Below are 243,793 nucleotides of genomic sequence, written 5' to 3' on the forward strand. Positions count from 1 at the left end.
GAACTGGCGTCCAGATTCAGCCGCTGCTGAAACTGACCAGCGGATGACTACAGGAAGCCCGAGGCAGCGCTGGTCAGTTTCAGCAGCGGCTGACTTGGGGACGCCTGTGGCAGAGCAGCTGTGGTGCTGCTTTGCTCCAGTAGCGCCACTCCTCGGCGCTACTGGACCAACCCAGCAGCACCCCAGCTGCTCTGCCCCAGGCGTCCTGATTCAGCCGATGCTGAAACTGACCAGCAGCGGCTGAATCAGGACGCCTGGGGCAGAGCAGCTGGGGTGCTGCCGGGTTGGTCCAGTAGCGCCCAGAGCAGCGCTGCGGGACCAACCGGCAGTGCCTCAGCTACTCTACCACAGGCGTCCGGAGAAAAGCCTGGTCTGGGGGGGGGGGGAGAGTGCACTAGCTGCGCCCCTCCCCCCCAGCAAACCAGGGAGACACAGGCGGCGGGACCGAGACGCGCCACGGTCCCGCCGCCTGGGTCCTCCGCGGCTTTGCCCCCCGTCTCCCTGGTATGCTGGGGGGAGCCCCCCCCAGCAGACCAGAGAGACGCAGAGCAAAGCCGCGGAGCACGGGGGCAGCGGGACAGCCCAGACGCGCCGTGGCTGTCCCGCTGCCAGCATACCCCCTAGGCTTTGCTCCCCGTCTCCCTGGTCTGCTGGGGGGTCTACCACCCCAGCAGACCAGGGAGACGCGGAGCAGCTTTTCTCACCCCGGAGGACGTGGGCGGCGGGACCGCGGCGCATCTGGGCGTCTCGCCGCTCCCGTCCTCCGGGGTGAGAAAAGCCCCGTTCGTAACTGCGGATCCGACATAAGTCGGATCCGCGTAACTCGGGGACTGCCTGTACTTATGCCAGGGACAAAAAACAGGACTATGTAGCACTTTAAAGACTAACAAGATGGTTTATTAGGTGATGAGCTTTCGTGGGCCAGACCCACTTCCTCAGATCAAATAGTGGAAGAAAATGGTCACATATATACCAAAGGATACAATTAAAAAAATGAACACATATGAAAAGGACAAATCAAATTTCAGAACAGAAGGGTGATGGGGGGGAGGTAAATGTCTGTGAGCTATGCAGGTGAGTAGCACTATGGACTTTAGTAAGTCTGTTCATAAAGTAACCTGTAGTTTTGCACGGTTGGAACCTTAGTAAGTCAGTTTGCCTTTTGGTGTGTGTTTGTGTGTGTAGGTCTTTCACTTGGTAACAACTCAAGGGAAATTAAAAATTGTCTGGAAATCCACAAAAATTGGCCAGGGTGAAATCAGGGCAGTCTTAAGTACCAGGAAACTACTTTTAAACATTTTGTTTATAAAGGACTACATTTCAAGTGGACAGTGCTTTACATGGTGTCATGAGTCATGAGTTTGTGAAAGCAACCCTAAAAAGTGCCCCTGTGCGAAAGAACAGCTTGATAGTTTGCCTTATGTGTTTGGCCTCTGGACCCACAGGTTTAGTTATTTTTTGAGGAAAAAAATATTTTTACTACATCAGTCAACTGTAGCATAAGAAAACAAAGGGATGTCTCAGAAGCTGGTCCTGAGAATAGAGAGGCTTACATCATATAACAGCCAGTGTCTGTTAATACTCACTCATTAGATCTGTCCCAGCACCATGAATCTGGGAGGAGGTTTCTGTTTACAGCAGATCAAAGCCAAAATAAGCACCTCCCAGTGTCCTTTACCCCCAGTTCAGAATGGGGTTTTCTTCACCTGCAGAAGACAAAAGGTCAGTGCATCTTCCAAGCAAAAATTCATGTGTAACTTTGGAAAGAATCAAATACTGAGACAGACTCCCCTGTTACACAACTAACTTAGGCTACTTCTTCACTGTGAGTTCTTCCAGCAGAAAATATGCTAATGAGGGATTCATTAGCATAAGTTGCAGTCTCATTAGCATATTTTCTGCCATTTCTTTTTGTGCAAAAAGAAGCAGTGTGGATGGGGGGGGTTGCCCAAATCCCCCATTTTGCGCAAAAAAACCCAGTCCACACTGCTTCTTTTTGCGCAAAAAAACCCTACCTCAACAGGAAACAGCAGAAAATATGCTAATGAGATTGCAACTTAGGTTAATGAGTCCCTCATTAGCATATTTTCTGCTGCCAAAACTGACAGTGAAGACAAAGCCTTAGGGTGTGTCTACACAGCAGGGCTTAACTCGAAATAAGCTACACAAATTGAGCTGTCAATTGTGTAGCTTATTTCAAAATTGGGAGCGCCTACACACTTATTTTGACATAGAGCAGTCTTTCTCTGACTTCCCTTACTCCTCATACAATGCGCAAAAAGTCCTGCAACTTGACAGTATTTTGACATTATTTCGAAATAACAGCCTGCTGTGCACACGGACTAAGTTATTTCAAAATAATGCTAGTTATTTTGAAATAATGTTGCACTGTAGACGTACCCTTAGGGTGCATCTACACTGCACCCTAAACTCAAAATAAGATACGCAATTTGTGCTGCACAAATTGCGTATCTTAATTTGAATCTATTTCAAAATAGCTTATTTTGAAATTTGGCATGTCTACACAGAATCAAATTTCAAAATAATGTACTATTTTGAGCCATCCCTTAAACCTTGTGCAACGAGGTTTATCAGGATGGTGAAATAGTGCACCCATTATTTCAAAAAATAATTCAAAATAACAGGCAGCTTGTGTACATGTGGGGTAGCTATTTTGGGATACGGCCGGCGGTATTCCGAAATAGCCGTGCAGTGTAGATGTACCTTTAGTCATCACACCTTGAACCTACCTCACGGGATTCGACCAGTGAAACAAAGGGAGCCCTGTTAACTGGTATCAGGGATGAATTTGACCCCAGGTAACAAAATTTCCCCACAATGTCCTTTAGCGTGTCTCAAAGGGGTGTGGCTCCCCTCAGCCTTAGGAACTGTTTTGGGGGAAGGAGAATCTCCTTTATTTCCCAGTCACCATTCCCTTGCGCCCTTCACCCGTTGGTTTGACCACTGATCAAAGCTCTCAGTGCTTTGACCGAGAACAGCTGAAGTGGTGAACTATTGAGAAGCAAACCTACCGGAAAATTCTTATCTCGGTGATGGGTGACACCAGGAGACTCATCCTCCATTGGGTCTGGAAGCAAAACTCAGCACCAGGGCTTGAGAACTTCTGGCAATTTGAGTCAAGAATATTCAGCCCGTCTGAACTTCTCTGTGGAGGCCACTTTAACTCTTCAATTCAGTGCCTGAGATATTATAATTAACGATTCCCCTCTGGAAACTCTTTTCTCTCCCATTTCCGTGCAGACTTTAAAACATCGAGTAGCACCTGAGAGAGGGAGAGAGATTCTTACGAGCGTTCGTGGGCAAAACCCACTTTGGTGCCACAGGACTACTTGTTGTTTCTAAAGTTACAAACTAACGCGGCTACCCCTCTGAGACTTTTATCCAGATTTGGTTTTATTTTCGATGGGATACCCATTTGGGGTTTTTACAGAAATATTTTTCTTTAGCTGAAGCATGTTGAACAATTGCTTAAATATCAGTGTGTGTTTGATTATATACTTTAGGTGGACTCTGAAGTCAGAGGCATCAGGTTTAGTGTGTAACATTCTCCGGAATCCCACGGGAACTTCTTCTGATAGATGTCCCTGGGAAATGTAACATTAAAAGTACATTCGTCGTAGCCTTGTGGAATCTGTGTCGCCGCTAATCTGGTTATTATCCACCTGATGCAATCTTTAAAGTGAGTGACCACAGTGAGATTTGCAAATCCACTTTTAAATCTCTGCTTGAAGGACTGTAGCGGGGTGATAAAGGTTTCTAGGACAGAGGTCCGATCCTGCATTTCCCAACTGTTTAATCGATGGGCAAAGAGAAGTTTTCAAACTTAGTGCCAGTGGGGCAAGAGAGAGACTCGGGTAACTATTAGCTTTATCCCGCACACCTGGGATCTGCGCGGAACCATGCCAGGATCCCAGCACAGAAACGGTGGCAGCGATGTTATTGCAATTGAGAAGCAGGGCTGAGTGATGCTCGGAGAACATTGAGCGTTACGGGGAGGGGGGATGTTTTTCCATTCACTTCCAAACTCTCCCAGGAATAGCTCTTCACCTCTTTCACAGGGCGATTGGAGCGGAGCCCCGGTGTATCCCTCCTGGGAGGGGGAGGTTTATCGGATTCCAATCGGAGTCGAACTCGGAGTTCACTACAAGTGAATTTAGCCTAAACAATGAATCAATCTAAATTTAACCGGAGGAATGGAATCGCTCTAAAAATAAATTAGCAGCTGCTTTCTCCGCATCCTCCTTCTCTGGTGAAGAAAAAGCAGAGGGAGGGTGTGTGAAAGTATCTTCCCACAAGTTTAACGAATAAGCGGCCCCTGCTGACCCGGCCAAGAACAGACACACACACGCTCCAGGCAGGACAGGGGACTCGACGGTGTGTCCACACAAAGCTGATCTGACAGAGGGTAGATCAGGAGGGGATCTTGTGCCACCGGGCCAGCTTGGACTCCGCTGACAAACTGAGCTTTACTGGGGCTGGAAAACCCGGAGCCCTGCGCGGGGGCTTTGTTTTCTCTGGCAATGCCGGTTCAGGGCGAGCACTGATTGACTGTTGAGTCCAGGACTGTCCAGGGTTTCCCTGCTCATCCCGCCCCATCCTCCTTAGAAAAAGCAACTGGTCGCCAGATTGGTCTATAACGTGCCCGGCCGGCTGGGTGATTGTCTTCGCTGGTTTTCAGTTTTTTTCCCTGACAGGAGGGAAGCGCATTTGTTGCGTATTTGGGGAGGGGATCAACCTCTCCCCCCCCCACTGCAACCTGCTCGAACTTCCCTCCACCCACCCCCACCATCCCTCACGGCGAGGGCAGTTTGCTGAGGCCAGGCCGGGCTGTCCCTTTGAACCGAGGCGCCCCACACAAAGCGACTGGACAGCGCGCAGCTCCAAACATGCCCTTTCAGTGAAAGTGGGGCCCACCCTAAGTCACTGGCTGGTTTCAAAGGCTGCCGAGCCGACGGGTACCTAGACTGCTGGCGCTGAGGAAGCCCAGGCAATCTCGGGAGGGGAGGGGGCTGCGCGCCCCTTTGCGCTACAGCTGTGCAAGGACTAGAGCAGAAGGGGTGGGGAGGGACAGCGGGCACAGCCCAGTGCAGCTTCAGGGGGAGAGGGTGGGGAGGGGGCATTAAAGCGGCGTCTGAGAGGCAGCTAGCAAGGTGCTGCGTTCGCAGAGCGGGTGCTGAGCGCTACTGAACCAAACAGCAACTCCCAGCTGGGACAGAGAGCGCTCCTAGCACCCCTGGTTCTAGCCCCGCTCGGGGCAGGGAGAGACTTCGGATCTCGGCCGCTTTCTGTATTCCCGGCTTGTCTCTTTGATTCTTTTGTGCTCGGGCGTGTTGTCCTGGCCAGCGGTGTGAATGGGGGTTTTGTAAACCGGGACAGATAAAAACGAGCAGCATCATATTGTTTGACAGAGTGATCCAAGATGATGAAGTGCCTTCTCCGAAGGGGGTGAAAATGGTTGAATTCCTAAAAAACAGACCGCAGCTCGCGCGCTCTGCCGGCAGTAGCCTAGAGGGATCCGCCGCCTGCAGCTCCCAGGCTCACGTCCAACCGGCTCCCGCTCCGTGCAAAGTCTTTTTATTTATTTTTTTCCTAAAGGCAGTTCCGGCTCGGGACCTCCTTCCCCCCCTTCCTCGTGGCAGATGAAAAGCCCAATTTTCGAGAGAAAGGCTCGTTTTGATTAAACCTGACATGCTGCTGATAACTCCATGCTAATGTGAAATAATTAACATAATAGCCATAATTAAAAGCACGCTAACAATGCCATAAATTTATCACACAATTTTACTAGCTTGCTGCCCCTAACTGCTCTCTCATCGTTAATTAAACGTGTTGCCTTTTACAGAATGGATGTTTATACATTTCCAATACAAATAAATCCGCAGCGGCGCTGGAAACATGACCAATTTGGTTCTACACGGTGGTCTCCTGGTTTTATGGGCGATTTGTGGCGATTGGAACATCCCGTGCAAATAGTGTTTTCTTTTAAAAGGGGGCAGACCCGTGCAAATGGTTTCGAAATCAACATCTTTCTAAAAGCTGGGGGTGGGAGGAGCAGGCAGGGGCCACCAGTCATCCGCGGGCCGGGCCATGAGAATGAAATTGGACATGGGCTCTTTTCCCCCTGCTTTAGGGTGGGGATCCGATCCCACCCCTGCTTTAAGCACGGGGCATCTTGAACTACCTCTCTCTCCCCCCTTACTTTCAGTAACCCTGGAGAAATGTTATTTACAAATACTTGCAAGGAAGACAATAGAGGCAAACGTGATAATACCGGCCCCAGTGCAAGGGGCATGGACATCTCACCCAGGGTCAGTTTCATTTCAGTAACAAGATTGTCACCGAGAGAGAAACAACTAACCTTACCCCCATTTTGGCCACAGGATTTTTTTTAAAACTCGGTTTGACATTAGGACAAGCCTCCCCCCTTCCCACCTATAACAAACCACAATGCCGGTGTAATCCAGGTCAGGTCAACGATTTATATAACTCATTAGTGAAAGTAATAGGCTTAAGGAGATGAAAGAGGACACCTTTGATTCCCCTTTCCGTTAAAACGATTACAGAAGGAGGATCTGCCCCAGCATTGCCATTTCTCTCCAGCCTATCCCCAAAAAATCAGCCTCCGGATTTTATTTTTAACTCGCTTCCCAACCAGGAACTTGGTTTGCCTTATTAGAACCAAACTGAGTTGTAATTAATTTCTCCCTCTCTATCATAAATTGTTCAATCTTCTCTTTCCTGGATGCTGGATGTGTCTCTATTTGACTCCATATCGATCTGGACTATGCAGTTTTCTTTTCTCCTGTTGCTAAACCTCTTTGTATATCCCCCCCCCCACACACACACACACACCTCCCCGGTGTTTTTTTCAATCCCTCGCGCACGTTCCCCTAATCATTTTAGTGCTTTGCTGTGTACATCCTCTGATTTTAGTCCATGTTAATCCTTTAAATTTGAGTAGATTGGGTGGCTGCGTGCCATCCCTCACTACCAGATTCATTTTGGGAAAGTTTGCTTATTATTATAAAAGGTTTCTTCCTCCCTCTACCCCCAATCCTGGCTAAACTCCGGCCAAATGATGGAAGACTTATGGGTTTAATAACACACTGCAATTAGTCTTAAAACAGGATTTACTTAACGCCCAAATACTGTCAGATGGACAGGAGCACAGGTTCCTAAACACTTTCTTATGGTTCTGCCGTTTCTGCTTATTCAGCACTTCTTAATTGTTCAATCCTGCAGGGAATTCTTGCTACACAAATTTTACCGTACCACCCCCCATATAACAATGTATTCCAGAATGCCGGACTAAGATAGAGAGACACTCATAAACACAACCGTCCGTGGCAGAATTAAGAGCTGGACTTGCCATGGTCCGGCGTGGACCCTAAGCCTGTCAGAATTGCAAATCACTTGCTTCCTCCCCAGATCTAAATCGGTTTTAAAAAGAGGAGTGCACGGGTACGAAAGCTCGAGGGAGAAAACTGAAGCATCGGGTCTAAAAATCTCCAATACGAAGCGAAAAGTTTCTGTGAACGAGATGGGGCCCCCTCTCAGATGGTAACACTGATTGAACAAGAGATTAGCACAATAGATCTCTAATCGAGGGGAGACGTTTCTTTTCACGCTAAGCACCGTAATTAATGGTATGAATCAATTAATTTGACTTTTATTGTGTCGAAGAAAAGCTCAACAAATGAAACGGTGGGTTTTCAGAGTGGATCCCCCCCCCCCCTCCTATCCCCAGGAGATTTCAGAGTGAGATACTCTCTAATATACATACACACTCACAGAGAATCCTGTGTCTGTGAGTGTTAATGGTAGGACAAATTCAGCTCCCTGCGAGAAGGCTCGGCCACAGCTCCAGCAGGTTTTTAAAGCACCAGAAGAAGAGCTTTGTTGTCCAGATGGCAAAATATAAATTAGGATCATTTGGAGAAAGCGCAAAGAAGACACAAGACGGCAATCAATAAAGCACAGATACACACACATAAAAATCATCGAGAAAAACAGTGGCTTTCAAAGCACAAAGCGAGGCTTCTGGGCAGAAGAGAAACAGGGATAGTTAAATGTTGGGGGCTTTCTTTCTTGTCTAAAATCTTCCTTGGGTGCGTGTGGGGGGCAAGGGGGTTGGTTTGCTTGTTTGTTAAATACTGCACAATCATTCTAAAATCCAAAACAATCAGAAAGTTATTTCAGGACAGTAAAGGAAATATATTTTGTCTCTCAAAACTGAAATGTATTTTGACTTTTTGGTTTAACACATTTACAATGGTAACTTTAGAAAAGGGTTTTTTTTTCCTTTTGCATTTTAAGTGTTGTAACTTTTTTATTTAAAAATACCCATTCATTAAACTTTGGGTAGGTCAGACCTACACGTGAGATTTATTTGTATGAAGATCTATCCTGAAAATTAATGCTCACGTTATCTCGAATTACTTTTCTTTCCTCCCAGTATAAAAACAACAGATTTAGCACAAGTGCTAGCGGCTAATGGTGATCTTTTAAATAGCAATACTGCCTTGTATGCCCAACATCTTTTGTAAAGTATGTCACCAAATCTTTACTGATCATTATTTTTATCTCTTTCAGGCAAGCGCTACTCTATAGTTGCTCACCTGCCCTTAGCAGTATAAAATGGACCTCAGATTTTTGCTTAAACCGAATAAACCTTTCAGACATCGGAAAGCAATTGACATGGTTTTTCCCCCCATAATTGTTCATAGAAAGGTGGGAAGGATTATTGATTTCTCTTTGCGGACGGTTATATGTTCTTTTTAGGCAGGGAGGGATCTTAATGGAAGACCAATATGTTAATACAGACATTACCGATCCCTCTGATTTATTTTAACGGGGGAAGGGGCGGAGGGAACAGTTTATGTGCCCTTTACAACAACAATTGCTCATCGGAAATGGTTTTATTCTTTTGCAGTTTTTCTTAAATATATATATATATTAAAACACAAAACATGTGCGATTGTTCAAACAATACATAGAGATTTTTTTAAAAGCAGAACACGTAAAGAAAAGAAAACCACTGAGCAAACCGTTTCCGTCCTACCCAGGTGTTATTGTTCTCTGTTTAAACAGATCCCGTTGGCACAAAAGGAATAGAATTTGTAACCCTTCCTCCCCCTCTTTGGAGCACCCTCTCCTTGGGACAAAGCTTACCTTGCACTCTGGTGAATAGAGTCTTCACACACTCCCTCATTTCCTACTTTTTCATATGCTAACGCTGGCAATGATTATGTCGTTAACACCTCTGCCCCCAAAAAAGGCAGCTAAAGGCTTCTTTATTTATAGTTTCCCTTTGTTATTTTACGTCTTTTTATTTCTCTCTGCAACTAATCTAATAGATTAATCAATAGCCATTTTCTGATCTTCGGTTTCCAGCTGATGCTGCTGTTGGAAAAAAAACCCACCGGAAGGTGATTTCAGAGCCAAAAGTTGTTGTTGTTGTTGTTGTTAAGTATTAATATGATGCTGCTGCCGTTTAGTGTATATTTGGTCAGAGGCGACGGTGCTAATATAACATGTTGGCAATGCCTACACAGTTCAGGTTCTGCTCCTGACCTTTGGCATTTCACAGGGTGTTTGCATTTCAGTAAAAAACAACAGCACTAACTTTTTTAATGCTGAAATCGGAATGATTGTTTCTCTTTTGCCTATTCATAGAATTGCAGCATTACTATTGTTGTGGGGGAAAAAAAGCTCCAGTCAGAATGTAATAAAAATGAAAAGCTTCCAACCTGTAGTCTTAAAGGCAGACTAATGGTTTCACACTGATATAGTCCTATTTTGGAGTCCCTAGCTAACGTGAAGGGAGGATGTGGGCTGAAATGATGCTTGTATATGATCATGATAAGTAGAGCCACTGTTGTCTCTTTGTTGACAATTCCATGAAACAACTTGAGTTTTGCATGGCTTAACAGTGGGGAGCCTGACGTCAGGCGGTCACGTGGCCACGCCTCCTAGTATATCTTTAACTGGAAAGTAATCTATCAGCCAGTCTTTAAAAAAGGACTTTCAAAGTGGCAAGTGAGTTCTTATAACACCCTGATTTCTCCCCCTCCCTCTCTCTCCGCGTCTAGAAATACCTTTCCCCCTCCCTCCAAAAAGGGGAAAGAGAAACAAGAGAGACGAAGTGTGTGTGTGTGGTGGGGGGAAGCTACTGAGAGGACTGAAGCAATACACCCTTTAAGAGAAGCGGTGGAAAGGCTGAGTTTAAAGAGATCTAACCTGCAGCAGCAGCTCAGATGAGCAGTAGAGGAGTTTTGATCGGATCCCAGTTGCTGGCTGGAGGAAGCTACCAGCCCCGCTGCTAGATCTGATCCCCGTGTCTGCTGGGGGGGAGCAGGATCCAGCAGCGCCGTTTGATCTCACCTACCTGCTCATAGGAACCGGCCAAGGAGTTGGACCGGTTGGGGAAACCCCCACGTTCAGCAGCAAGGAACCGGCGGAGGAGTCTGACCCGATGCCGGGTACCCTGCCCCCAAGAAGCCCAGCAGCTCCAAGAGGAGTTTGACCGGATCCGAGGTGCCTTTCTGAGGAAGCCCCCAAGAAGGCCAGCAGAGCGGAGAGGAATTTGAACGGATCCCAGATGCCTGGAGGAGAAGGCACCGCGCCCCGCAGAGAGGGGACTTTGGTGTGATCCCAGGTACCTGTTGGGGGAAGCCAGCCAGCAGCCCAGCAGCTGGGGACGGGGGGGGGCTGAGCCCAGGTGCCAGCTGGGGAAGCCACCAAGCCCAGCTCACCTCTTTCCCCTCCCCTGACTTTTTCTCCCCCCTCCCCTACCCCCACCCTCTCCCTTTTCCCTGGGCCCCCCCTTCCCCTGAGCGGGGATGACCCTGTCAGGCAGCAGCAGCACCAGCGACATGTCCGGCCAGACCGTGCTGACGGCCGAAGATGTGGATATCGACGTGGTGGGGGAAGGGGACGAGGGGCTGGAGAAGGACAGCGACGGCGAGGCCGGCAGCCCGGCCGGGCTGCCCCTGGAGGAGGCGGAGGAGCTGCTGCTCCCCAAGGAGGCGGGGGCAGGCGGGGAGCGCAGCGGCAGCGGCAGCCCGGCGGAGGCCACCCCTAGCGGGGCGGCGGACGGGGCCAAAGGAGCCGGCAGCGGCGGCGGCGGCGGCGGGGGGGAGGAAGGCGGCGGCGGCGGCGCGGGCCTGGCGGGGCAGAGCAAGCCGAAGAACAGCCTGGTGAAGCCGCCCTACTCCTACATCGCGCTCATCACCATGGCCATCCTGCAGAGCCCGCAGAAGAAGCTGACGCTGAGCGGCATCTGCGAGTTCATCAGCAACCGCTTCCCCTACTACCGGGAGAAGTTCCCCGCCTGGCAGAACAGCATCCGCCACAACCTGTCGCTCAACGACTGCTTCGTCAAGATCCCCCGCGAGCCCGGCAACCCGGGCAAGGGCAACTACTGGACGCTGGACCCCCAGTCCGAGGACATGTTCGACAACGGCAGCTTCCTGCGCCGCAGGAAGCGCTTCAAGCGCCACCAGCAGGAGCACCTGCGCGAGCAGACGGCGCTCATGATGCAGAGCTTCGGCGCCTACAGCCTGGCCAGCCCCTACGGCCGGCCCTACGGGCTGCCCCCCGGCGCCTACCCGCACCCGGCCGCCGCCGCCCTGCAGTACCCCTACATCCCGCCCGTGGGGCCCATGCTGCCGCCCGCCGTGCCCCTGCTGCCTTCCAGCGAGCTGAGCCGCAAAGCCTTCAACTCCCAGCTCAGCCCCAGCCTCCAGCTGCAGCTCAACAGCCTGAGCGCCGCCGGCTCGCTCATCAAGTCGGAGCCCAGCAGCCGGCCCTCGTTCAGCATCGAGAACATCATCGGGGTGGCGGCCACCAGCTCAGGGAGCAGCGCACAGACTTTCCTCCGGCCGCCGGTCACCGTCCAGTCCGCCCTCATGGCCCACCAGCCGCTGTCCCTCACCCGGACCACAGCAGCCATCGCCCCCATCCTGAGCGTGCCTACAAACATTCTCTCGGGACAGTTCCTGCAGCCCGCGGCATCGGCGGCAGCCGTGCAGGCCAAATGGCCAGCCCAGTAACTCAGAGCTACCCCGGTCTCTTTGCTTCTTCTTCTTCTTTTTTTTTTTTTCAATTTTATATCCATCACTAAATAAGAGACTTGAGGGGGGAAAGCATTCAACTCGCTTCCTGTCATCCAGACACAACCCCCCAGGACTCCAACAAAAACAAACTAAAAACTTGCACAAAAATGGTAGGATTCAAACTATACTCGCAAAGAAACATCCCCCACTCCTGTATTTAAAAAAAAAAAAGCCAAACACACAATCACACCAGGAATGCTTTCTGTACAGGTAAAAAAAAGGAGAGAGAAATCCAACCAACATTTGTACATATTTGTATTAAAAATTATTGACTTTACTTTTGGGGTTTTTATTTTTTTAAAAGGGCAAATAACCGTAGGGTATAGGAGCTTTGAACTTTCACTTTTTTTGAAGGTTCTTACTCTCCAGGCAAGTTTTATCTGAAAGAACAAAAAAAGTATTAAAGCGGGGAAAATTTTAAATATTAAACAAACAAAAAATTTGGGGGAAAAAAGAGACAAACCAGTCGTTCTATTATAGAAGTCTGTTTATATATGAATGAATATATGTATTCTAAATGTTATTCCTTGGTGTTGTACACAACTTTGTAAATAAATTTTTAAAATGCTGTTCCTTGTGTTATTTGATAATTATAATTTTATATATCAAGAAAGAGTTTCATCGGGTGATAATTAAGGTGTAGATTGTACAGGTGAGACGAGTTTTTAAAAAATGATTGAAACTAACCTATTTCTGTAAATACCCAACTTTCACTTTAATTAAAAAACCTTTCTAGGGGTTATTAAATAACATGGTAGTTACGTTATTGTTTTCTAGATCTTCACTAATTTTAAGATCTCAAATTTGTTTAGTGCCTGCTATAATAAAACGGACGATCAGTGCAGATAACTTCAGTTTATTCAATCTAAATGGTCAGCGCAATTGCGCAGTGAGCGGGCAAGCAATCCAGTTATAATTCAGGAAGCTTTGCCATGGCAAAATCTAATTTAAATCAACGGTATAAAAATAAAGCATTCTGGCAATCAGATTATTTCTGAAACCCATTAACGCTTTAGAACATGAGATATTTTCCCAAAGCATTATTTTTACTATGACAAAGTATTTATACACTCAATTAACAAAGCACAAAATTCATAATACCTATAATTATTCTGAATATACTTTGTAGGTGTATTTCTTTGCCATTTTTTAAATAAAGTTTTAAATTAAACCTTATGGCAATCACAAGATTGTTACTAATTTATTTTGCGATAGAATTAAAATGTGTGCCCAATCTAATTATATGAATTTTCATTATTTATAGAGGCAAATACTAGAAAATTAAACAATTGAACCCGTATTTTAGCAAAAATACTATTTTTCATATGAGAATTTTAATATATTTACGGTCATTTTATGTTGTAGAGTCCTAATAATTAAGTTTGGAGAACAGTTGCTATATATATTTGAGCCAAATTAAATTGACTACCAACTATGCAGAAATTAATTCGCTATAAAGTGTGATAGAATTAAAACGTGCTTGTTTTCAGTCTGAAAAATATAGAAGCATGACATTAACGAAAGTATTCATTCATATGCAATGAAAATATTCTATTACTGTATTCTGTCCCTCGTCTAAAAAAAAGTGTCAGTTTCACCTCAGGTATTGGAATTAAAATGTCAGTGTTGATATTCAACATAGACAAGAATCTCTTCTTGTAAAGTAAAATGTAGTGCATAAAATGCATGTACAATCAATCAGTTCTATTAAGGCGTTAACGAGTTCTTTCTACAGCGCTGATTTTGTTGCTTATTTCAAGTACGGGCTCTGATAGGATCTGCTGTAAAAAATGTGTTCTTGCCTTATATACATTTGGTTTTCTTGGTAAACAGTAAATATTATTGTATCCTAAGTAAACATTTATACCTCGGGATACATGTACTAAAATAAAACAAGCTGCCTGGTGACTGGATAGTTTTAAACTTTATAAATAAGGACCTGATAATCATCTGACACGGAAAGGAAAAACAGTCACCTTAACCAAGAAGAGATTATATATCAGAGGCTCTTCATGCAGGTCCCTACATGGACACTCCTCTAATCTCTTTTTACAAGGAAAACCAAACAGATCTAAATTTGTTTGTGTGCTGCGGCTATAAAAGTAACAAGTTGTTTCACAGTTGTGTCTAGCTAATCGGTTTTACACAAACAGCAAATGGTGCATGATTTGTGCAACACACGCAGAGGTTATTTCTATATTTAGCTGATACCCCTGGGAAAAGAGAAAGGAGGCTCTTCTTGAATTCACTTTTAGGCTCAAGAAGCTGCTGATCCAGTGCTTCTCACTGACATTGGATAACAGGGGGCTCATTCCATTCCTGATCCTTTGTTACTTATAAAATTACTCCCTCATATTTCCGTGCATAGCACTAATACCTCCCGGCCCTGCATGTGTGTTCAGAACAAGCAGCAGCCTTGAAACTGGAAGGCCTTTTCGTACTATTTATTAGGCAGCCCTGGGTGGGAACAAGGCAAAATAGCCGGCAACTTTCTTCCCAGCTAGTTTTCTTTGACACGGAGATCGGAGACTTTTCTTTTTCTTTTCTTTCCCCGAGGATCTGCAACCCAAACCAACAGTGAGGGGGCCTCCATAGAACCGCCGTTTCTATAACGCTGATCAATAGTTCTCTTTAGATTCCACAGACCAGCGACTTATTTGAGAGAAACGAAAATGTCGTTACAGTGCAAACGTTTTAGGGAGCAGGAAAATGTGCAAATCGAATTAGACCAAACAAACCTGGGGAACGGAAGCGCTAGTATATTCTCCACTACTTGGAACATTACAATAATTGAAATTAAGAGGTTATAAAAGAATACGGAGTTGCTCATTTGTTAGCCTCGGTTCTTTAGTCAATTAAGAGTGGATTCAATTGAATCGCCTTTGGTGTGCTTGTAACGAGGGGATATTTAACTGCTAGGTGCATTTATTTTTCGGAAGGTCTAGTATAGCATCTTTCTGTCTCTCGGCCCCGATGACCCGCTCCACACACCGCTGACTCAAGACCTAGGATTTGCCATTCTTGCTTCTGCTACCGCCGCCTCTGCAAAGCAAACGCCAAACGATCAGTTGTCCTGTATGACAGGCAAAAGGCACCAGGATATTGCTGGGCAAAGAAGCCGTCACTTAAAAGAAGGGAAGGGAAGGTTTGAAAGGGTCATTAATTGAAAGAGAGAGAAAGGATTTGGGGAGCAAATTAAACCCAGAGGCCGCAGGTGGTGTCTGACTTGGGGGCTTCCAGAGGGCCACAGAATTGTAATAGCGGAGTGGGACCTGTAGGGGGCGTGAGGTCTATATAATGAATTTCCCAGACGTCTGGAGCAGCTTCTGACAGTCTATATAGCTGCTTCTCCAGGCTTCCTTCCCTCTCTCTGCCTACCCCCTCCTCAGTGAAATACGGTGCTGTGATTTGCAATGGGAAACTTTCTGCGGAGTTCTGGAGGGAATCATTGGGTTAAGGCTGATGGCGAGAAACCAAGGACTTTGAAGTGAGTTTTGGAGAACAGTAGATCCTTTATTTTCATAGTGCCGTGAAGCACTATCGTACTTTGGGAAGATCTACAAATAGCACAAAGACAGCGCCACACACTCCTGAATCCAGCAGTTACACTGTTTCATGCCTTCCAAAAATCACTTTCTGAGTCTGCTTCTACTCAGGTCAATGGGAAGCTTGCCAGAAGGCGGGATCGAGCCCTTCCTTTGCAGATTTGTCTTTTCGTGTGGAAAGAAAATGTCTGGGAACAGATGCAGTGGCGTTCAAAAAATTACACTGCAATAATTTAAATTAATAGGTTCGAGTTTAAAGGAATCCCAGGTAGAACAGACTTGTAGGAAGAGAGAAGAAACATTCCTAACCCATTGCCATAGATTTTATGGAAGAGATTCAGCAAAAACAAAATATTCGATTGCTGACGGGGAAAAGCAATTCGAAGTGTAGTGGCTCTCCTAGGACTTCTCGCACGCCTTTAACTGCGCCGTTTTACATTGGTGGAAGTCCTGGGACAGCGACGCGCCCCGTCTCCCTGACCTCTGCACATAACTATCCCAGCAGAGTAGGATATTTTCCACAACGGACGGCAAACCCGCTCGACTCAACCAATCAACGAAAGTCGCATTTGCTAGGGGGTTTCCACAAACCGTCCGACACATATGGCAAAACCTGACACGGTTGGTGACAGATGCCTGTTAGTGTAAGACATGTCATGCTGGCCTCGGGGGTGTATTAAAAGTAACCAGATCCTAAACACTGGGAAAATGACCATGGTCTGCAGTTGGTGTGGTTTATCCAGAGCCAATTTTTTTCCTCGCTCTGGTTAAATGCAATAACATTCTTCATTCACCACAGAGGTGTAGTAGAATAATACAAAACGCAAGCCATGAGACCATACTTGGAATCGTTTACATTGCCTGAAATGGGGATTACACCGTCTAATTTAAGGGGCCTGTAGATCGGTGTAACTCCAGCGAACTTCTGCTACTGACGCCTCCTGAGGTTCTGGCCCTTACTCTAAGAGCAGGTTTTATTTGGAAAGACAAACAATCCGACACGCCTTTGAAATCCTGTAGTAAAGCGGAAACGCTCGCTCCGGACCCAAAGCCACCGCTGGTGTGTTCCGCTTCCGAAGCGCTCTGCACGCCTCGGAGTTACAGGGTAATTGGTCTGTCACCGGGCATAAAGGCAGAGGCGAGGATGCCAGCGTGAGGGGCATTAAAAGAAGATGCGGAGGTGTCTGAGGATTCACGAAAAGAGGTCTCTGAGGTTTTTTTAAACGTCCTATGTTAAATGAACACTGATTCCCCAGCACCACTTGTTGGCAATACCGCAACCAGAGGATCAAGGCGACTGAACTAGCTGTTGCTTTGGCACGGGTATGTCTACACAGCAGAATAATTGATACTACACAGCAAGCCACTGTTTCCAAATAATGTCAAGCTGGAGGACTTCTTACTCCAACTCCTGTAACCCTCATTTCAGGAGGAGTAAGGGAAGCTGAAGGAAGACTGTTCTTCCTTTGACTTCCTGCTGTGTAGACAGTACCCAAAGCCTAATTAGGCTATTTTGACTTCAGCTATGCAATTGATGCAGCTGAAGTTAGGGATCTCAATTTGACTTTTGCCTGCAGTGTAAACATGCCCTGGGTATACCCTTTGGGTATGTCTACCATGCAGGGCTATTTTGGGATATCAGAGGTATCCCAAAATATCAACCCGGTGTCTTTTGAATGCGTCCGCTATTTTGAAATATAGCGGATGTGCTATTTCACCATCCCTGTAAATCTCATTCTAAGAGGAGTAAGGGGCGGCTCAAAATAGTGCTTTATTTTGACATAGATTCAAAATAAGCTGCACAACTTGCATAGTGCAAATTGCATATCTAATTTCGAGTTTCAGGTGCTGTGTAGATGCACCCAGGGTAGGGCTAAAGTCGGAATACGCTATGCAACTTGAGCCATGTCAATTGCATAGCTTAAGTCAAAACAGCTTATTTTGGCTTTTGACACTGTCTACACAGCAGGAAGTTGAAGGAAGAACACTCTTTCTTCAGCTTTCCTTACTCCTCATGAAATGAGAGTTATAGGAGTCAGAGTAAGAAGTCCTCCAGTTGGACATTAATTTTAAATAAAGGCTGGCAGTGTAACATCAGTTATTCCAAAATAACAATCCTGTGTAGACATAGCCTTAGGGTATGTCTACACTATGGCTACATCTACATTAAAGGCTTCTTGCTCAAGAAGCCTTTTGCCCTAGAGTTCTTGTGCAAAAACATTTTGCCCAAGAGCATGTCCACACCTCAAATCACATTGCAAAAGCGTTGTGTTTTTGTGCAAGAGAGCGTCCACACTGCTCTTGTGCAAGAAAGCTCTGACCGCCATGGCCATCAGATCACCTTTGCTTTTTTCCATAGGGGTTTCTTGTGCAAGGGTTTCCCACAGGGGTTTCCATAGGGGTTTCTCTGGAGCGTCCACATGGGACTTTTTGTGCAATAGTTGGAGTGCTAAAAGCAGTTATGCCTCAGAAAAGGAGGTTAGCTATGGTGGAAAAAGCCCTCTGTTCTGCCATTTTAACTGCCCATTTAATTGCACAAGAGCTCATTTGAGGAGTGGACGCTCCCCAGAGGTACACTGCACCCCAAACTAGAATAAGATACACAATTTGCACTATACAAATTGTGTATCTTATTTTGAATCTATTTCAAAATAGCTTCTTTTGAAATTTGGAGCATCTAAACAATGCCAGATTTCAAAATAACACACTATTTCAAGCCATCCCTTATCCCTGCAGCAATGAGGTGTATTGGAATGGTAAAATAGCACACCCATTATTTTGAAAATATTTCAAAATAATAGGTGGCTTGTGTAGATGCCGGGTAACTATTTTGGGATACCTCTGCAGTGTAGATATACCGGTAGGGACAGGGTTGAATGAAGATATGCAACTTCAGCTATGGTAATTGTGTAGCTCAAGTCAAAGTAGCTTAATTGGACTTTTGTCACATGGGACTTTTGTCACTGTCCACACTGCAGGAAGTGGAAAGGAGAACACTCTGGTTATGTCCACACTACTAGTTTTCTCTGCAAAAAAAATGCTAATGAGGGACTCATTTGCATGAGTCACAAGCTCATTTGCATATTTTCTGCCATTCTGTTTTTTCGCTAGTGTTTTTGTGCCAAAAAAAAAGCAGTGTGAATGTGTTCTTGTTGCGCAAAACCCCCTTTTCCCACAAGATTGGTAAACCTCCTTTTTTGAGGCATAAGAATCTTGCAGGAAAAGGGGTTTTTGTGCAAAAAGAAAATGTTCACACTGCTTGTTTTTGCACAAAAACTCTAGTGAAAAAACGAGCCCCTCATTAGCACAATGAGCTCCTCATTAGCATATTTTTGCTGAGAAAGCTCAAAGTGTAGACATAGCCTCTCTTTTCAACTTCTCTTACTCCTCATGGAAGCAAGACTACCAGCATGGACCAGAGTGCCCCTCAGTTCTAATTAGCTGTCTTAACTAGACCTGCTAATTCCAACCCTGGAAGATAGACAACATAGCTTCCATCATTCTCTGTAGATGTAGTACCCTAAGGTGCCACAGGACATGACTACTCTTTTTGAAAAGTTACAGCCTAACACCGCTCGGAGCCCCCTTTGATGGTGTATCCCTGACACCAGAAGCGCAACACTCGTCCGTGCTCGAGAAGCCATCCCCAGTGCTGGCTGTGGCTAATTCAGGGACACCTGCCTGGCTATTCCTTGCCGCTTAGAACCCAGACAAGGTCTAGGCAGTGCCCGGAGGGACTCCCCTCTCGTGTTGTGACTCCATCCCCACCGGGAGCCGGAGGGAAGCGCTCTCCTACGGTGCGTACATTAACCGGCCTTTGCACTGTCCCACTGTGGAGCCAGGACCCTCGAGTTTCCTCGAGGTCTGGCTGCTCTGCAGACGCAACAAAAATATCAACCCCGCTACTGCTGCAAGGAGGGGAGGGGAAGCAGCCAGCTTCAAAGCCTCGCAATGCAAACTAGCCTGCCTGTCTCTAGGGCAGCAGGATCGGTCCCGTGGGGGGGAGTACTCAGAAGGCCTAGCTCCACCAGTTACAATTGTTCCCGATCTGTCTTCTCTTCCCTGTATATGGAAGGAGACCTTCCCCCACCTTGAACTTTGCTCATGAAATAGAGGCTGCTGGTACACTTGGCCGGTCCAATGAAGGAAGCCAATTAATACATTTATGTTACTCATCGGAGTCAGGCAACTAAAGGGTTAAAATGAATAACTCCTCCCGCAAATCCCAAGGGATTTAGCCCCCCCCCCCCCCTGGCAGGATGGTGGAGTTTGCCCGGCACCTGTGAGATTTTATATATATATATATATGGAGTCCTTTCCTTCGTCCTCCCCAGGCAGTTTCTAAGGCCGTGCTTTTTAAACCAGCTTTCCCTCCATGTGAGCAACGCCGTCTCGCCACTTGAAAGAGTTTTGTGAGTGGAAACAAAGTGACAGTTTCGCCCATACGAACACGTGGCGATTTCACGGAGCGCCCCCCGCTCAGCCCAAGTGCTCTGCCAAACGACGCTGGTGAGCTCTGCAGCCCTCCCCAGGTACCCAGAGCTAACGCCTGGGTCTCCTCTCCTACTCCCTATTGCCACCGGTTAGATCGCAGCAGAGGCAGCGCCCTCCGGTCTCGGGGTAGCCCCTTAGCTCTCCCCACCCTACACATGCTCACCGCGGGACACACCAGGGGCTTTGGACTTTCTTTGGCTGCATCCACTGGCGGACGGCGCAGGAGGAGGCTGCCTGGCCAGGAACCAGCCGCGTAGGAGCTAAGATCACCCAAGGCGAAAGCTGCTTTCATCCGTTTGCGTTGGTCAGAACCGGGGGCCCTCCTGTGTGAAATGAGGGCTCCAAAGGGCCCGAAGCCAGGACGTTGAAAAGGGGCCTCCCCTGTCCTCAGCTCACCCATCAGAGGGGGCTGGTGAAAGGCCCAGGGCCTATGAAGAGGTGGGGAGAAGTTCGGAGCTATGAGCCCCTGACCATGAATTTTAGGGCATGGAGGTGGACTATGTAGCTTATCCATCGTGTCTGTTATGTATACTCTAGTATAGCGTTCGTGGCAGGCTTTGCCTTTCCCAAGCTACAAGAACACAAGACTCGTTTCTGGGATGATGAAAACGGAGACTATACTTTGCTACAGAGACCCGGTCTCTGGGAAATATCCACTAAGGGCAGGGGGCGTAATGGATAGTTTTTACGCAGCGCTGCAGTTGTACAGATGTTTAACAAGCTGCCTTACTACACAATTAAGTACATGCTTTGGGGGTGTGCAGACTGTGTTGTGCGTCTGATCTGCCAGACAACGAAGTCCACGGCCAGCAAATGTTTGCTGGAGTGGTTTATGAAAAGGCCAATTGGTGGCGATAGACCGGGGCTCCTGTGAGTTTTGCTTAAGGAAGGCCCGTAGGTCTGGCTCCTGTATTGACGCCGCTGCATGGTCTTCTTTACAGACGTTGATGCGCTCTCTTGTTAAGTCATATCCACTAAATTAAAGCGCTAAAAGCCTTTATTGTAGATGAATATCATTCTCCCTCCTCATCATATTTCTTAATATAATCCATAGGCCACTCTTTATTTTTCTTCCATGATCTGCTTTTAGAGCTCTCAAAAGTAATATCAAACCTTCACCTTCTCTTTGCTTAAAGCAGAATTCTTTGTAGCAATCCTGCAACCGAAAAAAAATATTGTGAACTACTACTCTAGTCTGATACCTTTTTAAAAATAGCAACACAGGACATTTTTTGGAGGAGATCCTGAACTCCCTTGCATTTCCAAAACTCCCATTGGTCCAGGATGAGGATGGAGCCCATAATTGCAAAATAGCCGATTGCACTTGCTGCAAATACAGGGCATCGGCCCCTGGGTAATTCCTTAATCTAGTATTTTCCAATTACTGTGTAATTAAATTATGCCTACCTAATTTCCTCTGTTTTAATTCACCTCTTAAAATGAGCTGTTTGCCGTTACTGTGCTCTGTTACCCTCAGAGATCTGGCCCAGAGAGAGCTGGATTTATGCGGGTGAAGCGATTTCCATCTACTTACAAGGCCACATCCAACTGGCTTTACTAACTTCTGTTCCTTTCATTGACTTTTCATTTGGACCGCTGGCAGGAATTAGAAACCCAAGATTTGACCAATAGACCTTAAAATAACGTACACACTTCCAGACAAAAGGTGATTGAGTATATAGGTGGGATGCTTTATGCCTATATTTATCCATGGCCACGTTCTAAATCTTAAAAACGATATTGTATGATGAGAAGTTAGCACTAAGTTTCCCACCAGCATCACTCTCATTTAAGGAGGATTGTGCGACTCTTTAGAGTGCAACAATTTGTCAGTGTCCCCAAAATATTTCCTATTTTCAGAATTGCTCCAGGGGCAGAGTAGAAAAATGCCCTTTGTCCTGAATCAAATCTCAGGCTGACCCGGGATTTTAAAAAGTATTTAGAGTGATTCAGTCTGCATGCACATTCCATTAACACCAACCAAAACGTCCATAGCAGATGCCCTGGGTTTATGTCATCTGGGTCATTTTTAGGTTACTTTGATGCAAAGGAGAAGGAGTAAAAGAAATCGGGTGCTTTGTTTGTGTTTTATTATTCAAAACGATCTAGAATAAATTTAAAATGAATTTAAAATACATATGAATGAATTTAAAAAGCACACGGTACGTGTTGTTGCTGGCAGGTTCCTTAAGAGGGCTCAGTCGGAAGAAGCAGCTATAGAGCAGGAGCTAAACCACCATCCATCTAAGTACCGATACAGTTTCTGATTTCTGGTCCCTACCGATCATCATTGTGAAGAAGGTTGGGGGACTGCTGGTCATCCCCTAGTGTTCTGTGAATCAACGACGTTGGGCTTAAGAATTAATCACGGGGGGGGGGGGAGTTCATTCTGCAGCCTAGCATGAGCCTGGAGGATGGAGTTATAAGGAGGGATTTTCAAAGCTGCTCGAAGGAATATGAAACCCTATTCCCATCGAAAATCTCATCCCATAAGCAAAGACGTTCTCTTGTTTATTTGTAAAACATAGAGGATCTACTCCTTCTCTTTTACAGTGAAGTCAAGGGGAAGCCACTGGCTCCAATAGGTGCAGGAGCGAGCATTATGTTTTAGGCTATATTTTTAAATACGTTAGACAGCGCAATCTGAAAATGACGCGCTGCGATTACTTCACCAAACAGGCGTTGAGTGCACAGGTTACAGAGATGCAGTTTATTCACTAATTATAGCAATGTTTGCATACACCCTCTTTAGGTGTACTCCAGTATTAAAGTGCATGGAAATACAACATATCTCAGTTACTTGAACCAGTGACTAGTCTGCCAGAGATTCACAAGCTACGCGTTATGTTTAGCACACTCCGACCTAATTTCCCCCCTCTAGTTGTAAAGCTACTATTGAAAACAGACCCTGCAGTGACAAACTCACAGACTCGAGGAGATTCCTAGGTCAATTCTCTGCTCGCCTTTAACCTAGCGTTCTCGGAGCCATGCAAGGAGAGTTCAGCTGGGAATGGGACTTACCTCTCGCCCATTTGCTGTCTTAGTTTGATACACACTTTACCATAGTTTGTATTTTGATTTTCAAAATCTGATCACCTTTAGATGCCAACTCGTGTTAATGGAGCAAGGAAACCATATAATTGGTCAAATATGAACCACATATTTTTCTTGAGGGACCACACTTACGTTCTAGGGACTTTTATTGAGTTACGTTTTACTAGTCCTAAAACATTTAGCGTTATGCACTTAAAAGATACAGATCATAGGTATTACAGCCACCGAAAATATTTTAGTCAGTGAATGTTCAATGTAGCAGGTAGAGATGAACTTAGCACGTCTTTGAGACTGAGCTGGGAACAGACTCTTCAGCCATAAAATGCACTTAACAGTCTATTTAATAGTGGCGAGGTCCTTGAAAATGCAATATCCATGCTAATCTTGCCTTTTTCTAAATCAGAAATGAAAAATAGGTCAGTAAGGTAGAGCCTTCTCCGTTCATTTAAAATGTGACATTTAGTCTATTTAAATAACTAAGTAAACTTTATTAATTCAAGATTTGGTAAGCAAGCTGAGGAAGGAGGCACTCCGCAACTTTATTAAGATCACAGAATGTCCTTGAACTCAAGGTTTAATAACATCCCTCCTTACTTCAGATGGGAAAAGCCAATTCACCCTCTCCTATCAATTAAGCAATGAAATGGCTGCCCCCACACACGCACTTTCTGTTACAGAGGTAACAAGATACCCATACCCAGGATGTAACAACGTATGGAAGAAGACATATACTTGCAGTTCAGGAAGCCCTCCCCAAAAAAAGTTCAAGTTCTAGAAGCACATGGAGTGGTGCTGAAGTCAAAGATAGCAACTGCAGAACAGTTTCACTAATGCCCCTCACTCACACCTAAGTGTTAAGACATGGGCACTGGCTTTTTTGTGGAGTCTGAGAATAATTTTTTTAATTAAAAATAGCAGTCGTAAGTCTTTAACTCAACCATGCCCTTTTAACCAATTTATTAATTATTATTTTTGTTATTGTTGTGATTCGTATTACAATGGTTGTTATTATAGCACGATGCCTATCATGATACAGATTTAAAAAGAGAAATAAGAGAAATAATAAAAGTCAAGATGCAAAATAACTGACTGAACCGCTCTATTTAAAAGGAAACAATCAGAGTGACGGGTTTCAACGTTCCAGCTTTTTGACTGAACTTGCACTTACTTCTTCTGCAAATTTACCAAACACGTGAGCCATAAAGACAGGTACATACAGTTTTGAGAGTATTGAGGTTCCAGTAAAAAAGTCCAACTGAAAAAAAGTCTCTAAAGTGTGTTTTCCCACTGCCTCCTGCATCCCAGCTCAGTTCAGGAACTAAATCCTTACATGATCTGAAAAAGGCAACTTTCTAGAGCTGCAACTTCTTCCAAGCCTCTTTCTTTCCTATCTGTTCCCGGAAGGAGTTTCCCCCCGTTCTAATTACATGCCATTCTAGAGTTAGGGAACACAGTAACGATATTCGTGTTTCGATTATGCAGCAAGTTTACTTCAGTCGTAACTGCTGTAATTAAAACGGCCAGCAAACTCATTCAAACGTCACGAGGATGTGAAAAGGGTTAATAGAAACCCATCTTCCTGATCGTTATTCGTTTCTCTCTCCTAGAAAGGACCAAACTCCGCTTGTCTACTGCTCCATTGTTACACCGTGTCCTTAATGCCTTTCCCAGTCATTGATCTGGTCAAAGTCACTGCAGAAATACTAGTGACAGGGACTCGATTTCAGGCAACGTGGCCAATATAAGTATTTAGAAAGCATTCAATAAAAACCTTTCCCGGGGAAGTGAATGATTTAACCTCGCCACAAAGGCAGCTAAGCTAATTGAACCAATGCACTCGAACTTACACAATATAGTCTAACAGGGCCCTAAGAATTCTCTGCCAAATGTACATTTGAAAATAGAATGCCTCCAAATGATGAGAAGTTAGGGAATAATATTAATAGTCTAAAGGACATAGATGTATTGCTTTTGCTGTTGAATTAAGAAGTTAGTAACTCAGGTACTATGAAGAAAGCATATGATTGGTGGGTTTGCTTAACATTGTCCTGCTTGTCATTTTACATAAGGAATAACAATCAGTTACTTAATTGTGGGTAGGTCTACACTGCATGGCTATTTTGGGATACTGGAGGTATCCCTAGATAGCTACCCCGCATCTATACAAACTGCCCATTATTTTGAATTTTTTTTTAATAACAGGTGTGCTATTTCGCCATCCTGGTAAGCCTCGTTGCATCTGTGGAGATGCACCAAATTTCAAAATAAGCGATTTCAAAATAGATTTGAGATAAGACACACCATTTGCGTGGTGCAAATTGTGTATCTTATTTCAAGTTTAGGGTGCTGTATAGATGCACCCAGTGACATAACCATGAAGAAAACAGAAGAAAAAAAACACAGTAAAGGAGCCACAGCTGGCTAGCTGGCTAGCTAGATTAAAATAGTGCTCTGGCCTAACTACAGTGTGGACGCTCTCATGCGCTTTGAGGTGTGGATGTGCTTTTGCGTAAGAAGTTTATGCGCAATAATTCTTCTGCAAAAACCCTGCAGTGTAAACATAGCCATAGAGAGCATCCACACTGCCAAAGCACATAGAAAAAGCTATCTGCTTTTTCGAAAGATAGCTTCCACACTGAATGGACGCTATCTCACATTTTAACTGTGATTACTATGGACGGAGTCACCACCAGGATACCAGTGCTTTTTCCTCTTTCCTTTTCTTTCAGAAGAACTCCCTCTTCCCTGTCTTCCCCATCTACACACACCTTTTTCTGAAACAGCTCTTTTGGGAAAAAGCTTCTTCCCTGTAGAAAGAGATTTGCCAATGTTGGAAAAACCTCTCTCTTCTTTTGATTTTTTTCTTGAAAGAACACAATTACAATGTGGACGTAAGTGAAGTTTTTTCAGAAAAATGGCCGTTTTTCCGAAAAAACTCTATAATGTAGACATAGCCTAACTCTTCACATCAACTCACAATAATTTTTAAAAGGGGACTACAAGTTAAATAGCAATTGTTGTTAGTGTTCTTTATACATCCACATCTCATACTATTCTAATTCTAATTTATTTGAACTTGTAACCAATACATTTTTGAGTTTGAATTTGTTATAGATACATTTGTTTAGAACCCCATAAGACATTCTCTTGGTTCATCTCTTGCACAACTGATTATTGAATTAAGTAACCATTATGAATCCATAAAGTTAGCTGGTTTCTTAGTGCTCATTGTAAAAATCTGATGCTCTGATAATGTCATGATGTCCTTGTTCTACTATCTTCAACTAGATATAGGGATCCAAAGCTGCTCATTGATCTCAAGGGTTAGAAACCCATAAGTGTTTGATATTATCATGTGTACAAGATCTTATATTTTTAGTCTTCTGAAACTTTAAGAATACACTGAGTGGGATGATAAGCAAAGAGCAGAAATGGCTTCAAATGGTTAAACAACTACCATGTGGTGATATGTTTGTTGCCGAATTGGTTTATACTCAGAAGATGCAGGATACTGGCACTTGTATCCTATCCTATATATTAATTAGAAAATACTTTTGAGAAGTAGCCAAAAGACATTTCTGCTGACATACAAGAATAGACTAGACAAAATACTATTGTCAGATCTTTAAAATTTTCCAACTTTTGCTTTTTTAACCAATCCTCTCTAATTTTTTGTGCAGGTTTCCCACCAGTTCTATTGATTTTTAGTAAGAATAATAACAACGTCTATGATAGTCAATGTTCCCTCTAATTTTTTTCAATGCACGTGCAAAATAAATATTTTATATGCACTGAGGCATGTGTGGATGTGTACCACTAGTAGGAACACATGTTGCTGGTTGTGGGAACTCTGTTAATCAGCTGGATGGCTACCCAAATGCTCAATTTACAGGGAACACTGATTATAGTGCCATTCAAAGGCCTTATTTCGGTGTGGGGTTTCATTGACTTGGGCACAGTACAAAGCGTACAAATCCTGCTCCAGAGGGATTACCTTCCAAAAGACATAATATAGCTACAGGGTACAGGTTGGGGAAGCAAAGTATAACCAAATGAATATGGTGAAGAATTAGCATAGCTTGTTAATGACATGATTTTTTTTTATCTGAATGTTGTTTTTTTAATTGGCAGTAGAGGTAGGTGAGGAATGGCAGGAATGAAGAGATTAGTGAGAATAGGGAAATGTCCTACATCAGTGGTCTCCAGCCTTTTTATGCACAAGATCACTTTTTCAATTTAAGTGCAATCCAGGATATACCTCAAACCCAAACACTCTTGCCCTACCCCTTCTCTGAAACCCTTCCCGTGCCTCACCCCTTCTCCAAGACATCACCTTTTTCACTTCCTTCCCCTCCTTTCTCCACTGTTAGGGTATGTCTACACTACCACCCTAGTTCGAACTAGGGTGGTAATGTAGTCAACCGGAGTTGCAAATGAAGCCCGGGATTTGAATTTCCCAGGCTTCATTTGTATGTTGCCGGGTGCCGCCATTTCTAAATGTCCGCTAGTTCGGACTCCATGCCCGCGGCTATACTTTGGTCTCCCCCCCTTTTCTTTTTCTCAACAGAACTTTTTGCCAGTGGTTTTTTTTTTTGGTCGGGGGGGATGGTGTTCGGTATTTTTTGTTAAACTATCTGGCAACCCTAGTCCCTTCCCCTCCTCTGGTGGTGGACTCGGGTTTGGAAACACCTGTTGTCATCCACCCTGGAGTTCCAGCCCATGAAGAGGAGGATGCAGCCAGCATGGTGACCACCATCACCCTGGAGCCAGTACCCCATGGTCTGGATGTAACCCAGGCATCCTCTGATGCTGGGAAGGGATCATCAGGTGAGTGATCTTAGTTTTCTCATACACACAGGGTGGGGGTGGCGGGCTCTGAGGGGCTGTCGTGCAGTCGTTGCTTGGCCTTCTTGGCCTGGCCGTTGCACTGCAGTCCATTCACATGGATGCATGTACGGAGCCAATCTGTGCCACACAGCCCCAGGACGCAGCACCGGAGCACCCCTGGACTCCTGCTCATAGGCTCTGGGGAGGCCGTCCACACTTCTGACCCCCCAGGGTGAGGGGATGCCCTCCTACCACAAGCCACTGCAGGAAGGAGGATGGGGACAAGGACACACACACACACACACATACACTCTGAAGTGCTGCACATAGCACACGGGCATGCCTGCAAGCTCAGGCAGCACCCGCTCCCAGGGAAAGTGCTGCCAGGTGCAGGTGTGTGTGTGGCACTGATGGAGGCAGCTCGAGGCCCCTCTCCCACGCATTGGATCCCAGTGTGGCTGGCCATTTCCCTTGTCTGCTTCTCTGTGGGACATAGGGTGGGAAGCATGGTCCCCTGGGGATGTCAGGGCCCCTGTATGACAGGGCCTACTGTACAGACCACACATGGCCTTTCTCCCAGGACATCACCTTCCTCAGACCCAGGAAACGTTGCTCTCAGCTCATGGATGAGGACTAGGCTTCATGGACAGTGTCTCTAGGGACGCGGCACGGGGTTCGAACGAGCGGGGATTTAAAAATGGCGGCGCCCCGCTTATGCAAATGAAGCCCAGGAAATTCAAATCCCGGGCTTCATTTGCAATTGCGGTATGCCTACATTACCCCGCTAGTTTGGACTAGCGGGGTAGTGTAGACATACCCTCGGTCAGATGACCGTGCACAGCAGGATGGTGTTGATGGCCATCACCACCTGCAGAAGGAGACAAACAAAGAAACAAAACAGAGAATCAAAAGGGGGGCCTTGAGCCCTCCCTTCCCCCCATAAACACCCCAGGAGCCACCCCCCTATGAAGCCTGTCCCCTGCTCAGGGCTGTTTGAGTGCAGGACTGTAGAACCCCCCCGGGGATGGTGTTCTCCCCGCCACCTCCACCCCACCCCCTGCAACACCTTCTTTCCCGTGGGTCTCCTTTCCAGTATTCCGCCCCTTCCAGGGACTTCAGCCTGAGAGCACCATACGTGCATGACAAGAGCCCTGACGGTTGACTTCCCCATGCTGAATTGATTGCCCACAGACCGGTAACTGTCTGGTGTGGAGAGCTTCCAGATGGCGATGGCGACCCACTTCTCCAAAGGGATGGCAGGTCACAGCTGCGTCTCCTGTCTCCTGAGGGCAGGGGCGAGCCAGGCACACAGCTCCAGGAATGTCTCCTTCCTCATGCAGAAGTTTTGGAGCCACCACAGGTCGTCCCACTTCTCCATCACTAGCTGGTCCCACCAGTCGGAACTGGTGTCCAGCCGCCAGAAGCATCACTTCACAGTAGGGTGCAGTTGCAAGTGCAGTGCTTCTGCACACATGCAGAGGTTCTCCACAGTCAGCTCAGGGTTGAGTTCATGCAGGGCCATGAGGGCAGCCTGCAGAAATTGCTGCCGAAACTGCAGCATGGCAGTGTGAGGCTGTCACATGCTCAGAGGCAGCCACGGCTCCATAGCAGGGAGTGCTGTGGTGTCCTGAAGCAGGGCAACAAAAGCACACCATGAAAATGCTTTGCTGTCCTTCAGAGAGGTAAGCAAGTAAGCAGAAGAACTTGAGAAACCACTTTCTGGGGGGGGCCCTTTAAGCACCTGTATCAGATAGCCTCAGGTAGCAGCTCCAGGAAGCAACTACTGACCTGACACCCTACCTGAACTGGTTCCAGGTGGCCTTAAATGCGAGATAGCATCCAATTAGTGTGGACGATATCTTCCAGAAAAGCTTATTCCAAAAGACACTTGCAGTGTAGACATACCCTTATAAATGTTCTTGAAAAAAGGCTGAACAGGAACTAATCCAAAACTGACTTAAAGAATTACAATGGGATTTCACAAAACTGGGTGATTGGGCAACAGAAGGGCAGATGGAATTCAGTGTGGGTAAGTACAAAGTAATGCACATGGAAACATATAGTCCTAACAATAGATACGAAATAGTTGTACCACTCGAGACAGAGATATTGGAATCATTGTGAACAGTTTCCTGAAAACATCTGCTCAATGTGCAGTGGCAGTCTAAAAACTAAAAAAGCTAAGAAAACACTGGGAATCATTAGGAAATGAATAGATAATAAGACAAAATACCATATTGCCTCTATAGGAAGTCATGGTATGTCCACATCTTGAATACAATATGCAGATCTGATCATCCCATCTACAAAAATATATTGGATTTGGAAAAGGTACAGAAAGGGCCACATAAATGATTATGGGTAAGGAACAGCTTCCATATGAGGAAAGATTAACAAGACTGGGACTTTTCAGCTTGGAAAAGAAATGACTAAAGGGTGGGGGGATATATTAGAGGTCTAGAAATCATGAATGGTATGGAAAAATAGAATAAGGAAATGTTATTAATTCCTTTATTAACATAACACAAGAAGCTGACCCAATTCAATGTATAGGCAGCAGATTTAAAAGAAACCAACACATTATTTCTTCACAGTCAACTTGTGGAACTCTTTGCCAGGGATGGTGGAAAGGCCCAGACTATAACAGAGTTCCAACAAGAATCAAATAAGTTCAAGGAGGATAGGTCCATCAATGGCTACTAGCCAGAATATGCAAGGATGGTGTCTCTAGCTTCTGTCTCCCAGAAGCTGGGAATGGGCAATAGAGGATGGATTATGATGACTGCCTCCTTTGTTTATTCCTTCTGAAGCACCTGGCATTGGCCACTCTTGGAAGACAGGATACAAGGCGAGAAGGTCCTTTGGTTTGACCCCACATGGCCATTCTGATGTTCTTTGATAGGGCTGAAATGTATCTGTTCCCTTGCCGTAACCCACTCACCTTCCAGTGCTAAAATAGAGCCCAGGAGCCCTGATGGGGTCTGCCTCTCTCCACAGAGGTAGTAACAAAGTAAGAATATACATTAACATTTTAAGGCTAATCATTGTCCCTTAAGTGATTTGCCACAAGATGTCAGAATATGTTAGTGTTAGAGCTGACTGGGTCTACTTTTTATTTATTTTCTTTATTTTCTATAGGAATTAGATACAGTGCTCCCATCAGCTAACTGCTAAGTTGTCTGCCAAAAAAAGTAGAGTTTTCCAGTGCCTTAGTACCCTTTGATAAAGATGATGGGTGTGTGTGTACGGGAGAGTGAATGGGTTGGTTCCCTGCCCCCATTTGTGCTTGGCTTGTACTGAGCATGCTTAGTAACACAGCTGAAGCCTCTGTCCTCAGTCCACCCAGCCATGCTGTCACTCTTCCCACATCATGACATGCACAAGTTCCTTTCCCCCCTCCCCCCATCTGAAATGGCATCCCTGATTGGCCCTGGTTCTCTATTCCAAGCCAATGAGAGCTGCAAGAGTGGAGCTTGCAGGCAAAGGCAGCATTTGTAGGCTCCCTGCCCTGCCTTCCCCAGGGCTGCAAGGATGTGCCAGTTGTTTCCAGGAGCAGCACAGGGAGTCTGCCTTAACTGTTCTCTGCTGCTGCTGGACTGTTAGCAGCTGATCTGCCAATTTTAAGCCCAAATCTAGGAAGCTTCCATCCAGTGTTCTGCATATGTCTGGAAAAGATTAGAGAGAATGAATTTTGTTATGTGCACCAATACTGGGGTAATGTACAGATGTGCACCACCAGTAGAAACGAAAACCCTAGATATAATATATATATTTTTAAATTACCATAGGGATAATTACTCAAGTCACAAGTTAGGCATTTGATAATTCACTACTCAAAAAATGAAACTTAAGCATGAGAGAAATAAAAATTACAAAATGCACAACTAAAAAAACCTAAAATAACACACTTTGAAAGAAATAAAAGAAGCAACAACAACAGCAACACAAGCAAGTGATAGAGTTCTTGCGCAAAAAGTTCTTGCACAAGAGCACATCCACACTGCCATGCGCTTTTGCGCAAGAGATGTGCTTTTGCGCAAGAGCGTCCATGGCAGTGTGGACGCTCTCTTGCGCAAGAAAGCTCTGATGGCCATTTTATCCAGAGGGGTTTCTTGCGTAAGAAACCCCTATTCCCGTCCACACTAGCCTTTTTGCGCAAGAGCTCTTGAGCAAAAAGGCTTATTCCTTGTGTGGAGAGGAATAACTCTTGCACAAAAAGCCCTATGTTCTTACACTTTACTGCAGTTTTTCTTGTGCAAGAACAGGCTTGTAGTGTGGACACTCTGCAAGTTTTTGCACAAAAACTCAGCAGTGTAGACATAGCCACAGTGTGTGAGAGTGATAGAGATTTGCATTGTCCTTTAAATATGCTGACCACAATCAGACATGGGAGACAGGAAACTCCCTCTGTCCCAAGCACTGTTGTGTCCTCCTCCGCCCCCCCTTTTTCTGCCCCCTCCCAGATTAAAAATGGAGTGGATGGGGGGGGAAACTCTCTGGCAAAAGGTCCCCCCTTTATATACTTCCCCCACCCTGCACAGCAAGCAGGAGGCTCGGGGGGTGGCGGCTCTAAGTCAGAGGGCAAGAGAAGCATGATAATGGTGAGAGGGACAGCTGAAGTATGGGCACTTGATAGCCTCATGGTCAAACCAGTTAGGATCATCCATCAGAAGCTCCAATATCTAGCAGTCAATCGCAATCGAGTGGCTGGTGACCTGTTCTACAGGTTGCATGATTATCCTTGAAAGATTTTTTCCTCTTCTCCCTCACGACTATCTAGGGGCCTGATACCGCAAAGACTTAAGCAGCTGCTTAATTTTACTACCATTACTTCCAATGATTCTTCATTACAACAACAGTTTTAACTATGTGCATAAGTCTTTGCAGGATTGAGGTTTAAAACTTTAATATTAATATTTGTAAATTAAATGCATGAGTTCCAAGTAATATTTTCCTGAAAAAGTGATTAAAGAAATGTCACATTAACAGTTTTACTTGTGTATCAGAAAAAATGAAGTATACCTTTCTTTACACGTATATGCTGTCTATGAAACAGTAATTGACAATATAAATATCTACCTTTTCTAGCATTCATGCTAAAATCCTATAAAACTCCCCTACTTGGAACTCCATTTGAATGACAGTTCTGTTCCTTACTATTTGTGCTTTGTATTATCAGAAGAAATAACCTATATTCTGCTAAAACCACTGTCCGAGGAACAAACAGATACACATACACACAAAAGACACAAAAGCATTAATCAAGGGAGAAACTTGGAAAATGGATCAATTCATATTGCACTGTTGGCAATAGGTAATGGTCATGTGAATCTTGTCTAGGACTATCCACTGAGTAATGTTCTTTAGGTTAAGTTGTCAGGGTCCTTGACAGTATTACTGAAAGTAAAGAAATAACTGGAGTATGAAAAATTTGAAAGAGATGATCGATGTAGATCTCTCCTTTGCTCCCAAACTGCTCCCTAGATCTTTTCCCCCTGATGCACAGCCGGATTCCAAGCTGGCAAAGAACAGGACTTCAGACTGCTCCCAGTAAGGTCAGATCTTTGGGAGTTAGGTGCATAAATAGCTGTCAGCTGCCTGAAGCCCTATCTGCCCAAGTGCTGCCACTAGAAGAGCTGAACATTTGGTGAATTACAGGTCCTGTATTTTGGCAGCAGACCAGGCCTGTGTGGTGACTGAGTCAACAGTTATTCTAAGTGTGAATTTGGCACCTTCTGACATTTAAAACCTATGCATGTTCAGGCCAGGATGCTATGGGTCAGTGTAGGTGTTTTGCCTTGAGACATCAGGGGTAACAAGCCAGGTCTAAAACAGGGCAAGAGGTGCCTTGTTAGCACCCATTAGCTAACACCCTGCAAGCCTCTAACGCTGGAGAGGAGCCCACGGTAAACTGGTGACCTTAAAGCCCTGGTGGAGGCCCCTCGCTTGGCTAAAGGGAGGCCACAGGAGAGCCCGATGCAGCGCCTCAGGCAGCGGGCACGCTCCAAACGGGTAGCGCTTAGGGCTGTGGGGGCTCGGCCTGGCAGGCCACGTGCGGTCCTTCCACTCCCCATTCCCCTGGATGCTCCCGGCTCCCCTTCTCTCTGTGCCTGCCCCATCCCCTCTTCGCGCCCAACGTCCTCGCGCCCGCGTGACGCTGCCGGGCGCGTGCACGCCAACCGCACCCGGAAGCAGCTCGACTCGGGCGCGGAATCGCTGGCGGGGGCGCGTGAGGCGCGCGTCACGGTGAGTCCCTGTGTCCAGTGGGATGCGGGGAGCTCGCGCAGGAGGGAAGGGGGCGGGCGGCCCGGAGCGCGCTCCCGTGCTGAGGGAGCCAGAGGCAGCGGTGCGTGTGAGGCGGGCCACGCTCCACAGGTGTCACCCCGGGGCGGGGCCTCTGGAGTCGCGGCGGGAAGTTCACGCGGGGATTTGGCGCGGGCCCGAGCTGCCTACGTGAAGCGGGCCCGGGTGGGGCCTTCTGCGGTGTGACGGGGGGAGTCCGCCCCCATCGTGTGGGAGAACCAAAGGCTGGCGGGAAGCGTCTGGTCCTGTCAGATGGGGGCAGGTCCGCAGCCCCCTGACGGGGAGCATGTGGCCTCCCCCTGCCACTGATCTCGTGGGGAGGGCGGATGGCCGTTGAGCTCCGAGGAAACCCGCATGGTGCGAGACGGGGAAGTGGATCTCTCCTGGGGTCCCTGGTGGGGTCATCTGCCCACCGAGCAGACCCCCCCTCGTCGGAGAAATCAAGAGCTTGAAAAATTCACCCCCGTGACCTTTTCCTCTTTGCCTTGTTGAGCTGCACTTGGGTCCCATCACAGTGCTCCTAAGAGCCTGATAACATCACACACAGGCATGTGGCGCGCACACTAGGGTTATCATGTCTGAGCGTTTGAAAAAGAGGACACACCGGAGAGGGAGTGTATCTGTATCAGTGTCTACCTACTCACGTATTCATGTGTGATATTAATTAATCTACAACGTGAGTTGGTAGATACTGATAGAGATACACTCCCTCTCAGGTGTGTCCTCTTTTTATTTAAAAAAAGAAACTGCCATCTTTGTTCAAACAGATCAGCTACTGTGTGGGTTCCCAAAGGGGGGGCACATGAAGCGACCCAGGCCTCCCCCCTGGTCAGTCCCCCTTCCCCCCAGGTTTTGCTCCTATTTTTGTTTTTTGGCCCTGGTCAGTTTCTTTTCTTTTCTTTTCTTTTCTTTTCTTTTCTTTTCTTTTCTTTTCTTTTCTCAACAAGTTTTGCAGCTGTTTTTTTGGGGGGGAAGAGGGACATGAGGGTTTCTGAAAAATCAAAAAGGGGGTGTGATGCTGAAAAGTTTGGGAACCACTGAGCTACTGCTTCTTCCCCTCCTTTCACATTGCCCCTTTATTTATGTTGTCACTGGGATGTAATAGTGCACATGTCAATTGAGCCTGGGCTCGTTGGTTAACCTTTACGGTTACAAGTAAGGCCCCCACCCTCCTGTGCTGCTGCCTCTGTGTCAGAGGCAGCACATTGGGGGAGGGGAGAGAGGTGGGAGCTTTGCCTCTAATCCAGAGGCAGCAGCACAGGGAGCAGCTGAAAGCCCTTCTGGCTACCCATGCTCTCACTCTCCACACACCAGCTCCTGGGGAAACACCCCTGCATGTAAACGTGTAACTGTTGAATTTTTTCAGTGCTTACACGTTTACATAAATATGTACATTTTAACATCCCCAGTTGACACAATTGGAAAAGACTGGAAATGCCTCATACATTATTATACCTCGAGTTGAACAAACATTCATTTTTGTATACAAGGGTCCAAGCCAATAAGTTTTTTTGGGATAGATCCCAGAGGTTTTCTGTGTTTTTCCTGGTCCACTTATACGTGAGTAGTAAGTAGTTCATTAGATAGCACAGAAAGAAATTAATAATGAATCACTGACAAAATACAAAATATCAATAACTGAGATCTAGAACTAACTTACTATCCCACAAGATCTTATAATTGTAGCTTGACCATAGACAGTATAAAACATGGATCTATGAAATCATGCTGGTATTGAAATGAGTATTAGGATAAGCAATATGATAGTCAGAATGACTAGATTTGATTACTTGGGTGTCACCTATTTTATAATTATGTTCAGTTCTTTTTGGTGGTGTTGCATGTGATTGGTTTCAGAAAATGTTGAAAAATGCTAATTATTGCACCTCAGTTGCAATTTCCTCTCTGGTCAAATGTTTAGAGACTGGTTCAGGGCTGCTGCTGACATTTTAAGTGTTTCCTTTTCTGCATCTGACAGGAGCTTCAACAGTTTAATAAAGTTAAAGTTTTACTTAACATTCAGTAGCAACAAAAATAGTGAAAACATTACATTAATGACACTAACAAGTAGAAGTCTAATGTTTCCTGGCTTGACAAAACAGAAACACTGTGGTGGAACAGCATGAGTGTTTTTAAGATTAGTACCTATTCTTAAGCACTCATCCTGAACAAGTAATCAGAAAGGAATTGATTTTTTTTTCTGAGTCACAACAGCATTATGCACCTACATCCTGTGAGGTGGTAGATTTCCTGTTCAAATTTTGTCTCCTCATCAGTCACAGTGGGGACTTAAACCAAGAGACCCACATCCCATGTAAGAATCTTTAACCCAATAGAGTAATAAGTAAGGTCCTCCTTTCTCTCCTCCCTCTAGTCATGTTGTGAAGTTAGGCAGCTTCTGAGCACACCTATTGAATTGGGTTCGGCACAATTTAAGCAGAGGAACACTTCTCTTTCCCCTGACTTGTGGATCCCTTAGTTGGGAGATAAGCTTCTAGGCACCTGGAGTGTGGCATTGGTGCACATTTTCAAAATAAGGAATGTAGGTGCCTAGAGAACTTTTAGTGCCAAAACTTAGGTGCTGGGTGAGTTTAGGTACCAACAGGGTTAGGCAGAAGCTAAGCAGAAGTTTTGTGGATTGCAGTGTTCCTAAAAATAGGCATCATTTAGGTGCTTAAGTATCTTTGTGTTCTCTGTCCATAGGTGTTCTTTATTGTTACTACTATTTGTTTTGCATTATACATCTATGCATCACTTTCCTTATCAGAGTATGAAGTTGTCTGTTCTCCAAGGAGCATAGAATATCACACAGACAAAACACAGGGCAACCATTGGTCAAGGAAGAGTATGGAGCAGTTATTAATGAGGAGGACAAAGTAATATGGAATTCTTTAAGAACTGGGTTTTTAAGAAGGAGAAAGAGGGAATTTGATAGACAAGAAAAGAGAGCTTGTTCTAATAATAAGGAACTGTGCGATGGAATGTGAAAGCAAGAATGGCAGCAGAAGATGAAAAGAGTAGAAGAGAAGGAGAGTCTAGGTATTGGGGAGGATGGGATTATTTAGGACTTGACAGGTATCTTAAATTTAATCTTGAAAAGAGAGGAAGCCAGAAAAGGGATTCAGGATGAGCGCACCTATAGGTTGGAGGGAAAGATTACTTTAGCAGTAGTATTTTGAATAGACTGGAGTGAGGGCACATTATGGAGGAAAAGGTCACCGTTTACATTTCTATCTTGACACTGATAAGAGATGGGTTTTAGCTGGGATATAGAGATTTTGGTATGTTACAAGAAGAAACAACAAGACATATGCAGCACTTGTCTGTGGTGTCGGGGTTAAAGACTGATGTTACAAGCCAAGGGGAAGGGAGAACTCATTTAGAATGACATTACTGATCATTTTGTCAATCTTAGTTTAATATTTTATTTAGACATGTAACATATGCATAAGCTATATAAAAATCACACAGATATCAGAGTTAATATCCATTTATGCAACTCGAGGACTGCTGGAGAGAGCAATTCTGGGTGGCACAAGATTCAGTCATTGGTACATAAAGTGTGGGTAGGTACATAACCTAAAAATATCTGGTGATGTTGTTGCTCTGTCACAGACACAGCTGGTGTGAATGCTCATGCTGCTGTTTCTTGGCAGTAGCACAAATGTTAAAATTTACTGACTCTCAGTGCTGTCTCTTCTTCTCAGAGGACAGAGACTTTGGCTCTCAAATCCAGAGTTAGACTCCTCCACTGCATGGAATCTTCTGTGGAGGAGATGCTACTGCTGTTTTGTCTCTGGCTGGGCTGCCTGTTTTAAATTTATGTTCTGATTAACATGGCTAATGCAGTTTCTTCCTCAAACTTCTTACACGGTTGAGTGAGAAGAAAACATTTGGGGCCATAGAGGTTTGTGAGTTGTACAAGATTGCTGCATCAAACCCTACAGTGGATGTAATATATTTGATGTGAATGTTCCCCTGTGTTTTGGACACAATTATATCAGACCCGGATTCGGTGTTGCCACTAGGTTCTTAGGATGGACAACCAAGCTCTATAGCAGGCAAGCTGAGGGCAGGCCAGCCCTTCTGTGTCCTTGGTTTCACCCCTCATATATGCTTAGAAAATTTCACCCTGAATATCTTCTGTGGAAGGCATCTGTGATCAGTAGAGTCCCGTAAGTGGAGGTGGGGTCCCTGATTCCTTTTTTCATTTAAAACCAGCATAAAAGAAAAAGTAAAACTCACCTGCTGTGACTCTATTATCATTTTTAGCTTCTCATTTCACTCTATGTGTGGCCCAGCAAAACTATGTTACACTTCCACCCTCTACAGGTAACATTTGTAATCCCTGTTTATAGAAATGGACTTAATATTTTAATGAAACGTTAAGGACTAAGGGCCTAGTTCAGCTCTGGTTAGTATCAGACTCCTGGAACCAAAAGTAAGTTGGCTTCAGAGGAGCAGTACCCATATATGCCATTACCGAATTTAACCCTATGTTTCCAGGTTATTAAAATGTGTTTGTTTTGTTTGCTATAAAAAAAGGTGAGGAATCATAGACTGAAATTAAAGGCATGGAAAATAAGGAATGATTTCTCTTAGTCGGGGGAGTGCTTTTGACACTGCAGCCTGGTGGTATAGCTGTGGCATGTATATAAGAATCCAAACTAAAGCTATAGCTTTCTTGTGCTTTGTGGAGCTTAACTCTCAGGAGACTGCAAAAAGACATGAGTTCTTGTCCTCATAAATGGTTATAAGAAAAAGCATATAATATTTATTCAAAAGAACATGAAAGAAATAGCACGGGGGGCAGGAGGGAATCACCCTCTTCTCTCCCTGCATTTTCAGCAGTTACACATTTATTTGAATAAATGTATTAGTAGTCCCATTGGTGTAAACAGGACTACTCATTTCAGTAATCTCTACTTCTGGGCATTTTTTTTTCTTCAGAATCAGGTCTGTATTTAGAATGAGCACAGTGACACCAATCAAACATCCATTCTTAGCCTAAGTCATCATGTAAGCATACGATAATGCAGTAGAAAAAGTGGTTAAATGTCACTATCAATTCTGTATTTGCTATTGTTAGTTGATTAATAGTTGAGGAATTTTCAGAATTGTACAGAAATCCTTGAAAATTTTGCAGGTTTTCAGTAGTAAGTAAACTAATGAGCTGCTTATGGTTATGGATATGGAGCAGCCTAAGTATTTTCTTTCCTCCAATTTAAACATTGTAACAGGAAGTTTTTTCAAATTATATTGTCCATAAAGAAACCACATTCCACCTAGCTGTATTACATGTATAGTCCCCAACATACTAAGGAATTGGAGTCTAATAAAGTACACATGTGTGCAACATAACATTGGTTTGAGACTTGGGTTCCTTTCAGTAGTTCAAAGTCTTTCACTCTTTCTTTTGTCAGAAGCCTTGTCAGCTTGTGGCTCAGAAATGGGAGACAATATTTCTGTTTGGTTTTATGTTGAGAAACTTTTCAGTGCTTGGAACAAACTCTCTCATTCAGGACTAAAATTGCAGCATGGAGAAAGAAGCAATATTGCTACACCATATGTATACAGTAGTGTGGGGCAGAGTGAGACTACCATCAGTGTCTCTAAATCAGTGGTCTCCAACCTTTTAGGGCTGTCGGGCGCCCGGGGGTGGGGCCACTCACACGCCGGGCACCCAGTGGCGGGGCTACCCATATGCTGCGTGCCCAGGCTGGCGCCACCCATGCACCGCACTCCTGGGGCTGGCGCCGCTCCTGTGCTGCACGCCCAGGGGTGGGGCTGCCCATACACCACATGCCCTGGGCTGGCTCTGCTCCTGTGCCACGTGTCCGGGGCAGGGATGCCCATACGCCGCGCGCCCAGGGCTGTAACAGCCCATGCACTGCATGCCCGGGGCCGGCACCACTCCTGTGCCGCGCGCCCAAGGGCATGGACACCCGTACGCCGCACGTCCAGGAGCCGGCAGCGCCCGTGCACCTCAGGCTGGCGCCGCTCCTGTGCCGCATGACCAGGGGCCGGCGCTGCCCCCGTGCCATGCACCCGGAGCTGACACAGCCCTTGCGCCATGCACCCAGGGGTGGGGCCGCCCATTGACTGCGCACCATGGGGCCGGCACCACCCACACGCCCAGGAGTGGGGCCGGCCCCGATCACCCAGCGGGCGCCATGTTGGGGACCACTGCTCTAAATTATCATGGGATTCCAAGTGCATAAAGGAACAGTAACATAAGCCGAATGATAGAGTTTGTTTTCTTGTTTTCAGGTACCTTCTGGATTGATTTGAACAGCAGCTATGGAAAAATGGAGCTTAATTACAATTACTATCCTACTAGGACTTATTGTACGCTGGGCAGTATCGTTTGGGTCTTATTCAGGTAATGTATAGTTACAGTCTGCAAAACAGATATATAAAAGTGAATTGCAAAGCTTTTGTTAAGAATTAAAAATTTGTTTGCAAGGTGTTATAAACAGGAAGCAGTACATAGCCATATTATAATAGTCACTGTGCCTCTCTAAGGTTCTGAGAATTTGAGTTGCCATTTCTCTGGAGTTAGTAGTGAGCCATATCACAGCCACTGCAATCCAAATGTTGAAAAAAGCTATTTCATTCTAATCCCCCTATTTCTGTTTAATCCTGTTTTACAAAGTCCACCACTAAAATGTGCTAGAAGGAATAAAAGAGCAGCCAGCTTTCTTTCCTGCACCTTAAATAGTGGAGTAGTTGCAGATTAGAACTATAGTATGGATAGTTAGTCTTGCCCTTCAAAATTGCTCATTTACTTAAAGCTGTACTGGTAGTAGTGAAAGAAGGGTGATACCGGTGGTTTGGAATGAAGGGTTAGATTTTTACAATCATCATCCACATTTGCCTGAATTTGTTGTGAGTTAAACCACAGTTGTAACATTTACTGGATCCATTTCTTCTCCATTCTCCTACTTTGTGTTTCTTGTAAAAGAATAACATAAATGTTTTCAAGACTCCTTGATGGCTCTTCTACATTGGCTGTTGGACGCCTTAGTCAATTTTTACAAAGCTTCCTTTGGTTAAATGCTTAAACACTTCCAATCTCTGCCAGGTAGGAGAACCACAAAGTGAGCTTAGGACTAACCCCTAATTTCTCATAAAATAGCTCAAAGCCTTGACCTAAAACCACAAGAATTGTCCAGGTTTTTTTCCCGTCTAAATTGATGCATGACACTTTGGTTTCATTTACTTGGAGTGGTCGTTTGCTGTTAAACTGAAAAAATTAAGCATGATTGTTTGCTTTCATAATTGTTAGTAAAGAAGCAGGAAGCCACTAAACAACCAGTGGTGTCCTTGGACAATCAAGATGTTAAAGGAGCACTCAAAGATGATAAAGTCATTGTGGAGAACCTAAATTAATTCTTTGCTTCAATCTTCAAGGCTGAGGATATTGGGGAGATTCCCAAACATGAGACATTCTTTTTAGGTGACAGATCTGTGGAATTGTCCCAGATTGAGGTGTCATTAGAGGAGGTTTTGGAACAAATTGATAAATTTAACAGCAACAAGTCATCGGGACCAGATGGCATTCACCGAAGAGTTCTGAAATAACTCAAATGTGAAATTGCAGGACTATTAACTGTGGTTTGTAACCTATCCTTTAAATCAGCTTCCGTACCTAATGACTGGAAGATAGCTAACATGATGCTATATAAAACCATGTTATGCCCACATCTTGCATACTGTGTACAGATGTGGTTGCCTCATCTCAAAAAAGATATATTGGCATTGGAAAAGGTTCAGAAAAGGGCAACAAAAATGATTAGGGGTTTTGAATGGATCCCATATGAAGAGAGATTAAAAAGACTTGGATTTTTCAGTTTAGAAAAGAGGAAATATGATAGAGGCTTATAAAATTATGACTCTGATTGGGGTGAAAAAAGTTAATAAGGAAAAGTTATTTGTTTATTCCCACAATATAAGAACTAGAGGTCACCAAATGAAATTAATAGGCAGCCGGTTTAAAACAAACAAAAGGAAATTTTTCTTCACTCAGCACACAGTCAACCTCTGGAACTCTATGCCAGAGGATGTGGTGAAGGCTAGGACATTAACAGGGTTCAAAAAAGAGCTAGATAGATTCATGGAGGTTAGGTCCATCAATGGCTATTAGCCAGGATGGGTAGGAATGGTGTCCCTAGCCTCTGTTTGTCTGGAAATGGGTGACAGGGGAGGGATCACATGATCCCTCTGTTTGTCTGGAAATGGGTGACAGAGGAGGGAACCTGTTGTGTTTCGTCCATCCGTCTGGGGCATCTTGTATTGGCCACTGTCGGCAGACAGGATATTGGGCTAGATGGATCGTTGGTCTGATCCAGTATGGCTGTTCTTATGTAACTTGCATGCATTCTAAAGATATAAATTTGAGACCTCTCTGGTAGATAGCTTAGGTCTTGGAGAATTCATCTATGTAAACTTACACACAAAATTCAATAACTTTTCTATTAATATCACTGTATTACTGTGTTATGTTGCTGTGCTGCATGCACTCACCATGTTAAAGGGACAGTATTAATTAGATTATTTTTAATGAATTAATTCCAGAATTATCCAGCTTCTGAGACAGTACCCTTTAAATAATGTTTTGAGTTTTAAAAAATTTCCTTAAGTTTTTTTCATAAGGAATTTGTTGTTCTATAATTTGTCCTTACAAAAGAATTTTCAGCAAGGAAGGAATTGAGTAAGTCATGTGCTTTTACTGAATTATGTGAGTAGTATCATTGATTTTACTGGGACTTTTTGTGTACTTTGTTGGCTCATGGCCTAATTGACTATATAGGGGAAATAGTAGACCTGATTATAAACCAGGACTGTCAAATGCATAAAGTACATTGGAAAAGATAAATGTTTTTACACATGGGTGATTGGTGATGTAGGCAAAGGACGTCTCAGCCTTCCCAAAACTGCCTACTTGCCCAACCACCTAAGGCTGGGGCTGCTGCTGGAGGAGGCTGGTACCATGGCGCAGCAACCCAGATCTGCCCGGCCCTGGAAGACTGGAACTGCGGCACGGCAGCCTGGCCCCCGGGGAAGGCTGGAATCGCGGCGCCGAAGCCCGGCTTCTCTGAGCCACCAGGGAAGGCTGGAACCATGGCACAGCAGCCCGGCTTCCCCCAGCTTCCAGGGAAAACTGGAACCGTGGTGTGGCAGCCAGGTTTCATCTGGTCTCTGGGGAACGCTTGGACCGTGGCATGGCAGTCTCCAGTCTCTGGAGAGGATGGGGCCAAAGCGCGGCAGCCTGGCTTTCCCCGGCCACTGGGGAGAGCTAGGCCAGGGCTGCATCACATAGCTGTGGCTCTCCACGTGGCCAAGCGGGATAGGGCTGGGAGTTGTCTCCAGGGAAGGGGCCTTGGGTGGAAGAGGCAGGGCTGGGCCTTGCCTTCCCCAGCTGGGCCTTCACCCGACACCCATGTCTTTACAGAATGTAATTTTTAGGAAGATGTAATCCCTTTATTTTGCTTTGCCACTATTGCTCAGTGACGTTACACATTTGATCAAAAGATTAGAAGTAGTTGTTTGCTGTTTTCTGAAGCAGACTCTGCTGGCAATGCTGATTCAGCATTGTTCAGAATAGTGTGGCATGAATGACCAGACTCCAGGAGGTTATTTCCACTCCTATTAACTATACTAGTCTTCTCTATATTATGTATCTTGTTTGTCCTGTGATGCCTTTTTGAGGCATTACTAGTCTTGTTGAATTAGAGTTATGTTCGGGAGAGGACAGATGCATGGCAGTGAAGGTCACTATCCAAGGCAGCATGGTTAAGGCTACTGGTTTTAGACAGTTATTCAGGAATAGTAGTTTATAGTACATTCAGGTCTGGTCTATGCTATACCGCTGCTGTCGATCTAATCTCAGCTATGTAAATAGCGTAGCTGTTACAGATGTGCTTACCACACAGTCTTCCACGTGGTAAGGTCGTTGGCAGGTGCTCTCTTGTCAACTTCACCTACACTTCTTGTCCTGGAGAGTTGGGAGAGCTCTTGGAGGCCAATTTATTGTGTCTGAGTAGATGTGCTAAATTAGCCACCGGTAGGTTGATCACTGTAGCATTGATCCACTGTGTAGTGAAGACAAGCTCTTAGAGCTGTGGTGTAGGGATGTAAGCGACTAGTTGACTATCCAATAAGTAAAAGCTTATCGGATAGTTGACTAGTCCCTCGATTAGTCACTTCCCCTCCTCCCCCCCATGCTGTTTCTATTAGAAGCAGCAAGATGGGGAGCAGGAGCCGGTGCTGGGGAGAGCTGGCTTAAATGCCGGTTTCCCCCAGCACCATCTCCATGGGGGACAGGGAGGCAGCGGGTAGCAGGGACTGGGTGTGAGCTGGGAATCAGCAGACTCTGTGCCTCTGCTTTTTAAATGGCCAGCTGATTCTCAGCTTGTGCCAGGTCCCCGCACTGAGCACTAGCCTGTTTCATTTAAGGCTGGTGTGCAAGGGGACGGGATGGTGCGAACTTGCACCAGGTCACCCATACTATGCTTCAGCCTTTTAAATGTACTAAGAGCCTGGCAGCTCTTAATACATTTAAAAGGCAGAGCCATAGTGGAGTTAGCTCCCAGGCTACTACATAGCCAGGGTGGGAGCTAACCCTGCTGCGGGTCCCTGGCTTATCACCTAATTGACTTGTCAGGGGAAAATCCATCAACTAGTTGATTTAAACTAAATTTAACATCCCTACCGTGGTGTCCAACCAGTTCTGAAGCATTATAAGGGCTACTGCTATAGCGAACTAGCCACACTCAACTGGCCAAATAGCCACATGTTCTTAGTGGCTAGCCTGTTGGACACCATGGCCTTAGGGCAGTGGTTCCCAAACTTTTTGGCATCATGCCCCCTTTTTGATTTTTGAGAAACCCTCACGCCCCCCTCTCCCAAAAAAATAGCAGCAAAACTTGGGGTGGGATTGATGGGGGTGTGTGTGACTGGGTTGCTTTGCACCCCCCCTGTAATTTCTTCCCGCCCTCCCCCCCCGGGGGGTACGTCCCCCAGTTTGGGAACCCATGCCTTAAGGTTTTAAGGGCCAGATTTTGTCTTCTAATAAGTTTTCAACGCCTCCTTTAAATGAGTAGAAACCAACTGCCATGTACCTGAAGGCAGAATTAGGCTCTTGAAATCTCCAGTTTCCAGACAGCAATAAAACGGAACAAAGCAAGGGTTGATTTAAAGAGCCTGTGTGCAGTATCTGGGGCTTTTCTTGTAAGAATGGAAAATTGGAATGCATGTGAACAACAATATATTTTTCTTAGATTCTGAATCCTAGTTGGCTATATATCTGCTGCTAGCTTCAGAAAGGTGTATTAATTAATGTGGTAGGATTCCTTTTGCCTTTCTTGAGTAAAGATTCCTTAGGCATGGTTGACATGTTCTTCTGGTCTGGTTTAGAGCATGCTAATATTTAAAAAAATGTAAGTACCTATTCTGGAGCTAGCAAATTACTTAGTTCACCAGCTAGCTGAATATAGAAAGTAGGACTTGTCTTAATCCACTGTCTGACCTAATTTGCTAATTCTAAAATGATCTGATTTCCATTCCTTATCTCTTTTGGACGGAAACAGTGATACAATTCCTGTATATCCACAAAAATTTTGAGATGGTGAGAAAAATGTGGTTAATATCATTCCTTATATTTAGTAAATTCTGTGACATATTCTGTCTGTTCTGTGGATTTATCATTGCAGGGTGGGCATTGATGAGACTTTTACTCTCAGATGACCTCACCTATTTGGGAATCTTTCATCTAAATGTTTCTTATTATAAAAATAATGCACAGTCATTGTGTGACCACAAAGAAATCACATATATTTGTGCTTGTGTGAATCCCACAAACATAGATCATGTGAAAGAATTATAGATGGATTTCCTACATCTAAAAGAAACTCTTCAATCTCCATGAGATTGGAGTCAATATCTCAGTGGAAGAAACTGTTAGCCATGTTTTTGTTCTTAATAAGTAAGCATAAGATAAAGGCAGTGAATATTCTGTATACCATGCCTGTATAATGTGTGGCTACCCATCACACCATTTCAAGGAACTTGTTTGTGAGGAAACCTATGAAGACTTTGCATTGATAAAGATTTTTTTCATGGCATACTGAACTAACCTCCCAAGAGTCTTGTAAATGGTGTGCATGTGTGTGAGAAGCTTCCTTTGACATTGGTCATCACTCAGAATTGCTACATAACAATCACTCAGGGTATGTCTACACTACCCTCCTAGTTCGAACTAGGAGGGTAATGTAGGCATACCGCACTTGCAAATGAAGCCCGGGATTTGAATTTCCCGGGCTTCATTTGCATAAGCGGGGCGCCGCCATTTTTAAAACCCCGCTGGTTCGAACCCCGTGCAGCGCGGCTACACGGGGCACGAACTGGGTAGTTCAAACTAGGCTTCCTAGTTCGAACTACCGTTACTCCTCATTTCACGAGGAAATTCAAATCCCGGGCTTCATTTGCAAGTGTGGTATGCCTACATTACCCCGCTAGTTCGAACTAGGAGGGTAGTGTAGACATACCCTGAGTGATTGTTATGTAGCAATTCTGAGTGATGACCAATGTCAAAGGCAGCTTCTCACACACATGCACACCATTTACAAGACTCTTGGGAGGTTAGTTCAGTATGCCATGAAAAAAATCTTTATCAATGCAAAGTGTAGACATACCCTCAGTTGAAAGATGTGGGAAAAAAGATTCTGGTAAACAAAAATGGAGAATAGACAGTCTGGTAACTCAGAAACATTTGTGAAAATTAGTTCTTCCTACTCGCTATATGGGGCCATTTTAATAGAATAATATTACATCACACATTAGAAATAAGTAAACTGCTTACAGTGTTAACACTGTTAAGAACTGTGGAAGAAGGGCAATTCATTTACTGTTTGATTTCAGAAAGTGTAGTAGTGCATTTTTGCAAACAACAAATGTATAGAAATGCAGTAATTTTACATGGTCTTATTTCTGAGAAAATGCAACAGTTTTCATGCTATATTTGATAACATTACCAATGACTTTTTAAAATGATCAGACTTCTGCATCTGTTTCTTAAAAATTGTACTAGTTGATAACTGCACATCTGAGAAATATTCAGATCAGAAGTATGCTTGTATTGTATTACATATGTATGTTTTTATAGGAAACATCCATTATTCATTCTGTATCAGTTTTATATAGTAGTAATAGTGATGTACCCAGAACAAGTATGATATTAATTTTCAGATGCATTCTTGGAGGAAAAGCAGTGTCAGACACAAAAAATAAATACTTAAGCATTCTTTGCCATCTCTTGCTTTTTTAGGTGCAGGAAAACCTCCTATGTATGGAGACTATGAAGCTCAGAGACATTGGCAAGAAGTTACTTATAATCTACCTATCAAGCATTGGTATGTATCACTTTTAAATTTCAGGTTACAATGTGTAATGAGAAAATTCAACTTAGAGGTGCATAAAAATAAGATTTGAGACTTTTAAATCTATTCAAAAGATTCTCTGAATTACTCTAAACACACAACCTCTTCCTGTTCTCAGACTGAGGTTCTGCTGTTTTCACTTAATAAATGTGCAAGTGTTCAGAACTTAATTTTGATTTGTTAGGCCTTTGTATTCAAACATAAAAGTATGACAAGCAATAGTCTGAGAATGCAGTAAAGATACAAAGAATGTGCCATGTTTTAGCTCATCCTGTGTAAAAGTAGTAAGATGAGCTACTGCTATTAGATGAGTAGGAATTGTGTCCCTAGACTCTGTTTGTCAGAAGCTGGGAATGGGCGACAGGGTTGGGATCACTTAATGATTACCTATTCTGTTCATTCCCTCTGGGGGCACCTAGCATTGGCCAGTGTCAGAAGAAAAGGATACTGGGCTAGATGGATCTTTGGTCTGACCCAGTATGGCCGTTCTTATGTTCTTATGCCATTGGAACTACAGGAGACCATAGTATTCAAGTGTAAAATGTACAGTCTTCTGTATCTGTTCAATGAGGCTCTTCTGTTAAATAAAACAAGCCCTTGTGTACGGATAATACTTCAAGTAGTGTTGTTATGTTTGCTCACTGCATTATGACAGTGTCTGTTGTTCCTAAGTCCTTAACAATTGTTAGAATTATGAAGAACAACATAACTCTGGAATCTGCACCATTTGAAAGACATCTCACTTGTATTCAATTTTGGGATACTTGTAGACTAGTATCTCAACTCTTATATTCAGTATCTGAAACTTAGAAGATGAAGCTTGTTTTGGATAGGATGGAAATATCCAGTATGAGAGCTTGCTACACTCTAACATGTAAAAGCACTGTTAATCTATAAAGGTTAAGAATCTGAGTAATTTTGGTTGCACTCATTTAAGTTTGCTATCTAATAGAACTGTTATGCAGCAGCAAATGAGCTGCAATATACATTTGTTTTGCTTAGGTACAGGGCGATGTCCTCTGAAGTTGGCATGCTTCTAAAATACATCTTGATATTTTCATAGACTTGAATCCTAATTTAATATTAGAAATGTTAAAAATTGCTTTAGTAAACTATGATATGATTTGTATATAGTTTCCTTGTATGAGATTTCTCTGAGCCAGAGGCTGGAATTTAAATATTTGTCTTTTTTCCTGTCTTTCTCTAGAACCCATACATACAGTAATTGCTCATTTAACACTATAGACATGTTTCAGAAAATGATTGTGTTAAGTGAAAACGTGATATGCGGGGTCAATTTTCCCATTGAAAATAATGGAAAAGGTGGGGTTGCATTTCAAGCGGTGGTGTCTGTTGGGACCGGGACATAAGGTTGGGGGAGAAAGGGGACTGGGTTACAGCAGGGAGGGGAGGTGTTTGGCTCTGGGGAAGGAAAGGGAAGGACAAGGCAGGGGGCTTGCAGCTGGCGGCTGCGTTTCCCCAGCTGACCGGTCGCCAGCAGCTGCACGGGGCTTCCCTTGCCTCCTTGCAAAGCAGCGGAGGTTCGCAGCTGGCCACACTGTTCCCCAGCGACCCTCTCTGGCCAGATGCCTCACTCCCTCTCCTCTGCCCCCTGCTTGCAGCCCGTGGCTGGGTTTCCCCAGCTTGCAGGTCGCCGGCAGCTGCACGGGCTTCCCCTGCCTCCTGGCAAAGTGGCGGTGGTTCGCAGCTGGCCGCGCTGTTCCCCGGCGACCCCCTCTGGCTGGACAGAAGGAGGCAGGGGAAGCCCCGCGCAGCTACCAGCGACCGGCCAACTGGGGAAACCCAGCTGCGGGCTGCAAGCGGGGGGGGGGAGGGGGGAAGGAGAGAGAGCGAGGCATCTGGCCAGAGGGGGTCGCCAGGGAACAGCGCGTCCAGCTGTGAATCGCTGCCACTTTGCCAGGAGGCGGGGAAGTCCGTGCAGCTGCCGGCGACCTGCCAGCTGGGGAAACCCAGCCACGGGCTGCAAGCAGGGGGCAGAGGAGAGGGAGTGAGGCATCTGGCCAGAGAGGGTCGCTGGGGAACAGTGTGGCCAGCTGCGAACCTCCGCTGCTTTGCAAGGAGGCAAGGGAAGCCCCGTGCAGCTGCTGGCGACCGGCCGGCTGGTCAGGGAAATCGTGTTATTGCGGGGACGGTCGTGTTGTTCGAAAAATGTTCCCTAAAAAAAAATCGTGTTATCGCGAAAACATGTTAAGCAGGCACATGTTAAGCAAGGAATTACTGTATTTATCAAAGGCTATGTTCATGGCATCCGGTTTTCATGTATTTCTAATTTAAAATGAGGGAATTGTAATGTGCCATTTTCCCATTGAAACTACAAATTTAGAGAAGGATAAGAATTAAAATACATTAAGTACCTGGGAAACTTGCTCGTAAATTGCAGAATATTAAAATCCATGGAAAGAGCTGAACTACCACGGCATGAGAAATCTTGAGTGTTAGAAGAACAAGTGGAGATGCAGCTTAAAGAAATACGATTTATCATCAATTGTTCATAAGGTACTTCAGGCAGCTCATACGGAATTGAAGAAATATAATTTACTGTAATAAATGTCAAATATTGGCTGCATTTGAGTGGATAGACTGGAAAAGCCAAGAACTTGCCGCATGGCAATTATAAAAGACTAGACAGTCTGTTTCATTCTGAGATTTAAAGAGTCTGATGTCTTATTTTTGTAACTTTTATTTTCCTTGAATAAAACCTTCCTCCTTTCATCTGGAAGATGTAGCTAAATTCTAACAGCTGCCAGCCTTCCACCGAAACATCGACAAAGCAGAATTCTAGGCAGGAAAACCCTTCCCTTGTATACCCTCACATATTGTCCTCCAGAGTTTTCTTTCTAAGTTAGAACTAGGTAAAGTGGCTATTGCTGACACCTCTGATCCAGGTTCATGGCCTTGTGTCAGCTATTTAGAAGGTATTACTTTGACAGCTCAGTTAAATCTGCTGTTAAATTTCCTTTAGGCTTTTGTTTCTTCTACATACTGATAGAATTACCCAAAAGTAAGTGTAATATCCATCTATATTAAACTCCACTTTGTCTACATATGTATTCTTGTATGTCTGCCCCTAATTGATTATGGTATACTTTATAATCTAAAAGTAGGGGGAACTAGGTTCAGAATTTTCCAACAGGTACTGTTGTGCTTCACAAAATGTATGTTATCAAATCCAACTTTGTTTGTTATTTATTCATTCCTGTCATGATTGTGAAGGGCAAGAGCCTGCCCTCAGACTTTAACAGCAGCTCATTACTCAGATAATATTTTCTGCCTCTATGTGAGGAACATCTATTGATGTTCGTAAGAGTTCTTTGTATAAAGAAAAGCAAAATTGGATCCAAGGTCTACAACGTGGATCAGAGAAGGTGAATTCTTCCTTACAGTAGTTCTGTGTAAGCTCTCTACCTCCTTGTTTCACTCAGTGATGACACAGTTTAGTATCAGAAATACAATGTTTTCTTTCAAAGTAATCAATTGTGATATTACAAAAGTGAACATTGCAAAATGAATTGCCAGGAGAAGCAGTTCTGATTTCAAAAAGATTTCTTCATACCTTTGTCATTCCGGGGTTCATCAGTGAAAGGAGTGAAATAGAGTGCTGCTGCACCTGACTGTTTAATGAGATTTAGGTACTGTATTTTAACAAATGAGTGCATATGTATGCATGTGAAACATGGGGTACTGTAGTGAAGAAAACATACATTTCTTGGTTCTGTTTCAGTAATGATTTGGCTCTGTGGCTATTTGTCAGCAGATGTTTTTCTGGCTTTAGCTTTGCAAGTTATTGGGCCTTCCACTGATCTGTGGCTTTGTCCATCATGGATCTAAATATGACAGTTGTGCAAAGCATGTGAAAGGTGCTTTATGAAGTAAGAGAATTCTCCTGTATCCAGTCAGAAACAAATCTGGTGAGCTGATGTGCCCTCTGAAGGTAAAAATGGACTGCCTAAATCCAAAGAACAGAAATTGAGAACCTTAATGTAAGGGAAACCACCCTACAGATGAGATCAAATCAATATTCTTTAAAAGTTACCCTTTTTTGAGCTCTGCTAAATCTGTGTTCCTTTTTTGAAGAATTTGCATTTGACTTAAAATTGGTGAGGATTTCTGTCGTAACAGGTTCTGGATTTGTTTTTCCAACCCCGTACTGTTTTGCATTTTGATGGCAACTGGTCACTAGCTGTGGTATTGCTTTAGCACAGTGCTGTATTGTAAGAAACATTTTGGATTTGCATTTTTCATTTTGTCTCTCATGTTGACTTATTTTAGTTTTGAACTGTAACTTACAATAGTGTACATCTTTCATTTCAAAACATGTTCACATTCAAGTTCAACTTCTGGTTCATGCACAAACTGGTGAGTAGGGCTATACCACATGGCTGTGGATTGAGTTGGGGATGATCTTATCAAATCAGGAATTGTGGACTTTGGCGGATGTAGGAAGCTCATTTTGTTCAAGCATTCTATGTCTCATTAGGCGCTGGATCCCAACAAACTGGCTCCATGTAAAGCCGGAGCACCAGCATAATGTGCTCTGTATAACAAGTAAAACAAAAGGAAAAAATATGCAGCACTTTAAAGACTAACAAGATAGTTTATTAAGTGATGAGCTTTCGTGGGCCAGACCCACTTCTTTAGATCAGGCGAACATGGCTACCTCTCTATTACTGTGTAACAAGTGTTAGTTATAACTATTAGTTTCAAACTAGAGTAAATAATAAAATTGTCAAACACATAGATGAACATAATTTGTTAGGGAAAAATCAGCATGGTTGGTGTAAAGGGAAATAATGCATTACTAGTTTCCTAGAGTTCTTTGAGGGGATCAACAAACGTGGTCAAGGGGGATCCAGTGGATATAGTGTACTTAGATTTCCAGAAAGCCTTTGACAAGGTCCCTCACCAAAAGCTTTTAAGTAAAGTTATTTGTCATGGGATCAGAACGAAGGTCCTCTCATGGATTGATAACTGTTTAAATGACAGGAAAAAAGGATAGGAATAAATAGTAAGTTTTCAAAATAGAGAGAGGTAAGTAGTGGTGTCCCCCAAGAGTCTGTACTGGGACCAATCCTATTCAATCTTTTTATAAATGATCTGGAAAAAGGGATGAACAGTGAGTTGGCAAAATTTGCAGATGATAGTAAACTGCTCAAGATATTTAAGACCAAAGCAGACTGTGAAGAGCTTCAAAAAGATCTCACAAAACTCAACAAAATCGCAAATGAATTTTAATGTTGATAAGTGCAAAGTAATGCACATTGGAAAAAATAATCTCAACTATACATACAATATGATGGGGACTAATTTAGCTATAACTACTCGAGAGAGATCTTGGAGTCATTGTGGATAGTTCTCTGAAAATATTCACTCAATGTATAGCGGCAGTCAAAAAGGCAAACAGAATGTTAGAAATAATTTAAAAAGGGATAGAGAATAAGATAGAGAATATCTTACTGCATGTATAAAAATCCATGGTACGTCCACATCTGGAATACTGCATGCAGATGTGGTCACCTCATCTCAAAAAAGATATATTGGCATTGGAAAAGGTTCAGAAAAGGGGAACAAAAATGATTAGGAATTTGGAATGAGTTCCATATGAAGAGAGATTAAAAAGACTGGGACTTTTCAGCTTAGAAAAGAGGACACTAAGGGGGGATATGATAGAGGTCTATAAAATCATGACTGGTGTGGAAAAAAGTGAATAAGGAAAATGTATTTACTTTTTTCCATAACATAAGAACTAGGGGTCACCAAATTTAAATTAATAAAATTTAAAACAAAAGGAAGTTTTTCTTCATGCAGTGCACAGTCAACCTGTGGAGCTCCTTGCCAAAGAATGTTGTGAAGAACAGGACTTTAACAGGCTTCAAAAAAGAACTAGATACATTCATGGAGGTTTAGGTCCATCCATGGCTATTAGCCAGGATGGGTAGTAATGGTGTCCCTAGCCTCTGTTTGTCTGGAAATGGATGACAGGACAGGGTCACTTGATGATTTACCTATTCTGTTCATTCCCTCTTGGGCATCTGGCATTGGCCACTGTTGGAAGACAGGATACTAGGCTAGATGGACCTTTGGTCTGACCCAGTATGGCCATTCTGATGTACTTATGAATGTGCATAACTAGGTTTAGGGCCAGTTTTCACATCTCTATCAGCTTCTTACAGTCTTACACACCACAGTCGTCAGTAAGTGTATACTGAATTGTTTGCTAATTTTGTTTTACTGTTTAAAGTTGTTTCTAGTAAAGCAAAACAAAAAAATCCCAGTTTGCCTTAAAGTGCATATTCTTTAGGCTGAATGAAATTAGAATGATGGAATCCTAGATACATTTTTAAGTGTCCTTTTGTTTTTCAGGTACTTCAATACCAGTGACAATAATCTGCAATACTGGGGCCTTGATTATCCACCTCTTACTGCTTATCACAGTCTTGTATGTGCTTATGTGTAAGTTAACCATTTAAGGATTATCTTAAATGTTCTCTGTTGGTGGAGAATGAAAAAATGAATGCATTATCCCTTTCCTTCCAGAGGAGAGAAACAAAGCAAATCACAGAGATTTACGTCTTTGGCATAGTTTACTTATTTAAAAGCATTATATAAAAGGTGTTGTAGAAACACTAGACTAGATAGAGAATTACGACTTTAGCCCTCTTGTTTCAAACCTGATCCTGCATTTGTTCCACATTGAAATCAATTGGGGGGAGCTTTTCCTGCAAAAGGACTGCAGGATCAATTCCTTAGGTATTCCAGTGCCTCCAGTGGGTGCAAATTACATTTTAGCCTAAGCTATGGGTCATAGTCATAGCTTTCTGAGTAAGTCATTTAGGGTCAGTGATGCACATAGTAAGGCATGTCAGAAATTGTTTACAGCAAATTGAAAATTAATCTTGTATTGAGAGCCCAAGTGGCATTTGATGAGTGGGATGCTCTTTCCATATGGCAGAGGTGGGGAGCCTCCAGCATGCTGGCCATGCATGGTTTGTCAGGGTTAGCCACTGGCCGGCTTTGTTTACTTGAGCTCCACAGCTCCCAGTGGCTAACATTTGCCATTTCTGGCCAATGGGAGGTGCAGGGCTCTTTGCCTTTGAATGCTCAGGTAAACAAACCATCCAGTGGCCTACCAGCAGCTAACCCTGATGAACCCTGTGTTCCCCACCCATGCTATCTGGTCTTTGACCAGTATTGGAACAGCTTTTAGAATGGAGTGTTATGTTCAGGGGGAGACAGAAAAAGGGTGCTGCAGGTCAAGTTAAGATGTACTGGCAGAGATATGTGGGGGAAGTTTGCTTCACCTCTGTCTGCATTATGCCTACTTTCTGCTTAATGCTTTTTTTTAAAAAAAATCACAAGTTAGCTTTCAGTTTGAGAAATGACAAACTAGTAGATGCAAAATAGTAATAGAATTAAATTTTTATCTGCACAAGGTAATTATTTTAAATTTTGGTATTGCTGATTAGCGGCTAAAGATGATAAAATAAACTGTTCTAGTGACGAGAAAACCCCTTTCCTGGTCACTATTGCTTTTTGATAAAGTTGCCTCATTCATCTTAACCTTCTGTATGTGCCCTGTGCATATCATCTTTATTGCTGAAAAGGATGTAAAGAGAAATGAGAACTGTCCACATTTTGATGTGTCTATACTTTGTTTTACAGTGCAAAGTTAATAAATCCCGATTGGATTGCTCTCCACACATCCCATGGGTATGAGAGTCAGCCACACAAGTTATTCATGCGCGCAACAGGTAGGAAAAATTGCGTTTCTGTTACTTGATCTTAGTTTTTCTGCTCACTAATTTAGCACATTTAATTTGGCATCACTTTTTTCTTATTCAATTTCTGCTGCAAAATTGATGGACTTTGAGGGTCCTGCAGGTCTGACATTGTTAACTGAGCCTCAAAGTGTATGTCTACACAGCAGCGTTATTTCAGAATAACTGATGTTATTCCAAAATAATAAAGAGTGCATCTACACAGCAAGCAATTATTTTGAAATAATGGCGAGCTGGAGGACTTGTTACTTCAACTCCTTGTAACCCTCATTTCACAAGGAGTAAGGGAAGTCGAAGGAAGAGTGTTCTTCCTTCAATTTCCTGCTGTGTAGACCGGGCCAAAAGCCAAATTAAGCTATTTCAACTTCAGCTACACAATTGACGTAGCTGTAGTTGCGTTGCTTAATTCGAATTTTGCCCTGTTGTATAGACATGTCCTAAGTGTCTCCAACTCTGATCTCATTGTGAAAGTGGCAGATATTGTTAAATTGAATCTTTAAGCAGAATCTTTAAATTGAACTGGTCTTAGTAACAACTTTAAAAGCTTTTTTTTCAGTAGTTTGGATCTCAAATTTAGATTTTAAAGGTGAACTGCAAAGGATTTTTTAAAGTGGATTTGCAACTTTATAATGCCTGAAGGTTTTATTTTATTTTTAATTCTGCTTGCTTTTTATCTTCTCCGTATCAAGAGTATTAAGACTGGCCTATATTGCATTTGGAGAAAAAAACTCTTAGGGGTTTCAGGGATATATATTGTGAGTTTTCATATCTTAATTGGAAGGGAGAGTATTTAATCTTTATAACAAAGACAACCTTTCTCCAAAATGTTCACCAGCCACTAGCATTAAATAGGTGTTAACAAAAACATGGAAAATCAAAGTGTTTTGAACAGTGTGATTAAAAATCTCAAAATCACTTTCTGATCATATTAGCACTTTGAACAGCATCTATAATGAAAATGTAATGTAATATATTTGGACTCCATTAAGATAGAAAATAATTTCATTTCTTCTCATGAGCATGATAGTGGAACAGCTGCTGATATGTCCAGTGGCTTGTAGCTAGTGAAGAATAGTGGGAGCAGTGATGTGACAGTAGCTGTAAAGGCAGCCAAATCACCCCATTATTTTTTAAAGTTTAGTCATATGTTTTGGTTCAGATGGCAGTGCAATCCCATAAAATGCCTGTGTTGGGCAAGCATCCTTATTTTGCTGATTATATTGAGCAGAATCTGATGCTCATCAATAGTACTTCCTTTTGTTGCCCACAAACCTTTCAGTGTGGTTTCTAGTAATTGATTATATTTAGAAAAAAATCACTAGGATGAAATTACCCTTGAAATGGTCTGTATTAATGTTCAAATCAGCACGCTTGACAAAACATTGATGTACAGACTAAGAAAATTGAAGTACGTCCTTTTAACAATAGCCATTAAACTAGTGCATCAGGATTACAAACTCAGTACAGTTCAATGTTGACCATTGATGTTATAGTCTCGTTTTGAATTTTAAACATGTACATTTGAAAACATTTTCTCCAACAAGTGACAAGTTGATAATGTTTCACAGGCTGTGTTAGTCTTGTGGTCTTGCTCATTTGGAGTTTGCTTCTTCAGGTTGCTGAACACTAGACTTCAGTTCTAGCAAAGCACTTAGAACAGTGGACTCCAACTTTTTAACCACAAGATCACTTTTTCAATATAAAAGTAAGATCTACCTAAAACTCAAATACCCTTCCTTCCCGCCCCTTCTCTGAGGTCTCAACCTGCTCATTCCATCCTTCTTCCTCCCCCATCCTCACTCGCTTGCACCAGGCTGGGGTAGGAGGTTGGGGTACATGCTCTGGTCTTTGGCCAAAGGGTTTGGAGTGTGGGAGGGGCTCCGGGCTTAGCCAGGGTGGGGGATTGAAATCTAGGAGGGGGTTTGGGTGCAAGCTCTGGGAAGGAGTTTGGGTGCAGGGAGACTTACATCTGGGGCAGAAGGTTGGGTGCAGGAGGATGTTCAGAGCTGGGACAGGGGTTTAGAAGGCAGGCTTTGGCTGGACACTGTTTAACTGAGATGGCTTCCAGGTGGTGGAGCAGTGGGGTTAAAGCAGGCTTACTCCTGCCCTGGCCTTGCACCACTCCTGAAAGCAACTGGCATGTATATTAGTGGTTCCATGTGCTGCCCTTCATTTATGGGCATTGAGCCCACAGCTTCTACTGGCCACGGTTCCCTGTTGTTGCACAATGGGAGCTGCAGGAGTGGTGTTTGCAGGCAAGGACAGCATGTAGAGAACCTCTGCTCTGGCTTTCTCAGGGGCTACAGGGACATGCAAGCCACAACCAGGAGCAACCACAGGGATAATTACTCCATCCATGACAGATTAGGCATGTTAGAGCTCACTACTCAAAGAATTAAATTTAAGTGTAAGAGAGAAATGAAAATTATGAAATGCACTGGCCTGTCAAAAACCAAAACCAACAGACTCTGCAAGCAGTAACAGAAGTAACAATAAACCCCCACGTGTGTGTTGGATTGGGAGATAAGAGTGAAGGACAGTGTGTGTTTGTGAGAACGACAGACACACACAGTGTGTGGACGTGACAGATTTGCATTGCCAAGCTCCGTCCATCCCCTTCTCTCTGTGTGGAGATGGGGTACAGGAATGGAGGGAAGAGGGACACCCTGACATCAGCACCTCCACTTCTCCCTCCCACGGCCTGCACAGCAAGCAGGAGGCTCCCAGGGGGACAGCTCCAAGGCAGAGGACAGGAGCAGCATGACAGTGGGTAGAGGGGCAACTGAAGTACCAGCACTTGAAAGCTTCCCGGCCAAACCAGTCAGGATCACCTGCCTGCAGTTCCAAGATCTACCGGTAGATCCTGATCTACTGGTTGGTGACCTCTGACTTAGAACAATGGTTCTGAAAGTGTGGTCCCTCTAGTGGTCTGTGACTGTCTTGTAGGTGGGCAGCAGGCTCGGGGCTTGGTCTGCCATCTTGCTGTTCCAGCCCTGTGCCCCTCTCTGCATGGTTGAAGCGTCAGCGCCAGTTTCCTCACTGTGTAGGGGGAGCCCTGAGCCACGCAGATTGGATCTGGCTAGTGAGGGTGGGAAGCAGCTTCACACACTGCCGCTCCCCTCCCCCTGAGCTAGGGGAATGGCAGCAAAGGAAACTGCTCACGGTGAGGCTTTTCCTGCTGCTCCCATTGGCCAGAGTCATGGTGCCTTGGAGTGCGCAGAGCCAGATAAGCATCTCCTAGCTCCCTCATGCCCAGAGCGTACATCCCATTGCCCACTAAGACCCCACTTCCCCACCCTGCTCCTGCACCCTCCCTCCTGCCCAGATCTTGCACACCCACCTGCACCTCACCTTCTGCCCAGACACCCTACCCTCAGCCCTTTCCTGCACCCTACCACCCCCTGAAACTCCCACCCGGTTCTTGCACCCTACCTCGCACCCTCACCTCCTCCTGAACCCCACCTCCCGCCCGTACCCTGCTCCCCCATCCCTATCCTGCTCCCTGGTAGCTCCCTCTTGCACACTGAACCTCTCATTTTTGGTCCCACCTCAGGGAGCCCAAAACATCTACTGGCCCAGGAACCCCTGAAGAATTAATCTGGCCTGTGGGAAGCCCTGAACTTCTGTCCTCCCTTCCTTCCTCACATCCCCCATGGGGTTGTAGTGTGAGGGGAGCGAGGTATGTCAGCCAGGAGCCACATTATAAGGGTTCGGGGCTTTTGTTGGTTTTTTTAGTTGGTATGTTTTTTTTCTTCTAACTTTTGTGTGGCCCCGGATTGATTTTTCTGTGGGTCAGTGGCCCCGATCCAAAAAGTTTCCCCACCCCTGCCATAAAGACAATGTTGAAACCTTTGGTTTTGGACATAAATTAATATTTTACTTTATTTAAAACAAAGTTTGATAAAAATGATAAAGTTAAATCTGTTTAATAGTTTTGATGAATAATGTTTCCTTTCCTAATGATTGTATATGCCCCTTTATGTTATATCTGAGTATTTGTTTTTATGCTCCTATAGCCTAATACGAATAATTTAGTATTTAAGGTTTTATAGAGTTAAGCAAAGGTATTTTGTCATCATGGGTGGTTGGCTGGTGGTCCGCGGAAATGTTTGCATTGAGCAGGGTGTACTGGGGGCCAAAATGTTTGAGAACCACTGACTTAGAAGATTCTTAACGCTAAGGGCATGTCTTCACTTTCGGAAGAGCGACCTCATGTTGATCTTCTGTCATTCAATTTAGTGTGGGTCTGGTAAGGAACTGTCAAATTAAATGCTGAGGGTGCCCCCATCAACCCCAGAACTCCTCTCCCTTGATGGGAGAATTTCTCCTGTCAACCTCCTGCTGTGGGCCACCCAAGAAAATCAGTGCAAGGTACGTTGACTCCAGCTTTGTAATTCATGTAGCTGGAGTTGTGAATCTTGCATCAATTATTTTTTCCGCCAATGCAGACCTGACTTAAGCACGAGAAGTCCCATTGAATTTAAGCACTTTGCTGGATCATTCTGTTGTTCATTCTAGACTGAAAATAATGCAGCAACATAATTACGTTTTCAGAGAGAAACAGGCCAAGGTTTTCGGAAGTCAGTAGTGATTTTGGGTACCTCAGTTTCTTGGTGCCAGATTTGAGACACTTGAAAGGGACATGATTGTCTGAAAGTGCTGAGACATACACTTCAGGCCCTTCAAGTTCTGAAAATTAGGCTGTTCAAGTTCTCTCTCGTTCCCCACCCCATATCACTAATGAATTTTTAAAATTTAGATCCCATTATTTGAAATGTCAAGTCCCAACAGTTTCATAACAGAATTACTACAAGGGACCTTGGAAGCCATCAAATCCAGCCCACTGCACTGAGGCAGGACCAAGCAAACCAGTACCGTCTCTAACAGGTTTGTCCAACCTGTTCTTAAAATATTCAGTGATGGGTTTGCACAGCCTCCGTTGGAAGCCTGTTACATAACTTAAACTACATTTCAGTTAGAAAGTTTTCTCTATCATCTAACCTAGCTGTCCCTTGCTGCAGATTATAAGCCCTTTACTACTTCTCCTAATTTCAGTGGACATAGACAACAATTGATCTCCATCCTTTTTATAATAGCACTTACTATGTTATAGAGAAACAAGTCACAAAATTGGGATCTTTATTTTGCTGGTCTCACACCTTCCTTTCCTTAGAATAATGAAATCTGTCTTTCAAAGTCAGGATTTTTTCTTAAAACTTTATTTTCTTTGTCTACATTGTTTTGTAATATTGTTTCCTCTGATCAGAGGGGTGAATGCTCACACAAGATATTACTAGAGTATTTGTAAATTTCCTTTTATATGAAAGGAAATTTTGAGATATGAAAGTTTTGAAAAATGAGCCAATTATAGAAACATATCCAACTGTATATTAGGGATATAATAGAATAGCAGTTTACACAGTTAACTGATAAGCCAACGTTTATTGGTTACGCACAGGCTCCCATCTTGCTGCCATGGAGCTGGCTGCTGCCCCACACTGCTGCTTCTGTATTAAAGGCAGCAGGGTGGGGTAGCAGCCAGCTTCTCGGAAGCATGGTGGCAGGCCCACGCTGCAGGTGCATGTAACTGCTGAAATTTTTCCCACAGGAGTTTAACTGATAACAGAACTGATAATCTGATGTTTATCGGTTAACTGGTTAAACTCTTACACTCCTACTGTAAATAGTAGGTAATTAGAACAAAGTGAAGTATGTTTTATTTTGGAAGAGAGACAGTAAAACCTGCCAAGAGCAATCACTCTTTAGCAAAAGTGGTTGCTTGTAAGCAGTGATCTCTTTTCAAAGGTTTGGTGTAAAATAGTCATTTTTACGATGCACAGAAAGGCTATAATTGTTACCAGTGTTTTCTGTTTAATTTTAATTGATTTTTAAAAGACATTACATACGATATGCTGTATTGTAGTTAACATCTCATGGTGGCTTTATTAATACGGTATTGCAGTAGAGGTTGAAACTCTCATAACCAGGATTCTCTGGTCCGGCAATATCCATGGTCCGGCACAGATGTTGCAAGACTAAAGAATCCCAGTGGACGGCCAGTGGTAAGGATCCCTGCGGGGCCAGCAGGGCAGTGGGATGCCTGCAGCGAACCCACCATCAGAACATGGCAGCAGGTCTGCCCGTCGGGTTTGGGAGACACACACGTAGCTGCCCAGCAGGGCTGGGAGCTGCAGTAGTTCGGAGGGGCAGGGATCCACAGCTCGCAGCTGCCCAGTAGGTCTTGGAGTCCCAGTGCAGTGTGCATGGCTGCCCTGTGGGACCCAGAACCAGGGCAGCGATGGCTGCCCAGCGGAGTCGGCAGGGCAGTGGGGCCAGCAGGAGGTGAGGAGCTGGCCAGAGGGGCCAGTAATTACCTCCCTCATCTGGGACTGGTCAGGTCCCGAGGGTGCCAGACCAGGGAGGACCAACCTGTATTTGTGTTACTCAAAAGAGGAAATTCAGTGCACTAATACTTATCTTCTAGACTTAAGCCAAAAAAAAATTAATGGTGCATGTGTTATTAAAAAAAAAAGTCCTAGTTTCAATCTAAAGTAGTCTGTATTTATTTGAAAAAGTTACTTTTTCTTGTCTGCCTCTGTGATGATAGGAGCATGTTTATGACTACTTCTGCATCATTGAACAGCTCTGTAAGTCGGTTGTTGCCCTTTAGATTGGCAAATGCGTTCATGTCTTTAATCATATTCTTGGCTGCAGGCACAGAAATGATATTCCTGGGAGTTGAGAGGAACCATTGCTATCCTTTTCATCATCATCATTATCATTCGTTTCTAGGAGTTTTGTAGCAGGCCATGACCAGTCTGTGACCTCTTCAGTTTCTGAAAGGTTCTCATCAGTCTGGTACGTCGTTTTAGTCAGTACACCAAAAAAACTGCGACATATTAACTACTGCAGGTGGAAGCTCATGTTCATCTTTTGGATGAACATCTTCATTTGGTGAATCTGCAGTTGACTTGGAAAGGGTGAATGACATTGAACAAAACATTTTTTTGACGTGCTTTGCTCAATCTCACTTCATACTTAATGAACCCCATGTATGGCATTCAAGAGTGAAATCTTTTTCAAAAGCTTTAGGCCCAATGAAGTTATATCAGATGCAATTTGATGAAGAATAAATTAAATTTGCCTTTTGTGAAATTTCAGTTTCAGGGTCTGAATAACCCCGGCATCCATAGGTTACAACACAGAGGTGCTGTTTGGAGGGAAGAAGCAGAGTTTAATGTTTGTGCATTTAACAGGGCAGTGGCATGACATTATTCACAAACAATAGAATTTTTTGTCCATTTACTAGCAATTTGTGATTAAATCTTTGTAATTATTTTTCAAAAAGCTCTGAGCTGATCTGTGCTTTTTTTGCTGAATTCATATTCCATGGACAGCTCCTTGATACTCAGCTTGATAAAGCATCCTGTATGTTGAGATTTACGGACCAGTATAGGCTTTTCTTTATCTCTATTCATGTTGGTGTATAAAGCAAGTGCCATTCTGTTCTTTGAATATTTCCTATTTGAATATTGCTTGCCTTTGACAAGGAGAGTTTTGTTGATGCCACTGCCTTTAAAAAAACAATCCATTGTCATTCATGTTGTAGATTTCAGATGGTTGATAATACTGGATGTGTTCAGATAACTTTTGCTTCTGGTCTGAAACCACATCTTGCTTAACGTTTCTAGTCTTACCACATGCTGCCCCATCAGCTCCACTTACGTGATGCAGTTCTGCAGTGATCTGGAAACCTATTTTCAGCATCTCCAACTGAAGGAATATTTCCAACACACCAATGAATATTGCACTGACCCACAGGATCCCTCCTACTAACACTATAAAGAGAAGAATTATATATGTGGACTCCTCCTAATGGTCGAAATGACAGTCTGGACTTCTACACTGATTGCTTCTGTGAACGTGCACAGGCTGACATTGTGAACAAACAACATCATGTGGCACATACATGCAGGAGGCTGCCAGGCCACATTCTACAGGCCTTTTTTCTCTGATCCCGCTGAGGAATATCAAAAGAAACTACAGTATCTGCTCAGGAAATTCCCTGCTATCACATGGAACCAAATTTACAGATACACTCCCAGATCCCCGACCAGGAGCATTTTATCTGCTACTCAAGATCCATAAACCTGGGAATCCCAGACATCCCATCATCTCAGGCACTGGCATCCTTACAGAAGAATTATCCGGCTGTGTTGACTCTCTCCTCAGATCCTATACTACCAGCACTCCTATCTATCTTTGAGACACCACCGACTTCCTAAGGAAACTACAGAGCATCAGTAATCTTCCTGAATACCATGGAGCATCAGTTATCTTCCTGGCTACCATGTCTGTAAAAGCTCTTTACATCAATATTCCACACAAGGATGCACTACAAGCTGTCAGTAATACCATCTTTGATGATGCCACAGCACACCTGGAGGGTGAGCTATGTGATTTTTGTCTTCACCCACAATTATTTCCAATTTGGGGACAATTTATATCTTCAAGTCAGTGGCACTGCTATGGGTACCCTCATGGCTCCACAATATGCTAGTGTTTTTATGACTGACCTAGAACAACATATTCTCAGCTCCTGTCCCCTAGTACTCCTCCTCTATTCACGTTACATTGATGACATCTTCATCATATGGACCCATGGGAAGGAGACCCTTGAAAAATTCCACAGGGATTTCAACAATTTCCACCCCACCATCAATGTCAGCTTGGATCAGTCCACTCAAGAGATCCACTTCCTGGACACTACAGTACAAATAAATGATGGCCACATAAACACTATCCTATACTGGAAAAGTATTGACTGCTGTTCTTACTTAGGTGCCTCTAGCTTCCAACTAGAACACATCACATGATCCATTGTCTACAGCAGGCATGTCCAAAGTCCGGCCCGCGGGCCAATTGCGGCCCGTGTTCCGATTTAATACGGCCCCCGCTTTCTCCCCCTCTCCTGGCTCCCCGGCGCAATTTTGAACTGGCGCGCCCAGCGCGCCGCTTCCAGCCACGCCGCCACCCATGGCCTCCGCGGTCCTAGAGCCTGCCCTGTAGGGCACGTCCGCAGCCCCGCTCCCCCGCTCGGCTGCGGGTTCGCCCTGTGCCCGGGCCGCCGTGAGGCCGGCGTGCCCTGCGCTCTCCGCCCACCTCCGGCCCTGCGGGCCCTCCGCCTTAGGGCTGAGAGTGCGGGGACAGCCCTCACACATGTTCACTTCTTCAGATCTGGCCCTCTTTGAAAAAAGTTTGGACACCCCTGGTCTACAGCCAAGGTACAACTGGATGTGCTTCAGTCCCACAGACGGAGACACCTACAAGATCTTTATCAAGAATTCTTAAAACTTAAATACCCACTAGGGAAGAGAGGTAACAGATTGACAGAGTCAGACAAATACCTAGAAGTCACCTACTTCAAGACAGGGCCAACAAGGAAAATAACAGAACAACTCTGGCCATCACCTACAACCCCCAGCTTAAAAGCTTCCAGCACATCATTGACAATCTACAACCTATCCTGGAAAATGATCCCTCGCTCTCACAGACCTTGGGAGACAGGCCAGTCCTCGCCTACAGACAGTCTCCCAAGTTGAAGCAAATACTTAACTAGCAGCAGTGTTATTACAGTATCACTGTATAATACAGATACGCTTACCCAGGAACCTATCCCTGCAACAAACCTGTTACCAACTTTGTCCACATATCTATGCAAGCGACACCATCACAGGACCTAACCACATAAGCCACAATATCATGGGCTCATACATCTGCACACCCCTAATGTGATACATGTTATCAAGTGCCAGCAATGCCTCTTTGCCATGTATATTGGTCAAATTGGACAGTCTCTGCACCAAAGGATAAATGGAGACACAAAGCAGACATGAGAATGGTAACATACGTAAACCTGTATTCCCAATCTGTGGTCAGTGGACCTCTGGGGGTCTGTGAGGGTACTGCAAGGATCCGCAGAAAGTTTTTAAAAGTAAGGATCGGGATCCTTACATTTCTTTTCCTTTTCTTCTCTTCCCCCCCCCCCACCCGAAGCACAAGGGGGAGGGGGAAGCAGCTGCATGCGCCTGGACATGGCTTGATTTTGATCCCTTTTTTCCGGAAGCTAAGGGAGCATGGAAAAAGTGCTTGCGTGCCATGCATGCCTCTCACACCAGAGCTCCCTTTGGCCATGAGAGCCCCCACGCTCCGTGGATGGGCTGGGGATGGAGGGGACAGGAGCCGAGGAAGCAGCACGGGTGAACAGCAGCCAGTGGGACCCGAGAAGCTCCATGCCCTGCAGTCTGCACGTTCCTCACACTGAAGTTGACAAGCTGCGACTGTCCTCTGGAGTCAGCTTATAAACGGGTCTGCCACTTTTTACCATTCCCCCGCCCCCTCCTTTTTGAATACGTCACCCTGCTCTAACCATTCAAAAGCTATTAGAGTGGCAGGAAGGGTTTAGTTGGGCTAGCAAAAATGGATTGCTTGGGGAGAGGGTGTTTGTGAAATTTTAATAGATTGAAAAGGGGTCCATATCCTTGAAAAGGTTGGGAACCACTGCTGTAGGGGAACATTTGAATCCCCTTGGACATTCAATAATGGATTTAAAAGTAGGCCAAAGGAATTTTATCACCCAATTACAGAGGGAGACATGAACTGGAATTCAAGATCAACACTGTTAACTTAGGCTTGAATAAAGATCTTAACTGGTTAACACACTACAAAGGCAACTTCCTTGTCATTGATATTCACATTTCCACATCACAGGTTATGAATGAGACACATTCTCAGGGCAGCCAGCTCCATGTGGGCTGGGACAGCTCTGTACTGGGATTAGCGGGGAAGCTGCCAGTGAAGCAAGTCTGGCTTCTGCTCAGATCTGTGGCTGTTTCTGGGGTGAAGTGTGATACTCAAAGATAGGCAGGCACCAGGCAGCCTGCCATAGCACCATTGACCAGGAGCCACACAGGTAAGCCTGAGCCCCAACCCTCCATTCTGAGCCCCTGCAACTGAGAGCCACCTCCTGCACCCTAAATCCATCATCTCCAGCCCCACCCCAAGTCCCACACCTGCAGCCCAGAGCCAGTACCTCAGCCCCCAGCCCTGAGCCCCTCTCCAAACCTGGAGCTCCCTCTTGCATCCGAAACCCCTCATCTCTGAGTCCCTCCCTAGAATCTGTGCCCCCTGCCTCAGCCCAGAGGCCCCTTCTGTATTAAAAATCCTTTGGCCCCTCATTCTCCAGAGGGCTTATACCCCAACAGGGGCGCCATTTCAGATTTTGGAGGGGGAAGACAATGTGTGCATGCCATGATGGGGGTGGGGGAAAGAGGGTGAGAGCATGGGGATGGCAGACAGAGGAGAGAGGCTTCAGCAGTGTTATTGATCATGCTTTGTACAAGCAAAGTATCAAATGTGTGGGGGGTAGTCCACCTCCCCCCCCCATATCTCTCTATCCAGGGGCTACTAAGGCACTGGAAAACTCTACTTTTTTGGCAGATAATTCAACAGTTAGCTTACGGGAGCACTGTATCTAATTACTATATAAAAGAAAGAAAATTAAATAAATATTAAATCCATTCAGCTCTAACACTAACATATTCTGATATCTTGTGGCAAGTCACTTAAGGGATCTGAAAAGGTAACACACAGAAACCTGTTGGGGAACATTTTAACTTTCCTGGGCACTCATTAATGGATCTCAAAGTCACTGTACTGTTTCAGGCCAATTCCACAAGCCAAATACACAGGGAAGCCTTGGAACTTAATTTCATTTGCAGGTTTGATTCCTATCACAAAGTATGAATAAAGACGTTGGCTGGATGACCCGCTACATTCTATATCCTAATGACATAAAAAACCAAACAAGGGGTACTGAAGAACAATTTGCAACTTCGTTATCAGCTTCAAGTAGCATGGAGACTCTAACTGGCTCTTTTTTTCTCTTGTTTTTCCCTTCTCTCTCTCCCATCCCTTATTCAAAACTGGACCTTTAATAACACCTTTCATCTGAAGAAGTGCCCGCGAAAGCTCATGAAACCATTTATATGTTTTTGTTAGTCTTTTAAGGTGCTGCAAGACTATTTGTTATTTTTTAAATTTTGTTAAGGGACACTGGTTAGCCTTCAAATTTTAATGTAATTCTTACTTTGTTACTAACTCTATGGAAAGAGACAGACCCTGTCAGGACTCCTGGTCTCTATCTCAGCTCTGGATATGTGGCTACATCGCTTGAGGGTTTTATATAGGCTAAACAATACGCAGTTATTGCTCCCATCTTGCAGGTGTATGTAAGTTTTAATCTTTCCTTTTTCTTAAATGGTTTCACAAAACATCAGATGAAAGCCATATAAGTTGGAAGGGAAAAATGGAGAATAAAGCCACCTACTGACAATCCAGAGACAAATTATAAATTGTTATAGACAATTTCAGTGAATTGTGATGAGCTATATTTAAAGTTTGAGGAGATTCTTATGCATAGTTCATCTGTTTGTTTTTCAGTTCTTATTGCTGATTTGCTGGTTTACATACCTGCAGTTGTCTTGTATTGCTGTTGTTTAAAAGAAACATCAACTAAAAAAAAGGCAAGTATAAGTCTATGGGGGGGAAGGGGTGGTGTGTGTGTGTGTGTGTGTGTGTGTGTGTGTGTGTGTGTGTGTGTGAAAAAAAGTATAAAAATATAGTGAACTGGAATATAAATTTAAAAAGCTGAAAAAAGGTTAATGTTACAAAACCACGCAATGCTTTCTGTTTACATTATCTGAATGACAATCAGTATATGTTGCATTAAAGACTTTTCAGTAAGAAAACATGAGGTTATTTTACAGTAATTATTTTATGTCTTTCAGTAACAAGTTGCACTGTTTTTAGTAACCATGAACTGCTGCATTACACTTGTCAAATTTATTGCTTGGGTAGTGTAAACAAGATTTGTGCTGTGACAAGGGTGAATCTATGGACAGCCTTGGGTCTTTACACTTTAGATAGCAGAACTGAAATGCATTGGGAAAGTGACATTATGCACAGGGTTTCTGGTACTCATTCTTCTCAGGCATCTGTGGTCTGTCAAGTCATGGAGCAGTTCCCAGGATTAAATTGAGCACAGTCATGTTTGTGATTTGGCTGGCAGAAGACACTGATGTTACTTGTAATGCCCTTTCCCACTGGGGCTCTCTTCCTCCACTTGCACCCTTGAAGCTATCAGTGGGGGACGCATAACTGGAGGAAAAGAATGTTCTGCAGATATATGAGTAAAAGATCCATAGGAACTTGACTGGGCGAGGCTTGTTAAAGGAGAACCAATCATGTTCTGGTTCCAGGGTGAAATGAACTGTTATGAAATAAAATGCCTTGTTTTTGTGTGTTTAAAATTTTTCTTTTTTTCTTTTCTCCCAGATTGCCACTGCTCTCTGTATATTGCTTTATCCTGGCCTCATTCTCATTGACTATGGACACTTTCAGTATCCTTGCATTTGCTCTAAAATGAAAGAATTGCAGTCCCTTCTATAACATAAAACATCACTTTTAGTGGGGGGAAGGGGAAGGGAGGAGGGAAGTTGGATTTGTTAGCTGACAGTTGAGGGCCTCCCTCCCCCTGCAAAAGTTTTGAAAGGAAAACAGTAACCCTTAAATGGATTGGAGCAGAAGATAAATTGTGGGGGCAAATCCGTTTAACATGGATGGATGGATTTCTTTGCATCTCAAGTCCTACTTTGTTTGAGTAAATGTTGTTGACAGTCTGGTTTTGAAAAGAATGGATACTCCTTGCTTGTATATCATATTACCCGTATAAGTTTCAGAAGTCTTAAAGCCTCCATGCCAATGTTTATATACCCAAAATATAGGCTGAGATTTTCAAAGCCACCAAGGGAAATTGGAAGCACAATTCCCATTAATTGTAATGAGAATGGGGCATGTCACATTTGTATGGGAAGTTTGAAAATTCAACCCTAATGGTATTCATGCAAGTGTGTCCATTGTTCTAGCATTAGTTTTAAAAATAAGTACATCTACACATTTAGCTTGTATTGGAAAATTAGCCGTTGTGACTAGCCATAAGTAAATGCAACAGCTGTAGCAGTGTGTCCCAGGTAACAGAGATAGGAGTAAGTCCTGTGGCTGTGATAAAAGCTCCTGGGCCTTGGCTCTGCTCCTAGCTGCAGTACAAGGCTTACTTCTGACCCTGGCCTCAGCCTCCAGGCTCCTGACATCAGCCTGGTCTCCTGACCATTACTCCTGGGGGAGGGACATGGTCAGATTACATTATAGGTAAACATGGGCACAACCTAAAAAGTTTGGGGTCAACTGCTGTAGAAAATTCAGATGTCCAGAGAGAAACAGTAGTAGAAACCAAATGTTTAAGAAACAGACTTTACTTTCATAAAATATATTAGCTATACAGGCAGTCCCCGACTTACGCGGATCCGACTTATGTCGGATCCGCAGCTACGAACACGGACTGCGGGACCGCGCGGTCCCGCCGCCCGTGTACTCCCGGGCAAGAAAAGCTGCTCGGCATCTCCCTGGTCGGCAGACCAGGAAGACGCGGAGCAAAGCCGCGGAGGGGCTCTGGCAGCGGAGCAGCCCAGGCGCGCCTGGGCTGCTCCGCTGCGTGAGCCCCTCCGCACCCTTGCAAAGCTGTGGGGGAAGCCGGCAGGGGGGCAGCCCAGGGGCACCTCGGCTGATCCGCTGCACGAGCCCCTCCGCGGCTTTGCAAAGCCGCGGGGGAAGCCGGCAGGGGGGCAGCCCAGGCGCGCCTGGGCTGCTCCGCTGCCGGCATCCTCAGAGGCTTTGCTCCCCGTCTCCCTGGACTGCTGGTCTCCAGCAGACTAGGGAAACTGGGAGCAAAGCCATGGAGGACCCGGGCGGCGTGACCGCGGTGCGTCTCGGTCCGCCGCCCACGTCTTCCTGGTCTGCTGGGGGGGTGGGGCGCAGCTAGTACGCCTCCCCCCCCCCCAGCAGACTAGGCTTTTCTCCGTCGCCTGTGGCAGAGCAGCTGGGGCGCTGCCGGTTGGTCCCGCAGCGCCGCTCTGGGCGCTACTGGACCAACCCGGCAGCATCCCAGCTGCTCTGCCCCAGGCATCCTGATTCAGCCCCTGCTGGTCAGTTTCAGCAGCGGCTGAATCAGGACACCTGGGGCAGAGCAGCTGGGGTGCTGCTGGGTTGGTCCAGTAGCGCCGGATCGGTGCTACTGGAGCAACCCAGCAGAACCCCAGCTGCTCTGCCCCAGGCGTCCCCAAGTCAGCTGCTGCTGAAAATGACCAGTGCTGACTACAGGAAGCCCGAGGCAGAGTTGCTCTGCCCCGGGCTTCCTGGAATCAGCCGCTGATCAGTTTCAGCAGCAGCTGACTTGGGGACGCTTGGGGTTCTTAAGTTGATTCTGTATGTAAGTCGGAACTGGTGGTCAGTTTCAGCAGCGGCTGAATCTGGACGCCAGTTCCGACTTACATACAGATTCAACTTAAGAACAAACCTACAGTCCCTATCTTGTACGTAACCCGGGGACTGCCTGTATTTACTGCTTCAATTTATCCTGAAGTCCTAATTTTGACACGAATTATACAAAGACTTAGGCATGTGCATAATTTATAAATTGTGACTAGTTCAGCTGAAGCCATTGGAGCTACTTAGAATGCACAAGTCTTTGTAGGACCATGGCCTTTTGGCATCATAGTTAGTTGCTGTGGAAGTGACAGTATGACAGATAGGATTATGAGTTTTGATAAGGGAGTAAATAGATTGAGAAATGATTTATAAAACCCAAATATATTGTCTTGTAGCTATCTGTGCTGGCAAAGAGGAAGTAGAGAGAGAAACATATATTGTTTCAGTATTTCTTAGGATATCAGTGGCATCTCTCTCATTCAGTTTCTTTCATTATACTTTAATTGCTGTATTTGATGCATATAGGGCCTTAGCTGTAGCTCAACAAGAGTCTCTTCATTGACTTCACTGGGTTTTTGATCAGGCCTCAAGTGTCAAAAGTAGATAACAGATTTGTTTTGTTGTAACTATTATTATTTATTATTATTATTATTGTTGTTGTTGTTATGAATTATTATTATTTATTTGTTTGGTTTCCAATAGTGTTTATGGGCCCTAATCATGGATTGAGGCCTCTCTGTTTCTAGCATTGTACAGACACATAACAAGACAGTCCCTGCCCTGAAGAGAGTGCAGTTTAAGTATGTTTAAATATTCCACACAAAGCTGTACTGCAAAAAAGTTTTAGGACTTTTGACAATTGTATCCATTACCCTAGACTAACCACAAGAAAATGTGGAATTGCTCTTGATTGTATCCTGCTGAGTACTGTCAGTGTAATGTTTTTATTAACCCTAGCTAATTGAATGTATTATACTAGTGTAGTAAAAGTCTGTACAACCATAAAACTCTCTTTCCTTTTTACTTTCTGGATGTTTGATTTGGTTCCCAAACACAGAGTTACAGTTGGCTAATCTGTTTAAATAGAATTTAAAGTATTTCTGTGCATGAACAAAATGGTTGCATATTTGGCACTACATTTTTAAAAATGAAGACTAATTTATAAAACTTTTGTTGTAAAATATTTTACATCTGTCATCTGTGGGATTAGTTCACTTTTAACTTGTCACAATACTCAGCATGTTCCCTGTCTTGCACATTATGTCCTTAACGTAAAACAGATATAACTCTGTGAGCCTAGGCTTTGCTTTGTGGGGTGTACTTTGTCTCTCTCATGATTGGGACCTGTTAGGATCACTGGCATTTTGCTTGGCTATAAATTATAAACAAATGGAACTCTACCATTCACTGCCATTCTTTTGCTACCTTCTTGGAAAATGCTTCCAAAAAGGCCTTACAGGAAAGGGGTGAGTATCTTTAAAACTCAGTAGCCAAACACTAGCTCAAGAGTGCACTTTGACAACCTAGCCTTGGGAATTTGATTAATCCTATTTGCATTTCCATTTTTTCTCTATTATGCTCCAAGGGAAGTTACTCGTGTCATAATTTCCTCTGTTCTTTTAGAACAAGTCTCTTTCTAGCCATTAAATAGCTAACTAGCTCTCTGAGGATGCAGAAAATATAGCAAAATATATTAAATGTAGAGCTGGGTAGAATTTTTAGGCTGACTCTGTTTTCAGCAAAAAAGCAGACATGGTGTCACTGAAATGTTTAATCAGTTTGTCTGTTTCCCCAAATTGTTCAGTGGGGTGGAGCACCCCGAAACATTAAAAAAAGACTGAAAGACAAATATTTTGTTTTGACATTTTCAAAATGTAACATTTAGTTATTTAATTCAATCCAACTGTCTCTTAGAAATTTCCTTTTATTTTTTAAAAAAATTAAAAAATGATAAATGCTCAAAATAGAGTTTCATTTTGGGATGAAGGACTATTTTGTTCAACCCCAAATTAATAAGACTTAAGTTGCCACAAATTTTGGAATATTTCATTTTTGATTTGACCTGAAAATGTGTGTGTTTCAGTTTTTTTGGAATTTGAAGTGAACCGAAAAAGCTGTTATTCACATGTTGTCATTAACCATCCTTTTTCTGAACACCTTCATCATGCTGGAATCAAAGTTAAATATGAATCAAAAGTAGATAACCAGATTAGCGAGACAAATGCTAGTAGATTTGACACAGTCGTAGTGGATATTCTGTGGATATTCTGTTGAGGGGATGACATACCTTTCCTCTTGGCAGCTCTCTGCTCAGATTTGTCACATTTTATGATCTTACGCACATTCAGTTATATACTGTAAATAGACTTTATGTTAGAAGCCCCAACAGTCTGATTTATATAAACAGCGTTTTTGCATCTTAATATCTTGACTTAAACTCTTCTATTACAGGTTAGTGTTGTTAGTTAAAATAGCATTTACAGTAGTTGCTTCTTTTGTGATTTGCTGGCTCCCGTTCTGCACAGAAGTGGAACAAATCCTGCAAGTACTCAGAAGACTTTTTCCCATTGATCGAGGCTTGTTTGAGGTATGTGGGTTGTTTTGTTTGTGTAAATGTTCTGTATTCTTAGATCCCTAGAGAAACCTTCACTGTGACCTTTAGGGATTTCATTTGGAAGACACACCACAGAACGAGTAATCTGAACTGCCTTCTTCAGCAGTCATTTCTTGCCAGTCATTTAATCCAGTATTTAACCCCTAGCTCAGCTGGCATCTTCTAGGATATTATATGAGTAGACAACACTTATCCTATCATCAAATCCATACTTCAGTCACACATTTTTCCATTGACATGGATTCCATAGTAATTGACAGTGTCAGAAGATGTAACTATATGGTTAACAGCTTCAGAGTCTGCCTTTTGTTAGCATAATACTCAGCTTTATTGAAAGGAATTATTTCTACAGCTAATAATGGCTGTAATGTTTCAGGTGTAAATTGAGGCCTGCTTTGTATCCTAGCTGTTATTCTCAGTCTCAACTTTCTTCAAGAGTTTATTTAGACCATTTGTTTTTTTACTATTCCTAAGCAGTAGTTTGATTGAACACAGTGGGCTTGATTTTGCAAAATGCTGAGCACTGTCATCCAGTTCAGCAGAGCTGTCAAGCATGTACTAACTCTGAGCACACAAGTAGTCTCATTGATACCAGTGGGTCTGCTACATACATGCTTAAAAAGGCACTTCAGTAGATTGGGGTCAGCGTGCTTAACTCCTGGCAAGATCAAACCTCTATTGTACAAATTTAAAAGCAAATTTTGAAACCTTAACCTTCCCCAAAGTACAAACGAAGGCAGGGGTGGGCAATAATTTTTTAAGTGGCCCCAGGCCATCCCGGAAGGGGCGGGGCCTAAACTCAAAGGGACAGAGCAGTGATGCTTCTGGGCTTCCCCATCCTCAGACCATGATTGATCTGGAGATGGGGGAGCCCCTTTGCCCCCCCATTCCCAGTAGGTACCCATGCCCCTTGCTGGGCGGGAAGAGGCTTTGCATGCTCCCCCATCCTCAGCCCAATCAGGGTCTGGGGCAGTGGGTCTGTGTGAAGCATCCTTCGCCCTGCCCCCGCCCTGCGTGATCATACAGCACTTTGAAGTGCCGCACGCGTCTCACAGGAAGTTTCCCGTAGCTCCCCCTCCCCCAGGCCAATCAGGGCAGGAGGAAGCTTCACATGCTCCTCTGCCCCCAGGTCCTAATTGGCCTGGGGGCGGGGAGCTGCAGGGCTGCCGCGGGCCAGATCACTACCCGCTTGGCAGGCCAGATCTGGCCCGCTGAGGCCCTTTTGCCCACCCCTGAACTAAGGGCTTGAGTCAGTAATGCTTCAGTGGGACGTTAGCTCATGCTTAAGTGTTTTGCTGAATCTGGCCCTGAGTGACTTGTTACTAAATGGTTTGCCTTATATATGTGGCTTCTGTTAGTAATTCTCCACTAGCTACTAGTGATATTAAAAATAGTTTAATAGGGTATCAGTATACCTGCTGAAAATCTTAGTGGTTACATGGTTACACGTGCTGCAGGCTCTGCAGTATAAAGCTAAGAGCCTGTAGTGAAGCCTCCTTTGGAGCCGGACCACCAGCCCCTGCCGGCCTGGGTCCCGGGGAGGAGGCTGAGTGTAACTGACACCACTAATCTTATCGGCTAAACGGTTAGTCATTTAACATCCCTATTAGCTACAAATGATACCACAACCTACAATATATTTGCCCTGAAAACATAACATTCTGGACACACTGAGGGCGGCATTTAATTTATATGCAGCCATAGGAGTATTTTCGGAACGTTCTCCAGCAGCTTGTTAAAAAATAATTGCAGCTTAAGAGATAAAGAAATTTACAAACCAAAATACCTTTTGTCACTTTGCATTTTTTATGCATTGCTAAGTTTAAAAATAAAAGCTGTAAATGTCAACAAACAATGCATCCAAAAGAGCCCAAGGATTTTAGTCTAATATTAGACCAAATATTTTCAGACTGAATAGGGCAATGACTTACTTGGATACTAATCTGGATAAACTGAGAAATTGTCTACGTAAGCAATGCACAGTAAGTTTATACTCTGTTGCCTGTAACAGGTTCTTTGAATTGATTCCCATTTACAGAAACAGCAACAAATGCTGAGGGTTGTAAAATCTTACTGGCTATGAAGTCGGCATCTTATGTGTTTGCTGGTGCTGCCAAACCCTCTGTTCACTTGTAGTTCTCAGCAGATTTGAAGAGCATATTCTGTATTGCTAGTAAACATACAAGGAAGCTGGGCTGGTGCTAGTAGCTTCCTTGATGTTATGTCTACACAGCTGTGATTCTAGCAGCTGTTTAGGGATGAGTTTCATGACCATGATAGCTGTGGTTAGAATGTAATTTTGAAAGTGATCCTAGCACAACTGCTAATGTCTTTAGACTTCTTGATTTATTATGGTTAACTCTGTCATTGCTAGTAAGCAGATTTAAGTACATTCTACTATGTAATAAAATGTGACAATATTTAGTATGTGTTCACATTTGAAAATAGTCATAGCTGCTATCATTTTGATGTAAATTTTCCTAGAGATGAATGGTTTCAGAGCTTTATTTTCAGTGTGTGGTCTTGACTTCAGACTGATGGCCTCTTGTGTTCGAGAAAGTATTTCTCAGTTATTTTAATACATGTTTTAATTCAGTTTCTTTTAGATTTTAATATTTTATGTTAGAGCCAAAGTCATACTGACTCAATACTGTCTTTCATTATAGCATGTGGCACTGGGTATTGAAATGTGGTCTTTGGTGAAATATTAAATAATCCTCTTATTATTTGAACAGCAAACTAACATGGATACAACTCACTAAATATATTTTCAGGATAAAGTAGCCAATATTTGGTGCAGTATGAGTGTCCTTGTAAAGATAAAGAATGTGCTGTCACATCAAACCCAACTTAAACTCAGGTAAGGGAACTGAAGGCTTTTTAGGTAACTTTCACTTTTATTCATATTGTGGGGGATTTTCAAAAAGCATTTACATATTTTAGGAGCACAAATCCTATTGAAAGCCAAGAGAACTTGTGCTCCTACATCACAGAGACACTTATTCATTTTTGGCAAGAACTGAGAGATGCAATTTTCAGAGTTCTTAAAGAGACTTTTTTATTTATGGTGTATTTTTTAGTTCCAAGTAATACAAAGAAAATTAAAATTTTCCCCAGGATTGTGTGTTTAGAATTTTATGAAACTTTTTTCTATGTGTGTTGAATGATGATTTGAGCCTAATAATTAGTTAAAATTAGAAAGTAGCAAACACATGCATTAACTTTTTCCATTATTTTTTCTAAATGGCTAAAGTTTGTATAATCCAAAATATTTCAAATAAGCAAATAATCCAGGATGAGGGTTCATTCAGTATGGAAGATGGATTAAAAATTATTAAAGAGTAAAATTTTCAAAAGCACCTAAATCAGTTAGGAGCACACACCAAATTGACTTACCTTGCTATGTGATTTGTGTTTTTAAAAACGAAACATGGGTTCCTAAGTCACCTAGTTTCTTTTGAAAATATTTGAAAACATCAAAGTAGTTATTTACCTATGAAAGGTTAACTTATATCTTTTTTAAAATAATCTTTTAGCTTTGCTTTTACATTTCTGAGCCTACTTCCGGCTTGTATAAAACTAACCCTCCAGCCCACTCTCCGAGGATTTAAATTTGCTCTGGTAAGTGTATTTTTTAATTGTTTCTTATTTTAAATCTATCAGTGAGCTTTGAAGCATAGCTAACAGTTCTCCTTAAAATTGTCCCACTGAGCAGAGTTATGTATATTGTTAAATGTCATTTGGTATCTGCTGAAGAGACTGTTTAAAAAGCATATTACCAATAGAACTGAATATCAAAATTGTATCGGAGGACCTATCTAGTGTCTTTTAAATCTCAGGCTTTCCTCTTGTGTATACTTCTTTGTTTCTCTTATTCTCAATTTTCTTTAATTCTGTATTTTTATTATTTTCCTCTGAAAATACATTGGAAGATTCTCCACACAATAAAGCTTTGTATGGGTTTGAGATTTCCTTTCTCTTTAATTTTGTTTCCAAAGTGATAGTTTTTTTTTAATGCACTGGCTGCCAAATTCAATAAAAATTCCCACAATAGTCATTGCAGGCTCATTAGTAGTTTGAGAAGGGAATGATACCATTTTTTGGTTTTGTTTTTTCAAATGTTTGCTTTTCTCTCTCTGTAGCTTAACATCATTGAACATAAATTTAGGCATATCAACACATGAATGTAAAATGCTCCTTTTAAACTATAAAAGCAATTTTATACCAAGACGAATATCACTTTAAACATTAGTGGATTTATATGTTTAAAATAAAAATTGTGTGCTATTTCAATTTATAATAGTGAGGCATCTACATCTTTTCTGAGAATTGACTTGTAGGTTGATTCCTGCTCAATATATTTTTAGTTCTATAAAAAGAATAGACCTTTTGCTGTTACTTCTGAGGTGCTGGTTGTTCATGAGTCCATTTGACCCAGCATAATACAGCCTACTTCAGGTATGGTAGTTCTGACTTGATATAGTAGGGCCCCAATCCTGCAATCATTCATATCTGTGAGTAATTTAGTTTACTTTGATGGGAATGCTACTGTGGGTATAGTTATGCACTAATGTTTGCAAAATAGGGGCTTTATTACATGACGCATGTTCTAAATAGTCTGAATCAAACTTGGAAAAGGCTCCTATTTGCAGCCACAATCTGTTATAGGTGCAGATCTGTGTACTTGTCTCTAATTTTATTGAAATATGTAAATTGTTCTGGAGTTGTATATATTTAATACAGATTAGATACTTACTTATATTGGGCACTTCATGCTGATGTCACAAATTTAGCCCAATTTAAAAACCGAAACCTACTCTTTCCACAGGGGAGATATAGACTAACCTGTTCTACTTGACTCTTTTAGGCTAGTTGTGCATTGTCATTCTTCCTGTTCTCCTTCCAAGTACATGAAAAATCCATTCTTCTAGTATCTATGTAAGTCATTTATTTTTTATATAGAAACTATTTTGATACCCTTTCCCCCAATTTGCATGATGATACAGGCTTCTCTCTCACATAGAAAGAATGTATCCATTAAAACAGATACTTTTTTTTTAATTGTGCATATAGTTTTCATTCTTTAAGAGCATCTGAATGATAAGTAATGAAAGTAGTTCATTTCACAGGGGCTATGAAAGTAGACATTTCCTTTTTGATCATTTCCATTATCTAAACAGGATGTACTAATGGGCGTTGTATTAGGGTCTGATCCAGCATACAATATGGGTGACTGTCCAGGTGATAGGGTGATTTTGGGATGCGAAGGGTGACAGTGGAAATCAAAGAAGCCCCAGATATGTAGTTGCCCAGCAAGGGGAGAGCATATGTAAGGTCAGTTATAATGATGAGTGAAATAAGGTGAACACTCCCTCATTTCCCAATAATTAGATGGCAAAGGGACTCCAGTCTTGGTCATTCATGTATATAATCTCCCAGCAAAGGAAAGAGATGGAGAAAAGTCCTAAGGCAGTGGGTCATCTTCACCTGGAGGGAAGTATAGCCATCATGTTTGAAGAATTTGAACACTGGAGCAGCAGTACCTTTAATATTCCTTTCCTAGGTTTACATTAGAAAGATCACATATAGGCCTACAAGAGGCAATATTATCTAGTCTGGCCCCATAACCATTGTTTCTAGCTTTCTGGCAGAACACACTTTACCATTCTTACTAAAGTGACTAGGCACGGATGCTCATAAACTGCAACTGTTGTTGCATATTGTGCTGCAAATCAAAACACAGCGTAGAATATCTCTTGCACTAGACCTCTGTTTGGTGTGATCACAGCTTCTTTGGTTTTTAGGATCAGCCCATCACTGCCTTAGGGTATTCTATCTACATAAACACTTAATGCATGGCAGCTGTGTAAAAATTTACAGTACTCCAATCTGTAGTATGTTCCCTTGTGTACATAGTTCGTGCATGGCAGATGAGGTACTGTAGATTTACACCTCAGCTTGTTGTGCACTAACTGTTGATATAGAAATGCCCTAAGGCAGTTAGAGGCTGACTTCAAGAATCAAAGAAGCTATAACCAAGTGTTACATCAAGTATAGATCTCATGCAGGAGATATTTTACCTTGGTATATGCCAGTGGAAGATAAGCAGAGTGGAGTTCTGCTATGCCTCCTATCCTGAGTGAGAGGGTGGGAGGAAGGCAGGATAAGGGACACTCTGTACCTGAAGGTAGGGCACTCTGTACCGGCACTCTGGCCCTGGGAGAGAGTTCTCCAAATAGCTGCAGTTAGTGTCTGACTCCAGATGGCAAAAAAGGGGCCAGATCACAATAGAGTCTCCCACCCAGAATAAATAAAACTTGTGTACAATAAAATGTTTTATACCTTTTTTCTTTCTTTTTTTTTTACCATAGACCAGTCTGTTTAATTATACATGAAATTCCTTTTATGTCTACGTGGTTTTTACTTGTCTCAACCTTCAGGTGAGTCAGACCCTATTAACTCAATACAGTATTCTTGTGACCTTGATTCTAAGTACACGCTGAACCTCTCTTAACCGGGACACTCTGGTCCAGCAACATCCCTGGTCCGGTAGGACCACAGATGTCCCAGGACCAGAGTGTTCCTGTGGAGGGCTGGTGGCTGGAAGCCCTACACTGGGGCTAGAGCCCAGTAGTGGGGCAGCCCTGTGGCAGTGAAACTGGGAGCCTAGCAATAGGGCTGCTGTCCGGTGCCAACACTGCAGAGGATTGGGGGGGGGGGGGCAGCAGCCCAGCAGTGAAACTGCCTGGTGAGACGGTGAGGAAGCGCGGCCACCTGGCAGCCCCACTACTGCCGAGTGGCTCAGTTGCCCAGCAGGACTGGGCGGCAGCATGGCTGCCCCACGGGGCCACCTGGTGGCAGGGCCAGAAACCTGGGAGTGGAGCTGCTCAACTATGCAGCAAAAAGCCCAGCAGTCCCAGTGCTACCCAGTGGAACTGCTTGGTGAGGCCAGGAGGCAGCGGGGCTGCCCAGTCAGGTTGAAGCCCAGGTGGGGCTTATTGCCTAATGGCGTACCTGTACCTCTTTCTAAGCATATTCTTTTTCCCTCACCTTTTAATGTGTTACTTAGAATGTAAATTTATTGGAATGCACTTCTGTTTTAACAGCTTGCTGCCCCTTCTATTGAAGGATGGCTTGCTTCTAGCCTATGTAGTGACAACACTGGCATTCCTTACAGTGTGTGTGGCTTCTTTTTCAATATTTGAAAAGATGTCAGAAGAAGACCTACAGCTGAAATCACTTTCCCTTTCTATTAGAGGATACATTCCTTCATTTAAGGCATTCCCAAAGATTATTAAGAGTCTGGTAAGAAACTTTCAACTGTTCATACTATGTTGTTAAAATCACAATAAACAAGCTTTATACCCATAGTTATGCACATTTGTTTGGCCAGTGGATTTACATACTCTTTATGGAATATACCCGATTGCACATTTGTTCTTAATAGAAGTTTCATGTGAACAACTTCATGTTGAAAACCACACAAGAGACCCATGTGTCTTTTTCGGAACAGCATCTGTATATGTAATGCTTTTCCAATTCCATCTCCCCCTTCAAGTTCCTCCTATAAGCCCAGAATAAGTAAGGCTTTGTCTACACTACCAAATTTTGTCGATTAAACTTATATCAGTACCCAAATATTAGCTCAATAAAAACTGGAAATGCTTGTTAACACTCAACGGACGACAGATCACATCCATGTTGGGGACACCACTATGGGCGGTAGAAAAAAAATGTATGTCTAAAAACTGTAGGTACTGGAAGTACTTAAATTTTTTTTTTTTAAAAGGGGCTACTTACAATTTTTTAAGGGGTACTTTATAAAAAAAGCTTGAGAAACTTTGTCCTAGAAGACACCTCGCTGCTGAGGTTAAGCAGGGAAAATAGGGTATACCTACTGTATATTTGCAGTTTCTATCATGCTCTATATGCAGCTCACCAATGTGCCACTTTAGTCCTTGCACAAGTGATTGCAGAATGGCACAGAATAGAGTCCTACAAGGGGGAAAGGAACAAACCTGCACCACCATGCAACCTGCAGCAGAGGTTTGGAGGATTCCCGTGAGATCCCAGCTTTGCATCATCACCCTATTCTACTCTACTCTACTAATTAGCTACAGAGAGAAATGTCCAGCTCAGAGAACATAGCCAGCCTCCCACTTTTCTATACTATAGTCTTCCTCTGCAATACACGAGCCACAAACACATACCCTGCATCTCATCTCCTGCTTCCTTTTCCCTGAAGAACAACTGCTGAGACTAGCTAGGTACCTCAAGAGTGGAGAAGTGTTCTTGGTTGCCTGTGTCACTGGCAATTCCACCATGAACGCCACACCCTCATCTAGCTCCACCTCTTAATCAGTAATGTCATCCTCCAGGTTAGGTCCTCTTTCCACCACTTCCATGCCCTCTGCAGGATCCACAGGACTCTTGGCGGTAGAAGCAGGGTCATCAGTGAGGGTAGCTACTTATCAAAATGGCAGGTCTTAGATGCAGCAATAGAGCAACGGGTTTCCTCTCTCACCTTATGATATGCCTGCCTCAGCTCCTTTATCTTCAGTCTGCACACAAGCCTTGAGGAAATGTGCCCACAGAGATCCCAATTTCTCAAGTGCAGCTGGGATTGTGGACTCTTCTCCATATACTGATAAGCTCCAACATTCCCTGGTGGTCCAAATGGGAGAGTGTTTGGTACAAGAGTCAGCCACGGTCATCTGGGAAGACATGATGAGATCTCACCGGGCCATACCAGCAAGCAGGAAATGAAATTTAAAATTCCTGGGGCTTGCATAGGGGAGGGGCAGAGTGGATGATAGTAGAGTATGTACAAATGCATTGTTTTGTTGCCAAAGGCAGTTTTTGGTGACAAACTCTGGTCGTGTAGACAAAGCTAAGTTAGGAATAAAGGCGAGAGTGAGGAATCCCATCTCCTCTTTTAATGAGAGCATTGTTGGACCTTTAATTTCAAGCCTTGTGAGCTGGGACTGTCTTCACACTTCCTTTATACAGCTTTTCTTTTATTAAATACTATCAGGCTGTGTCTACACTGGCCTCCCTTTTGGAAAAGGGATGCTAATGTAGCACTTTGGAATAGGCAAATCCGCGGGGGATTTAAATATCCCCCGCAGCATTTGCATTAACATGGCTGCCGCTTTTTTCCGGCTTGGAGATAAGGAATAAGAGATCCTCCGAAAAAGGCTTTATTTTCCAGAGAATCACATCTAGACTGGTGCTTTTCTCCGGCTTATCTCCAAGCCGGAAAAAAGCGGCAGCCATGTTAATGCAAATGCCGCGGGGGATATTTAAATCCCCCGGGGATTTGCCTATTCCAAAGTGCTACATTAGCATCCCTTTTCCAAAAGGGAGGCCAGTGTAGACACAGCCCATGTGTTTAATAGTAATGAGATCACTCTAATTTGGCAGCAAAATGTCAAAAGACCGAATTCCAAAATACTCTGTAGCGTACTGAATATATAATACAAAACTAATATCTGGGGGATTTTTAGGTCATCAGCTTGACTGTATTTATATCAGCTCAGAACTTGGCACACAATGTTAGTGAAAATATACAATATATTTTCTAAATGGTCATCCATGTAGAGGATGAAGGAGGAAGTACCTAATGAAAGTAACAACTTATTCATTTGACTCTATAAATCAATGTTAAGTAATTTATCATTCTTTATCTTACAGTTTATCCTCTCAATAACTCTTATGGGCTTCCTCACTTTAATGAGTGCAACACTGACTCCTCCACAGAAGCTACCAGATTTATTTCCTGTATCTGTGTCTGTTGTTTCCTGCTTACATTTCTTATTCTTCTTGATGTATTTTAATGCTGTTGTACTGTGGGACTCAAGAAATGGTAGAAATCAGAAGAAAATCAGTTAACTTTTAACCTGTGAAGACTCAAGACTAAACTGTAAAGAGACATTTTCAGTGAAAATATCAATTACAACAGCATCTCTAAATCACTGATTTCCTACATTTAAACACAAAGGATAAATTAAGGACTCTTACTTTGATGAAGAGTATTTGACATTTAACTCGACTTTTACAATGTTTAACAATGGAAGCTAATTTTGAGATTATTCTATTAAGTTTCAGATTTAACATCTCACTGAGATAAATTGAGCCAGTTTATACTTCTCAGTTATTACAGACAGTCAGCAGATGCAGGAAGACAAAACTGCCTAAGTTTACAATGTTCACCTTTGCTAAGTTCCTGTTCATGTGATTAATGCTTCTAGGATTTTAAACGTTGTATGTAAGCAAAATGTTTACTAGAAATGGAAGCTGACATACTATAGCACACTTCGGGAGCAAGGAGTGAGTGGATTCTGCAGCAAGAACTATTGATGTGGAATAACTTCCAGCCTGAGCTACTTGCTTAACTTTTTTTTCTGAATGGCATGCTGCATAGTACAGAAGCAGCTCGGAGTATGCAAACTAATTAATTAGTACAAAAGCAGAGAACCAAAATAGGAGGGCTGAATGGGGAAAAGGAGCGCTGGAGCTGGTATCAGAGATCGATACAGCCTAAAAGCTGAAATTGGATTGGACATATTTGAAAGAATAAGCCCTCTGAGCAAAATATACCATCTGCCATTGATATTAAAATATTCTAGAGCCGTCTCTGGTGTGTAGCATAAGGCATGAATTTAAGTATGTTGTTCTATGAACTTACTTCCACATGTATGAATTAAAAGCATCTACCCAATGAGTTTACATGTCAATTAAAAAAAGAACATTTACTTGTGGGTGAAACAATGTCTTAATCTTTTTAACAATTACCAAGACTTCTAGAAGGCAGTTTTATATTGTACAAAGTAAAAAATTCCATTGAACAAATAAGGCATTACTGACCTTCAATTATGTATGTAAACAGACTGAGTGTATGACAGTTGATTCCTAGCTGGGTAACTGTAATCTTTCCATAAGCATTTAACATTCTTCTGAGAGGGTGTTACCATGATAATTATCCATGTGCAAAGTATGCAAAATTTCCATACACAAAGTCTTTTCTTTCTTTTAAAAAGGAGTGGGTAGTTGTGTCAAACCACAAAAAGAGGAATCATTGTCCACAGTGAGTTGGTCAAATAACACCTACAGAATTCTGCACAAATAAACTTAGCACTGCCAGAAGTTAAAACAGTGTGGAGAACCTCTATTTTCAATTTAAAAAAAAATGTGTAAAACAGCCACCTAAGATGGAAGAAAGTAGAATGGTTTCACATTTCAGTCAGTCTCTTGTGTCATATTCATCACAAGATTAGGGCCAAGTGTTTCCCACCATATGAAAACATTAGTTTTGTATGTATCTCTTTTCTTTGTCCTTCAGATGGCCTCCAAGGGTGATAAAGCGAGAGTCATCTGATCTACCTTGTGTAGAATTGGGAAATGGCTCTTAGCAGACCCAGCTGTTTCTGAAAGGCAAAAGCTTATTATAACAAGGGGTCAAAGCAACAGTAATTGCTTTAACAGCATTAAGGTATACACAGTTAAGAGTAATACCTGGAGCAGGTGTAGGCAATAAAAAAAAAAAAGCAACCCACAAGGTTAGTCCCTGGCAGCAGTGGCCTGCCATGTTTACCTGCTCCTCCACAGCTATCGGAAGATCACAGCTCTGGTTGGATGTGAATGACTGTTTGTGGCCAATGCGAGTGACAGGAAGTATCAGAGTGGGACACCCCTTCCTGTTGCTCGCATTGGTCACAAACAGTGATTCACTGCCAACCAGAGGTGCAGGTAAACATGGAAGTGGGAGCCTGCCAGGATCTAACACTGCTGACTGGATCTGGCCTGTGGGCTGGAATTTGCCCACCCCGATCTAGAGCAAAACCTTAAAATATATTACCTTGCATTTTCTGTTTTTAATTAAATGTTCTAATCTTGATTATTCTGACATTATAGGGTCCAAGTAAAGATCATTCACTAACTTAACATTAGCAGTCAACTTGTCCCTTATCTAACTTTAGAAGTGTTCTTGTGCACATACAAGAGAGGTCATAGCTGACTTTACAAATTTGGCAACTCTACCCTGAAAACTCTCCACCTTTAGGCAATCAGAAATATTCAAAGTGTCACAGAAACAGATCCATTTTTACACCAACTGATCCCTTATATTACTAAGTATCTACATTATACTAAAGTAAACAATCATTCTTTAAGCTTTAGAGAGGTAGCCGAAATAGTCTGTAACAGGAAAAACTTAAACAAATAGTCTAGTAGCACCTTAAAGACTAATAAAACATATAGATGGTGGTATGAGTTTTCATGGGCACAACCAACTTCTTTAGATGAGTACACGCATGAAAACAGTAAGGCCTGCCTCGGATACCTTTACAAAAGTTCAGTAATGCCTTACTCTACAAACATTCTCATTGAAGTCAATAGGATCCACTTGTGCAGTATAAATCTGGACCTGGGTTAGGGAGCACTGCTACCTATTGGAAAACAAATTGGACTTGTAGAGAATTCAGAATTAACTTCTTCAACACAATTTCCCAGGTTATTTGATCGCAATCAACCAACAAACTTTGGAGTATGTGAGCATTTGCTGAAAATATCATGGAACTGCTACAATTTGTTTTGACTAGCATCTCACTAACTTTTGGGTGGGCTGATGAATTGCATCAGCATAGCCCTACCAACTGGTACTGATGCTCTTGGTGAAACTGGCACCCAGTCCTAAAGCTGGAGCAGATCATTAATGCAAAATTTCAGTTTCTCTGAAGGCCTAGGAATGAATATTCATGCCTCAACATACAGATTCTTCCTGCTCAATGTTTTTATAGCAAGACAGCACGATTACTGTTTGTAGTAATGGCACATAGCAAAAAGAGTTTATATTCTATACAACAGTAAATCTTGATCAGCTTGTAGACATAAACATGCATAAAAGAGCCATGAATAAATGAATTATTTACATGGAGATTATCTGGTTGGGCACATTGTAAAGTTTAAATTAGATACCAGAAATTTTATCTTTATGTGCACCTGCCTAGTGCAATGAGCAGTCCTTAATTGGTATTTGCTGGGGAGATAGATTTACAGGCATTTCTTCTCTCCTTTTAAGTACAATAAAGCAGATGTAGAACTTTGTGTTGATATGGAATGCATTTTTCACACAATGCCTGTGGGTTAAAAAGAATGACTGAAATAAGACATAATTAGACAACATTATTATATGCATACTCTGTTCACAATAACATATCTTTCTAACCCTAACTTCACTATGGAAAACCACATGGCCATACAACTGAAAATGAATAATTCTGTGTTTCTCTTACATTAAGGTAAACTGTTTTTGATGTTAGAAGGATAAAGGGTGTTTTAAATTCATAATTAATTCTTTTCTGGTTCTGTTGAAAACTGAAGTGGACAACTTAATACTGCCAACTGCAGAAAGCTTCTCCCATCATCATTAGATTTTCTATTTGCTTTTTTATAGTAAGAAAATGGACTGTCACTTTACATACAAATATATATAAAAAAAGCAGGAAACAGTAGATACGCCTTTAGTAGGACATAACTGACACAGGTTGATATCACTGACTACCTATCAGAAAGCTTCCACAGTGTCCTGTCTTGAAGACAAAATTAAAAGTTAGCACTTTTGTGGCATTTTAAAAAATATATTCTATGAATATCTGTGAGCAAATCTCTTCTTCATACTATATTATGAATATTCAGAATAACATGACTTTTTAAAGAAGGGTGTATACTCATACCGTCTATCAGTCCCCATTAGTCTGCAGATAAGTCTGTACGCCTAATGATGAAAATATGTCTGACAAGAATTTGTGAAACATGACACCCTGAGCAGACAATTTTCTTATGCATAAGTGGTGTTATGCTGATTGACAGGGTCAGTCTCTAGTTCGGCTTTTGCTGGAATAGCAAGAACCAGCCACTGGAAAAAGAGAAATTGAAAACCCACAAAGTTTGCCTTATGGCTGCTTGTTAGCTTCCCAGTGTGAATGGCACAAAACAGAGTATAAAACAATAAGTGAGAAGCTACGAGACCATGACATATCTGGCTTAAATGAAATTAGAGAAAGAAAGGAACTTTATTAAAAGGAAATTTTATCCAGCAAGTGTATATAGTTAACACTCTGTCTATGAACAATTCAAAAATAGGATAGCAGCAAGCACAAGACATTGCTAATACAAGTGAAGGTGGAGCATGGGGAAGTGGCCATGTCAAGTGGAAAAGGTTCCAGACACAATTCCTCCTTTGAGCCAAGGAGATATTACTGCTCAAATAATGGACAACAATGTCTCCCAAGCAGCACAGGTCTCAGGAATAGAAGAGAATAGAAAATGTATGTGTTCATGATAAGGGGTGGGCAGTCCTCTTTGAAACAGCCCATTACGAAAGTCACCCATAATATCGAAGAATGTGTAACCTGTTCTGCCACTCATATTATCTTACTCCTTAGATCACACATGCTCATTTGAGTGTGAAATATTTGAAAAACCTAGTTATCACCTGACCATGGCAACTTGGAGAATCCTTCTGTAATAGTCTCCAGGATGCTAGATTTCTGTAGATTCAACAGGCATCAATTTGTACAACAAATCAGCAGAATTTTTAAATAGATTTGTTTATTATTATTAAGGTATTACATTCATGGACAACAACTGTCTTCAGATCAAAATACGACAATTTGATCATGCACATTTGTACCTACTATGATTGTTCTGCAAATGTATAAGAAATTTCAGTCCTTGTAATTACTGCTAGTTGTAAACATTAGTTTGTGTAGTCAACCCCTAAAGTAGGAAAGCTCGCTTACCTTTGTTAATGAGGGATTTAAGGAATTCATAGCTGTTACCAGATTGTACACATTCTGTGGATGAAACAAAACCAAATTTTCACAAACCAGAATGTTTTATTTGTAATAAAAATAAAAATCTCAAAATTAACATGCTGTTAAAGTAAAATATTCCAGGTCATACTTTGCAATATTGTAAACTGCAGCTTCTACAATGTATGTTTTGCTGTTTACATTTTCATTATTCTTTTACTTAACTCAGACCACTTAAATACAATAAGTTTATATATATATACACACACACACACACACACATACACACAGAGTACACACACACAAAAATAAAGATTTGGATAAACACCAGGAAATGTCAAATTAAGAGCTACAATAATTTAATGTGTATACTATCAGGGCTTGAGTGGAAATATTGACAGATAAAGAGAGACTAGAATTGTTCATTTGTTTACATACTTCTGCAATCTAGGCTTAATTTTTTTAGGGGGAATCTTAAATTATACTCAGATGCACTGACAATATTAAACATTTTATAGCCTATAGATATTATACATAAGGGGCACTGTGGGCCAGATTTCCTATTCCCATCCTCTTGGAAGGGTGAAATTATCAATTCTCCATTTAAAGGAATCCCACAATAGCGTGGAACTAGCACAGATGGCCTTATGTTAAAGGTGTGTCTGCAACAAGACTGGGGGCTACTGATGGTCTGAAATGTTGCTGTATCCTTGCAATGTGAAATGGCCACTTAGGGGTCTATGGGTATGTCTACAATTTGCTGCCAGCTCCAGCAGACATTCCAGCTCTCACTCAGATTGTGACTGCATGCTAACAGTAGAAGTATAGCTCAAGCAGTGTGAGTCTCCAGCTGGGCTAGCAGTGTGTGTATTGCATCCCTGGCAGTTTGCATGACACATGGCTTGTGTTGCCACTGCTTCTCTCTTCTCTTTTTAGAATGCTAGCAGAGTCAGAACTAGCAAGAGTATGTCTACCTGAGCTTATGTCTCCAGTGCTAGTGTAGACACACCTGGAGACGGAATATACAATCTCTGCTTTATTCATGAGCAGCTACGGGCTCAGGCGGGCCCATCATCACACCTGTGAAGCACACCGCAAAGGGAGTAAACCCGCTCAGAAATTCCTAGCCCCAGGAGGGGACAGATCTCCCATTCTCAGCTCTCCCAGAGGAGCAAGCTGCCTTTGGTAGCCCGTGAACATGGAGCAGTAGCAGAGGCGGATATAGGGCATGGCGAACGGGGCGGCCGCCCCGGGCCCCGCGCTTAAAAAAGCCCCGCACATGCGCCGTGGCACCACCGCACATGTGCATGGCGTCACGGCGCATGTGCCGTGGCAAATGGGGGGCCCCGCAAAACTGTCATCTGCCCCTGAGCAGTAGTACAAATGGCTGAAGAACCTTGCAGGACGGGATGTAGGGTTGCCAGGTGTCCGGTATTCACCCGGACAGTCCGGTATTTTTGGCTCCTGTACAGTAAAAAAATTCAGAGAATACTGGACACCTAAAATGTCTGGTATTTTCTGAATTTTTCCCCAGCCAGGAGGCGAAAATGCCAGGCACCTGGCAACCCTACAAACACTCAGCGCCCGGTCTCCCAGCCTCTCTCTAGCCCCCAACACCTCCAGCCCCCATGCTTACCAGGTTTGCAAGGCTGCCGGCACAAAATGACTGCCGGCCAAAATACCTAGGGGAAGCAATGCTTTCCCTGGGTCTGAGTGCTCAACCACTCCCCTGTTCCTAGCCCTGCACTTAAAGGGGACATGCTATTTTAATGCTGTTTTATTTTTTTAAATTTTTTTTTTGGCTTAATAAGGTTTCTGTTTACATCCAGTTGGATAGACTTGGGTGATGCATGATCTAGGAAAGCAGGGATGGAAAAGAAAAAGGGATAGAAAATAAGATGAATATCTTATTACTGTTATATAATCCATGGTATGCCCACATCTGGAATACTGTGTACAGAAGTGGTCTCCTCATCTCAAAAAAGATATATTGGCATTGGAAAAGGTTCAGAGAAGGGCAACTAAAATGATTAGGGGTTTGGAATGGGTCCTATATGAGGATAGATTAGAGACTGGGACTTTTCAGCTTGGAAAAGAGGAGACTAAGGGGGGATATCATAGAGGTCTATAAAATCATGAGTGGTGTGGAGAAAGTGAATAAGGAAAAGTTATTTACTTGTTCCCATAATATAAGAACTAGGGGCCACCAAATGAAATTAATGGGCAGCAGGTTTAAAACAAATAAAAGGAAGTTCTTCTTCATATAGTGCATAGTCAATCTGTAGAACTCCTTGCCTGAGGAGGCTGAGAAGGCTAGGACTATAACAGAGTTTAAAAGAGAACTAGATACATTCATGGAGGTTAAGTCCATAAATGGCTATTATCCAGTATGGGTAAGGAATGGTGTCCCCAGCCTCTGTTTGTCAGAGGGTGGAGATGGATGGCAGAGAGAGATCGCTTGATCAGTACCTGTTTGATTCACTCCCTCTGGGGCACCTGGCATTGGCCACAGTCGGCAGACAGGGTACTGGGCTGGATGGACCTTTGGTCTGACCCAGTATGGCCGTTCTTATGAGATAATGGTGTCACTTGACTGAGTTTCTTCTTAGTGTGCACATGCTTAAACATGCCACCTGTCACAGACTAAACTTCACCTTTACAAAGGGTGCAGGGGGACAGCACACATATATGAAAGTCCAACGTTCCCCGTTTGGTTGTCGCCAGCCTCAGGCTGCCTGTCCCAGCCCATCAAAGAGTATAAGCAGCAGACTCAGAAATTCCAAAACAGTGCCTGGGTCTGGGCCAAATTTGACAAGGAATTCTGGCCCCACCTAGGTTTGATAAAGTCATTTCACAAATACTGCATCCAGTGGGACTTTACTCCATGTGTACTTGTATCTAGAGCCTTCTACCCACTAAGTAATTTTACTGTTTGCACAAGTAGCCATTAAAAAGCAATTATACTGACAGTTACTTGTATTTAGACTAGGAAAACAACTGAAATCACAGATTGTGTCATCTGTAACGGATAGTAACAGACTGAGATTTAATAGTGAACACTGGATTTCCAAACTGCTGGGGTTTTTGTACTAATTGTAATTTCTGAATTAAAAAAAATCCTCTCTTGTAAGAGCTCTTATTTGCAAGTAATTGCTTAAGAAATCAACTAGTGAAAAGACATGCAAATCACACAGTCTGTAAAAGTATATATACAAAATGTCTCACACACCCTGTGTTAGACTCCACTACATTCATTGAGGTTTGGCCAAGAAACCTCACATGACTTACTATACCTGTCCTAAGTTTGGTTAAGCACTTTTCTTCATGAAGCTAACAAGGAGATGATCAAGTCCCTCCTACTCTCGGCCCGTGGAATATAACAGTCTAGTCTCCTGTCTAGTCTCATTTCTGTTGTTGGGTTTTATATAGTTGGGGGCTTGTGATACACAAGAGGTCAGGGTAGATGACCTCTGGCCTTAAACATTATGGGTATGTCTATACAGCGGGGTTATTCTGAAATAAAGAGCGCGTCCACACTACAAGCATTTTGAAATAATGTCGAGCTGGAGGACTTCTTACTCTGAGTCATGGTAACCCTCATTTTATGAGGAGTAAGGGAAATCAAAGGAAGAGTGCTCTTCCTTCAACTTCCTGCTGTGTAGACCAAAAGCCAAAATAAGCTTTTTTTACTTAAGCTACACAATTGATATACGCTAAAGTTGTGTAGCTTATTCCAACTTTAGCCCTTCTGTGTAGATGTACCCTATGACTCAAACAATAATAATACACATTTTCATAATGTTCAACACCTTTATACGCATAAGTCTTAATTAATACCCCCCCCCAATCTTTTAATAAATACAAACCTAACAAAATTTACCCAACCTTCATCACTGTCAAATCCTGTCTTGGCCACTGCAACTAGAAAAAATGCTACCCAGTGCATACCCTGCTGTGGAAACCCAGTAGGCCAGAGCAGAATTCTAGGAAGTTCACCAGAAAAGCAGAGGTGGAAGGATTGTTGCAGTCTTTGCTCTAATAAAAGCTCCCAGCTAGCAGAGACTGCTTTCTCCAACACGTTCCCCAACTGGATAAGGGAGCTAGACAAGAAACCCAAACTAAAGTCCTTGGGGTATCAGCGCATAGGCGTGCATGACAGTTGCTTGAATACTGGGTACAAATCCTGCCCTGCAGCTTCTATGGGATGGCAGAAGTTCCCAACTACAGAAAAAAGGACAGGATCTTTCCAAGGCCTGTCTCCTGTCCCCTCCCACTCCTCAATTGGACTGCTCTGAAACATTTACACATCTAAAAAGAAGAGAGAAAAAATGTTCACCTGTCAGGTGCTATAAAACCAATCTTCTACTAAATGTGCCAGAATAATTTTTCTTCACCTCAACCACAGTTAAAACCTTCAGTCTATTCATTACTGTCTTTTTATAGTATTTTTATTTAATAAAACCTATTAAGACTACCATACAAATCTCTTTACTTATGCTTTTATCTTTTAACTGATCAATTTTTATATTGCTGACATCCCTTCTTCACCACTTGCTCATTTAAAAATTCATAGTATATGAGCTATGTCTCTGGAGAAAATGTCTATAAAATTTGTTACAGCTGGCAAATGTGTATGAGTCAGTGATAGCACATGACTAAATGCTTCACAGAAAATAAAATTTGTTTCTGTAGTAAGCAGAACTGTTTAAATGTTATTTATTTTTATGTTTCAAAGAAAATATATTGTGAAGTGCTGCATTGATTTAATACACAACAATGTCTGTGTACACGCTGTACAGGGAAAATTTATGAAACCTTTGCACAACTCCTTTAATTGAATTTTCCAAATCTCTCACCACACACAAATAATCAATATCTTCTGCAGAGAAAACCAGTCAGAATTATTACAGTCTTTCTTTTCAATTTTGTTGTCATCAGCACATACAGAGCACCTGGATATTTGTAATGTCTGGATAGAAAGTTATTTACACCTCTTAAACGTAAGATTGCTATTAAGTGAGTTCAAACTGTTTCTTTATTTAAAATAATTATATTCCTAGGAGATTACAGACAGAGTATTTATAGCCATGTGGAAGTTGTTATACATATTCATATTGTAATGAATCAGTAGTTCTTTTTAATTTTTCATTAGGCTTCGTATTCTAAAGTCTCAATTGGCCAGATTATTTTAAAAATTGATTCTGAAAAAAGTAGATAGGAAAATAGGGAATAAACAAAGGTGTGAAAGTTCTTGAATCCATATGGTTGATACCCACATAGAGAAGGTAAGTTGACAGTCTAGTATATACATATGTCTGAAGTCTAATAGCTGTGTGTCTCGTGCATTTCTGTCAGCCAACAGTTAATAGCTTAATATTTCATCTGCATAGCACAGGATGTTAAATCATCGGAGAAGTTTATGACTTACTCCCCAAAAAGTTCATGTCTCTGACCTCAGACTTTCATACCTTCCAAATTTCAAAATGTATTTTATATTTTCACTCTAAGGTACACATGCAACACAGTAAAACCAGAGCCTGTTGGGAAATTTTTTTAAACAATGAAGAAAGAAAATATAATACACCATGAGTCAAAAAAAACTGTCTACAATCTTACACATCAATGGTATTTCTCTCATGGACAAAGTTAGTTTCTCACTTCAACCAAGACAGACACTTGAACCTACAACAATTCAATGGCACTATAGAATTTGGACACTGGTCTAGACACTTATTGCCTTCTTCAGCCTGTAAGGCCATCAAATTTTCCATAAGTATAATTCCAAGCTAGGAGGACAATGACACTTGGATGGATCACAAAAAGATGTATTCAAGCTTCGGCAAAGAAACCACTTTTATCCACAAAATGCAAGTTACAATGAAACAAAAATCTTTGTTGTGCATGAAATAGAACAGCATTAAAGACTTAAGTATGAAAACAAATAGAATGAAGGGAAACTGATCTTGTTACTAAAGAAATCCCTTTACAGATGGTTTGCTCTTTATAGTCTATTGTGTAAGTGCAGAATAATGTCCAGATAGTTTAGACCAGGGGTGTCCAAACTTTTTTCAAAGAGGGCCAGATTTGAAGAAGTGAACATGCGTGAGGGCCGTCCCCGCACTCTCAGCCCCAAGGCGGAGGGCCCGCAGGGTCGGAGGTGGGCGGAGAGCGCAGGGCACGCCGGCCTCACGGTGGCCCGGGGGCAGGGCGAACCCACAGCCGAGCGGGGGAGCGGGGCTGCGGACGTGCCCTAGAGGGCAGGCTCTAGGACCGCGGAGGCCATGGGCAGCGGCGGCACGGCCGGAAGCAGCGCGCTGGACGCGCCAGTTCAAAAGAGCGCCGGGGAGCCAGGAGAGGGGGAGGAAGCGGGGGCCGTATTAAATCGGAACACGGGCCGCAATTGGCCCGCGGGCCGGACTTTGGACATGCCTGGTTTAGACTGAGCAGTGAGTTTGAGCAACTGTAGTCTGGTATCAACTGATGGTTGAGAACATGATGTTTAAGAATTTACGTACAAGTGACAGAAAAACCCAGTTGGAGCAGTTTGCACTGCTTGCATGCAGGAGCAGTTATTTGTTTTCTTGTCAGCCTCCTCTGGTATATAAGGTATAACTAACCAGAGACAAGAAAACTACCATCCACCTTGTGAGGTACAGCAAGACTGGAGGCTAACAGGAACTTGAAATCATCTAGACTGATATCTCATACAGTTTTAACTTCCTTAGTTGCACATACCTGTTCCCATGTGGTTAAGTTAAAGAGTGACTTGTTCACCTGAAAACCAATATTGTTAGTGTTTTTGTAGGGAGAGGGGAAAATTGGTTCCATTGCCCTGAACAAAAATAGGGAGGAGTTAAAACTTCCTTATTGGTGTCAGGGAAGAGTAATACCAAATTTACCTAACTTCTTGCAAGCATGAGTACCTGGAAAATGGGCTCATTTCCCTATTTGAATGTAGCCTATGAATTAAAGTTCTGAATATAGTTTTCTTAACACTGTAAATATATGATCATCTGAGAATATTTAGCCAGAAGACTCTCTACTGAGCCTTGCAGAACACAACAGACTCATTCATGGGCATGGTTTGTGCTCATTTTAGTGCTACAATGTTTTTCTTCTCAGGAAATGTAGAGAAACTATTAATATTTTGTAACTGCCAGCTAAAGTTGCTTCACTGTTTTGAATTTTATCATCAGTCCTCTAAATGCTGAAACTGTTAAGCATTCTTTAAAATATGCACAAAGCAACCTATATATTTATTCTCACCATACACAAAGCATGTTTTGGACTGCAGCAAGCTGATGAGATTTCATCTCTTGGCAGCTGCTCTAGAGTTTGCTTACATTTTATTCAAAAACATTTTGTTTACTGTAAATGCTAGTCATGGACCAACAATGATGCCATTTTTTATGCTGATCACACAAAATGATATACTGAGTCCTACATAATGCTGCTCATTGACTAAGGAATTTTCTGTATTAAGTTGTTTTAAGCAGAGGTTGTTTATGTAAAGTAAATAAATTTCATGCCTCACCATGTGATGATAATGTGACATTCCAGCTGTATCAAGCCACAGAATAGTCATAGGTTTCAAGTTTTGAGCATAACTAATTAAAAATAATTATGAAAAAACCACATCCAAAACTAAAAGGGCAAAATAAAATAAAAAAATCTCCAAATACTTTCTTTTATCACACATTTTCTTTGCTCCTCTTTTTCCCATATTTTTAAAGACAGCACAATGAAGCTTACTTAGTCCTTGTTGAAGTGGAATTAAAGTGATTAAAGTTGTAACTACATTAAAGTTGTTTAACTTAAAGTGGTAGCTATGCTTCTGTCCTACTTTCAGACAACGAATTCAGATTCAGGGTGAAAAAAATGTTGTCTAATGAGCATGATAAGTTGGCATGGACTATCTTCTGTAGCACAAATGGGCCCATACATTGGTTTCACTGTGGCAGCTAAAAAGCATTTCACAAGAGAGACACCAACTGCCTGTCAGCAATGGCCCAAGATGCTCTCTATTGGTTTTCACTTTGCACAAATGGTTTAATTCCTCCCCCCTCCCCACACACACACACAAAAGGGAGTTGCAGCTAGTTCCTTTTCTCTCTTAGTCTCTTCCGAGTGAGCAAGAGTGTCTTGAATTAAGATTTTTTTTCCACTGTAGGAGGAGAATTTGCTATAGCAGAAAGCATAGGGACCTGCAGCTAAGAAGCAATCCATGCTGATTTGATGGGTTGGTATCTAGAACAGTTTCTGTGGGTTAGGAACTTAAAATAGACAAAAAGTTTAGTTTCTTTTGCAATCACAACACAGGATAGTAGAAATTCCCTCATTTTATTTTTTTCAATTATACTTGTCTAAATTTAAATTAATTGAAACATGTCTTTCGTGTCTTACACTTTATCAGTCATCAGAAAATAATGGATACTTGATTCGGAGGTGGAATAGGAAGAACACATGTAGGGCACAGGCAGTAAATTACTAATGGCTACAGTGTTTCATCAGATTATTTATCTACCAGGGAATTTCAGAAGTCCATGAAACTCAAAGAACCTAGGTTCATATCTGGCTTTACCCTTCATGTTATTAGAAACTACTACTCCCCTAGTGAGACTCCAATCATACCTGTCTGTAAGATGCTTAAACAGGAGGGCAGTAGGATTATCTCCATTTTACAGATATGAAAACAAGGCACAGAGAGGGGCAGTTACTTGCCTAAGGGCACTAATCCAACCAGTGGCAGTGCCCTGGAAGACAGAACCTAGATCTCTGAGTCATAATCCAGTGTTCTATTCCTTTCATCACTTGACTCGGTCACGTCTTTCAGGATCGGCATAAAGGCCCAGTGATGAGATGGTAAATCACTGGTTTGCAGAGTGCAGTTGTTGTTACTTTGATGGCGCCACTGCTGCTCCAAAGATTCCTGCTACATCAAGTGCCAAGCGCTTTCCAGAAAAGAAAATCCTTTAATTGGTCGTCATTTCATCTCCTCAAAGTTATGACAAGTTTGCAATAGTCCTATAGTGACACTTTTTCTCATCTTAAAGATGACATTGGTCTATTGCTATAACAGCCCATAGTCAGTGGTACATTAATACATACTCACTCAGTTCACACCATTTCTTTGCTTTGAACTCACCATTTATTGCAGTTAAAGTTCTTAACACTTTTCTTTCTCTACCCTACAGAAGTATTGATTCTCGTGAACTAGGACACAATCTCATTCTTTTTCTGCTGTAGTTTCAATTGTATTTTTAATCAGCTTAGTCAGAATTTTTATCTGCCAGAATAAGAGTTATGAAATGATGTAATGTTTAGTATTTCAGTGTCCTCAAGAGTGTACTAGTAACCTCATAACAGAGATAAAGCAATATGGTCTCTGAAGCAAAAAGATGCAAAGAAAGTTGCGTGTGATGGAAGACGAGGATGAATAATGGCAACTGGTAGATAGTATGTTTATAAATAAAAAGGCTAAAGGGCATGACTAACTTCAATGGCCTTTAGATAAGGCCCCAATGCATTAATACTTAACTGCCCTCCTTATGCATTGTTTCTTCAATAAGAACTTCTGCGTACAACAAAACAGCTAAAAAGAAACAAAGTTTCAAAGAACATAAAAGAAAGATTAGTTTAGCCTATATATAGGAAGGAAACACAAATCTGATATGGTTCTTTGCTAAAGGTTATTTGAAGACTTTCAAAAGGAAGTCAGTGAAAGGAGCCCAATGATGGCTATTAACCATCAAAGCAGATGCTACATAACAAATTTAAAAATAAATATTACCTCGGGCAGGATGGTTTGCATTACTCCTTTTCAGCAGCTTCAGTTTTTCTGCTTCAGTCACTAATGAATAAAACACATTTAAAGGTCAAGAACACTTTACACTAAAGATTTTAATGAAAGCAGCTAAAGACAAGATACCTTTTCTTTATCCCCTCACGCAGATGGACTTTTTAAAAGATATTAAAACCAGCACACATTGTTGGCTAAAACTCATAATAAAAAATAATCTGAAAAATCCAAGCTCAGTGTCTCAAATTAGTGCTTCTGTTCCACCCATTATTTTTCTTACGCTCTCACTTGATGCTAACATAACATTTTGTCTCAAGATCAGAGAAATAGTTCTTTCCTTTTACTGTTAGCAGAAATGCTTGCATGCCACAAAGATCTGACATCTTGTTTGCTAAGTCCAGGAGGCTGATGTAATGCCCTATCTCAGTGGGTTTCAAACTGTGGGACTAGATCCCAAAGTGGGTCATGACCCCATTTTAATGGAGTTACCAGGGCTGGCTGGCTGAGGCATGCTGGGATCCAGAGTTGAAGTCGAAGCCCAAAACCCACTACTCAGGGCTGAAGCTAAAGCCCCAAGGGCTTCAGTCCTGGACAGTGGGCTGAGGATGAAGTCCTTTGGGTTTGGCCCCCTGGCTGGGGCAGTGGGACTCATTCAGCTTCAGGCTTTGGCTTCAGGCTCCTGTCCTGGGAGTTAGGTAGTAATTTTTATTGTCAGAAGGGGGTAATGGTGCAGTGAAGTTTGAAAGTTTGGGCCTATCCTGAACGTACTTGCTTTGGTTAGTAAAGTAAGCATAAAGACACTTAAACACTAGCATCCTGTTTACAAAAATGCTATTTGTATTGCTGCACCTAATATTAGTGACTGTAGTATTGTAAAATTCAAAATTAGCATATTTATTATGAAATCTGATCCATGTTATTTGTTAAATAATAGTAAAGGGGTTAAAACTGTTAAAGCTTACCTAGCGCTTTGGTCTTTTGCACTTCAGCCTTCAAGTTACAGGCAGAGTCTGAGACACCAAAAATATTTTCAAGCTCTCCACTGCCCTCTAGAGCCTGAAAGTAGAATTAAAAACAATATTACTGTAATTCTATTCCTAAACCCAGGCAACATACAGAGTGAGAAAAGGTAGGTGAAATAATATTTTCTATTGGACCAACTTCTGTGAGAGAGACAAGCTTTCAAGCTTACACAGAGTTCTTCTTCAGCTATTATCTCACCTACTTTGTCTCTCTAATGTCCTGTCACCAACACAGCTACTGCCCTGCATAATCAGTCTAACAAACATTTTCAATTCAACTTATAATTAACCTACCCCAGCAAAGGGTGAAATTTTCATAAGCACCTAAGTGAATTAAGTGAGTGAAAGGCACTGGGACTTAAGCTCCTAAATAAATAGTTCCATTTTCAAAAATGACCTTGTGTACTTTTAAATGCGTCTGTTATTTTTGCTTCATTTATATATTTTCAGCTTTTTCAATAGAGAGAGTCACATCTGATTCCCAGAAGAGCAATTCTGGTATGTGTATGAATGTGCCTTAATGTGTTAATAAAGAAAGAATTTCTATCAAGCTTTTAAGATTCTCTTCTACATGGTCTTCAGCTTTAATAAAAAAACCTAAAAATCCCCACTGTATCTATTAAACATTCACATTCCTGTTGCTAATGTAACTGGTTAACCAGGAAGGCTGTCTGTGATGGGCCTGAGTGCCTCGCAGGCAGGGGCTGCTCCAACCAGGACACAGCAGCAGCCTCTGCCTGTGGGGTTCCCTGGCTGCTCCAGGCAGGGGCTGCTCTGGCCGAGATGCTGGAGTAGCCCCTGCCTTTGGACGGAGGGAAGATAGGGGGTTGCTCCAGCCCAACAGTGTGACCACCGCAGCCAGTCTACAGTGACATCCCCCCATCTATCCTCCCCTTAAATTGGTTAACCAGTTAAATGATACGTTTAACAGGGTAACCAATAAAACAGGGCTTTACGTCCCTAATTTGCAAGACCAAGATTTTATTTTTAAAGGCATCTGAAAAAGCCAAATTGAAATACTCTTTAACTAAAAAGATTTCAAAAACAGTGCAAGGGTGGCAATCTAAATACATCTTTTTGAAACAATAGTGGCAGCCTGCATATTTTAAGTAAAATAAATCAAAACAATAATTTGAACAGGCAGAATTATTTCTGAGTATATTGACGTATGTGAGAGCTCTTTCATGAATTGATTCAGTGTGCACAACATTTTACAGACTGTATCAAAAGCTGACATATTAACAATTAATTGAATTGTATGATCACTTCAACCTAAACAGGTGTTTAATTTTTAATTCCTTACAGGAGTAGGACTGACAGAAATTAGGATTAGATGACAAGGACTGGATCACCTGGTAATTGCCCAGGTCTGTTCATTCCCACTAAACTAGTAGCCACTGTCAGAAGACAAGCTAGTTGGACCATTCTTATGGTCCAGATAGCAAATTTACCTATGTTGCTTGGATCTGTAATTCAGCAATTCTATCAAGTGTATTTTGTTTCTTCATCACTATAAACTCCTATCATTCAATATGTTTTAATAAAAAAAGGGCTAGAGTCAATTTGGTTTCCAATAACATTTTCTTCTAATTTTTAAACCTTAAGCATTGATTTAGCTGTTCCAAAACAGCCCATTACTCCAAATTAATCAGTTTTATCTCTTTTCTGTAAAGTTTATTAAGATGCAATCCTATTCCAGGTTCATCCTATTTTTCTTCCTCATCTTGGTTCAGTCTCTTATCATTTCCTCAGTTATGTCAATTTTGAGGACTGTGTTTCTGTCTCATTTCTGTTTGGCTGGATAAGAAGCAATTCCATTTCAGGCAGATCTAAACCATTATGTTACTTTAAGTTATGATAAGAGGAAGCTGCACACTGAATTTGGCAATCCTAGCTCTTACCGTTCAGTAGGGATGTTAGATATCGTATAATTAGCAGTTACACGACTATCCAATAGTCCCCAGAGCAGGGTCGGCAGCCAATGTGTTCCCGGCCCCACTCCTGGGGAGAACCCCTGCTACGTTGCGCTGCTGCCTCTGTACCAGCTGCCTGCTGCGTGGGGTGGCAGAAGCCCCTGTCCATAGGGGATCTATACTCCCTGTGGACAGAGGCCCACCACTGACAGAGGCTGCTTTGTGGCAGCCTTCCCTAACCCCCCGATAGAAGAAGCAGTGCGGAGTTGGGGAGGCAGGTGGCAGCAAGGGAGGGGGCGAAGGTGTGTAGTCAATAAGATTAACCGATGATTTTAGGCTTATCGGTTAATTGTGTAATTGTCTACATGATGACATCCCTACCATTTAAGAGTTCTTGATTACCAGACAGACATACTCTCTAAAATATACAGTACATTCATTCTACAAAGCAATAATTTACAAGATTAACTGTCAATGCAAGTTAGTAATGACCTTATGCTGTGCAATTTGCATACAACCTAGACACCAGGATACAAGTTAAGAACAGTCGATTTGGCTCACTGGTTTAGAGGTATGAATTTTTCTCTTGCTGTGGGATTTGTTTCTGCTTCAAATTGTGGACAAGCAAAGATATTACCGTGTTATGCAGGAGGTCATACTTAGTCGGTGCAAGTGTACTCTGAAAAGTGACTTGGTGAAAAAAAAGTGACTTGGTGCCATGAGCTTCTCTATTTGTGTCTCAATGATTTTCAGTCAAATCTGTTCAATTTATATGTAGCTTTCTTTTCTTGCCTTTAAGTCTCAAAGACTACTTTATACAGCATTTCATTTTCTTCAAGTTTCTTTTTAAAATACATCAAGAAAATTAAAGCCAGTGGAAAACAGACCTGTAAACTTGTTAAGCTTTGTCTCATTTTCAGAAATCTCAACAATGATTTTTCAACTTCAGATTGCAACATCATAAACCTACAAAAAAGAAATAAAAGTGAAATGATTTAAATCAATGATATTGACGACATCCACTGGGAATAATCATTTAAAATGTCTTTTTAGGCCCCCTTCCCCCTCCCCAGACAACCGTAATACCACTATCTAAACAATAGTTTTTCCAGATAACTAGTTCTCTACCAAATTCACAGTACATTTTGGTCAATTTCATGGTCATAGAATTTTAATAAATGTCATGCCATTAATAAATGGGACACACCCAGCTGCAGTAATTGCAGGCTCTCTGACCAGCCACTGCGTGAACCAACAATAGAGAAGCTATAGCCAAGACAACCCCCAGCTCTGCAGACATGCAGTTCCTCCTCTCTCGCATTAGTGAATAAACCAAAAATTATACTACCTTGCACTGCACAGGGAACTGTATAGCATACATTCATAGAGTTCACACACACACCTCCAATATGGAGAGGACATGCAATAGTCCCTGCCCCTTGAATTAAGATTCCCAAGCATTTCATTTCAAACGTAATGGTTTAGATTAAAACATAAAATAAGTTTATTAATCAGAAAAAGATAGATTTTAAGTGATAACCAACAGATTTAAGCACAATACCTAATAAATGAACAAAAATGCAAACTAAGCTTACCATACTAGAAGGATAGGACTTGAATTGACAATCTCTCACTGTGACTGATGACACAACCAGACTTGCAGATTCTTAAGGCACAAGATGCACTTGCTTTGCATCTTGGGATCTCTATCCCTGTTCCAAGTCCTTTTCTATCTGAAGTAGTAGCCATTATAGTGACTACTGCTATAGTGAACTAGCCACTCAACTGGCCAAACAGCCACATGTGGCTAGTGTGTTGAACATCATGGTCTTAGCTGTTCTGTTATGGGGGAGTGAAGAACAACTGATGATGTCACGCTTTGCCTTAGATAACTGTAGCCTATTTCCCTTTCCCACAAACCCTTTCCCACAAACTGAGCTTGGAATAAAACACCCAAGATGAAGTTCCATGTCATATGGCCTAGTCACATGCCCTTGCATGCCTTGCTGAGTCACAGCAGCCATTACTTAACAGGCTGTCTGGAGCATTCTTATGAATGTTCACCCAGTAGGGGATATGCTTTTCCTAAGGTCTATTGTTCTTTCTAATGGCCCTTTACATTGAATAAGCCCTTCACAACCACCTATCTAGACTGGAAGCAATGATTACATGTGAAATACACAGTCATATTCATAACTTCAGATAAAAAATGATACATCATACAAATAGGATAATCATAACTTTTCCATGACACCTTACATAACTTATCTTGTACAAAATGGGTCATAATCAGGGCTCGACAAATTATACAATCTACTCGCCCATGGCGAGTAGATTGTAACCCAGAAGAGCCAGGTTCGGGCGATCTGCGCATGCAATAATTAGATCAGAACAAAATTACTAGGATGAACATGGGGTGTAATGTTACAGAACTAGCCATCAAATGTATGCAAATTGCAATTTTTAAAAAGGTTTATAACATGGCCAAATCTGGATATATTTTTACAGAGGCAGCAAAATTCACATCGCTGACATAAAAGCCATTCCCTGCCAAATTGGAAGGCCTTGCTCCAAAGCAAGGAGGCAACAGAAATTTTCAAAGAAAAGTTCTCCTAGCATTTATCATAGGCACAACATGTTCCTTCTCCAACTTCATTTTTGAAAACAGATGAACCATTTTGGATGAAATTTCCCCCCAATTGATATCTCCGACAGATATCTGGTATGGAAAATTTCAACCAAATTTTTAAAGTTTGGTAAAATTATAAGCAACAGAAAATAGTTTATAATAGGCAATGCCAGGCAATTTTAATATGTATTACACTACCAGCTCGCGCTCTCTCTCTCTCTCTCTCTCTCTCTCTCTCTCTCTCTCTCTCTCTCTCTCTCTCTCTCTCTCTCTCTATATATATATATATATATAAAATCAACTCTGACTTCAATTCAGCAAAACACTTAAGCATTCCTTCCTTATAAAATCATAGAAGATTTGGGTTGGACGTGACCTCAGGAGGTCATCTAGTCCATCTCCCTGCTCAAAGCAGGATCAAGCCTAATTAAATGGTTCCAGCTAGGGCTCTGTCAAACCAAATCTGGAAGGATAGAGATTCTACCACTTCTGTAGGTAACCATTCTAGTGCTTTACCACTCTGCTAGTGAAATAGTTTTCCCTAATATCCAATAATAATAATCTTCCCCATCACAACATGAGACCATTGCTTCTTGTTCTGTCATCTGTCACCACTGATAATAGCTTAGCTCCATCCATTTTGGAACCCACTTCAGGAAGTTGAAGGCTGCTATCAAATCCCACCATAATCTTCTCTTCTGCAGACTAAATAAGACCAGTTTCCTCAGCCTATCCTCATAAGTTATGTGTCCTAGCCATCCTAATGATTTTTGGTGCCCTCTGTTGGGCTCTTCCATTTTTTCACATCCTTTCAGTAGTGGGGGACCCCCAGAATTGAACACAAAACTCCAGATGCAGCCTCAACAATGCTGAACAGAGGGGAATGATTACTTCCCTCGATTTGCTGGCAATACTCCTCCTAATGCAGCCCAATATTTCATTAGTCTTCTTTGAAACAAGGGCACACTGTTGACTCTCATCCAACTTCTCTTCTACTATAGTCCCCAGGTCCTTTTCTACAGAACTGCCGCTTAGCCAGTTGGACTTCGGTCTATGATAGTACTTGGAATTCTTCCTTCCTAAATGCAGGATTCCACACTTGTCCTTGTTGAATCGCAGCAGATTTCTTTGGGTCCAATACTCCAATTTGTCTAGGTCACTCTGGACCCTATACCTATCCAACAACATATCTAATAGTGTCATCCATGAACTTGCTGAGGGTGCAATCCATCCCATCATCCAGATCATTAATGAAGATATTGAACAAAACTATCCCAGGACCGACCCCTGGGGCACTGTGCTTGATACTGTCAACTAGACATCGAACCATTGATCACTACCCCTTGAGCCTAATGATCTAACCAATTTTTTATGCACTTATAGTCCATTCATCCAAGCTATACTTCTTTAAGTTGCTAGCAAGAATACTGTGGGAGACAATATCAAAAGCTTTGCTAAAATCAAAGTATATCATGCCCACCGCTTTCTCCACATCTACAGAGCCAGTTATTTTATCACAGCAGGCAATGCTGAGTATTCCTGATCACCTTCCTTTCCTCCAAGTGTTTCAAAATTGATTTCTTGAGGCTGACCAGTCTAATACCCTGGATTCTCCCATTACCCCCTTTTAAAGGACGTGCACTAGATTTGCCTTTCTCCAATTGTTCGGGAGCTCCCCAGAATGCTATGAATTTGTAAAGATGAACAACAACTTTGCAATCACAGCTCTCTCAGCACTCTCAGATGCATTAGATCCGGCCCCACAGACTTGTGCATGTCCAGCTTTTTAAATAATCGTTAGCCTGTTCTTTCACCACTGAGGGCTGCCCTCCTCCTCCCGCTACTGTGCTGTCCAGTGCACCAGTCTGAGATCTGACCTTGTCTGTGAAGACTGAAGCAAAAAAAAACATTGAGTACTTCAGCTTTTTCCACATCATTTTATTACAGTAATGGCCTTATGCACTTCTTATGTGCCATCCTATTTAGCAAAGCACCTGAACAGCCACCTAACTTGACATATCCGCTTAAGTGCTTTGCTGAATTGAGGCATATAAACATCCATTACTGTCAGAAGACACATGTATTAAAGTGAATTTGTAGCAAGACAAACAAGATTGTTATGGGAAAGCTTTAGCAAAACAAATATATATTTGAAGTTAGAGCCATGTCCCATTGTGCTGAAAGCTATCAAACACTAAAATCTGGTAATGCGTCTTTGCCACAAGCAATGCTTCCAGAAAAATCTAAAAAGCTTGCACAAATGAAACAGTTTGGAAAATATCAAAACGCAATCCTTTGTGTACCTTAATTATAGTATTGCCATTATGGGTGGGATTTCTAATAATGGTACAGGACTTAGCTTATCAAATCCCATTGAAAAGTCAATGTCCAACTCCCTTAGCTACTTATGAAAATCCTACCTTGTACAATCTCAAGTATAAAGGAACAATCATTCTAAGTTTTTTCTCTCTAAGGAAATAGTCACTTGTCTCATAACTGAAAATGATGCTATTTTATCGCCACATACTATTATACTTACTTATCATCCTTTTCTGTTAGAGGCTGCCCTCTTCCGGATAAACTGATTTCTGAGTCAGTCAGCTCAACACTGTCTCCTAAGGTAAATATTAAAGAAATAAACAACAATACAGATAAAAATGAAACAGATGTACAGTATAGACACTGTTTGAAGCTGTAGGAAGAAGAGGTGTTAGCATACATCCTGACTACTGAGAAATCTCTTGAAAATAGTTCGCTCATGAAACAAGAGTGACTGTTCCATGAACCAACACACAACATATTTTTATTTGCCACCTCAGTGGCTTCTGTAACTTTTAGAAATAGGCAGCTTGGAACTTCAATATCAGTGACTGGAATCTGGTAGGGTTCTATCAGAAATTAGAAGAGCAAAAACTGTCGAACGTCTCTCTATATAAAAAAAGTTTTTCCTGCTGAGCGACAGAATGATGTCATCAGACTCTCTGGCTGCGAAAGCGGCCAGAGGGGGAGTTGGCAAGGTAGCAAGCAGTGGGCATAGCCCCCTAGTCTTGTTTAAGAATAGTTTTCAAAATACAGCATGTTGAAGAACAATCTTTGACTATAAAGCATTGCTGTGACCGAGAAGTAAAACCTTCACTTTCTTTAACAAGAAAGCATGTGCCTGTACCCTAATCCCTGTCTTGTAACTATAAGGCGACGATGAAACTTCTTTCCAAATGCTCTGACACAGTACATTGATATTATAGTATTCTAGCTGAGTGCCTGTCATACGATAGGGCATGATCAATAAATCATATGCTAGTTGACAATACTGCATGCAAAGTCATATTTCTGTATTTCAATATATAGATTCTTAGAATGTTATATAAATTGTTAGAGTGTTTGCATGTTTCTGTCAGGAAATAGGAGAGAAGGGGAAGAGAGGGGGAAAATCACCAGAAAACTCTACTTCTATGGCTTTGCTAATTAAACTTGAGAGCTCAGATGTGGTGCAAAGAAAACAAACTGCCTTTTCGGTGAGAAATCTGTATGGCTTACAGAGATGCCAGCTGAGCAATTATATAGATCACGAGCTTTAGACTGTTGTACTGTACATTCAGATCAATTTAACTGGGAAAAAGTTTTTCAATTGAACAATCAAATAGACAAATTTAGAAAACTACTGTAGTACTTACTAATCAAGGAGGAGCAGATGTAGTTATATGCTGGAGCTATTTGGATAGCCATATACAAATGCCAAGAAACATACAGTATACTTATACTGAGTGACAAATCCCCCCCCACCTTAATCAAATACTCTATGTAAATTTCCTTTTGGTATATTTTCACAATATTTCTGCCAATACCACTTTATGAAAAAGTTATACCTGAGCAATATTAGAAAAACATTTTGTACTATAAATCAATTTCTGCACTGGCTTTCTAAGAAGTATTACATTAGTCTGAGCACCAGGAATCACTGAATAAAGATATGCCCTGTGAGATTTCATTACATTGATGGCAAAATATACAATACATCTTTAATGTGTTTAATTTCACTTCCATGCACTTCAGGTGGAGAGCAAGTAAGGAGCTGTATGATTATTCTCTCGCTCTCACCAATTATTTATTCTGAAGGTTTTATAGAAACCCACCATGATGCTTTCATAACAAAGAAATAATTGCATGAGGATCAAAAGTTCTCAAAGGCAGAAAGCTCTCAAACAACCAGACCCAATATAGTGTTATCTGGAGTCACAGTCTCTTCAAAAATGAAATTCTGTCCAGATAAAATAGTGTCTTCACTTCTGATTGTCCTTGGACCAGTGATGAGGGCAAGGGGATGGTGCTCCAATAGAAAAATTGTGCTAAATGGCAACAGAGATCTCTCTTCCCCCATCATTCTTGTTCTTATGTCAGCTGACCTGACTGCTCAGACAGTGAATACATTTTATATAAATATGACTTAAAGCTCATTGACAAAAGGATAAAAAGAGAGCCCTTTTTATCATATCTTCAACCATATTAAAGACTATCATCACTATAAACCTCAATTAACTTGTAGTTCAGAGATTTCATTTTGTTATTTACATACGGCCTTAGAAATACATAGCATTTTATGTATGTGCAGGAAAAAAGTCCCTGCTCAAAGGATCTTATTGGGTAAAACAGATTGATAAAACACAGATTATAAAAGGATTAGTGTAAGAGTGGCAGGAGACTGCCCTGGAAAGGATACTAGTGATAGAAGAATAAGTGGAAGGATTAAGTTTTAAGGAAGGACTTCATAGAGGAGGAGAAGACAAAGTCATAAAAATAAGAATATTTAAGCTAAATTTAAGTTCAGGAAAAATAAGTTTGAATCCATATGACTTCAATAGGTTTTGATTCATGTACAAACTCAGATCTTCTATTTAAAGGTTCACATCCTCTTTTTTCCTATTTGCCTAGAGAGAAGGGGAATAATAGGTTTATGGTGACTTGGGGCCCAAAAGCAAAGAGACTTTTGTCTTGTTGAATATAACCAGTTTCCATAGTAGAAGACAATTCCTTCTCTTTACTGTAGTTTTCAAGGAAATAATTACTAAAAAAATCCTCCCCTTGGGGTTCGTGTTATTAGGACTATGCCTCAAAAAAGTGCAATATTGCATCTCATATAAATCCATAAAGTGTATATGCAGTTTCCATGTACTAAAGTCAGATTCCTGGAAAGAAACCTGAAGATATTTAGGATACAGATCTCCAACAATGTAATTAATAAAGCCAGGATCCTAATATTTGTGTCTCTCTCTCTCTCCATTTATAAACCCCTTACAGAACAGATGCCTTCTGGCAGGAACTAAAAGTGGTAATTCATGACAGCGGTGCTCTGACTAATTCAGCCTACATAAGCAGCAACAAGTTAAACACTGCAATGGCCTAGATTCCAGCAACAATCACAGACTATCTCTTCCTCTATGTCCCTTTGGGTACGTCTAGACTACAGGCTTCTGTCGACAGAAGTTTTGTCAACAGATACTGTCAACAAAACTTCTGACGACAAAGAGCGTCTAGACTACATTGAGTTCTGTCAACAAAGCAAGCTGCTTTGTCGACATGGTAGTGTGGACGCAAAGGACAGTTTACATGCAATAACACCTTCTGTCGACAGAAACTCTGTCGACAGAAGGCGTTATGCCTTGAAAAATGAGGTTTACCAGCGTCGACAAAACTGCAGCGTTCTGTCGACATTATGTCGACAGAACTCATTGGTAGTGTGGACGCAGGTATAGTTTTGTCGACAAAAGTCCACTTTTGTCGACAAAACCCTGTAGTCTAGACACACCCTTTAGTCGCAGACTAGCAGAATACTTCAGCTGTCTGTCCCAAAGGCTGAACTTGAAAGCACTGTATACAGAGCAGTGTCTCCTCAACTGTGAGCCCTCAGCTCTGGAATTTGCTCCCAACAAATATCCATCAAAGCCAATCCTTGTCACTTTTGGGTGCAATGTAAGATTTCTCCTTGTTTAGGCTCTCTCCTAATCACTGGACTTTGTCTTCCAAATCAACTGGTCCCCTGATTAAATTGTCACTTGGATCTGCCATTCATTAAGAAGTGATGATGCAAGGTATTTTTTTTTTTTTTTTTTTTCCAGGATAGCACTTAAAAAAAACCTAGTTATGTTATTGGTGCCTAGACAGTAATGGATGCCTTAGAAGCACCTGTTATGCAAGACGGCTACGTCTACACTGGCCCCATAAAACGGAATAGTCATGCAAAGCAGGTAAGTCAGAATAGGGAAATCCGCAGGGGATTTAAATATCCCCCGCAGATTTAAATAAACATGTCCGCCGCTTTTTTTCCGGCTTGGGGAAAAGCCGGAAAAAAGCGTCTAGACTGGCACGATCCTCCGGAATAAAGCCCTTTTCCGGAGGATCTCTTATTCCTACTTTCAAAAGGGCTTTATTCCGGAGGATCGTGCCAGTCTAGACGCTTTTTTCCGGCTTTTCCCCAAGCCAGAAAAAAAGCGGCGGACATGTTTATTTAAATCCGCGGGGGATATTTAAATCCCCCGCGGATTTCCCTATTCTGACTTACCTGCTTTGCATGACTATTCCGTTTTATGGGGCCAGTGTAGACGTAGCCAACAAGTTTAATGTCCACAGCACTTACAGCTCAGCAGACATGATCTAATAGAATCATAGAATACTAGGACTGGAAGGGACCTCGAGAGGACATCGAGTCCAGTCCCCTGCCCTCATGGCAGGACCAAATACTGTCTAGACCATACCGGATAGACATTTATCTGACCTACCCTTAAATATCTCCAGAGATGGAGATTCCACAACCTCTCTGGGCAACTTATACCTAAACCTCCCTTGCTGCAGTTTAAGCCCATTGCTTCTTGTTCTATCCTCGGAGGCCAAGATGAACAAGTTTTCTCCCTCCTCCTTATGACACCCTTTTAGATACCTGAAAACTGCTATCATGTCCCCCCTCAATCTTCTCTTTTCTAAACTAAACAAACCCAATTCTTTCAGTCTTCCCTCATAGGTCATGTTCTCTAGACTTTTAATCATTCTCATTGCTCTTCTCTGGACCCTCTCCAATTTCTCCACATCTTTCTTGAAATGCGGTGCCCAGAACTCGACACAATACTCAAATTGAGGCCTAATCAGCGCAGAGTAGAGCGGAAGAATGACTTCTTTGTCTTGCTCACAACACACCTGTTAATGCATCCCAGAATCATGTTTGCTTTCTTTGCAACAGCATCACACTGCTGACTCATATTCAGCTTGTGGTCCACTATAACCCCTAGATCCCTTTCTGCCATACTCCTTCCCAGACAGTCGCTTCCCATTCTGTAGGTATGAAACTGATTGTTCCTTCCTAAGTGGAGCACTTTGCATTTGTCCTTATTAAACTTCATCCTATTCACCTCAGACCATTTCTCCAATTTGTCCAGGTCATTTTGAATTATGACCCTATCCTCCAGATTAGTCGCAACCCCTCCCATCTTGGTATCATCTGCAAACTTAATAAGCGTACTTTCTATACCAATATCTAAATCGTTGATGAAGATATTGAACAGAGCCAGTCCCAAAACAGACCCCTGCTGAACTAATACAACGCTTAGTTCTTCTATTTCAAAAAATAATAAAGATCAGCATTGTTTAACCTAAACAATTTCATAAACATTTTCACTTAATTCTTAAAATACCTACTCCCTCCTCAATACACACAGCTTAATTCCCAAACAGTATGCAGTGTCTCATTGCCTCTGTGAGGTGGAATTCATCCTAGGGCAGAGGCTTGCCGCAAGGCCCTTAATGTAGGGTTTTAACAAGAGGTACATAGGCACCAGGGCAGGCCTTCTGCACTGGGGTAGATTTCATCCTTAGCTATTATATACCACCTTTTTGATATTAGAAATGGCCCCACCTTTCTCTTGATTCAGTCTAAATGTTAAGTACTTTCATTTCTTTTCACTGGCTTTTAAATGATTGCATGTAAGTATTAACTCTGTAGGATGGATTAAGTTTTAATTTTAATGTTTTGTAAAGCGTTTTGAGATTCCTCAGCGTGACAAAGTGCTATAAAAGTTTAAGTTGTTCCACTACAATAGCTGAGAGCCCTAGCCCCAAGTTATTTAAAATTTAACTTTAAGTACTTGTAGCAAATTGGCCATCAGTTATAAGACTGAAATTACCACTGGTCCAGTGACGTAGAAGGGCTGAACCCTAAGTGCATTTGAAAATTAGTGAATTAATTTAAAAATCAATCTTAAAAATATACTAGCTATTAAGGAAGAGAAACTGAAGAAGAGATAATATCATTTATTTAGAATGTAATAAATGGGCAATGTACTTCAAGGTAGTCTGCCAATGCACACAGAAGTTATCAGGCAGCCCAACAGAGCATTGCAGCAATTAATTCTTGACATCATAAATGTGTACTTACATCAGGGCAGTTAGATTCTGAAAAATACAGTATATTTTTAATCATCTCTATCCTGGGCTAGGCATTTAGACTTCTTGAAGGCTATAGTCACTCTAATTCAAAGAAAAAAACATATTTACCGTGTTCGCAAATACATAGCTTTTATATATTGAACTTCTTGTACTTTGTACAATGTAAATAGGAAAGTCTTTAAAGCTAAAATTCATTTTCTAATAACATTCTCTATTGTTGTATTCCTCATTACTTAGTAAAATCCTAAAATATTTAAAATAAAATTTAAAATGTCTTTGAGAGAGAGAGAAGCAGTCTGTTGAAAGGATGTAATACAGCAGTCTTTGCCACCATTTTGTAGCAATATGAATGTAGAAAAAAGGTAGTTACTTCTCCATTACTGAATAATTATCCATCGAAATGTCAGCTGTGAACATGTGATCAGTCTTTTTATGAGCAAAAAGAATGTTCCCTTATGTCCATATTTAATTTCAGTATGGAAATACAGTTCATGCTCACCTTTCCCATTGACATCTCAATACACAAGAATTCTAGTCCTTAAGGCATTTTTTTTCTTTTTATAAAAAAGAAGGCATGCAACACAAGTCTAGAGTTTGTAGCTCTGCAGAAAACTGTTTAACACCAATAGTATATACAGACACTTTTAGGTATGAATTGAGGAAGGTACTGCCCACATCCAAATGAAAGAGCTTGCCTATACAATGGGTTAGTCAATAATACTTCATGTTTTATAAGTCCCAGCTGGTTAATTTTTGGAAGAGATCAAAGCTGCATATAATGCTAAAATCAGACATAAAATGAATGTATGAATCTTCTGGGGTATATATCCAACTAGGCTTAGGCACAGCATTATCTGCAGGCACCCATAAATCCGCATCTTGTCGCTCACAAGAACACATTCCTTTTTGTTATCTGTCTTCTAAGATGTGGGAACACTGGTAGATAAATGGATGAGTCTTCCTCATCAATCAGTCTGCCAAGATGTAGCCAAGTGGGGACACAGGATTTCCCGCCCATTTCCCTTTCCTCCCAGAATGCAGGCAAGTTTCCCATGTTGAGAACATCAAAGCTGGAGCATAATTATGGTTAATAGGGGGCCCCATACTCAGCAACTCCTACACCACCGTTACAGAGCTTCTGGAGTGCCACAAATAGCTGATTTGCAGTGTTCAAGCTCAGAGAGAGAAGAGAAGGAGCAGTGGTAGAGGCACTTTGAGTATGAGGCCAGGGACCCTTGGCTGGGAGTACAGGTTTATGGCCAATGGTGGGGGCCAGAAGCTCAGCCCAGCAGTCATGGGGCTCTACCATCAGCCACCGGGCTCCACCACCAGCCACAGGGCTTTTGTTCCTGACCCTGGTTGGGGGCTTTGCAGCTGTCCCACCTCTTCTCCCAAGCACCTTCCATCCCCACTCCATCAATGCTGGTCCCTCTGCAGCTGCCAGAGTGGAGTCCCACAGTGGTCAGCAGCAGAGGAGCTAACATTGACCTCCCTTTGTCCAGTAAATTCCCTGGTTTGGGACTCATCAGGTCCCAAGGATGCTGGATCAGAGAGCTTCACTCTGTTGTCACTTTGCCCAAAGCTGATTGCCTATTGGGTCATTCAGGGTTGGTGTACATGCTAGTGCCATTACATCACGGAAAACAATTACCAAGGCATGAGATACCTGCTTTTCCATTAAATGACTACTGCTATTATGGACAAAGATCTAATTCAATGACCACACTAAGTGACAGAAGGAGTAACTAGCCAGCCCATTTTTCCTTCTCCATAAAGTGTCAAGAAGAAAGAAACTGGCAGAAGGAAGTGGGTAAATAACACTAGATAGAGCCTGTTGGGATGCGAAGACCTCCCAAAGGCTTTTGTAGAATGACCTATCTGAAAACTTGCCAATGGCCTAGTTAAATCCTAAAACATTTGAAATAAATATGAAATACCTTTAGAGAATGAAAGAGAAACGATCAGTTGAAAGGTTGGGATGCAGCATCAGTATTAGCCACCATTTTGTAGCTATATGAATGTAGAAAAAAGTAGTTGCTGCTCTGTTGTGTACATCAGTACAAAACTTTTCACATAACCATGTTAATATGAGAGAAACTTACTCAGGAATGTTTCTCAAGTCTTGGATGGGATTAACTGACCAAAACCAGAAAGAGACCTACATAACACTTTCCAAACAGCTTAGTGGTCAGGGTACTCTGGGGTGTGGAATACCTTTTACTTGATTCGAAGCATGAACTTGAATCTGGGTCCTATTGAACCTGGGCTGTTGGTGATTCCAGGAGGTTTCCATATCTCATGTTTTTGTAACATTTCATGAGGGTCTTGGTTTCATCCCAATGAATGGGAATTAGAAACATTTCTGAAATTTCAAAAACTTTCATGGATAGGAAAAGATTTCCACTTAGCTCGAACACAGAAATTACAAACCAGGCTGAGTTCCCCAACTCTCTAAGCCAAGTACTAACCGCTAGAAAGGCTACCTTCCACAATATAGAAGAGATAGATAAGAATAGTGAGTGTGGATTCAAAAGGGTCCAAGCAAAGAGCATTTAGCTTTAGGCTTCAAGAAAAATCAAGTAGTTAACAAAGGGAAAAAGTAATTGCTTTGAAGAACTAACTGGGTTACAATGGAGTAGAACTCCACAGAGAAATCTCCTATAGACACCCCCCCCCCCCCCCGCCCACGAGTGACCTGGATCTTACAGGGCTGAAGACAATCATTTTTCAAAGGAATTCTGGAAGAACTCTAGAATGAAGGTGTTGTACCAAATAAAAGCAAGCAGGATCTTATGAGGGGGATAAGGCAAAAAGCCACATTTATTGTAAAGATAATAATAAAAAATAAAGAAAAGATAGAAGCAAACAACGTTGTTTAACTACTTAACCCTTATACATATAAACATTCATTCATCCATTCATTCAGGTTCTGTGTATTGTTATAGTTACCAGCCTGGAAGTTGCTTGTGACAGAATACTGGCCAGGTATTCTGTACACAAGTGATGGTAGTGGGGAGCGAAGTCCTGATCAGATGCGCATCTGAAGCTCCTGGTAGGCTGGCAGCAGAACCTTGGACTCTGATTCCATAGTTTTTTAGTCCAGTTCTTATAGGAATTTTTTCCTATGCCAGTCTATGGAAATTGCTGTATCATGCTGATGTCTCCAGGGTGGCTGCCAGGTGCTCATCAGTGATCTCATCGGGTGGACCTCCAGTTTCTCCACTTGACACCTTTTGGTTGCACTGGCACCTGACGCCTTCTTCAGCCCTTTGTTGCTGTATTCTCAGGCTGGCACCTCTCAGAGCCATTCATTCATCATCCAAGCACTCTCTCATACATTCATACAGTATTTTGTATAATAATAAAAGTTGTAGTTACAGAAAGTTTCTGGGTGGTATTGCTTAAAACATTCTCTGACTGCTAAGTAAAGTTAACAATGCCCTTAGACAATTACAGGGCTTGGCTCCCATAGCAGCACAAGCTTGAGCATGCCCTGGAGCACAGAGGGGGGGGCTGTTTCTGGTTACATAGGATTATATTTTTAACAGTTCTAAGTTACATTACCTAATACATTATATTCTAAAGGGGGCAATAATAATAATAAATCTAAACATTTAACAATCTTAACAAATAATAATAATAATAAGAATTAATAATAAATCTAAATACTTTAAGTTGTGGGGAGCAAATTATGGGGAGTTACTTCCATTTGGAGGAATCATTTTCAATACATTAATATGTTATCCCTACAAAGGGACAGTGGAGATTCTATGGAATCTATACCAAGAAAACAGGCCACACCCCATAGAAAGCAGAGAAGCATTTTTTCATGAATTGAGATGAGGAGGTCCCTAGAATCTTAGTTTTAATAGAAAATAATGTTCATTAAGTTATGGAGCATAAAGGTCATGAAGGCCTTGGCTTTTGGGGGCATAGACCTCAGGAGAGCTAGAGATCAGTGAAATCGGTCTACTTTGGCCACTCAAGCTATGAGAACCAGAAGGTACTGATGCCCTTCTGTTTTCTTCAAAACCTATCAGTCAGGGGAAGGGAAAGAAGGCAAATGCTACATTTCTTTCTTAGGACATGGAGAAGTTATCCTGTGGCTTTGGGATCTAGGTATTGGCTCTTTGGATTTGGAGATTAGGGAGCTGCATATCAACATGAAGTAGTCAACTGAAGGACATCAATTGCTTTGTTAAAGACTTCCTGGTCTTCCTAGAATGGGGACCATTCTCCCACAGAGAGGGCTCTGGCATAGACACTTGGCTTCAAGTGTGACAACTCAGTACAAATGGATGTGGAGCTTTTATTCTCACGGGGATAGTGTTCCTTGTAAAGACTGATGAATTCCGGGCTCCGCATCCCCAATCTATTCATGGCATTTGTAGCTTTGTTGAGGTAATGGTCCCAAAGTAGACACTCATAGTGTGAGACCTGCACAGCCAATTGAGAGGTGAAGTTACTCATTGAAGGGAAGGAACTGAGCTCTCCAGCTGCTCCTCTGTTGAGTACAGGGAGGGTAATAGAACTTTCTGCCTGATGCAGCTCATAGTCATTTGCTTGGGACAGGAAGCCTGTACTTGATACATCTTTGGGGACAATGGCAGACTGACAGGTAGAATGTGGAGAACCTGTGGGTATGAAAATAAGGATAGGAGGAGGGTTATCACCCTTCCAGATCTCAAATCACTACCATGAAGTAGAGAATACCAGAACACAATCACTCACTTGGGAGCTGCTTCTGCTATTGCTTTCACCTTAATTCAGCACAAGCCTGTGAGGAATGGGAGAGCTAAATATGTATGAGAGATTCAGCTGATAAAGGCTGCAAAAAGAAGAATTTTTTGCCTTTCCCTGGCTGTTTTTTGGGGGGGGGGGATGTTTCCTTTAATTTCCTAGTCCATGTTGTTCTGGAGGTCCACTGAGGCTTAAAAGGAATATGGTACTTCATCACAAAGACACCAACTTTAGCTGCTTCCATTAAAGCAGGAGGACAATTGGGGAAGCGCAGCAGCAAGCTGAGAGGAAGATCTGCACACAAAAATCAAGCAACTGGACTGCCTGCCTGATAGTTAGGTGAGGTGGACTCTAACACTTGTCCATGCTAATGGCAGCACAGAAAGGAAAATAAACTCAGTCCAAATAGAGTAATTGTGCTTCTGTCTAACTGGATATAAAAAAAAAAAGTTTAGAATAAGCAGATTTATAAGCACAAAAAGAAGGCTAGCTTTAGAGTACAGGCAGTCCCCGGGTTACGTACAAGATAGGGACTGTAGGTTTGTTCTTAAGTTGAATCTGTATGTAAGTCGGAACTGGCGTCCAGATTCAGCCGCTGCCTCGCTGCCCGAGCCCCCCCGCGGCTTTGCTCCGCGTCTTCCTGGTCTGCAGACCAGGGAGACGCGGAGAAAGCCCCGGAGTACACGGGCGGCAGGACCGCGAGGTCCCGCAGTCCATGTCCTCCTGGGGAGCCTCGTTCGTAACTGCGGATCCGACATAAGTCGGATCCGCATAAGTCGGGGACTGCCTGTATTTAACCCTACAATGATCTTGGAAGTGGATGGCTATATTATGTAGAGCTAATATTTATATACTCAAAATATAAATTAAGGACAACTGCTCTGATATGCTAATACAGTATCCAAAGATCATTAGCTAATTAAAACACAGTAAGTTGATATGCCTATGGAAACAATGACAAGCAGCAATAGATTCACAGCTTCCAAGATGAGAAGGGACCACTGTAATCATCTAGTTTGACTTTGCATATAACAAAGGCCACAGAATTTCATCAAAGTAATTCCTAGAGCAGATCTTTAAGAAAAAAATCCAATCTTGATTTAACAACTGTCAACGAAGGAAAATCTGAGGGGAGGAGGGAACAGACTAGATCAGAGTTTCTCAACCTTTTTTTTTTTAAATAAAGTACCCCTTTAAAAAAAATTGAAAGTACCTCCTTTAAAAAAAATTGTAAGCACCCCCAGTATCTAGTTTTCAGACACACAATTTTTTTTTCTACCATTGTAACACATTTGTTTAAACAACTTAATCATAGCCGGATGTAATTTGTACAAAATTTGGATGTAAAATGTACAAAAATAATAAAAAGCGTAAAACTTAAAACAAAAATTCAGTTTTCTCCAAATTTCAGTTGTGTTGACATACCCACCAGACATCTCTCGAGTACCCCTAAAGGTACCACTGGTTGAGAAACACTGGATTAGATGATCCTTACAGTCCCTTCTAACCCTATAACTCTATGAATCTATCAAAATCCTTGTAATGGCTAATGACCCAGATAATGCCTAGTTATCTGCACTGAAAAAACAAAAAGGAGTTCTTCACAAGTCAGATAAAAAAGAAAAGATCAAGGATGGTAAGGGTCTGCTGCTCTATAGAAAAGGTGAGCTGGTAACAGAAAATGATAGGAAGGCAGGCATTGAGCAGCTCTACTTTGCTTCTGAAAAAAAACCCTCAACATGTGACCATACAGCTAGGGAAATTACCATAGATAATAGAAGGGAAGGGATGAGGATCAGAAAAAGTAAAGAATATGTCCGATCTTCTGCGGGACCAGATGCTGTTCACCTACGTGTACTGGAAGGATTAGTTGAAGAAATTTCTGAGCACCACTGGCAAGACTATTTGCAAACTCATGAGTAAGAGAAGTCCCAGAAGGCTGGAAAAAGGCTAACATTGTGCCCATCTTTAAAAAGGGGGGTAGGGAAGAGTTGGAGAACTACAGAGCAGTTAACCTGACTTTAATAGCTGGCGAGCTACCAGAGCAGTGTATAAAACATTCAATTTGAGAATACCTGGAGGATGAAGGTGTAATCACTAGCAACCAGCATGGATATACCAAGAACAAACTATGCTTAGTTTAGAACAAATTATGTTTAGTTTAAAAAAGAAGACTGAAGGGAACACAATAGCAGTTTTCAAGTATCTAAAAAGGTGTTATAAGGAGGAGGGAGAAAAATTATTCTCCTTGGCCTCTGATAATAGGACAAGAAGTAATAGGCTTAAATTGCAGAAAGGGAAGTTTAGGTTGGACATTAGGAAAAACTTCCTAACTGCCGGGGTGGTTAAACACTGGAATAAATTGACTATGGAGGTTGTGGAATTTCCATCACTAGAAATATTTAAGAGCAGGTTGGATAGACATCTATCAGGGATGATCTAGATAGTGCTTGGTCCTGCCGTGAAGGTAGGGGACTGGACTCGATGACCTCTTGAGGTCCCTTCCAGTTCTAGAATTCTATGCCAAACCAGTGTCAGATATAGAGATTAAAAAACCCTCTCTTCTCCTCCTTGAAATTCCCATTTATGCAACCCAGGATCACATTAGCTCTTTTTGGCCACAATTTCACATTGGGAACTCACGTTCAGCTATTATCCATCATAACGTACCAATCTTTTTCAAGTCACTGCTTCCTAGAATAGCATCTCCCATATTGTCTGCATTCTTTGTTTCTAGATGTATACATTTACTTTTAACAGTTATGTAGTTTACTTTTGTTATGTTTACCAAGTTATACAGATAGTTCTAAACCAGTGACCTGTGCTCTTCATTATCTATCTCTCCCCCAATTTTGTGTCAACTGCAGTGATGATTTTCTTTTAGGTAATTGATGATGATGTGGAAATATCATAAGGATGAGAATTAATCCCTGCAGGACCCTACTAGAAAAACATCCACTTGATGATGACTCCCCATTCACAATTACATTGAGACTTGTCAGTTTGCCAATTTTTAATTCATTTAGTGTATGCCATATTAATGTTATATCATTATAGTATTTTAATCAAAATATCATGTGGTACCAAGTCAAATGCCTTACAGAGATCTAAGTAAGTTACATCAACACTATAACCTTTATTGACGAAACCTGCAAATCTCATTAAAAAAAGATATTAAGTTAGTTTGACAGGATCTCTTTTCCATAAACTCATATTGATACGCATAAATTGCATTACCCTCCTTTAATTCTTTCTTAATCAAGTCCTGCATCAGCTGCTCCATTACCTTGCTCAGATCAATGTCAGGCTAGCAAGCCTACAATTATGCGGACTATTATGTTTATGCCTTTTAAAAACTGGCATAACATTAGCTTTCTTCCAATCTTCTGGAACTTCCTCAGAGATGCAGACTTATTGAAAATCAACATTAATAGTCTACTGAGATCATCAGCCAGCTCTTTTAAAACTCCTGAATGCACATTACTGGGACCTGTTGATTTTACAATATCTAACGTTAGGAGCTTTTGTTTAATATCCTGCAGAGATACTAATGGATTCCCAAGTATAATAAATATTTTTACTGATTAAATCCTCTCTCCTAGCTCACTGGACTCATAACTATTTTCAGGTTTGTGAAACTGGTCCTATTAAAGCATCAAGTATAGCTATTACCAGTCTGGATTTTATTCTGCATGTACATTATGAATGTTATGGAGTCATGATCACTTGTACCTAAGCTAAGAGTAATTCTTATTTCTATGATCAGTTCCTTTTTATCTGTAGGAACAAGGACTAATAAAGAATTACCTCCATGCTGGTTGCAACAGTTTTAGAGTTAAGAAACATCTATGAAGTTTGGAAATTCCAAATATGTTTTAATAATTTCAGAATGAAACCCACGAACTATGTCTTTCAAATTCAAGTGCCTTATGATCACGCAGTTTTATCCCCTATGCAAAAGGAGGCGGTCATTCAATATTCTAGTATGATCCGATGGTTGCTAGGACACACCAATTAATACCCCATCTTGTACTAAAGTATCAATGGTTAGTCTAGGGATATTAAATATTGGTTAATTGAATAGTCGAGTAACCTCATGAAAGTTTATTGGTTAGTTGACTAGTCTATAGTCCCCAGGGGCAGGGCCAACAGCCACTGTGTTAGAGGCAGCAACGCGGGATGCCAGGTGGGAGCTGGTCCATGAGGGGAGCCAGTTTAAAAACCAGCTCCCCTAGTGGACCAGCTGCCTATCACCCTGTGCTGCTTCTTCTGAGAAAGAGGCAGTAGCGTGGGGTGGCAACAGTCCCTATCTAGGAGGGGTCTGAGCTCCCAGACCCAGCATGAACCAGAACTGAGCTGAGCTGCCTGCCCACCTAGCTGGCTCTTAACACACTTGAAGTGCAGAGCTGAAACAAGGATAAGTCCCAGACCCAGCGTGAGCCAGGACTGAGCCAGGCTGCCTGCCCGCCCAGCTCCTAATACACTTTAAATGCAGAGCCACAGCAGGGGCAGGTCTCAGACCTGTCGCAAGCCAGGACTGATCCAGGCTGCTGGCCAGCCTGCTAAAAAATTTACTGACAGGGAGAGGGGAAAGAGGGAAATGTGTGTAGTCTGTAGCATTAACCTATAACCTTTTATTTACTGGTTAATCGACTATAGCAGCGCAGGATGGCTGGGGGCTCTCCGGGAGTGGGGCCAGGAATGCAATGGCTTCTGGCCCCACCTCCAAGGACTACTGAATAATTGTGTAACTGCTAAGTTTTGATGTGGTTACCCAGTTATTCAGTTAATTGGTATCTAACTTCCCTATCTTGTACATGACCTGTTAGGAAATTGGTCCATTACCAGTGACTCAGAAACAGCTATAGGTTGAACTTCTCTAAACTGGGACACTCTGGTTCAGCAATATCCGTAATTCAGCAGGACCATGGGTGTTCCAGAACAAGAGAGCCCTGGTGGCCAAGAGTCTGGCAGCAGAAGGGCCAGTGACTGGGAGTCCTGCTAGAGCTGGTGGCAGTGGGGCCAGCAGCCCTCCCCAGTTCCAGATCGCAGCATTGGGGGTAGGGGGGAGAAGAGCGAGGGGGGGGGGGGGGGGGGAGAAGGGGTCTGGCGTTGACTTTCTCTGGTCCGGCAAAATCCCTTGTTCAGGACTGGTCAGGTCCTGAGAGTGCTGGACCAGGTAGGTCCAAATTGTAATGCTATTTTTGACATATAGTGCCAATCCGTCCCCCTTTTTGCCTATTCAATCCTTTCTAAGTGGGTGATAACCATTGATTTTAACTTTCCATTCGTGCAAATAATCCCATCAGGCTTCAGTAATACATTTTAAAATCAAATTTATGCCAGTAAATGAGGAATTCCAGTTCCTGTTGTTATCTAGGCTCCTAGCATTGCCCTTAGCACAGGCAATTGAGGAATTTCTTCTCTTCACATCCTAAGGCTCCTTAATTTTGTTCCAAGCATTTCAATTTTCTGCTGAGTGCTCTCATCTTCCCTCTTTTTATCCTCCCCAACTAATATTAGTTTAACACTCCCCTGAATGTTATAATCTGTCTGTCCCCAAGAATATTGGTCTCCCATCTACTGAAGTGGACATCAAACTATACTGACTCCACTTCCCACAGAAGGTGGCCCAACATTCCACAAATCAAAAACCTATACCACTTTTTCCAGTCCCACAGAACTGGAAATACAGCCCAGGAGCCCTATCTCCTAATCCTCTATTCTAACCACTAGATTATATTGCCTTCAAAATGATTAAAACTTGATTTCTTTTAACATTCTCAGGTAATAAGAATGCTGCGAGATGGAGAGAGAATGGGCAAAAGTTCATTGTGGGCAAAAGTTGGTCTAATTCCAGGAAGAATGGAGTCACCCGCACACATGCTAGTGGTGAATTTGGTCTGGAGCAAAATAACCCTTAAACTAAAGGAAGAAAAATAAAGCCTGTTACAGGATGGTCATCACAATGACCTCAAAAACTTACATTTATGCGATAAGAGCCCTACAAAGAGTTGGATTTTACCAGAAAGATCAAAACTCCTTACGAGAAAAAAGAAACCAGACATACCAGATGAGACATAAATTACTAAATCAAGACCCTGATTTAACCAATAACAAGAATTTTTTTTGCAATAAGTAAAACAGAATGTTCAACTAACCATTTGATAGACCATTTCCAAGCTTCTGTACATTATGACTCGTGGGAGATGAAAATAGACTGATCTGGCAAGTTCCTGTTATCGGTGAATATAAGCTGACATTTTTCTTTCTGGTCTTCAAAGGTGTTACTTGATGTGGCTAAACAAAATTTAAAAAAAGAATAAATGTGTGTGTATTCATAGGGAGAACCTTCCATATTCTTTACATGACTGTGACAATTCCAATTCCTCCCTCCAACTTCAATTCTCAATTCTTCACAATCGCAGCCTCCACATTTCCTGTTAAGGTGACCTACACATGCTCCCAGAGCCAATCAGCATACAGTGTCTAAATATAAGTAAATTAGGCCATTTTAAATAAAGCAGTATAGGCCAGTGGTAACAGTATTTTCAAAGACATTCCCAATTTTGAGTATCTCCATTTATGAACATCTCCAAATTGCACATAAACAGCACTGAAAAATGCAAATTAAGCTCTTAGATGTCAACCTCTCAGCTTTCATACACAAATCCATACAGGCTACCTAAAGCTATAGATATCTAAACTCTTTTTAGCAGTTCATCTGAGGGTTAATTCTATTTTTCACCAATATGGAAAAATAAGTTAATTTGATGTTACTATTGCATGCACTTTCCATTCTAACAATGATTAAAAATCATGGTCAGAATTTTTACTCTTCTAAAGCTTCTGCTGATTATCAAGTGTGTTTTGTCCTAAAAACAAAAGAAAAATTAGTGTTAAGAGTGCAGAGGTCCATTTAAATCAAAATTAAGTCTCTAGTTTAAAGTTATGTGATTACTGACCTAAAGGAAGTTGTGTACTAAACTATTAGTGAATATTTTTGCATATTTCATAAGAAAACACACTGACTGGAATTCTGTGGTACAGCAGAAGCTCAGAGTTACAAACAACCTGCATTCCCAAGCTGTTTTTAACTCTGATCAAAACATTATCGTTGTTCTTTCAAAAGTTGTAAACATTTTGAAAGAACAGTTATGAAGATTGATTTAATACAGCTTTAAAACTTTATTACTATGAAGAAGAAAAAAATGCTTTTAACTAGGGATGTAAAATTCCATTTCATTATCTGGTTCACCGATTAAAGGGAGGGGAGCATGGAGCGGCCCCTGCCCATCTCTGGTTTGGAACCCCTCCGTCCGCCCAGGCTGCTCCAGGCCAGGTAAGCAGCCCCTATATAACTCTAGCCCCACTGGTTAACCTTAACCAGCTTACCAATTAAACATTCACATCCCTACTTTTAGCCATCTTAATATAAATTAAACAAGCACAAAACAGTTTCCTTACCATATCAATTTCCCCCTTTTTTCAGTAGTTTAAATTTAACACAGTACTTTTGCATGCATGCACATGTGCATGTATGTCTCTGCTGCTGCTGCCTGACTGCATAATTCCTTTTCTAAGTGAGATGTGTGGTTGATCAGTGAGTATATAACTCTGGTGTTCGTAACACTGAATTCTACTGTATACATTTTGCTTGTTGGAGCAAATGTTACAATGCAACCCTGAAAAAAATTAAGCTTCACTGCATTAGCACTACACAAGAAATAAGGAACCCGCCTTTACATCAAACACCTAAGTTCCGATGACAATTTGCATCTTACTAAGGAAAAAATAGCAGCTTAAGTAACACCAGTGATGACTAGGTCAAAAAGGAAACATACCATCAAAGTCAAATAAACACTAAAAAAAGAAAGCCTCCCATTTCACTGAAGCCAAGATTTTACCATACATTCTTTAGGGATGATCTAACCCAGGCACTTTCAAATGGTATAGCTACCATCAATTTTTACCTCTGACTAAATTGTAAATATTAAGCAACTGTATAATAGTCAATACACAATAGTATACTGACAATTTCAAAGTAAAATAAGCAACCAACTGACCAACTAGTTGAACAAGGCCCCCCAAGAATGAAACATGGGCACAAGTGGAAGGCCTACCTTCAGTATTTGCATAATAAGGTCTGCCTTACATCTAGCAGCTTTCATACCAAAGGACCTCAAGCTACCATGCAAGATCTCTCTATTGTACACACAGTTGGCACTGAAGCTAGTAATGGACTGGTGCACAAGAGGTACTGGCACAATAAAGAGAAAAGGACATTTTGGATATGGACATTTTTAAGGTAAATTACTAATCCATTAAAAATACTACACCTAGTGATTTTACAGTTTTTTCCTCTCCTGAATAACAAGAGCTTTCAGAAAAACATCCGCACAGAAAGACAGAATAAAAATCAAAAGTGCTCTTCGCCATTTTAATTGTTGAATTTAGTTTAGCATGTTATGCAGCAACTTTATAACTCCACACTTTCTCAAATACAGTAAAACTCCATTAGTCCGGCATCCAATGCTCTGGGACTCCTGATGGTCCGGCACCATCAGGAACCCGGAAGTGCTGGGGCAGCCGGACAGGCTTCCCCCATTCAGCTGCTGCTGAAACTGACCAGCAGCTGAATCGGGGAATCCGGGAGCAGAGCAGCTGGGGTGCTGCCAGATTGGTCTCGTAGCGCTGCCCCTCAGGGCTGCAGGACCAACCCGGCAGCACCCCAGCTGCTCTTGGGGACGCCTGGGGCAGACCAGCTGGAGTGCTTCCGGGCTGGTCCCGCAGCACCAAATGACGGCGCTGCGGACCCAACCCCGGAGCACCCCAGCTGCTCTGCCCCAGGCGTCCAGATTCAGCCTGCTGCTGAAACTGACCAGCAGCATCAGTTTCAGCAGCGGCTGAATCTGGACGCCTGGGGCAAAGCAGCTGGGGTGCTGCCGGGTTGGTCCCGAAGCGCCGCCCCTTGGCGCTGCGGGAGCAACCCGGCAGGACTCCAGCTGCTCTGACCCAGGGGTCCCCAAGTCAGCCACTGCTGAAACAGATCAGCGGCTGATTCCAGGAAGCCTGGGGCAGAGCAGCTCTGCCCAGGGCTTCCTGGAATCAGCCGCTGATCTGTTTCAGCAGCGGCTGAATCGGGGACCCCTGGGGCAGAGCAGCTGGGGTCCTGCTGGGTGGGTCCCGCAGCGCCAAAGGATGGCGCTGCGGGACCCACCCGGCAGGACCCCAGCTGCTCTGCCTCAGGCATCCCCAAGAGCAGCTGGGGTGCTGCCAGGTTGGTCCCACAGCCCCGAGGGGCAGCGCTATGAGACCAACCCCGCAGCATCCCAGCTGCTCTGCTCCCGGCTTTCACGATTCAGCTGCTGGTCAGTTTCAGCAGCAGCTGAATGGGGGAAGCCTGTCTGGCTGCGCCAGCACTTCCGGGTTCCTGATGGTGCCGGACCATCAGGAGTCCCGGAGCATTGGATGCCGGACTAATGGAGTTTTACTGTATTTATTTACATTATTCTAAATGTTTTTCAGAAATGGATTAGTTCTAGGGAAGAATACTCTTGTCATAAGTCTACAGAGACAAACATGAAAAAGGAAGGATGGATGTGTACCATAATGTCTAATGGTCAAGTATGTAGCAACCTGCACAAAGGAGAAGTTTCTTCCTAACTTCAGGCAACCCCATTTTTTTACTCTGTGCAGCTTTTTATGAATAGTCTCATTATGCATATAAATGCCCATTTATAAGTTTTCTGCCCGTAGCTATTGGTGACACTACGAGTTCCACAGGTTAATTATTTGTGGGGTAAGAAAAAACATCCTTTTCAGTTTTAAATATGCTGCCTTTCAATTTCATTGACTGTCCTCATATTCTTGTATTAAAGGAATGCTTGTATTAAATAGGAATGCTCAAATTACCTTCCCAATAACAATATTGTTAAGACCTCTATTTCTTTCCCCCTTCATCATCTTCTTTAAAAACCCCAATCTTTTAATCTAACTTTATATTAAAACCTTTCTATGCCTCTCCTCATTTTCACTGGACCCCTTCTATTCCTTCAATTCCTTTTGTAACGGGGTGTCTGAAAATTGACAATTTCAGATGACAGAGCACTGTTTCACAGAATAGTCTCATATTTTAAGCAGCGCTTTCTAGGTCTGTCTTTATGCTTTCTAACATTTGTTTGCTTTGTTGTCTTTTGACCACCTTTGCAGACTAAGGGTACATCTACACTGCAAGCTTATTTTGGAAAAAGCTATTCCGGAAGATATCTTCCAGAATAGCTTATTTTGAAATAGAGCGTCCACACTACAGGAAAGCCTCAAAATTAGTCCAAGGGGAGCTCCCCTAATGTGGACACACTCTCTTGATTTAGAGCCCCAGGAGACACTGGGGAGGAATAACTTAGAATGGCCCCGGTGAGGAGCTATTTCAACATAGTGGCAGTGGAGCATCCACACACACCCTTTTCCAAAAGAGCTTTTTTAGAAGAGGTGTTACTCCTCGTGGAATGAGGTTCACCAATGTCGGAAAAAACCCTCCATTATTTTGATTTTCTTTCAAATTAATTGCTGTGTAGACACTAGTATTGTTTTTCTGGAATAATGGCCATTATTCTGGAATAATGGTGCAGTGTAGACACACCCCAAGTTGAAGTTTTCACTCAATTACCAACAGCGCTACACAGTTTTTTACTGAGCAGTTACTGTTATAGCAATGCTTATGAGTTGATCTAATTCAGTTTTACAATGTGCATTATCCTGTATTTATTAATACTGAATTTTGATTTGGTGCCCATTCATCTAGCTTTTCTATATCCCTTTGTAGTTACTCAATCTTCTCCATAGTTCTGAGTAGCTTAAATAATGTTGTGCCATCTGCAGATTTAATAATATAATATTATTATCATTGCATCCCTTTTCCCAGTTAATATTTTAAATAGCTTCTATATTAGTAGGAAACCGTGGGCTCCCCACTGTTAACCTTTTACCACATTAAGATGAACTGAGCTCATTACAATGGGTAAACAGTTATTCAAGAAATATTATTTACACTAATCAAGGGTACATTAGGCATTAAACCTACACCCACTCTGTTTTGCAATATGGGAGATCATCTGTGTCCCTGCTGCAACCTCAAAGAGCCCTCTCTGTTTAACCTTGAATGCCTGCATAACATTGCAGCCACTATATTTCTGGATATGAAGGAAGCCTCCTTTGAGCATCTACCAGGGAACAGAGTTACTGCAGCACATAACCAAAGCTTTATACCTCTGTGGCAATCAGAGTTTTTCCTTAGGGAAGCAGCCAGGCAAATCCTTACAATGTCATACCAATATTACACAGTTTTAATGACTCATTCCTGACTTTTTAAATACAGAAACAGAAGTCACATCATGTGACACGATTGTGGCAGAACCTACACATGTTGTGGGCTAGGGAGATGGTCCTAGGACGCAAAGGAGAAGCAGTAGTTTTGGATAGAGATGCAATCTGAGGTGACATATACATTACAACTTTATTGTATAGTCATGTTACCATCGATATTCTCCCAGTATAGAAAACACTTCAAATGAACATTTTAACCCATCATATTCTGAGAAGCTGTTGTAAACAAGGGCTTTTATTTCAATCATTTTGGTGCATAAGGAGAGTCTGGTCTGAAATGCAATTCTTCTCTGTTAAAATACCTTTGTTCCCATCTCAGAAAAATAACAGCTTTAGAGTAGGAAAAAAACCTGTGTTTAATTTCAAGCTGGACCACTCATCCACAAAAATGCTACTCCGACCAGAGAAACAGATGCAAAATTACAGTCACAGCTGCATTCTGTGCAGAACAAGTTGGGTAATGGTATACTAAACAGCTAATTAAATTGCTAATGATTTTTTTTTAGTGCCACTGCGGTATTTTGCTATCTTTATTTAAATAAAAAAGTATCCAACATATTTTTAAAATTGCAAGTTTCTATTTTACTAAACACCAATGAGACTTCTAAATATGTATCACATATAAACCAATCTCTCTCTAAAATGACATAGCCAAGTGGAGATTTACCGGAGGCTCATTTACTGATAAGCTAGTCTTTCTAATATATCTTTCCAATAATTTCCCTTCCTTTTAAGGCTACCATCCTCATGAACTCCTCCATGTTAGTGTTTGTAGCAACACCCACTGTTGATACAGATAGATAGTAAACTGACATATGTCATGACATGCTGGCAAAGGGAATATACAACGGCTGCATTTACAAAAATAATAGCAACAGTACAATTTTATTTTTATTGTGATAACTGCGGTGAAATTTATTGCAGTGTTAGTATTTTATTGTTTCATTATGCCAGATTAGCTAAGGGATGTAATTATATCCTTGACATAAAAATGCCTTTAATGTTTTCATTTCAATTTTGCAGCTTATAATATGAAGATTATAGCATTATCATAATTCCATATTGTTACATGTGCAATTAGATAGCAGAACATTTGCTTCCACAATTATGGAGCAAATTTTTAATAAATGCTTTCAACAAGGTTCCTAACTTATTCGGCTCTTGGACTAGTAGTGAAGGTAACAAAAAAATATGTCTATTTCTCCAGTTATAGTCAATTTCTTCATGCAGAAAAACACATAACTTATTGACAGGTAATGTATATAAAACACAATAATTTCATGCCAAAGACTTTTAGCAATCACTTCTCCTTAGTGAGACTTTTGTATATTGTCAGTCAATCTGCTACAACATAACCCTAATGAAATGCTATGTATTTATGTAAATTCCATATAATTTCAATCACAAAACTGAATACTTACATTTTGTTTTGGAAAGGTCTCCAAATTCAGTGCTCTCTTAGCTCTGTAAGCAAAAGAGAGAAGAGTTTTACACATCTTCAAACACAAAATATTTAGCAATAAGATATATTATCTGTGGTTTTAAAAGAATTATTTTTTCCTAGTTATGAATGCATGAATTAAATCGTCTATGCTACTTCAGGGAAACTGATCTCAGATACAGCAAATTGATTACTGATTCAAAGAACATGTGACAAAAGGGTTGCTTTTTGGCAGCTGGAACACAAGTACTTCTACTAAAAAAAAAATCCACCTCTCCACTTTATATATAGCAGCTTGAACCAAGATAACAGAATATATATTAAAAAATGGGTATTTGACGCTTTCATAAAAAATACCAATAATTAAAATAATTGTACACAAGTGCACTCCAATTTACATGTCTTCTGGGTAGGCATTATTTTGACATTAGTAAAAATAATGTATTAAGTGCTTAAACCTGGGTTCAGCAAGGTGAAAAAAATAGTTCCCTCCCATCATTTTAGCTCTTAACATGATTGAATGCTACCAGACTATGACTTAACTGGGGAACAGATGCTCTATGTCTTTACAAGTCCCCAAACCATAAGAAACTATTTTTTAGTCTTCTTCACCATACTGATTCAGGAACATGCCAAACTCTCTCTGCAAAATTTGCTCTGCTGAACTGGATGCCCAGCTGTTAATGGCAACACTAGGAAAGGAAAGCTGAATATTTATAATACTTTATATCGTACAGCTGTCTTCTAAAGAGCAGTCATCAAAATTTTATTGAATGCAGGCTAAATACTCAAAGGAAAGAAAGGTCAACATAAATTAAGACTATTTTACACAGAGGCAACTGCAACTTAAGTACTTTCTTAAATCTTAAATAATAACTTAAAGTAACTAAAAAAATCAGGAACATTTTTATATAGTCACTCTATAAGTACTTTACAAATTCATTTCAGATTAAACAAACTTTAGAAAATGCACTTATTTCAAACTGTAACTGCACACATTTCATCTTAAAAAAGATTGTTTTGATTCATTAGTAAGTGAGATGACCTCATTTAAGCTATCCTGTTGTATGGACTGTACTGTACCACTGTTTCTGAGATTCAAATGTGAAGGCATCCCAAACTAAATTAAAATGCATCTTTGAAATATTATTCATGTTATACAAGATAAGACTTGCTTAAAATTATCTGTATTTTTTCCAAAATGTTATAAAAGCCAAACATGTAAGATTTACATTTGCCATATAAAAAAAAAAATTCTTGCCAAGAGATGTCTACACTCCAATAGAATCTTTACTGTGTGTGTGGGGGGGGAGGAGGGGGAAGAGAGGGAGTTGTTTTAATATAGTGGTCCATGTTGCTTAAAGAATGCAGATTCCATTATATCTCCCACCCCAGTGGCAGAGAAAAACATTATAATGCATTAATACATTTCCTCTGTTAAGGGGCTCTAGGGGCCAATGTATTTGCATGTTATACTAAGGCATCCCTTCCAGCCCTACATTTCTGATGGAAGTTTTTTATGATGGACTTCAAAGGGCGCTGGAAGACAAAGTACAGCAGAATCTGGATTCGAGGTAACTTTATGATGAGGATAAATGAAAAACTGCATGAAAATACTAAATTAAAGGGATTTGGGAAATTTCTCAGAGAAAAAGCTATGGTGTGGTCCGTCCCATGTTTTTTAAAATATGTCAGATATTGTATAGAAAGAGTTCCAGTCGACCCAAATTTGCCTCTGTTGGTCTGTAAGCCCCTTAAGCTATACAGCTGCAGAGGAAGAGTCTCACATAAGTACTTCTATATCACAAATGGCTGAATAATGATCATTTTGGCTTTCTGTGATCATTTAAGTCTTGCTTTTTCTAGTAAAAACATTAGATTTTATCCCATCTGGCAGGCAAATCACTAGTCAACTATCATTCAATCAGGATCATATGGGGGGGTGGTCTTAAAGTACAAACTAGGGATGTAAAAGTGTAGTTGATTAACCAATAAGCAAAAGCTTATAGGTTAATGTCATAGACCAGACTACTCAACTTTTGAAGCCCCGGGAGCCACAAAGATACTCACAGCACACGCCAAGGGCTGCAACTTAAGTATGGTTGAATATACATGCAAATATATATGCAAATATATACAAATAGCTTCTTTCACGGTGACAGGCATGAATACAAAGATTAAGGCAAAACTACACAACATGCAGGCCCCATTTAAACCAGTTCTGCTGATATTAATTAAATGCAATATTTACCCAATTTCCACCCATATGACAGCACTTTTAATGAGCAATGCCAGTCCAGGAATTTAACTACTCAAAAACATATCAACAGAAGACCATTATATTGACTACTTTTTTGTTTTGTCTCCCACCCGTAGGCCACGTGTTTAGCACCATGTGTTGAGCCCCACGTAAACCTAAACCGCACCGTGGGCCGCAAACAAACGGGCCACGTGTTGAGTTGCCCTGCTATAGACTACATGCATTCCCCCCCTTCCCAGTAAATCTTTTAGCAGGCTAGCCAGCAGCCTGGCTCAGTCCTGGGTGCAACAGGTCTGGGACCTACCCCCACTGCAGTTCCGCATTTAAAGTGTATTAGAAGCCAGGTGGGCAGGCAGCCCAACTCAGTTCTGGCTCTCGCTGGGTCTGGAAACTCAAATCACCCCTTAGACAAGGGCTGGTAACACCCACACCGCTGCCTCTTTATCAGAGGCAGCAGCAGAAGGCAACAGGCAGCTGCTCCAAAAGGGGAGATGTTTTTTAAACTAGCTCCCCTCATAAACCAGCTCCCACCTGACACCCCACACTGGTGTTTCTGATACAGAGGCAGCAGCGTGGAGTGGCAGGGGTTTTCTCAGGAATGAAGCTTGAGCACACTGGCTGCCGGCCCCAGTGACAATAGAATAGTCGACTAACTGATAAGAATTCATGAGGTTACTGGACTACTCCATTAACTGATATTTAACATCCCTAGTACAAACTACTGTCCATGGCTAAAAGTTCTGAAACAAAGTTCATTTGAGAAATTAAAAAGGAGCCGCACTGGGCCACAGGAATTTTATTCCATCACTCACTCCCACATGCATTCAAAAAGATGCATGCGGGGAGAAGAGAAAAACCTCAAAACAATCTAAAGTGTGGAAATCAGAACCTCACATTAAGGGTACGTCTAAACTGCAGGCTTCCGTCAACAGAGAGAGTCCAGACTACATCGCTTTGTCGACAAAGAGCGTCCAGACTGCGCTCTTTGTGTGTTAATTTGGCTTTTTTAGCCATGGAGCCTGAGCTGCCCCTGGGCAGGCAATGGCCCCACCGTGCTGCTGGAAGCTCTGTAACATGCTCAGGAGAGCATGATGACCTTGGTGGCAGAGCTGGATTCTGAGCCCAGCTTTGAGCCCCTCGCTCAGGCTGCAGCTCTGCTGCCCTTGCCCCGCAACTTATTCCTGGAGAGGCAAGTTTGGAGGCTGGACACTAGTTTGGACTGGTGGGACCAGCTAGTGCTGCAGCAGTGGGACTATGACCAGTGTCTCTGAAACTTCCACATGCGGAAGGCCACCTTCCAGGAGCTCTGTGTATGGCTCACTCTTGCCCTGCAACGCCAGGACACCCACTTGCGGCCTGCCATCCCCCTGGAGAAACACGTCACCACTGCGGTGTGGAAGCTGGCCACCCCCGATAGGGCTCGCTTCCAGGTGGAGTGCGCCTTTGGCCGTCTGAAGGGCAGGTTTCAGTGCCTGCTCACGCGGCTAGACATGGGGGGAACACAACATCCCCGATGTGGTTGCAGCATGCTGTGGGCTGCACAACCTGGTGGAGAGGAATGAGGAGGCTTTCCTCCCTGCATGGGGGACATGGGCTGATGTGGAGGGGAGGCACTTTGAGCAGCCCCGGACAGCTGCCATCCCGTAAGCCCACCAGCTGGGCTTGCAAATCTGAGAAGCCCTGGGGGAGCAATTCTCCCATGGAGGCCAATGAGTTTCCCCAGGGCCTTCCAAATGTGGGATTGCCCCATGCCCCCGGTGCCTTCCTCCCAAAACCCCTCCTGACCCCACAGTCACTCCTTCCTCACACACTGAGAACAGAGACAAATGTGGGTGAAAACATTTCAACTGTTTATTGCACGGTTGATTTTTTGACAAAATAAAATAAACTCTTTTGTTCAGAGAAATAAATAACTCTTTTTTTCAGAGAAAATACAAAACTCTTTTGTGCAGAAAAAATAAACTGTAAACAAAGGAAGTGCTTCCCTCAGTTACTGTCACTGGTGGGAAGGGGGAATGTCAACCAGACAGGGGGGAGGTAAACTCAGGGCTGAGGGGGCTGCCTGGAGGAAGAGCCCCTGGCAGATTGGCTCCGGAGACCTTCTTGCCTCCGGCTGCACGTGCGGGCTGCCACAGCAGAGGGCTGGGCAGGAGGTGGGGCTGGACCTGAGTCTAGGATGGCAGGGGCTGAGGAGAAGGGGCAGGACCAGGCACAGGACTGGGGAAGACCATGGCCTCCTGGATTGCTGCGCAGATGTCCCTGTGCTGCTAGGCAAATTCAGCCAGCAACTGCTGGCACCACTCGGCCTCTGCCTCCAACCTCCTCTCCATTGAGTCCTGCATCCTTTTCAGGACTCCAACATGCTTGCACACGAGGTCTAAGTGGGTGCGCCAGTGCCGCCAGGTTCCCTGCAGCCATCTGGGTGGTGGGGCAGGTAGGGCACCCCCCCTCCCGATCAACTGCTCCGGCTGTGGAGGACAAGAGGGAAAAGTCATCAGTCATGCATACTCACCCTTTCCCTGAGGGCATGCCCTCCTTCTTGTCAGCAGGCAGTGCCTGTCCTAGGGTCAGAGGCTGCTCATGTGCGTCTCAGTAAGGCATGGTGTGGCCTGGCCCACAGCCACAGTCTTCCTGGAGCCCAGAAAGTGTGCAGGACACCATCCTGCCCCCCCCCCCCCCCCGCACACATCCCATGGCCCAGCAGCACAAACAAGTGTCAGGCCACGGTTGGGGTTCCTGCAGAGTACTGAGAGGCCTGCAGCTGTGAGGCAATCCCGGCGTCCCAGACCCATGCCTGCCCCTGGAATCACTTCCTGCAGGAGCAGGTGGTAACTAGCAGCCGTGAGGATGCAGGGGTATGATGGCTGTCCCTGAGGGCAGCCGTGGGTGTTCTCCCCTTCCTCCCAGGCTGTGATCAGCATGACATGTCACAGTACTGCACCGTGCACTTTGCTCCCGCCTGCCCTGCCCTGTGTGTGTTGGACCTTCACCTGATGTTCTCTCCCCGGTGTCCGAAGTTGCCCGGGAGGCCTCCTGTGCCTGGGCATCTGGCTCCTGGGTGCTCCGGGTGCTGTTCTCCTCCTCCTCCTCCTCTAGGAGCTCCAGGTTCTCAAGCTGCTGTTGCAACTGCTGCTGAGCAAGGGTCTCTAACCCAGACTCCACCAGCCGCTCAGGAGACAAGGGTTCCCCTAGCCCCAGGATCCTGTCCAGCTCCTCGAAATATGCACAGGTGTGTGCCATTTCCCCGGAGTGGGAGCTGTGTTGATGTACCCCTGCCCGACCTCCTTGACTTTGGCCCTGACCTGTGGTGCCGTTCGGGGATGGTGGCCTTTCCTAGCCAGGCTGTCAGCCATTTGGCCATAGATGTCAGCATTCCTGTACCTGCTCTGAGGGAGCTGAAGAGCCTCCCCCTTGGCCCACAGCTCCAGGAGGGCTTTCATTTCTGGCCCTGACCAGAAGAGTGCCCGCCATTTGGTGCCCCTTGCTTCCCAGGGGGATGAGTCCCTGGAAGAGTCAGGGAGGGTCTTGGGCGGCTTGTCCCTGGGACATGGCTCACCACACAACAGAGCTGCTCAGTCAGGGTCCTCTCTGGAGGTGGCTTGTTGCCAGATTGCAGATTCTGGGTGCCTGTGCCTTTTAAAGATGGCTGCAGGCAGGAACAATAGAGTTGAAAGCTGTGGCAGGAGTGTCTACCAGGGGTTCTTCCTGGAGGCCTTTTCTGTCAACATAACTTCTCCCCTTCGTCCACACCTGCCTTTTGTTGACATAACTATGTTGACAAAGGAGTTATTCTTCATGGAATGAAGTTTACAGCCATCGACAAAACTGCTGAATTACGTCGACATTATGTCGACATAACTCGACAGCAGTGTGGACGCAGGTATAGTTTTGTCTACAAAAGTGGACTTTTGTTGACAAAACCCTGTAGTCTAGACACATCTTAAGATATAAAGGGCAGCAGCATTACTTCCGTTAGTTCCAACTCTCTTCTTCCCATGGCTGCACAAAGTTACTACAGCACCAGGACAGTAAGGGCACGTCTAGTCTTGCTTTCACTTTTCAAAGAAGATATGCAAATTTGATGCAAATTTGCATATCTTCTTCCGATCGCTTTTTTGAAAGAGGTTCTTTCGAAAAAAAAAAGTCTAGACGTGGTTCTTTCGAGAAAAAAAACCCTTTTTCGAAATAACCGTTCTTCCTTAAAAAATACAAAAGGGTTTTTTTTCCTCGAAAGAACCATGTCTAGACTTTCTTTTTCGAAAGAACCTCTTTCAAAAAAGCAATCAGAAGAAGATATGCAAATTTGCACCAAATTTGCTTATCTTCTTTCGAAAGTGAAAGCAAGTCTAGATGTGCCCTAAAAGTCACAGTCTGCACAAATAAGGAAGAGGAAGGAAAAAGCTAGCATATGAAACTAGTGTCCAAGAGGGCTCATTTACCTGAGTCCCCTAGCCTCAAGTTGACCTCAAATCTCCAGGGACACTTCTCATTCTGTTTTCTTAACTGTGCACAGTAAATGGTGGTGGTATGCATTTATGCAAGTACAGGCATACTAGCAACTTATACTTTACACATAATATTTACCAATCTAAAAAAACGTTATAGCTATAGCTTGTTATAACATATTGAAAAATTCTTATAGGCCAGATTGAAAGTCTCTTGCTAACACTGGTGAGCATTTACTTACAAAAGTACTCCTATTTATTTTGTGTGAGTAACTGCTCTGAGTATGGGTTTCACCATCTAGCCCTTTATAAGGAAGTGATATTTTCCAGTCTCCTGGTACAAAAAGATGTACCTTTAAACTTTGCATGTATTTAAGCAAATTATATTAAAAAACGAGTGAAGAAAGGTATTTACGTGAGGTGGTAGTAAGTAAAGAAGGAGTACGTGGCTTGATGAAATGGCTGTGTCCCTTAATGGAGAATTTATTTTGAGATCACAATGCATTTATAGACACCACTGACTCACAGTTTCAACCTTACTATTTTTTAACTCACTTTGTAGACATTAAGTTTTACAAAAACATGGTGATGAGTATTGTAAGAAACTAAATATAGAAAGGGTGTGCAGCAGATCAGAGGCGGATTCATAAGCCAAAAGTGTCCTATACCATATCCTATTATAAGAAATGACAGCATGAAGACTGTAATAAGGAAGGTACATTTAATTAGAATACATTTCTCTCATTGTTAGTAGAAATACAAAAATGTGCCCCAAAAAGAATCTTTAGTTTCCACCCCACAGCAGTGTGAAAACAGCATTTAAATTGAGAAAATGTGTGTGTAATCTTTTTGTATAAATATGGGTTATGTATTTTCAGCTTAATACAATCCGATTTCACAGTTAAGACAACATAACAAGACTTCACAAAGTTTTTAGTTGCAATTGACTTTTCAATAGGCTACATTACTAAAAATCTCTATTTGGCTCTCATTAAATGAATAATCAGCAGGTATTTACATGTTAGAAAAACAGGAAGGAAAAATGGCATATCAGCAGGGAAAATTTGAAGAAAAAACATTACTATTTTCCAGCTTTGAACTGAAATATAACACATATACTCAAGTAAAATGAGGAATGTGCTCATGTACTGCAATCAAGTAAGGGGCTTGCTCTGGCATTCTGAATCAAAATCTCCTCTTCCAACCCTGCTACTGTGCAGTGTGATGAGAGCTGTCTAGAAAATTACTAGCTGAATTTTGGTGGCCCTCTAAGTAGAAATGCTTAACATTTTCAAATTGGGGTAACTTCACAATAAGCCAGTGGTGGGCAATCTGCAACTCACCAGGGCTCTATATGAGGCCCACAATGATATTTTGCTTATCATTGCCCATGTGCAAGGTTGCTAAATTATATTGGTTTCTGTCTGTTAAGGTTTTTTTACCAATATTGCTAAAGTGACACATATAAAACAAGGGCACATAAAGTGAGATGCATGCTAATTCCACACAACACTGTGAGAGCTATGCAGGCCCACTGAATCCAGTCAAAGATATGTCAGGATTCAATTGCCATGCCCCAAATTCTAGGTGCAGAAGTGCAGTTAGCAAAATTACCCTATCCCGGGACACGGTCTTGGTTACAACAATCTTGCAGACCACTGAGATGAAGGAGGGCCACTCATGAGACTCACTAATGTAGGTTGCATATCACTGTTTTCAGCACTGAAATAGGTGGAGGTGCTAGAGGAAATAGTCAATTATTTAGCTGCCAAACTTTAAAGCAAATTTGAAAGTCTTGCCATTACACACGCTGGCATCTGTAATGACTCAGAGACTCTAGGACTGCTGGCAAGATACAGCCTCTGGGCTGGCTCTGACTGGCCAGGCCTTTGGATCTCCCTGTCTGAAGGTCCTGCTGGGCTATTGGCTGGGAGCCACCTTAGTAAGCACCTCTAAGCCAGAGACAATTTGTGGCACCCCAGTCTCTCCCTCCCCTAACTCCCTGCTCCAGTTTCATCCCTCCCAGAGCTTGCCCGCCCTCCTACACTTCTCCCCAAGCCGAAATCCTCTCCTGCACCCACACCCACCCCCCTGGATCCTGCCCCAGGTCACAACCCCCTCCTTCACCCGAACCCCCTCTCAGACCCTACGCCCTCTCCTGCACCCCCGCAGAGCTCCCTTCTGCACCCAGCCTCTGTCGCACGACCTCCTGGAGCCACCCACCCCTCGGAAATCATTGCCCGCCCCTGCCCTGGGAGAACTTGCCCTTATTCAGCGGGAAAACTTAAAAAAAAGCAACCAACCGCCTAGCAGCGCCGTGAAGACCCACGGCCCGTGAGGCAGCCCCGAGTCTGAGCGTGCGGCCAGAGCCCGCCCCGCCCTTTCCGAGCCGGCTCGGGTTCAAGTCAGTGATCGCGCCTCCGCTCGCCCAGCGCCAACCCCCCAGCTCCCCCGCATGCCCCCTGGCCCGCTACCTACGGCATGACGGCAGCGCTCCCGCCGCTCCGGGACTTCCCGCCCGGCGTGTCCCACCCAAACCCCGCCGGCTGGAAACGCCGCCCAGGGGAAGCGGCCGGCTCCTGGTAGGCCGGGGGCGGCGCGGGGCAGGGTGCGCAGCGGCAGCAGGCCCGGGCCGGGGAAAGGTACGAACCAAGGAGCCGCCCAGGTTAGCCCGGGGAGGGGGGAACCCCGCCCCCCCCCACACTCTCTCGTGCTGCCCCGTCCCGTGCGCGGGGGGAGCCGCCTGCCCTGCTCGCTACTGGGGGGGGGGGGGGTGGAAATGTACCTTGGGTGGGAGAAGGGGGCAAAGTCCCCTCAGCTGGCAGGAGCAGGCGGCCCCCGCCCTCCTTGGCGGCAGCCTCCCTGCGCCGAGCTCTGCCCAGCCCGGGGCGCGCTGCTGCGGCGCCTTCCACCCGCGAGGGGCGCGGGAGGTGGGATGCGCTGGGGGGGGTTGATCGCCTGAGGGGGGGGATTTTGTTAATTGCCTTCAACTGAGGTTGAAATCGCCCAGAAACAGGCGTCTGCGCTCAGCAGCGGGGGCTGTTGAGGAAGAGGCTTAATAACGAGAGAGCTTCTTGCTCCCAAAGGGGTGGGACCTGCGAGGTTTGCCTTTCCTATGGGGGTGAGGTAAGAAACTAGACCAGTGGTCTCCAACCTTCTTACACCCAAGATCACTTTTTAAATGACAGACCAAGCCAAGATCTACCGCCCCGCCCCTTCCTTGAAGCCCCACCCTCTCTATTCTCCTCCTCTCCATCACTTGCTATCCCCAATCCTTATACTGCTGCTTTTTTAAAAGGTTTTTCCACATTTGGAAGTGGTGCTCAGCTAGGGTGCACCACGCTCCAGTGGGCTGGTGCAGTGAAGAAGCTGCCTGGACTGCTGGCTGTGGCCTTCAGCCCGGAGGAGGCTGAACTGCGCTCCAGCTGATCGGGCGGCTTCCCCTCTGCGCCTGCCCACGTGGAGCTTGGTGCACCCTGGCTGAGCACCATGGCCAGCTGGCCGGGAAGCAGCTTCTCTTCGCTTCTGCCCGGCTACCCTGCGCTCAGCCCGGGAAGCTTGCTCCAGCACAGCTGGAGCTAGACGCATCCTCCCTGGGCTGAGTGCAGGGCAGCCGGGCTAGCCGGGCTGGAGGGAAGAGAAGTGGCTGCCCGGCCAGCTGGCCATGGCGCTCAGCCAGGGTGCACCAAGCTCCACATGGGCAGGCGCAGAGGGGAAACAGCCCGATCAGCTAGAGCACAGGGCAGCCTCTTTCAGCTGAAAGCCACAGTCAGCTGGCTGGGGTGTTTCAGCCCTCCCGACCTCCCAGCTCCCACCATTCCTCGCAGCTACTCACCTGTGTTGTTGCTTGGTGAGTAGCTACTCCTCAAATGAGGAAATCTAATGTAAATGCACTGCGCAGGTGTGCAGTTCAGAGAGGGCTCAAGAGCTACTCTTAGAGCCCCTGAGATCTACCAGTAGATCGCGATCTACTGGTTGGTGACCACGGAACTAGACTATAGACACCATAGATGTGATCAGATCAGAAGGGAAAGGGTGCGCGCTCTTCGGCTACATCTAGACTGGCATGATTTTCCGCAAATGCTTTTAACGGAAAACTTTTCTGTTAAAAGCATTTGCGGAAAAGAACATCTAGATTAAAAAAAGCACTTTTTGCAGAAAAGCGTCCGTGCCAATCTAGACAAGGTTTTGCGCAAGAAAGCCCTGATCGCCATTTTCGCCATCGGGCTTTTTTGCGCAAAACAGTACCGCATTGTCTACACTGATCCTCTTGCGCAAATGCTTTTGTGCAAGAGGGCTTTTGCCCGAACGGGAGCAGCATAGTATTTCCGCAAGAACACTGACAATCTTACATGAGAGAAAAACTTGCCAGTCTAGACGCAGCCATCTAGTCCAGCCCTCTGCAGCCAGGCAGGGAAAAAGTAAAACTAGATCAGGGGTCAGCAACCTTTTGAAACCAAAGAGCCAACCTACTCAAGATTCAGAACAAGTGGCCTACAAAGAGCCATTTAAAAATGCCCATTTGAATGACTGAAAATATACAACTTAATATGATTGATAATTGACATAATGATTAATAATAGCATAAATGAAACATTGTACTCAAGGACTTTATTTAATGGGACTTCCACTGCTGCCTCTTTTCATACATAACTTTGAAGTTTACATCATAACTGGTCAAATCCAGCTTCATGCAGGCTTTCAGGATATCTTCTGTCAATCTTATGGTGGAGGCTGGGGATGTGGGGGTGCAAGAGTTTGGGTTGGGGTGCAGGAGGGGCTGAGGGCAGGGGGGATGGGTGTATGATGGGCTCAGGGCACAGGTTTGGGGTGTGTGGGTGGCGCAGGAGTGTTATGGCAGGGGGCTGTGGAATTGGGATGATGGATTTTGGGAATATGGGGGTATGAGGGACTATGGGCAGGGGGGTTGGGTATATGATGGGCTCAGGGTTGGGGTGTATGGACGGGTGCAGGAATGTTATGATGCTTTGGCCAGATGGGGTCTGGGCCTCAATTGTGGGCTTGTTGACCCGGCTTCATTTTTAAATAAAGTAAAATATTATGTCCAACACAAAAGGTTTCAACATTGTCTTTATTTATGGGGTGGGATGGAAACCTTTTTTGGGTCAGGGGCCAATGTCCCACAGGAAAATCAGTCGGCGACTACACAAGTGAGAAGCAAAAAAACAATACCTCCAAAGCCATCCAACCCTCACTAATGTGGCCCCCAACTGAGACACCTCACACCCCTGGTGCTCCAGCCCCATGGGTGGGGGGGAGGAGGTCAGGGAGGACTGAGATTCAAGGCCCCTTCTGAGTTTCCAGGGTTGGTGGATTTTGTGCCCCCCCACCCCCCCAGCCTCTGGGGTGGGGCCAAAAATGAGGGGTTCAGTGTGCAGGGCAGAGCTGCCAGTAAGTGGGATAGGGATGGGGGTGCAGAATCTGGGTGGGAGGTAGGGTGCAGGAGCAAGCTGGGGGTAGATGTCTGGCCAGGGGGTAGGGGGCAGGAGCAGGGTGCAGGTGGGTGTCTGGCCAGCGGAAAGAGGACAGGAGCAGGGTGCTTGCTGGTGGGTGTCTGGTCGGGAGCAGGAACAGGGTACGGGTGGGTGTCTGGCGAGGGCAGAGGGAGCAGGGACAGGGTACTGGTGGGTGTTGGAGGAGGGAGTAGGAGAGCTCCACCGGTATCTGCTGGTCTTCAGAGACGAGTGGCTTTCTGGCAGGATCTGCAGGCAGTGCTGGCACATTCTGCTCCTTTAGGAAATCCATCTACTCCTCATTCCCAAAGTCTGGATCCTCCGCCGCCATCTTAGCTCCAGCTCCCTCTCCCCACAATGCCTACATGCTCTATGTGCAGCACCACCATATCCGGCTCTCTCTGGTGATCACCAGGCAGAGAGGGCTGCACAGCTCCTGTGTTCTGCCTCCCCGGAGTACAGGGGAAGGTAGGATGGATAAGGAAGCATGTGTGTTGCTGTGGGGAGCGGAGAAGCAGCACATATGCTTCCCTGCAAGCTGGATCCTCAGGGCTTCCCCTTCTCCCCCCATCCAGGAAGCTCTGGATCCAATCTTGCAGGGCGCGCAATGCTGGATCGCCAGCACAGGCTCCTCATTACGGGTTGGGGGGAAGTGAGGAGAGGGGAACAGAGCTCAAGCCACGAGCCTTATTTGGCTCCTAAGTGAGCCATAGGTTGCTGACCCCTGAACTAGGCCATGCCTGACATGTGTGTGTCTACCCCATTCTTAAAAACTTCCAAGGATGGGGAGGCCACAACCTCCTTTGGAAGACTAGTCTAGTGCTTAGTTACCCTGGTACTTAGGAAGTTTCTTCTGTCATCCAATTTAAAGCACCCTGGCTGCAGATTAAACTGATTACTTCTTGTGCAACCTTGGTCGGCCCAGAGGAAAACTGATCACCATCTTCTTTGTAACAGTCTTTAACATATTTGAAGACTGTTATCAGATCCCATCTCAGTCTTCTTTTCTCAGGAATCTTGGCGAGAACTGTAATATCATCTGGTCCCTCCCATGTCCTCTGAAACACAATGGTTCTTTACTGTATATATATATTAGTGCTGCATCATATGTCCAGTTGAGATTTTAATGACCCAAGCCGTGGAGCTTCCCCCAGTTCAGTGGGAAACTATTGCACACTAGACTTCAAAGAACATTGGCAGCACCTTTGTGCGTAGCTGCTGTGCCAATAATAAATTGGTTGGTAATGAGTGGGCTGAGGGGCATAAACAACAGTTCATATTTTATAAAGCTAGTTACAGGAAAATTAACATTTATTCTCCTTTTCCTCCTTGACTTTAACCCACTTCCATTTTGTGAATGTAACACTGGTGCTTAATTATAGTGACATCCGTTTGCAGTAACCAGACTGCATCACTGTGTCCCTATGGGGTCCTTCTAATGCCAGTGTAATATGAAAGTGTCAGGCAGGCGGTCTGTGTATTACAAATAGGGTACTTCATCCATGATAAGCGATTATTATCTTTCTTTCCCAAGTGGAAAAGACCTATATAACTCAAGAAAGTGCGAGTGATTTAGCCCTCCTGAGTAAGAATCCAATGAGTCCTGAAGGGGACCCTAGCTAGGCCGTTATCTTGTTGTTGAACTTGAGGTATTCAATTTATTATACAAGAATATATTTTCAGAAGTCAACACTGGGTAAAATAATGTTAGAGGCTGTTAGACCAACAGTACAGCACAATTTAGTGTCCCTCCGTGATGGCCTTCTAAAAACCTTAATCACCTTTGGTAAAGACGAAAACAACTGTTGAAGTTCACTGGCTGTTTATGAGCAAAAGGTGTTATTGCCTTGAATTATTTCAATTATTTAAAAAAAACTTGGACTTTTCCCCATTCTGTTTTGTGCATTTTTGTGGGGATACTGTTGTAGTTTTAAGGTCTTAAATGCTGCAAATGCTTAAGACGTAGTTAATTTTCAGTATCCAAATAGTTCCATTGATTTGAATGGATATACTTAATTTTATGTGTTTGAAGGATGGGTGTGTACAATTTTAATAGTTTCCACTGATGGACATGCTTTTTAAGAAATTATACCTAGGGAAAAATTCTCCCAAATATGGGCTTTAAGCCTGACAAATAACTTTATTAACTTACATTTTTTTAATCTTGAATGCAAAATATATTTTTTCTAGCAGATTTTCTCTGCTGAAATAGTGTGGAACTGATCGGTCTAATGGTTTCTAATCTGCTGGGTTTCAGATTTGTGAGGATGAATAAAACACAGTAACATAAGCAACACAGAGGCATCGAACCATAATCCTTTAGTGCACCGTTACTCTTACAAATATGTCTCCAAATTACCCAGTTAATTGGAGCACAGTGGGCATGGCCTGGCCAGAGCAGCCCCCCGCCCATGCAGTGGAGAGGTGAGCTTGGCTTGGCCTGAGCAGCCCAATGTGCCACCAGTGGGGTGCGTTCCCGGCTGGCGAGGCCTGCCACGCCGCAGCAGGAGGCCCACTCCAGCCCAACCACGCCCACCAGGTTGGAACAGTCCTCCGTCCACTCCTGTTTAAGCAGTTAATCAGTTCCACTTAACCGTTAACCAATTAACTGATTAAACAAGATTTTACATCGCTATTCCAGATACAGCTAGTCTGTGGTAATAAGAAGCTTGCAAAGAAGCCAATCTATATGCCATACAATATGAGGACTTTTAACATGTACATTTATTACAGTGCTTGTCTTATAATTATTTCCTACCTCCCTGATAAGGCTATTAGGAGACGGGTAATTGGGTAATCATGCAATCAATACAATTTGTATTGACTACACGATTAGTCAATAAGGGAAAGTGCTAAGGAGCTATCCCTGCTGCAGATCTGCAGTTTAAATGTAGTAAGAGCTGGGTGCACAGGCAGTCCATCTCCTACTACATTTAAACCGCAGAGCCGCAGCAAGGGTAGCTCCTAGACCCAGCACAAGCCAGGACTGAACTGGGCTTGCTCCATCCTGGCCCATGCCGGGTCCAGCAGCCCCTCTGTTCGTGGCAGCCGGGGCTGGCCGTGGACAGGAGCTGCTGCTGGAGTAGCCTCTCCTGGCCCCACCTACGCTGTTGCCTCTGACATAGAGGCAGCAAGTGGGGAGGGAAATTCAAGTAGTCAACTCAACTATCTGATAAGCCTAAGCGTATTGGGTAGTCAACTAATCAACTATTCTTTTACATCCCTACTCCCCGGCTTTTTCAAATGTGTTTTACATCTCCATATAGCATTTTGAGTTAAATCTGTTAGCTTTTTGAGTCTGAGATTGTGTCTTACTCTGTATAGTGCCTAATATAATTGTGGGGGTTCATCACTGGTTGGGGCCTCTCCAGGTTACCGTTATACCTGTGCATTGTCACCAAGGTCTGTCAAACTCACCTGACATCACCTCATATGGTATCTGAAAATTTGCTGCTGTGTTTGCATTCAGTATAGATAAATAATGAATAATAGTACCTACATGGTTTAAATGCATGGATCTCAACACACTTTACAAAGGAAGTTCAGCAGCAATACCCCCATTTTACAGCCAGGGAAACAGCTTCACAGATAGTTTAACTGAATCTGTGTGTGAGGGGAGAAAGCAAAAGTGACAAACTTTAAATATGTTTGTATTATTCACAGAATGGCCAGCAGTCCTGGAAGTAATGCATCCCTCTCCAGTCAGAAAATCGTACTCTCCGAAAGTTCTCAAGCAAAGAAATCGCAGTATTCTGAAGAGGAGACCTTTTATATGAACTGCAGAGCAGCCTACCTAGCTGTTTTTAAAAGCAGCTTAGAAAACATTAAATCAAAAGAACAACTGTGTTTAGGTAATAAGTAGGAGATAATTTTCTTTACTTGAATTTTGAGTGCAAAGATTACAGTGGTAGATGTTCAAACCAACAGCCAGCATTTCATTTGTTGGACATACCTGGCAGTTGGAGCTCAGTCACAATAGTTTCTTTTAATGATTCAGGCTGTTCTTGGTGAGGTTTGTTTTTTCAAGCATCAGTGGCTATATCTATAAAGACACTTACAAGGTTTATACCTATTATAAAATGTATAATAGTTTTCCACATAGTTTGTAAAAATATTTTTTCTCAGTATTTTTCATTTTCTTCAAATTCTTAATGTATATTACTAGATATTGGATGATTCATGGAAGTGGGAACAAGATATAGAGCCTTTCACTTCTAAGGCCAAGTCTACACTCCGCCCCTCCATCATTCTAAGATACGTAACTTCAGCTACGCAAATAGTGTAGCTGAAGTCAATATACTTCTCGTAGTGTCTTTCATGCGGTAACGTTGGTGACTGATGCTCTCTTGTTGAGTCCAGGGCTGGCCCAAGCCATTTTGGCGCCCCGGGCCCGAGCGTGCGGTGCCGCCCCCAGGGCGCACGGCTCATGTGCGGGCCTGCCCCCGGGGCGCACGGCGCATGCGCTGCCCAGCCACCGCTGCTGGCGTGCAGCCCAGGGCGGGCTGTGCCTGGCTGTGCAGGGCCCCGCGGCCGTGGGGAGAAAGGCGCTGCTGGCCGGTGCCATGGGAATGGGGGGGCTGGGCGCGTGGCGCCTGATGGCAGCTATAAGGGACGCTGCACTCCTCTTACAGCTGCCATCAGGTGCCCCCCATAGGTTGGTGCCCTGAGCAGCTGCCCGGCTCGCCCACCCCTTAGTCCGGCCTCTTCTCATCTTGGGGAGTACTGGAGTCAACAAGAGAGTGCTCCAAGGTCGATCTATGTGTAGCGAAGACAAGCCCCTAAATTGCCACTCTGAATGAACAAAAATCAGTACTACCTGACAGCTATTGGGAGACTAAGTGAGTTATTTAAGAGCACCACATTTGATGGCTGAATATGTTTTGTGCATAAATTAATAGCTTCACTGTTTTATAAGAATTACATTAATTTTTCACAATGCAAATGTACCTTAAGTACTTTTCAGTTTCCTGAATTTCAAGGCAGATGTTCTATTCTTTTATCAGTATTATTTAACTTTGATGTGTGATTAGGTGTCTTCCTCCTCATTCCAGCAGCGTATCTTTTTGGTTTGGTAAAAGTAGTCCGTAATAGTAATATGAATATTTGATTGAAAATTATGAAACTTAGAGTCTACAGAAATAACTGGAAGATCCACAGCTAACTAGGTGGAACTATGAAAATGACAATTTACACAGTAAGTTGAGGGGTGGGAAATGATTTCTAAGTTGGGCCAGGGACTGGGAATTAGTTTACTTAAAATGTTTTCATTAGTTATTATGTTAAATGGATATTTCGAATAAGTTTCACAGTTCCATCTAGAAATCTGTTAAGCTAATGTGGTGGTGGTGGTGGTGTTGCCAGCTCTTGCAAGTTTACTCTCGCATGTAGTATTTGGTGTTTTTCTTAAAGCCCCAGTACAGTATGTGGACTCCTATGATTAAGAAAAAAAATGTAACTTATTTTTTTTAAATAAAAGTTTCATGGTTGTAGAGAGAAGCTTGAAAACATGTATCCTAGAAAAGCCTAAAAACCAGGAGGCAAATAAAAAGAATCCAAATCTATTATTTTAAAAAAACAAACAAACCCTCTCATGGTGTTACAGCTAACACGATTTTTGAACCTTTCAAATTGGAATTGGCAATACTGTGGTGTTGCTTGCTATGGGTTTATCAATAGTAGATTATGACATCAGGGAATGGCATCTTTGTATAAGATTGCAGAGGTCATGAAAGCACAGAACAAACAAAAATTAAAATGAAGCAGCGTTCTGCCACACTATGGTCAGGCATAATATTTAGGGGCACTGTGCTCCTCTTTTCCTCAGCACAAAACTCATTATCTCCAGCTATTCCCTAGGGATGTAAGAGGTTAACCGATTAACTGGTAAGCAGGTGATTTTTCGGCCTGTTTACAAGGTAACTGGTTAACTGGCCTGGCCTGCTGGCCATGGCAGGCTTAGTAGGAGTAATACTCCCCTTTCTCTTGCCTGCAGGCCAGAGTAGCACCCGCTTGCCCACGGCTGGGGCACGGCAGGCTGGGGCCGGAGTAGCCCTCTTCCCAATTAACTGGTTAAACAAATAGTTTAACCAGTTGACTATTTTAGGCAGTTTTTAATATCTCTAATTTTCACTCTCTTTCATCTTAGTACAGTCCAGATCTACAACAGCTGAGTTTTCTGCCAGGAAAGCCAGTTAGCATGTAAACTGATGTGTGCTTGCTGAGGTACTCTGATGGTTTCAGGTTGACAGCTTCTGTCCAAATACAAATGTCAGTACTTGAAATACCATTCTCTAACACGCATACTCTTTCTGCATGTGACTCAGTCTTATGCAGACTGTCAGGGTTAAGATAGGAGCCCCTGTATAACATCCTAATGATGGTTTTAAAGTAAGAGTGGTGTGAACAAATGTCATCCCTTTTATATACGCTGTGCCTTTCATCTCTATCCATGTGCCACTTGGGCACATAGCAAGTGTTTTGGCATTTTGGTTTCAAGGTCAGCTAAGAAAGGGCAATTACTAGTTCAGGCTCCCAGTCTTCTCAGAGCTGTGTGTGAACTTTTTTTCTTTTAAACTTGTAAGTGTTAAGAGTTATTATAGGCTTATGTAAAAGCTTAGCGTAAATCCTGGCAAAGAATCCAGTCAGAGGTGTGAATATTGAAGCATCTGTGGTTATATGATGTTTGGTTAATAACATAAACTGTGCTAGTCATTTAGAGCCTGTTCTGGCAAAACCTTAGAGGAGCTGTAGTTGCTCACTGAATGCACTGTAATGTCCTATCTTGTTACTCAGGCATTTAACAGAAAGCAGTTACTAAAGAAACATCAATAAAAGATGCAGTCTAAACAGGCTTTCAAAAATATGTCTTGGGAGATATGTTTGCAGCAAGCACTGATCTCCCCGGAATTATAAGCAATATAGGTAGCAGCATCTTTCAGTATATCAAAAAACATATACAGTCATGTGAATAATCAGCTCCTGAATGGTGCTAGATTGACAGCTCAGGATACTGAGCTATCTGCATAACAACACACATTGAGAATAGTTGCCCTTTCTTAGCTGGCCTTGAAACAGAAATGCTAAAACAGTTGCTATGTGCCCCAGAGACCCATGAATAAAGACAAAAGCTACCCCGTATTTACCAGCCTCCATGGTTGTCTAAAGGAACCACCTGCAGAGGAGCATGGTCACACTTTAGATTAGCAACGAAGGTGCCATTTATGAAAAGGGTTTTGGGGGGGATTTTTTCTTTATATGGCCCATATACTAAGTATTGTGATCATATGACTAACTCATTTCAAATAGGCTACTGAACAGCTCTGAGCTGGTAGACTAGTCGTTGCAGATCTGGATGAAAATCAAACTACTGATCTACTTAACTCTCCTAAACTATCTAAATACTCTGAAGTGAGTGGAGGGTTATGACATCTGATGAACTAGACATCATATTTGAGTTTAGTTTGCATTTAAGATAATACCTTCTTCACCATTATAAACTAATGAAAGCAAGATTTCTCAGAAGCTAGCTAGAAATAGCTAGTCCATCTTCTGCAACTGCCATGCACAGGAGCAGAGGGACTTGTTGCAGATAGACTATTGTCTAATTTATTATTAATAATAATAATAATTATTATTATTATATTATATTTATTAATTATTTATTTTACTATTTAATGGTTTACTAAGAATTATTTTTCTTTGCATTTGAAATTCATGTTATATAATATGAACTATTTGATAGATACAGAAATAATTCTACAGCTTATTTATAGTAGGCTCTGCACTGAGAATCTGACCCAGTTCTATTAAAGTAAATATAATGACTGTTGTTGACCTCAGTAAACGGATCTAGTCCAGAATATGCAGCTTTACAAATAACAGATTGTTTGTAATATTAAAACCTGTGGATTACATGCAGTGGGCCAAATCCCACACTTGCTACTTGTGTGTGGAGGAATCTTCCTTATCTGTGGATATTTTGCCTAATTGAGTATTGAAAGTGTGATCCTGCCGGTCTCAACTCAATGGGACTATTCACAAAAGTTAAGCAGTTATATGCACACAAGTAAGAAATAGTCATTGACTAGATCTTAAGTGCTAGACTTTGGCTTTGCCTCAGTACTGCTAAATTGTCCTCTCTCCTAAACATGATAATTATGGGGTCCTCGATCTCATTACAGTCATGACAAAAATACTACATGACTGTAGCTATACTCTTGAGTTCAGGCTCTTACCTTATCAAGTTGCACAATGTAAGCTGTGACAGGGCTAGAAGCATATAGTTCTAAAGACTTTGACTCTTTAAGTGGCAGGAGGGAGTGACAGGAGTGTGCCAACCCTGTTTTTGGCACTTTGTACTTCCCCAGGATGCCACTCAGTGCATTGGGAGAGAAAGAAACCAAGGCACTGCCTATTTCCACCAACATATAGTACCCCTTTGGAGGCTTAGGCTTCACTGATGTACATGCTGCTACCAATGGTATGGGTAGCCTTTCACCCTCTTTCCTTCCCAGTGTGGGTGAACAGGATGGTCCACCATATAGCACTAAATCTGGAACCCAGGATTGCGTCTACCTCTATGTCACAGCTATTGCAATTAAGCAAAGGTTTATCATTCACACCTACTACATTTACCCTTGACTGGATTAAATAAATCTGTTTTAACCTATGAACTGATTAAAGGCTATTTTGAGGAAACCATATATATTGTGTCTGTCAATTGTGAAGTGTTGATATTATATTTTATTGTACAGTGCTTCAACAAGCTGGAAGAAATCCATCTCAGAAGGTGATTCATAAATACTGGACTCCCCAAACTACCGCACTAAATTTTGATGATTTTTGTAATATCTTAAAAAAAGAAAAACCAGCTACAGAAACCGAACTGCTCAAAGCATTTTTAAAAGTAGATGTAAATAATGATGGATATATTTTGCACACTGAACTTCATAAAATTCTAACAACGGTAAGTATCGTGGAAGGTAAATTACAAATTTTGATATAGAGTTATAAGTTGCAGAAAATCATTATAGTAGAAGAACCAATCTATTTAAAATTTTAAGACTCACAGAAACAATCCCAAATATTCAAAATTTGATTTTGTAGGGGGGGAAATTCTGCATTTTTTAATTATTTGTTTGTGTCATGCTCCCTTGGTCATCCAAATTCTCTCTCTCTCTTTCTTATTTTTGTCCCCTTTCAGTCCTGAAGCTGAGTGGCCACCCAACTATTTCTTTCAATTCCAGTCTGTATAGATTAAAATCACCCGGAAAATAATTCATTTACTTTTTTTTAAAAATGGAAACACTAGCTGTCTTGAGCTGCTGCAGCAGAATTGGCAGCACATAACCCTTGCTAAGTTTACTGCCTAGTTCCTTTTTGTTCTAGCAATTTTCTATACAACTCTCTGCTTTGTGGGACTTTTTGCAGCCCTTTGAGACTGTTTCATTAACTTAGTGATGTTTGTTCATTTACTATCCTCCCTTCATGCATTTTGTCTCATTCATGCATGCTCAGAAATAATTTCCCTTCCTCCTAAACATGATAATTATGGGCTCTTTGATCTCATTACAGCCATGACAAAAAAATAAATACATTGCTGTAGCCGTACAAGAGTTTAGGCTCTTACCTCATCAAGTTGCACAATGTAAGCTATGATAGGGCTAGAACCATAGTGCATAACAAAGTGCAGTGTGAATTTACAGTGGAATAGCTTCTTGCTCATTAAGTGGCCAGGCCACATAGACTCTACTGCCACTCACTAAAAGTCCATAGTATTCTTTGATTGGCAGACTATGGTGCATTTTATGTACAGTAGCAGGGTCCACATGGACAGATGGCAGAATCCTTAACCATCGGGCACAGAATGAGCATAAACATTGATAGTAGCAACAACAGGGATCTCAGATCTCTGTATAGCACAAGATGACAGGAGCTGGTCTTGAATGTAACTATAGTCAACATCATGAAGAGCTATAAAATTAGTAGGTCTAATTTAAAGTAAATCCACCATTTCATAAGGAACCAGTGTAAAATAATGTAGTATGGGCTTAATAAAACAGCCTAAATAAGTGACTAAAATGTAAAATATTAAATTAGCTCTTGGTTGTAATACATTAATTAGTTTATGTAACCCTGGTATTGAACTTGGGAATGAACCTGGAGCTAAATGCATGAGCCTTTACAGCATGAACTAAAGCCACCTCTCTGTTAGTTAAGGTTATAGAGGACTTGTTAATCTCTAATTGGTCTAGTTTCCAATAGAGGAAGACAGAACACCACACTAGCAGGTAGGGGATCCCTATAAATATTACTTTAATTGACTGTAAGTTATGATGCTACAAATCCTCAGTGCATGGAATGCCTACTAAAGTCAGCATTACTTCCACACATGGAAGGCTTGTAGAATGGGATCTTGAAATTGCATGAACTTAGTTACCAAGTATTCATCTTCCAAGTATTTAGTAGTGTTTGAAATATATTAAAATATTATTTACAGTCTGATCACTATTTTGGGGATTCAAACTCAGACCAATATAAATGTGCTACAGATAAGATTTCTGGAAAGAATGCTAAAGTATACCTATTTCCTTTGATAATCTTCAAATCAATGATGTGCATGAATAGTGTTCTTTAGCAGGAGCTGACATTTAAACTGTTTATCACAGAGAGGTGAGAAGATGACTGTAGAGGAAGTGAACGCCATCACTAAACTGGCAGATGTAAATAGCAATGGCAAGCTTTATTACAACAAGGTACGCTAAACAAGATGACAATAGTTTAGTATGAGATGTTGGATGAATCAAATTCTGCAGATACTTCCTAAGCCACATTAATAGCTCTTACTGATGTTAGTTTGAGGCTTGCAGATTATCAAGGGCTGGAGAGAGGGCTGGTGTAGGTGATATGGTCCCCATTGTGCTAAGGAGCACTACTTCTTTGGCTCCATCCCACAATGCACTTCCAATATCCTCAGACAAAGGTCACTTTGTACTGGTGAACCTAGTTTTGTTCAAGGATACAACCTGGTTCCGGTACTGGCAACAGTAGCAAGTCAAGGGTGGCAACTGAAAGCAAGCCTGGATGTTCAGTATGGATTAGCACCGAAATGCCTTTTAAATATATATTATATTTCTTTCGTGGATAATACACAGTTTCTTTGATGTGGGAGGTTATTGCATGTATTTGGCATCTATTTTTTTTAAAGTAGAATAACTCTTCAGTTTTATGTTATTTCAAACTGCACCTCTTAAGCAATGACTAAATTTTAAACAATCAACATTCCACAAAAGACTTGCACCATAAACACAGTTTTATTGAAAAAGAACAACTCTCCATTAAAAATTAGACATAAAAATGAGTCCACAAATGTCTAGTAGATGATAAATCATCTGTTGGAATGAAATTCATATTTTATTTTCACTTTATAGTGTGACCACTCCAAGGAATCATGGCTCCATTTTTACTATGTCACTTGAGAGTGGTCATTCTGATTCATGAAAATAAAATGAGTATTGTGCTTCAAGAGAAACTAGATTCCAGATTTATCCTGTGCTTACTAATGTGTGTGCTTCCCTTAAAACTGTATTAAAGAGTATTTCACTTTTTCATTGTGAAAAGTTTTGTAAATTATACACGACAACCAATGAGCAATGTCGTAAAACTGCACTTGATAAACTAGAAGATAACAGTAGACTGAGGCGTCAGCAGTTTGGAAGTCACGTTGAAACCTCCTCTCAAAGCGCAGCATCATCAATATCAAAACCGTCATCAAGGACCACAAGGAAAATTGATCACAAGACGGCACCAAAGAGAGGTATTTACTTTTCATGCAAGGAGGCTTCATTCCAGGCTCTTCCAAGTGACTCAGCAGATTGAGTAACTTTTTAAAAAAAACTTTTCTCCTACTAGCACAGATTTAGTTGACTAATAATCATTTTGACTGGCCACCACAGAAATCACTAGGATTTCTGAGCCTCTTGCTCAAATGGACTTTGTCTGCGTCTCTTACGTAAGGCCATCAAATTTTCCTTTGGATTAAAGTAAATTGATTGTTGTGAGACACAGTCTAGAGCAGGGTTTCCCAACCTATGGGTGGGGACGCAAATATGGGTCACCTTTATATTTCAAAAGGGTCGCCAGGTGTCTTCCCAGGTGGCTCTTAAGGAGCCATTCACACATTTGAATTGCCCTCACCTAGTCTTCCTGATTTGGCAAAATGGGTCCCCATCTGAAAAAGGTTGGGAACCGCTGGTCTGGAGTATATCGGTCACCTTGGTTGCCTTAATTCAAGGTTTAGGGCTGGTGCAGTGTATTGGTGTGCCAGGTTGGGCACGGGCTTACCAGCAGAGCAATAGGGATTCTAGGGCTGGCTTCCCATCTGTCCTGGTACCTCAGACCATGTTGTGCCCCGAAAGCAGCCAGTAGCAAGTCTGTGTCCTAGGCAGAGATGCACAAGTGGCTCTGCATGCTGCTCTCACACACAGGCACTGTTCTCCCCAGCTCCCATTGGCCTGGAACCATCCAATGGGAGTGTGGAGTTAGTGCTCAGAGGGAGGGCAGTGTGTGGAGCGCTGTGGCCCCCTGCCTAGGAGCTGGACCCTCAGCTGGCCATTTCTGGGTGCAGTGTAGTCTGTGATGCCAGAACAGGCAGGAAGCCTGCCTTAGCAACCCCCACTAGTCACCTGGTCATCTTACAGACAAGCGACCCAGTGCCTTGCACTCCACAACCCAGTACTGGGTCGTGACCCGTGCTTTGAAAACCACTGGTTTAAAAGGAACGTAAAGAAAAGTTGCTTGATGTGTGAAAGGTGGTAGATGGTGGCAGTGAGACTAGCCAATGGTCAGTGACTAAATAATCATAGAGAAATCAGTTTGTTTTAATGAAGTTAAGTTATTCTTTGAATGTAAAGATATACAAATAAATATGATTTGTAACGTTCTGAATCAATGGAAAGCAGACAGTGTAAATAAATAAATGTCTGTTATAGGTGATAACAGAACTTCAAGGCCTTCGTCAGCCCAAAATTGCAAAGCATCCATTTCTTCCAGTATCATCATGGGCACAATCAATAACACAAATTCAGAGCTCATTGAGCCAAACACATTAAAGGTACTCTGCATGTTAGTTCTGTTTAAATTATGCTGTTTTTGTTTAAATACACACGTTGCATTTTTAATAGATACGTTTTTCTCTGATTTTTTCTTTTATGTTAGTAGATTGTCAAAGACAGCTATACACTACAAAGAGATTTCATGATGCACAATATTATTTAATATTTTTATATATTGTTGGTTTTTCTGACATCTAGTTACTGAAAATAATTTTCCAGGTGTGAAGGTTTAATAGAACAAAGTGTATTTTTATAAATGAAACTAGTGTTGGATAAAACATATAATGACTTTTTGAAAAATTTAAAATTGAATAATTTATTGGATTGGTGAGAACTTTAAATGCTTAAGTAGTCTGAAAGATTTGTATCATAAACCTTTATAAGAATAGTAATTGGATATAAATAACACAACTCCAGATATATTCAGTTCAATGAACATTAATTTGTAAATATATCCTGTAGCCTGAAAATATTGATTTTATATTTAGACTAATATGTTCTATAAGTATTTTTGTTTAAATAAATCACTCATTCAATATAAATTCCTGTGGGAGAAGACAACAAAGTCACTTTGTTAAGTCAATATTTGTAGAGTGTTAATATTGATCTTTTTCCTTTGTTTTCCCTTCCTTGACTCAACCTTTACTAGTTTTCTTTCAACAGAAAATAATAGCTACAAAAATATAAAACATTAACTAGAAACTGCTAGGATACATTAAAAATGTGCAACTGGAGACCTCTGTGTAAAAGGGAAAAAATGGTTATGACCACATAGTATAACTGCTGCTAGAAAACTGAACTGATTGTTCTCATGAGGTACATTTTGTTTCAAATAACAACTCTGTATTTGTTATTGAACTCTGAAGTCCTTTATATCTTTAACATTGCTGGATAGTGACATTTGTTCTATATTAAAATTTAAGAACATCATCTCCAAGGAATTTTTTTCAATCTGTTTAGGTATCTGCACCCCCATGCAATTTAACCTCAATTCCAGCATGCTCAAACGTGATCTATAGTGTGTAAAATCTTATAGTGTTCCAATTTTGGATGCCTCTTTCTTTTTCACAAGCAAATAAAGTTGTAATGAAAAGCAGCTTTAGAAAGAAACAATTAGTGATTACCACCATATCTTTTGTCAGAAATTAGACCAAATATTTGTCAATAAAAATAAACAGATGTAACTGGTACAGCTAATTTTTTAATCCATTCTAACTAAGGGTCCATTCAAAGCCCATTGAAATGAATGGACAGACATACAATCATTTCTTGGGCCTTGGATCAGGACCTAAAAGCATACATCAGCCTCATTCATTTTATATGCTCTTTTATTTTTCACTATAATTCAGCTGTTTTCTGGGACAGTTAGTACTATTTTGGTGGACTTGCACCATTACCATCACGGGTGTTACAGTTCTGATAGCTGAAAATAGTGTAATTCAGAACATTTTGAACCTTTATATATTAAAATTGCCATGGACATATTTAGCGTATTGTAGCCAATGCACAGTATAACCCTTTCAAGTACTCTTTATTCAGTGGAGCTGTGTGACAAATTCAAAGAAAGTAATGTTCAATATTTTAAGGCTCTCATAAACTAGAATAGATTCCCAGCCATTTATCATCTGTATCCATGGAAAACTTTAAAAAGGGGCTCTTTTTTTTTCAGAAGCAAATTGTAGAGATAAGTTTTTGCCATGTGGCTCCCACTTGGAAAACAATAGCAAGGATTAGGCATCAAGTATATGCAGGTCAAAACAGCTTTCAAAAAATTATATATTGTTAACTCTTACTGAGGGTTGAGGATGGTCATTTGAATTAATTCTGGCAGAAGTTAAGAGTCAGTGTCGTGTCCCTGCTCTTCCAAAGACTACTTGTGTAACCCTTATGCAACTCATTTCTCTCTATGCCCTGGCTTCTCGTTTGTAAAAAAAAAAAAAAAAAAGATAAAGATGCTTTCTTAAATCACAGGGATGTTGTGAAGCTGGTCACATATAAGGTTCCATTTCAGAATAGTTCGCAAAAGGTAAATTAATCTGTCATTGTGAGCATGCATCAGACACAAACAGTATTATATATGGTTATGCGCATATTAGTGGAAGATATATAGATGGTGTTAAGCCACCTGTCTTTGTGTGCACATTACCTCTGGGTGTGATTCCCTTTGCAGGTAGACAAAGTGGGTTGTGCCCACAAAAGCTCATGATACCAGTTACATTTTTTTTTTTTTATTCTCTAAGGTGCTGCAAGACTATTCATTATTTTTTTTTTCAGTTCCAGACTAACACAGCTACCCTTCAAACTTTTGTACTACAGATAGTCATGTAGTCTTTGGCATTGATGATGGCTCAGGCTAGTCAAACCCCAGGCGACTGAGCAGGATTATATTCAGATGACTAGCCCAAGTCACCAGTCATGCTCCAAGGTCTGCACTGCTATTTTAACACATTAGCTCAGGGGTGGGCAATAATTTTTGACTGGGGGCCACTTCAGAAATTTTTTAAGTGGCCCCGGGCCACTTTGCAAGGGGCTGGGCCTCAGGCAGAAGGGGCGGGGCCAGGACACTTCTGTGCTTCGCCACTCACAGACCCTGATTGGTCTAGGGGTGGGCGAGCGTGCAAAGTCTTTGCCGCCTCCCTCCGAGAGAACCGCTAGCTATTCTGAACAGCTGGCAGTTCCCTCTAGGTACCTGTGCCCCTGGCAGTGGGAGGAGACTTCACGTGCTGCCTCCAGGTTAATCGGGCTGAGGAGGGGTAGCACGTGAAGTCTCTTGCTCCCTGCCCCCACCCTGCAAGGGAATGTCATGCTTAGAGTCAACTGCCAGCTGAGCAGCAGCTGGTGGTTGACTTTAAGCGTGGAGCCCTTCCCCCCGACCCCAAGCCTTGTTTGACTTGGGGGCAGGGGGAGCACGAAGTCTCCTCCCACCCTACCTTCATCCTGCAAGGAGTACGTGGTGCTTCCTTGCAGGGCAGGAGGAGACTTTGTGCGCTGCCCCCTGCCCCCAGGGCAGTCAGGGCTTGGGTAGGGGGGGAGCATACAAAGTCTCCTTCCGCCCTGCCAGGAGCACACAGCACTTCTAAGAGCTGCGCACTCCCTGCAGGCTACGGGCAGGGAGGAAGGAGACTTTGTGCACTTCTCCCCGCCCACAGGTCCTTATTGGCTTGAGGGCGGGCGGAGTGGCAGGGCTTCTGCGGGCTGGATCAACTCACTTGGCAGACCGGATCCGCCCACGGAGGCCCTTTTGCCCACCCCTGCACTAGCTGCAACTGAGCTAGCACAAGTCTGTCTACCCATGCTGGGAATCACACCTCCCAGCAGAAGTGCAGACACATCCTACAACAAAGTATAACAACAACTATTGAGTAAAACATTTCTTTAGTTCTATGAACCATTATTAATTTAGTTCTCAGTGCAGATTTAAAACAAGACTAAATAAAAAGACTTAAAAAAAAAAGCATTGTATCCTATTTTCATATTGTACTGGTGCATCTGGCAAGTGAAGCGCTGAGAACAAGCTTCTCCTGCCAAGAATGCTCATCTTCAGAATTCTGCTCTTTCTGTAGGTGAGAATCTCTCCACTGACATCAGTGGAAGATCTGGACACATAGCAAAATAAAGAAAAAGAGATCTGAGAAGAGACTTGTGCCCCAAAGCAACATAGTTATGTACCTTTTTATGCAGTTCATATACTGCATAGAAATTTCATGGGGAAAAACAAAAAAAATAAGTGCAGCCAACTCAATTCCTAGTGAACTATATGCTGTGACCTACTCCCGAGGGATAAATCCTGATTCCTCTGTGTGGAGGGGCATCTTGCAGTGGAACCAGTGAGATTCTGTTTTTCAGGATAGCAGGGATAGGATAGATATCAGTAGTTCAGGACTGGGCAGCGATCTAAAATTTGGCTTCAAGTGTGTGAACAGTCTCTTGCACTAAAGAGGTTTTTCTATATGTAGGTGGAAGTAACTGTACATTTATAATAATTGCCATGATAATTTAGAATTGGAATGCCAATACATAAGACTCACATACAAATGAAGTATTCTACAGTAATGGATACTGGAAGCATAAACACTTTTCTGATATTTCTCACATTCACATTTCACACTTTTTTGATAAGTATATGTTTTCTAATTTATTTTATATTTTCACATTCTCCATTATGAATTGGAATAAAATACACTATTTGTAGGCTAAAAATCAAGCCAAGCAGGAATTCTTTAAGTGTTTATAATGCACATGGTTTTGCAATATGGTATTGTTGATAAATGAAAGAGAGCATAGCACCACCTCATGCTCTGTTTAAGCATAACAAGCCAGTATATGAAATCTCAAGGGCTCTCAAACTATTTCATAGTGTTGACTGCATCTTAATGGAGGGAAAAATTGTCTCGAGAACCCCTTACCTCTGCATTTTGGAGTTACAGCACATCCTTAAGTTAACCACCTAAATTACTTAACATGGAAAAAGTAATGGGAAGAAAGTAGTACAGGTTGAACCTCTCTAGTCTGGCACCCTCAGGATCTGACAGGTGCAGAACCAGAGAATTTTCTGTGTGGCTGTGTCCAGATTCAAGGGTTTTTTCGAAAAAAGTAGCCTTTTTTCGAAAAAACTTAACCTGCATCTAGACTACAGCCGCGTTCTTTCGAAATTAAATCAAAAGAACGCGGCTTTTCTTTTGACTGCGGAAAACCTCATTTCACAAGGAAGAACGCCTTTTTTCGAAAGTGCTCTTTCAAAAAAAGGCGTTCTTGAATGCAAACAGGGCTTTTTCGAAAAAGAGCATCCAGACTGCCTGGGTGCTTTCTTTCGAAAAAGCGGCTTGCTTTTTCGAAAGTACTGCTTGCAGTCTAGACGCTCTTTTTCGAAAGAGGCTTTTGTATATTTCGAAAAAGCCTCTTTCGAAAGAGGCTTGCAGTCTAGACGTAGCCTGTCACAGGAGGTCTGTATTGTTGTGAGTGGGTATCTTTATTTTTATTTCACTGAGGCAAATTAATGGAACAATGTTTGTAATGCTGCTTAATAATATATGACTGTACTGATATACCCTATATAAAGCTATGCCTAGCCAAGGCTTATCAGCCCTCTTCATAACAAAGTATTAATGTTGTTACACAATTGTATTGTATTGGCATAAGGAAACAAGTAGGTAAACCATAAAAGCCATGTTTATGCTTAGCAGCATTTCCAGCCTTTCCATTGCTTGCTGGGCTCTTAGAACACATTTAGGGGTAATTTAGAGCTAAATAACAGCACAGAACACTGAGATCCAGGACTGGTGGCTATAAACAAACTTTATGGGACCATGGGAAACTTGGCCACACCCAAGGTAAGTGGATATCTGGCTAACTAAAATCATGCCAGACCATGAATGTTACTGGACCAGAGAGTGCCAGACTAGAGAGGTTCCACCTGTAGCTGTCTTTAATTTGATATAACATTTGGAATCAAGGAGAACCATCAGATATATGGTGAAGGAAGCTCCCTGCAGAACAGCAACATTCAACGTATCACTGTGGTAACCTCTGCCATAGTAAGAAAGGGGAGGTAGGAAATTATTTATAGAGAGGAATTTTTGCATGTGATGATTTACTGTATCTTTTTGAAAAGCTACAGCACATTTGGGATGCTGTTCAAACAGTTTACTGTATACCTTTAAATCTCTTAAAACCCAATCCCATTTCATTAGTTTACCCCTTGAAATTCATCTTGCCTGAAATGTTGATTGTTTTTCAAACATTATGTAAGTTATTAAGTTTAGAGACTAAAGTGAGTTAACCAAAGGCTTTTGTTTAATGTCCTCAGCTGTGTCAAATTTTAAGGGCAATCTCATTTTGCATCAAGGATTTTAGGGTAAATGAAATTTGTGTGTGTACGGTACCAACAGTTCACCTGGGAAGAAATATTCTCCTCAGACATGCTATAGGGTGCTAACTTGCATATTCTTTTAGAACTGAATTATGCTACTCCAGCCTTAGTATACTATTAAAATATTAACCCTAACTTCATCTTTTATTCAACCTCAATCTTTTCACCATTGATCTTCAGTTGTTTTTTACCTCTCTCTCTCTCTCTCTGCCATTGTTCCTTGCAGGTTAGGTGAGTTTTTCCCTTCACATTTTAGGGGACAGAGTTTGTTTGGTAAAGATTAGAGTGAAACATTAAACCTGTATTCAGGTATCTCATTGAGATCAGGTCTTTCTCTTTCTACAGGCAAAAACCAAATAACTAAGAGTATGTCTACACTGCATGCATATTTCAAAATAAGCTACTCTGGAAAAGTTATTCTGAAATAACATGTCTACACTGCAGGGAAGCCTCAAAATTAGTCTGAGGCAGTTTTCCCTAATGTAGACGTGCTATCTCGATTTAGAGCCCCAGGATGCATTAGGGAGGAATAACTTAGAATTGCCCTGGTGAGGGGTTATTTCGAAATAATAGCAGTGGAGCGACTACACACACTTTATTTTGAAATAGCTATTTCAGAATAGGCCTTATTCCTGTAGAAAGAGATTTACAGATTTCAGAATAAGCCTTCCATTATTTCAAAATAACAGGATGGCTGTGTAGATGCTCACATTATTTCAAATTAATGCTAGTTATCTCGAATTAACGGTGCAGTATAGATGCACCCTAAATGCCTCTTGTCATTCCTGTAAAAATGATGGGTAGAATTTTGCAATAAAGATAGTAGGTAAAAGAAAGAGACTTGGATACCTACTTCCCATTAGGGATTGCATGTCAAGATACCTATGCTCAGACACAATGTCAATAGACTAAAATGTCAGAGGATAATGATCTTCCATTGCTAGGAAAATATTCACAAAAAGATTAAGGGATTTTCAAAAACAGACAAAATCAATCATTCCTTTCTTCCTTCAAGGTTGGAAACATCCAGTGACAATGCTCCTATAATGACTTTGTTTCTGTTTTTCCAAGTGATAGCTTGTGGGAAGTTTTGGAACATGCCATTTTTTAAAATATAATTGTTGTGTCTTGGCAATAACAACATGACGTCCCTAGAAACCTTGTATGCAAATAATGCAGTCTTCCCTTTTTATGTTTCCAGTAGCTTTAGGAATAACCAAGAAGAAATTGTTTTCTGTAAAAAGAGGGATGTCACGGGGTGCCCCCTTTTTGGGGAGCGAATCGCCCCTCCCCTAATTATAGCTCGCGTTGGCGGGGCGAGGGGTCCGGGCCCACCCTCTCTCCGGACCCCGACCCAGGGCCCTAACGCCAGGAGAGAACCTCCTGACGGTAACAGGCGGGGGTGTACCCCAAAACACGCCCGTTCCTGGGTTCCACGGCCCGTCCTGGGTCTGGTTCGCCCCGCCGTGCCGTTATCGGCCCAGCTCCCGGACTCTCCCGGCCCCCTCCTCACCTCTCCTTGGACCTGCTCCTACCGCCCCCTGCTCGTCCGCCCCAGGGTCCATTTTATCTGCGTGCCCTTCGGCGCCGCCGGATGCGCGCACTTCCGGGTGCCCCGCCCCCCTCTGCTCGGGCGCGCTGCTGACGTCAGCGTCCCTCTCTGGCGCGTTTTGCTGACGTGCCTGCGTTTTGGCCCCGGGTTCCCGGGCAGCTGCGGCCGCGGTGCTAATTCCCTCATTAGTGGCCGCGGCCCGCGGCGTTAACGAGTGGCGGGGTCGCGTCACCCCGTCACAAGGGAGAAGAATTCATATTCGCTTTAGCCAAATTCTGGCAAACTATGTATCATAGTGTAGGACTGTGTTTTCAAAGTTTGCCATGGGCTTGCTTTGGGAAAGCTGCTAGTGGGCCTGGGCTGCTTTGTTTACCTTGTGTTTTCCATTGGCTCTGGTTCACTGTTTCCAGCCAAGGGGAGCCACAAGAAGCTGGAAATGGTGAACTAGAGCCAATGGGATCCGCAAGGCTATGGACCCTTTAATTAAACAAAGCGGCGCGGGCCTATCTGCAGCCCGCTTTGAGAAACACTGGTTTAGGGCAACTGCACTTGTATTTTCCCCTTACTGACTTAGGAAATGCACCCATTTTCAGGCCCAGTCCCTTCTAACCTTTCCCTAAGTAACCCTACCCTGGACTGAAGGACTTGTCCATTTGCTGGATCAGGAAGAAGGCCATGAACCACTTTAAAACCAGACTATCCAAAACTCTTTGTTTTGTCAGTTGGTCTCTGAATAATCTAGTTTGATCTAGCATATGCATCTCTCTCCAGAGGGATGGTTTCTCTGGAGATGTTACAACCTGAACGAATTTGCCTAATCGTCCCCTGTTGTCCTATTTATCCTTTCCATGGATGCACATATAGTTCCACAATACCACATAAACAATTGCATTTTTAATACAATGGACGCCCAAAGATTTATACAGTTTAATTTAATTCGGCCAAGTTCATTCAGGATATTGCAGAAAATTGTTCAGTTTGCCACATCCTGAATGAAGTGTGTATATTAGGCCAATTTGTGTTAGATTTATGTGGATGATAAAAACTACATGTTCTTTGGTTCAGATCCCCTAAAGTTATTTAGGTGCCTAACAACCATTGAAATGAATAGGACTTAGGTGCCTTAATATCTTTTGAGGACCTTTGCTCAGGACCCAGTTCAACAAAGCACTAAAGCACATGTTTTAGTCCCAGTGAGTTCAATGAGACTTTTGCAAAAGCTCAAGTACTTTTCGGAATTGAGATGGATTTAAGTTCATGCTGAACTGGGTTTTCAAAGAGTGTCTTCGGTGAATAATTCATGATTAATTTATTTGACAAATGTTACCTGCTTGTGACTTGTCTGAACAAAGAATTCTTGGTTGTTCAGCCAGTTCATTAGGTTCCCAGATTGGATGATATGATAAAACTAATAACAGCACCTTTTAAAATTGCATATTCAAGTATTAAATTCTCAATTTGGAGTTCACATAACTGGTTAGTTATGCAGCTCAAAAATCACTTTCTGTAAGTATTTCAGCATCTGATAATAAAATTTGTGAAGTGGGTTTGCCAGAATATCTGCAGAAAGTGAATACAAAAGAGGAGTACATGCTGCCTAAGGGAATTCATTTAAAAATTCAAAGGAGTATTGCAGGAGATTTTATGCAGTATTCACCCAGCAGGAGCTCAGACCAAAACAATTTTTAAGAGAGAAGCATTAAAGACCAAGATGAACTTCTAATATACACATTTATTTTGTTTTGTTTCCAGGATTGGCAGTGTGCACAGTCCAAAGGATGCTTCTTCTTAGAGGAAGATGGTGAAATCATTACACATAAATATAGATTGTACTTACCTCAAAGGTCAACAGTATATATCACCATTAAACCTTTAAACCTTAGCCAGTTAGAAGGTAAGCATATTTATATTTTGTTTGTTTGGAGAATCTGCAGGGAGGTCTGAGAAACTGACAGATCCTGCAGAATACCCTATGGAAGTGCATGTGCTTTTTTTGATTGGCTCTTTTTTCAGAAAAAAAAACGTTCTCGTCCCCACACACCTTTTTGCGCAAGAACGCTTGTGCAAAAAAGGAATTATTCCATGTAGAAAGAGGAATACCTACACTGCAAAAACCCCCTCTGTTCTTTTGATTTACTGTAAATTTATTTGCGCAAAAAAGCACTTGAGGTGTGGACACTCCATGGGTTTTTGCACAAAAATGGCCGTGTAGCCTAATGCAATAGTGGACACCCATAGTTGATGGTCACGATTTAGCCTTGGATTTACCAGCAATGTTATTCCCTTTTTACCTAGCAGTATGGTGTCTGATCATGTACAGGTTAAATCCTCCACTATCCCTCTGCCAAGTTAGGATCCCTGCCCCAGGTTTATAGAGAATTTCCTGTTTAATCAATAAAGATACGATCTGAAGTTACTGGGTAAGTAACTGTTGACTTTAGTATGTGTTATATCAGGCCCTAAAGTTATAGCTTTTTCTGACCTATCCCTGTTGCCTGAGTCTTTCTCATACACTGGATAAGGAAGGGTTTGTTGTGTGTCTTTATACATATGAATCAACCATATATATCTATGTATAATGTGGGTGATCAATTTGAAGCGTCTTAAAATAGCCTATTTTCCAGAAAGCTCTGAACACCATCCATCCTCTGAAAATCAGGCTCCTTTTGAGTTGTCCTACCATTTGTAAATAAGCATATTTTCCTAGATTATTCGTAACACGTTTAGAATATTAAAAACACATTACATGAACACCATCAACTTCAAGTCTCATCGATTTCAAAATATGAGTTTATGGTAGATTCAGTTACTGTCTCTGCCCCCTGTCAATCTTTTGTGCTTTTATAATCACATCTTTCTATTTTTTTCTTTGCCATGGTTGTATGAAAAACTTCAGGATGAACCAACTTTCACAAAACTGACCAACACACACACACAAACCGCCAGGAAAAATAGAGAAAAATATTTTTCTCCCATCTCTTTCAGTAATAATTATCTTAGATGTTATTTGTAGCAATAGCTGGCTAAAAATTTTCTGATGGGTGTAATTTTTGAGTTGTCCCTTTAAAACACATGCTCTTTTTTTATTGTCTGCCTTTCTTTTTGCAAAGTCAGTGTACATCACTAGGGCTCTACCAAATTCATGGCCAGGAAAATGTGTGAAAACCAAGAAATCTGTTCTCCCCCTTTGAAATTTGGTATTTTGTGTGCTTTTACCTTCACCAGGGAGATAGTTTTTCTCAAATTGGGAGCCCTTACCCCCAAAAGGAGTTGCAGGGAATTCACATTGCTATTTTAGGGGCGATCATGATATTGCCACCCTTACTTCTGTGCTGCCTTCAAAGCTGGGTGGCCAGAGAGTGGCTGCAGTTAGCCAGGCACCCCGATCTGAAGACAGTGCCCCGCCAGCCACAGTGCAGAAGTTAGGGTGGCAATACCATACCATGCCATCCTTTTTTCTGCATTGCTGCCTTCAGAGCCGGGTAACTCTGCAGGCAGTAACACAAAAGGAAAGTTGTCAATACCGTTCCATGCCTCCTTACTCCTGTGATGCTGCTGGTGGCAACTCTGCCTTCAGAGCTGGGCTTCTGGTCAGCAGCCACTATTCTTCAGCTGCCCACCTCTGAAGGCAGTACCACTTCCAGTAGCAGTGTAGAAGTAAGAGTAGCAGTACTGCAACTCCTCCCAACCCCCACACAATAGCTTTGTGAGCCCCATACAACTTCTTTATGAGTCAAGACCCCTACTCACTATACCTGAAATGATGAAATTTGCAATTTTTAAAATCCCAGGACTGTGAAATTGACCAAAATGAACTGTGAATTTGGAGGCGACCTAAACATCACTGAAGTTAGTTATACTTCTTCTGTACATAGTCATCCATGCTCTTAGGTTCTTCGTATTGCAATGTTGATGCCCCAAACTCTTGAGCAGTATGTTTATTTGCTTAGAATTTGCTTTCATTGGAATTAAAAAAAAATCTACACACCTCAGATTTGATAAGAGCTTGTTATTACAAAATTTAACTAGTAGCAACAAATTTAATAATCTCTCTTGATATATAAAAAAAGTTTTTCTGTGGAACGACACAGCAACGTCAGCCCTCCCATGGGCTCCCTGCCCCAGACACTGTTCAGGGACAGTACAACTTGCTCCAGGGCCAGTTGCTTGCACCACTGGTGTTCTTGGCACTCACCGGCTGCTGGACCAGCAGGCTCAAGAGAAGCGCCAGGCACAGGGCAAGGCGTCCCGCGTCCCCAGCTGCCCGCCATTCCATCCTCTGCTGCGCCCAAGAGGCCACGTCCTCAGCCTAGTGCCAAGCCGCTCTGCTGAGACTCAAGCTCAGCCCCCCTCTCAACTTCCTGCCCAGTCACATGCAGGGCTGCAGCAGCGAGTAGTACTTCTGCAAGGTAGGGCTGCGGCAGCACAGGCCTGAGCTGCCTGGGCCCCTTTGGCCTGGTGCTGCAGCCCCTTGCTCTTCCTCCTCCCCTGCATGCTGCAGCTCCTTGCTTTTCCTCATTCCCCGTATGTGCTAGCACTGGCTTCTGCTACGGCAGGGGTGGGCAATAATTTTTGGCTAGAGGCCATTTTAAAAAGTGTCTCAGGGCCGTCCGGAAGGGGCGGGGTCTGAACTGGAAGGGTGGGGCCCGTACATTTCTAGGCTACCCCACCCACAGACCATGATTGGTCTGGGGGTGGGGGAGCCCCTTTGCCTCCCGCCTTCCCACCAGGCATCCACACCATGCCCTGACGCGTGCTCCTCACAGGGCGGAGGTAAGACAGGAGGAGGCTTCGAGCACTCGTCTGCCCCCAGGCTCTAATTGGCCTGGGGACGGGGGGGGAAGGGGGGTGCCCGAAGCCTCCTCCCACCCTGCGAGGAGCATGTGGCACTTCAAAGTGCTGTGCACTACTCACAGGGTGGAAGGAGGCTTCGCGCTCTCCCCCCACCCTCAGACCAATCAGGCCAATCAGCAAGTCTCACTGTCAAGCATAACACCTTGATATGACTTGCTTGTGTCAGGTAAACAAGCCTAACGACTCCACTGATGTGATCTTGTCAGTAAGTCATATGTTTTCGTGTTATTTAGCTAGACTAGCTAGTGAGATCTTATGTATGAATTTAACAGTGGAGGAAATAAAATTAAGATATATTCCACCCTATTAAATAAACAGAAGCTAGGTTTCCAATCAAGATACATTTTAATAACTTTTACAGAATCTCAAAAAAGGGATTCATAATTTTTTATATACATTTAATTGCAAATGTCTAGGAATACCTTGTTCAATAACAAGAAAAGTAATAAACAATGTTTGTAGTGGAAAGGCACGAGTGTAACTTCTGCAGCTACCAAAATACCTGACATTTGAGACCTTTTAATAGTAATCGCCATGGCTATGTCTATTCTGCAGCCTTCTTCCGCAAAAGCTTCTGCAAATGAAGTGAGGAGTAGAATATCACCGCGCTTCATTTGCATAACTAATTACAGAAGAGTCTCGATTATCCGACCTAAATGGGACCGGAGGATGGTCGGATAAAGGAAATGTCGGGTAATACGGAAAATTCTTTTAATACAGTAATTTATACCTTGCAAGGTCCAGTTCTAAACCTTCTGAATCTGCTGCCTTGACCAGCCCTTGTATTTCTCCCCAAACGGGAGTAAGATTCAGGGCTCAGCCTTGCAGCAGGAGCACAGCACTCGCCCTGCACCACTCCATGTCCCCTGGTGATGACGTGACGCAGGGCAAGGTGCTCACTCCTTTTCCCAAAAACAGGAAAAACAGGGGGAAAAAAGCTGACTGCGAATTCTTCAGCCACAAGAGGGAGCTGCAGACTTGCCAACCAGAGCTCCCGCCCAGCCCTGGAAAAGGGAAAGGGAAAACAAGGCCATTGTCCAGCGTCCCTTGCCATGATGTGACGGGCAGCATGTCGGATAAACGAAGGTCGGATAATTGAGACTTTACTGTAGCAGATGTTTTTGCTCAAGAGGCTTTTGCGCATAAAGGAGCTGTGTATATGGCTCCTTTTTGCACAAAACACCCCTCTTGCTCAAGAGCCATTCTTTCTCTTATTTTCAGGAAGAACAGCTCTTTTGCAAGGAGGGGGGGTTTGCACAAAAAGGAGCTATGTAGAAAACTGTTTACATGGCTCCTTTTTGCTCAAAAGCCCCTTGCACAAAAAGGGCTTCTAATTAATTATGCAAATGAAGCGCAGCAATATTCTGTTCCGCGCTTCATTTGCATAAGCTTTTGCAGAAGAAGGCTTCAGTACAGACGTAGCCTATGTGTCACAGATTAAAGACAGATTGTCTGCTCTGATATACCATGGGGATATCAATTGCATACTATAAACTCATTCTGTGTGTGGTTCTTCCATTGAAGTCAATAGGAGCTCTGCATGTGAAATGAACGGAATATAGAAAGATCCATAGTGTGGATCAGAAAAGAGAACTGTGCCCTGAATTTATGCAGTTATCATCAAATATTTGTTTTTTGGAGTAGGAGAGGGAGATTGGGGGAGGGAGGGTGCTGCTGATTGATTGAGGGTTTTTTTGTTTTGTAGGAAAAACTTCTCTGTGGTTATCAACGGACACAGCTTTATATGTTCTCAAGGAAAATGAAAGCCAAGAAAACCTACAGCTCATGGGCTTTACTGAAGTACGAAATAAGGAGGTTAGATATTTTCCTTAATTTTCTCATGTTGATTTTTAAAAATATCTTTATGTATGTGTCAACACAGAATAGGTTAAGGATGCACAAGTTTGGGATGGTGACCTGCTGGGATGTGAGCGGGACAGAAATAAGGAGCAACTGCCCCAGGTCAGCAGAAGTTAATGTTATGGTAGCAACATTAACATCATTCCACACCTTTCAAACTACAACCTAATGGGATGCAAGCAATTGCAGTGCAGAAGGGTTGCGGTTGCTCTTGAAAGAGCTGAGTACCCAATGGGTAGCGAGAAATGTTGAGTTTTTGGTTCTCTGTACAGATGTGCCTTCCAAGAGCCAAGGGATTTACCTGGGGAAAGTTCAGCCATCTTCTCTCTCTGCTTCCAAGGAGTCAAAACATCACAACATTGGCCTCACAGACTTTCCTCTCACTCCTCTTTGCCTTTGCCATGGGAATGAGTCCAGACATAGTTACGTACTGTATGTGCTTTTCTTCTATGGTAAAACCCACAGAGGGAGAAATGACAGTGTGAAATCATCTCCCCAGCTATCAAGTCATAGAGAAACGAGCTTGAGGCCAGATTGTTCTGAGAGCTCTATAGGCATATTCCAGCAATGCTCCCTGGTTTGTGGAATTTACAGTCTAAATAAACCAGAGCGAACCATTACATCCACTTTACAGATAGGGAGTTAAAACAGAGAGATTAAGTGACTGGGTCACACAGAAAGACTTTGGCAGAACTAGGAATTGAACTTAAAGGTCTTCTGAATGTAAATTGTGTCATGAGCCTATCTCTTGCATCTCTTGTTACTTGTGAGCATTGACAAGGAGCCATGCAAAATGTTTGTGGCAAATTTGATGCAGGCTGATGAATCAGGGCCAGATTGTGAGCCAGCCTGTAGTTAATTTATACTCTCAGAGGAAAGAGTGAGAAAGTCGGTGGGGTTTTGTCAATCTGCCTCCTTTGTCAGGAAAAGTGTCGTGTTTTGTTTTTATTTTCAAGTTTAAAATGTTAAAAGGATAAAAAAATCTGTGAAGCAACAGAAATATTGTTGATCTATTCCAATCAGGAAAGTCCCATGGCTGCCTGTGTCCTGCCCAGCTATGTAACTGTTACCACAGCTGGCAGACCCACTAGTTCTCAGGTTCACATGCTGGTATGAAAAACATATTGTAGGGATATGCCATCTCTAACAAAAGAAAATGCGGGGACTCTAACAAGTCAGTATCTTCTATTAATTGATCATTATTGTGGGAATATTAATAATGAAGGCAGGCTTTGGATAAACAATGGCTCACAGATTTCTCCATTTTCCTTTGAGAATAGATGTTTAAGTGGAAAGGTGAACTGGGATCTGGTATTTACTGGCTAATTCCATTCACAACTGGCTGTAGGCTCAAGAAGATAAAAAACCAAATTACTGGAGAAGCCAAACTTGTTTACAGAGATGAAGATGGAGAGCTGGCCCTTACCAAAGAGTTCAAGTGAGTCATGTTAGCCAGGAGGCATGCTAGCTTTTGTAAAAGGACATACTCTCAGTATCCTTTATGCTGCTGAATTCATTTTTGTCTGAATGCTATTGCTTTGGAAAAATGTTTGTCAGCTTACAGGATCATTCGATGCAAGAGCATGAGGAAGGAAGCAAAAGTATTTAAAAACTGTCTTGTCTTCTGTGTCTCTAGAGCAACTTTATCAGACATATTTGAAATAATTGATTTAGATGGAAATGGCCTTGTAAGCCTGGAGGAATATAATTTCTTTGAACTGAGGACTAGTGGTGAGAAATGTGACGAGGAAGCCTGGGCTGTATGCAAGGGTAAGATGTTACTCTGCTTAAATAAACTGACCAGAAATTATGAATTTTTGGTTACAAGTTACCTACATTCATCTACAATATTATTCTTAATATAGATTTGTGAGATAGATACTGATTACCTTCCCCATTTTCTTCTAGCCATACCTCCATCTTCTTTCCATGTTTTCCTTTCCTCCACTCTCCTATCACTTATTCTTCCTCTGTCCCATTTGCTTGCAGTAATCATGTTTAATAGCCCATCTACAGAAGGAATGCTTCTCATGGCTATATGTGTATTACAAGTTTTGTATGTGAGAGATGCGTTCTGAGTACAGACCGGAGTGCCAAGAAGTATAGAGTTCTAATTGTGGGTCTTATATTGAATCCACCTGCTGCAATTAATTACTCTCTGCCTCAGTTGACTCATCTATAAAATAGAGATGAAAATGCTTTTCTACCTCACAGGATAATGCAAGGAGCAGTTAGTCAATGCATGTAGAGAGCTTTGAATTTGAAAAACATGGCACTTACTGTATATTATTTTCTCTAGAAAATATCAATTGGAGCAATGTTTCTCCAGATGTAGGCATTTTTCTTTGGAAGTCAGTCTCTTAAAGTTTCATAAACACTTCATAAAGATGTCCATATTGACCTTCTCACAGCTGTAAACGTGCTTCCCAAGACCTCTATGAGTGGGCTTGAAAGTCTACGGGGTTTTTAGGACTCTTTCAGCCATATATTGCCCTTGATTTGTAAGCACAGTTCTAATTAATGGAGTCACGCATTTTTCGAAGGAAGTATTTGGCCTTTAATGTCAATTGGTAGGGGAAAACCCCCATATTTTTTGTGGGATTATTGACAAACATTTAAAATCAGTCCTGATGACATACAGCTCTGCCTCACAAGGAACAAATTCCTTAATAATTTTGCAGTGCACAGCCACTACAGTGATGGGACTGTATAAGTGACTAGATAGAAAGGCAGATAAGAGCTAGTTGACAGTGATGATTTGGCTACAATCTCCTGTCACACTTCAATTAATTCTGGCCACAAAATTTGAAATTTTGCAGATCTTATTATATATTTATCTCTAAAATCCCCACGGTGTATCTGGTACTTTTTCTAAAAAATAGAAAAGTCATCCAAATATTGTTCTCCTGTAAATCAGTTTTTTTCCTCCTGTTTCATCTCCCTAGATTCTGCACCACTTTTTATACCTTTATTTATATTTGTGTGTGGGTCTGAGAGAGAGAGGAAGTGAACATGGTGGATGGATTACCAGACATTAATCAGTTGAAGGACTCAGATGAATATTATAAATCTTGAGGGCTAAGTTCAAGCCGTTTGTAATAGCATCTCAACCCTGAGATAGATTTATTAAATTGATAATCCCTTTTTAATAATATATAGTCAAGATTTAGCATTGTTATGATGAAAAAACCATTTTTAAAATTCTCTGACATAGGAACATTTCAATTATATGTTTGCTGACACTAGAGAAGTTGATCTGCTACATTCTGTCATGAGTTCCCCCAAAGCACTATAGCCCCACGGGACTTTCGTTTCCTATTCCCAGAGTTCTATTTTCCTAAAATCTTACTCAATTGCAGATATTACCATGGGGTAGAGAAATAATTCAAGCCACACTCTACATTATGAGACCTCACCTTCTTTTGGCCAATAAGCCTGCGGCCCCTGTCATCCCCTAAAATCTTGGAAGATGCCCTGTAAACAGCTTTCACTCAAGAGAATCCTTTACTATTTCCTCATTTTATAATGAAATTTGGAGAACTAGAGGCTGCAAGACTGATGGACAAAACGTCAAAGGGAGCTTTGCCTATGAAAGGCCAGGGTGAAGACTGCAGAATTGTGTGCCTTAGGAAGCAGTAATTTAAGAACTACTTGATTCCCCTTTATACAGAGAATTTTGACACAAAGAAGAATGAGCTCACAAGACAGGGATTTATGGATCTGCATCTCATGGAGGCCAATGACCGTGAAGGGGACACTAGTGACCTCTGGCTCACTTTACTGTCACTGGGCTACAATAAAGCACTGGAAATGACAGAGGTATGATAGTTGTGTATCAAAAATAACAGTTTCTCATATCACTCGCTGCACATTTAACTGCAATGCTGCTTCTGTCCTTCATAAATGGATTTCAGTGCACCAGCAACGCTGCTTGAAAGGTTTTCACTCTGCATTTCAGGTCAGGCAGTCTGTTCCCTAGGCTAGCACTGATGAGTGGGACTCTAGAGGAGGTAGAGATCAGAGCTGCTGCAGTAAAATCTCTTAGTGCTCAAAGAAAGAACTCAACTCAGCTGCTGGATACCAGTATTTTACAGGGCCTGTTGAGAGAAAAGGACTAGGGACATATCTGCTGAAGGCCTTGGTTTGAACTGCTAGGGAGGAGCAGTTCTCGGTGAAGTGGTGGGTGAGAAGAAAGAGGCAAAAAATGGTGGCCTATCAGTACATCCAGAGTTCCAGGGCTCACGCTGGCCAAGATCTGGATATGTCTTCCAACATGGCCTAGTCAACAGGGAAAGAATCCCTCTCTTTGTCCAAACCAAAAAAACCATCTCTGTGGCATGGTGGTAAACATCGCTTGAAAGCAATAAGAGGCTGCCACTTGCATTCATTTCAAAATTAACCGGGAAGGTACAGAATGAGGCATCAAGGATGAAAGCCAAGGCTCCTGGAGGGTGTTTGCACTGACCAGAACAAGAAAAACCTACCCATGGGTGAAAATAATAAATAAATAATAAGCCATTCAGGGCCAGGTAATATATTTTTACATGGACTCAGAGTTCAAACTCTCCAGCTAGGATTACCTAGCTATTCTAGGGGTTTTACTGCTGCCTCTCCCCATGGTGCCATAACAATGCTGAGAAGGCAATCTGTGTCTCATGTAGGATCTAGTCCGGGAATGCTCGTGATGCAGAGGAGGAAGTGGCTCTGCGCTGCTGCTTCCCCAGGAGCTGTGGAAATGGCAGCACGCAAAGCTGCTTTCCCCAAGGCTTTTCCTCACCACTCAGGCCCACTATGGCAACAGCAGCAGCACCCAGAGCCATGGGCCCTTTCAGTTGCCACCGGAATGCTGCATAGCATGCTCCCAGGAGCTCAACGGGCAGTGCTTAGAGCTGGCTGCCTGGCCCGCTCCTTCTGCCTGAGGCTCTGCCCCTTCTGGTAGTACAGAGCTGCTGCCCCCAACTTGCCCAACAGCCCGGCATAGCTGTCAGCTCTCCTGCTGCCACTCTCATGGCAGTGGAGGGGCAATGCCTGGGAGCGGTAGGGAGCACAGAGCTACTTGTGCCCCTGGGATTGGGGCACAGGGAAGCATCCTATCCCCACCCTCTCATGCACAGACTCCACAGCTCTCTCCGTGACCTGGCAAAATCTTTAATCTGGCATACCCTGTTTCCCATGGTTGCCTGATTAAAAAGGTTAAAAAGTGAATTACCACACCATTACCAGAAGGAGCTTTAGCAAAAAACTGGGGAGGAAAAGCAAAACTAAGTATAAAGACACACCAAAAACTCCATTAAAAATGCAGAAAAGTCCAGTGTTTGTAGCTTGTTTCCAAGAAAAGAATGTTTTTATTACCCTGTTATCATTTTCTTTTCCTTTTTTACTTTCTGTCAAACCAAAGCCATTCAGGGCCATGAGACTATGTAATTGGCAAAGAAAACCATTCTGTGCACGTGAAACAAAAATATACTAACACAAAAACAGTGAAGCCATGATATTTTAAGAGGCTAGAATTAGCCATTCTCTTATCAATTAGAAGATTTAAACAATTAGCAAACAGTTGTGAATAATTTCGTACTGAGTTAATTATCCCTAAGAAAGCTGGAAAAGAGATGATGCTCTGTCTTTCTGCAGTTTGGACACTAGAGGGAGCTGGTCTCTAACAAGGACGGTTTCCTTGTTTCAGAGTCTTTTGAGTTCCTTATGGAGATTCTTTGCCTTTCACAACTGTAGTTTGTGGTTAGAAGCTTTGTTTTCCGAAGGATAAGAACAAACTATATATTGTGTGCTTCAGCTGTTTGGATCAAGAGCATATATAATTTAACCCCTTAGTTAAATGGTGCACCTACAATTGGACAATTTTTACAGATGACCTGACGCAGAACAGGTCTGAGGGTAAAAATCTGATTAGTCATAAATTAACAAGAACTAAACAACATATACAGTTACTGTATTTTTCTTCTATAACAGGCATGCCCTTTTGTCATTGATATCTATGCAGAAAAATGCAAACCCAAAATTAAAGCTATTTATCTGGAGGCAGGCAGCAGGCAACTTAACAAAGCCATTTGCAAGTCTGTTGTTAACAAAGGAGATGCCAAAGTACTGGATAATGGTGAAAGTATAATTGTCTATACCTACAAAAGTGACACACGGATCACTTCTGTTATTGAAAATAAGGTATTTTCTGATATTTTTCTTATGCACATTGCACAAAAGAATTTTCATGCTAATGTACATCATTGTTACTTCTTCCTCATTAAGCTTGCTGATATATAGATTCTGTACCCACTTAATACAAAAAAATCCTCCTTTTTAAGGGACTGCTCCAAAGTCCACTGAAAACAATGGGAATTTGTCCATCTATTCCAATAGACATTGGATCAGGATGATGTAGGGCGCTTGCTTATTGTATTATTAGCTGAGTTCCTGTCTGTATTTACAAAGGCTCATGGCAAATGTGTAGTGTAAAAGATCAGCAACATTATGTCTGTATGATTAGAACTGATCAGGATTTTTTCAAATAAAGAGTTTTTGTCACTGGAAAATGCTGGTCAGTTCAAACCAAAACTGTGGATTGAAAACAGTCAGTTTCTACAAATTTATTTAGAAAAAATGAGTACTAAGCATGAACAGTATGATATACACACGTTTTGGTTTTATGGGATTATTATGGGTGACATTTCAACTATTAACTTCTTTCTGTATCCTCTTACCCCTCAAGTGCATAGGACATACATCAGTTTCCACCATTTATTTTGAATCTTGTTTTGTCTGTTCAGGTTTTTGAGTGGGATGTTGAAGTAATCCAAATTAATGAATGTAAACCCAGGCAAACATGTTCCGTAAACTGGAAGCAGAAATTCCAAATCCTTTTGCACGGGGCCTAATGCTAATTCTGTTCACAGTTTCCCTTATATTAGGATTTCTGAATAAGGAAATAGTATAGTTAGATGCTAGAATAAAGCTAGGTCCAATGTGCCAATTTTTTTAGAAGGGAACACTTATCAGGAAGGGATGGCTCAGAGATAGAACAGTAAATTAAAAATATCTAGACTCTCTAGATCCACAGGTTAAAGTCCTAGTAGGTCTCATTCAGCACTTCATCCTTCAGATGTAAATAAGTTAAATGTAGCTTGGGGATTTGTCAGAGATATTCTTAAATACCAATCACCAAATTCTCTTCTGGTTAGTGGAACTATCACTTACAACAATGGAGATTTTGGCCCCACAAGCTTTTCTGCTCTGTACTGGACCTGTTTGTTGAACTTTCATCAACATTTTAGTATGATTTTTTTTTATTACAAAACACTGAGAAACATAAAGGTTTCGAAAGAGTTTACTGTTAACCTTTGAAATCACAAATATGGGCATTAATTACAAGTATAATGGAAATAATGTTTTGTGATTTCTAAAGTAAATTATAAGCTAATTATAAGTAAGAGATTAATTGGCACTTTCCCGCAGTTAAGTGGAGTAAAAGGTCTTCCTCCCGTTCTTCTGTGGTCCATATAAGATTATCTGTCTCTGAACAAACAGCTCCAAAAGTTATAGAGACTAGGTGGAGCTCTGACTGTTACCTGCCCTTAAAGAAACTCTGTTATCAGATCATAGCCTATAACTTGAAGTAAAAATGTATTAAATATTATCTGCACCTGTTTCTATGTCCAAAAGTTATTCATCTTATAGATATTGTCTCTGTGAACCATCTTCATCTTGCTTCCCATGTAGAACTATAGACATCTCCCAAAGAAAATATCAAGGCACAAAAATAATGAAAAGAAATACACAAAGTGATGTTTGTTTTTTGCAGCCTCTATTTTAAACATGATTATATTCACATTCTAAGCTACATAAACCTTTAGTACTGTGAGTATCATAGACAGCATTTCTGCCAATCTTTATCCGTATAGAGTCATAGCAAACCTTTAAGTTCAGGGAGGAGGCTGCTGTGTGAAATAATCATATTCCTATTTCATTTCACAATAAGAAGCATGATTGATAGGATTATTCGAAAAATTTTCAGCATTTCTGAGTGTTAAATCTAAATGTATCTAAATATGAGTGACAGTACACATTAGCATGTCTTTAATTTAAGTCTAGTCTATAGAGGCTTTGTAATTTGCTTGGTATCCATAGAGGAAAGAAGCTTGAAGCTTCTCCTTTTCTATAAGCTGGCCTATGTAGATTTTGACCATCTGTACTTTTCACTGTGGTGCAGAGATTACAAAAGAGGACAAGAGAGATGAGATCTTAAAATGTATGGGGCTATCTCTCTCCGATTCTCCCCATCTTCAGCCCAGTGGCCTGACAGCTCCATTCCAGTAATTCATTGCAAGTTGGCCTGGAGAATATGGCCTGTTCAGTCATACCCAAACTCTTGGTTGCTCAGATGTTCAAAACTCAGTGTCCTTATGCAGTGCCTTGACTGCCAAAAATGACTTGGGGGGGGGGGGGTAACACAGTCCATCCCTTGTGGAGTTGGACAGTCATTTAGCACTATCCATCTGCCCAGAGGTGGGCAGGCTTTGCAAACATTCCTGGTTTTAGAGCTAGATGATACCAAAGAACTACATGAGGTTCTCTGTTGTGATTGGGCCAGACTATCCATTTCTTAACAACCAGCTGGACTGTCTCCTTTCCTGTGTAATTACTGGGTCCTATTTCATTCTTAGAAGTGTGCACACAGCTGCAGCATGTGCCATGGACACATGTCCAAAGTCAAGATTTAGCTCATTATCTAATCTGTTTTAAGCACATTAATTTTGTAGATTTATTTAAGAATTATTTCATATGTAGGCTAGTTGTATTTTGGAAGAGAGTATTTGTAACAAATCCACAACCTGCATATAATGGACACAACTACATACATTTGTGTGTGTGTGTGTGTGTGTGTGTGTGTGTTTCTCTCTTTTTGTGTGCATGCACACACACGGTCTCTCTCTCTCTCTCTCGCTTTTAAATCTTGCTTCTTCAGCTCCCAAACCAGACATCTACTACTTGAGATCTTCCATAGTATGTCTGATATCTTGGATATGGGGCTGACACCAGAGGGTTGCATTGTTACTCGTGCATGCTCAACAAGTACACTGTGCACCAAATTCTCTGCTGGTGTCAATTGGCAGAGCTTTAGTGAAGATGGAGGCTGTGCCAATTTACATTATCAGAGAATTGAGCACTGTGAGTGACATTTTCAAAAGCACTTGTGTCACATAGGAGTTCAAGTCTCATTGACTGTCAGAAAGAACTGAGCTCCTAAGTGATACCAGAGCTTCTGAAAACATTACCTCGCCTATTTAAAACTTTTCATCCCAGTTTCAGATGAAGCTACCAGAATATTTAAGTTGCTTTATAAGAAGCAGCCATTTAATTATGAAAACTAACGAGACCTCTAATATTTTCCACTTGCAGTCTGAAAACAAAGTGGTAATTCATGTCAACAATGAGCAGAGTAAGAACTGTGTAAATAATAGGGGACTCAACATTTTTGCTGTTGAAGTGGCACCAAAATCCATGATGGTAATGTTATTATTTCCATTATTTAAGATCTTAGTAAAAATGTCATATATGAGATCTTTAGAGTTTGTTTTTGCACATCTTTGTATATTAAAATTGAGTACGTGGATATGAAGCAAAAGGAGAAATGTCCATCTGCCTGAGAAATGTAGTTAAGATGAGGGACTGATTTTCAAAATTTTTCAAGGGCAGGTATTTCCTTGTGCAGAGGACCAGATAAATGTATAACTAGCCAGTTTTTGCCTCCATATGCTTTGCTTGCCCTTTTTCTATAATCGTACTAGTTATGAACACCTTTCAGCATTCACTCCAATTTAAGCAAGCTCATACTGTCAATAGAAAGAGAGTTGTCATAGCAGATTGGTCACCAATCGGTAAATCTTGGAAATGCTAATGCAAATCCAACACATTTATTTTCAGAGCAGGAAACATCATGAAACATCAATTTTAATGACTATACCTCTTAAATGATTAGTGTAAATTAAATCATGTTTATTATGTGTCTTGTTGCAGTAGAGTGATGCATGTTCATTATACTACAGTAAACTTCTGATAATCCGGCACCTTTAGGACCCAGGGGGTGCCGGATTATCAGATATTCCGGACTATCAAAAGGGGGGCTATGAGGAGTCTTGGGTGGGGTGGGGGTGATGCCACCCTAGACCTCTCATAGCCCCCCCTTCCAATAGTCCGGCTCTGCCCCAGGCGTCCCCGATTCAGCCGCTGCTGGTCAGTTTCAGCAGCAGCTGAATCGGGGAAACCAGGGGCAGAGCAGCTGGGGTGCTGCCAGGTTGGTCCCGTAGCGCTGCCCCTTGGCGCTGCGGGACCAAATGGGCAGCACTCCGGCTGCTCTGCTCCAGGCGTCCCCAAGAGCAGCTGGGGTGCTGCCAGGTTGGTCCCGCAGCCCCTAGGGGCAGCGCTACGGGACCAACCCGGCAGCACCCCAGCTGCTCTTCCCCTGGCTTCCCCAATTCAGCTGCTGGTCAGTTTCAGCAGCAGCTGAATCGGGGAAGCCGGGCGCAGAGCAGCTCCATTTGTCCAGCTGCCCCGAACACTTCCGGGTTCCTGATGGTGCCGGACCATCAGGAGTGCCGGAGCATTGGATGCTAGACTAATGGAGTTTTACTGTATTATGAAAGAGAGACAGTTAACCTAACATCTATATGCTGGAAATGAATAATGTTTATAATATTAGTGACGCCTTAGATTATTAAAAATCAAAAACTTAAAAAATCCATTTTACTTATAATTATTTGTGTGATTTGTTTGCTTAGTTTGGACAATTAATGCAAATGAAGGCAGTTTCACTTTCGTGTAAAATCAATTTACTGTTGCAGTGTTTGGATTTCAGACATCTGCAGTGGCACATCTGTTTCTTTTCATTGTCATTATTTTTATTAAGTTTGCTTTTTTAAAAAAGGAGCTGTTAGACATTTTGATTTTGGATCAAATTTAAGTTTTCTCTTCATCCAATGCATTCCAGTAACCATGAAACACAGACTTAGCGTGACCTTTTACTAGTCACACACAAAAATACATCTATATAATGTATGTTATGGGCAATATAACTTCCCACAGGCTGAATTTTTTTTAAAAAGCATAATTTATGGACAGTATTTAGATAAATGGCAATTCTATTGTCTGACTCCCATTCCAGAAATTGTACTATATTTAGTAAACGTTGCATTAAATGAGGATACAAATACAAAAAATCAATATGTATTTTGATAAGTCTTGTATTTCTTTCCAAGTCATTCATTTATGAAGCAAACCTACTTTATAAAGTGCTAAAAGTACAGCGATTCTCTTTCAAATGCAGCTCATTCAGGTGAAATAATTCTGTATGTCTTCATTATCCAACCTATGGCCCTAATCCTGCCATATACAAATGGCCTGTTGCACTTGCTCGTAGCCACATTTAAATTGATGCAGTACCATGGGAGTGTAGGATCAGGACTATTCTAAAACTGTTGCAGATACCTTTAATCAGCCAGAGGAGGTTCCAGGCCACCAGGTGTTCTATTTGGCTCCTTTTTGTGCTGGAATCAATTAGAATTGTGGGCTGACAGCCCTTCCCTGGATTTTACCAATAATATAGTTATATGCTGTAATAATACCTGTTATTACATAATTTGAATTTGGCACCAGCTAACTTTTCCAGTATGTGTCCTAGAAATAAAAAGGGTAGTATCATTTAGATGGCTTTTTAAATAAAAAATGTACATCAGTATAGGAATTAAGGAAAGAGTAGTAAATAAAGATAGTTCATTATATTTTCCTCTTTTTACATGCAGATTTGTCAGCATGTGATGCCTCTGAACGAGCAAGAAGAATGGATATATAACTGTGTGCATTCTCTCTTTCCTTAAACATCGTGTTTAGAAGACAGTTCTCTCTCGGAGCTACTAAAACAAGAACTAAATCAGGATTGTCCTGTGATTTATAGAAAATTGATTAATATTGCCCACTTCAAAACTAAGACTGATACAGATCATTTATTTGATCCCAGAGCTTCAGCTATTGAAGCCAATGAATCATGAGGGCTGAATTCAGTCTTGTCGAGTTCCTCATGGCGGATTCCCTGACACGGCTGGTAGGGTTGAAAGAAGTATCAACCGGGTCCACCTTCTGCAGCAGGATCACAAACATACGCTTTTTACATAGAATGAATCATTTATGCTTTCAGTGTATCCCAGAGAACCAGCGTGGTACACCCTCTTTTGAATCCTTAGCTCATCTTGTGTAGAATGATAGACAAGAGTCATTTATCTGGCATGGAAGTGCAAGTTATCATTTCTCAGCTTTGCCTAACAAATGTCAAGGCTTCCTCGGCCAGCAGTCTTTCCTGTAGCCTTCTGTGCAACTGCTTGTCCCTCTGACTGCTCGCTCCTTTTTAGATAGCCCACCACTCTCTCGAACTCCTCTTGTCATAAACTGAGTGCATATCTCTCCTCTTTACCTCACCCCAACACACCACCTCAAATTTTGATATTACTTTTGACTCCTCTCCTCTTTTAGATCTAGGTTTTTGGCCTATCCAATTTCTTCTTCTTCCATATCTCTTAAAATCTGTCCTTGCCTCTCCATCACTGCCACTGTGTTACAAATCTGACCCTCTGTTATCTTTTACCCAGAGCAGTGTAACTTCCCTCGCCACGCTTCTCTCCTTTCCACTGTCTCCAGAAATAACACTCCCTTAATGGGCTTCCACGCTTTATCCAGTTCAGACTCCTTGTGCTCCACTTTGAGTTGTGCTTCTGCACTCCTGACTACATCTCTGCTCTGATACCCTCCTGCACTTCTTTTCATGCTCTCTGTTCAGTGTTTTTCTTCTCAGTGCTTGCTTTTTCTGCTTCTTCCAATATTGACTTCATGCCTTTTTTCATGCTTCAGTCTGTGTAGGACCGCACTACACAGACTATACCAATATAGCTGTGTAACCTTTGTTGTGCCAGTATAAGCCTGTGGTGTAGATGCAGTTTACACTAACAGAAGAGATTTTTCCATCCAAACTCCACTTCCCCAGTTGAGGGTAGCTGCGTCAATGGAAGCACTCTTTATTAATGTTAGCCGTGTCTACACTGGGGGTTAGGCCCATCTCGCTCCAAGACCTCCAGACAGACTTTTTATTATGAAGAACATTTATTTCCTAACAGAACCAGTGCTTAGTTATTGCAATGCTGTCTCTCTCTGAAAAATTGCTAGTGTGGTGAGTGAGCCATAATGGAGGAATGTTGAAAGTTTTATGGAATTATGTAATCATGTGTATTCCTTTCTCGCTTCCTTCGCTACAACCCTCTTGACCTTGTTATGCAGCTGGCCAACATAGCTGTGTTGAGCTACCTTTTAAGTGTAGACCAGGCCTGTGTTTAAAATTGCTTCTGCTTTTCTATGTATGCCTAATTCCATCCCTTTGCTCCTTAAAGCTTACTATTATGTTGACCTCTTCCCACATGCACCTGATCCTTATTTGTATGTGTTTTGTTTAGTTGACATGATCAGACACTTCTTGAGGCTGGTCCTTATTTTCCTATGAATCTGTAAAAAGTCACTAGCACCACAAACATCATAATCCAGATTTCTATTTTTGGTGCTGTATACTTCAGAATTAAAATACTACACCTTTTTACATTTGTGGTGGTGTTTCTCTGTTTTGGTGTGTATAAAGTAGATTCCATGCTACAAATACTGCTATCCCCAGTAATAAGAAGAGAAGATTACAGAATATCTTATATAAAATATTGGCGCCAAGCCACTGTCTTCAGTTGATTTCATCTGCTTTAGTATTTATGCTTGGAAATATTGAAAAGGAGCCATTCTTTACAATTACAGTATGCTGGACATGAAAATGGGGATGGCAATAATTAGAAGTGGACAGGAAGTGTAACTGACAAGTTGATAAGGTAATTGAGCCCTGTGGGCTCTTACTACATTTAAAATGCAGAGTCATAACAGGGTTAGCTCTCGGGGTTGGTGTGAGCCAGGACTGAACAATCCCAGCTTGCTCCGGGATGGTGTAGCTCTGCCCGCTTGCACCTCCACCCCGCACAGTGGAGACAGTGCTGGGGGGAACCAGATCCAGCTTTTAAGCCAGCTCACCTCAGCATCGGCTCCTGCTTCCCCCACCCTTGGTGCCTCTGACACAGAGGCACCAAGGCAGGGGGGGAAGCGAGTAGTCAACTCAACTACCCCCTTACGCCCCTAATCTATACTACAAATGTATGAAGAATCTACATCCCTGAGCGACATAACTGTACCAACCCTAGTCTCTCTGTAGACTTCTCCCACCAGCATAGCTACCGCCTCTTAGGGAGGTGAGTGAACTATGTGGATGGGAAAGCTCTCTCCCATTGACATAAGAGCATCTTCACTTAAGTACTATAGCAATGCAACTGTACCAATGTAGCCTTTTAAGTGTAGATCTACCCTTTGTCTTCGAAATGTAGAGCTGGGGCCCATGGTTTTATTTTCCAATCCATCAGAGATGTGATTATTTCCCGTTAGTGTTTGTTGCTGTCAGTGTTTGACTCAGACACTAAGCCTGGAAGGTCGGCTTCAGATATGCAACTCCAGCTACATAGAATACATAGCTGGAGTCGGCTTACCGTAAGCCAGTGGTCTCCCACCTTCTTACACCCAAGATCACTTTTTAAATGTCAGGGCAAGCCAGGATCTATCCCCTCCCTTCTCTGAGACACCATCCTTTCCTTAAGGCCTTACTCTATCCAGACCTTTCTGCAGACTGCCAGTTGCTAATGGAAACTCACTGTTAATTACATAATTATTACTCACGAGCCATTTTGCTAGTGCTGCAGCTGGGGAGAACAGTTTCATTTAAATGATTAAACAGATTAAACATTTTAACTTTCTCATGTTAGTTTATCAAACTTCATTTTAAATAAAATAAAACATTATAACCAACACAAAAGGTTTCAATGTTTTCTTTATGGAAGCGGTGGGGAACCTTTTTTGGATCTGGGGCCACTGACTCACAGAGAAATTAGCTGGGGACCACACAAGTGAGAAGCAAAAAAACTTCTCCCAAAACCTGCACTGATGTGGCCCCCAACTGAAACACCTCACTCTTCTGGCACTCCAGCCCCCATGGGGTGAGTGGACGGGACAGAGAGGATTGAGGTTCAGGGCTTCCTATAAGCCAGATTTACTTTTCTGGGGTTCCAGAGTTAGTGGATTTTGTGGCCCCTCTTAGACCCTGGGGTGGGAACAAAAATGAGGAGCTCAGTGCGCGGGACAGGACTGCCAGTGATTGGGATAAGGATGCAGGATCTGGGTGGGAGGTGGGGTGCAGGATGGGGTGATGAGGGCAGGGTCTAGAAGGGAGCGTGGTAGTAGGAAAGGATGTGGAGTAGGGGGACAAGAGGGAGTTTGGGGGTGGGAAGGAGTTGAAGTAACAGAGAAAAGGTGAGAGGGTGAGAATGCAGCAAAATAGCTAGTTGGGGAGGGAGGCAAAGAAGTGTGACGTGCCAGTTAATTATGTAATTAACAGTGAGGGGGGAAGCCCCGAGCCTCCCCGCCAGACCCACCCTGTGGGGAAGAAGCGGAGCCAGAAGCAGATCTGCATGTTGTCACTCCTCCTCTCCCATCCCCTGGGTGGGAAAACAGCGGCGCACAGATGTGCTGCCTGGTGGCTTGCCCCGCTCCTCCCATTAGCCAGAGTTGCGGCCAATGGGAGCAGCAGGTGGCCGAGCCTGAGACACAGTGCCTGGGAGTAGGGTGGGTCACGAAAGCAAGTAAGTGCCCACCCCACCCCTTCACACCCAGACCCTACACCCCAGCCTGCTCCTGCATCCTATCCTCTGGTCAGACACCCTCCCCTAAGCCTGATCCTGCACCCTCCCCCTGGTCAGACACCCTACTCCCCCTTGCTCCTGCACCCTCCCTTCTGGCCACATACTGCACCTTCCCTTGCTCTTGCCGCTTCCCCCTTGGCCAGACACCCTACTTACAGCCTGCTCCTGCACCCTACCTCCCACCCAGACTTCAGTCCCTCACCCTCTCCTGCACCCCACCTCCCGGCCAGATCCTACACCCCCATCCCTATCCCACTCACAGACAGTCCTGTCCCACACACTAAACCCCTCATTTTTGTTCCCACCCTAGAGCCTGGGGGGTCCACAAAATCCACTAACCCCGGAACTCCAGAAAAGTAAATCTGGCCCCTGGGAAGCTCTGAATCTCAGTTCTCCTTGTCCCTCCTCTTTGCCCCATGGGGCTGGAGCGCCAGAGGAGCGAAATGTGTCAGTTGGGGGCCACATCAGTGAGGATTGGGGGGTTTTGGAGGGGTTTTTTGCTTCTCACTTCTGTGGTCTCCAAGGGTACGTCTAGACTACATGCCTCTGTCACCAGAGGCATGTAGATTAGACTACTCAGCATAGGAAAATGAAGTGGCGATTTAAATAAATTTAAATGGCTGCTGCGCTGAGAGGATCAGCTGTTTGTCGGCTCAGCATGGTAGTCTGGACACTCTGCGGTTGACATCAAAGGCATTTGTCGACCTCCCAGGTATGAGGCATCCAGACTACCGCGCTGAGCCGACAAACAGCTGATCGGCTCAGCGCGGCAGCCATTTAAATTTAAATGAAGCAGCGATTCAGAGGCATGTAGTCTAGAAGTACCCCATCTGATTTTTCTGTGGGTCAGTGGCCCCTGATCTGAAAAAGATTCCATCCTGCCATGAACAAAGAAAATATTGAAACCTTTTGTGTGGGGGACATAAATTACTATTTTACTTTACAGGCAGTCCCCGACTTACGCGGATCCGACTTATGTCGGATCCGCAGTTACGAACGGGGCTGCCCCGGAGGACACAGACTGCGGGACCTCGCGGTCCTGCCGCCTGTGTACTCCGGGGCTTTCTCCGCGTCTCCCTGGTCTGCAGACCAGGAAGACGCGGAGCAAAGCCGCGGAGGGGCTTGGGCAGCGAGGCAGCCCAGGCGCGCCTGGGCTGCTCCGCTGCCGGCTTCCCCGAGGCTTTGCAAAGCCTCGGGGGAAGCCAGCAGTGGGGCAGCCCAGACGCCCGGAGGCTGTCCCGCTGCTGGCGTCCTCAGAGGCTTTGCTCCCCGTCTGCCTCGGGCTTCCTGTAGTCAGCGCTGGTGAGTTTCAGCAGCAGCTGATTCAGGACGCCTGGGGAAGAGAAGATGGGGTGCTGCAGGGTTGGTCCAGTAGCGCCGAGGAGCGGCGCTACTGGAGCAACCCAGCAGCACCCCAGGTGCTCTGCCCCAGGTGTCCCCAAGTCAGCTGCTGCTGAAACTGACCAGCGCTGACTACAGGAAGCCCGACGCAGAGTTGCTCTGCCCCGGGCTTCCTGGAATCAGCTGCTGATCAGTTTCAGCAGCAGCTGACTTGGGGACGCTTGGGGTTCTTAAGTTGATTCTGTATGTAAGTCAGAACTGGCGGTCAGTTTCAGCAGCGGCTGAATCTGGATGCCAGTTCCGACTTACATGCAGATTCAACTTAAGAACAAACCTACAGTCCCTATCTTGTATGTAACCTGGGGACTGCCTGTATTTAAAATGAAGTTAGATAAACTAACGTAAGAAAGTTAAAGTGCTTAATCTATTTAATAATTTAATATTTCCTTTCTTACAGTTTAAATTAAATCATTTTCTCTAGCTGCAGCACTAGCAAAATGGCTCAGGTGTAATTATGTAATTAACAGTGAGTTTCCATTAACAACTGGTGGTCTGCGGAAAGGTTTGCATTTAGCCAGGTGGGCCACGGGCCAAAAAGTTGGAGTACCACTGGAATAAGGTGTCACAGTCAAAGCTCCATCTGCTAGACACTAACAAAACTGTTATATTTAGGTCCCAACTTGCTGAACCCAGTGTGATTTTAAGTTCTCCTTTGTCATTAGGTAAGCTCTAGCCACTGCCTCTCCAGGCTCTCTTGTGGAGATTTTCCACTTCTCCAAATTCTCCTCCTAACAAACCTCTTGTAATGACTGTATTCTCCTGGTTTGAGCACCCTCCTCTTTTTCTCATGCTCATTTTCCTTCCAGTCATTAGATGTTAGCAGCTTCTTCTGTTATGTAGCTTCTTGGGGTGGAAAGGACTTGACAAGTCCTTTTCAGCCCGTGTCTGGTTTGCTACACATAAAGGATTGGAGTTGTCCATAAGAGTTCATAAAATTATCCATAAGTTGTACAGAGACAGGTCACCCAGGTTGTCAGATAAGGTCATAAGGAAATAAGCCTTTCAAGAAAGATAAAAGCTTTGCATTGGGTTCTTAGCTGCTGACTTCAACTATCTACCTCCAGGGTGAGCGGGAATAAAGAAGGTGGATGTGACACCCAAGACTAAGCTGAAACAAATTACACAAAAAATTCTGAGTGTGTCAGACACTTTGTTTATTGCAGTTTTTATAGTTATTCTAAGCATCAACATAAAGAACTGTGACACCAGTGACTGGTTTCTTAAAAGGAGTCTGTTTAAAATAGGTATGAAATGTATGTGACCTTGTCTGGGTAGCAAGTAGTTTTGAAAAGCTATATTTATCCACCAGCAATTCTTGTACTCTGGCTTATTCTGCTGTAACAGTATATTAGGCAATGAAAGGTCAGTTCTGAAATGGGAGCACTGTTACAGGACTGCCACATTTTACATGCTGGAGGCACCAGTGTTCAGACAGATCTTACTTGTAACCTGGTTTTCTTTAACCTGTAGAACAGACAATAAAGGTCCATTTTCAATATCATTTGGAAAAAGTCTGTTGTAGCAACATGCTTTGTAAATATTTAACCTCATAGGCCTGAAAATCTAAACCAGCCAACACTAAAACCCTTCTCTAAGGGTACTCAGAAAAGATGGCAATAGAACAGATCTATCTGCCTCAGGGTCTTGGTAGAACATAAACTGAGCCTGGAAATTTCATACCACCGAGAAAAAGACGATCGATTGCCTGGGAAACAATAGCAAGATTTTGCTAGATACACTGGTTTAAAATACATGATTCCTTTCATTGCATTCCCTATGTTTGAAAAGTCAAAGTCCAGCTGGCTGCAGTAGAAATCTTTCTGGGTATGTCTACACTACAGCACTAATTCGAACTAACTTAATTCGAATTAGTTAATTCGAACTAAGCTAATTCGAACTAGTGCATCTAGACCTAAAAACTAGTTCGAATTAGCACTAGTTCGAATTAGCATTTTGCTAATTCGAACTAGCATGCCCACATTGAGTGGACCCTGAACTGAGGTTAAGGATGGCCGGAAGCAGTGCCGGCAGGGCATCAGATTAGGACTTAGAGTGTGGAGCTGCTGTCTCAGGCTAGCCGAGGGCTGTGCTTAAAGGGACCCGACCCCCCACCCCGGACAGACAGTTCTCAGGGGTTCCCTGCTCGCTTGTCTAACTCGATGAGGGACAACAAAGCAGTCCTGGCTTGGAGTGCCCTCACTTGGCACATCACAGCACTCGGCCATCAGCCCGGTTACACTTGCCACAGGCTGCCATCTGGGGGGGTGTCAATCAGGGGGCTGCAGGAGAGCTTCCACCCTGAGGAGCCCGCAGAGCCACCCCAGTCCTCCCCATTGGGGGCTCGTACCCCATTCCTCCTTCACCTCCTTCCACTTACCCCTCTCTAGCCCCCCCTTCCTGATGTACAAAATAAAGGACACGTGTGTTCAAAAATAGAAACTCTCTTTATTGAACTAAACTTGGGGAGACTGGGAAAAGGAGGTGGGAGAGGGGAGGGCAACTAAAATGATCAGGGGTTTGGAACAGGTCCCATATGAAGAGAGGCTAGAGAGACTGGGACTTCTCAGCTTACAAAAGAGGAGACTGAGGGGGGATATGATAGAGGTCTATAAAAGCACGAGTAGTGTGGAGAGGGGGCATAAAGAAAAATTCTTAATTAGTTCCCATAATAGAAGGACTAGAGGACACCAAATGAAATGAATGGGTAGCAGGCTTCAAACTAATAACAGAAAGTTCTTCTTCACAAAGCAAATAGTCAACCTGTGGAACTCCTTGCTGCAGGAGGCTGTGAAGGCTAGAACTAGAACAGAGTTTAAAGAGAAGTCAGATAAATTCATGGAGGTTGGGTCCATAGAGTGCTATTAGCCAGGGGGTAGGAATAGTGTCCCTGGTCTCTGTTTGTGGAAGGCTGGAGATGGATGGCACGAGACAAATGGCTTGGTCATTGCCTTTGGTCCATCCCCTCCAGGGTCCCTAGTGTTGGCCGCTGTTGGCAGACAGGCTACTGGGCTAGATCGACCTTTGGTCTGACCCAGTACAGCCATTCTAAGCTCAGGGCTTAGGGTCGGGGGTCTCAGTGGACCACCGTGATTTTCATGCAAACCTGCTCCTGGGTGGCCAGGCTGGCAGCTATCTTGCCCTAGATGGCCACTTTCCTGTGCCTAGTGCGGAGGTCGTGGATGAGTTCCACGATCTCTGCACTAGACCAGGTGGGCGCCCGCCTCTTGCGGACCTGGGCAGGCTCCCAGGAGCCGCCAGCCTGGTCCCGGGAAGAGGCGGAGGGCTGGGTGGCAGCGGGTGGCTGGTTCGTGTCGTGCCAGGTGCAGGGTCTGCTGGCTGGGTGCTGGCAGGCTTGCACCTGGCACGGGCACCGTAGCCAGACCGTGCCCCTTTAAGGGCTCCGGGGCCGGGAGGGGGGCAGATGAGTTTCCCTGGTGGTGCCCAGAGTGGCCACCAGGGAAAGCTGGGGAGGGCTAGCCTCCCACTAGTTCGAATTAAGTGGCTACACACCCCTTAATTCAAACTACTTAATTCGAACTAGGCGTTAGTCCTCGTAGAATGAGGTTTACCTAGTTCGAATTAAGTGCTCCGCTAGTTCGAATTAAGTTCGAACTAGTGGTTTGCCTGTGTAGCGCCTATCAAAGTTAATTTGAACTAACGTCTGTAGTGTAGACATACCCTCTGATACTCCTTGTATACTCATTTCAAAAGTTGTTCAAAATGCTTAGACAGTTATTCTCCCAATTTTGAAGAAACCACTTGCTTTGGAGTAAATCTGCCAATTTCCTGGTTTACCAGTTTTCCAAACCAAAGTTACAAAGAAACTGAAATGGGCTTGGATAACATTAGCGGCTGCTACATTACCTATAGACCTATATAATCTCCATGATTTATGGAGGCACTAGGTGTAGCTCATGCCCATCCAAGATCTGACATATTCAGAGACAGCTGACTGATACAGACACCTGCTCACTGGGAACTGGACGGAATGCAAAACAATTGGTTTTATATGGCCAAAAAAAAAAAAAAAAAAAACCCCAACCAAGGTTCCCAAATTTAAGATCCTAAATCCATATTTAGATGGCTAATAAAAATTTTTGAGGTGCTGAGTAGCCCTCGTTTCCAGTGACTTAACAGCTTTCACTGTACTTCTATTTAATTTTTTTCAGTAGCAACTTTGCTCTATTCACTCTCAACACCTGAAGAAGGAAGCTGGAGCATCATAACTATTTGTATTGTATCTTAAATATAAAGCAAACGCTTCAGACACTGGGTTGAAAAGACTTTAGATAACTTCAGTGAGAATATCAAGTTTTTGAGGCTGTTTCTGCCCCCGGCTCAGGCCCCTGTGAGCTATTTTGGAGGCATAATGGAATTGTTGAGCACTGCAATGGGCCAGAAGAGAGTCCCAACAGCTCAAGCACTGCCCTTAGAGAAGGGTTTTAAGTGTTATCTGGTTTAGCTTTTCATGCCCAAGAGATTAAATATTTACAAAACATGTTTCTACAACTTATACTTTTCCCAAATGATATTGAAAATGGACATTTATTGAGCAATTGGGAGCGGGAGGGGATTGACTAATAGCACTAACTTAAATATGTTTAGGGTCCCTATTTCTGCACTAGCTGAGGGTCTCACAATCTTTAATGAATTTATCACAACACCCTTGTAAGACAGGGAAATGCTGTTCCTCCCATTTTATAGCAGGGGAACAGAAAAGGAGGCACAGAGATCCTGAAACTTGCCCAATCTATTGCTGGAAGTTTAAGAAGCAGGACACTGAACCTGAGTCCCAGGCTGCTGCCCTAACCATTGGACCAGGCTTCCTCGCTCATGGGGGATGCTGAGCTGAGCTGAACTGCATCCCACAAGCAGCCTAGGACAGGCTGTTATAATTAGAGCATGGGGGCATGTATGAGCAAGGGTGCTGGAACAAATTTATAATGGGGGTAAGGAGAGCTATTGGATCAAACTGTGAACCCTGTATATAATGGAAACCCCTTCACCAAGGAGTGCTTGCATCTCTAGTTCCATCACCTATGCATAATGGGCAGGGCCTCAGTTAGAAAGAGCAGGATTGGGGCTATCTGACCCCAGCTAGCCTTTTCAGCGCTGTTGGGGCACTGGGGGCTCTGGCATCGATTAAGAGTCTGGAGCTCTGGCCAGTGCCACTGCTGAAGTAGCAGCAGTGGCAGTGTCCAGCAGACCGTGGCCCTTTTAAATCACTGTGCAATGGGGCAGTTGCCAACTCCTCTGCCATTGATGGCCCCTGCATGGAGGCCATTTCAGCCCCTGTGGATCCAGAAAGCACAAATATAGCATAAAATGATCTTTGACGACCGTGCGTTTTGACCATCATTCCAAGAAAGCACTAACATTTGACAATTTCAAGTAAGAATTCATTAACAAAATATGATAAAGGGCTCTACAAGTATATCAAAGTGTCTTCTCTGGTACATCTACACTGCGACACTATTGCAAAATAAGCTATTTTGAAATAAACTATGCAATTGACGAAGCGCAATTTGCATAGCTTATTTCCAGTTAAGCCCTGCAGTGTAGATGCACCCTAGGTTATATACCAAGATTACCACACATGCAAGATGCCAGGAAGATCAGATTTGGTTTGCTTCTTTAAAAGAAAAATAAAAGTTACAGAGTGATAGAAGTAGAATAGACCAGTGTTTCTCAGCCAGTGGTATGAGTACCCTTAGGGGTACTCGAGAGAAGTCTGGTATGTCAACACAACTGAAATTTGGAGAAAACTGAATTTTTGTTTTAAGTTTTACAGCGCTTTATTATTTTTGTACTTTTTACACCCAAAGATTTCATTGCCTGCCTGGCTACAATTAAGTTGTTTAAACAAATATATCGCAATGGTAGAAAAAAAATTGCGTAGGTACTGGGGGTACTTACAATTTTTTTTAAAGGGATACTTTATAAAAAAAAAAGTTTGAGAAACACTTGAATAGATGTAACGTCCCCAAAGTATTTTTTGCACTAGCCAAGTGTTACTTCAGGTTTGGGCTGGCAGAAATCAGAATGGTTGCGCTATTAAAGTTTCAAATCACCATTCCCTTCCACTTACACAACAAAGAAAGCTCAAAGTACAGATGGCTGGCAGCTCTATTCATGCTGACGTACCAAAACAGAACTAGTGGGTCTAAGTCAATGGAAGAATTCATCTGTTGACGTAGCTACCACCTCTAAGGGTGTGTCTAGACTACAGGGTTTTGTTGACAAAAGTGGGGTTTTGTCGACCAAACTATACCTGTGTCTACATGACCACCGAGTTCTGTCGACATAATGTCGACAGAGCTCAGAAATTTTGTCGATAGCAGTAAACCTCATTCTATGAGGACTAATGCCTTTTGTCAACAAAGTTCTGTCGACAGAAGGCATTATTGCATCTACACTGTCCTTTGCGTCTACACTCTTATGTCGACAAAGCGACTTGCTTTGTCAACAGAACTGGATGTAGTCTTGATGCTCTCTGTCGACAAAGCCTCTGTTGACAAAAGCCTGTGGTCTAGACGTACCCTAAGAGAGAGATTAACTCCAGCAGGGGTGAGGAACCTGTTTTGGGTCGGGGGCTGCGCCAGATCCAGGTAAGCTGGGGGCTGCATCCAGCCCCAGGGCCTTTGGTTCCCCACCCTTGAACTGCAGAAATGAGAGAACCCTTTCTGTCACTTTAGTGACTATGTACAGCACTGAAACACTGCGGCAGTGTAGCTGTAGCACTGCAGTTCTGCCACTATAGCATTTTAAATGTGGACTTAGCCTGACAGCCCTATTTTAGCTGAAGAGCTTCAGTGCAGCTTTGACTCCCCACTGTCATAGCATTAACAAGATTTGCTGGTTGGCCAGTACTGTCTAGTCCTATGTCCAGCAGACTGTGGTTCTCCACCATTGATGACTGTATTTGCAAATGTGTGACAAACGCAGTTTGTATCTGTTTCAACAATGGAAAGCATTTTCAGGGACACATTGTTAGCCTGACTCACAACCCTGCAGAGGGATGACTGGTGGATTGCCTTGAGTCTGGCTCATACCCTTTGACCTAGCTGGCTTGGGTGACCCTACCAGGAGTGATAACTCCAGCCGGCATAGCTCTCAGGGTCATCGAAGCATGCAAGCTTTCCCAGCTCAAGGCACAGTCCCTGCAGATCTGCAAGAGAAAATGGAAGATCCTAGACACCCTAGGGGACTCGAATTTGGGCCCAAAGAACGCACAAGGGAGGCGAGAGAAGGGAGGCAGTGAAGAGCATGTAGGGGTTGTATCATTTTGTTCAGATCTGCGTATCTCTTGTGCTGTTCACAGTGAAGCGTACCTGCTTTAGAAACACTTTTGCAAAGGTTGTATTTCAGTTGTTATGTGTCCCTGGGGAGGTGAACTACAAGCCACTGCCCACAAGGTTGAAACAGATCTGCTTTAGTGACTGGAGTGTGGAGGTCCATGATAGTCAGTATGGGTCAGGGGGTCTATGAGAGCTGGAATCCCACTTCAGAGAAGGGATGACTGAGAGTCTGTGCCCTAGAAGTTGGTCAGAGAAACCAAAGACACAGACAGTTCAGGGCCCTACCCAGAACAAGAGAAGCTTAAAGGGTCCTGTGCATGGGATGCAAACACAGGAGTCTGGTGAAGGTCTAGCCTTCACCAGGGCTGACAGGGTGAAATCCTGTTTCCATTTAAGCCAATGGCAAACTCCCACTGATTTCAGTAGGATCAGGACTTCACCCAAGAACAGTGGTGGGAGGAGCAAGAACGGAGCACAAATCAGCACATTTGTGGTTTTCTGTAAGTGCCGGGAGAGTGGGGGAGAAGCAAGTAAGTGTGGAGCTCTAGTGCCCCAGGGCATGAGAGGCCCGTGGGAGAGGGGGACAAAGAGTAGATAAGCGGGCTGCATGTAGCCTACTGAGATGGAGACCACTCATACAGCCCACTTATTAAGCATGGTTGACCATCACTGCCCAAGAGCTAGAATCTCAAAGCACCCATAGAAAACAGACAGCAATATTGTATCTTCCTTTGCTCTTGTGATTCCATTGTCTCCCTCCTCTGCCCCTTCTCTTCACCTTAGCCCCAAATCTTTCTCTATAGGGTATTGGTTCTTTTACCAGAGCTTGATATTTAACTACTGAGGCCCAACAGATGTATGTATTTGCATATCTCTGCTGTCCCTCTGATGGCACTAGATGAATTAAACTAATTCCATGAGTTCAGAATGAGTATTAGTGCCTTCCTGCCTATGAGACAGAAGCACATTCTAAGTGCTGCTTCACCACTGAAGAGGTTAAAAGTAATGCTATAATAAACAACAACGTTGGGCATCCACTATCTTCATTTCTCCTGGAGAACTATAATAATAAAACACAGCACATCTATAGGGGCCTTACACCAGGGAATTTCAAAATACTTTGTGAACAATTAAATATCCACCTCTTATAGGTATCGTTTTAGCCATTTTACCTGGAGAACCAAGGAACACCAGTGTTAAAACATTTGCTCAAGGTAACATAGTGAATCAGTAGAAGAACCAGGAACTGAATTTAGGAGTCCTGACTCCCAGTCCCCCTGCTCTGGTCTTTAGACATACTGGGCTCGTCTACACTGGCCCCTTTTCCGGAAGGGGCATGTTAATTTCACCTATCGTAGTAGGGAAATCCGCGGGGGATTTAAATATCCCCCGCGGCATTTAAATAAAAATGTCCGCCGCTTTTTTCCGGCTTTTAAAAAAGCCGGAAAAGAGCGTCTACACTGGCCCCGATCCTCTGGAAAAAGCGCTCTTTTCCGGAGGCTCTTATTCCTTCCTTTGAAGTAGGAATAAGAGCCTCCGGAAAAGGGCGCTTTTTCCGGAGGATCGGGGCCAGTGTAGACGCTCTTTTCCGGCTTTTTTAAAAGCCGGAAAAAAGCGGCGGACATTTTTATTTAAATGCCGCGGGGGATATTTAAATCCCCCGCGGATTTCCCTACTACGATAGGTGAAATTAACATGCCCCTTCCGGAAAAGGGGCCAGTGTAGACGTAGCCACTGAGTGAATCCTGGCCTTTCAGAAAACAATGACAAAACTACCCTGACTTCAAAGGGGTCAGGGTTACACCCACTGCCGATTTACATTAAAGACACCTGCAAACTTATAATGTATTTGCAGAAAATAAATTGTTACAGAAATGCATATTGTGCAAAAACTTAAAAATAGTTATAAGAAACCCCTAATCTTCTGTACCCTTTTCATGAGTCTGGAGCCCATCTTGGTTACCACACCCTTGTGGCCCACAGAGCTGAGGGAGGGCCACTCCTGGGACCTACTCACTAGCCTAGGCTTTAGCAGGTGAAGTTTTTTTTTACATTTGGGAGCCACTTAACTGACATTGACTTAGGTGATAGTGTAGACCAGTGTTTCTCAACCAGTAGTATGAGTACCCTTAGGGGTACTCCAGAGAAGTCTGGAGGGTGGGGGAAGGGGACATCGACACAACTGAAATTAGGAGAAAACTAAATTTTTGTTTTAAGTTTTATGGCGCTTTATTATTTTTGTACTTTTTACACCCAGAAATTTCATTGCCTGCCTGGCTACGATTAAGATGTTTAAACAAATGTGTTGCAATGGTAGAGAAAAATGTTGTGTGTCTGAAAACTGTAGGTACTGAGAGTACTTATAATTTTTTTAAAGGGGTACTTTATTAAAAAACAAGTTAAACTATGTTCTGCAGAACACCGGTGTTCCGTGAACAACTCACAGGTGTGCCCCAACCTCTGCTTTGTTTTTGTCTTTTTTTGTCTGACAATTTTTTTTTTTGAAGAAAATGTTCATAAGTGTTCCACATAAAAACAATATTGTTTGGTGTTCCACGATCCCAAAAAGTTTAAGAAACACGGGTGCAGACAACCCCACAGAGCATTTGCGTCCTGCCCACAGGGGCTGATCCCCCGCATGCTCCAGCTCAGCAAACGCGGGCGACTCTCAGCCCTGCAATATGTAGTCCTGGCGCCAGAAATCCCCGAGGGGAAAGCGTATCGCGGCCAGATCCTCCCCACCCAGAGCAAACACCGGGCGGTAGGTGCTGGCTCCCTCCGGCCACTGACCGAGGACAGGCCTGGTTGTGTCTTTAAGTGGGCGGAGGGGCCGGCTGATGACGGCACAAGGCCAGCCCCGCGGCGGCCCGGGGCGAAGACGGGGAGCGCGCCCCCAGCAGCCCCGCAGCTCTCGGCCGCCCAGCCCGGCAGCAGCATGGTGAAGCCGGTGACGGTGCAGACCCGCGCCTACGCGGACCAGAAGCCCGGCACCAGCGGGCTGCGCAAGCGGGTGCGGGTGTTCCAGGGCAATGCGCACTACGCCGAGAACTTCATCCAGAGCATCCTGGCCACGCTGCCGCCGGCCGAGAGGCAGGAGGCCACGCTGGTGGTGGGCGGCGACGGCCGCTTCTACATGACCGAGGCCATCCAGCTGATCATCCGGATCGCCGCCGCCAACGGGGTAGGGCCCTGGACCCGCGGCCGCTGCGCCAGCAGCGCAGCTCCCCTGCAGGGCCCGCGGCTCCCTGCCTCTCGCACTTCCCCTTCCCCCTCCTTGGATTGTGCGGGGGGGGGGGGACAGCTAGTCGGTGCCCCCCCTCACTGGCTGGAGCCTAGTCACCGTGACAGCGGCTGCTTGCGTCCCCTCCCCCCCATTGCACGCCCCCTCCCGGCCTAGCGAGCCTGCGAGTGGCGGGGAGCAGCCGCCTGGGCGCTGGCGTGGCTGGGGCCTGCGGAGCGGAGGCCCCAGGTGGGGAGGGCGCTGCCCTTCAGGAGAGGACGGGGTCTGACTGCGCCGCACGGGGTGTGGTGGGGAGGTGAGCCGCAGGCGGCGTTCTTCGCACGGAGAGCCCTGCTCGCTAGGGGCGGGGTGGCCCTGCTCTTGCGTTCACCTTGGGGGAAAGCCTTAGGTCGGAGGCTCTTTGACATTTAAGTTAACCTTTCAGGCACTAGGGATACAGTTTCCCTAAGCTTGCTTCAGCAATGCATGCAGCCCTCCCTTAGGCTGGCCCATGGCAAGGCTAGGCTGCCAAGCTCCTTGGAATCCGTCTGGTCTGCGTGGCAAAAGCTTTTCTGGTTAGAAACCAGGGTTTGTTTACTCAGTTGCAAGCCCTCCCTATGGCCTGGACTGTGCAAAGGCATGCCCAGCTTTAAGGAAACAGCTCTGGTCTTGTTAGACCTCTAGTTCCTCACCCACACCCGGACATTCACCTTGTACTAGAAAACAGGGCTTTAGGGCCTGTTGGCTTGGTATGAGAGTGGCAGAAGGCAGGAGTTGTCTCTTTCAGCTGTGAAACTGGCTCCTAACCACTCAGGAAACTGAAGTAATAATTATTCTTAAGCTATGAAGAAAATTCTGTCTAGGCTAGCCCCTGTGGAAAGTGCAATGGCAGAAGCAGGAAACTGATGACATTTCTGCACCAAGCCAATGGAAGTAAAGTGACTAATTATGCAGCAGGCACGGATACTAAAACCTTGAGCTTGGAGTTTGGATCTCAAGTAATGATATCTAAGTGAACTGAAAATTGTAATCTACGGATGTGGCTATACATAGAGATTCAGAATGTTAGGTTCATGCTGAACTATATACAGTCAGATGTCTGTAACTAAAGATGGACGTATAACTCAGCACTGAGCCACAGTTGTAGCTTTTCAAGAAATAGTCAGTAGCGAAAAATACTCCACATGAGAGATTTTTGGATGGAGTCAGGCTTTTGAGTTGAAGATGCGGGACTGCTTGATCAATGATAATTGTGTCCCTTGGCTTCTTCGCCCACCAGATGGAGATGAGATGCTGCTAGAACAACTCAGAAAGTGCTAAATCAGTAGTGACAAGCCTTGTTTCAGCAGGCGAGTTACATGAAACCTAACAAATGGACCATGTCATGTTCTCGACCTCCTGACTGTTCAGATGCCTCTCATCAGCGTGAGACACTGTCCCTTGTAAGGTGGCATGTAGGCTGAGCTGAAGATACTGGCTAGTTGCAGACAGTTGCTGCAGCAGGGTAGGAGCATGGGCAATTACTTGAAGCCAGTAATTTCTCACAGGGTAAGAATGTAATTTACAGTTTCCAAGAAAAGTCCTATAGAACTTTCTTTTATATTCTCCTCTTGGCAGCCGTTCACTTCGTAACCTTCAGTCCATGCCAAAGTTTCTCCTGCCTTAACTAGAATGGCGCCTTCTTGTATTCAGTGATGAAAGAAGTGGATGGGGCAGCTTATTTTAATTTAAAAAGAAAAGAAACAGCCACAATGGAGTGAAATTTTTTTTGAAAAGAGGTAGAGTGGGAATGTTACTGTCGAAACATTTGTGTTGCTTACCTGCAGTGTCAGCAGGAAGCAGTTCAAGACCCTCACAAATAAACAAATAGTGGAATTATTTGCTGTAGGATAAAAGGCTGGTTTGTCCAATTTTTGGAAGCATACCATGGCATCTAATGGGATCTGGCATCTTTCCAGCAGGCTGATAACCATGCCATTGGTGATGCTTCTGCACACTCCAGGGCTCCCAAGAGGGGTAGGGAGTGGGATGAAAGCTAAGCAAGCCTGCATCCAAAACAGCCCTTTCGTTAGGTGTGACTAACACTCTTACACTTCCAAATAACTGCCGCATTTCTGAGTGTACTGTAATTATAGTGTTTTATCTAGGGATAGGGACCCTCCTTAGAAAAAATATTTCTATAGTTTGTGGTTACCGAGTTTTCCTAGTAATGTGCTTTTTGGGAGTCTGGGGAGAACAGGCCGGTGTGTTTTTCTTGCCCTGGTGTAATTTTGTGCAGAGGAGTAGTTCCTTTTAGTTCACTCTGTAAAGTTACGTGTGTAAGTGTTTTACAGAATCAAGATCCAGTAGTTTGCTCTAATCCTGAGCTCTGCTCCTGCAGTCATCAACCTGTGCTTCACATCCCCAGAAAGTACATTAGAAGGGTAACCCTAATCTATAGAAATATGTCTTTTAAAGAGGGTCCCTTTCCCTAGATATGCTGTTGCTACAGTACACACAAATGGAGCAGTAATTTGGAACCTTTAGTCAGACACAGCTGCATATTATGTTTGCTAAAAAGTGTTTGCTTTGCCTAGTAATTGGTCTGATTAGGCTGAAATTGGTATGGCAAAGTAGAGCTTTGAAGAAAGACATTATTCTGGAAAGAAACAGGACACATGAAGCAAAGAAAGAAGAAAATGATAGTGTGGGCTAGGAGGCTAAAGGCTGATATGTGAAGGAAGACGGTGTACCTTAGAGAGAGCAAGGAAAGTATTAACTAACTTAACCAAACAGCTACTACTGCAGACTAATCATAGGTGAAGATTTCAATCAGGAAGATTATAGTGTTGCAATTCCTTGACGTTTCTACTGAAGCAAGTAGTGTATACTTTCTGTTGTGAAAGAACTGAAAAAGAAAGCTGCCAAGGAGAAATTGAAAAGAACTAAATTTTACATTGGCCAACCAAAGTCTGGTCAACACTTCAAGCCTAGTAGGTTGATAGAAGCTGCCTTCTGAGTCTTTTTTTGGGGGGAGGCGGGGGAAGAGAGGGTACCCTCTGCATATCTGGTGGTGGCCCCTGGGAAGCAGATACCCACTGCAGCCTACTTTTTCTTCACATTAAACTTAAAATGTAAGAGCATGTAACCCTTACACTACAATTTCATTGGAAATGCACACTCACCAGAGATGCCTTCCCTGGCACTATGTTTGGCCACCATGCTGCCCTGCAACCAGCTGGGCTCCAGGATTAAAAATACCTTCTGACGCTCAAGGAGCATGAATCCACCTTTCACCTGCTTCCTATGCTCCTCCTCCTGCCTGGGACATGGACCCCCTACGAGGTATCTATGCTGCATTGGAGGTAACTGATGAGAAGCACTTGCAGCTCATTTTAGAAGCCGCATGTCTGTGGTGCAGAACTAGATGACTGTTCACCTCCTTTGCCTTGTGGTACATCTGACAAAGTTCTTAAAGTTGATTTTCACTGGGTTCTGCTGCGTGTCCCTGTGATAGCCCTTCTCCCTCATGTCATGTGCAATCTTTTCATAAATATTTACATTTCTTCAGCTGGATCAAAGCTATGCCTGCCCAGGCTCTTCCCCCCCACTGACCAGTAAGGTCCGCCACCTCTTGTCTACTCCAGATTGGAGCACATGTGGGGCACTGAGTTGCCATGATCAGCAGAGTTGGTGAGCTCTCCGTGCTGATTAAACAGGAAATAGGAATTAAAAAACTCCCAGGGCTTTAACGGAAAGGGGGGTGGGGGAGAGGTTCCCGTGAACCTGGCTGCTATGCAGCAGAGCTGAAAATCATTCTCAAAGCAGTCACAGCAGAGCATTGTGGAACACTTCCTGGAAACCAATTCTATCAGCACATACAAATGTCTGTACTGCCTCTCTGTGGATCCATCAATATTGAATAAGGTGCTATGCCTCTCACAGAGGTGGAGCAATTAAGTCGAAGTTACAGGTAAGTTAAGTCACTGGAAGGGACCTGGTAAAACAGATGCATACATTGATCGGTAGACGATCTCAAGGAAATTTTCATGGTAGTACTCTGCAATCTTTTGCAGCAGCTTTTGGGGAGGACTGCCTTATTTCTTCCACTACGGTAAGAAACTTTCCTGCATCATTGCAGTACATAGCATAGCAGCATAAGGATCAGATGCTTGCAGCATCTGCTCCCTTGTAGCCATGAGATAACGTAGAAACCCCTCCCCCATCACCACCTTAATACTGATGGTAACACAGGTTGAACCTCTCTAGTCTAGAACTCTCTGGGTCTGGAAACATCTGTCATCTGGAATGATTTTAGTTAGCTGGATGTCCACTTTTTATGGGTGTGGCCAAGTTTCCTGCAGTCCCATAAAGTTTGTTTACATCTACCAGTCCTGGCTCTGTGTTCTGTGCTGTTATTTAGTTCTAATTTACCTCCCTCTGTTACCCTGAGGAGACTGATATCACATATGGTCACCTAGGGGAGGCAGTGGAAATTTTCATTGCAAGTGCATGTACTGCAAACAGTTGTGCCCGTGAAGATTTCTGGATCCCATTCTACCACCATTCTGCACTTGTGCAGCCTATTGTTGAACCGCTCCTTACTGCTGTCCATGAACAAGTGCTAGGCTGGGCCTTCCAGGATCACTATTGGCATTTCAACATAATCTATGGTTGTTTTGCCATCTGGAATGAGTCCCTGATAGCAGCTTTCCCAACAGACCTGTGTTCCTAAAGATGCGGGCGTCATGTATCTTCCCTGATCATCCCCATGCTGACATTGGTGAAATGCCTCCTGTGATCCACAGGTGCCTGCAAGGCCATTGAAAATAGCTGTTATGGTTTATGTACTCTTTGTCTAGGTAAGGGATCTGGTGCCAAGATAGGAATTTGTGTGCCTTCTCAAGCCTCACTGTAGGTAGGGAACCTCATTGAAGTAAAACTATCTCCTATGTCCTGCCTGTTACCCTTCTTGGCAGACGTTGATTAATGGCCCTGCACACTTGGATCAGCACAGCTTCCATGGTGGACTTACCAACTTGGAATTGTTTCCCCACGGACTGATAGCAGCCTGACATTGTTTGCCACTCGCTTCTCCATTATCGGAGCACCTCTCTCTTTAATGTTGCTGTGCTGAAGGGCCAGGGAAAGTGGCCTTCCACATTCGAAAGCTGTGCAGCTCCTGCTTATCATACCTTAGGTACATAATGATCGGGGCACTAACAGCCTCTGCGGGCCCTTAAGCAAGGTTGGGGGAAGGGAGGAAGGGACTCCACACTCCCAGAAGGAACCCGGCCTCACATGGAAGGCATGGGGACTTCTGGCCAGAGTGCACTTTGCCGCCCCAGGTCTTAGAACCACCTGGAGCATGCAGCCTGGTGCTGCAGCAGGGATTTAAAGGGCCTGAGGTTCCAGCTGCTGCTGTAGCAGCAGTGGCAGCCAGGAGCCTCGGGGCCCTTTCAGTCTCAGAGCTGTGTGGCAGCGGCCCCCTTGGCCCTCCCCATCAACAGGCCTGATAATGATGCAACTCTACCAGTCAGTGCTTATTTCCTGGGCCCAGAAATAGTGCTGCTCCCTGTTCGGCTGCTGCACGACTGCTGGGAGCAACCAGGATTTGTTTTAAGGCTTGCAGCAAGGCTGCTTGAAAGACATCGTGATGTTCTGTGGAGCGGTTTCTGTCTCGGTTCTGGAGATACTGCAGGATAAGGTGCCATTTGTTTGTAATGCTCACAACAAAGGTGCACAGGTCAGAGGCGTCCATGCCTTGTGGGCTAAGGCTAAGATTGAGTCACAAGCATTTTGGGTAAAAGTCCAGTACAGGTCACAGGAAATAAATAAAAATTCATGGCCTATGACATGTCTGTGACTTCTATGAAAATATCCCTGACTAAATCTCTACTTCTGGGGCCCACTGCTCCAGGGGGCTGCTGCTTCAGTGCTGCGGGTTGATTTCCCCGGCTGCTGCTACTCTCCTGAGGACCAGTCTCTGAACACTTCTAGGGCCATGGTTCTAGGTCTCCTAGGATCACTGCTGCTCAGGGGTCCCCAGCATGCCCACAGGTCCACTGTTCAGGAACTGCCTACAGCCAATTGCACTGGTTGCCATCCTGGTGTTTCCTGGAGCCAACTACCTGGGGCTACCTGAGTAGTGGCTGGTGTGGCTAGCCCCTGGGATACCTGATCAGCTGATCCTTGGTGCTGGCCTCAGATCTGGTGCAGCTGGCTCTGGGACCCTAGAGTCAGTCAAAGCAGCTGCTGAGGAAGTCACAGTGGCTGCAGAAAGTCATGGAATCTATGACTTCCACAACCTCCATGAGAGAATTGTAGCTTTAGTTGTGAATGTTTAACTGGGTATATGGGCCTATGTATGCCACCAAATCAGAGAAAATTGCTAGAAATTAGAGCGGGGACACACTGAGCATTTCATATTCCCATGCAGCAGACCTTGTCACTTGGTGTGTAAATATTGTGCTATTTAGATTGTAATTCATTTCCTAGTTTCATTCCATCTTGAAAATCACTTCATTCAGTCTTAATCTAGAAAGAAAGGTAGGTTCATTTGTCCTCTCTAGGCATAGCCAAAACTGTGTTTTGAGTCCAAAATTATTTTTTCACCTGAGAACAGATTGTGTTAAAGATACTCTGTACAGTAACTGACGCTCAGTTCTCATCTCATAAGATTCTCTGTTATAAGGTGAATGTCTTTCAAATATAAAATAGTGCCTGTAGTACAGGGTTAGATTTACTGTCGTTTATAAAACATAAGCAATATGGAAAGGTGACTTTGATAATCTTAGTAGTGATGGCTAATGACAGAATTAGGTTCTCTGCATTTTTCAGAATCACAGAGGCTTAGTTGGATACAATTTGTGGTACTGAAAGTAAATATGTAAAAATAGCAGGAAAATGACCTTTTGACTAAGATTCACAGTCTAAAGTTTAAATTCTCTATGAAAACACAATCTTGTTTGGTCTCTTTTTACCATTAACCAAAGACGGCCGTTAGCCTGAAAAAGTTCATAAACCTGGCCACATTCTTACATGTTCAGTTTGTCTTGGTAGCAAACTAGAAAACTGTACCATTAAATATACCACTGCATTTCTATCTTTGTGACAAAATCAAACTAAATGAAGCCAAGAAAACACATTAGACTTTGGTAGCTGAATTCCACTCATATGCATTAGTGTGTGTGTTGCACAAATATAAATGAGTGGGTTCATAGTAGCCTTTTCCCCCTGCCAATGGGTATGTAGTTTCATATAAATCTTCCCCATGCCATAAATGGGGAACTTATTCTAAGAATTTACTTTTCGCATATGCTTGAATAATGAGGCATTTCAAGGGGTTGGATATCCTACCGTAAATTGAACTCTGTGCCATCTGGAATTGAGAGGAAACTGCTTGCCTAGGTTTTTTTTTAACAAATACCAATGGAAATTTCCTATGCAAATCCTTTTGCAGTGATTGGAAAGCAGACCCACTATGTGAATGGAAAGAAAGCTCATGATACCATCTACATGTTTTGTTAGTCTATAAAGTGCTACCAGACCATTTGCTTGCTATTTTTTTCTGTAACAGACTAACTCGGCTACCCCCTGAAGTATGTGAATGGAGTATGTGTAGAAACTTGTTAAACACTGAGGAGTGTTTTTCCATTTCTATACCACAAGAGGGAAACCTATACCTAAGAACTAAACTACCATGCTTATGCATTTCAGGATAGCAAAATAAAGCTGAAACAATGAGTCCTGTGGTACCTTAAAGACTAATGCATTTATTAGGGCATAAGCTTTTGTGGGCTGCAGCTCACTTGATCAGATGTTGAAGAAGGAAAAAAAAAGGCAGTTTTCTTCTTCAGCATTTGATGAAGTGAGTTGTAGCTTACGAAAGCTTATGCCCTAATAAATGTTAGTCTTTAAAGTGCAATGAGACTCCTTGTCATTTCTTCTGAAACAGAATAGTGGCTACCTTTGAAACCTGTCGTCATAATAATGTAACATTCCCATCTCTGTATAAATTAATCCCTACCACAATGAAGCTTTCACTTCATGTATCTGACAAAGTGAGAGGTAGCCCACAAAAGCTTATGCTCAAATAAATGTGTTAGCCTTGAAGGTGCCACCAGACTTCTGGTTGTTTTTGCTGAAACCACTTACAACGGCTACTCCTCTGAAATTAAAGATGAGTTAACTAATATATAGCCAAGTTCACAAGACAAAATAACTAAACAGAAGTACATTAGTCCAGAATACTCCTTCAAGGAATGGAGAGTAGTTTTCTCTACACAGTAGCAGTCCCTTCTGCAAAAGGGGTGGGGCCCTGCTTAAGCAAACATGGCCATGGGGCTCAGCCAGATCAGAGGTCCCACTGGATGCTTAGCTATTAAGGGCTTCAGCTGCTCAGGGACTAGAAGAGAGACCCTCTCCACCTGGGACGGATATAGGGCAGGGCGAGTGGGGCAGCCGCCCCGGGCCCTGCGCTTCTAGAAGCCCCGTGCATGTGCCATAGCACCACTGTGCATGTGCCGTGGCAAAGGGGAGCCCCACGAAACTGTGCTGCCCTGGGTCTCGCAAAATCGTCATCTGCCCCTGCTCTCCACCACTGTCTTCCTCTTTGCACTTAACCCTGATATTTTCCCCCTGTCTGTCTTGAATAAAGCTGCAATTAGCCTCACTGGTTTTTAGTTATTACAGTAAAACTCCAATTGTCTGGCATCCAGTGGTCCGGCACTCCTGATAGTCCAGCACCAACTGGAACCCGGAAGTGCTCCGGCCAGCAGGACAGTTGGAGCTGCTCTGTCCCCAGCTTCCCCAAGTCAGCCGCTGGTCAGTTTCAGGAGCAGCGGACTTGGGGAAGCCAGGGGCAGAGTAGCTGGGGTGCTGCCGGGTTGGTCCCGCAGCGCCACCCTCTCCCACGCTGCGCAGTCCCCTGCCGACCCCCCACCCCCACCCCAGACCCCCTTCCAGTACTCCAGCATATCTGTTAATCTGGCACCCCCTGGGTCCTAAAGGTGCTGGATTATCTGAAGTTTACTGTAATTTGTATAATGTCATCATCACCTATGCCTCTCTGGGAAAAGCACTTGTTAACTTTGAAATGGTTGCAGAGCGGAGACATCAAGAAATCATCCCCATAGAACACTTTGCAAATTGTCAAATTATGACTTTTTTTTCTCTTCTTTTGCTTTCATAGCAGGCAGGCTGGATCATAATGAAATATGGCTTTGTAAATTGCTCAATTAATGCTTGTAAAATGCACAGAAGCAGGAACAGTATTAAACATATTGTTGGTTATTTTTAACCGATGTGTTAACTTTGCAGAATTCAGAAGGATGGCACTACATGCATTTTCAAAACGTTGGCATCGTGCCAGTCTAGATGACATTTCTTGGGATTTCAGATAATTTGGCTGCCACACTTTTCTGCACGATTTTAATTGTCAATATTTACAGTTTTATACAAACGTATCTTTTCCAACATAATAGCATTTTTTAAAAAACCTTAAGGTAAATTCTGCTCGTAGTTGGACTGTACTCAATCTGAAGTAACTTCACTGGGGTTATTCTGGATTTTCCCAAGGGGTCTTTGGCCCATTGTGCCCAGCAAGTAACTCCAGTGTTTATTAGAGGAAAGCTATTCAATTAAGCACTGTACAATACTTGAAGTGGAGAAACTGTTGGCTGACAGAATGACAGTAATATAAGGAAACTGTAGGTGACTGAGATCTTCTGATTGCCATTTTAAGAGTGACCTTTAACTTGCTGGTCTCCACAAAATAACTTCAGCTGTGTACAGCCGTGTTTCCTGAACACTTACCTTCTTAGTATTCACTTCCCAGGGAGGGCTCTCTGACAGTAGGAGTCACAACTGGAGACCTGGCAGAACTTTATAAATCTGCTTGTCTGTCTAAAACGATTCCAGCTCTGCATTGGCTTAGAGAGCAGAGCCTGGCAACAAATCAATGCCTTTGACTGAGGGACTGACCTACTAAACAGAATCTCTTGCCATCCCCATCCTAACAAATAATTGGACAGAATTATCACACACTAGGTTACTGCAGTGTTAATACAACAACAGCACAGAACCACTGCTGGCACAATCAGAAGACCTCAGAGAAGACAAAAATCTCCCTTTCCTTTCCATTTCCACGAGGGATTGCAGTGTGGAATTGTATGTATTCTCTCTGACAGTGATCTTGCAGAACAAGTGCAAGAAAACTTCTTCAGTTACCGAAACCACATTCAGCACAAGGTTCAAGGAGCTATTTTTGGGCACTTGACTGGACTGCTTCACTGAACTTCTAACTAGTAGATGTGCCATTGCTGGTGTCCAGATTGAGTTTTATTTTATTTTCACCCTAATTTATTTTAAATGTATTTGCATGAAAAATAAATATGGAAGACCGTCCTCTGCTTATATTGACTTTACCAACAGTACCCTACTATGACCAGAAACCGGGAACCAGTGGATTACGGAAGAAAACCTGTTATTTTGAGACCAGGACAAACTACCTGCAGAATTTTATCCAGAGTGTATTTTTTTCCATCGATCTAAGAGATCGACAAGGATCTACTATGGTAGTTGGAGGAGATGGGAGATATTTTAATAAACTGGCAATAGAACTGATAGTTGAAATGGCTGCTGCCAACGGGGTTGGTATATAGTACATATGATTCAATTCCTAGTACTATATCTGATATAATCAGAAGTATAATTTAAGTCATAGTAATTAAGAGGTGTTCTAAGTTGTAATTAACTAATTTCCCATTGCCTTTTAAATTATATTGGTTTACTAAGAATTATGGATCATCATTAAGCGTTTTAATGGAAAATTACTTTTAGTGATATTGAAATCATCCAATTTAATTTAAGAGTAATGTTGCCATTTAGCTTTGAAGGGAGGTGAAAATACAATTGCAGTTGGGTAGTAATGTGGTAGAAATATCAGTATGAAAATAAATATTGTTAGTTTCTCATCAATGATCATGTTATTGATTGAGAGCAAATTATTAGAATTTGTGCATTTTGTAACTACCTTCATCAGATCACAATGCCATTGTTTGGAAGTAAATGATTGGTAGAGAGATGGGCTTTTTGTCTTCAGTGATAACTTTGCTTTGCTCTGCAAAAACAGTCTCATTATGATCTGAACTGCTGAACAAATGAAAAAGGCAAAATGCAGCATTTGCAATTTCTCAATAGATACAGCTACGTCATGAATGCCATCAGCGCATTTGTAAATAAGGATATCATGTGTTTTAGCAATACATTTGGACCCCTTTATAGTGAACTTCAGTTGTGGTGAAATTCCACATGTTGGCATTAGAATGGAAGTCCTAATACTTTTTTAGTGCAGTGCGTCTCACTTCAGTTTTTGTGGATTTTTGGTTATGAGGGTTTTCTAAGAAAAAGGCAAAGATTCCACTGAAGATTGTATTTTATTTTTAAAGTAGAGAGGAAATAACAGTAGCTGCTTCCACTAATATTAAAATCGCCTATGGGGAATTTGTGTGGCCAAACCACTAATCTGATAGCAGTGGAGTTCATAGGAAACAGGTAGAGTTCAGTTTTTCCACGTGATTTCTGGATTAGCAAAATAATTTCAAGGATAAAAATTAGAAATAGCGGTTCATATCATCTGTGATTGTAAATCAGTGTAGCTCCATTGAGATCAACGTGGTACAAACAGAAGATCTGTAGGATGCAAATTGACATCAGGTGATGATCAGACCCACTATTTGGATCATAAATATTATGTCAACTGCCTTTGATGTCCAGTTTCTTTGTAGTTTGTTCACTATTTTAATAAAATGCTAGGTCTCATAAAGCATAAAGCTGCTATCTCAGCTCCTCTCCCATGAAGATGAAGCAAAACCCATTTACAGAAGCTGAGGATCTGGCTCTATATTTCCAGTAAAATGGCTCACGCGTGTCTCTTAAATTTGACTTGATTGCAGTTTTTATATTTTCAATAATGTGTTTACATTGTCTTGTCTGTCAGTGGTTAGTAATGCCTCTTGGTTCATTTATCAACTTCATGCTAACCCCAGAATATAAAATATAGTTCTGAGAATATTTTCAAATGTCAAATTATGACGCACCCATAGCTCATCTTAAAAATATAAAAGGCAATTCCATCAGTGTGTGATATAAGGAGTGCTGTCATCTCTATGAATGTGTGATCAGAAGGATTTCCAAATAAAATTTCTTGCCCCCCCTTCCTCCCTAGCCCTACCTCCCTGCAGTTTGTATCCTAGTAAATTTATATTCTGTCTTGAAATGTGATTTATTTAATTAGAAAAAATGACTAAGATAGTAGTTCACGAAACCTGTCATGTATAAATAAAGACATCTATATTTAGAGGCCATAATTATGGCATGGTGTAAAGGATTGGTAAGGCTGCATTTAGTGTACTGTATAGTTCCTATTGGATAGATGTACTGAAGATGGGGTTGGTGGTGGGGAGAGCCACCAGCTTGACTGAAAAAACAAGTCTTTGCTATTCAACAGCCATAGAAAGCATCCACCTGTATTATCAGTGAAGAGGCAAATAAGAGCTGGACTCTAGCCTTTATTTATTTATTTTAATTATAAAGGACTTGCAGCCTATAGATTTTTCTGTATAACCAGGGGTACACGTGAATTGCGTGGTATTCCTTTAAAACGTTGCCATCCAACACTAGTCTATCAACAAGGCTAGTTTAACTGGGGTATTTGAAATTCAAATCTGAGTATCGTGGAAAGGGGATTCCTATGTTATGTTCCCTTGTAACAAGAAACTCAGTAAGTTAAAGTGTTACACAGTAGCCTTGCACAAAGAAACAACCTTCACATTAGGGATCACACAGAAACCGCTTGGTTATATGGGGAATGGATAATATTTTATCACTGGACCAAAATCAGAGATGAATCTATATACCTTTTTCAGCCCTCTCCCTTCCAATGTTTACATCACACAAATGCAAACTCTCTAGACTGACTTAGACTCCCATACACTTAACAATACATAGCTTATGCTCTCCCTTATATGTTGTTTCCAGATTTGGCTTGCTGAGTTTAAGAACCTAAAGATCTGTCTACACTGCAGTAAAACACTTGATGCTGACTCGGGCTCATGAGGCTCAGGCAATGAAGTGTAGAGATCTGGGCTTGGTCTGGTTCCTGGGCTTTCTGACCCTTGGGGAAGGAGGGTTGTAGAATCTGCACTGCAGTTTTATAGCCCCACAGCCGATGCCCAAGTCAGCTGATATGGGCCAGCCATAGGCATTTTATTGCGAAGTCCACATACCCCAAGGGAGCTTGCTAACCATGCAAGCTATTCATCCCTCTGCAGACTAAACGGTGAGGCAGAGTGCTACACTGTAACTCCTTCGTGTGGATGTGGTGGGAGTGAATTAAAAATAGGCTTGGAAGAATAAGGATTTTATTGGGAATTGTCAGTAAATGTTGATTTTGCTGCACACAAAACAAGTGGCTGAAATAAAGTTTGTCAACAATAGTCAAAATTTCCAGCTAGGTAAATTAAACAAACAAACAAAAAAGTAGCTTGAGAACATATTAGAGTTTGATTTTTAAGATATCTTCCTTGTGTATTTTGATGTGTGATGGTGAAAATTTGTATTTGTAATAGTTATAAAGCTTTAACTTTTTGAACCTCAACACCGATCGCCACTAAATTGTTTGACCCTCCCCCCCCATAATTTCACTTCATTATGAAAATAGAAAAAATGCTTAAAAATAAACAGTGATATTATCTATCAAAATTATATCTATAAAAAAGAATTCTAAGTTTAAAAGGTACATACAACTGGGTGAGAGTTCTATAAATATTTGCATCTGTAAGGTTGCCATGTCTAACTTTCATGCTCTAGCAGTCTTTAAAATTGTGACCTTTTTTTGATGGTTGGTTTTAAATCTTGGTTTTAGATTGGCCGTTTAGTGATTGGGCAGAATGGAATTCTTTCCACACCAGCTGTCTCCTGCATTATTAGAAAAATCAAAGCCATTGGAGGCATCATTTTGACAGCCAGTCACAACCCTGGTGGGCCAAATGGAGACTTCGGCATTAAATTCAATATTTCCAATGGAGGTAAAGTTTTCCCTGACAGCCAACGTTTCTTACATCCGTGAATATACTGTCAGTGCTGGTCAGCAGTATATTTCACTAAACAAAACAAGTGATCTACTTTCCCTGTAAAATAAGAGTCCCCAAGAGAAACATTCTCACCCCCTTGTCTTCTGATGTACGCATAGAATGCATACTTACAGCACACTCTAAAAACTTTTTTTTTTCACTTGTAGGTCCTGCTCCTGAAGGTATTACTGATAAAATTTTCCAAATTAGCAAGACTATTGAAGAGTATGCTATCTGTCCAGATCTGCAAGTGGATCTTGGTACCATTGGAAAGCAGCAGTTTGACTTGGAGAACAAGTTTAAACCGTTTACAGGCAAGTGATACCTATTTGTCCTTGCATAAATGTAATTTTTACTGTCAAGGGGCAATTATATAGCATGATGGTGCTTTCATTTGGCAAGGTCATTTAATAGATTTTAAGCCCAAAAGGGACATGATCAGCTAGTCTGGCCTCCTGCATAACATAGACAACAGAATTTCAACCAGTGATTCATCTGGCACAACCACTTATGGATGGGTGAAATTTTCAGAGGCGCCTAAATGGGTTAGAACCCTAAGTCCCACTTTCAAAAGTGACATAAGCACTTTGGAGACTACATCCCATTGACTTCCAGTGAACACTAGGTTCCCCAGGACCAGATTGTAGCCAGACAGACCACCACCCCCCCCCCCGTCAAACCAATCTTGCTTGCCCTCTGAGATGTATACAGACATCTCAGAGGGCAAGCAAGATTGGTGTAAACTCATTGGGCGCCCGTCAACCTCCTCCAGGTTGCCCGCTGAAAGGGACCCCGGTCCCAGCAGTTGAAGTCTCGGGTGTATAGCGCGCGCACACACAATATAGGAAGAGCTTGGGCATTTGGATTTGTGTCACTCCCAGGTGGCAGATCCACTGGGGCACCTTTCAGTCTTTCCCTAAGGCTGCCCGCTGCGAAGGAAGTACGAATTCTAGCAGCTGAAATCTTAGGTGTTATAAGCTCTCCCTGTAAATCTATTGGGCGCCCGTCAACCTCCTCCAGGTTGCCCACTGCAAGGGACCCCGGTCCCAGCAGTTGAAGTCTCGGGTGTATAGCACACACACACTGTCCTGACCGTCGACTGACACAGATTTTCAGAATTATTTAAGTGCCAGGTAAGATTTTTCCAAAGCACCTACATGTCTAAATACTGTTGAAAATCTGACTTAAATGTCTGTCACTTTTTCGCATTTCCATATCAATAGCTGTGAATGAGCCACTTCCACCCTGATCTGCCTCATTTACGCAAGTGCCCTCTTTCTCTTGTCCTTACATACATATATATATATATATACACCCATGCCTCTGTTAACTCCATTCCAATTCATCTGATGAGGTGGGTTTTACCCACAAAACCTTATACCCTAGTAAATCTGTTAGTCTCTAATGGGCCACAGAATCCTCACCGTTTTTGAAAATGTGACTTCTGAAAATGTATCCCCATACTTTTTTATAAAGACATTTGATGTACCCCAGCCTATCATTGCAATTTAAAAGGTCTTTTTTCCACTTCGAACTTTTCTGGCTTCTACTTATTCAATCCTGTGGCTTTGTATGTGAGCTTAAAGCATTCTCTAGTATCTGATATCTTTTCCCTGTATAGGTACTTATAGAACCTTGATTGAATCACCTCTTTGTCCTCCAACAGACACTCTTTTCTTGTATTGCACCTGGTTGATTTAAAAAAAAAGTTCATTTTAATTTAAATTAGACTGTTGGGCCCTACTAAAGATAACATGAATGTTGTTGTTCCCTTTGTGCTACTGTATAATAGTACCTCTTTAAAATGTTAGCAAAACATAGGAAATTTTGCATTTAAATTTTTTGACAATTTTTTCAGGTTTTTTTATTTTGATTTTTTATCTCTGTACAGGTTTTTGTAAAATCAGACAATTTTTTGCAGACTTGCATTTTTTTAATTTTTCAGATTTAATTGCACATATTTCACACACTATGTGTGTTAAAAAGAAACCATTTAAATATTTTTTAAAAGAAGAACCCATTAAAATTCCTAGTTCCTTCAGTCTCCAGTGTTAGCGCACTGGGACTTCACATTAATATATTTTCCACCACATTTCCTATAGGTGGACCATATTCCGCTCTCAGTTACACAGGGGCAACTCTTTCAAAGATACAAATGAGTTAGGTGTCAGATTCCCACTGACTTTTAGTGGAAGTCGTATGTCTGACTCTGGTAAATGCTTTTGAAAGTCCTACCCTCATTGTAACTGAGAACAGAATTTAACCTACTGGAATGAAGAACAGAGAGATTAAGTTGTATAGGGAGCTACTTTTACTTTCAGGTTTCTGGCTCTGTTGATTAGTCTGCAGACCGGTAGGGAATGGCTGCATGTAGTAATGTTGTAAATCTTCTAGAAATTAGGACTGTAAACTGATCTGTTACCCCATTGTCTTTATTAGGAACTGATACTATTGGAGGTTCAAAGACCTTATTTTGAATGGCAGCTCTTTGTGCTGAGGAATGTCATCATGTAGTCATAAGTAGCAAAATCACCTTTTTAAATAGGATTTTTAACATATCTGATCCGTTTAATCATTGCTAGTCTCTCAGTATATTCTTTTTTTTTTCTGCAGTTGAAATTGTGGACTCAGTGGAAGCTTATGCAAACATGTTGAGGAACATCTTTGATTTTAGTGCGCTAAAAGAACTGCTTTCAGGACAAAACCACCTAAAGATTCGCATAGATGCTATGCATGGAGGTATGCAATAATTGCTCTTTTTTTAGCTATTTCTTAGAGGGAGAAATTTTCGTTTAAGAATTAACTTTCCCTTTTTTTCTTTGGCTATGTTATATTTTCTTCTGTTTGAAAAAAGCATTGCATTGTCTTTAGAAATCCTAATTTGTTACAGACAGAGCTTGTGGGAACTTTTTTCAAAAGCACCCAAGAGACTTAGGATTCTAAATGTAATTGACTTTCCTTTTCCCACCTCAACCTTGCATATGCTAATTTTCAGTATTTTATTTGTAATGGTGGCTAAAAGGGAGAAGGTAGCTTTAGAGAGGTTCTTGCATACTGAGCCACCAACCACACCAAGTATAAGACTTGCTTCTTTGCTTGCCTTCTCTAACATAAACAAGAACAACAGCATGTGCATTTAAAAACAAAACTATACAAACAAGTCTCCCTTTGGGAAGAGGATGAAAACCACACATGATAGATATTAGTCACATTGCATAATGCACTGTTGGAAGGTGCTCAGATGTCAGTGATGAAGTCCGCATAAGAACCTAGATATTATTGTAGGTATATTATAGGGGGAAAGTCTTATTTAATGAGGTTGTCTTTTTGCCTTCCTCTGTTGGCATATTGAATGGAAGAATTAGAAACAAAGAACTGATTTGGTCAGTGCTGTGGCTGGCTGATAACCTCAGAATACTGGGATAAAAATGTTTTTGTTTGTCGTGCCTCTTAGCAGTCTTAGCAGAACAAAATGGGACATGTTCCACATGGGGTCGGGGAAAGAAGGGCAAATAGCAGCAGGGCAAACAAAAGGCAAGTATAAGGCGGGGAAAAATAAAGAAGGGGCTTTCCTCCACCTATGCAAAACTTGCCCCTGCTTATTGAGATGAAATTTATGCCATAACTTACATCACTACTGAATTTGGCCCTTTGTTACTCATGTTACTTCCCTAATGTTACTTGAGTCAATATGGTCTAATTGCAAAATTTGGTCCGTAGTATAGTGACTTTCTACTGTTTTAATATAGACTGCAGAAAGCTAACTGGAGTCTTCAAGCCTGTCAAAACTGTGGAATCAGCTTCATAGTCCCTGGACCAATCTCAGTTGATGGTGTATTGACAGCTGACAGCTGCTGCTGTAAAGAGGGTGTCATGATATTAGACACTGATAGACTTCAGAAGAATCTTGTTACTAATCTTATGGCAAATAGAATATGTCCCCTAATAGCAAGGTTACTTCCGAACTGCAATGAAAAAATTTAAGAAGGGACATGGGACAAGTTGAATTTTCAGGTTTATTTTTTCTAACTTTATCTCTGATTTAGTATTTAACATAATAAAAATACTGTGATATCAAGAAGTGAGTGAGGGGGAATTTAGTGGAGGCTAGTGGAAATGCTGCACTGCTCAGCTGTGTCACTCTCATTAAAAAAGTAGGTTTTATTTTCTTGAGAACAAAACCAGGGTGAAGCCCAATCCTGCAACCAGCTCCATACAGGCAGACTTTTAAAACTAGTAAAGTTACCATTAAAGTCAATGGCGCTCCACAGAATATCTGTCCATGCCGGTCTGATTGCAGGATTGGAGCCTTTAGACTTAACTATACAAAGATAAATCTATGTTCAGAAGGCTTGTGTGCCTAGAGCTACACTACAATTTATTCTGTGGAGCATTCTTAGCACCCTGTTTCCATCTTTTTGATACTACAATAATGCTACCTTGGAAATTCCATGCTAACTTTTTTATTTTAATTGCCTTGCTTACTAGTGCATGAAACACAGAATATCCTGCAGTAGATGTTTAGGGCCAGCCTTGCCATTTTCTCTTGTGTTCCACAAGGCTATTTCAGTGACATATATACAGTTTGAGCATTTGAGAAACAGGAAACACCCAGGAACTACTGCAGTGTAACTAATACGTTGTGTAACTAAATTCTTGATCTTGTCACATTAGCCTTAGTTCAACAAAATACTTAAACTCCTATTTAACATTACACACATAAGTAGTACCCTGGAACACTTTGGGACAACTTGTGTGGGTTTGGTCCTGATCACGGGGTGCAGCTCATTGCAGGACCAGGCCTAAGCACTCAGAGAACGCTTTGCTGTGCAGTCAGAAACCCATTGCAGTAGTTCCCCATGTGTTAAAACAGATCTTCTTACTAGATGAGCAGCATCGGGCCAAACCCTGGTTTGAACAAGAAAGTGCAACTGGTGGAAGCTTAATTTTAAAAATAAAATGTTGAATGGTTTCTGCTTCTTTGCTCTGCTAGTTATGGGCCCCTATGTAAAGAAGATCCTGTGTGAGGAGCTTGGAGCTCCTGCAAATTCTGCTGTGAATTGCATACCTCTAGAGGACTTTGGTGGTCACCATCCAGACCCTAACTTAACCTATGCTGCTGACTTGGTGCAGTCCATGAAGACAGGAGAGTATGACTTTGGAGCTGCCTTCGATGGAGATGGGGTAAATGAACACATAGCTATTTTACAGACCACCCTGCCCTACTGTCTAGTTGTTCTTACTATAAACCCTAGGGCACAAGCCTTAAAAGGAAGTGCTGAAATTGGAATAATGATTGTTGGATTCGCTGATGCACAGTCTGCACTGGATTTAACCTAGGCATAAGCGAATTCTGTTGTTCTTTGCTAGTGATTCTTGGCAAATACTAGCTCGCGCTCATGTTAGGCAAAGATGCCAAGATTAGATAGAGTCAATAAGGGTGCTTCTATGGGGAATGGAATTTTTGCCTTTAATTTCAGTGGAAACAGAATGGGACCAAAATGGGTTGCAGGAGCACTGCATTGATGTCCAAAGTTAGATACCCACACAGTAGAAGGAGGGATTCCCCCCCCCCCACACACACACACCTTGTTGTATAGTTATGTCAGAACAAAAATTGCACGCTCTAGTTTGTCTCTGACAATAATTAGTTACAAAGTTCAGATTATACTTAACAAGCATTAAAAGGTTAGGAGAAAAACAAGATGTTGATGAAAATACCATGATGAATACAATGCTGTTTAATGATTCAAAACTCCACACTGAAAAGTAACTCTGTGAGGCTGTATGGATTTTATAGGGTGTGCCTGAAAAATGTTCACTGTGACACCTCTGTGCATGCAGTTGGAGCTAGAACTGAATTGTTCTCCTTTGTCATCTTCGTTAGGATCGGAACATGATTCTAGGGAAGCACGGGTTCTTTGTTAACCCTTCGGACTCCGTTGCTGTCATTGCTGCCAATATTTTCAGTATTCCTTACTTTCAGCACACTGGAGTTCGTGGCTTCGCTCGCAGCATGCCTACCAGTGGAGCAATTGATAGGTAGGAGTCTGGGTGTGGGGGGCTGACAATTACTCATGCAATTTTTAAATCTTTCTTGGTGGGTGAATTGTGCTCTCCTCCAACCAGGACAGTATTATAACATACCCGAAACAATATTTGTAGTGGGAATCACTTAAATAACTAACGTTACTTCGAAATAACTTAGTCCGCATCTATACAGCAAGCAGTTTTTTTTGAAAAAATGTTGAAATACTGTCAAGCTGGAGGACTTCTTACTCTGCCTCCTGTAACCCTCATTGTATGAGGAGTAAGGGTAGTCAGAGGAAGAGTGCTCTATTTCGAAATAAGTTTCGCAATTGACCCTAGGAAAGGCAGCACTGGAATGGATCGTGAGAGAAGTAGGTTCTTTTTCCAGCTCTGCTGAGTGGCCTTGGGTAATTCATTTCACCTCCCTGTGCCTCAATTTCCCTGTCTGTAAAATGGAGGTAATGATACTGACTCCCTTTAGGGGATTTTTTTCTTCTTTTTCCATGCTTCCCAACCAGTTCCCTCTCCCTCTCCAAGAATAGAGCAATAGAACAATATACAAAGAGTAGTTATTTTTTAAAACATCAGACTGAATTGCCTTCACTGTTATGTTAAATGAGATGCTTGATAACAACTTATGTTACTGTTGCAGCATTTCGCAAGGGTGTGCTAATAATTCAGCTGTGATATAACTTACCTTTCTTGTCTTTGAAGGGTGGCCAAAGCTACAAAGATTGCTTTGTTTGAAACTCCAACTGGCTGGAAGTTCTTTGGAAACTTGATGGATGCAAACAAACTGTCTCTGTGCGGAGAGGAAAGTTTTGGTACTGGTAAGTTTTTGTTTCTAATCTCATTAATGATGATGTTGTTCCTTGCGTTTGAATGCAGCTTAGCTCTTTCTGGAGCAGTGGTATTTATCTTTCATGTGTGGGAGTTAATGTCTCCTAAATCAAAAAACCAAAATATGTTTACAAGAATTACTGATGAAAATATACACAAGTGTAAAGGTTTCCTGGTAAGCTGAGTCAGGAAAAAGCTAGTTTTTCCTTTCAGAAACTCAGGAAGTTCTATTCAGGAAGTTTGAGGGCCCCTTTACTAGCCTGTCATTGGGTCTGTAGGGATTAAATGCACTGCTAAATGTATTTTTTCAACTCTTGGTGGCCAGGAAAACCTTCTAAATGTTTTCATTTCTGGGAAGAAATATGGTTTGGTAAATGCAGTTTTATTAGAGGGGGTTTCAGGTTGCTATTAAATCTCCGAGCTTAATAGGACCCTGCTTTTCCTGTTCTAAAAAAACGGTTTGATTTATAAAGGTTAAATTAACACTTGCCTTTGAACTGTCAAAGCAAGGTGATTTGAGATACAGAACGAGTACCTTGATAAATCTATTGGCAGTGCACGTCTGATTTAATACTGCCATTCGCACAGGGAAATTAAAATGTATAAAACTCTCTTTGCATAAAATGATGTGCTGCAATGTATTTGATTCCAAGAGAAGTTTCAGGGCTGTCTATGTATGTTCTTCTGCATCTGTGTCACAAAATCTGAGTCCTCCTCCATGCTCTGGGAATGGTGGTCTTCATTACTATACAGGAGAGCAGCATCTGATTGGTGGACATAAAAGATCTCTGGCCCTGATTCAGCAGAGCACTTAGCAAAGCATCTAAGACATGGCTAAGTAAGGATGGATAGACTCATGTGCTTAATGATAAGAAGCACACGGTCAGAACGTGCAGTGGCAGCTGCTTGTCTGATGTGTAATCAGTCTCTGATGTGAAAGCATCACAGTTATCTGGCTATGACTTCTAGTGGTTGAACAAGCTGCATCATAGATGAGCCTTGAAGGATATTTGCTGCAGTGCTGGGCCTGTCTGTATTAGTGATGTTGTTAGAGGGGGGCTAATGTTGTTAGAGGGGGGATGAGAGGAAGGATGACAAGTTTGGAAAAATCCAAACATCTTTGTAAATGGTGCAAAAAATCTTGGTGATTATCATGAGATTTTCATTATGTTTTCAGTCCTTGCCCTGGGTACCTACCTATATGCATATGCCCAAGCATGTGGGTAGTGTATGAGAGAGCACCAGAACTGAAGTAAATGCCTATAACTAGAAAGGAAAAGAACTGGATGGCATAGGGAGTTGCGGGGCTCTGGGATGTCTCCAGATCAGCGATTTTCAAGTGGTGTGGGATGAGTAGTGTCCTAAAATCCTTGCCGTCGGATGCCCCAGGTGAAATGGCTAGGTGGTTTCCATCCCATTCAGGAAAACATGCACCCTGCTATGACTGGCATCCTGTGAGAGCCGGCAAGAGAGGGAAAGGTTTAGAATTTTGTGACTCAGAGGCCGGGGAGCCCTCCCCTCCCTGCAGATGGACATTCTGGCAGGGCTGATACAGAAGGCAGGATCACATGGGTTGCACTAACACTGCCTCTGTTGTATCTGCTTGGTGGCTGGAAAGAGGGAGTGTGTCCAGGATTGCCAGCACATCATTCACTTCAAAGAATTAAAAGGGAAAAGAAATACTCTTGACCATAGTTACTAGAGTAGCAGGCAGAATACGAGTCAGAGTATGCTGCCCAGGGTGCATTACGTTTGGCAATCCTAGCCCAGTAAAATGGAAACAAACTTGTACCTTTGGAAATCTAGAGACACACTTAAAAATTCTGTTCAATGCAAAATGACAGAATTTCAGACTTCTTTCTTGAGCACTTCATACCAGGGATGAGTGGATACTGTACATTATATAGGATCTCTATTTGGATGTGTATACCTGCTGAAAAAGGGTACCTGTCTATATACTCCATGCTCCCTTGTAATAACTAAAATGCCATCAGAATAATACCACGATGTAAAGTGCAGCAGTGCAATTTAGTATAACACCTCAGGGGTAAACCAGATAGCTGACAGTTCAAATGACAATTCAGTTCTCCAGCAATTCTCCACCAGTACAATTTTCCTATTTACAAATGCTGAAGCGGGAAAAACATGAGATTTGCAATGCATCCTGCACTAACAAGCATTCTGTGTTAAAGGGCATTGTTCAGTGTTTCTTGCAGGATTTTGCTGTGTTCAGGTGGTCTCCAAAACTTGATGGAGGAGAGTCTGTGCTTCTAATGGTACATTTACATCTTACATGGGAGGTGCAGTTCCGTCCTATTTACCCAAACCGGTACCTTAAATGGAGCTAGCACGTGTCTAAGAATAGCAGCATTAGCACGGCATCGCAGGTAGTGGCACAAAGTAGCAGCTCCTCCTGAATCTCTGCGGTGCTGCAGCCAATTCCAAGCATGTTACCTCCGCCAGGGCTTGTGATGGGCTCCTCTGAAGTCAGCCATATGGTTGTTTCTCCAGTGCATGCCCCAAGGAACCAAGTATTTACAGCCCTTTCATGCCACTCTGGCCTTTTAGAACATAAGAACATTAGAATGGCCGTACTGGGTCAGACCAAAGGTCCTTCTAGCCCAGTAGCCTGTCTGCTGACAGTGGCCAGCACCAGGTGCCCCAAGGGGGTGGACCGAAGACAACGATCAAGCAATTTGTCACCTGCCATCCCTCTCCAGCCTCTGACAAACAGAGGCCAGGGACACCATTTCTATCCCCTGGCTACTAGCCTTTTATGGACCTGACCTCCATGAAATTATCTAGCTTCTCTTTAAACTCTGTTATAGTCCTAGCCTTCACAGCCTGGCAAGGAGTTCCACAGGTTGACTACACGCTGTGTGAAGAAGAACATTCTTTTATTAGTTTTAAACCTGCTACACGTTCATTTAATTTGGTGTCCTCCAGTTCTTTTATTATGGAAACTAAATATCCACCTTGAAGGAGCCAGAGGGGATGTGAGGCCCTTACCTGATTTCTCCACATGTGTGAGCCTTCCTCCTGCACAGCCACTAGACTGGCATCTTCCAATGTGTCATTTCTTGTAACTCTCCCATCATTTCTGAACTGACAAAGCTCAACTCCCTGAGCCGGAGCTCGTCATTTTTCTTGATCCCTCACCAGAATAAGTGTTGATTGCCTTGTATGGATCTGACCGAAGCTAAGAGACAGCTGTTTAAAGTAGGGATATGAATGGTTAATGGGCTAACCAGTAAGCATCACCTGGTGATCCTTACTGGTTATGATTAACCAGCGGCCTGGCCTGGCTGGAGCAGCCCACTGCACGCACTGCTGGGCCCTCTACACCACAGGTGGGGGGGCCATTGAAGCATGCCCACATTTAAGTGATTTACCAGTTACTCATAGCGTTTAATTGGTTAACTGATTAAATGGGATTTTACATCCCTAGTTTAAAGAGGTCAAATGTACATCCCAAATTTCATAGAATACTAGAACTGGAAGGGACCTTGAAAGACTATGGAATCCAGTCCCCTGCCCTCACGGCAGGACCAAGCACCATCTAGATAATCTCTGACAGATGTCTATCCAACTGCTCTTAAATATCTTCAGTGATGGAGATTCCACAACCTCCCTAGGCAATTTATTCCAGTGTTTAACCACCCTGACAGTTAAGAAGTTTTTCCTAATGTCCAACCTAAACCTCCCTTTCTGCAGTTTAAGCCCCTTGCTTCTTGTCCTATCTTCAGAGATCAAGGAAAACAATTTTTCTCCATCCTCCTTGCAACACCCTTTTAGATACCTGAAAACCACTATTATGTAATTGTCAGCTAAAAAAATTTTTTTTGCTTTCTTCTTTCAGTTCTATGCCCCTTTCACTGTGCATAAGGAGTTACTTATGAGCAAAAATAAGGAACTGTGGGCCAGAGTTTTAAAGGCACTCAGGCACCTTGTGGGATTTTAGGTGTTTTAAAGGTGTTCAGATGCAGTAAGTAATTTTGAAAATCCTAGTAGGCCGTTTTTTAAAAATCTACCCCTAAAATGGCTAGTTCATCTATTCCAAAGGCTAGAAGGGACTACTGGGATCTGTAATCAGACCTCCTTTATAGAAGACACACCATACAACGTCACCTAAATGTGTGCATGGTTTTGGTAGGGATGTAAGAGTTTAACTGGTTACACAGTAAGCGGGAGGCTTACTGGTAATTGGTTAACTGGTACTGTAGGCTGGACCCTGCCTGTGGCCACGATGGGCCCAGCAGCGATCAGCCCATGCTACCATGCTGAGATCGGAGTAGTCTCCGTGGCTGCAGCAGTGGTTAACCAGTTAAACATCGTGTAACAGGTTAACTATTGTGGACAATGTTTACATCCATATTTTCAGGGGAATTAATTTGTTTTCATGTATTTAAATGATAGTTAAAAACAGATGAGCTCTGGAGGATGTGGTTGTTAAAACTGGTCCAGTATGTTGGTTTACATATGTGTAGTTGGCAGCTTGATGGAAGGGAGCTTAAACACAAACTCTCAAGTCAAGGAAATTGTTCCACTTGTTTGTGCTTTTGCCGATTGCAGGCTCTGATCATATCCGTGAAAAGGACGGGCTGTGGGCTGTCCTGGCCTGGCTGTCTATAATAGCCACCCGCAAACAGAGTGTGGAGGATATCCTGAAAGATCACTGGCAGAAATATGGGCGGAACTTCTTCACCAGGTGAGGGAAGAGCCAGGTGATGGTTCACAATGATGAAGCACAGTCCTTTGTGGAGAATGAAATATACCCAGTCCCTGGCCTTGGGACAGAAAGGAGAAAGTGCTAAAATGGGGCAAGTGCCCAAACTGCTAAATACTGAAAACTTCTCCAAAACAATGTGAAGTGTGTAACTTACACCAAGAGAACATTGACATCTAGAATGGTTTCTCTGTTTTAACTCACCTTTGTTATTTCTAGGGCATGGTAAATGTCTCAGCCTTTCAGTTTTACATGCCACATGTGCATGTATATTAAAACATCTTTGGGTAAATTTAAAATGCTGGATTATTATTCTGAATTCTGCATTATGTCCAGTTTAAATTGAAGCTTTTATGTTTTAATATAATCATTTGTGTATTGATATATAGGATTTTTATCTTCTATTATAACAGCATCTGTGTTGAGACCATAAATGCAAGTTAATTTATAAGCTTTTCAGTGATAAAAAGTGTTATTTTACAGTATGGGGTATGCAGCTTCTAGCACATCTTGTTCCTAGTGCAGGGGCCTCTGGCAGTAGTGAGATACAAATAAATAATATACCTTAAGCCAGTGCTGTTCTGTGTTTCACTTCTGTATTGCTAAATTCACCCACTCTCGCATATTTCTTTGTTACTCTTTGGGGGTTTTGCTTAACCACCTGCAGAGCTCTTGGGTGCCTGGAACTTCAAAGACAATTTATAAGGAACAAACAAGCTTATTTTTAAAGTGGTTGCTCCCAAAACATTGTTTGTCACTAATGTAGAGCCTCCCTAACTTTTCATTCTACCATGGCTGGTTCTAGGTATGACTACGAAGAGGTGGATGCAGATGCAGCAAACAAAATGATGAAAGATCTAGAAACCGTAATGTTTGACCGTTCCTTTGTGGGGAAGCAGCTATCAGCTGGTGATAAAGTTTACACTGTTGAGAAAGCCGATAACTTTGAGTACAGCGATCCTGTGGATGGAAGCATCTCCAGAAACCAGGTGAGACTAGGAAACTAGTCCTCAGAAACAGCACTGCAAGTTATTGGCGGAAAGTGTGGTTTTGACTAAGTATTTCCAGTTACAATTTCAACAAGGTCATTCTTAGCTTTGTGCCAATGGCTTTATCCCTCTGTTAAAAACCTCCCTCCCCCCTTAAACTTAAAAAACAACAAACGGTTTGGTAGCACTTTATAGACCAGTGTTTCTTAAACTTTTTAGGACCGAGGAACACCAAACAATATTTTTATTTTAATGAGGAACACCAAGGATTTTTTGTTGAGGGGGAGAGGAAAATAAAGAAAGTCGGGGGCGGGGGTTGGGGAATTGTTCTCCACAGCACATCTCCGACTGCCTCATGGCACAGTTTAAGAAACACTGTTATAGACTATTTATTAGTTTTTAAATTTATCCTATACAGACTAACTTGGCTACCCCCTGCAGCTCCCCTCCCCCTTAGTTACTTGTGTGTTATGACTATGGGCCAGATCCTGGCCTCTGGTTGGTGCTGCTGAGAAGGGACCGAAGGAGGTGAGGCCCTGAAGGCTGTTCTAACCTGGCCCACCTGGCAGTTGCCCCAACCCATTGTTAGGGCAGTTAAGGATCGCCATGGTGCAGGGGTGGCCTATTCTGGCCTGACCCCGTGCTGCCAGCTCGACGGAAGGTGGTATAAGAGCTGTGATGGTGACTTTGCTCTACCTAAGGATTTTTCTGTGCAGGGGAGACCCTTTGTTGGATAGATTAGCTGGGTTTGGGGTTGGTTTGCACAGAAATGGTGACACAAGCAAGATGAAACATGCAAGCCTGCTGATGGCGGAGGGGGGGAGGGAAGGAGGGAGGAGAAGGGAAGTTGCCCCAGGGCCCAGTGATTCAAAAAGGTCTGGGGCTCCCTGCTGCTGCTGCTACTGCAGCTGGAGCCCCAGCCCTTTAAATCGTCACCTCAGTGCCGGGCAGTGCACTCTGGGCAACTGAGGACTGCGAGGGGCAGGGGAAGGGAATGGCTGCGGCCTTGCCCCTTCCAGGAGTATGGAGTCAGGGGCCCGGCAAGTCTGTCAGCTCCCCTGGAAGCATGGCTCAAGCCCATAATCTTAGTGATAGGTTAGTGATTTCAAAAGGCACATGAGTTTGTTTTATAACCTGATCCTGTTACTCTGTTGCCTGGCTTTGTTGGCAGCTTCTAGAACTCGGGCAGTGTGGCCACAGTTGTCAGAGAGCTGGAATCCTTATTCCAGCATTTGAAAATCAAGGAGCTGTTGAATATAGACAAGATGAGTTACCCAGCACTATGCCAGCTATTTAAATCAAATTGTCCTGGAGATGGGCCTGTTTCACAGCATACTGTGCAGAGGGGCATATTAATTGGAAAGGAATAATAGACAGATGCCCCAGACTTGTTACATTGCTTGTAAAAGGATTGAATTATTTTCTTTAAATGGAGCCTGCCCAGAAGTGCAGTGGTAGCATGACAGGCTGGTATGCAGAGAATCAGAGCAGATCTCTTCCCAAGCCAGCAACTTGATGCTTTGGATTCAAAAGCTGACATGATCTAGGAAATAGTCAAGAGTGGCTCAGGTCACACCTGGTCAGCCGTAGCAGGGGGAACAAATGTTGCTATTTGCAACTTCTGTTGCCCTCTGATTAAGAAAGACCGTGGAAATGACATGACAGGTGTGCTGGAAAATGCAGCTGCTAGTTGACGAGGCAGATAAATGAGAGCGTATTAATTTTGTTTTCCTGATCTGCACTTACTAGGGTTTAAGGCTCATCTTCACTGATGGTTCTCGCATCATCTTCAGACTAAGTGGTACAGGCAGTGCTGGAGCAACTGTGCGACTGTACATTGATAGCTATGAGAAAGATGCTCCAAAAATATATGAAGATCCACAGGTAACTGTCGTATCCAGACACTTGGTACCACTCTGTTCTGCCCTTTCCAAAAAGTTCCCTTCTTTTCTTTGAGGGGAGTGTGACTTGGAGAGCCTGCTATTTCAGAAGCAGGTGTTGCAGTTAATTAAATCTCTCTGTAGAAGAGACCTGTAAAGTTCCATAGAGTTACTACATCTACCTTCCTCTCCATGGCAGAATTCACTGTTGGTCTTGATTGTATAGCAGCTACCTTTCCGTAACGTTGAAATAATAGTACTCCGATCAGTGGTGAATGCGTAGTCATGTATTTTAGTGACTCAGGCCAACAAGCCATTAGAGCATGACTTCTAATTGCTCTGGTTGTAACTTGCCATTGGTCAGTGATTTTGATCTGTTTTTGTGCTTTTGGCAGGTCATGTTGGCGCCTCTCGTTGGTATTGCACTGAAGCTTTCACAGCTCCATGAAAGAACTGTCCGCACTGGCCCCACAGTCATCACATAGAAAGACTAGGACCTATTGTTAACTACACGCAATTCGGAAATGGCTGGCTATGCTGAATGAGCCCAACAAAATCGTCCAGTCCTCCTGTGTGTCAAATGTGTCCCTAAAAGCAATGTTAACTTTATTTAAATGTACCGATAAAAGGGTAGATGTTATTAATAAACCAAAAACCTTATTCCACTGTGTATACTAATGTATTACCTATTTACGTCATGTGGCACTGTTATGTTTTGGCTGTAACCCTCATTTAGCATAGCCGTTAAGATTTGGCATAAGTCATTTTTTTTCTCTTGCTAAAACCAAAAGGGTTGTGAAGATCACAACGAAGCTCCACTCTTCTGTGAGACTGGCCTTCTGTTCTGTCTCATGACAGTGCCAATATCTTTTCTTGATTATATATTAATTTCTTTTACATTTTATGCATCCAGGCTTGTCTACATGGCTCCAACAAAGCGCACTAGAGAGGAGTGATCTCTAAAGGTCTTTTACATGTTACACGCTAAGGGTATGTCCACACTGGGTAACTCCCCTTATTTCAAAATAACAGGCTTGTTCTTTCAGAGTAATAATGCTTGTGAAGAGGAATAACACTTCAAAACTGTTATTTCAAAATAGCGTTCGTGTGGATGCTCAGCTGTTATTTCAAAATAATTGCCCTCCAGAGGCCTCTCTCAGCTACCCTTTTGGCCACTCTGACCACCACCAATGCTCCCCTTCTCCTTCAGAGTTTAAAGCTGCAGGCAGAAGGGAAAGGGCTTGTGGCACCACACCAACCCTGCCAGCCCTGTGCCACATAGTACCCTCCTTTTGTGGAGCCATGGCAGACCCCAGCCCACCTCTGTGCTTGCCCACGTAAGCCAGCATACCTTCAGCCACCTCTGATGCTCCTGGGCAGGGGCAAAAGAGGGCACCAGCCTGGACTGGTGTGAAAAATCTGGATCTCATTGAGGTCTGGGGAAAGGAGACCAACATCCAAAATCTCTGTACAAAGAGGCGAAACGCTGAAGTCGATGGCTGTCAGCCTGGCCCAGAAGGGGCACAGCCGCACCCTGGACCAGGTGCAGATGAAAATAAAAGAACACTGGCAGGCCTACGCAAAGACCAGGGAGGAAAGTTCCCTCTCTGGGGCAGCACCACACATGTGCCGCTACTACAAGCAGCTGGATGCCATCCTGGGAGGGAGGGCTGGTCACCTCCCGCCACCCTCATTGTTGACTCCGGACAGGACACGCCCATTGTCAACCTTCACGAGGGCGGGGTTATGGAGGAGGAGGAGGAGCAGGCCAGCCTGGACACCATGCCTGAGAGCCAGAAGGTCATCATCTGCCGGGAGCCATGCCTCCTCCCAGGATGTCTCCCAGGGCTTGGACGAACCTGGGGAAGGCACTGTAGGTGAGTTCTGTCACTTTCCCTATATACATGCAGGGGCAGGCCTTCTCAGCCTGCGGCTCACATAAGTCTGTGCACGTGGAACACTAATCTAGAGCACTTAGCTTCATAATGCTCTCACACAGGAACCCCTCACTCCTTCACACAAGGTTCCTGGACAGACTGCCTTTCTCTGACCTCTGTGGTGGGACACCTTCCCACAACAAGCCACCCCTAAGGAGGTTGGGGTCATGGAACCACACAGCAGCTCGAGCAGCATCTGCTCCCGGTCAAGTGCAGCGATGCACAGGAGACTGATCTGCATGGGAACCTGCTGCGGGGAGGAATAGGAAGGGACCCCAATACCACTGTCTTCGGCAAGCAGTGTCTGCCGCTCAGACACACCTCTCCCAACACCCCCCAATCCTCCAGCAGGAAGAGATAGAAGTTCTCTCTCTGTGGGATGCCACTAGTGCAGGACCTGGCAAGTGCAGGACACGGAAGGAAGCCAAGCCGCCCCGTCCTCTACTCGCACCTGCAGGCTACTGGGCTGGCCGGCACCTTCCCATGCCACTTTGGAACGCTGCCTCGGTGCTGCTGCTTTGAAGTACCCTCTCGTCCCTCCCCCCCCCCCCTTTGGTGCCTCTAGCTGATAGAGGCAGCGGGTGGGGGGGGGGAAATCAACTAGTCAACTCAACTATCCGATAAGCAAATGCTTATCGGATAGTCGACTAGTCCTTAACATCCTCCTGGGATGACTGCCCTTGTCACTTGTCTTCATAGCTGGGCCAGCTGCCAACGTGGCAAATCCACCGCCTCCTGCACCATCTTCCAACCCTGTGAGACCTGCAGGCAGGGGTGAACCCACAAGGACCTGATGCGGAAACACCTAGACAGCCTCCGTCCCCTCAGCTGGAGCTTCAACAAGGACGGCAAGGAGCACTGGGCTGAGGAAGACCATGTTGGAGTACCTGGCACACCAGCACGAGGCCACATGTTTCTCTATAACATGAGTGCATGGTCATGTGTATGGAGCAGTCCACCAGCCACCTCCCCACCCCCCAAATCCCTGTCCAACTCCTTGCACCTGCCCCCCAACTCCCAGCACCCACACCTGCTCCCTGGGCCTCTCCTCCTGGCCCCCTCAGGGGCTGCAAATATGTGGCAGTGGGAACTCTTGGGCAGCCAAAGCCTCCTGAGAAAAGCGCCAGTTCCAGCCCCATCCCTGAGTTCTCCTCCTCGTCCCCTCTTCCTCCATTCCAGGTTCTTTCCTCAGTCCCTTCCCTGTTGTATATTCCCCTAATAAGAAATTATAGTTGTTTTTTCAAACAAAAAGGCTTTTTTACTTGGTCTGCAGGTGGGGGAGGGTGAGGAGGAGGAGGAAGGGAGGAAAGGCACACGGGCAATGCAGAAGCCCCTTGTGGGAGGCCTGGGGGAGAGTCTCACAGGTGCCTCAAGGTCTCCCGGATGAGCACAGCCCCCTGATGTACTTGTCAAATGGCAGCAGTGCCCAGCTGCTCATGAGCCCTGGCCAGCCGTGTGGCCTCTGCCCTCCACGGTGGCAGGAAAGTCTCCTCCTTGCTCTCATATATGTAGTGGAGCACACAGCAGGTTACCACCACCTGGGGGATGATCAGTCACTGAGGTCCAGGTGGGTGAGGAGATTCCTGAACCTCCTCTGAGGCAGCCAGAGGCACCCTCCACCACTATGCGGCACCTGCTGAGACTGGTGTTGAAGCTCTCTTTGGTGAGGTCCAGGCTGCCTGTGTAGGGCTTCTTCAGCCAGGGGAGCAAGGGGTAGGCTGCATCACCCAGGATGCACGTGGGCGTGTTAATGTCCCAGACCCTATGGTGCAGTCAGGGAAAAAAGTGCTGGCGTGCATGCTGTGAAAGAGACCCGAGTTCCGGAAGATCTGGGAGTCTTGCACCTTCCCCGACCACCTGACGTAAATGTCCATGAACTGGCTCTCATGTTCCATGAGGGCTTTTGGCACCATCAAAAAGCACCCGTTTCTATTGATGTATTCAGAGGCACGGTGTTCAGAGGCCAGGATGGGGATGTGAGTGCCATCAATGCCCCTCCTTCCGCAAAGCCAGTGACATCCCCTTTTTTTGAGGAGTAACGTTAGTTCGAGCCAAGGGGTTGGGTTCGAACTAACACGTCCCAGCGCACACTTTCACTTTTGAAACAGCTGTTGATAGGAGTAACGTGCTGGCAAGATCATGCTAACGAAGCGCGGGATATTTAAATCCCTGTTTCATTGACTATTTTGAATGCCTGCATTTGCATCCCTAGTCCAAACTAGGGTGCAAGTGTAGACATACCCTAAGAGACAGCAGCAACACTCTACCACTCACATGGGCCGCCCCAGGCTGCGCCAGAGGCGGCCCTATAAAATCTGCAGTTGTTGGGCAGATTTTGATGTAACCAGTATAGTCCCTGCCCATGTGATTTCAGTCATTAGGCAGATTATACCCATGTGACTGCCAGGGTTTCCCACCACCATGTGGAAATTGCAGGAAAAGGAGGGGGAAGAAGAGACAAGATGGATTCCTGTTATTTTATAGTTCCAAATGGCATCTGTGGCCAAAATGGCGGCTGCCAACTTACAGAAGCAGAAAGTGGGCAGTGTGGATCAAGTGTGCCGTGAGGCGCAGCAGGAGGCCCTAGAGCCTGGCATTGCTTTGCAGCAGCTCAGGCTCCATGTTGAAAGTGCTGTGGCATCCACAAGGGTAACCAGAGCACACGGCGTGCTCTCCCTCAAGGGAGCAGGCGATGGAGAAGTGGCGTGTGAGATGTGGGTGTAGAGAGGAGCCCCTTTAAGCACAAGTCTCAGCTAGCTGCTGCTCCAGAAAGTGAGTGCTCTCCGGATGCCCTGCCCAGAGTGCTTCCAGGGGGCTTTCAATGCAATTCAAGCTCCAATGAGTGTGGGTAAGCTATTTCAAAATAATTCTGCGCTATTTCAATGGCACCTACTGCAGGTGCGCTATTTCGAAATAGTTATTTTGGGAGTTATTTCAAAATAGTTTTGTGAGCTTTAAAAATGACACTGTTCTGGCATGCTTTGTCATGGCACGGAGACAGGATCTCACGAGTGAAATGACTTGTATTGTTGTTGGGTACACCTTTTCGTCCCAACAGGAGCTGGAACTGAGGGTGTGTTTCCATTATATGCAGATTTAGTTTGCTTCAGTGGCTCTCAACAGTCCCACTATACAAATAGTTCAGCAGTTCTGTTCTCCTTCTGGTAAGTTTGGTTGTGTGGGTTTTTTTTAATAAAGAATATGTATACAGTTTGATGTGTTCTGCCATATAAAACCCCCTGCACACAATGCTAATAGCAAGCACGAGAGGATATTGAAGTGAAAAGGACTGGCTGGGCCATATTTACCCATATGCAGAATACACAGCTGCATAGAGCACCTAAAAAATTTGGGCACCACTGGGTCTTAATGTCCATCCATCTTCTTCCTCTTCTCCCTGTTCTGTGACTCGGCTTCCTCTGGAGAGGATCTAGTTAACTTAAAAGTGAAAAAGCCTGTCAGGCCCATTAGCCACACATTGAACCTGTGAAAGCTGTTCAAGTGGTAATGAAACCACTGAACAGGCATTTGCCAACCTCAGGTATAGCGTGTCAGTTTCTGAATTTACTGTGTTAGTCAACAGGACCTTAGTTGAAAAATTGCTTTAAAAATATTTCATTAGTGTGTTGCTGAAGAGTATAAAAACCACATCTGTACAAAGTCATCACCTCACAGGGCTGCTATTGGGCGTAGGGGGTCCCAGTTTAATAGTACTGCTCAGGGCCCCATAAATACAAAGGACAGCCCTGTGAACTATTATTACTCTTCAGTGCTTTTTTTAAATTTAAAATCGTAATAGGCTTGGTTTTTTAAGAAGAATGTTACACCCTGATCTTGAAATTGTATTGTCGTGATAAGATAGCTGAAAGAATAACATTTTTTATACCAATAACACCATTGGTTATCATATTTTTGAAGCCATTAAGTTGAAAATGCTTGGGGGTGGCTTGGAGTGCTTTTCTACCTGTGACTAATATGCTCCTGTAACCTACCACGTACAGGATGGTGTTCTGCCCTTTCTAGTGATGGCTCGGCCATATACAGAAGTTGATGAGCCTGCGACTGCCTCAGCTGGATCCCCTAGCTCGTGTTCTAGAAGTTTGTTTTACGATTCTGAGATTCCAGGTTCAATTCCTGCTGCTGATCTAGGTGGAAGTGTGGTATTACACACACACTGGAAATTCTTTTTAAAAACTGCTATGGGACTCTGAAGTGGATGAAAACTGACAAGACTGAGGAGATTCCTCTGGTTTCTGTCTATGAAAGTAAGAGGAGCCCACCACAACCAGCTTAGAAAGCTGATAGGGGAGGCAGAGCTAGCCAACCTGATACCTAGTCAGCACTTCTCCCAAATAGTTATCTTCAACATGTTGGGATACCATTTAGCCTCTTAGGAAGCATCCAAGTACGGTGCCAGGTTCAGAGTCCTAGCACACTGCAGAGGGATAGGGGAGCAGGAGCCTGATGTGGTTGTGTGGGAGGGAGGTGAGTCTGACACGTGACCCAGCTGCGCTACCGGGGAGGAGAAGCCTGGTGCACATGGAGCTGGGAAGCCCAGTAAAGCGTCAGGGCAAGTGGATTGGGCCAGCAGCAGGGGAGCCAGAAATGACCTCTTCTGGTCCAGTAAAATCTCTTATCTGGGACCAGTCATGTCCCTAGGGTGCTGGACCAGGGAGGTCCAACCAGTAGTAGCACAATTCAAGTCAACATAGCTTAGGATCTATTTACCATGAGGTCCAGACGGCACTGGGTTAACAGGAGAAACTCTCCTGTTGACTCCTCTTACTCATCTCATTCTGGTGGGCTGATGGAGTCAACAGCCAAATAGCGGAGCCACCGCAGCCCTGATCCACCCAGTAGCTGAGACAAGCCCAACACAATGAATTTTGCACTCCATTTGGAACTTGAATAACTGCTTCTCCCCTATGCATAATTTCTCAAAGAGCAGGCTGTGTCTGATACACTGTGATCACTGACGCAGCAGGTACAGTTCAACAAAGGGATCAGTATCAGTTTGTAGGGGTTTTTTAAAGCTGGAAAAACAAAAACAAAACCTGCCACATCAACATAAGAAATGCTGAACCCAGGGAAATTAACTATTTTAATCTTTTGTGTACATGGCATGTGCCCATCTATGCCCACAGGCTTAAATGTGCTAACAGCTGATCAACAGTTGTTATACATGTGTGCTCAGCATTGTCATCCAGGCATTCCGCTGATACAGCACAAGCGTCAGTCTACGTTTGGGAGAATTATTCTCTATGTCACAGACATATACCTGCACTGTTGAGTTTGATCCTTTAGTATCATCCCTTGGTCTCTGATCTTAAAGGTAAGTTTGCAATACAGACCACAAAATCAAAAACTAGAAATGACATTACATTGCTGAGAAAAGTGGAGAAAACCAAATCAGCCTCATCTTTTGTCCGGGTCTGTTGCTTGTCTTCTTTATGCCTAAATGACCTACCCTTTATGGCTGCCCTCTTTTTAAAGCAGGTGCATCTTGAGTTCCTTTTGATGAAACTGTTGCCAATTTCAATAAAATGCAGATTTTTTAAAAGAACAACTTTTAATGAATCTAGTTTATTGGACGTACCACCCAGTCATCTGATGAGACTCGAATTATTATAAACATATCCAGAACGTGATTCACTCACCACTTGCTTCATTGCTCGTAGTATTACAAAGAAAAATCAAAATGTTTCCCTCTGTCATTATCCCTCCTCCACTGGGACAATGTGTCATGTGTGCTTGTTCAGAATATGGCAATTTAGGTCAGTTGGTTTGGATGTGTGAATGGGACCAGCAAAATGCTCTAGGCAAAAGTGGATCAATAACAATTCCATGTTAGTGGCATGTACGTAACCACACACGGCCGATCAGGAACATTACGGGAGATGCAGTTTAATGTTGGTAGATGCAGTCATCCTTGAAAATTTGCTTTGAAATGCCATGCAGCCTGGAGCCAGCTGGGGATTGCCAGCTGGCCCCAGGCTGGTGTTTCAGGGCAGCAGACCTTGGGCTCCATGCGGCACTGATCTTAGAAAAAGACTTGTACCTCAATATTTATATTTGCGCCAAAACTCCTCTTTATGTGTACTACAAGGAAGACCTATAATGCTGCAAATACAGAGGTAAAGTCATAGTTCTTACCCTTAATAGCATGGCAGTTGATTTAGCTAATTGATCTAGCTCAGGCAGAGTTGGGGACATTCCTACTCCATGATGTTCAGTTAGTCAAAAGTTTCTCAGAGGGAAAAAAGTGGGTTGGGATTTTCTTGTCTTAGCACAGATTTTTCTGGAATTTTTCTGCTTTTAAATGCCTGGCTTCTCCTGCATGTTAGTAACAATCTATAACTATTATAAACTGAAACATCTGTATGCCAAATGTCATGTGTTCCCATTACTAATTTTCTTACACCAGAGACAGATGGGATCAAGTTTGTAAAAACAGCTGAGTTTGTCCAGATCACATGGTCCTTCTTCCTCCTGGAAAGTCAGAATTGTACCAGAGAGTCAAAGGCATTAAAGAATACAGTAGTGTATTAAGGACTACAGATAGACCATAACACCTGCAGCCATAGAGAACAAATACCAGCTGGAGACAGGCAGCGGTTTGGGGATGGGGGTGAGAAGAGTGAGTCTTCTATATGGAATCATTCCCCTCCAGTTCTCTGGAATCCCTACAGGTTCCATGGATTGGAAGGAAACTGCCCAAGACTGGTCTAGTCTTACAATATTATCTCCCTCAACCCTGCAGCGCTCAGTGGGTATGATAATGCTGACTCACCATCTAATTACCAGATTCCTCCTCTATTTTAGGGAGGTTCCAGGGGCAGCAGAATGCAGAAGACACCCCGTCAGCCTGGTTCCTGCAGGAAATATGATGCCCATAGTCCTACAAGTGCCACTGTATGCAAAGGGACAGATTGCGATCTCCTACTATGGTCAATGGGCCTGAAGCCACAGTTGTCCTTAGTGGCCATTTTAAGAACGGTAGCTCTGTTTCTCTTTCTGATGTATTGTGCTTAACAGGAGCGAGTGTCTATTCTTGCTCACAGCATAGGCGGGCCACCATCTTCCCTGAGGGCAGCAGTGGCTTCAGCCTTTTGGAGAACAATGGGAGATGGTGGCCATTTTGAAAGGGGGCAATTCTGCACGACAAACATTTTATTATAAAAAATAACAACAACAAAAACATTGATCCTAAATATCTTTTCAAAAATATACCCATTGCACCACATCTACTCAACAGGTACGCAAAGCAGGAGTGGGGAAACCAGATGTATGTGAGTGTAATGGAATGTAGAGAGCTAGGAAGGAAAGGTGTTTGTGTGTCTGTCCAGGATACCAGCTTCCAGAAAACACCATATGATTGTGTTATTCAGATGTTTTCCCCCAATTGTTTGGCTGCTGTGATAGAGATTGATTGCTGCTTATGTGTGTATATGTTGAATTTTTTTTTCCACTCTGACCAGCATAATGCGTACAGGCATGTGTGTGTGTGTGTGTGTGTGTGTGTGTGTGTGTGTGTGTGTGTGTGTGTGCACTCACACATGTCTGTATGTAAGGTACAGGGGAATATGGGGAGGTGCTGAAGGTACAGGGAATTTGGAAGATATGTGCAGGGTGATGTAGGAAGGTGCATGAGGCAGGGGGAGTTTGGAAGACAGGAAGGGGGAATTACAGTATATTATAGTTTTGCACTACTTTGGGAGTTTAAACTATTTTAAAAATAGTTTAAACTTTTATTGCCACATTCACCTGTACCCTATGGCCATTTACCATATTCTGGAAGAGCACAAAGTAGCCAAAGTGTATGAACCAGTTGAAGTAGATACTTTATAATTCAGCCAGGGCGATCGGGGCTTTTTTGCGGAAAAGCGCGTCTAGATTGGCACGGACGCTTTTCCGCAAAAAGTGCGTTTGCGGAAAAGCGTCCATGCCAATCTAGACGCTCTGTTCCGAAAATGCTTTTAAAGGAAAACTGCAGTATCATATAGACCAGTGTTTTTGAATCAGTGGCATGAGTACCCTTAGGGGTACTCGAAAGAAGTCTACGGAGCAGGGGAGAAGTACATCAACACAACTGAAATTTAGAGAAAACTGACTTTTTATTTTAAGTTTTACAGCGTTTTATTATTTTTGTACCTTTTATACCCAAAAATGTTATCACCCGCCTGGCTACGATTAAGTTATTTAAACAAATATGTTGCAATGGTAGAAAAAAAATTTGTGTGTCTGAAAACTGTAGGTACTGGGGGTACTTATAATTTTTTTTAAAGGGTGTACTTTATTTTAAAAAAAGGACGAGAAACACTTTTCTAGATTAGGTCAGAAGCGGCAGAATGGCTTTGAAATCTCTTGAGTTTCTGAGTGGGTAAGTTTGTAATGCTTACTATTGCTCTGTAGGTGGCAGCATCGGTAAGAACCAACCTACTGAAAACAAATGCAACCCCTCTTCACTTCATTTATTTCTGTGAAATTTTATCTGTAAACAGTGAGTTTAGTCAGATTTTAAGAAGTGCCTCAGTGACTACATAAACTGTGAAGCCAACTATTAGGTTTTCAGTACTGAAGTGTGGTCTACCCATTCTTTGTTTTCAAGCCTGTTGAATGTTTATACAAAACCAAACCAAGTCTGTTTAAATCAAAGGTCATTTTTACACCTGTTAAAACATTTAAAGAAAATGAAGTGTCATGCCATTTACACAGCATGTTGCCACGTAAGTGCAAAATATCTCAAAGACTACAACATATAACATTTATGGTAACATGTCTAGTTACCAGTGGGAAAAATTGGGTTCATCCATCCACACTTGCCATGAAAGATGAATGGTATTTAGCATGTGTTTTGCTTGGAATTATGGAGAATTGCTTTATATTTTTGTTTAATTCTTTGAATTGTAGTTCTGCTTACACAGGCGGTTCATAGCATTCCTCCTAAATTTTAATTCTGTAAATTCTGAGTTCTTCCAAGATTTAAATTTTCCAAACTTGTTCACTTAATTACTCACCTATGATTAAAGTTGAGGAAGAAGCCTCATTTAAAAAATATTAGCATTCTGTAGCATACATTAAATATTGAAATCTTGCCTGGCATGCCTGCAATAGAAATGAACCAAAGCTTTTGTAAAGTAAGCCATTTTATCCAGTAAAGTGATGTTATTAAATATCCATTCTCATACTATTTTTAATATGTTGCAATTCAGTTTTTTTTGTGTCTACTTGTTAAATAAAACCCTGATTACTCATATGAAAAAGTCACATGCTCAGATTCTGGAGTACACTATCAACTACAAAGAAAAAATGAGGCCCGTTAAGGACTGATGGGAGTGCTCTCTTTTTGGAACACCTCTAAAATAGGCTAATTATTAAATGTAGAAGCTACAGAGGTAAGATATCTCCTGGTTCCATGATACCATCACGCAATCAAATTGACTTATAGACAAATCACAAATTCATTATACATATCCACTATAATTGTATCAACTCAAGGCTTATGGGTGAAATGCTGCCCTGCTGAATGAATGGGAGTTTTGCCATTGATGGTGTGGGGCCTGGATTTCACCTTTTATGCCTACTTGTGTATGTTCATTTTACAGTAGCAATGTAATAGATAATGACTTCAGCACAGGGCATTTCCTGGGGACTAATGACCAGCTGGAGGTTAAATGTCCCAGCTGAATCAACTCCTGACTGATCATTCATTAGCAGGAAATCAGGTCTGCAGCCATTGATACACACAGAGTAGCCCCTAGGGAGAAAAGTTCATCAACCCCAAACAACTCATATCTTCCCATGCCAAAAAATAAGATTATCACACACCCCAAAAAAGAAGATTAGATGTTGCTAATGGGAAATTACTATTTGCTAAGAATGTGTTGTCAGAGACTTAGGGAATGACAGAAACCTCTTGGCCAACTTTTGTTCTTAGCCTTTTAGCTCCTCAACCCCCATACTTTTTCTTTTTTTCAGTTCCAGCCTTTGGAACTGAATCCATCAAATTACTGCATTAAAAGCTTGGTCATTTTAGGATGTGGAAGTTTCTGCCACTTCAACCAATGCTTGGATTATGACCTCACCTGAAGACTTCCCACATGGCAAGAGAGGCAGTGTTCCAAGTTTATGGGCATGTGCAAGCATTGAATGTTTGGTCCTCTTGTGGACTAGTGATCATGGTATCACCCATTTAAGATGAATTCAGAACTGTTTCCAAGCCATTTTGAAAACGTTACTACTTTTTCAGGCTACGCGAGCCAAACACCTGTTTTGATACCACAACAGAATGAGATTTTTCCATGTGTTTAAGTACTAAAGATGCTGATAGGCATCTAATAGGATTCAAAAGCATCTAGGTGCCTCACTCCTTAGACTTGACACCAATCTTCATCTTTAGGTGCCTAAATACCTTTAAAAATCTATGTTTATGCTTGCTTGTGCAGGATATAACCAGGAGGGAGTATCTCTACACCTCTTGATTTATACTTGGATTATAAACTCTATATAGCAGGAATTGTCTTTTTGTTCTGGTGTTTGTAGAGTGTCTAACACAATTGGGACCTGGCCTATGACTGGGGTTTTTAGACACTATAATAACATAAGTAATAATGAGAAATGAATCTCAGGGAGAAATTAAGGTAGAATACATGATACTGGGGTCAGGATCTAAAAAGAAGTGCTTCACAGCTGACAATAAGCATTTTTTAAACATCTAGTTCCCATATAGTCAGACAAAACATAACGTTTAACACTACAGGTAGAACCTCCCTCATCTGGCGCTCTCTGGTCTGGCTACATCCGTGGCTTGGCTTGAATTTGGTTAGCTGGATGTCCACGTATGGGTGTGGCCAAGTTTTCTGCTGTCCCATAAAATTTATTTACAGCCACAAATCTGGGCTCTCTGGGTTCTATGCTGTTATTTAGCGCTAATTTACCCCCTAAATATCTTCTAAGAGCCCAGTAAGCAGGGGAAGTGTTTCTAATGCTGCTAGATAATACTGGCCTCTGGTGGTTCGGTAAATTCTCTGGTTCAGCACAAGTCAGGTTCCGAAGGTGCCACACTAGAGAGGTTCAACCTGTATCTGTAATAGCACTTTTGGTGAGTTCCAGATATGGTACAGTCCCCTTGTTGACCAACTGGAGCAGCAATTCCCAAACGTGCTCCCTGTCTTTTTCAGCTACAATTAAATTTCATTGTGTTTAGGTCTTGTAGCAGGATTAAAATAATTGCCAGTAGAGGGAGAAAACCACCCAGGGAAGAGTCGTGTGTCACTATTAGAAAGTATGCAAAGCTCTGAATCATTTCATTCTGTTTATCTGCTGTTCCTTTGAGAGCTAGAGGAGCTGGAGTGAGGCAGAGTTTAAGATATTAGCAAGCAGAATGCTGATGTTGTTCCTGGCATAAAAATCATTCTGTATTGGTCATCTGTGTCCCTTCACAATGCCTTTAACTGCCCATGGTTAGTCTTATAGAATTTCAGAATATGAAAAACTCAACTGTTGTTATTCCATACTGTGTAGGCAGTTGGCTCTGGCAACAATAAAGCTAAGATTCCTGGAAGCAGTAGTGGAAGAGGAGGGGTGGGGTGCAGTTATTCAGAATAAAGCTGATCAACACAGATTAAAATATGAGAAACAACTTACTCTTTAAGCAATGCCAGAGTTATGGAATTACAAGACAGTAGGAAGGGAAGAATCCTTCCAATTCAATATAGAAGAATACAAAATTAAAAAGCTGGTTTGGATAAAGGAATGTCTTGTGTAATGAAACAATAATATGCTGAAGCTGAATGCGGAATGTTTTCAGAGCAGCATCCAATGTGTGGTGTTTCGTTCTGAGCTGGCCTGTGAGTAGCAGTTGTAGGGTATTGTGCAAATGACTCTAATTAGGGCACATTATCTGCATGATGACCCTTTACAACTAGATAAAGAGGAGGCAGAGTCTCATTATTTAAATGAAGGTGAACTCCAGAGCAGAAGCAAGTTATTCACTGTCAATTAAACAAGTTCCTGGGTTGAAGGGGTGACCAAAGCAGATAAATATCCTGCTGTTTGGGAGCAAGATGAAAGTTGGCAATATTTACCTTTTACATCTAGCAGGTTTGCTGTTTTATGTGTGAATAACTAAGACCAGATACAGAGAGAGAGAGACTGTGAAAAGGCAATGGGATAAGGATTTATCCTCTCTAAAGAACTGCCCAAACCCCATCTTCTTTAATTGTCACCCTCCTCTGTTTCCATTGTTTTTTTCCCCATGGTTGCTGGAGTGTACTATAAAGCTAAAGCATAGAACCCTTCTATAATTGTAAACAGCTTCGCAGAAGAAAGTTTATGGTGGCAGCATTCAGATTCTTTGCTTTTAAGGTTCATGGCACAAAATGAAAGACTAATTCTAAACAACCTTGGGTTTTTAGTTCTGCACAGCAGGAGTTTAAAAATCATTCTACTTTGGGTAGGAATTTGAAGGGCTAAAAGAGTCGAACCACAGATCCCCAGTCTACACTAGGGAGTAAATTTTAATTAAGATATGCAACTTCATGTGCATTAATTGTGTAGTTGAAGTCGAGGTATCTTAATCGGATTTTGGCACCGTCCACACTGCAGGAGGTTGAAGGGAGCACACTCTCCCTTTAACTTCCCTTACTCCTCGTAGAAGCAGAAGTACAGGCATCGACGGGCGCGCCCTCTCAGTTTGAATTAGCATGTCTTCCCTAGAACTGCTAATTTGAATCACAGAAGATCAACTGTGACTGCTTCGATCTTCTCTGTAGTGTAGATGTGGACTTAGACGATAGCTAAGGTCCGCATATTAATTTATAGTCTCTGTTCAGGTCCATAGAAACATGTGGGCACATCACAAGAAACACATTGTTTAGGCAGGAACACAACCCTTGGCGAAAAGGCTAGAAAGGAGCGAATACAGGTTGGACCTCTCTAATGCGGGATTCTCTGGTCCAGGAATATCCATGGACTGGCCGGACCACGGATGTTCCTGGACCAGAGAGACCCTGGCAGCTGGAAGTCATGGTGGGGCTTGTCACCCTGTCAGAGTCAGGAGTCCATTGAGGGTCTGTCCGTGCTGGTGGCAGGATGGCTGGTGGGCAGGAGGCCATCTGAGCCAGTGGAAAGGGGGGCAGCAAACAACAGGGGATCATGGTGGCCGGGGGAGAGCCCAGAAGTTGGCAGCATAGTTTTGGTTTACTTTTGGTTTACTAACACTGATGTACAAGTACCACACACTTATGGTCTGATTATTTTTTCACTTGGATTCCTATTGACTCCATGGAGATTTATGTGTGCTCCAAAAATCATCCCACTAAGGGTAAGACAAAATTCTGAGCTGAAAAAGAAGTTGCCATTTTGGAGTTTGGAATCATGGATTATTGAGCATATGAAATAGATAATCCACTCTCTTCTGGCTAGTTTCAAGTATTTAAATATAGGTTTCCATTTATATAAGATTGTGGTGTTCAGCTCGTTTTAATTACCCAAAACTTCTTTTTTTTCCATGGTCTACTCTGCAATTTTCAAACCAAACCGAACTTATTGTCCCTGATTACATAATGCCATTCGATGTCCTGACCTTGATTTATCTACACCACCCAGGAACTCAGGCCATGTAGGGTTCCTTTCATAATTAAAGCATCACATCAGCAGTCTTTGCAGGTTTGGTTTAGGAGAAGACAGATTCAGAGGACCATGCTTTCAGCACACACTTTGGTTTACACAAGTGCCATTACAAGCAACAGGCATCTATGGAAATTAGAAATAGGAGTAGTAATAACAGTACTCTTACATCCATCCTGCTGTTCAGCAGTAGATCTCATAGTACTTCACAAAGTGCATTCAGGTCAGTACTGTTATCTTCATTTTTACAGCTTTGGAAACAGAGGCACAGAGAGAGAGAGAGAATCTGAATGTGTTTATTTTCCAGATTTATCTCCTTACAAAGATAAGCCAGTGAATCAGTCACCTACCACTTCTTATCACCAACTCAAGTGTCTTTTTTTATAAACACCTTTAAAATGGCCTAAGGGTTTTGTTGCTTCCCCTGTGAACATAAGAATGACTATTCTGGGTCTGAGTAATGGTCTGTCTAGCCCTGTCTCCTGTCCTTTGAAAGTGTCCAGTACCAGATACTTCAGAGTGAATGAATACAACACAGGGCAATTACCATATATTCCAGTCCTATCAGCCAGTCTCAGCATCAGAGGCTTACGGACACTGAGGGTACATCTAGACTACATGCCTCTGGCGACAGAGACATGTAGATTAGACTACCCAGCATAGAAAAATGAAGGGGCAATTTAAATAATCGCCACTTCATTTAAATGTAAGTGGCTGCTGCGCTGAGCCGATCAGCTGTTTGTCGGCTCAGCGCGGTAGCCTGGACACTCTGCGATCGACATCAAAGGCATTTGTCGACCTCCCAGGTATGCCTCATCCCAGGAGGGATACCTATGCCGGGTAGTCTAATCTACATGCCTCTGTCGCCAGAGGCATGTAGTCAATACGTACCCTGAGAGTATGGGGTTGCATTGTTAACCCTCTGAGCTAATAGCCAGTCATGGATCTAATCTTCATGACCTTCTCTAATTCTTTCTCAAATCCAGTTATACTTTTGGCCTTCACAAGATCCTCTGGCTGCAAGAGCCACAGGTTGATGGTGCATTGTGTGAAGCAGTACTTCCTTATGTTTGTTTCAGACTTGCTACTTATTAATTTAAAGAATGCCTGGGTCTTACGTCATGTGAAGGGGTAAATAGCATTTTCTCCACACCATGGTTTTATAGATCTTTCTCATCTCCCCCCGAGTGGTTTCTTTTCTAAGCTGAACATACCAGTCTTTTACATCTCTTTCTGTATGGAACCTGTTCTGTAACCTTAATCATTTTTGTTGTCCTTCTCTGTAACTTTTTCCAGTTCTAATATATCTTTTTTTTTTTTTGAGATGAGGCAACTAGTATTGAAACATGATTATATGTAATTAAAATCCCCATTTAGTAAGGAGTCGTGGCAATAGACTTCAAAGTAAAAATGTGGACAATTTTTATATTCTGTGCAATTATATGTTCACTTGCAGTATGTTATATAGAGTGCCATATAGAATACTGGGAGGAGTGTGATCCTAGGTAAACAAAGGAGACAAAGCTGGAACACAAGCTCTGTAACAACCTCTTTGATTGTATTTGGAAGCATTTTCTTTAATAATCATCTCCTGTTTTATAGAGGGTTGTGATTCCACATATTGTGACACTCCACAACCAAATTTCTTAGGGCAATGTCTTTTTATAAGTTATTTTTTCCAGGTGAAAGGTCATCACTAGTAGTCTAAGTAGATGCTTCTTAACATGAATTGAATGAAGAATGTGTATTAGAATTTTTGAATGCATGCGTGATGAAGATGTAAGTAAGAGGTTGCAGAGCCGTAAGCTCAGAAATCAGGTTTGTTAAACTATTACAGTTTAAGGGTCCAGTCCTTACTGATTAGCATAGTGCTTAATACCCAAATGGTCCCCACCTGCCAATATTTGTAGAAGTCAGTTCTTAATTAGCATCTGGGCTTTGGCTTGCTATAATAGCATCTGCAACAGGGTTTCTGGCAGTGTTTCAGTTATAAATTCTCATTTTAATACTTCATCTGTTTTGAAGCATACAGAGCTGATAACTTTTATGCTAACTCTCAGGCAGTGTAGGATTTATTTATTTTTTTACTTTTATAAAGCAATAATGATGGATTCAATTATTGCAAACTAAAGAAAAACAACCAAAACTATATGTTAGTAATTTCAAATTCCCAAATCATGCTTGGGAAAATTTTTCATCCCTTCCACTCCCTCCAGAAGGGAACAAAAAGTCAGTGCTCAATCTGCTATCATGACTTCTACTTCATCCCAGTTATTGTAAATATTTTATAAAAGTAGTTGAGCAGCATTTTTCAATTTTATAGCGAGCGTTTGAAAGCCACTAACTAACTAAATATGTGTGTGCATGTGAAACTTATTGCATGATGGATAATAAGGAAATAGTACTTTCATATAATGCAGTATCCCTCCTAGAAGAACAGATTTCTGCTCAGACTCATGAATAAAATAAAAATATTTTTGGTCAGAAAGAACTGAAAATGTTTTTTTTTTCTCATGACACTGCAAAGCAAGAGATTTCGTCGGGTTCCTGGTTCCATGGGCTGCTGGAAATTGTAGCAAAGCTACTTTTTTGGCTGTAGTGAAGGATCCTATATTTCTCTCTGTTTCCCATTCATGAAGAATCACTTGCAGTAGTTTTACAGCACAATGACTAACTGACATTCTAGGGTCTCTAACCCAGGGCTTATACTGCAG

The 243,793-nt window shown here is 42.8% G+C and overlaps 5 protein-coding genes and 2 long non-coding RNA genes across 15 annotated transcripts; 5 read left to right on the forward strand and 2 right to left on the reverse strand.

Annotated features, from left to right (window-relative positions):
• The first annotated feature begins 10,039 nt into the window (after positions 1–10,039).
• On the forward strand, positions 10,040–12,707 carry FOXD3 (forkhead box D3). Its single transcript, XM_075936147.1, has one exon. It carries the CDS (start codon positions 10,863–10,865, stop codon positions 12,072–12,074), a length of 1,212 nt encoding a protein of 403 aa, XP_075792262.1. The 5' UTR covers positions 10,040–10,862; the 3' UTR covers positions 12,075–12,707.
• A 21,450-nt stretch (positions 12,708–34,157) lies between these two features.
• Positions 34,158–84,347, forward strand: ALG6 (ALG6 alpha-1,3-glucosyltransferase). 3 transcript variants are annotated; one of them, XM_075936152.1, is made up of 15 exons: positions 34,158–34,303; positions 40,631–40,742; positions 47,688–47,772; positions 54,181–54,270; positions 55,480–55,568; positions 68,097–68,179; positions 68,991–69,055; positions 72,260–72,445; positions 73,431–73,566; positions 76,368–76,453; positions 77,130–77,214; positions 78,461–78,531; positions 79,965–80,033; positions 80,700–80,898; positions 83,287–84,347. In XM_075936152.1, the coding sequence occupies exons 2-15, from the start codon at positions 40,661–40,663 to the stop codon at positions 83,482–83,484; spliced, it is 1,524 nt and encodes a 507-aa protein (XP_075792267.1). In that variant the 5' UTR covers positions 34,158–34,303; positions 40,631–40,660; the 3' UTR covers positions 83,485–84,347. The 3 variants fall into 3 exon arrangements, with proteins under 3 accessions (XP_075792267.1, XP_075792268.1, XP_075792269.1); XM_075936153.1 differs by lacking the exon at positions 34,158–34,303 and adding an exon at positions 34,317–34,403; XM_075936154.1 differs by lacking the exon at positions 34,158–34,303 and adding an exon at positions 34,413–34,432.
• Positions 84,344–139,038, reverse strand: LOC112546122 (centromere protein R). 2 transcript variants are annotated; one of them, XR_012905900.1, is made up of 10 exons: positions 138,949–139,038; positions 129,746–129,788; positions 123,101–123,239; positions 106,309–106,384; positions 102,028–102,106; positions 99,168–99,261; positions 98,197–98,256; positions 88,395–88,448; positions 86,597–86,729; positions 84,344–85,019 (listed from the first exon to the last, which is right to left on the reverse strand). XR_012905900.1 is itself a non-coding variant. In XM_075936155.1 (9 exons), the coding sequence occupies exons 1-9, from the start codon at positions 138,951–138,953 to the stop codon at positions 86,719–86,721; spliced, it is 561 nt and encodes a 186-aa protein (XP_075792270.1). In that variant the 5' UTR covers positions 138,954–139,038; the 3' UTR covers positions 86,364–86,718. The 2 variants fall into 2 exon arrangements, 1 of the variants encoding a protein (XP_075792270.1); XM_075936155.1 differs by lacking the exon at positions 84,344–85,019 and having other exon boundaries at positions 86,364–86,729.
• On the forward strand, positions 114,984–122,902 carry LOC142830558 (uncharacterized). Its single transcript, XR_012905902.1, has 3 exons — positions 114,984–116,202; positions 117,189–117,278; positions 122,727–122,902. It is a non-coding gene; the product is annotated as an uncharacterized LOC142830558 (long non-coding RNA).
• LOC142830557 (uncharacterized) lies at positions 133,855–138,758 on the reverse strand. The gene is made up of 2 exons (XR_012905901.1): positions 135,016–138,758; positions 133,855–134,493 (listed from the first exon to the last, which is right to left on the reverse strand). It is a non-coding gene; the product is annotated as an uncharacterized LOC142830557 (long non-coding RNA).
• Positions 138,923–184,132, forward strand: EFCAB7 (EF-hand calcium binding domain 7). Of its 5 annotated transcripts, none has more exons than XM_075936150.1 (14): positions 138,923–139,052; positions 145,608–145,795; positions 150,698–150,909; positions 152,612–152,698; positions 153,564–153,759; positions 154,934–155,055; positions 164,230–164,371; positions 169,037–169,146; positions 170,472–170,629; positions 170,828–170,961; positions 172,862–173,010; positions 175,159–175,368; positions 178,600–178,707; positions 180,999–184,132. In XM_075936150.1, the coding sequence occupies exons 2-14, from the start codon at positions 145,609–145,611 to the stop codon at positions 181,071–181,073; spliced, it is 1,890 nt and encodes a 629-aa protein (XP_075792265.1). In that variant the 5' UTR covers positions 138,923–139,052; position 145,608; the 3' UTR covers positions 181,074–184,132. The 5 variants fall into 5 exon arrangements, 4 of the variants coding, with proteins under 4 accessions (XP_075792265.1, XP_075792266.1, XP_075792263.1 ...); XM_075936148.1 differs by having other exon boundaries at positions 138,969–139,112; XM_075936149.1 differs by having other exon boundaries at positions 138,994–139,135.
• A 12,437-nt stretch (positions 184,133–196,569) lies between these two features.
• On the forward strand, positions 196,570–226,173 carry PGM1 (phosphoglucomutase 1). 2 transcript variants are annotated; one of them, XM_006125039.4, is made up of 11 exons: positions 196,570–196,895; positions 210,841–211,003; positions 211,216–211,362; positions 213,662–213,787; positions 216,042–216,232; positions 216,936–217,090; positions 217,793–217,908; positions 222,491–222,626; positions 223,450–223,633; positions 225,383–225,517; positions 225,909–226,173. In XM_006125039.4, the coding sequence occupies exons 1-11, from the start codon at positions 196,650–196,652 to the stop codon at positions 225,996–225,998; spliced, it is 1,689 nt and encodes a 562-aa protein (XP_006125101.1). In that variant the 5' UTR covers positions 196,570–196,649; the 3' UTR covers positions 225,999–226,173. The 2 variants fall into 2 exon arrangements, with proteins under 2 accessions (XP_006125101.1, XP_006125100.1); XM_006125038.4 differs by lacking the exon at positions 196,570–196,895 and adding an exon at positions 206,783–207,565.
• The last annotated feature ends 17,620 nt before the right edge of the window (positions 226,174–243,793 follow it).

This window comes from Pelodiscus sinensis, chromosome 9 (genome assembly GCF_049634645.1).
Source record: "Pelodiscus sinensis isolate JC-2024 chromosome 9, ASM4963464v1, whole genome shotgun sequence".
In the NCBI taxonomy this organism is placed as follows: domain Eukaryota; kingdom Metazoa; phylum Chordata; order Testudines; family Trionychidae; genus Pelodiscus; species Pelodiscus sinensis.

Coding starts and splice junctions, on each gene's coding strand:
- FOXD3 (XM_075936147.1), top strand. CDS start 10,863: ATGACCCTGTCAGGCAGCAGCAGCACCAGCGACATGTCCGGCCAGACC.
- ALG6 (XM_075936152.1), top strand. CDS start 40,661: ATGGAAAAATGGAGCTTAATTACAATTACTATCCTACTAGGACTTATT. Junction 47,773..54,180: donor AATCTACCTATCAAGCATTG/GTATGTATCACT, acceptor TTTGTTTTTCAG/GTACTTCAATACCAGTGACA. Junction 73,567..76,367: donor TTGATCGAGGCTTGTTTGAG/GTATGTGGGTTG, acceptor ATATATTTTCAG/GATAAAGTAGCCAATATTTG.
- LOC112546122 (XM_075936155.1), bottom strand. Junction 123,240..129,745: donor AGACCTTTCCAAAACAAAAT/GTAAGTATTCAG, acceptor AATTTTGTTTAG/CCACATCAAGTAACACCTTT. Junction 98,257..99,167: donor GCAAAAGACCAAAGCGCTAG/GTAAGCTTTAAC, acceptor TTTATTCATTAG/TGACTGAAGCAGAAAAACTG.
- EFCAB7 (XM_075936150.1), top strand. CDS start 145,609: ATGGCCAGCAGTCCTGGAAGTAATGCATCCCTCTCCAGTCAGAAAATC. Junction 150,910..152,611: donor TTCATAAAATTCTAACAACG/GTAAGTATCGTG, acceptor TGTTTATCACAG/AGAGGTGAGAAGATGACTGT. Junction 153,760..154,933: donor CAAGACGGCACCAAAGAGAG/GTATTTACTTTT, acceptor TGTCTGTTATAG/GTGATAACAGAACTTCAAGG.
- PGM1 (XM_006125038.4), top strand. CDS start 207,308: ATGGAAGACCGTCCTCTGCTTATATTGACTTTACCAACAGTACCCTAC. Junction 211,004..211,215: donor ATTCAATATTTCCAATGGAG/GTAAAGTTTTCC, acceptor TTTCACTTGTAG/GTCCTGCTCCTGAAGGTATT. Junction 217,091..217,792: donor ACCAGTGGAGCAATTGATAG/GTAGGAGTCTGG, acceptor TTGTCTTTGAAG/GGTGGCCAAAGCTACAAAGA.